Below are 202,592 nucleotides of genomic sequence, written 5' to 3'. Positions count from 1 at the left end.
ATAGCCGTTGTTTGTAACTGAACTTTTTACTGAATGAGAATGAAAACACATTTCTTACTTCTCTCTACTTCTTCCTCCTCTATTTCTTGCTTTTGATCTTCAATCTTGCGCAAAGACTTTGAACTCTCGAAGTATAATAGCCGATTGAAAGCAAAAGCGACGACTCAAAGGATTCCAAGCATAGAAATTCATAGGTATACGGAGAAGCAAGATTATCAGGAAAATAGAAACAATAGAAATCTAACCAAATAATATATTTATTTTTGATCAAACGAAAATCACATGGCAATAATAATATATTTATTTAGTGCAAGTTTGACACTTTGACTCAACGAGCGAGTAGACGCACAGTTTTGACTTTCTCACCATTGGAATTTGGAACTTCGAAGGACGCAGGATGCACACTACCCACTAGTTAACCATTGAAGTGACTCTTTTGATCAATCACATGGGAAAATCACAGACTTAGCAAGATGCTTCTTGAATGCTGCCAATCTAACATATATTATAAAATCTCCAAGTTGAAGGAGAAGAATAACCATCTCATCATTTTCTATGATAACTTGAGAATTACTTCTTCTTTTTCAGCAACTCAAGAATTACTTGCTGATTGCAAACTCAAGCGGGTAAGCTCTTGAATCCCGTATTTCTCCATTTTAAGTTATTCTCGATCTTACTACCATGCACCTTGTCTTCCTGTTGTGCTGTCTCTCTGTATACTATGTGAATGTTACTGCTTTGAGTTCGGATGGGTTGACTTTATTGTCACTCATGGGGGATTGGAACTCTTTGCCTCCTTCCATAAACTCGACCTGGAATGCTTCTGATTCCAACCCATGTTCATGGGCGGGCGTACAATGTGATCGTGCCTTCAATGTGGTGCATCTGAATCTCTCTGGGTATGACATTAGTGGTCAATTGGGCCCTCAAATTGGACGCTTGATCCGCTTGCAGAGTCTTGATTTGAGCTTGAACAATTTCAGCGGCAGAATACCACCACAGATTGGCAATTGTAGTCGACTTGATCTGTTGGATTTATCCGGGAATGGATTCCATGGAGAGATACCTAATAGCTTGAAAGATTTGCAAAATTTACAGTTCTTAAATTTGTATTCTAATCTATTGAGGGGTGAAATACCTGAATCGTTGTTTCAGATTCCTTACCTGACATATGTATATTTAAATGATAATAGCCTTAGTGGTTCGATTCCTAGGAATATCGGTAACTTGAGTGAAGTTTTGGATCTATACTTGTATAACAATAATCTATCTGGTACAATTCCATATTCTATTGGGAGCTGTAGTAAATTGGAAAGACTTTCTCTGTATCAAAACCAATTGGTTGGAGAGTTGCCTAGTAGTCTAAACAATCTGGAGAACCTACATGAATTGCATCTCAGCTATAACAGTTTTGAGGGTAGCATTTATTTGGGATTGGGTGGTTGCAAGAAGTTAAAAGCTTTGGATTTATCATTCAATGCCTTTACAGGAGGTCTTCCCACAGCTTTGGGCAATTGTAGCAGCCTAACGCAGTTTTATGCCGAGGGAAACAACTTGGTGGGCAGTATCCCATCTTCTTTTGGCCTACTAGATAAGCTTTCATTTCTTTACCTTTCTGAAAATCATTTGTCTGGGACAATTCCACCTGAACTAGGAAAGTGCAAGTCCTTGAGGAGGTTGCTGTTGGCTCGGAACCAACTCGAGGGTGCAGTTCCAAGTGAATTGGGAATGCTGACTGAACTAGAGTGGCTTGAACTATTAGAGAACCGCCTAACCGGTGAATTTCCTGTTAGCATTTGGAAGATTCCAAGCCTTGAGCGTGTGGTTTTGTATAATAACAGTCTTTCTGGGGAACTTCCAGACCATATGGCTGAGCTCAAGCAGCTTAAAACCATTTCGTTGTTTAATAATATGTTCTTTGGAGTCATACCTCAGAACTTGGGAATAAACAGCAGCCTAGTGGAGTTAGAGTTCACCAATAATAAGTTCACTGGTCAAATTCCAACAAATATTTGCTCTGGAAAGAAATTGGAGTTTCTGAATATGGGTCTCAATCAACTCCAAGGTAGCTTACCTTCTGAAATAGGAAGCTGTTCTACTATACAGCGAATGATCCTGAAAAAGAATAAATTCACAGGGGTTCTCCCAGAATTTGCAGAAAATTCAAACCTGTTGTACATGGATATCAGTGAAAATCGTATTGCAGGAGCAATTCCATCAAGTTTGGTAAACTGTACCAGTCTCACCTTCATTGATTTGTCCAGGAACATACTTATGGGGACCATACCTGCAGAACTAGGTAATCTCGTAAAGCTTGGAGAGCTGCATTTGTCGCACAACCGCTTGGAAGGTTCTTTGCCATCTCGGCTATCACATTGCAACCGGTTAGGAATATTTGATGTAGGATACAACTTGTTAAGTGGTTCAGTTCCTGAAAGTTTTGGAAATTGGACAAGCCTATCCACTTTAATATTGAAAGAAAATTATTTCACTGGCGGTATTCCATCATTTTTGTCCAAATTAAAAATGCTTTCAGAGATACAAATTGGTGGAAATTTTCTGAGAGGTGAGGTTCCCTCGTTCATGGGAGCATTACCTAACCTAATCTATGCATTGAATCTTAGCAGCAATGGATTGAGTGGAAAGATACCGACAGAGCTTGGGAATTTGATGAAACTGGAACGACTTGACTTATCTAGCAATAATCTGACAGGAACTTTGGAAGTTCTTGGCAGGATGCAGTCATTAGTTGAGGTGAATGTTTCGTACAATAATTTCACCGGTCCCATTCCAGAAAAACTTATGAAAATGCCTAATGCAGTTCCATCATCATTTGTGGGAAATGCTGGCCTATGCATAAATTGTTCTCCATCAGAAGGCTCAACTTGCTCTGGAATCCGTAATTTCAACGCTTGTGATCATAAACCAAGCAAGCGAAAAGTCCTGAGCAAACTAGAAATTGCAATGATAGCCGTTGGTTCTTCATTATGTGTTGTTTTTATACTGTTTGGTCTAGTATGTATGCTACAGCTCTGCAAAAGACCAAAGCAGGAAAAGGATATTTCTGCCCAAGGGGAATCGTCGCCCCTACTTGATCAAATAATGGTGGCAACAGAGAACTTACATGACAAGTACATAATCGGAAGAGGAGCCCATGGAGTTGTTTATAAGGCCTCACTAGGTCCTGGCAGAGAGTTTGCTGCAAAGAAGCTCGAGTTCTTGGGGCATGAAGGTGGAAGTCAAAGTATGGTTAGAGAAATTAAAACCATGGAGATGATCAGGCATCGAAATCTTGTGAAGGTGGAAGACTTTTGGTTTAGAAAAGACTACGGTTTAATTTTGTACAGGTACATGCAAAATGGGAGCCTTTATGATGTTTTACATGGGGCTAATCCATCACCAGCTCTAGAATGGAATGATCGCTATAACATAGCGGTTGGAACCGCTCATGCATTGGCTTATCTCCATCATGACTGTGATCCTGCTATACTGCATCGAGACATCAAACCACAGAATATTCTTCTGGATTCTGAGATGGAGCCTCGTATATCTGATTTTGGCATTGCCAAGATTCTGGATCTGTCTTCTGCTACAAATTCCTCAATTTCCCTTGCAGGCACTATTGGATATATGGCACCAGGTAATTATTCTGCATTATCTTTTATTATGCTTACCATATGCTGACCTCCAATGATCATATTTTTCGTGACCTTTGGCAGAAAATGCATTTATGCCTACAAGCAGCAAGGAGTCTGATGTCTATAGCTATGGAGTTGTTTTGCTTGAAATGATTACGAGAAGGAATGCATTGGATCCATCATTTACTGAAGGAATGGATATTGTGGGTTGGGTTAGGTCTATCTGGAGTGGGACGAAAGAAATACAGAAGATTATTGACCCAAACCTTTTGGATTATTGTTTGGATTCGAAGATCAATGGACAAGCTATTGAGTTGCTATTGATTGCTTTGAGATGTACTGAGAAGGAGCCGAGATGGAGACCCACCATGAGAGACGTAGTGAAGCAATTATTAGATGCAAATACCTCTTAGGGAAGCAATAGTGGCAGTCATTAAATTTCCACAGTTACTGCTCTTGCTGGTAATCCTTCTTTTAATTGTTTTTTCGCAATTTTCTGTGCTTGCTTCATCTGAATAGCATTATATACCCAACTGGTGGTGCATATACTTCAACGTATGACTCTTTTATGCAATTATGAAAATACGATTATTCTCTCTCTCTGTCCCGATCTCACACACACACGCATGCAGCCAGCTTTCATTGGCAAGTCGTTACGAACTACAAAGCAGTTAATATAATAGATATTGCTGGTTCTATTGGTCAGAGTATACTTTACATGTGCAATGCCTGTGGATGTTTGGACTTTGATGGATTTGTAGGATGGTTAGTCCTAGTGCTGAGTCTTAGTCCTGATACAAATTAATACTGTTGCCTTTTATTTTGAAAGAGAAATTTCTGTGCAAACTATCCCTTCTTTTTTAGACTGCACTGACATACAAATTAATACCGTTGGATGATCTGCATTCTGCAACTGAAACCCAAGCAATAACCAAGTGATAACTGTGTAAACTGCAAGTCTGCAAAGCCACTCGGTCACATATACAAGAAACAAATCAGCTGGATTATTGTTGATAGCCGAAGTAAAAAGCATATAATGAATTAAAGTTTTGACTTCTTAGATTTTCAATGACTCAATCAAATAATGCAGTTGTCTTCCATTTGGCATGGCTGTGCGATTTTAGTATTAACGAGGCTCTTCACAATGTTTTTTTCCTGTTGTTTGACAGTAAGGTACTACAAGAATATGGGACTACGATGACTAAGCCATCAAAAGGAATTGTACAGATTTGTACTTTTGAGCTTGTGGAAAAATTTTGAGAACTAAATGTGGATCGAAATTATGTGAAGATAATCAACCACTTGCCCCTGGAAACTATGAAGGAGCAAGAAGTTGAAGAGCTTGGTATACACAGTTGCGTAGCAGTTGTTTATTGAGCCTACATTGGCTGGCTTCAAGTGAGATCACAAGCAAGTGGATGGACATTGACCCATGTGAAGAAACTCTTGTGGCGAACAATATATAGATTTAATGCGTGCCTGGAGCAACCCAATCCGCTGAGGTATTCTTAGTACGGAGTTTGTTTAAGGTGATTTATAAACCATTTCTCTGTCTTTCTTTTGAGTTTTGATGATAATAAGGTGACATCTTCCCAAATAAATTGATGGGAGAGGGGCATTGTAGAAGTTATGACCATTTGTTTGTGCAGATCATTTGAAAATTGAAATTCACAGAGACACAAGTAAAAAGCTTACTGTAAAATCTTTGAAACAATATGCATATATATGTCAAACTTGTTCCAGATACCACAATTCCCTGACAGATAAATTGAGGTGTAGTTTGACCTTTGTGGCTCTAGCTTCCTGTAGACGTGCTTATAATCCAATAACCATCCAGTCCAGATGAATATGCAGGTTTTAATTCTTTTCCCTTTCATTAATGATTAAGGAACTAGGGTTTGTGGTATAGCATAATCAGAAAATTATTATGTTCATTCTTTTCTTTTCTTTTTTCATTCTGATGTTTCATGAGGACAATATAATAATGTTGGCTTGTCTTTTTCTGCAGTTGACTATGTTTTTGTTTCTTTGAAGTTTGACCTCATCATCTATTATTGGCTGGAAGGGTGAATTATATGGATCCGGGTTCTCCGCAATTCATTTAGAATATGATTTTAATCCAATAGCTTGGGAGGTGTGTTACATCACACCACAATTTTGTTTTTTCATTTTGAAAACTTGCCATGAGTGAGAACATGATGTTTTCAAGCAAAAAACATGACATTCTCCACTTATACAATTCCTTTGTGAATGCATGCATTTACCTATGAAGCATGACACCATATCAGCATATGCACATGAGAGATGGCATACCCTGAAGAAATGGTGATTCTTGAAGAAGTTAGCCACCATGTCACTCAATATGTTTGTTCTTCTTGATTCATTAGCAGACATCATTGTTATTATAATCCTAAATGAACATCTAATGTAAAAGCAACAACTTTTCAAACCCCCAAAAGAGACCTTACATAAAATAACATTCTTTATTTAAATCCCTCATTGGCTTCTTCCACAACCAAAGAGAATGGTCAACAAACATACAAAAAACGGGGCAAAATGGGGGGGGAGGTGGGGAGGGTTTTGTACAGAAGATTTTCATGAACTTTCAGCATCAAGTCCCTGCAAAATCCTTTACAGTAAATCCAACTTTCTCAAACTTTCCCTTTTCACTGCTTTCTCTGAATTTCAAGTAGTCTGCACAGACAAATGGTCTGTAAATCCTCTTATTCCCTTCTCCAACCACTTCCCTGGGAGAAAATATCATCTTCTGATCCTCAAAACACCAAAAGAAAGCCAGAGAGAAACGGTTGACAAATCGCCTTAAAACTACTCTGTGTTGGGATGACCTGAGCTTGCCATTGCTCCAGGCATGCATTAAATCTCCAATGTTCACTACAAGTGTTTCTTCGCAAGGCTCAATCTCCATCCACTTGCCTTCCTTAGATCTCACTTGAAGCCCACCGATATGATCTTGATAAACGATTGTTATGCAGCTCATGTCAGTGTGCATGCCAAGCCCTTCTACTAGTTCTTGTTCGTTCATACCTTCCGGGGGCGAGTAGTTGATTATCCTCAGATAACCTTGACAGTTACTGAATTCAGATTCATATTTTCTCTCAAAATTGTTCCCCATGCTCATTAATATAATCTCTACGATTCTTTTTGACAGCTCGGTCATCTTGTTTCCATACTCTTCAAGTACCTCACTGACAAGAAAACAACCACAATTACATTAGTACTTCGATACTCTATCTAGAATGAATTTCAGATTGAATTGTTGATAATACTATCTTCAACAGTTCATCTGTTGAAAACATGCTGTCAAGTAGTAATGTGTTGTTTGTTTATTCTCACCTGAACCGTGGATTTGGTTGAGTGTAAATAACATCTGCAGAATTCCGAGCTGAAGCAGAAAAATCAGGTCCGGATATTCGTAGACTCTCGAAGAAAGGGGATGCAATGAAATGAGGTGTATAGGTTCTTATAGATGAAGATGGTCCTGCCTTGATTTTGGACTCATAAGGTAGATTGAAAAGTTGGTTTGAGAGGGAACATACTTTCCCGTAGAGTTCCTTGGAAACTCCATGATTGATGATGCGGAAGAATCCCCATTCTTTGCAGGCTTGTAATAGGGAGGAGAGGGAGGATTGGATTAAAGGTTGAGAGATATCAAATACAGGAAGTTCTATAGAAGTCTGAGATTTAGACATTTTTTTACTAGTTGAGTAGAGTTAGTTGGTTTCCGTTGGTTTTGAGATTTATATAGGTAGATAGAGTTGAAGAGAAAGAGACAGCACAATACACAATTATATATACCTAACATATATATATATATACACAACAATTCTCACATCTGAACCAAATGTGTGAACAAACTTTGTGAACTTGTTTTTCAATCATAGATTCGGCGGTTCCCACAGCAAATATATGTTTTTATAGTTTATTGCGGTTTATCCTGGAAGCAAACACATAAAAGTGAAGTATGGCCATACATGTGAAGGTACTTAATTTCTTGATACTTATTTAAGTTCATGATCTGCATTTATGCAAAACCCCATACCAGCATTTAAATCAGAATGCAGAAACAAGTGCAGAGTTTCACAAAAATGAAACAGATAATGAAGACATGTCTACATGCCATAATAAGGATAATATATTTAATATATGTAGGGAGACATCCCTTGAAGGCTAGAACAAGCTACATAAATTCTGTACTTACTGAGAATTTTAGGACAATTTGGCTGCTCTGGGAAAGAAAATTTTATATGGGATTTTTATTGTGTTTGAAGGTCAACAATAGAAAGCTTGAATTTGATAATTTGAGAGAATATTGGCAGCAACAGGCAGGAATGATGGAGCTGTGTTGGGTCATCTGTACTTCTTGAGCTTAGATTCTTAAGGAGGAAGGGTTGACTATCCTCATTAGAATGTCAAACCTAGCTCAAGCTAGGTTTGCCAATTCAAGGTTTCCATGCATTGTATATCAACTGCAGACTTTGTATTGATCTAGCTTGTCAAAGCTTACAGTGCAAGGACAGAAGTTCTATTTATTTGATAAAAAAACCTCAATTTGTGTTTGTGGTTGCTGGTTTTATACCAACATATCAGTTGACATTGGTTAGAAAATATAGGCAAGTGGTGGTTTGATTCATGCATATGAGATCAAAACTGGTTTACTAATTTCAACTTAAAAGGATAGTTTCAATACTGGATTACCAAATAGTAGTACTTCTCTAGCTACCACATTGCAGCGGTGGAGTAGTAGGCCCAATGGCGGATGGGGCAGGGCAGTGCACATGGGCCTTATTTAGACTAAATGTTAGGCGCAACTGCCAAACACCTCTCACACACAAACGACACAACAAACATATTTTTTGGGCCCAACTCCCAAGTAAGAGATGGTTTAGGAATTAGGACAACAAATATGTGCGGATCCACAACGCATAACCGACAATTATTATTGTTGATGTGTTTGCGCTATGATTTGCCACATGAAGTCTGGGATTTTCTTCTTTTTCGGGGAACAGGTTGCGGTGATGACTCTGTCTGTGTACTTGTTACTGATAGAGACCAATAATGTGCCTATAGAGCAGATGGATAAGGTATGGAAAAAGCATTGGTTTTGGAAGAAATAGCTGGGGAAGTCAGTGAGCAGACTAAGGAGATAAATTTGAGTTTGAATGAAGCATATGCAAGAAAAATGATGTTTAGGACTAACTAGTCAAGACTTGAGATGAAAGAAAATTGCAGACCATGAAAGTTACTTGAACATAGCAGTTGGCTTCTTTCTATGAATATCTGCCAGTAACCTGCATGCAAGCTGGTCTTTGACTATTCACTGTGTTCCTTCCTTTTGATTACACCTTTTGCTCTATTAATATAACATTATGGTCCTCGTTAACAGTACTAAATGACACATACATAATAATATTTTCAATTCATTATATTGGATCAACGTCCCGTGTGTGATTACAAAAATATTGTTTTATGTAAAAATCGAACTCAAGAGGTCGTGAGTTGATATGGTTTACACATCTTGTGCTCTCTAGTCTATATATATAACATCATTGCCCTCGTCACCAGTACTAAATGACACAGACATAATAGGACTTTTAATCCATTAAATAATCTTTCTATGCCGTAGACCATATATATATTGGATATGGAGTCAAACACTCAAAGTTGCATCATCATTAGTCAAAAGTTCCGACTTGATTAGCCGGTGTTGTATGTTTACTTCTAGAAGGACACAATTAACTAACATATGAAATTCAAGTAAAGCATTAAAGCGAAGTCATTTGATGATAGGAATCCAAAGAACACTGTTTTCTAAGTGGGAGTAAAAAAACTGTGGTTGTGGAGTATGCAACTGTTTTATTTTCTTATATGTATGGTTATTTTAAGGGTTTGTTTTTGGGTGATGTGGAACCCACCATACAATTAGTTGAAAAATCTCGGATTACATGAAAGACTCCCAAACCCTATGAATCAGTTGAGACTTGGGTCGAGATCCAATGCGGAAAGATAATGCAAGGTGACAATCGCACACATTGGGTTGATCAATGACCTATCTCGCAATAAAGAACACCTAAGAGATTTGAACTCACGACTTTTCACTTGTGCTAAGAGTTATCACGGTCAAGTTCACCATCTCAACCAGTATGATTAATAGATCAAGAATTCTCTTATGCAGACACTCATAAGCTATATTAACTTACGCACCTCAATCTCATCATTTATTTGAAACATGTGGAATGCAAAGAGTGGATCCCATTTATCATGATTAGCTTTTGAAAACAATTAAAAAGTTGAGCGCCCAAATTATTAAGCTGTGAACATCCGCACTTGAAAATTTCTGGTTGATACCTTTACCATATATTCAGAAAACAATCCTAGTTAGTCAACTATCCATGCTTTTAACTTTGCTAAAATGATGAATGTACCCTCCGTCCCAGCTGTTTTAGCACAAAAATCCCTATTGCGCATCACGTTGACTTTAAATATTCTTGGTATACTGATATGGATGTCTAGCAGCCAAGGAAGACCGGTTTTTTGTTCTCTAGCCTACAAAAACACATACTGATCACAAATGTTAACAAAGACACACACCATTAGTGAGTTTGAGCTTGGAAGACTCAACCATGGCAGTAGGAGTAGCAGTAGCAAGCCAAGGCGGGCAATACAATGGCGGAATGACAAGGCTTGTTGTCCTATCTTGCATGGTAGCAGCCATGGGAGGAGTCATATTCGGCTATGATATTGGAATATCAGGGGGAGTGACCTCCATGGAGCCATTTCTTAAGAAGTTCTTCCCTAAAGTTTACACTAAGATGAAGGAAGATACTAATATTAGCAACTACTGCAAATTTGATAGCCAACTCTTGACTTCATTCACTTCTTCACTCTATATTGCCGGCCTATTCGCTTCCTTCTTTGCTTCTGCCATCACCGGAGCCTTTGGTCGCAAGCCATCGATTCTGGTCGGAGGCGCTGCATTCCTCGGTGGTGCAGCCCTCAATGGTGCTGCAACTAATATATACATGCTGATATTTGGTCGTGTTCTGCTTGGTGTTGGAGTTGGTTTTGCAAATCAGGTGATCAACTTTTTCTGTTTTTTTGTGTCTTCTTTTTATGTCAATTTGGAAAGTCATGTAGGGATAAATATAGGATGAAATCGATTTCGGATTGTTAATGTTCTTAAGAACCAATTCAAGCTTTGCTAGCAGCATGGGTGTTGAAAAAAACCATAAAAACCGAACTTCCCGTCAAACCTATTGATTGGCCGGAACAAACCGAAATAACCGCTGACAACCGACCGATTGGTCAGTTAAATTTATGTCAAAAAACCAGGAAACAAACGACCATAACCAACTGTTTACACCCCTGCCTAGTAGCACTACTTTTAAGTATTTTGAAGGATTAGTACCTAAATTCTGTTAGCTTTTGTGACAATAAAGTTTGCTTGACACGAGCCTTTTCATTGTACTTACTTACAGTCAGTGCCTCTATATCTATCTGAAATGGCACCAGCAAGATACAGGGGAGCAATCAACAATGGTTTCCAATTCTGTGTTGGCATTGGAGTACTCTCAGCTAACCTTATCAATTACGGTACTGAAAAGATCAAAGGCGGCTGGGGATGGCGAGTCTCTCTGGCCCTGGCCGCAGTACCAGCCTCACTGCTAACTTTTGGATCACTATTTCTCCCAGAAACACCCAACAGCCTTATTCAGAGAAACAATGACCACCACAAAGCCAAAGTTATGCTACAACGGATCCGCGGCACCCCTGATGTTCAAGCTGAGCTGGATGATCTTATCAATGCAAGCTTGATATCGAAAACCATTCACAATCCATTCTTGAATATCTTGCAGAGGAAGTATAGGCCGCAACTGGTGATGGCAATAGGCATACCATTCTTTCAACAAGTCACAGGCATCAATGTCATCTCTTTTTATGCACCAATTCTGTTCAGGACAATTGGTTTAGGTGTAAGTGCATCACTCTTGTCCGCGGTTTTGACCGGGGGAGTTGGGATCATCACGACGTTCATTTCGATGCTTTTAGTCGATAAACTTGGCCGGAGAGTTCTGTTCATGTTTGGAGGGATACAAATGTTGGTGTCACAGATTGCAATTGGAGCAATCATGGCTGCACAACTAGGTGATCAAGGTGTGCTAAGCAAAGGCTATTCTTATTTAGTATTGGCTCTGATATGTATATATGTTGCTGGGTTTGGACTGTCATGGGGTCCATTGGGATGGTTAGTTCCTAGTGAGATTTTTCAGCTGGAGATCCGGTCTGCCGGACAAAGTATCGTTGTGGCAGTGAATTTTCTCTTCACTTTCATTGTTGCACAGGCTTTCCTGACTATGCTTTGCCACCTCAAGTCTGGGATTTTCTTCTTCTTTGGAGGATGGGTGGTGGTGATGACTGTGTTTGTGTACTTTTTGCTACCAGAAACGAAAAATGTCCCGATTGAGAAGATGGATATGGTCTGGAGAGATCACTGGTTCTGGAAGAGAATTGTGGGTGATTATGAGAGCAAAGAATCTGCTTGTTGAAGTTCAATCATGTTTTAAGCTTGTGTATTCATACATTTTGGTGCTTACTTGCATAAAGCTCAAGAAAGAATGTGCAACTGTAACTTGGAATTGCCAAAAGAGGAAGAAAACTGTAACTTAGAATTGTAAAACAACAGCATATCAAACCCAGCTGGGGTTCAAATTCAAGATCCAATTTTCTTTTTCTTTTTCATTTCCAATTGGTTTGTCGTTCCATGAATTGTGTCTGGTTTTCCAATATGCAATGAAGTAAAGAGATCAAGTACTCAACATCTCCTCTTGTTGGTGCTCAACTAGCTGACTAACCATTCATGTATTTCTTGGGGTTTGAATCTTACCGGTATTATATTTGTGAATGTGTATTGTTACATGTGTACGAGTAGGACTGTAAAAATTTACCCATAAAATCGAATCGTTCGGTTAACCGACCGACCAATCGGTTAAAATTATGACAAAAAAATCAAAAGAAGTCGATAGAAACCGACCGTTTTCACCCCTATATACTAGTGTGTGTTTACATGTATGTGTGTTCTCTCTCTTATTAGAAGGAAAAGTCAACTTGTCCAGAAAACTGTCATATTGGAAATGTTGGGCTTTGGGCCAAGAAATCTGATTTGGGTTTTGGGTAAAAAGGATATGACTTATGAGGGTTCTTTTGGTTTCAAGTTTGGCCCATAAAATTTTCGTGGGCTTTGGCCCGAGAAATTTAAAGGCGAGTCCCATCGTAAAACAGAGCCGTTGGTTCCGATCAATCTGTGATCTTCCGTCAGCGGCATAAACACTCAGAGCATCCACAATGGTGCTACTTGTGCACACACTCCAAATTTCACTAAATTATATTCTCTCTCTTCTCATTTCTCTTAGGTGGCACAATTTAATTGGGTGATTGGGTCCCACAATCTATACTATTCATCAACACTCCATACATTCCAACACTCTATATTCATTTTCTTTATTTTCTCTCTCTTCTTTTTCATCATCTCTCTCTTATTTTTCATCACCTCTCTCTTCCTTTTTATCTTCTCTCTCTCTTTCCATCATCTCTCTCTTACTTTTCATCACATCTCTCTTCTTTTTTCATCACCTCTCTCTTCACTATTCATCAATTATCATACACTTCAAAAATCAAGTATGAACTAATTTTTCAAGTGTCATTTTTTATCACAAGTGTGCATGTAGTGCTTAACTTATCAAGAAAGTATCATCTCAAGTACCCATTGTGAACATCTAGCGCTTAATTTATCAAGAAAGTATCATCTCAAGCACTTCAAAATCATCCCATTGTGGATGCTCTCACGGAGTCGTTACATATGACCGTTAGAGTATGTGTTTGGCAGTGTGTTGTAACTGTGTTCAGTTGCAACACACCTCACAGCACCACAGTTTTTTGTGACACGCCAAACAGGTTTTGCGTTCTAACTCACCTCACAGCACCACAGCTTTTTACCTCACAGCACCTCATCATACCTCACCACACCTCACCACACTCCCAAACACTTACAATATATGTTGACTTGTCCTACGTAATCAAATTAGGTCAATTATTGTATTTTAGATTAATGTACAAGGTAAACCTTGAGTGATTTTTTTTTTTTTTGAGTACAAGTACAAACACAATATACGACACACCACCAGATCAAGCCTATGAAAGTACAGGTGTCAACAAGCCCCACGCAGGAGGCACAAATCAAGCCCACGCAGGGGCCGACTATCAAGCCCACGTAGGGGCAGACGAAGCCCACACACCTCCTTGTAAATATTCGGAGGAGGTGAGACTAGAACCCATGACCTCAGTCAGGGACATGCAAAGTCATTGCCACTCAACCAATGGCTCATTTGCAAACCTTGAGTGATTTTATATTAATATTATTAGTCATCTAATATAAATGTAATTTTGATACGTCAAACGCACCGCACCGCACCGCACCACAGTTTTAAAAGTTATGTGCCAAACAGCTTTTTGCGTTTCAACTCACCTCACAGCACCACAGTTTTATAACTCACAGCACCACACCACACCTCACAGCACCTCACAGCATTCCCAAACAAGCCCAGAGCCTTCCGGAACGCTAGACGCTGACGACTGTGAGGCTGCCACGTCGTTAGTCCACGCAATTACAGAGCCGTCTTTTCTTTTGTTGGTAAAACTAAAAAATATATATTTACCCGATCAGTAACAGCTTACAAACATTTTAAAAAAATTTGACTTTTCAAATGTTCTCCCTCTAGAAATAGGAAAAGGAAAACGAAAAGAGGTTCGTTCGAGTCTCGAAGTCGCAACAGAGAACTCGACTTTTTCGGCGTCTTTGATCGATTCCTTGAAGAAGGTCAGCTTCTCTCTGCTTGGTGAAAATTAGGGTTTGTTTTTAATCCGGCTCCGTTGATTTTTGTTTTCTCTTTGAATTTTGATTCTTGTGATCGTGTTAATTATTCAATCCGGTTTGTTTGCTGATGAATTCTATGATCGGGGAAGAAACCTTATAGGATTAGGCCCTATTTGATCTCCGTGGATGCGAATGCCGTAGACTGAATGTAAGGAGAGGAAGAGAAACCTTTACTTCCGTTCAAGGACTTTTTGATGCAGAAGTGGACTCAATAATAGATCATGCCACGGTTTTATCTTTTTTAGGATTGATACTATTGCGTTCAATTTTGATTCAAACCTTTTGATGTGTGATTGTTCTAAATTATTGCTCTGATTGAAGATATATAAAAAAAAATTACACTTGATTAATGGCTTGAGAAGCAAAACAAATTTTCTGCCTATAAGCCTAGGGAAACTGATGGGTTATTTGGAATTAATTATCTCTGTTTGGAGCATCTAATTCATATAGGATGAACAGGTACTTGGTGTTAGAGAAAATGGCTGATGGCCAAAATAAAGGATGATGAAGAACTAGTGCCTAACAATTAACAATATATGGTATCATTTTTGCTTAATTGTTTTTCCTCTAAAAATAACATATCATTGTTTTACACTTTTACATCCAATTTTCGATTTCTTCAGTTTTTATGGCTATCCATGTTGGCGAAGTATTGTTGACGGATTGTGGTTGTGGGTTTACTTTGGAACAGGCTTTCACCTTTAATAGTTTTTGTTGTATTCGTTTCGGCTATTCATCATTGGGTCAATGTCTTCTGCCACCTCACCTCAGTGGCGTGAGAAGGCTAATGACTTTTTTTCTTCCTCAGGTATCTTTTGAGTATTTGTTTATTTTTTCGTTACAACTAGTTATATTTTCCACCCTTTTATGTGTATATTTTAACTCCAGGGGTGAAGCTTAAAGAAGCTGGGCAAACAGCTGGTACACTTGTTGGTGAAGTCACAAAGGATGCCAAAGGTAATGCTGCTGAAGTAGCAGAACGAGTAGGGTCAATCGTAAAAAGTAAATGGGAACTTTTTCGGCAGCCGTCTACCAGGCATGCCATGCAGGACCGTGTCGTATCTGCAGCTGCTATAACTGGCATATTTTTTAGGAAGGGGATCTCTGAGACCAAGGATAAAGTTGCTATTGGGAAGATAAAAGTTGAAGAGGTATTTCCACTTGAACGATATTCTTAGACCTTTGTAAGGCATGCTGATTATTCTAATGGACATTTCTTGTGAACATTAAACTTCAATATATGTTGGAGATATAAAATTTTGGTAATTTATTCAAACAATATCTTTGTTGTTGAGAATCTTAATTGTTCTTCATCTCTCTTATTGTATTAGGGTGAAAGTTCTTTACGAAACAGTGTAGACTTATGATGTAGAATTCATTAGTTCTTCTCTATTGGTTTTTTAATGTTTGTCTGTTTCTTACTTATGTGGCACTTTGGCCACTTAACCTCACATATGCACCGAGAAAGATGTTACCATCATGGAAGTACTGTTATTCGCAAAATATCTTAGTTCTCTGCTGGATTGATCTTATACTGCTTTCATAAGAAACTCTACCGAGATTTGAATACTGCAAATGCTATTGAGACAGCAAATGCGGCCAATGTCAGAGCTGCTCACTAAATAACCTTCTCTTATTTTTGGAGTAATGATGCTACTTTTCCCCATTGAACAGATTGCTGACTCTATAAATTTATTTGGCTGATTAACTTAATGTTCCTATCTCTCGCGTAGCTGATAAGATGAAAGATGGGGGTTACCATTTATTTTTTACTGGAGATGTCAGCCCGCTCTTGTCAAGACAAGAGGATAGTTTGTGTGGCTTGAATGAGAGAAAACGGATAGTCAGCCTTTTTTTGCATTTCTTTTAGATGAAGATATGGGGTTTGGCTATTTCATACTTAAGAGAGTTTTGCTAGTGCATGAATTTTTGGATTCTGCCACCTCGAGAGTCATTGGATATAAAGAGACCAGTTGCAATTAGTGCCTCGTCATAATGTTTAGTTGAATTAAAGATGAAGGAACTTGAGTGCAAAGTTGAGAGTATTTTGAATTAGTTTATTCTAAACCTTTTCTCTTCCAATACTTGTAGATTCTTTTTGCAATAAATATGATACATAGCACATGAGCACATACATTGTTGGTTGATGGGATTGCCAATGGTCATCTTTGTTCACAACCCCATAATAACCTTGCTGAACACAGGATAATGGCTAACCAACCTGAGATGGTGAACTTATTTCAGGTGGCCAAAAAGACTGCACAAAGAAGTAAGACTATCTTGACTGATATCGAAAGATGGCAGAAGGTTTTATGACTCTTGGGCTACTGCTTTGTTGATTTAGTTTGTATGCCATTCTCTATACTTTCATTCTAACCTGATCTATCTTTATTTGCAGGGTGTTGCAAGCACTGATGGTAAGTTTCCTGACCTATGGATATCTGGCTCAATGCTCATTAATTTGAAGCTTCTGTGCATTTTTCTGTGGGAGGGGAGGTCTTGGGTTCCAAGTTCCAACCTTAGCTTCCGCAGTTTAAACCCCCAATTTGTTGTTGTCCCAAGTGTGGATCTTTATGTGAGAGTAGTTCTAGTGTTAGGTCTCGTTTGTTGTGCACGTGTTGGGCCTTGTTTGTTGTGCACGTGTTGGGCCATCGGATTGCCCATCCCACGTCAGATAGAATATGTATAAATGATGTGAAATGCCACAACCCAACAAGTTAACTTATTGTGTTGAATGACAAAGTAACTAATCTTAACATTACTTAATGCATATGAAATTTTTGCAAAGGGGAATAGGGTGAAAGTAGCGTTGCAAAGGATTTTACTTCTAAGGAATTTCTCCCATTTTTTTAACTCTCATCTGGATATTATTTAAGAGGAAAATGACATAACATCAGGATCTCTAACTATTCACCTATATTTAAAATCAGTCATATTGTTCTTGTACATCCTATATTTTACTGTTGATATTGATTTTGGAATTTTGTATGGTTTGGCATAAGTTTCAAATACCTGCCTCCGTCTCTCATGATGATGCCATGGAACTGTTCTTTTGACGCTAAAAGTACAAATCTGTGGAAGTAGTTAATTCTCCTTTCAGTTTGAGCATCAATAGCTATTTAATTTTCTTAAGACCTCTTGACAAGGAGATATTTCGACATTATAAGTTGCAGGGGTACAACCTAGAGGTCACAAGTTCAATTCACACGTATTATATGGGGTAAGGTCTGCATACATAATGCATGTCCTCGACCACTACAGGGGCCTTGTGTATGAAAGTTGTTTACCTATAACAATTCTGTAATTCTGGGCCGTCTTCTTACTTGCACATTATATTTGTCAGAAGAATTTCTCGAATGCTCATCATTGGTTGTTATGCATCTGACATACTGACTTCAGGCTTGTACTGGCTAAATTTGATTTAACATCATGTTAAAATATTCTACTTCCGCAATTTTAAACTGAGGAATTTTGATCACTAAAGAAGATTGGAATGTCTGGAGTGGTTTGCGTCAAAACTTGACTTGGCTTCAAAATTTCTTTCCACATAGTAATAGTCTTACTATGTTTTTCTTTGCAGTATTTGGAGTTCCGATTGAGGTTACCGTACAACGACAGCACTCTAGCATGCCTGTTCCCCTTATTTTGGTCAAATGTGCAGATTATCTCATATTATCAGGTCTTTTTGATATGAGAATCATACTAAATAAGCTGGTTTTCTTAAATTTATGATATGCATTCATTCTTTTGTAGAAGACCGGATAATAACTTTTTCAGTATTTCTATTTTCTAACTCTCAGGGCTCAAGTCGCATGACTTGTTTAAAGCTGAAGGAGATAAAAAGGTCATCCAGCAATTGGTTTCTATATACAACCAAGGTACCATAAACGTTTAATGCTCAAAGTTGATGGTAACTTTTTAAGTTTGGACAAATGATAATAATTGTATGGGTGTGTCACAGATTTCAATGCATCACTGCCGGAGGGTCTAAGTCCAGTTGATGTGGCGGCCCTTGCTAAATGTTACATTGCCAGCCTTCCTGAGCCACTGACCACTTTTGACCTTTATAATGAGATAAAAGGTGCCCGTTCTAGCATACATGCGATGAGAAATATCCTGAAGAGGCTTCCTAGTGTAAACTACATGACTCTGGAGTTTGTTACAGCCTTATTGCTCCGTGTCTGCCAGAAATCAGTTCTTAACAAGGTAGGAAGCATCTCTCTCTCTCTCTTGTTGGGTGTTTGTGCATTTGTTTCTTAACAAGGTAACAATTTTAGTTCTCTTTCTCCTTTTCCCTCTTGATGTTCACCCGTGTTTTCTCATCTTTACACCAATGTAGCCATAGATTTGAGATGGTTACCTTATGCATCTGTATTCATCTTAATTTTTTTTTCTCTTTTGTTTCTTGCGGTGTATTCTTCAAAATCATAAGTTGTGGGATTGTTCCTTTGTTTTTAATGGCATCCACTATCTTGCTTTCTTGAAAATTGAAACATATGTGCTTGGAGATTGCGTCTGCATTGGAGGAGTTAAAACATTCATCATCTTAAAGCATTACTACATCATATTCATAGTACTCCTTCCTTGGTCAGCCACAGAGTCCTCTAAACACCAAATATTAATTTAGAGCAACATATTTTCCATACCAAATTTGGGTTTTGGTTCAAAAGGGAGGGTTACAGAGCTTTCGTGCATAAAGCTCCCTCAGTAAAGGAGGAGTAGGAGAAGGGCTCTTTCCTGGATTTGAACTTGTCACTCCTACGTTGTTGTGAGGCAACTTTTAGTTTTGGTGGGCTAGTAATATTTTGATGTTAACACGTTGAAGAGTTTATGTCAGTGGATCATTTACCCAATTTTCGCATATGCATAAATGAGAATTGTTTATCAAATGATTTCTAATCATGAAGACAACGTGTTGAGTAATATGTTTGTATGTTAGTGCTTGCAATAGATCTTCTCGATCTCCATATTTGAACTATCTGATTGCAGCTCTCTACTTGATTGAGTCTTTGCTTTTCCTAAAATTAAAATACTGTCAATAAGTGTGTGACAAGCTTCCTAAGTAGTCGTTTACTTTCTGTAGATGGATGCTCGAAGCCTTGCAATGGAAATGGCCCCTCTTATTATGTGGCAAAAGGAGCGGAAACCAGAATTTTATAGGCAATATTGGAATCACTCATCCAAAGATTCTTCCAAGAAGAACATGGATCCTGTGTCGAATTATAGTGACTGGGACATGCTTGCAGGTGAGAATCCTATCTCATGTCGTTTTTGCTTATATCAATCTCTCTATGAATTTTACGGAATGTGCATCTTCTTTATGTGTGATAGAATCGATGCCATGATGTTTAAGAGTAACGCATGAGATAATCATGCGATATAATTCATCAAATTTATGTTGCAGTCTTCTTATCTGCTTTTTCTTTGCATTTGATGAGCACAAATTGCCTGGCTGAAGAAAGCGTTTTCGCATCATCAAAATTTTGTTTAGATGACTAAAAATGTGATGAAAGTACTTAAATTCCATTTTACCTTCAAAGTGCAATTGGAATGTGAATATAGTTGGCTAGATATATTCTTAATTCGAACTATGGATCCGACTTGATTTGGCTGCTTCTAGATTCGTTGATTGACTAATTATTCCTTTTGTGAAGAGCTGGTAGATCTCCTTGTAGTAATTGACCATAAAAATTTACTTGTATGAAAGACAGTGAAATTTGTTCACCTTTTTTTACATCTTTTCTTTTGGCTACAGAGGAGAGTGAGAATATAGATGCTTCCTCCCCAATTCCGTTGGATGATGGCATGCCGATTGACTTTGGTGCTATCGAGGTTGTTCAGTGCCTTATAGAACATCACAACGCCATTTTCACGGATGCTAATGAGACAGTTTGGAGATGACTTGGATCGGACCGATTCTCCAGATGCCAAATGGAATTGACGGATCAAGTTGGAAAGTGTACGTATTAGATTCCAAGATTAAAGGTATAAATTTAGCGGAAATCATTGATGCATAGTTGCAGATGGTGCACTTTCGGCCTAGCCGCATTTCTGCAATAGTGTGTAAATTGCATTTACTAGGAAATCTGGTTAGCAGTTTGTTTTGAAAGAAATTCGATTTGCCCTTCCCCTTCCCCTTCCCCTTACCTTTTGTAATCTTCAGACAGTGAAATAGCTGTATTCATCCGTGAGCTATGTGATCATAATCCCTTCAGAGAGAGGTGTGCTCTGTTCTAGAGACGATATAAATCCTGATTATTGCCTGGAAGCAGACATAAGTAACGCAGGATTAAGGCACAAGATTTTGTTATTATTGTAGATTTTTCTTGAGAAATGGGTGTTAAATCACAGTTGCAGTATATCGTCCATCAAGATACTCCAGTAGAAGTGAAGTTGATGAGATGTTCAAGAATTGTTCTTTGCGAGCTTTTATTGCCTTTCATGCATTCCAACTGATTGGGCAAGGCCCATGTCATAGGAGCTGCTAACAAGAGGAAGTGTGGAACTATTGCTCCACTGAATGCTCGATATGTGACGCTTTAATCTAAGACAGGATTCTCCTATTCAGTAGTTGCTTAGCACCACGTTCGCATGTTCCACGGAATACTCGACATGGGTTGCTTTAATCCCAGTCAAGAAAATCACGACAGAGTGTTGTCGACACAAGGAGATGATGCGGTACTGAGCAACCACTGAATATTTCATCTGGGTGCAAACTTACTTGTTAAGCAGTTGAGCATTTGATTCACCAGTTTCCATGGTCTAGAGTAAGAATGTTTCCAAGGGAACTGCAGCCTGCAGGAGGGGCAAAAGATGTGCAAGACATTTTTGCAGTTTCGTCGGGCGATTTCAAAGCACATCTTTCTCAACAAAGAAAACAGTAGCTTTATTGATACAGGATGTAGAGTCAATCGATCAAAACTCAGTTTTCAAATAACAAGATACCTGAAGGCATATCCATTCGCTGTCATGTAACTTGTATCGGTGGGTATGTTACCCAGCCCAGTGGTGACTATAAAAGCAAGGAATTGCAGCGATTAATTGATGGCTTGTAGCTATAGCTGCTGCAGAACCAACACAATCTTTGAGGACAAAGGAAATGATTGGTGATAGAGTCCTGAAATATAGCAAAACCCAAAATGAGTAGCATTCAAAAAGGAAGATGCATCATCCCACAATGCAACGTGAGCAAAACCACAGGGAGACATACATGAGCATAAATCTGTGTCAAATGACGAGGCAGAATATCAATATCACTCTCTCAAAAGATTTTGAAAACAAGAACAGAAAATGAACAGACACAGAATCGGGGTTGCCTCAGTTGCAGCAGACTAATCATATGCTACAAGTAACTAAGCACAAAATGTCTTGAGAATCCTACAAAATGTGGCCATGGATGAGTAGCTTACCAGAAACATAGAAGGCTGTGTTGGGGACAAAGAAAACATTGTTTTGTTCTATTCACACATCAGCCTGATTTTAGCTCCATAAAATTAGCCAAATTGAGAACCATAATTCCCTAGTGCATGCATCTTCAACAGGGTTTTACCCCTACTGCTTTAACAAAGACTTCCTAGAATCGGTTATCTTAAATCCAAACATTCCACTAACAATCGGTTATCTTTGAACTACAAGCAGATTCACCTCCAATTGTTCTTAATCCCAGGATCTTTTAAGTAGTTGGAATTTCAGTTGTTATCAATAAGAGAAAACTAGATAACACCCATCATTCAGATTCCATAGCTCTCGCTACACAAAAATTGTAAAAAGAGAAAGAAACCTGAGAATGACTTGTTAGGTCAAAACAGATCCTTAAAAGAAAGTAACGGCTTTAGCTCCACCAATCCTTCTGTACCCATCCAAATCTGCCGCCTAAGTATGCATCAAACTGATAAATGTCTTGCCGCGCTCTTCCAAACCACCAAACTCGATCGCCATGTGCATTTCATGAAACTAAGAAGTCGAGTATTTTATTGTCAGTCTGGCAGCTTTCAGTAGCCCCTTCATGAGAAAACACAGAGTGGGAACAGAAGGATTGAACTCTGCGGCATTAGTCCTTCCCTTCTCCTGGAGGAACTAGAAGTTTTACACCATAATTCCTAATAAAAGAAAATCTTCAAGAGGAATCCTTCTATTAAAAACTAGCCGTGTTTCCATTCTGAAATAAGCCTTTTTAGCAGGCACTCACCTCTACCAGCCAGTCAAAGAAAGTATCTGTCATCCTAACCAAACGAGGTTTAAGAAATGTACTCCAACAAGCCGATCTTGTTGACAGAACGAGGGTAAGAACAAAGGATGGAGCTTTAATTATGTTTCAGGTATGTCTAGTCACTGCTTCAGATGCAACCACCATGCTAGTACAATTATTTATTTATTTTTTTAAAAAAAAAGAGATTTTTTTAAAAAATTAAAATTATTAGGGCTAATAGCTAAAAGTACTCAAAGTGAAGCCAAACGGATCATCTCCACAGGAAAACAAATCACCTACGCAAGCTTTAATTACCTTCAAGATTTGTCACCCATTCACCCTTAGCTTGTTATCAAGAAAAACGGGCAGGAATGCAAAATTATTTGCTGTTGCTGCTAATACCCATGATGATTCAAAAATGCCAGCCATTACGACGCCAAAATTTCTTAGCAGTTTCCCTGCGACGAGCCTCTTTAATTTTCAAAAATAGGCCATAAGCCCTCTCTACTTTATTTGAAGCTACTAGCTTGTTATTGAGTTTGCTACATATGAGCCTACTTGGGCAGAAATCACTTCGCAATGCCTCCTCCATAACAAGTACCGCATTTTCAAGCTGCCCCTCATTGCAAAGTCCATTTATGACATGCTCATAAACTTCCATATCAGTAAAATGACCACTTTCTTGCATCTCTTCCCATATATTCAACATCATTCCACATTTGCCAAATCTTGCAAGCCGCATGAGCAATAGCTTATAAGCAGTCAAAGAAATCTTACAGCCAACTTTTCTAGCTTTCTTGTAGAAAATCATAGCTGCATGTGGTGGACCAAAAGAACACAAAGGTTTGATAAAAAGGGTTATAGTCCCTGTTCTAGGGACAATACCTCGACCTAGCATCTCATCAAAAATCTCAAGAGCATCAGCAACTTTCCTCCAGCCAAGAAGACCGGTAATCAGTTTTGTGTAAGTATCTATATCTGGGTCATAGGTGCTACTCAACAGACACTTATAAAATTTCATACATCCATCAAAATCTCCAATCGAGACAAAATTATAAATCATTGCATTGTAGACACTAGTGTCAGGTTCACAACCTTTCCCCTTCATGCTATCAAAAACTTCAACAGCATCTTCTATTCTACCAGCTCTTCCTAGACCCTCAACAAGGCAACGAAAAGTTGAACAGTTGGAATTGAATCCATCCTCTAACATCTCTTTCAAATTCCTCTCCATTTCACTAACTCTACCGTAACACGCCCACCCACCAAGGATGATATTGTAGGTTGAACAATTAAATGGCATCTTCCCTTTCATTTTATTCATGAAAGAATTCGCCAAACCCACATGTGATCGACGACAAAGACAATGCAAAAGCACATTCAAAGATTCAGTATCAAATTTGAACCCAAACTCTTCCGAGTTCCCAAACATTTCAATGGATTTATACACTCGACGAGCCCGGATTAAACTGTCCATTACAATAGAAAACGTCTCCAAATTAGGACTTACCCCTTCTTCTTTCTTCAAATCATGTAAAATCCCCTCCATAAACTCAAAGAATTTCCTTCTTCCTAGAGCTTTAATAATCACATTGTAACTACTAATATCCTTAGTCATCGTTGGCTGCTTCATTGCCCAATTAAAGAAGGTAACCATTGCCTCACCACCTAAATTCCATCTATCCACTACTTTAGCAACGATATCCAGAGTTAAATCGACACCAACATTCGTTAAAGCATGTTCGATGGCAGAATTTCCCCTCAATTTCTGAAGGAAAACTCCCCGCAATTTTTCTTCTGGCAACAGAAAACCATCGACTGCCCTAAAATTTCCTACCTTTTTCTCTGGATAGTTCTCAGAAACAGAGTAGCTACGCGAGATTGGTAACAACTCGGACAGTTCATCGAGAATGAAACGTTCTTCGACTTTCGTATCGCTCAGGGTTTCGTTCCCCGGTGGTTTGTCATACGGAGATGCAATCTCCAGGGTTGAAAACGGAGATAACGAAATCAACGACGATGTGTAGGGGAAATCAAACCTGGTTTTGGTAAAGCGCGAAAGAGACCCCAAGAATCGCCGGGAAGGAGACGCCATTGAAGCACTGGCTGGCAAACTAAATAAACGACGACGTCTTAAAATTAATCCCAAACATAGCTCTTAAATGTGATATGGAAACTTTCACAGTGATGACTGAACGCATGCTCTCTCTTTGCTGTAAACTTCTGCACAAGATTTCACACTGAACGCACTCCCACTCTTTCACGCTCAACGGTGCCTGGATTGGAGAACATCGGACATCACTGGAGCTGTAGAAAAGTTCGACGTAGGTTGTCTGCCTGGTCCAAGTGGGTTTCAGGCATGCCTCGCGGGCCCACGGCTCGCATGTTTTGAGGGAGCCCAGTTCGTTTGCTCATCGCCTCATCATCTAATGGTAAAGTGAGGCTTCAAGAACTCTTGGACCCATCCAGCCCAGCCCATATTTCCTATAATCTATAAAATAAAATGCTGGATTGGTCATACATCTCAAGCCCATGGGCTGGTCCTTGGTAATAAATTTAGGCTCAATAATAATTTTTGGACCCGGGCCTGGATTTTGTTTAAGACCCACTTATCATGAGGACTAGGGTTCGTTGTAAATTTATTTTTGTTGCAGCGGATCCCTGAATTTATTACAATATCTTATAATTTTATATTGTTTTAAATTGAACATGAAAATTATGGATCGTTGAATATGAACTCAAAATATTTAATATTCCTTTTAATATGAATTTGATTTTTGTTTTGGAAAAAAAAATACGGTTGACATTGTAATCCCGATCAAAACACAATCATGGTTTTAAAAAATCATAATAACTAAATGTGGGATGCAACGATCCATTGGACATTCTCCGGCCCATTTGAATATCATATGATTAAGCTCATTAGCCGATCCATCGCTCTTCTTAACGGTCCAACAATTGAGCCCACACAAGCTTGAGGGTCTTTTTCGGCACGACAAGTCGGCAAGACCGCAAGATCGTCTGTAATCGCTAATTCTAGTCAAATGCAATAATATCTTACCCCGGAATCAGCGACTAGAACAACAATTGCATAATTTCTTAATTCGAGAAAATCATCAAATCAGTTCAGAATCCTCTTGTATTTCAATATGAATTGAAATTTTGTTGGTGAGTTTTGAGCGAGATTCGAGAGTTTGTGTGCAATTGAAGTTCAGATCGTAGACCTCTTGAATGGAGAAAACCGGAGATGCTGGTGGGATAGCAGATGAATTTTTCCCAAATGCACAGGCAGATGTTGGGCCATTGGTTTCAAGCACCAATCTCTTCTTGGACAAAGTTGGGGAGGTAGTTCTCACTTGCCATTCAGATGGGTTGTCATGGAAATTGCTCGAACCCCCTGATGATGTGAGGATCTCCTTTACTTACGTTGATGCATCTATCTATAAAGATGTAGCGTACAATGATTTTATTCGTGATGGTGCTGATCATGACATGAGATTTTGCGTATTGGCGTTAATTGGGCAAATGGGTTTGCCATGTTTTGCTGCAATTTGCTATCTGCTGGAAGTTTGTGGGGACATTGTGATTGTAGTTCTCCCAATGTCTTTTTTTCCCCTTCCTTTTTGAAATCTGTGCTTAATTGTCCTTTACGGTCTTTTACGCTTTTTAAGCTGATGCCCAGATAGTTTCTTTATTTTTAATCCTTATGTTCTGTAGTGGTATTGCTATGATTGAGAAATCTTCAGCTGTTGTGCAATCGCAAGACATTCACAATTGCTTTGCTCATGCAATTTATACTTTAGAGTTTAGACAAATTTGTTGTGACCAATGTGCCCTAGCTGGTTGTCCTTATAATTTCAATATGGAAGTTGTTTTGGTTCACTGGCTCATTTTGGGCCCTGTTTTTACCATTTCAGTTTAATGATTATTAAGATAGGTCTTGTTTAGAGGGTTTTTTTGGTTCCCTTTTGGCCTTTTCTATGTTTGAGTTTAATATCATTATATGAAGTTAGAATTCTGCTGATTATCATGTCAATTGTGGATTCATCAGGCTAGATTATATTATGTTCTGCAGAAAAAGAAGTTAACAATATCTCCCCCGATCATCAAGCTTTGATGTGGGCTTTTAACTGGATCCGGTTGATGCAGATCCCCCTTTTCATTCTAAACTTAAGCCAGCAGTTAAATTTATCTTAGGTTGCCCAGGAGTTGTATATTAATTTTGCTGGTCAATCCTCGTTCCTTGTGGCAAAAGGGATGCATCATGCATGACGTATGTATGGAATTGTGAGATATCATTTACCAATCTATTAGGATTTAGGAATGGTTTGCTGACTTGTTCTAAATTTCTTAATTGTTTATGATGCATGGTTTATGTACCTCCTGTGTCCCCTTCTAACAAACCACCCCTCATTGTTTGAATTTATTCCTTTGCTTGGTTTAATTGTAAAACATTGAGATAGGTTTTTCTGCTTCTGTAAATGTCTTTTTTGGTGGAGTGGAGTGTTTAACTTATCAATTTTATTTTATCATGTTTGCTATCACAGGATCGAACTTGCTTGGGACTTAAACAGATTTCTAGAACTGCGACAGAGGTCAAATTTTCTGATGTATATGCGGTGGAACTCATGCATGGGTCAGGTCGGGTAAATGGTGCAAAGTGTTTTTCACTTCATGATTGTCATGACTCCAAGGTTGGTTCTCATTTCTATTCTCAGTCATTCACTAAATTTCCAACGTCTTTGATTATATTTATGAGTAACATATTGTGAATGTTCTAATGTAGTGCAGATGTATCACTTTTCAGTACACAGTTTCGAAAGGTCAAAATCCCAGCCTTCTCTTTTGACCCTGGTTATGTATGCTTTCAGTCACAACAATATGGAGACATGCCAGATGTGGGTAAATCGGATTAATGATTCTCTGAACAAAGATATAGGAAGACCAAAGAATCTTTTGGTACATTCTGTTATTTATTAATTAATGTTTAAAAATATTTTTTTAATTGAGAAATTGGGTGAGCAGTGATGTAACTCTTCTAGATTTCTCTCTTGCTTGACTAGGTATTTGTTAATCCATTCAGTGGAAAAGCAAATGGATTTAAGACATGGGAAACTGTTGCTCCTATATTCTCACGTGCAAAAGTGAAAACAAAGGTATATGTTAGGTATACCCAGCTGATCTGTGATTTTTGTTACTTATTTGATACGAATTTTTGTATTTTTGTTTCAATTTCCAATTCTGGCTTGTTATTTTTCAATTCCACGTGCAACACAAACAGACATTATCTGTGAAATACTTTAATTGTTGGCTCCAATCACATCAGGTAATTGCTACGGAGAGAGCTGGACATGCATTTGATGTAATGGCATCTATGGCAGTCAAGGATCTCAAATCATATGATGGTGTTTTAGCTGTTGTAAGTATTGCTATTCCTTAATGTGCATCTTGCCATTGAACCGCAAAATCTTGACAAGCTCATTTTGGAACAGTAGGCTCTAGCTTAATGAAGTCTACAGCAACCTGATCTTTGCATCAATAGAATAGGAAGACATGCGATATATTGTTAATTTATTTAGAAAGCAAAAGAAAACAATAATGCCCCAAATTGACTAGATGATTGATGAATTGTTGTGATAGTTACTGCTTCACATGTTTTCCCTTTGAATAATTGATTGGCTATTTAATTATTTGTACTTGAAAGCAATAAACTACTTGACCATCATTTCATTGGATTGGAATGGTGGTTTTTTCTACAACTCACAAGAGTTATGCACCCAACATAGATTTGTAGACACTGGACATTGGTTAGACCATTCGTCTTAGTATGACTACAAATTTTTTCACACATTTCCAGTTTTCAAAGTCTAAAATTATCCTGTATAGATCAAGGTCTTCCCGAATAATAGTTGCCACAACTCTTGGTTCCTGTGGTTTTTCGTCTAGTAGACTTGAATATATGTGTTACTTTATTTTTTGGATCTTATCTCTAAATTTTTCAGGGTGGAGATGGTTTCTTTAATGAAATCCTTAATGGTTTCCTTCTGTCAAGGCATAACGCTCCTAACCTGCCAACCCCTTCAGATTTTTTTCAACCTGTTGGGACTAATTCTGTAGTTAATGTTACAAATGATGCACCTGCTGAAGCTTCTCATCAGGATGAAGACCAGTCTCCATTTCTCTCTGGCTCAAGAAGCCATAATGGATCAGGATTGATGAATTTAAGTACGTAAATATTAACTGTATTTCTACATCGGTAAAGCACTCAATTTGCTTTACACAACTACAGTTGATGTATCTGATGTATTTATAGATCTATCTAAATTTACAGGAAGTGACCCTGGTTTGAGCAACCCAGGTTAGTAAATCATTTCCCCATAAATAAGGTGATTTCACTTTAAAGCAGCTTACTATACTGAACTCATTGCCCTGTCCTCATCTTTGTAGTTTCTTTGATAAGCTTATCTACATGTAGTAACCCCCTACCTTCTAATTTGGCAACTCAGCAGACCAAGATCATGCTTTTCCCATTCCCAGTGAACGGTTCAGATTCGGAATAATTCCTGCAGGTTCAACTGATTCAATTGTGATGTGGTATATCTCTGCCTCATTTTATGTTTTTCCATGAATATGGAATGAGTATTGTGTCAATGTAAGTTCATTTTATAAGAAACTACCAAAGATGGTCCATTTGCATTGATGTTTTGTGCTCCACCAACCTTCTACTTTAATAGCTAACAAAATCTTGTGACTCTGTTAGATTATTTGTTGTTGCTATCTCTTGCAGTACCACTGGAGCTCGAGATACTATAACTTCATCACTGCATATTGTCCTCGGCAAAAGGGTGTGCCTTGATATAGCTCGAGTTGTAAGATGGAAAACAACATCCACATCAACTATTGAACCTTTTGTACGCTATGCGGCTTCTTTTGCTGGGTAGAATTTCGTCATGTACTTATGTCGTAGAACATGAAGTCTATAACTGGATATCTTTTGTGCTGTTTTGAATGTCGTGGGTTTGCACTTCACTACTTTGACATTCTTTTACTACTGTTTCTTGTCTGTCTACGTGCTCACTCACTGGTAATTTATGACCTCCCACATGCTTTGGTCAAGGGGTTTTTAGTTGAGATACCATATATTTATGCTATGTGGTTTAACAGGGACGCATGTTATAAAAATATTTTGAACCATGTAATATGTAGTTGTAAGCTATTTCAATTTTGATGATTTTTTAAACACGAAAGCTGGTTTTCATTTACTTAACAGCCCTGATTGACATAGTTCTTGTTTTTGAACATGTATCTTCATTGCTCTCTCTTTTTTCTTTTTTTAATTTTGATTGATGCTTGGCCAATATTTTTAATTTATTTGCCAATATTTTTAATTTATTTGCTCAATATTTCCAGGTATGGATTTTATGGAGATGTCATTACAGAGAGTGAAAAATACCGCTTCATGGGCCCTAAGCGTTACGACTATGCCGGAACTAAAGTGTTTTTAAGGCACAGGTATCTAAGCTCCATATGCTTTATTTTCTATGTTTGCACCTGTGTTTTCCTTGGCATCACTGTTGAATCAAATTCAATTTATAGAACCATCAATCTTATACAATTCATGTCTGAAGTTTAAGCTTACTCAAAACCTTTGGTTTGTGTGGATATACTTCTACTCTTGCTATCACAAAAAAAAGAAGGTTGAGGAAAAAACATCAAGTATTAATTAGTAAGTGATATAGTGTCTATGGATAGGATAGAGTGGAGTTCCTCCATCCGCAATCTAAAAAAAATGTATCTTGTTATTTATTGTGTATATTGTAGGGGTGCAACCTTGATGTTATAGGTTCAATTCTTAGAAACACCCTCTCCATATATTATGTGGGGGTAAAGTCTGTACACATTTTGCCTGTCCCCGACCTTGCCCACTGTGGGAGCCTCACGCACGAGAGTTGTGCATCTTATTTTGTATATTGTGGTCCAAATTTTAAGGTTATTGAGCTACCTTCTTTAATTGTACCGACCTTTTGATTGTGCATAATATTGGTCCTTTTTCTTTTTTGTGCTGGAAATCAATACCTTATTTCTGCTTGGCATTTTTCTTTCTGACCAAAAAAATTAGCAAGGAAATTGCTATGCCATATTTCATTATTTGACTATTTAGTTGCTGTCCAGTATTAAGCTTCTTCCATCTAAATGCATTGTCCCATACTAATCAATCTTAAATTCTTACTTATGTTTGGTTATCTTATCATTTTTGTATTGATCTAGTAGTAATTTTTCACAAGTTCTGAGTTGTGTCATTCAGGTCTTACGAGGCAGAAGTAGCATATCTTGAAGTTGAATCAGAAAAAACAAAACTGCTTCCTGAGAATGGTCGTCCTCTTGAAAGGATACGTGCATTTTTGGGACAAAATAAATCAGACAATCTTGTTTGTCGCAAAAATTGTAAAGTTTGTAACACAAAGCCAAATGGTGCAACCACAAGAACTCCCAATGCAATGCCTTACTCGCATCCGAAAGGAGCAAGATGGCTAAAATCCAGAGGGAATTTCCTTAGTGTTGGTGCTGCCATAATCTCTAACAGGAACGAAAAAGCACCTGACGGATTGGTTGCTGATGCACATCTCTCAGATGGTTTCCTGCATCTCATATTGATTAGAAATTGTCCCCGGGCATTATATTTATGGTAATATAAAGCCTCATTTTCTCATTGGCTGATGGTTACCAGAAAATCTTTTTTCAGATATCTTATGTGTTTATATTTTTATTGGGAATATATAGTTGTTTGTGGCAATTATGTTCGTTTATCTTCTTTTTGATATTTAATGTCACTAGAGGTCTATGGCATTCGAACTTAGGGTTGTAGGTTCTGCGATGCTATCATATGGATTAAAATCAATATAGGGAGATTGTTGTGAGTTGCAACTATTTGATGATCCAGAGTAATTATTTGGAACCTGAATATAGGTTCTTACATGTTATGTTATTTTATTTTGTCGCTTAATGTGTATTGGGACCTGAATATATAATAGGCTAAGAGGTTATGTTGTGTGTGCTAGTCATGTTTAGTGATACAAAAACTGCCACTAGAAGTTCTCTGGATTTTGAAAGCTACAATGCTTCCTTGTGTTTCCTTAAATGCCCAAAATCGTTGAATTCTTTAACGGATTTATTCTTGCAGTTTCTTTAACTTACATCCCAGTGTTCTATTTAATATCTTGCAGGCACCTTACACAGCTTGCTAGGAGAGGAGGAGAACCCCTGAATTTTGAGTTTGTGGAACATCATAAAGTACATTTTCCTTGTGCTTCAATTTATTATTATTATTATTATTATTATTATTATTTTCATGTTTCTTGATCTCGCGTATTATAATTCTATATATTTTGGACAGACCCCAGCATTTGCGTTTACTTCTTTCGGTAATGAGAGCGTCTGGAACCTGGATGGTGAACTCTTTCAAGCGCACCAGCTTTCAGCGCAAGTGTTCCGAGGACTTATCAGCTATTTTGCATCTGGTCCAGAAGTTTAATGGAATACCATTTGTAAAAGGATAGATTTCCTGTAAGAAATTTATAGCTTGTTGTATAAGTTAACTTGTATTATACAATGAATACGTATTACCATATCCCATATGCCCTAAGAGCTTAATAGTGAACTTTGGTTCATGGGTTAAGTTGGGTCAAATGACTGCAGGTCAGGACTGGAGAAGAGGCTGTTGTAGAATCGAACCACATTGATTCAGCGGACGAGCTGTATGATAATGAGAATAACAAGTCACTGACTCTTCTAGTTTTTCGGTGTTGTATTGTAAGATTGTTATGGTTCTGGGATTGGTACTGGAATGGGTAAGCTGTAACGTGGGCCCTGTAACAGGCCTTAAAGTGAATGGGTAAAATTGGGCCTGGGCTCGCTGGGTTCTATGGGCCTAATGGATTGACTTCATGTGGGCTTAAGATTAACTAGCAATGGGTGGGCTTAGTTTTAACGGGTGTCCAAGTCCAGTCGATTTTTTTATTCTAAATATGAAGAATATGGGAATGGCCCTATTTTTAGTTTTGATTTCAAATCGGCATTTTTTTTAATGATAACGACATCATACAAGTTTGTCATTTGAACATTTGATATGTGTTTAAACTCATGCCGTACAACAAGTTAAGTTGAACCAAAATCGAGTGCGTGAACACGAGCATTGGAGATGGCACCCCTTAAGTCGGTGCTAACAAAACTAAACTAAACAAAGCATTCATTAAACATTGTATTGTATAAACACTAGTTTTGTATTATTTTGTCTGGTCGATCAGTGGTCACCAAACGACCAAATAAGAACCCAATCTCATGATGTCATTGTCGGGTTTCAAAGTCAAAACTCAAATCAGTATAACCGAACCACCAACCATAATAGTTCTCAAGACTGGAGATGGAGAAATAAGCCGCCCACAAATTCATTGGTAACCTTGTAAGAACCAAGTTAAACATTACGTACGCACTAGATTGTCATATGACACTTTGACTAGTTAAGAGCCGTTTTATATGACTTTCTAAACCTTCGACATGTACAACATTGCGGAATGTTAAAAGTCTCACATCATTCGGTGAAACTCACAACAATCAGATTTATAAATATGATTCAACATAATAACGTCTGAGGTGTCTATTAAGAATAAAATCGAGTCAAGACTCAAGAGCCAAAGATCGGATAATACCTCAAATTATAGAAATGGGTCCATCACACTCCAATTTTTAAGACTTTTTTAGAATGGCAAGTCACACGGGCATAGGGCTCAAAGTGTGGTCAATTCCTTCAATGGTTTGGGTCAAAACCTTTTTTCTCAATGAAATTCATTAGCAAATCCTTTTTTTTTTAACCAAGGAATCACCTAACTTAACGTGTCATTTGGATAATTGAGTGGGCGTAAACTTCGGGTCGTCAGTTCACACTACGTTGGTAACAAATAAGATTGTTTCGAAGTCTATACGAGTAAGGGTACAGAAGTGGGACAAGCTTACGAAACCAAGTCCGAACTCTTGACCTCGAGCATCGTAAACCCCCTACGTATGGAGATATAACCAACTAAGCTATCCCCAATCTTCTTTTAGCAAATTCAAATGTACTTCAATGCTTCATCTAGAAAGAGTGTGATTTGGGTGGCACTGTTTCTCTGGTTTGTCAATTGAGTCCACGGTCATCTATCTATACATTAATGACATGCATGTAACAACCACATGAGATGATGATACAACGAGATTCATGAATCGCGAAAGCTAAAGCAGCTCCCACCTGTACTCCCCTTCCATTTCAAACGGGCTTTTGGCCAGATCACGCATCTTTATCCAATCCGAAACTTTAAAAAAAAAAATATCTCTAATCGAATAAGATAATTGTTACATAACAATAATGAGTATGTATAATTGTATTTAATGTGTTGATTTTGTGTTAAAAACTGTTGGAGCGAAAATCAACAAACCAAATATGATTTTATCTCTAGAAATCGGTAGGGCCAACCCGTTGTTTTTCTAGAGGTAGGTGTTCATGGATCATACATAAAACTAAAAAAACTTATCTCTTTACCATGATCATTATTTTCATTGATGACAATGTTGTTTTTGAGATGTTGTAGTTGATATTTATTCATATAATCCTTTTGTAGCTTGTCATATTCTTCTACGATTTTTCAATGAAATCGATCTTACTTTGTAAATATATATTTTTTTATTTTTAATTTAAGGATTAATATATCATTCTAAATAAATATATCTATGTAAAACTAAAAGATTATAAAAATGATGTAAAATTAATATTTAGTGATGTGCAATTAAAATTTTCAAAAAAAAGAGAGAGATTTTAAACGATTCGAGAATCGGTCAACTTCTACACACTGATCGCGACCCTTTGGCTTGTGGGATCACAAAGACTTTGCATTAATATTCATTTAATAAAGTTCAAATTCCCGTGGAGAAACATGGACAGTTGATCCGTTGCTGCGACTATGATCATTGATCAGAAACAACCATTATAACCACTTGCAATAAAAAAAAATTATGGAGTAAATTATTGTTAATTTACGTCAACGTTCAACACAGGCAAAGAAGCTCAATAAACTAACCATTTTGGCTTTACAAACCATCCCACAAACAACTAAACCAGAAAGGCTAATTTAATTCTTTAAAATTAAGGAAGATCCGCACCTTTAAAATACTTACTAGTAGTAATAAATAGAAAGATCCCATAAACGTGGTAGTTTTCGTTTTCGTTTTCGTTTTCGCATTCAAAGGGTGTGCAATGCATTGAACGGCAGAGTGACAGACCTCTGAAGTCACCCACCAAAATCGTACTCGTGGGGCCTCTGTTTTGCGTCACTCGTTTCTGTACTGCTGACCAAACTCTTCTGATTACGGATAGACATCCTAAACCGAAATTTCTTTGAAAGTTCAGATTTTTTTATTCTGTGAGAGAGAAGGAATAATGGGTTTTGGTTATTTGTTGGTGGGTGAAGCTTAGGAAAGCTAAAGAAGTCAAAGTTGTGAACCGTTGAGGTATGTTTTAATTGCTCTGTTTTCCTGGAAAATATTTTGTTGTTTATCAGAATTCTGTGGGGTATCGTTGAGAATAGCGTGTAGATTTTATTTGTCAAATGTAAGTAATAAGGAAATTGTCGACTCTATTTCCATTACCTCTCCCTCTGATTCCCTTCTGAGAAATCTTCTTTCGTTATTTGATTTTGAAAAACTTGTGGGGGGTCTCTTATGCTGGATTTGCTGATAAAGAGAAATTTCCACATTTTGACTTTTGAACTTCAAGTGATGAAAGGTTGAATCTTTGTCGGTTTTGTTGAATTTATTAGGTTTTTAATATTTTTGATATGGAGTCTTGACAACGTTGAGGAAGTGTGATTTTTCATTCCTCAGGAATTGATGAAGACTGCTGTGGTGCAAGCCCTAATCTAATTGGGTTAGGATATGGTTTAGCGGTTGAAATTGATTGCCTGGTTTTGTTTTTCTTCATTGATGAAACAGACCATTAGCAATGGGGGGAAATGAAATTAAGGAAGCAGACGAACTTTTCGAACCATGTCTCCCTTCTCTGACTGTTGCAATTGCTATCAATGGAAAGAGAGAAAGCAAGTATGTCGTGAAATGGGCATTGGAGAAGTTCGTTACTGAGGCAAAGGTTGTGTTTAAGTTGATACACATTCGGCCGGAGATCACTTCAGTCCCGACACTAAGTAAGCTATTCCATTTTGAGTTGTTTGATAGGGAAAAATAAGAACCATTGATACCTGGAAAATTCTTCCACTTGTGTAGCATATGCAGAACGTATTATAAATCATTTATGTCGAGAATTAGATAGCATAGTTTTCATTATCCTTTTTACGATGTTTTTTTTTCCCAGTGGGAAATTCCATTCCTATTTCACATGTAAGAGAAGATGTAGCAGCTGCTTATAAGAAGGAAGTGGAGTGGCAAACAAGTGCATTGCTACTTCCCTACACGAAAATGTGTGGTCAGAGGCAGGTTGGCCTTTGTAACATACTATTTCAATGCTGTTGGTTTTTTTGTTCGTAAATGACTCCTGTAAAGCCAGTACTCACATTCTATCAGTTCTTGCTCTATGTGCAGGTGGATGTTGTAGTCGTTGAATCAGATGATGTGGCCAATGCAATTGCACAGCAGGTTGCAAAATACAATATCACGAAGCTCGTTATAGGAGCTTCTGCTCGTGGCATTTTCGCAAGGTATTTGAAAAAATTATTGGTGTGCAAATCATTTTCCAACTGCATCATGTTCACTCATGTTAGTGAGGGTGATTTTGTAGGAAAGTCAAGAGACATAATATGTCGTCAAGGATCTCGGCGTGCTCTCCAAACTTTTGCACAGTCTATGCTATTTCAAAAGGGAAACTGTCATCTGTCCGGCCATCTGATTTAAAGATAGATGCAAGCATTGAAGATGACAGCAGCGAAACAAGTTGTTCAGTCAATAGCTCATCAAGTTACACTTCTAGCTCACAAACAGGTGACTATAGCTAACATTGGCCTGCATATTCCTATTAGTGAATCGAGTAATAACAAGGTTGAAAATCTAATTTACGCAGAATAAAGATTGGTTGTATTGCTGCTTGCAGCCTTGTTTATGCATCCCTAGAGAAAACAAACAATTATTGTACTGTTAGATCTTTATTCTTTAATAAGAGTTCGTATTTTCTTATTTCTTTTTCTTGTGAAAGCTTGATAACTATTACCTTCAGCATGAATCAGAAGTCCAGTTTACCTGTTCTTTGAGAGAAGTGTTATAATCTATACCCTTCCAAAGTCCAAACCATTGCTGAAAGGCGTAGTGCTGCAATTTTTTTTTGTATAACCAAAGTCTGCATATAGTGCTGCAGCCTACTACAGTTAGTTCTGCTAATGTCCTTTCCATCATTCTATTTTTGTGATTGTTATGTGTGATATACCACGTCAAGAATTTGTTTGTTCGACTCATAATGTGATGGTTTGAATGGCTGGTACTTTAATTTGAGGCTGATGATTTTCTTGAAGAAATAGTGTCATCTGGAAGAAGTCTAATGTGACTTTTTTTCTTTTCCTGGATAAACAGAACTTGTCTCAGTTGGTTCATACTCTCATTTCCATTCGCCCTCCCTACCAATGCAGCGATTCCATGCTCTTTCAGCTATCAACCAGAATCTTCTTCATTCAAGAGCAAGTTCAATTGACGCCAATCATTCAAGAAATCTGTCTCTGGATATTGAAGAAGAGAGGGATACAACAAGTTTGTGTGTATACAGTTCTGATATTGAGCATGCAATCGGTGGGACTTCTAGTTACAAAGGCTTACTAAAAGATAGTCAATCTCATGTATCTGATCAAGCTTCTACGTCAGATGTGCATTCAGAGCATTCTTCATCTGACACCCAGGTAGGTTTTAAATTGTTTGTTGGCCAATACATGTAACCAGAAGAACAATGTATTTTACCATGTTCGGCTTTGGCAGTGCTCCCTTCTCTAGATACAGTCGTCTGGGGTGAGTTAAGATTATGTTAATGTGTTCTCTCTTCTTGTGTGCGATATTGCCTTCAGTATGGACCTCTGCTGGCGAGAAGGCTTGTATATAATGAAAATTAAATCATTCCAATTATCAAATATCATGCAATGCACAAGTCTGTATCGAAGGGGCACTTTTTCTCAATGAAATTCCCTTTAATTAACCATTGGACAATCATTTCTGAAAATATAATGTATGTTTCTGCTAAAATTCTAGAGGAGACTGGTATCTGTTTGCATTGAGCCATTGACTTGTATTGGTAGGTAAATACGATGCATCTACTTGTCAGTGAAGTATTTTTTGGCCATTTGAGCAGGTAGATATAAATTTCGAGCTAGAAAAGCTAAGGATTGAACTCAGACATGTTCGAGGAATGTATGCAGTTGCTCAAAGAGAGACCCTTGATGCTTCTCGAAAGGTTAGTTTCGGTATCCTTATTCTGTACTTATTATGGGAATCCTGCTATCTTGTCAATTCAAAATTTATATATGATCTTGGATCTGATGATTGTAGGGATTGTCAGTTAACTTCTTTTTTTCCCTTTTATTTCCCCTTGTATTTTTTTTCCTCCTGTCCTCTCTTTTTTTTCACATTAATTTTGAATAAGAACAATAAAATACATCATAATCAAACTTCTTCATTTGATGTTTCAAATTGTTGTCAAGAACTTTCTAAATTTTTATGCAAATGGCCACGGTCCAGTGTAGAATCCTCTTTGTTTCCGATCATTTGCCTAAATTAATATGTTCAAGCCAATGCTTTTCCTCAGATAAATAATCTAAATGAACGCCGATCAGAGGAAGCAATGAAGCTTAAGGAGATAACTTACAAAGAGGAGGAAGCCGGAGAATTAGCTAGAAAAGAGATGGAAAGGTGTGAAGCTGCTAGAATGGAAGCAGACTATGTGAGAGAATGTGCTGAAAAAGAAGCTTCACAGAGGCAGGAAATCGAAATGAAAGCTTTACGTGATATCAAAGAGAGAGAAAAGCTTGAGAAAGCTCTTGTGGGTCCTGTGCACCAGTACCAGAAGTTCACGTGGGAAGAAATTGTGTCTGCCACATCGTCATTTTCTGAGAGCCTTAGGATTGGAATGGGAGCATATGGAACTGTCTACAAGTGCAGTTTGCATCAGACAACTGCAGCAGTGAAAGTTCTCCATTCGAACGAGAATCAAAATAATAAGCAGTTTCAGCAGGAGGTATGGACATTTATTTCATAGATTGAAATTCACGCCCCATTTTAAATTGAAAACTAACTTTAAATCAAGATAAGTGTAGCTTGCTTTAATGTCATGTTAATAATGAGTGTGGTCCTGTTACCTGCTGCTAATGCACTCTTATTCTGATAGAAGAAACCAAGTAGGGTATTTTGGATTTGGGGTCACTCTTAACCTATATTTATTTGAGATTTACCATTTCTTTTCTTTTGACTTACAGCTTGAAATCTTGAGCAAAATTCGTCACCCGCATTTGCTTATTCTACTTGGTGCATGTCCTGATCGTGGTTGCCTAATTTATGAATACATGGAGAACGGAAGCTTGGAGGATAGATTGTTTCGAGTGAATGGTACACCATCCATCCCATGGTTCGAGAGATATCGGATTGCTTGGGAGGTGGCATCTGCCCTTGTTTTTCTTCACAGCTCTAAGCCAAAACCAATCATTCATCGCGATCTAAAGCCAGCAAATATCTTGCTTGATCGCAATTTTGTGAGCAGAATTGGCGACGTTGGTCTTTCAATGGTGCTTAATTCCGATGCCTCCTATGTTTCCACCATGTTCAAAGACACAGCACCTGCTGGGACACTATGCTACATAGATCCTGAGTATCAGAGAACCGGTTTGATTTCTCCAAAATCTGATGTTTACGCTTTCGGGATGGTAATTTTGCAGTTGTTGACTGCAAAACCAGCAGTAGCACTAACACACAAGGTGGAAACAGCACTTGATGATGGTCGGCTAGTGACGATTTTAGATTCAGAGGCTGGGAATTGGCCAATTGAGGAAACCAAGGAATTAGCCTTGTTGGGGCTGAACTGTGCAGAACTTCGACGGAGAGACAGACCCGATCTGAAGGAGAAGGTACTTCCTGTGCTGGAACGCCTAAAGGAGCTCGCTGACAGAGCCCGAGATTCATTTTCCCGCATTCAGCCCTTACCTCCAAACCACTTCATCTGCCCAATACTTAAGGTATTCGCAAATTATCTTCTACTGGCAATACACAATTCTATCTTTTATGTTAAACATGGATAAGAAAAAGAAATAACCTTAACCGATGCATGATTCGACGACTGGGAAAAGTTACTCTCTACTGCTTTCAAGATGCAAACTGTGTATACTAATCATAACTCAATGAACTATTTGCATCTTTTACAGGATGTCATGAACGAACCCTGTGTCGCTGCAGATGGATACACTTATGACCGCAAAGCAATAGAGCAATGGCTGACGGATGACGATAAATCACCAATGACAAATCTGCCATTGCCAAATAAGGTTTTATTACCTAATTACACATTACTTTCTGCAATCATGGACTGGAAGTCAAGAAATTGATGACATCCGCGGCCCCTTCATTCCTTATTTGGCAGAAGACAGTGGAATGCTTCTGTCAGTTTCTTGAATGAACCTCTTAAATCGTATATTTGTCTAGTTTATTAGGTAAGTTCTTGTATATGGATGGATGAGAAACTGGACATGATTGTAGTTGTAATGGCCAACTGTAGATAATTTTGATGAAATGTGCTTTCTATGTGTTTGTTTGTAAAGAAGATATTAGGTCCAAATGCTGTGTATTATACTCAATGATGAGTATATTCGTCATAGAACATGAAATCATAAACTCTCAAGGCTCTAACGCGTACCTATTGAAGAATGAGATGGAGATTTATAGGCAGTGGCTTGGTTGAGGGAACTCACCGAAGCTGTAGTGCAAAACAAGTCTTCATAGCGCAATTTTCACTACTTAGCCTGCGCGAGCTATCCATGACCAGGAAGCTTGAGTGTTATTTTGGTGAAAAATTGTCATCAAATGACAAACTGGTATTTAAGTCTAAATAAAAATATTACTTTGGTAAAAACATGATTGTTGGATCTCTATCTAGTACCCTGTCATAGTCTGATACAGTGATTTGTTAAAAGCCAAAAGAACCTATAAATCTCCAATTCCTTATGGATTGGATGGTATTTCATTTTCAAGAAACTGTATTCATTGGCTAATGCAACAACTTCCATTTTTGGACCTGAAACCACACAACCAGAAGAGACAAAAAAAAAACCCACATGGCTAGGCTAGATCTGTCTTATTAGATCTAGACTCAAAAATGTCTGGTACACAGATCCTCTCCTCCTCTCTCTGCAACAACTTCCATTTTTGGACCTGAAACCACACAACCAGAAGAGATAAAAAAAAAAATACGTGCATTTTTGAAAGGATACGTGCATTTTTGGGACAAAAATCAGACAGTCTTGTTTGTCGCAAAAATTGTAAAGTCTGTAACACAAAGCCAAATGGTGCAACCACAAGAACTCCCAATGCAATGCCTTACTAGCATCCGAAAGGAGCAAGATGGCTAAAATCCAGAGGGAATTTCCTTAGTGTTGGTGCTGCCATATTCTCTAACAGGAACGAAAAGCACCTGACGGTTTGGTTGCTGATGCACATCTCTCAGATGGTTTCCTGCATCTCATATTGATTAGAAATCGTCCCCGGGCATTATATCTATGGTAATATAAAGCCTCTTTTTCTCATTGGCTGATGGTTACCAGAAAATCTTTTTTCAGATATCTTATGCGTTTCTATTTTTTTATTGGGAATATATAGTTGTTTGTGGCAATTATGTTCGCCGATCTTCATTTTGATATTTAGTGTCACTAGAGGTTGATGAATACCCACCGACTTACCAGGTAAGGGTGCCTTGGATCCTTATAGGGGGATTGTTGTGAGTTGCAACTATTTGATGATTCAGAGTGTAATTATTTGGAACCTGAATATAGGTTCTTACATGTTATGTAATTTTATTTTGTCACTTAATGTGTATTGGGACCTGAATATATAATGTTATGTTATTTTATTTTATCTGGTCCAGAAGTTTAATGGAATACCATTTGTAAAAGGATAGATTTCCTGTAAGAAATTTATAGCTTGTTGTATATGTTAACTTGTATTATACAATGAATACGTATTACCATATCCTATATGCCCTAAGAGCTTAATAGTGAACTTTGGCTCATGGGTTAAGTTGGGTCAAATGACTGCAGGTCAGGACTGGAGAAGAGGTTGTTGTAGAATTGAACCACATTGATTCAGCGGACGAGCTGTATGATAATGAGAATAACAAGTCACTGACTCTCTTCTACTTTTTCACCGTTGTATTGTAAGATTGTTTATGGTCCTGGGCTTGGTATTGGAGTGGGGAAGCTGTAACGTGGGCCCTGTAACAGGCCTTAAAGTGAAGGTAAACTTTAGTCACACCCTTACATTTACTAAAGACATCCCGTCAATTGATTTTCATAAGGGATGATCAACTTAAGTTGGGGTGTTTATAGCAAACTTAACGGTGTGACTAAGAATGGGTAAAATTGGGCCTGGGCTCGCTGAGTTTTATGGGCCTAATGGATTGACTTCGTGTGGGCTTAAGATTGACTAGCAATGGGTGGGCTTAGTTTTAACGGATGTTCGAGTCCAATAGATTTTTTATTCTAAATATGAATATTATGGGAATGACCCTATTTTTACTTTTGATTTCAAATCGACATTTTTTTAAGCGAGAATGACATCATGTAAGTTTGTCATTTGAACATTCAATATGAGTCTAAACTCAAGCCTTAGGTACGCACGTATAAAAAAAATTTCATTTGACAACAAGGTAAATTGAACCAAAATCGAGTGTTTGAACACAAAAGCAATGGAAATGGCACACTTAAGTCGGTGCTCTCAAAACAAAGCATTCATTAAACATAGTATTGTATGAACACTGGTTTTGTATTTTTTTTTCTGGTCAGTGGTCACCAAACTACAAAATAAGAACCCAATCCCATGATGTCATCTTTATAAAAAAAAATTCCCATGATGTCATGTCGGGAGAAATAAGCTGCCCACAAATTCATTGGTTACCTTCTAAGAACCAAGTTGAACATTAAGTACGCACTAGATTGTCATAACTTTGTGACCGCCGTTTTATATGACTTTCTAAACCTTCGAGATGTACAACATTGCGGAATGTTAAAAGTGTCACATCATTCGGTGAAACTCAAAACAATCGGATTTATAAATATGACTCAACATAACAATGACGTTTGAGGTGTCTATTAAAAGGATAAAGTCAAGTCAAGAGCCAAAGGTAGGATAATACCTCAAATTGTGGAAATGGATCTATCACACTTTAATTTTTTAATACATTTTTTAGAAGGACAAAGTCACACTGACATAGGGCTCAGAGTGTGGTCAATTCCTTAAGTGGTTTGGGTCAAAACCTTTTTTTTTTTTAATCAAGGAATCACCTAACTTAATGTGCCATTAGGATAATTGAGTGGGCGTAAACTTCGGATCGTCAGTCCGCACTATGTTGGTAACAAGTAAGATTGTGTCAAAGTCCATATGAGTAAGGGTATAGAAGTGGGACAAACTTACGGAACTAAGATTTAAAAAAAAAAATCACAATTGATTGCTCCTAACCCCCAACCTTGAACACCGTAAACCAATAGGTACTATGGAGATATAACCAACTAAGCTATCCCCAATCTTCCTTTAGCAAATTCATCTGTGGTTTGTCAATTGAGTCCAAAGTCATCTATACATTAATGATATGCATGTAACAACCACATGAGATGATGATACAACAAAATTCATGAATCGCGAAAGCTAAAGCAGCTCCCACTTGTACTCCCCCTTCCATTTCAAACGCGCTTTTGGTCAGATCACGCATCTTTATCCAATCCAAAATTTTTTTTAAAAAAAATCTCTCCAATCGAGTAAGATAATTGTTACATAGCAATAATGAGTGTGTATGAATGTACTCCACGTATTTATTTTGTGTTAAAAACTATTGGAGTGAAAATCAGCCATTCAAATCCGATTTTTTCTCCATAAATCAATAGGGTCAATCTCTTGTTTTTCTTTTATAAAAAAAACGGTGAGTGTTTGTGGATCGTACAAGAACCTAAAAAAACCTTTAAAAACTTACTTCTTTACATGATCATTCTTTTTATTGATGACAACGGTTTTTTGAGATGTTGTACATGATATTTATTCGTATAATCCTTCTATAGCTCATCATCTTCTTCTACGATTTTTCAATGAAATTGATATTGCTTTGTAAATATATATATTTTTTAATTTTTATTTTAAGAGTTAATATATCATTCTAAATAAAGATATCTATGGAAAACTAAAAAATTATAAAATTGGTGTAAAATTAGTTCTTTAGTAATGTGCAATTAAAATTTCCCAAAAAAAAAAAGGAGAGATTTTAAACGATTCGAGAATGGGTCAACTTCTACACACTGATGGCGACCCCTTTGGCTTGTGGGATCACAAAGACTTTTCATTAATATTCATTTAATAAGCATTAATATTCATGTAATAAAGTTCAAATTCCCGGGGAGAAATATCAATATTTCAACAGTTGATCCGTTGCTGCGACTATGATCATTGATCAGAAACAACCATTATAACTACTTACAATAAAAAAAAATTATGGAGTAAATTATTGTTAATTAACGTCAACGTTCAACACAGGCAAAGAAGCTCAATAAACTAACCATTTTGGCTTTACAAACCATCCCACAAACCACTAAACCAGAAAGGCTAATTTAATTCTTTATAATTAAGGAAGATCCGCACCTTTAAAATACTTACCAGTGTCTAGTAGTTAATAAATAGAAAGATCCCATAAAAGTGGTCGTTTTCGTTTTGGCTTTGGCTTTCGCTTTCGCATTCAAAGGGTGTGCAATACATTGAACGGCGGAGTGACTGACCTCTGATGTTACGGTTGTTACCCACCAAAATCGTACTCGTGGGGCCTCTGTTTTGCGTCACTCGTTTCTGTACCGCTGACCAAACTCTTCTGATTACGGTTAGACATCCTAAGCCGAAATTTCTTTGAAAGTTCAGATTTTTTTATTCTGTGATAGAGAAGGAATAATGGGTTTTGCTTATTTGTTGGTGGGTGAAGCTTAGGAAAGCTAAAGAAGTCAAAGTTGTGAACCGTTGAGGTATGTTTTACTTGCTCTATTTCCCTGGAAAATAGTTTGTTGTTTATCAGAATTCTGTGGGGTATCGTTGAGAATAGCGTGTAGATTTTATTTGTCAAATGTAAGTAATAAGGAAATTGTCGACTCTATTTCCATTACCTCTCCCTCTGGTTCCTTTCTGAGAATTTTTCTCTCGTTATTTGATTTTCAACTACTTGTGGGGGTCTCTTATGCTGGATTTGCTGTTAAAGAGAAATTTCCACATTTTGACTTTTGAACTTCAAGTGATGAAAGGTTGAATCTTTGTGGGTTTTGTTGAATTTATTAGGTTTTTAATATTTTGATACGGAGTCTTGACAACGTAGAGGAAGTATGATTTTTCATTCCTCAGGAATTGATGAAGACTGCTGTGGTGCAAACCCTAATCTAATTGGGTTAGGATATGGTTTAGCAGTTGAAATTGATTTCCTGGTTTTGTTTTTCTTCATTGATGAAACAGACCATTAGCAATGGAGGGAAATTAAATTATGGAAGCAGACGAACTTTTCGAACCATGTCTCCCTTCTCTGACTGTTGCAATTGCTATCAACGGAAAGAGAGAAAGCAAGTATGTCGTGAAATGGGCATTGGAGAAGTTCGTTACTGAGGGAAATGTTGTGTTTAAGTTGATACACGTTCGGCCGGAGATCACTTCAGTCCCAACACTAAGTAAGCTATTCCATTTTGAGTTGTTTGATAGGGAAAAATAAGAACCATTGATTCCTGGAAAATTCTTCCACTTGTGTAGCATAGGCAGAACGTATTAGAAATCATTTATGTCGATAAATAGATAGTATAGTTTTCATTATCCTTTTTACGATGTTTTTTTTTTCCAGTGGGAAATTCCATTCCTATTTCACATGTAAGAGAAGATGTAGCAATAGCAGCTGCTTATAAGAGGGAAGTGGAGTGGAAAACAAGTGCATTGCTACTTCCCTACACGAAAATGTGTGGTCAGAGGAAGGTTGCTGTAACTTACTATTTCAATGCTGTTGGTTTTTTTGTTCTAAATGACTCCTGTAAAGCCAGTACTCACATTCTATCAGTTCTTGCTCTAGGTGCAGGTGGATGTTGTAGTCGTTGTATCAGATGATGTGGCTAATGCAATTGCACAGGAGGTTGCAAAATACAATATCACGAAGCTCGTTATAGGAGCTTCTGCTCGTGGCATTTTCGCAAGGTATTTGAAAAAGTTATTGGTGTGCAAATCATTTTCCAACTGCATCATGTTCACTCATGTTAGTGAGGGTGGTTTTGTAGGAAAGTCAAGAGACATAATATGTCATCAAGGATCTCGGCGTGCTCTCCAAACTTTTGCACAGTCTATGCTATTTCAAAAGGGAAACTGTCATCTGTCCGGCCATCTGATTTAAAGATAGATGCAAGCATTAAAGATGACAGCAGTGAAACAAGTTGTTCAGCCAATAGTTCATCAAGTTACACTTGTAGCTCTCAAACAGGTGACTATACCTAACATTGGCCTGCATATTCCTATTAGTGAATCGAGTAATAACAAGGTTGAAAATCTAATTTGCACAGAATAAAGATTGGTTGTATTGCTGCTTGCAGCCTTGTTTATGCATCCCTAGAGAAAACAAACAATTATTGTACCATAAGATCTTTAATTAGAGTTCGTATTTTCTTATTACTTTTTCTTGTGAAAGCTTGATAACTATTACCTTCAGCATGAATCAGATGTCCAGTTTACCTGTTCTTTGAGAGAAGTGTTATAATCTATACCCTTCCAAAGTCCAAACCATTGCTGAAAAGGCGTAGTGCTGCAATTTTTTTTTGTATAACCAAAGTCTGCATATAGTGCTGCAGCCTACTACAGTTTGTTCTGCTAATGTCCTTTCCATCATTCTATTTTTGTGATTGTTATGTGTGATATACCACGTCAAGAATTTGTTTGTTCGACTCATAATGTGATGGTTTGAATGGCTGGTACTTTAATTTGAGGCTGATGATTTTCTTGAAGAAATAGTGTCATCTGGAAGAAGTCTAATGTGACTTTTTTTTTTCCTGGGTAAACGGAACTTGTCTCAGTTGGTTCATACTCTTATTTCTGTTCGCCCTCCCTACTAATGCAGCGATTCCATGCTCTTTCAGCTATCAACCAGAATCTTCTTCATTCAAGAGCAAGTTCAATTGACACCAGTCATTCAAGAATTCCGTCTATGGATATTGAAGAAGGGAGGGATACAACAAGTTTGTGTGTATACAGTTCAGATATTGAGCATACAATCGGTGGGACTTCTAGTTACAAAGGCTTACTAAAAGATAGCCAATCTCATGTATCTGATCAAGCTTCTACCTCAGATGTGCATTCAGAGTATTCTTCATCTGACACCCAGGTAGGTGTTGGCCAATACATGTAACCAGAAGAACAATGTATTTTACCATGTTCGGCTTTTGCAGTGCTCCCTTCTCTAGATACAGTCGTCTGGGGTGAGTTGAGTTTCTGTAAGTGTGTTCTCTCTACTTGTGTGCGATATTGCCTTCAGTATGGACCTCTGCTGGCGAGAAGGCTTGTATATAATGAAAATTAAATCATTCAAATTATCAAATATCATGCAATGCACAAGTCTATCGATGGAGCACTTTTTCTCAATGAAATTCGCGTTAATTAACCATTGGACAATCATTTCTGAAAATATAATGTATTTCTGCTAAAATTCTAGAGGAGACTGGTATCTTGTATTGGTAGGTAAATACGATGCATCTGACTTGTCACTGAAGTATTTTTTGGCCATTTGAGCAGGTAGATATAAATTTCGAGCTAGAAAAGCTAAGGATTGAACTCAGACATGTTCGAGGAATGTATGCAGTTGCTCAAAGAGAGACCCTTGATGCTTCTCGAAAGGTTAGTTTCGGTATCCTTGATGCTATCTTGTCAATTCAAATTTTATATATGATCTTGGATCTGATGATTGTAGGGATTGTCATTTAACTTCTTTTTTTCCCTTTTATTTCCCCTTGTGTTTTTTTTCCTCCCGTCCTCTCTCTTTTTTTCACATAAATATTGAATAAGAACAATAAAATACATCATAATCAAACTTCTTCATTTGATGTTTCAAACTGTTATGTCAAGAACTTTCTAATTTTTTTATGCAATTGGCCACGGTCCAGTCTAGAATCCTCTTTGTTTCCGATCATTTGACTAAATTAATTTGTTCAAGCCAATGCTTTTCCTTAGATAAGTAATCTAAATGAACGCCGATCAGAGGAAGCCATGAAGCTTAAGGAGATAACTTACAAAGAGGAGGAGGCCGGAGAATTAGCTAGAAAAGAGATGGAAAGGTGTGAAGCTGCTAAAATTGATGCAGACAATGTGAGAGAACGTGCTGAAAAAGAAGCTTCACGGAGGCAGGAAATCGAAATGGAAGCTTTACGTGATATCAAAGAGAGAGAAAAGCTTGAGAAAGCTCTTGTGGGTCCTGTGCACCAGTACCAGAAGTTCGCATGGGAAGAAATTGTGTCTGCCACATTGTCATTTTCTGAGAGCCTTAGGATTGGAATGGGAGCATATGGAACCGTCTACAAGTGCAGTTTGCATCAGACAACTGCAGCAGTGAAAGTTCTCCATTCGAACAAGAATCAAAATAATAAGCAGTTTCAGCAGGAGGTATGGACATTTATCGCACAGATTGAAATTCACGTCCCATTTTAAATTGAAAACTAACCTTAAATCAAAATAAGTGTAGCTTGCTTTAATGTCATGTTAATAATGAGTGCGGTCCTGTTACCTGCTGCTAATGCACTCTTATTCTGATAGAAGAAACCAAGTAGGGTATTTTGGATTTGGAGTCACTCTTAACCTGTATTTATTTGAGATTTACCATTTCTTTTCTTTTTACTTGCAGCTTGAAGTCTTGAGCAAAATTCGTCACCCGCATTTGCTTATTCTACTTGGTGCGTGTCCTGATCGTGGTTGCCTAATTTATGAATACATGGAGAATGGAAGCTTGGAGGATAGATTGTTTCGCGTGAATAGTACACCATCCATCCCATGGTTCGAGAGATATCGGATTGCTTGGGAGGTGGCATCTGCCCTTGTTTTTCTTCACAGCTCTAAGCCAAAACCAATCATTCACCGCGATCTAAAGCCAGCAAATATCTTGCTTGATCGCAATTTTGTGAGCAAAATTGGCGACGTTGGTCTTTCAATGGTGCTTAATTCAGATTCCTCCCATGTGTCCACCATGTTCAAAGACACAGCACCTGCTGGGACACTATGCTACATAGATCCTGAGTATCAGAGAACCGGTTTGATTTCTCCAAAATCTGATGTTTACGCTTTCGGGATGGTAATTTTGCAGTTGTTGACTGCAAAACCAGCAGTAGCACTAACAGACAAGGTGGAAACAGCACTTGATGATGGTCAGCTAGTGACGATTTTAGATTCAGAGGCTGGGAATTGGCCAATTGAGGAAACCAAGGAATTAGCCTTGTTGGGGCTGAACTGTGCAGAGCTTCGACGGAGAGACAGACCCGATCTGAAGGAGAAGGTACTTCCTGTGCTGGAACGCCTAAAGGAGCTCGCTGACAGAGCCCGAGATTCATTTTCCCGCATTCAGCCCTTACCTCCAAACCACTTCATCTGCCCAATACTTAAGGTATGCGCAAATTATCTTCTACTGGCAATACACAATTCTATCTTTTATGTAAAACATGGATAAGAAAAAGAAATAACCTTCTGATGCATGATTCGACAACTGTGAAAAGTTACTCTCTACTGCTTGCAAGATGCAAACTGTGTAATACTAATCTGAACTCAGTGAACTATTTGCATCTTTTACAGGACGTCATGAACGAACCCTGTGTTGCTGCAGATGGATACACTTATGACCGCAAAGCAATCGAGCAATGGCTGACGGATGACGATAAATCACCAATAACAAATCTGCCATTGCCAAATAAGGTTTTATTACCTAATCGTACATTACTTTCTGCAATCATGGACTGGAAGTCAAGAAATTGATGACATCCGCAGCCCCTTCATTCCTTATTTGGCAGAACACGGTGGAATGCTTCTGTCAGTTTCTTGAATGAAACTCTTAAATTGTATATTTGTCTAGTTTATTAGGTAAGTTATTGTATATGGATGAATGCTAAGCTGGACATGATTGTAGTTGTAATGGCCAACTGTAGATAATTTTGATGAAATGTGCATTCTATGTGTTTGTTTGTAAAGAAATTAGGCCCAAATGCTGTGTATTATACTCAATGATGAGTATATTTGTAATAGAACAAGAAACCGTAAACTTTCAAGCCTCTAATGAGTACCTATTGAAGAATGAGATGGAGGTTTATAGGCAGTGGCTTGGTTAAGGGGACTCACCGGAGCTGTAGTGCAAAACAAGTCTTCATAGGGCAATTTTCACTACTTAACCTGCACGAGCTATCCATGACCAGGGAGCTTGAGTGTTATTTTGGTGAAAAATTGTCATCAAATGACAAACTGGTATTTATGTTTAAATAAAATATTATTTTAGTAAAAAACTGGATTCTTGGATCTCTATCTAGTACCCTGTCATAGTCTGATATAGTGATTTGTTAAAAGCCAAAAGAACCTATAAATCTCCAATACCTTATGGATTGGATGGTATTTCATTTTCAAGAAACTGTATTCATTGGCTAATGCAACAACTTCCATTTTTGGACCTGAAACCACACAACCAGAAGAGACAAAAAAAAACCCACATGCCTAAGCATGTCTTACTAGGTCTAGACTAAAAAATGTCTAGTACACAGATCCTCTCCTCCTCTCTCTGCAAAAGCCCCTCTCTTGAGTCTTGATCCGAAGACGGCAAGCCGCCTATTTTCAGTGTAAAGTTCAAGCTTATCTTTATCTTCTTGTCCTGTATATTCCACTATCCCATGAAAAGAGTCTATCATTTTTTCAATCTCACACACCAAACCCAGATCTTGGGTTCCTGGGTTTTGGCTCACTTGCTCAATCCAAGAAAGTGAACTGTAGAGTGAGAGACACAATGCTTAAGCTAGTACTTGGACTCACTTCAACTGTTTTCTTTATTGTTCTCGTTCTTATACTAGTCTTCTTCTGGCATAAACGAAGAGCTAAACATGGCCAGAATGACATGGAAAGCATTGGTGAGAAACAGAGAGATGAAGAGACACAGGGTGAGGATTTGTTGACTTTCCAGGGCGTCCAAGACCTCACAATCGCTGACATTCTTGATGCTCCTGGAGAGGTGATTGGGAAATCCAACTACGGAACTCTGTACAAGGCTTTGTTGCAGAGGAGTAACTCGGTTAGGCTGCTCAGGTTCTTGAGACCAGCGTCCACTGCCAGAGTGAAAGAGTTTGGGGATGTGATTCAGTTCTTGGGTTGCATTAGGCATCCCAATTTGGTTCCTCTTCTGGGATTTTATGCAGGACCCAGAGGAGAAAAGCTTCTTGTTAATCCATTTTGTAGGCCTGGTAATTTGGCTCAATTTATCAGAGGTGAGTTCAAAGCTTTCTCCTTTTTTGTTTTTCCTTTTTATTGCTCTATTGTCATTAAGGATGACAAAACTTTGTCCGGTCCAGATGACCGACCTTCGACTCGGATTAAACTAAGTTTGTACATCTGTACAAAATCCGATTGCTTGATCTTGACTGGTTAACTAGACACATTAGTTCATGTTCTTAATCAGCAGATGGAAATGCTGACTCTCACAAATGGATCAACATTTACAACATCTCCATTGGTATTGCCAAAGGATTGGATCATCTTCATACAGGATTGCAAAAGCCGATAATCCATGGAAATCTGAAGACCAAAAACATATTCTTGGATCGCAATCACCAGCCATATATCTCAGATTTTGGTTTCCATCTCCTATTGAATCCTACAGCAGGCCAAGAAATGTTTGAAGCTTCTGCTGCTCAGGGCTACAAAGCTCCTGAACTTATCAAAATGAAAGATGCATGTGAGGAAACTGATATATATAGCCTGGGAGTGATCTTGCTGGAAATACTTTCAGGGAAGGAACCAATCAATGAAAACCCAACAACCCCAGATGAAGACTTTGATCTACCAACATCTTTGCGAAATGCCGTTCTTGATCATAGAATTACAGACTTGTATCATCCAGATATACTTCAGAGCAATGTTGGCGATGCAGAAAGTCCGGCCACTGAAGAACAGATTCTCAAGTTCTTTCAGCTTGCCATGGCTTGTTGTTCTCCTGCACCTTCACTTAGGCCCAACATTAAGCAAGTTCTAGTGAAGCTTGAAGAGATTGGGAAGTAAAGACTTTTTTTGATGATTTTGACATATGTTGGGGGAAGGATAAGGTGGGGATTCAGTGGAAGGAAGCAAAAAAGGTTGAAATTTTCTGCTTGGCAACAAATGCTGATATAGACATCTCTTGCTATAGCTAGAGGCAAGACTTACTCAATTAAGCCACCCAACAAGGTATGCCTATAGAATTGGTTGGTTGGTTTTGTCAGATTCCATGATTAATTTATCTGTAAAAAAGTATCATCAAAGAAATAGCACAACCGGGATTGAAAAATATTACAAACCATAGCATGAAAATTAAGAAATTTTGAATATACTTCAGATTTATTACGCAAAGGAAAAACCCAACTGAACCTGGTGTAGTCATCTAAAAACAGTACATAATAACGATAACCAGAGACTGACTCAACTGGAGACTACCAGACATCACTATGGACTAACTGAAAAGGAAAACTAGCCACATGTACAGACTTGTTAAAGGGTAGGCGGTGATGCTTGCCCAATTGACAAGATGTACATAGTGTGTTTCGAGACAAAGACGAACTAAAATTGACAAGACGACGTTGACGAAGAGAGGCAAGCACTGAAGAATTTGGATGACCAAGACGATGATGCCAAAGTTGAGGAGACAACGAGGATGCAACAAGAGCAGGAAGAGAAGCACCAATACGACCGTGGGATGGAGAGATAGGGTAGAGTGCACCAGGATTATTGCATCTGAAAATCGTTCGGTGGGTCCGTGGATCCTTCGCAGAAAAACCAATAGGTGAGAATTCAATGACACAATGATTATTACGACAAAATTGTTTGACTGACAATAAATTTTTAGTTAGGTGAGGAACAACAACATTATTGAGAGAAAATGTAGCATTAGGAGTGTGAAGTTTAGTGTGACCCGTGGCAGCAATAGGAAGAATTTGACCACTACCAACAACAACAGCATCACTACCATTGTAAGGAGCATGAGGAAAGAGATTACCATTGTTGGTCATGTGAGAAGCTGCCCCAGTATCTGGATACCAATTTGGATCAATAGGTTGAGAAACTAGTGAACCAGCATAGGAGCCAATGGTGGACGGAACCGGAGGAGTAGTGGAATTGGCAAGACCGGGTACAGTAGTCGGGCACTGTCTCTGCCTATGCCCGAACCCTCCACAAGAATAACATTGTATAGGGGAGGATCCCAAAATTCCAAAACTTGATGAAGTGCCACGCGGGCAGGAGGTGTTGTTCCAAGGAGGACGAAAGGTATAGTATGAAGGCTGGTTATAATAGTGGGGTGATCCAGTTCGACCCCCTTGCTGCCAGGAAGGAGGACCATAATGTCCTCCCCTACCACGTCCACGTCGTCCACCACGGCCACCACGAGTCCGAGACGGAGATGCACCGGTTTGGGTCACATAGGCAGGATGAGTCATAGTAGGAGGCATGGACTCAGTTGAAGAAGTAGTAGCAGTGGTAAACATTGCACTTTGTGGTGGAGAAACAGTAGCTTGGCGTGCAAGTAATCGGGCTTCAAAAGCAAGCATCAGTGCCCGAAACTTTCCAAAAGAAGGCAGTGGTAGTGATGCTAACAACGGAGCCGTGATACTGTCATACTCGGCCGGTAAACCATTAATAAGGCGTAAAACAAACTGATGATTGGGAATGGAATGACCCAAGGCATCAAGAGAATCACGTATGACTTTCGCAGCCTGTAGAAATTCGGACATAGACTGATTCTTCTTCTCCAATTGTGTGAACTGAAGTTGAAGTTGGGACTCACGGGCTGCAGCTTGATCAACAAATAGACTTTCAAGACTCACCCATAGTTGGCGAGCAGTAGAGGAGGCAGCCGGATCATAAACTTGTTGCAAGAATTCCATAGAAATAGTAGAATTGAGCCAGGTAATAATCAGCATATCAAGTTGACACCACTGATCGTACAAGGGATTGATAGAAGAAGAAGCATCAACAGTGGAAGGGAGAAACTGTGAGGGACAAGAATCAGATTGAAGAACATGACTTTCAGTTTGTAGGTCTTCAAAACATTCAAGAAAATAGCTTTCCAAAGAAGATAGTTTCCCAACTCCAGGGTAACACGAACCAGGTTACCGATGTTGTTAACATGCATCGCTGGATGAGAAGGAACAGCACCAAGAGAGGGAGAAGAAGACGACATAAGCCCAGTCGAGAGAGAAGATCCGGGAGCGATGGATTTGGACAAAACGTCAGTGGACAACAAGTGACCAATCGAACCACTGGTAAGAGAATCATCAGACAAGACGGACAATGAGGCAGTGGTGGTAGCAGGAAGAGAGGAATCATAAGGTGAAAAAGTTGTCATCGTGAAGCAGAAAAAAAAAACAAGAGACGAAGAAGAAACTAGAAGATCGGCTCCGATACCATGTAGAATGAATAATGTCGGCTTTCCCTTGCTAGGGTTTCACCATGTATTTATAAGTACAAATGAATATAATAATTACAATTGTGCCCTGTTATACAATTACCACATAACCTATACATAAGTATACTAACAGTTTCCACCTCTAAAGAGAGCTGGTGATGATTTATGTGACTTCATACTTAGAATTTGAACAACTTTAAGGAGCAAAGGAAAACAGGTTTCTTTCTTCTTGCCCTAAATCCTGCAGTTAGGGTAGTTAAGCTGTCTGTGTTGAGTGTCTTTGCCTGTATTTCATTCTTTAGCTGGTTCCCTTGGTTTAAAGGACTAGTTTATGTTGAAGATATCACACAAGCAAGGCCGTGGTCTTAATCAATGGCTGGTTGTGTTCATCTTGTATAGCTTTGCCAACCATTCATGAGTGTGACTTGAGACGACTTATTTTTCTACTGAAGAATTTTTATATATGCGTCTTAAACAATTCATATTTAATCATAATTAGTTTACATTAACTAGATATGTAAAAACAGTTCCCCGTGATTTATTTATTTATTTTTTATTCTTAACACTCCAATTAGTAGCTCGGATGTATTGTTTTAGGTGAAATGGTAATACACTAGTAGGCTATAGGTGGTGACTACGATAAAGGCCAAAAGATAGCCCAGCTCAGGCAGAAATGGCCTACAGATAGCCCATCAGGTTTGTGGGCTGGTTCAGCCTGAACATTTGAGATTGTGGGCCATGCCAGGTCGGCCCGTCAATCACGCAACCCCTGGCCCAGGCAGTTTAGTGCCTAAAGGGTGCACTGGTGCAGGGCATGTTTGAGACTCTTTCACGGGCCGGCATCCCCAACCCAGCCCGTGAAAGTAAAGTGGGCCGAGCCTAGCACGGCCTACTTTACCCCAATCCTCGACGGAATGCTAAACCGCTTCACATGAGGCGGGACCGAGGTAATTATAAATTTAATCCTGTGGAACTACAGAGTCGCAACCCGGTCAACCGGTCCAAAGTTAGCCGGACCACTTTGACTGATTGAACTTTGAATTCTTTTTCTTTTTCTATTTGATTTTAGACACAGCTCCCGGAAACGTTTTGAATCGCCATATCTCGTCTCATAAGCATCTGTCTCTCTCGTTCTTTCTTCTCTCTATCTGTGTCTATCAGATCTGCTCCCAATTTTCAAACGACGGTCAGCTTCGCCACGCAAATTACGGAGAGTGACTGCAATGAAAGAAAGCTCACCTTCTGAGCTTGTGGTCGCTGATCTGCTGCATATTTGAATCACCCTTTCACCCGATGGAATTCACCGATCCTTATAAGCAGACGGGTCCTTGTTGTTTCTCGCCTAATGCGCGTTTTATTGCGGTCGCCGTCGATTACCGCCTCGTAGTTCGTGATACGTTTTCCTTCAAGGTACTCTTCGAATCATTTTGGGCAATTGTTCCAAACTAAATTTGGATCCATGTCTCTTGTAACATGCCATGTCTGGGAATGGAGAAAGCGAGAGGAAAACTGTTAAGTTCTTATGATGCGCATCTAGGCAATTTATGTGAGCTGGAAAGGCATAGTATGTTGATTTAAAAAAAAAATAAAAAAATTGTGTGTGCTCTCTGTGTTTATGAATGTGGACTAGTATGGTTGGCGACTCTGTCATTTCTTCCTTTATTTTTATATTCTCGTTTAATTTGTTTACTTATTAGAAACCACATTATGCATTATGTGGGTGGGAATGGTCTCATGCGATGTGTCTGGCAATATAAGTGGACATTGTCCCTGATCTGGAAGCTAACTCTATACAGGTGAGTTTCAAGTTCATGAGTCGAAAAAGTTTCATGGTAATGGAGAGGGTTTTCTTTGAATCCATTTTGATTCGTTAATTGGGTCCATAGAGACCGGAATCTCCATCTGAAATGGACTTCATTGTATTTGGCCAGCTAATACGAGTAGTTTATTTTTTGGAGATTGGAACATTATTTGATAGATTCCATAGCTCAGGACAATCATCTTTGCTCGATAGAAGTCTTGGAAGTATGTAAACTCATGCACATTAGTGATTAGTGAGTAACTTGAAGTAACATTGCGTTTTAGATTATAAGATTCTCCAATATTAAAGGCCTTATCAGGATATGCAGTTAAAATTTTGGGAGTAAAGGTTTTCTTGTGGTCCATACAAGAACTTATCTATTTATTTACGGTTACATATAGTGAAGCAGATTCCTCATTGTTTCTAGGTACACAAACCAGGAGTATATTTTCATGAAGAACCGTATGTTCAGTGAAAAATCCCCTTAAATAAATGTAACTATGAATTATATGATTATATCAGTTCTAATAGTCAATACATACATGGCTCTGGATGTAACGAGTAACGACTACCATCACACTGTTGACTGAGTTGATAATTCTGTGCATATCTAGGCAAATGTCTCTATTTTATTCTCTACAATGCAGGTTGTGCAGTTGTTTTCATGCCTCGATAAGATAAGCTATATTGAATGGGCGCTTGATTCTGAATACATTCTGTGTGGTCTCTACAAAAGGCCAATGATACAAGCATGGTCATTGACCCAACCTGAATGGACGTGCAAAATAGATGAAGGACCTGCCGGTATTGCTTATGCTAGGTGGAGCCCAGATAGTCGTCACATACTAACCACATCTGAGTTTCAATTGCGATTGACAGTTTGGTCGCTGGTGAACACAGCATGCATCCACGTGCAATGGCCAAAGCATTCTTCCAAGGGGGTGTCGTTCACCAAAGATGGAAAGTTTGCTGCAATTTGCACAAGACGTGATTGCAAGGATTATATTAATTTACTATCTTGTTACACTTGGGAGATGATGGGTGTTTTTGCTGTGGACACACTGGATGTGGCTGATATTGAATGGTCACCAGATGATAGTGCCATAGTGATATGGGATTCGCCTCTTGAATATAAGGTAGCGAACTTCATTACTGAACATATGCCAACTTTAAAGTAGTTTTTTCAGGTATAATTCATGATTTTGAGATATAATATTTCTCCTTGATTTTAGTAACTCATTCTCATATCAAAATTGCAAAACCTTACAAGCATTTCGTTAATCAGTCTGTCTGGGTATTACTCTATCAATGTGGCATCCTTGTTTTTCCTCTTGTAGATAGCTGAGCTTTGTGCAGTATATGAACAACTGACTGTTGTCCTAATAAGGCATCAATAACTCCCTTTTTTGAATTGACAAATTGTTTCTATAACATAGCCGATGGTTTGAAAAGCCACTCTCACATGCTTCTTCTGAAAACATAATTGATTAACCTGAACTGTTGCTGCAATCATGTCAACCATAACCTTCATATTCCTACGTTTCTTTAATCTGACATGTGAAAATGATGTGCCAAAATGGATGCAATCGTATAATGGAGAGTTTCCTGACTGTAATTGCTGCCCTATTTTTGCCCATGAAAAATAAAATTTATGTTATGTTTTGCTCTGCTGCATTATAAGTTTGAACGGTTCTTTGTTGCTGAAATTAAGAGCGGCTGATGTTAACTTGTAACAGGTTCTAATCTACTCCCCGGATGGAAGGTGTCTATTTAAGTACCAAGCATATGAAAGTGGACTGGGTGTAAAAACTGTTTCATGGTCCCCTTGTGGCCAGTTTCTAGCTGTGGGTAGTTATGACCAGATGCTGCGGGTTTTGAATCACTTAACTTGGAAAACCTTTGCTGAATTTATGCATTTATCTTCTGTTCGTGGTCCTTGTTATGCTGCTGTTTTTAAGGTAATTGATCTTTCTTCTATATATTTCATATTGTTAGACATTACTAATAGTAATTGTTTTGAAGCATGTCTTACCTCGTGGTTCTCAAAATTCCAGGAGGTAGATGAGCCGTTGCATCTTGACATGTCCGAATTATATCTGAATGATGATTTTATACAAGCCAATTCTGGTAAATATAGGAATCAATTAAGTCGTATATGTCATGATCAATGTGAAACTATGTTTGAACTATGAATCCAAGCTATTGTCGGCATCCAACCTTTATACTTTCAATAATTTGACTATATTATTTTTCCTCCTTTCTTTCTCAAGAAGGTGCACCAGATGGACATTTCAGTGTAAGATATGAGGTTACTGAAGTACCCGTCACTTTGCCCTTTCAGAAGCCTCCCGCAGACAAACCAAATCCTAAACAAGGAATTGGTAGGTCCTTACTCTTTGTGAACTGCTATGAATTAAAATTGTTGTTTCGTATTTGCACTTGATGCACAGCAGTGGCATCAAAGATAGAGATGGAACGTAGTGATGGTAAACGTAGATTAACTAGAATCAAAACTGGGGCGCCCGCCACTTACAGGGTCTGAGGAGGCATGAATGCAGTGCTCTTAAGATATATGCTAAACGTGCAATCCCATAATCACCTAGGCTAGGCTAGACTAATTTTGACATTGTTAACAATACTGTCTCTAATTCTTACAAATGTTATAACTGGGACTGACAAAATCAACCTAATTGCAGGTCTTATGATTTGGAGCAATGATAGCCAGTATATATGTACTAGGAATGATAGCATGCCAACTGCTCTCTGGATATGGGACATACATCGCCTTGAGCTTGCTGCCATTTTGTTGCAGAAGGATCCCATTCGAGCAGCAGCTTGGGACCCAACATGCACACGCCTTGTTCTGTGCACTGGAAGCTCGCACTTATATATGTGGACTCCTTCAGGTGCTTACTGTGTAAGTAATCCACTACCACAGTTTTCAATAGTTGATCTAAAATGGAACTCCGATGGGAGCTGTCTTCTCCTTAAAGACAAGGAGTCATTCTGCTGTGCTGCTGTTCCTCCACTGCAAGAATCTAGTGAATATAGCTCAGATGATTGAGCCAATTTTGTTGCTTTGGTTAGGATGGCCTAAGAGGGAAAAAATGTATCCAAGGCATCCCTGATAAGCGATTAATCCGGGATTTCTCTCCTTTTCACTCTCTTGTAAAATACCACTGTAGTATAATGTAGTTGGAAACTTTGGCTACAATCTCACTTTATCTCTTCCATTTAGTGTTCCTCACTGGCAGGCAGATTAATTAGCTCGATGCAAACGACTTCATGGAGACGGTATCGGGGTAAATATGATTTTTCTAACAGTTCCTGCTCCTTCATATTGAGACAGAAAACATTATTTGCTTTTTTAGTGCACTAAAATTATTTCTAGTAGCTTAAAACACACTCCAATAGCTGTTGTGCTTTGTCCAAATTTGCTCAGTCTTGTAGAAAATATGCTTTGCCCTCGCTTTCTGCTGCAATGTTGGACACTCCCTCCACTGTCTCGACCTTTGCAGCCTGGAAAGAGGTTTTGAGGCAAGTAAGAGCAGAACAAGGTACATTTGTTAGATTATTTCTTTGATAATGTTTCAGGAGATGCTATGCTTGCCACATACTCATTATTTTTTTTATCCTAAAAGTTTTGGGTCAGCTTCATAAGTTCGTGAGAAAATCCACTATATATATTCGTTTCTACCATGAATTTCTATTTAAGATCAAACTTTCATCCACTACTATTAAATCTATATCATTCTTATTACTTTAAGTCGTGTATTTTAGGTCTTCCTCCCCGCATTTGTATTTCTGTCAAATGTATTTTTTGGACATGTTATCTTTTAATAGCTCAACACTCAGAACAATACATCATTGCTGCGGGCCGTACGGTTGACCTAAAGAATTTTCCTGTCAATATTTTTAAAAAGTCCTTTGATCGTATAAAATCTTAGATGCACTCCACTTCATCTAAATATTTTTAATCATATTAGCTGTATCTTCACTAATGCTTAATTTATCTTAGAAAATTGAGTCCAGATATTTAAAAATCTTACTTTTTGTTACTCCTTCCTCATCTAATTCAATCATTTATTGGTTCCATTGTCAGTTCTTTCTAAACTTATATTTTATACATTTTGTCTTAGTTCTACTTAAATTAAATTCTATAAACTCTTACTTGCATATGAGTTTAGTGTCGATTCCTAGTGCAAATCTATTGTGATAGAGAACTTCAATGTAACTCCTCCATTAATCCTAATACTAATTAGGGCTCCTTCATACATATCTTTGATCATAAGAATATAAAAAATCGAGACGGCGATCTTCTCTAAAATACATCACATTCCTATGCTTGGCGCACGCTACTTTTGAAAATTCTTACACAAATGAATTTAATAACTATTAGAAAGTGAAAATGAAAACAAAATATAGAAAAGCATAAATGGTCCTAGCGTGATGTTGAAATGACGTTCTTTTTCATTCTTGTACCCATCAATGTTGTCAATTATGTGGTTAATTTTTCTTTGGATAATGCTTGAGATTTCAAAAAGTGACCTTCAAAATACCATAATTTAACGTGTAGTGTTAGATGTGGAGTGGATCCTACGTATTTATTTTTAATCAATAACTATTTTAATGTCACTTACATTTGGGGGACTTTTGAGGATCATATTTTGAGGATATCTAGCATTGTCCTTTTTCTTTTAGCGGAAGTTCGGAGACAACCTAGTTTAGTCTTCCGAAATCACGTTTGAGATTCACACATAATCTAAAATCGCGAGTAATTATATGTTTTGGTCCACAGACTGGACCACACAATAATACCCAGAGAGTGCCCTACCAAGTTATTTATATGAAATGGTACAGAGTTAGACATAATGGAGAAAACCTTCGTGCAGCATTTGTATGGTGGAGACATGAACTAATCCTTCTTTTCGTGATAAGGGACCTCTTACCAACCAATGCACATGCGGACACCACAAGAAACATAAAAAAAAGAAAAGAAAAGGTTAGGTGGATATTTATGAATATAAGGTCTGCCTGCTTCTGTGTGTCATTTTTCTTACGTTGTTTGGATCATAAATTCAATTCCAATATCATACCTATAACGACAAGATAGTGTATATCCAGGAAAGGGGAAAAATGTGCTTTTGTCAATAATAAAAATATCACATCAGTGTTGCATAATCAAATCGAGTGGTTTATAAAGAAAATCGATCTCCTCACACGTTTTAACTTTTCATGGATCTAAGAATCAATGACAATGACACTTAAAAAATAAATTCATGCAACGCATAACGAAAGATTTTCAACATGCATGACATGTATAACATTTGTGCTTGATGTCCCAGTCAATCTGCATAGGCCCATACAAAGGGAACACAGCATGTGCCAGTTTTTCGGCTATGTGTTTGTGTTTCTATATGTATAAAGGCTCATAATTGTCATCCCGGAAGTGATGTATGGTTTATTCCTTCTAAGGACAAGTTCATTCCTTTACAATCACCTAAGTCTTTTTCCAAGCTTACATGAATTGAACATTGGTCCATTTACTGAATTTAAGAGAAATAAAGCTGTGCAGACCCGATGTATCCAAAAAAACAGGACAATTTAAAGTTTTACTCCATTTGTTGGGTCTGGCATAACTTAACCTACAAATAAGTAGGGGGAGTGTTACCCCACATCGAAAGTGAAGTGTGGTGTATTTTTTTGATAAGGACAAGCACATCCTTTTACAATCACTTAGGCATTTTCTCAAGGTTAAGTGAGGTGGACCTTAACCCAATTATTGGGTTTGCGAAAAACAAAGTTATACGGGCTCGATGTATTTACGGGAATTGAACAATCTAAAAAACCAATAATATAATTGATTGAATGGGGTGTGGATTTATAACAATAATTGGTAGGATGATGCACCAACACAACTCCATTGGTCTTATCCGATTGGGATTGGGATTTACCATACTTGGTGAGTCAGATTCTAGTATTCGGATTCTTATGAGAAAACAATTTATTGTTTTAAGCTGATTCAAAATTGGGAATCTGTTCATCATACAGCTTATCTTTTCACTCCGATTCACACATAATTTTATTTAGTAAACTCCGTAATAAAATTTATTATGTAATTCCAGTATTTTTTTTCTTTCTTAGAGGGAAAAAAAAAAGAAATTGGGATGTGTGGTCGGTCTAAAAAAGCGTAATTTAATACATTAAAATTAAATATGAATAGAATAGAATACCGCAATCGATAAAGCTGAGCCGTTACTTTTCTCAAAGAACCGACCGCCATTACCGACCTTTATGACTTTTATATGCCTGCGACTATTTTTATTTTTATTTTTTTTATTTTTTCAGACGCATTGCTGTTAGAATCGGACTATCCGTTCATCTGATCGGTTTGATTAATAATATAACCGTAATTTGACAATTAACATAAATTCCGACTAGTAAAGGAAGGTCTCAACGTGGCGAGATCTGAATGGTCATTGGAGCGAACCACCAAGAACGAGGCAAGAGTCACGGGATGGGAGAGACTACAATTTTTAACTTCAATTCTAGCTCCAACTCTTCCTAAGAAAATGACATAATATTAGATTTTAAAAGTTAAAGATTAGTGCTTAAGGATTAGAGTTTAAGGTTTAGGGTTTAATTTTTAAGATTTAGGGTTTAGAATTTAAAATTTAAAATTTATATATTTTTTTCAAAATCTATTATATTCAGTCCGTTTGATTGACAATATACGTCAACCAAACAACATTTATTTGACACAAAAACCAATACTTTTTTATAGCAATTTATGATCATTTTTGAAATTGTCTCAAATTCGACTATTTCAAGACAATTTGGACAGCACATTATGTAAATGCCCTCATTTATTCTTACCTGGAAAAATTGCCACTCCCATTTGAACGTAACTTTTTTGAACACCAACGAAATTGCCACTCCCACATAACTGTCATATCAACGCATAAAATTTTAAATTTGGAATCAACTATATTTTAAACCTTTTTATTTATTTAATAATGCTATAATTAGTTTTATAAATTATTTACAATTTATTTTATTATTTATTTAAATCTATTATAACTTAAATGCATAATAACCCTACACATAATTTGCACAATAATTATAACACTATATATGCTATCAATAAAAATTATATCAAACACTTATCAGTATTTTAAGAACAATTTATGTTATCATTTATTATCATAATTTATTATTTATATTATATGTTACAATATATGTTATTGACCAAATTATTTACTAAATGGGCCCATTATAATATTATAAACATTAAATTATTTATTTTAATTCATAATTTAATATAATTTTAGAATTTCATAATTTAATATAATTTTAGGAGAAAATTAGACCGCGAAATTAGAGCCCCAATCCCAAGAGCCACCAGCACGCCGCTCTTATATTTACACATTACCGCAGACCTGTCGTTACGTCGTTTGATGTTCTCTCTTTAGTATCCTTCTCTCTCAGGTTTCTCTCTATAATCCTAAACTCTCAACTAAATTGCACTTATAATCTGATTTTCCTTCACTTTCACGCCCTCTCTTATTTTCTTGAGAAATCTCCATCGATGTCGAGGACGGATTCTTATTGCTTGATCTTTTTACGCTTGATATCTTGAATATCGCTTCAAAATCCTGGAATTGTTTGTGATGATAAATGTACATTAGCTATTTAGGTGATACCTGAAAGAAAACTTTAGATAATTATGGAAAATAGAGCTTTAGACAACGGAGTTTGCTCTTCCGAGTCTGTTGACGGGAGCCGGGATGTGTGGAGCTCCAAAGACTCCGATTCTTCATCTGCCGATCATCTCGTCGTAATGGTCCATGGAATCCTTGGAAGGTTTGTTTAATTTTGTTTACTTTTTTAATGTATTATCCTTCCACTAGGGATTGAGTCGGTTTGGCTATAATCGATTCGGGGTAATTAATGGATTGTTTTCCATTTCTCTTTGACTGGTTGAATTGTTTCTCTTGTCCGGTAGTTGAATGCGACACTAACTTTGTTATGAGAGAGATTAGGTCTAACTTTGTTGCGTCAGAAAAAAATTGGATTCGTTCTTTAAATTTTTATACAAGTTAGATCAATTTTGTATTCGAAAGACATGCCGTAGTTTGTTGTAATTATTTCATCTGAATTAGCTTACATTATTTTAATAACTTTTCAATTTCAAACTTATTTTTGGTATCTGGTTTTATTAGTTTAATCTTTGAATTTTCAGCTGTGAAATAATTAACTTCTGTGTTGGAAGTATAGTTTACTCATAGTGTATTAGGAATGAACAACAGGCTTTAGAATGGACATGGTTATTGTTGCATTAAGATTTGGTCACTTCTTGTTTTCTTTTGTCCTGATAAGATAAATTATTGAATATGTCTCTCTAATTCCTTCGTATTGCAGTAGCAAACTGGATTGTTTTTTTTCCTCAAAATGAAACCATCTTGACATTTTGGTCAATCAGACTTGTGTTTTTACTTGTGCAGTGGTACAGATTGGAAGTTTGCGGCTGAGCAGTTTGTTAGAATGCTCCCAGATAAAGTTTTTGTTCATTGTAAGTTTTTGCATGTTATACTTTTTATTAATTTAAGGGATAAAAGCAGGCTTATTTGTTGACTTCAGTTTCAATGATGCATGTTCACTGTTAATATTGTTTATGCCAAGAATTAAACTGCTTTTCTGTTACATAGGTAGTCAACGTAATGAGTGTAAGCTGACTCTAGATGGTGTGGATGTAATGGGTGAGAGATTGGCAGAGGAGGTTAGTATGCATTACCTTGGATGATGTTATGTTGAAAATTACTGTTTTATATACAGAAACATGAATCTGCCACAGAATCTCTTCATTCATTAACTACAAGTGTGAATGATAGGTGCTTGATGTGATCAAAAGAAAGCCGAATTTGCGTAAAATCTCTTTTGTTGCACATTCTGTGGGAGGATTAGTGGCAAGATATGCGATTGGGAAACTGTATAGACCACCCATAAGAGAGAGAGTTGGGGATTCAGAAGCTGATGTGAGTGAAGAAAATTTGAAGGGCACCATAGGCGGCTTGGAGGGAATGAACTTTGTCACAGTTGCCACACCTCATCTTGGTTCAAGGGGTAATAAGCAGGTAGTACATTATGACCTGTGCATTATAGATATATCGATTTCTGTTTCTGGCAGCTACCTTATATTTATTGAACTTTAACATAAAAGTACAGGATCTTATATAAATATCTCATGCCAAAATGAAAGAGGTTTTTTTTTTTTATTATGGGAAGGGCCTTTGACTTTGGAATGAATAATGTGATGATTACACATTAATATTGACACGCTTCCAAAGCATTATGTATTTAATTTGGTTGTATAATTGTATTAGGGACAACAGCACAGTAAGCCAGGCTTACCATAAGGCTGAACTGTGTTTAGGTGTCCCCCTCTAATAAGTAAGACTCATGGTTCGGCTACAATAAGTTTGACACCAGATAATAAGGATAAACTGTCACGATTCTTGAAGTTGTTAGTGCCTTTCTGTGAAGTTGGTTGGTTGTTGCTTTCGGAATAACCTGGAAAGTTTTTACTCATGCAATGTATTTGCTCTTAATGAAACATATGTACTTGAGGTCACTTGAGCCATTACTTGCTGACTGAACTTGTTGGAATCTAATTCAAAACATTCTACTCCATTACTTTAAGCACGTAAATGTTAATTGACTTGCCATCAGTATGGTAGCAATATATTTTGATAATTCTCTAATCCTATTTTTTTTTTCTATTATATGTGGCTATTGATAGGCGTGCTTTGCAGGTGCCATTTCTTTTTGGTGTGCCTGCCCTTGAAAAAACTGCTTGTCTTGTTATTCATTGGATATTTAGGAGAACAGGACGACACCTTTTTCTTACAGATAACGATGAGGGCAAGCCATCATTGCTTAGACGTATGATAGAAGATAATGGTGAATGTTATTTCATGTATGCCACTTGCAGCTCAGTTGTTATTCACATTCTGTAGTGATATTTCTTGAGATGTTAGCTTTAAGAAATATCATATAATCAATCAAAGCAATTACTTATCTCAATTATGCATGCAGGTCTGCGTTACGTTTGTTCAAAAGACGAGTGGCATATTCAAATGTGGGCTATGACCGTATCCTTCTTATGTGATTGAATTTTTTAATATGATTCTTATGTGGTTGAGTTAGCTTTATTGATTTACACTTTAAAGGTTTCTGCTTAGTTTCATTCTACTGTTTTCATTTATGTGATATTATATAGACATAGTGGGTTGGAGAACATCATCAATTAGACGAAATTGTGAACTGCCACAGGTACTTTTGTGTGCTTCACTTTGTTACTATACAGTTTTAAGATGCTGGTTAGAGTTTTACTGATCCCTTATTGGTTATCAGTGGGAGAGTTCTCTTGATGAGAAGTATCCACACATTGTGTATCAAGAACACTGCAAGGCCTCTGATGTTGAGCAGTGTGAACTTGTTTCGGCAGAATATGATGGCGGTGACAAGCTAGAAGGTTAGAATATTTAATTGTGAAAAGATATTACAGTTTTCTTCCCTTTTAATTTGTTTATGCTAGTTGAATCAGCTGTTTGAAATTTCACGGGTATGCTTAGCAAAGATATATTATTTTGTGTTGGGAAACACCATCTATCCCCGAAAATTAAACTGATAGGAAAGAATCTTTATATTTTATAGCACCCTTCATTGTAACATTATCTCTCATATAGAAGCAATTAGAACAGAAAACAAACAAAAAGTCTCTCTAACTGTGAACCGGACTAATCCTCTCAGTGGAAACTAACTCATGTACCATTTAATTTTAATAAGAGAATTGTTGTCAATTGATTGCAAGTTGAAGAAAGGATTGAATATTAATTCTTTCAATTTGGGAGGTGTGGGCCTGATCTCAGGATTTGACTTTTGGTCAAGTTTTGATACACTGAGTTGTGAAAAAATATCCGTCCAAAAGCTTAAGTTGATAGGAAGGGGAATCTTTTTATCTTTAATATGCTCTGCTGCCTTGAAATATTCAATTGTGTTGGTTTATATTTCTGATCCCATTTGTTTGACCAAAACCTGTTTCAGTCTAGTTCTATTGAGCTTCTTGTAATATTTAGCGAATTATAATTTCTCTAACATACTTATTCCTTTGTGCGCTCAGTTTCTTTCTGTTGCCACTATTACATTGATTTTCTGCTATTGGTCTATTACTTTGTTTTAATGGTTTGTAGTGCTAACAAGTTCTTTGTCAAAGCATAGGGCTAACAAGTTTGCTAAATGATTGTCATCAAGCAGAGGAATTGGTGACGGGCCTTTCCCGTGTATCATGGGAAAAAATAGATGTTAGCTTCCACAGCTGCAGAAAGAGGTTTGCTGCTCATAGTGTTATACAGGTACCTTTCTGCTTGTACGTACTTATAGGCATGGATATGACCTTGAGTTTGTATACAATTTGCACCAGTGTTTCTTCTATGTGGTTTTAAATGTGTTCCAATATACATACATATATATATATCAATAAACTTTCTTGTTATGGTGAAATGATTAGTTATCCAGGGAATGAAGCATGAAGAGAAACATCCATATAAAATATTTTCTTCATTCTGAAGGGGAAAGTCTCAGTCTGTATATAATTATATATATTACAGGTTAAAGATCATGTCATGCACATAGAAGGTGCAGATGTGATTCAACATATGATTGATTGTTTTATTACTTAGAGAAGAAGACTTCCAGAAGCCGCACATCGATCTTTGGATGCATTTTTCCCAATCCCATGTAAGCTTTCATAAAAATCTATTGAAGCCATCTATTTCTCTGAGTATATTGGATGGTATATCGCTGAATTTCAGATTTTATTGCTTCAGGATAAATTGCGTGAATTCTCGCCAGTTACGATGTCTTCTCAGGTGAATAAGATATGAAAAATCTCCACAAATTTTTGTCAACTGAAGAGAAATTTTGTTAATCTCTCTGTTGTAATTAAATGTGCATAATGCTACTACTAATAAATTAATAATGCAAATTTTACTTCCTAATAAATTTATAGTCGCCTGTGATTTTTCCTTTCACTTTTTAAAACCTTGGGATTTTGGAAAATGAAACTAAAATGAAGTATGGAGGAATATCGAGTCGGATAAGGCCATAGAACTATAATGAAATATATGATACTTTGATCAACCAACATATATGATCGCAACTTCGAATATGTAATTCAAAGGGATCAAATAGGAAATGATACTTTGAATCATGGAACTATAATGAAATATACGATCAACCAATATTTTTCGAATTTGAAAAAGAGTCGGAAGAAATGATGCGACCATCTTATTTGGATTTCTTGAACCGAGAGATCCATGAATCGAGATCCTAATGCATATAAATACAAGTGGTCCAATGAGAGCAAGAATTTTCATGAACATTTCAGAAAGATCTTTGTATTCAGCTCAATCTTTTTAGTAAAAAATGATTGGGCCAGAGTTTAATTGCAATTCAATTAAGAGAGAACCAACGGTAATGAATGAATTATAAAGTATTCATTGCTTCGAATTCAAATTTTACATCCTTAGGATTGGTGGATTTTTTCCTATTCCGTAGTTTCAGATGGTGGATTGAGTCGGAGTATTTTAACTTCCTCTACTCATTCTGTATATTGTCCTTTTTATTACGTATTAAAATGGAAACCTATTAGCATATGAGATTTTCTGGGAAAGTACTTCTTCATAGGAAAGAACAAAAAAAAAAAAAATTCCAGTGCGAATTTGACATAACATGGGGAATTTTTAGACCGGGACCTATCGCTCCTTTTCCATCGTCAATGATTCAAACTCTTATGTAAACTTCTTCACGTATTCTTCCTCTCTCTCGTTTCTCACAGACCGTCGCCTGGAATCTTCAAATTTTAGTCTACCTCCTTCAATGGATCTTTCAGTACATACTGCATCTCCTTCACTTCCCTTCCCGCACCACTCTTCACTTCTGTTCAATTCCTGCAGTCATTCGATGCTTCGTCTCGAATACAGAAGCCTCTACTGGAAGCCCTTGAGTTGGCGCCAAAATCGCGCTATAAGAGCTCAATCTCCCAATCAAACCCCCAACGACGGTTTCGTTCTCGATGATGTCCCACACCTAACTCACTTTCTTCCCGATTTGCCGGTAATTTTTGCTTCTCAAGTGTTGTTTCCTTTACGCCGGTTATTATTTGCGTGTTGTGTATGCAATATTGGAACTCATATATGTGGTAATACGGATGAATAGTGTGTATGATCGTTGCAGATGATTGAAATCGTGTGAGATTTGAGTATCTTATGAGCTTAACGAAGTAAGCTGTTAGCAAAACATAGGAGGAAGATCTAATGGAAACTGAATGCATTGTTAAGGACGGGAAGGAGAGGATAATTTTACAAGATAGTTCAACGAACTGAGGAAGTATATGCTTGTTGAGAATTTAAGGAATGAATTGAATTAATACAACAATTGACAGCCTAACTGTGTAGTTTTCTGGTTTTCAATTGCTTATTGCAAAAATATTGATTACTTAAATATGTGTAATCTATGACTCATGTCTTCTTTCTTGTTCTGCTTCAGTCGTATCCAAATCCGTTGCAGAACAGCCAAGCATATGCCATTGTCAAGTAACTTCATCTATTTACTTCTTTTCTTATTTGCCTTTTGGAAATTTAATAATTCCTTGTGGTCCTTGTGTCCTATATTCCTGCTTATTATGCGTTTGACTCCTGTTTTGGTAGGCAGACCTTTGTCAGCCCAGAAGATGTGGTTGCCCAGAGGGTAAGCCAAATTGGAATATGATGTGTTTCATATTATCTGTCACTACATGCTTTGGGGGACTTGCTGTTCTACATTTCACCCTTCCTCTCTCTAGCTCATAATTGTTTATGTAACATTATTTACAGATAGTTGTTCAGAAAGATACTCCAAGAGGGGTTCATTTTCACCGTGCAGGGCCACGAGAAAAGGTACCTTGTCTTTCATTTGGGTTACGATTCTTTTGTTTGCTGGGAAACGTAACACGAAACAGTACAGAATGAGATCATTGTCCAAGGTTTAACAAAGAATTTTGCTTCTAGTGTAGGAGGCTGGTGCAAGAGGATTCTCTTGGCAGACTCCATTTAATTGGGATTGTGGCTTATTTGAGTTAAGTTTAGAAGTCCCCTTTGTAAAACTGTGAAGGTTGATATGTGGTTTTCTTATGGCAGGTGTATTTCAAGCCAGAAGAAGTGTGTGCCTGCATAGTGACTTGTGGGGGCTTATGCCCCGGAATCAATACAGTCATTCGGGAGATTGTATGTGGCTTGAACTATATGTATGGTGTTGATGACATCCTTGGCATTCAGGTGAGCTCATGTTGTACTTTGTTTCCTTCACTTAAGGTTTTTTTTTTTGTTTTTTATATTGCTTTTCTATTTATCTATTGGCTGGTGGTGACTGGATTCCAAGTGATTCCTTGTCTTTTCTTTTTTTTCTATAAATGAATTAGCACTTGTTGCACTGCTACCTGAAACTGCCCATGCCCTATGAAGGCCACCTTATACTTCTAACCATACTTTTTTCGTGATTCTGTAACTGAGTTTGAGAACTGGTGTTTTTGTTTTCCTCTCACTTTGTTCTTGATCTACATGTTTTTTAAGAAAACCTATTTGGAAGTAAAGTACTTAGAGTAATGGTTTTTCTTTGGAAACTTATATCAAGACTTGCTGTTGTTGTTTTTGTATTTCTGTTAGTAGCAGATTTATCATGATTGTTTATTTGATGTGAAACAACTATGGTTGAAAATGTCTAATTGGCATGTTATTAGAAGTTCTATTGTTGTTCCTAGTATGATAGATAAACTCCTGTGCACGAGTCTCCCGCAGTGGGCGAGGTCGGGGACAGGCAGGATGTAGGCAAACCTTACCCCACATAATATGCAGAGAGGTTGTTTCCAAGAATTAAACTTGTAACTTCTAGGTTGCACCACTGCAACTCTACCACTGAGCTCTTATGGAAAGCTAAATATGGAATGGTGCGATTGTGGGCAGTTGCTGAAGCTTGTACAGTAGCTGCTTGGAAAAAATGACTAGACTTCCCAATTTGATTTGATGAGTGCACGTTTTCCTGCAGAAGCATATTTAGGGTCCACCTTTTGATAGACCTGGACGTCTAAAGGACCTCGGTTAAGGAATAGTGCGATTTAGTTGTCATTATGGCATTTGGAAGTTGAGTTAAGAGGGACAAATAGGTTAGAACTCGGCTTTTGATTTTTTGATATTCCACAATATGCTACTCATATTTGTATAGAGCTATTTTATGGTTTGATTTGTGGGAATCCTTACGCTGGCTTCCTATTTTCATTTTTTTCCCATCTTTCTTATCAACACATAATAATTATTTGCATCACCATGGTACTGGTAAAATTTCCAGGGAGGATATAGAGGCTTCTACTCCAAAAATACCATGAGGTTGACGCCTAAAGTTGTGAATGATATCCATAAACGTGGAGGCACCTTTCTGCAAACTTCACGAGGAGGTCATGATACTCACAAAATAGTTGACAACATTCAGGACAGGGGAATAAATCAGGTGATTATGCATTATTTTCTACTATCTAGCCAGGGTTCTAATAGATTATAATGATGGTGACTTGAAAAATGAGGAGATAAAATTGATCCCACTCATGGATGTTAGGTGTACATCATTGGAGGTGATGGTACACAAAAAGGAGCAGCTCTGATTTATGAGGTAAGTCCTTTGGTATGAATTTTTTCCATTCATTCAATTCTTCAGTCGAGCTATGTCGTAACACAATTTAGCGTTGGTGTGTAATTTTCTTATTTACCTTGGTTCTTGTTCGCTTGTCTTTGTAAGGAAGTTGAGAAACGTGGTATTCAAGTGGCAGTTGCTGGGATCCCTAAGACAATTGATAACGATATTGCTGTGAGTATTATAACCTGTTGTCCGTGACAGCTCATGGTGCTTATAGCCTACTCAATTGAAAGAATTTATGGCTTTTTATTGGTGTGTCGGGGTGGAGGGCTGGAAATTTTAACGATGAGAGGACTTGAACCCTTGACTGCATGTCAAGGCGGGTGTAGTGGCTACCTCTTGTTCGCTTAAACACCATGTTGATTATGTTTATAATAACTTCCATGCGATTTTTTATTTTCTTAATATGAAATTTGCGGTCATGGTATCATATATTCATATCTGAAACGTCATAATTGATCCTTGGAACTTTTTAGTTGCCAACAAACTATCTGTATTTCGTTCCTGCACATCCAACCCAAATTGGTTTGGAAAGTCTTCAAATTGGTTTGGAAAGTCTTCAACTCTCTTATTCTTTCTAAACTGAGTCGTTTTGAAACAGCCGCGTGGTTAGTTGAATATTGCTAAGTGATTTGCTGTTTGATGAGAATTTTGCGAAGTGCGTAATGAACTGCTGACTAAATTGTGTTTTATAATGGTACCATTGAAGTATGGAATTTTCTATTTGTCTAGTTGTAGCGATAGTTTGCTAATTAGAGAATCTGACGACTCTGTAATAGTCAGTATCTCAATACATTTAGCCCTTATCTGATACCCTTGTTTCAATAGCGTTTAGCAGGTGTTAGTGTACATTTTGGACCCCTTGTACAATTTTGAACACATAAATTTTTTCCATTTTTCCCCCTGAAATTGGAAAAGATCTCGGAAGAGAAGTATTTCCTCTCACGAATTCAGCTGTGTGTTAAAGCTTTTCTGTAATGTGCTTTTTACAAGAGACTTGATATGTTGTGTCTCTACTTTAGCTACTAACAAGAGATACTGATGCGTTGTTTTTTTTAAGTATAAAATATATATCTTTAGTCTCTGTTTTAGCTACTTGACTCACTTTAGAGATTCTGTTGCAAATGCTCTTAGGTGATAGACAAATCCTTTGGTTTTGATACTGCTGTTGAAGAAGCTCAGAGGGCCATTAATGCTGCACATGTGGAGGTTGAGAGTGTGGAAAATGGAGTTGGAGTTGTTAAACTTATGGGTAGATATAGTGGTAAGTATTTTGTGCAGTGTTGTAGGTAACCACAAACCATCATGTTACTCATGTGTCCTTGCTGCAGGTTTCATTGCTATGCATGCAACTTTGGCAAGTCGAGATGTGGTAAGATCTTGTCGTGCATATTATAGTAATCAATGTTCTGCTCTTGATCTTACTGGATTTCTGGCTTAGAGTATGATGTTATATGGTGTCAAAATTGTATTTTGATGAATACATCTATAGTACTTCATGTATGATAAGACCAATCTAGTTATGGAACTTGGTCCAGACAGATTTTTTTGATACTTATTAATTTTCTCGTTAAACCATGTCAGTTTGTCAACTTATGACATGAAGAAATTTATAGGTATGTTTTTCATAAGATTTTACTGTTGATCTTGATCTTTACCTCCATGTGTTAGTGCAAATTCCGATGGAAAAGAATATGTGGTCTTAGGGTTTTTTTCAAGTTTGTGGGTTTAACTATTGTTTGGCATTTTATGCGAGACCATACATACAAAAAAGCTTCGAAGTGTATGCTTATTTTGCACGGCAACCAATTCTCATAGGGGTTTGAATGCCACTGTAAATAAAAAAAACCTGCATTTTATGCTTCTGTGTGGCATAATACATAAATGTAATTGTGGTATTGCTCGTCTTTGGGACATTTTAGTTTTTCGAATTTTATAGTTTGACTTTTTCTTTGGACAATACAGAACCAAATAAGATTAAAAGTTTGCCAATACTCTTATTTTTCTATCCAAACAAGAAGGAAAAATATGGGAGCATTTGAGAATGTCTTGGCTGTGCAATGTGCATTGCTTCTGTAAGGCTGTAACTATAATTGTACAAGTTCGTGGTCAACTAATGATGCTTGAAATTTAACAGGATTGTTGCTTAATTCCAGAGTCTCCATTCTATCTTGAAGGCCAGGGTGGGCTCTTTGAGTTCATTGAAAAACGTCTTAAAGAAAATGGTCATGTGGTTATTGTGTTAGCAGAAGGAGCTGGACAGGGATATGTTGCACAGAGCATGCATGCAGCAGATGAAAGAGATGCATCAGGAAACAGGCTACTTCTTGATGTTGGTCTATGGTTATCGCAAAAAATTAAGGTAGAGAGGAAAACATTTCTCATCTTATAATTTTGATATTTGCTAAATAGGGAGATGATATCCTCCCATAAGGTCTTCTTGGAACAATACGGTAGTCTCATACATGACTTCTTGCATGAGTTTTTTCGACTGTGGAAATGGATTTTGCAAAAATGGAAGTTAATTACCAATAACCAGTGTGAGAAAACTATGAAACAGAAACTGAATTGGGCATGGAAACTAGTTTTTAGTAACTTGAATTTTTTTCCCTTTTATCTTTTCCATGAAATTCTGAAGAAGTTTTTTCTTGTGTTCATTTTCTGATGTCATTTCTTAGTTTTATAGATCCATAATTTATGATTACAGGATCATTTTACAAAGGTTCAGAAGATGGCAGTAAATATGAAGTACATAGGTATTGTTCGAACTAGCTCATATATTGCTTTAGAGCAAGATATCTTCTTTATCCTTCTTTTCTGCCAACATTCTCTCGTTATATCTATTTAATTATGACTAAATAAGTTTCCAGGCATTTAGACAGTTGAACAGCGATAAATGATAATACATTTTTCTTATAAACAGGGAAAAAAATGAGAACTTTGGGTTTTGGGTTTTCAGTTTTCACTATATTCTAATTATGTTGGACAAAATGTTCTCTCCCAGTTACTATCAACTGCTTAGCTTACCGCTCTGTAGGCATCAGTATAAAGGTAACGAGTAATTCTAGTTCCAATGTAGTGTACTTACATGCTTCATGAACAAATTTGTATAGGACATTCATGTTTCTGAAAAGTTCTTTTAGACTTGAGTTCCCACCTCCCAACTCGAGGCAGCATATGGCTTGATATCTCTGATTCTAGAGCCTTGGCATGTTCATTTAAGCAATATTTTGTATTTGATTTCTTTCTCTCTCTCTTGAGAAAGTCATTAATAATGTTCTCTACATTTAAGCTCGTTTATATCCTTTGTTTTCAGACCCAACTTACATGATACGAGCTATTCCAAGTAATGCATCTGACAACATCTATTGCACGCTTCTTGCTCATAGTGCTGTCCATGGTGCCATGGCTGGGTACACTGGCTTCACAGTTGGGCCAGTAAACTGCAAGCATGCTTATATTCCAATCGCTGTAAGTTTTCTCCTCTTTCTTTTTTCTTATAATCAGCTCGACTTTCAATGAAAGTAATTTGTGTTTGCTAATATCATAAAAAGTAAGACCTGAATCAGTAATGAGTCGATTTCTCAAGCCGATTCACCCTTAATTACTCCAATTCATATTCTACATCAAAAATTAACAATATTTTGATAGGATTGAATTAGGTTACTGTGTTTCGGAGTGAGCATTTCTTCCTTGCTTTGTGCCACCTAACTATGGCAATTAAGGAAGTTGCATACTTGCTTTGTTTTCCTCTGCTTAATTGGTGCAGCTGATCCAGTCAGTCCTTGTGATGCATTAATAGATGAGTTATTATACATATCTAGTTTTGAATGAAAAAGCTATGTTATTGCAGCGTGTGACTGAGAGGACGAACACAGTGAAGTTGACGGATAGGATGTGGGCTAGGCTACTTGCATCCACGAATCAACCTACTTTCTTGAATTGCAATGAGAAATTGCAAGAAGTAGATGAAGAGATCAACAACTTTAAAATTCCTTCCATTTAAAAGGTACTATTATTCTTTGACTCCATCCGAATGGGATTAAGATTAACCATCTCTTATTTGCCATGCCAATTGCCAAGTCCTCTTCGATCTGGTAATATTTATTATGCAGACGTCAAATTGACTTCTCCGCTTGATAGCATTTATTATGTACAGGCTCAATTCCTGTAAGCTGTTGTAAATTGCATTAAGTGATAGTTATAAAATTCCAACAACACCGATTTTGGGTGCGCACATGCTTTGACATTGTTGTGTCTACTCTGGGGGCAGTTGGGACCTGGGAGGGTTTCAATTATTACCTACAATTTTGGCTATAATTCTCTCATAAATCATATATTTCCTCCGTCCCGTAAAGATAGTTCTACTTTCTTTATTCGTCTGTCTCAAATTATAGTCTTGTTTCATTTTTTAGAATGTAATTAGTTCATTAGTTTCCTAAAAGACCCCTATTTAATGTGTTTTGTTATCACAGTATTAATTAGGGTCATCTAAGTGTTAATTAGGGGTGTATTAGGTAATATGTGAGTAAAATTGAATGTTGTTACAATATTAATTAGATCTTTTTAATCTGTGTGAAAAAAGAAGTAGGACTATCTTTACGGGACGGAGGGAGTACATATTAGGGATTAGGATTTAGGATTTAGTATTTAAGGTTTAGATTTAAAATTTTAAGGTTTAGGGTTTTTTTAAAAATATACTATATTTTAATATTATGAATACTAAAAATTAAAATACTTAGTAACACATTTTAAAACATGATTTAATGTAATTTTTTTAAAGCATGATTTAACATAGTTTTGGAGTTGGATTGTAGCTAAGAATTGGAGCAATCTATCCGTGCGAGAGAATAGGGTGTCATGGGCAATGTTAGGATTGCCTATTCTTATAAGGCATTTCACCCCACGCATCGGCTAGACCCATCGTTCATCAATAGATGGGCAGGCAGCCCTTTACGTGGCTCGACCCATAACGTGTGTGATCTACACACACCCACACTAGCGAGAGGGGCTTTGGCTCCAATACCAATTGAAAAATTGGCTTATCAATGTTAGGATTGCCCAATCTTACAAAGCACTCCACCAAGCCACATTCTTCCGATGTGGGATGTATGACATTGGGGGTGGTCAATAGGGTGGTCTGTGTTAAGAACTGATAAAACGTCGCTCACCCAGTTGAGTAGGGTAATTTATAGGGATGGCAAAAAAAACCGATCCGAGCACTATCCGCAGGGTACTCGATCCATTTAAAACCCGAAAACCGATCCTATAGGTTTTGGAAACGGTTTTGGTTTTGGTTTTCAAACCCGTTATGGTTTAGGGCCGGGTTTGGTTTTTGATGCCGGGTTTAGGGTACCCGAACCGTTTAATAAAAAGATCCATTATAATAATAATATTATAAATCATCTATAAAGGTATACTACTAGAATACTAAATAATAACATGATAAAGCATATTAAAACATATATATTTATAGAAGCATACTAATAAAACTATAAATTAGACTAATTTGAATTATACAATCATAATTAATATAAACCATACTCAATATTAATTTATATTAATATAATCATCAAAGAAAAAAAATAAAAATATTAAAAGTTAAATGGTAAACGGGTACCCGATGGTAAACGGTTATGAAACGGTTCCGGGTTTGAAAATTTGAATGGTTTTTTAAATGGTTTTGGAACGGTTTTGGTATAGAGTATCTTAAATGGAAACGATTTTGGTATTTCATAATTAGAAGGGTATCCGATCCGTTGTCATCTCTAGTAATTTAGTAGCAAAGCTAGGAATTTTGAAAGCAAAGTCATTGGGTTCTAGTCAAGGGGCCCGAACAGCCACCAGCGGACATTGTGGACCCTTAAATCAATAAATAAAACTTTTAATAAATCCAAAATAATTAGATCATCGTTAATAAAGACAGTGACGATAGCAATAATAGCGAACAAAGGTTAACAAATTTGTGCCACTTGCATATCAACTTGAAGCTGGGGTCGGTTACGTACCAGTTTCCGAGCAAGCCCAGGGCACATTGTATAGGGACTCGTAAGGACCAGAGGGGACTCACACACTTTGCGACTAGACACTTGAACGGTCAGGATGTGAGATTGCAGGGGCATTAGCAGCCTGGGATTTCAATTCCAACTTGCTCGTGAAGTAGCAGTCTCTTGCCAGCGTTGCTGTCTTGCAAGTGGGTGGTGGCTAACAAATAAAACAAATAATTAATATCCTTCTTGTGATGACTGACTCAACCTTGTCGTGCATGTATATTTGTATGGTTACTCTGGTCTACTCATTGAGCCATGGCCTATCTAATAATGCATTAAATTAAAAATACGATGCGGGTCCTAGTTTCTACATGCATTGATGGATATAGTTGTGGCTTTATAGCAATCTTATAAAGAAAAAAAAAACCTTACTTGCAAACATTAACTCTGAAATTATGGCAATAACTCACATAGATCTAGAGGTAGATCCAATATGGAAAGACTAATTTTTTTTAGTTGGGTTTATAGGTTTAGTTACAAGGTTCCCCAACCAAAAAATTCGAGGTCCCCAATCCATTCGATCCAACTATTCATTGTCTAAGCTAAAGTTTTCAAGTCTAAGCAGCTCAATCCCTAATCAACTCTTCCAGTTCAACTATCCAAGCCTAAGCTCTTAGCCTTCCCCCTTGTTTAGTCATTTGCAGCAACCAACAATAGTCTACAGAGAGGTCAAAGCTTCACTTAGACAATTAAACATACGATTTGGGGATTTCAAGTGAGAGCCTACTCCGACACTGCCATCCAACATTTCGAGTCCCCAATCGCTCAACATTGCCCCTTCCGCTGTCTTTTAGCCTATGCAACGTTAATACGGTTCATTTATTTTGTTACTCCTAATTTTTTTTTATTTAATTAGGGTATCTCATTTCACTTATTCTCTAGTATCTTCAAATCAAATTTTTACCTACTACCAAAACGATGTAGATTTCAGTCCAATGAACTGGCTAGTTGGGAAGTTCATTATTCATGTAGAATGTTTACAAACTCTTACATTTACATTAATTTCATGGGAGAAATATCTGATAAACACTGCACATGTTACAGTAGATTTGTCACTTTTTCAATATTATACACATGCATAACATAACATAATAGGCAGGATGTTCTAACTTCTAACACATGATCCACGGTGGTTATGCTGTGGGCCCCATGTTCCTCCCCCAGTAATTACTTCACACGTCATCAAATCGATTTTCGTTTCACTGTGGCCGTTGATCCTCCTCCAACGCATCATCTTCTACCTTTCCCTCCCACCTCACATTCCAGTTCTCCGATGAAGAGTCTTGAGTTACCGGCGACTCCGCTATCTTCTCTCTCCTCCTCTTCCGGCCAGTGTTCGCCGGTGGAGCAGATTTTCCGGCTTCCGATGGAAAATTGAGGATTGCTTTACGACCCCTCATTCTGAATGCTGCACAATCATAAGCCCTAGCGGCATCGACGTCGCTATCAAAAGTCCCCAGCCATACCCGACTGCCTTTCCGGCTCGGGTCTCGGATCTCCGCCGCAAACTTTCCCCATGGCCTTCTTCGGACCCCTCTGTAACGCTTGCCCTCCTCCTGATCACCAATCACCTCCCGATCCAACTCTGGTTCTGGCGGGATCACCGGGTTGACTGAACCTACAGGTTCTGTCAGGTCGAGGATTTCCGGTTTCACTTCAAAGCTGCAATTTCCAAGGGTATGTGATTCTGTGTATGAACTGGGTGAGCTGGACTCAGATTCCGATAAGCAGTTCTCAACCATATCGGAGACAGCGAAGTCAAGATTGCTGAGGAAAACATCAATGGAGGAAGAAGTAAAGTCCCCAAGAAGGTGTTCTCGGATAAGTTCTAAAGTCAAGGACTCTTCTTGTGTAGCCATTAAAATTGAGTGTGATTTGTGAATGAGAGCAAAGCAGAGGCAGCAGCTTATATATATATATATATAAAGCACATAAACTGTTTGATGAAATACCTAAAACAGATTTACCCGAATTTATGACTATTTGGTCAAGTCCAATGAATTGTGGTCGCAATTGGAAACCATCAAACAGAATAGCCATACTGTTAGTGAGAAAGGATATATCTTATCCGTTCCCATAAATGAGGGGAAACCAATCAACAGTCCTCCAAGTTGTAGTGGGGTAAGAGATCAAGATGTTTTCTTTGTGCTTCCCAGCAATATCTAACAAGTTGTGCGAGGTATTAATCAGCAGTACACAGTTTCTGAGTGGCAGGACCCGTTCTATTATTGGACAGAATTGCTGGTTCTGCTTCAGGGGGGCTTCACACGAAACTCACTGGTCATTTGATTGCCTTTGTTTGGACTGGAGCGCCTAGTGGCATGATGCAAAGCTTATCATATCATGAGGAGCTGTTTGGAGAGCTACCGTTGTTGTTGAGTGTGGTGCGAACTTCTGTCGTTTTAATGTCGAAATACTGCCCAAAGTAAACGGCATGACAAATTACCCTTACTGGAGAGTCTTCCTCCAGAAAGCTTTTGGTGGAGAATGGGCAAATTGCCCTTACTGTTTACCTTTATTGGACAGCCTTCCTTGAGTAAGCCTGAACCCTTTTAGAAACATATAAATAGATGTTTTTCTAGGGTTTGTAGAGTGAGTGAGTTCCTATTGTTTTTCCTCTGAAAAAAAGAGAGAGAGTGCGGCCGAACCTTGTGAGAAAGAGGTTTTGGTGATTGCACTCTTGATTCATGAAGCTTAATAACAAAGTGGAGTAGCCTGTTAGATCGAATTGATCGGGTGAATTGATCGGGTGAACCACTATAAATCTCTGTGTCTCTTTTATCTTTGTTCTTGCTTAGATTGTGTGATTGTGATTGGGTTTCTGAGATTATCTGACATTGGTTTTGGTTATTATCTCTATTGTTCCCACTAAATTTAATCTGAGAGGGGGGTTTAAAACTCCCAACAACAACGACAATCCATTTGGCACTTCAACCGACAGGTAAGTAGTCAACTTGCATTAACGATATGATTGTGCTAATTGTAATAGAAAACACCAAACAGTTCTCTGAAATTGACCAATTTGAGAAGTTTGAGAATTATGTTTTTACCCCCAAGACCAAAAGGAATGTGATTTGAAGGTTTAGTAATGGAGTGAAGCGAAAACATATGCAGTATTTGTGGTAAAGTAATAGTCATACGTGATCTTAGCGGTTAAGATGCCTTTAAGGAAAGTCAAGAAGCTGAGCGAAATGTTGAAGATATCTTTTGGTTGAGCTCTGAACCTTTCGACCAGAAAACGATTGCTATTCTTTGACTTTTATGCAAATCCTTTGGCAATTCATTTATTGTTGCTATGGATAAGTTCTAGGTTTCTTTTTCTTTTCTTTTCTTTTTTTTTCATTTTAATCCTTCCGAAAAATTGCCAATTACAAGAAGGAAAATGCTCTAAACCCTCACGGGCTATTTTATTCATAATTGTGTGAAGTGGACAAGAGATGAAGAGGAGATGAGTGCGAAATGAATGCGAGATGAGTATGAGATAAGCATGATTATGTTTGGTATAAAATAAGGAGCGAGTATGTGTATGAGTATGAGAATACTAATAGTATAATTTTCATATTTATCATTTTTCTTAGAACATAAAATAATATTTTATAACAAATGTAAAAGAGTTTTTTACACATCAAACAAGAGAATATTTCATTCCCCCTCAAAACAGCAACCAAATGTCCCATCAATTTATGATCTCTATTTTATCCTCAATTTATGTGGAGCATTGGAGGCTAAGTAAGCCTTACATCCGTGTTTTATCATAAATGACTATCACGCATACCACATTAGATTAGGAGAAAATGAGGAACATAAATGGAAGATATGTAACATTGTTCTGTCACCAAATATAATCCTCTCACAACCATTCTTAGTTGTTGTCTCTATCATTTTACGTTATAAAATAAAATCTAGTTAATAAAACATTTTAATTTCATCAATAAAAAAAAAATTACAAATCTTGACAACGATCCCATTCAAGAAGGGATACAATTTCCATTGGATATCATCCAACCTCATCAAATTGTTTTTCTAATCCCAACTTTAGCCATACGAGCTAAGAATGGGCAGTAGAATCACCAAAGCGAAGGACATGTTTATAATGAAAAACATTCAACCCAATCATTAGAGATTTAACCTCCCTAATGAAATGACCCATCCTAGATTCTAATAATCAACTGATAGCATAATCCTAGTTAATAAAACATTAAGCACTACCTTTCATGAGTATATCCATCTACCTTTCAGAAGTATTGAAGCTTTTTGGATTTTGGTTGATTAGTCGTCAGGATTTCTCTTGTTTTTATTTTTAATTTTTTGTAATGTGTGATCGATCTAATTGTCACAGGTTTACACTAAAAATTAACCCTTTTGTTTAGGCGATCAATTATTTTTATTTTATTTTATTTTGGGCTAATTAAATTATTTTTCAAGCAAATCTTTTGAAAAATAAATTAGGGGACGTGTTGTTATGGTGAAGATAAAGAATAAAGTTCATGGAATTATACGTACAAAAACAAAAAACAAAATTCATTGAATCAAAGAAGAAATACAAATCTCATCACAAACCTAGAATTACACGCAATCCTACATTATTAACATTGCGTCCCAAGCAAAACAACCCACCTCACCATTTTCTCCACCAGAAGCGCCTTGCCGTTTTATAATTTTCCTGATCTGCCAAACGGCCCTTTCAACCTTCCCTTCCGTACTCCTCTTTTCTTTCCCTTTTTCAAATGAAATAATAAATCAAATGTTGTTGGCAAAGTCCAATCTTCTCTTACACAACCATAACCCCAGGATACGGTGACAGCGGTGACAACGGCGGCACGCTAAATATCCCTTTCACATCAACATCACTATCCCAAAACCCGGTCCAACTCGACGGAGTTAACGGCTGACAATTCAAAACCGGTTCACTTTCCTCCAACATAACAACCTCCTCCCTCTTCACAACCTTGTTCATCTCAACCACCGTTTTCTCCGCTTTCCTCTTCCCGCGAACGCCGCCCGCACCTTCCACTTCCTGCCGGTCCTTCAAATTGGCGACTTCGAGAGGGAAATTCAGTATGGCTTTGCTTCCGCGCAACCTAAACGCAGCTCTATCATATGCTTGTGCAGCCTCAATGTCGGTGTCGAATGTCCCCAGCCAAACACGCAAACCTTTCCGAGTCGGATCGCGTATCTCCGCCGCGAACTTTCCCCACGGCCTCCTCCTGACTCCTCTGTAGTGCTTCCTCTCCCCGGAATCATCCACGTGTTTGACGCTAACATTATTAATTACTGAAATTGGTGCTTTAGGAGGCACTTTGACGTTCAAGGCAGGACGGCGGTTGCTTAGAGTCGACGGTTTGGGTGTGCGATCGGATGAAATTTCTGGATCTGTGTTGTTTGGAGTGTAGAGATCGAGGTTGGTGATGAAGTTGTCCATGGAAGGAAAATCAGTGAGAAGGTGTTGCCTAATAAGCTCCAAAGTTGAGGCCTCATCGAAAGAAGACATGTTTTCACCACAATCCGAATTCAATTGTCCAAATTAAAGATTCTGCAATTCTTTCTAATGGAAGCTAAGAGTTTGAATTTGAAATAAGAGATGAGGGAGAGGAGGAGGAGGAGGAGGAGGAGGAGGAAGGTTTGAGTGGAAAAGGGAGTGAGGTGAAGACACATATATATAGGGGGCTGGTGCTTTTGCGCAAGCTAAAAAAGGAAAGTGGACGGAGGCTTCACGTGGGTTCTCCGTTGGAGACTGGAAGCAGCTGTTGCGTAATAAAACTCTTTTTTTTTTTTTTTATACATAATAGTCCTCTTTCTTGATTTTTTTTATTGGCTAGTGGGAATTGGTGGTATTTTTTTATTGTCTAGTGGGAATTTGTGGGCCCATGCCCATCCCTTAAGTAGTAAATGAAAAATGACGCCACTAATTTTATGGAGCTCTGAGTTTTTTTGGCTTAATTATTTTAAATATTGAGATTAAGGCACACGATTTCATATATTCTTTTATTCTATTTTGATTGTCATTCAATCTATTTTGAGTTGTCCCAAAACTAGTTTCATTTTTCTTCGTCAATTAACAATTTTATTGATCTATTTCAAAATTAGTTTTATTACTTTAATTACCCTTATTTCAAGGAAAAAAAAGTATCATCATAAATAAGAGCAAATTTGAAATAACATGGGAGGTCTCAATCGATCCATTGTAACCTGCTAATGAAGTAGAAGTGATAGGAAAGCATAAAACATAATTATAAGGGATTTAGAAGTTTCGTAATGTGTTTGAGTTTACAATTCAGAATTTAATGATGTAGAAAAGAGTCAAACAAATTTCTTTTAAAAAATAAAAGATAAAAATGTGATGTGATATGATAAAACACATATTTCAAATTATTGGATTCAAATAATAAATTATATAATTTGAAACGAATTGGAGAGCCTAACAGGCAATTACAAGTTACTTAAACTTGTCTTTACTCTGTAGCAATGTGAAAAGTGGAAGATTTAGTGGGTCCACTTTGCTTGTCGGTTAGTAAACGTTAAAAAGGGTTTCAACAAACTTTGCGGTGCCGGCAGCACACATCTTATCCGCACGTGAACATAACACTAAACAGTAAATGGATAAAAAAATTTTGAAGTCAAACGGAAAACCATATGCAGCTCTGAATATCAGCTTCCAAGTTTCAACCGTTGAACGTTGATCGGAGACTGTACGTACCTGCATCTGGGCTGTTTTATGATCCGCTCAGTCAAATTATTTATATTTTAAAATGTGAATTCATATTCCCAATAAAGATATAGGAATCAATAGGATAGTAAATATTCAAGAGTCTGATGTAATAACAAAAAATAAAAAAAAATAAATATTCAAATTTCAAAGTCATAACTCATATGTAATAAAAAATGTAAGATGCATGAATGATAGGACCGCAAGCTTTCCGTATGTCAAATATACAGTAAAAAACGCATGCATAATTATTACGATTTATAAGTCTCCTATTTCTCGAGAAAGTGATTTGATATAATACTTATGAAATCGATGAGATTGATATTCAAATATTTCTTCTTATACCGTATTAATTTGATCCCATAAGCGGGATCACCACGTCATAGCATGGCGTTGCCAGAAGTAGAATCTGTATTTCTTTTGGACAATCTCCTAATTGTTTCATAGCATGACAACGCAATTATCAGGAGTGCGTTCTACCATTGAGCTAGTAGCCCGTTGAGCGGACATCCTGCTAGGGCGCTCAATGTCAAAAGCGATTCTTGAGTTTCTCTTATCAAATTGGGTTTCTGGAGTGTTTCGTGGGCTTGTAAAGGCCTAGCCCAAGAGGTTAGAAAGATAACGGGCTGCAATCCCTTCAAGTATTTCCCGCACTGGGCTTTAACTAAAACAAACCGAGCCTACGCGTGATGCATTTCGTAAAGTGCTTGGTGGGCTTTCTTGGTCTCGCTATATGTTTCTCAAGTGCCGTCAACTATGTCTATGTGATTAGATTGCGCCATAAGGGGCAACAATTCTGAGCTATAATTTCTTTTTAAAATCATGTTAAATCACGATTTTATTTTTGAAAATAACATTTTAAAATTTAGAAGTAAGGATTTAGGTTTCTGTTAGTGTTAATAACGGGCCATTGATTGAGATAGTGAACCAACGGGTCGTAAGTTTAAGTTTTATAGGTGTTTTCATTCTCACAATTTACGAGATGAATCTTTACTCGGCCTAATGTGTGTGAATGTCACCCTGCGTTATCTTCCCAGCATGGGGCTCTACCCAAGTCTCAATTGGTCTATGAGGGCTGCGAGGCCTTCCATATGGCTCAGGGTTTATCAGTCAGTTGTTCGGTGGACAGTTGGGTGGTTTTGTTTTACCAAAAAATTTTAGGTTTGTGTTTAGGGTTTAGGATTCAGAAAACCACTTGGCAATAGTCAAGTTGGTTATCTCTTTTAACATAGGGCGTACGGTGCCCGAGGTCGAGAGTTCGAACCGACTAGTTGTTCTATTTTCTTATTAAATACTAGTTTCGTGTGTGTAGTGACAAAAAATAGCATGGGCCCAACAACAATAATGAAAACCCATCGAGAGTCCATGTCGAAGTCGAATTGGACAGCCTGGTTGAAGACTCGTGTCTTCGACCATCAAGGATCCTAAATTCAACGTCGAAGTCAATGACAACATCGCATTTTCCTCATTCTAAGATTACCATTGTGTTTGTCTTTTGATCCCTTGTCTCTTATATACTTATGAGGATGTTTTGTAAGGAGCAGTCAAATATATCGATCTCTGACACAGAAAGATATTCTCAACTTTCCCTCTGATGCAATTGAGGCAATCCCTAACACTCGAGGCCGTCTTACGTCCCATTATAGAATAGAGTATGGAAGATCAAAGCAGGTTTGAAGGAAAAAGTAGTCTATCTCTAATGATAACCTGGGCAAGGATCAAAGGCTCTTATTAGGACATGTGTCCCCGATACTATAGGATAAATATCAAAACCTCGCCAAACGTGAGGATCTATCTCTCTCTCTCTCTAAAAAACAGCAAGCAAATCCTTCTCGACAATCTCTCTTCAATAGGACCTTAGTTTTAATCATTCATTCATATTCTAGATCGATTACCATTTACTACTTTTGCTCTTGATTATTTATCATCAAATGCTTTCGATTATCGTGCCAACTTATGCGTCGGAGTGTCTTTGACAGGTACCACACCGATGCTCAATTCTCACCCAGGTTCTTCTGTTTAGATCACAGGTTGATGGTGGCCTAACGATATAAATATTTGATTGTAGATTCTACCCGCTACAGTGTGCTTGTCCAACTTTCAGGTTCTTACCCACATAGATTTCGGCACAGTCTTAATTGTCGTCAGCGTGGTGCGAGATGTTATGGCTGCCCGAGATTTACGCCCACTCGACTTTCCGAATGACATGCTGGGCTGAGTGGTTTGTCGGTTACCCAAAAAATATTTAGGGTTTAGATTTTTTTTAATCTATTATATTATAACATTATGAACACCAAAATTATTTTTGTCGGACGACAGCTTTTCCGATTTTAAAAAATAAATAACAAATCAAGTGTTGACCCGTGAAAGTCAATAAGATGACGGGAACAAATGTTAATCCCAAAAACAAATATTAGCCCCAAAAAGAGAACAAAGCCCAAAAATAAAAACAAAAGAAAGAAAAAAAGTTTGTTCTTCCTCTATGCCGTGAGATGGAGCATCTTCCTTTCTTTTTTTTTTGCCTCTCTTTTTTATTTTTATTTTACTAAGACCAGATCAAAACAATGGTGATGAACGAACAAAAGTTTGAACAAAATTTCCCTTGAATGTCTAAATGAAAAAAGGAGCCTTCCGAAAGAAAATTGTCCAACCTGAATAGTATACTAGGGCACAAAACAGCTATTTTCATTTGAATGGATAAAGCTGAAGAGGATTTTAATTCATTCAGCCACCGTTCAAAAAATATGGGACGGGCCTTCCTCTTATATGGGGACAGAATCTCACGAAAGAGGAAGCCCCTCTTTTCTATTGGAGAACCCACTCAAATCAAGAGAAGAAGACCAGAAATTGTTTCTATGATTGATCAATATCAATAAGAAGAGAATTGAAAACCCAGAAAATGAAGCCCAAAAATGTTTCTACCCTTCCTCCTTTTTCTCCTTTCCTTCACGCACCAAACTTCTTTTTCCTCTCTGCCTCTTTCTCCAACCAGTCCTTACTCTCTTTTTTTTTTTTTTCCCCTTCTTCTGCCGCCTCCCTCTCCAGAAATCCCCTCTTTTGGTTTTTTTTTTTTCCCTCTTTTTCCTCTGCCCAAGAAAACTCTCTCCTTTTTCTTTTGTCTCTCACGCCACATCTTTTATACTAGCTTTGTAATGACACGATCCGAAGAGGGTTCGCAGAATTATCAATTTATTCAAAACATAAACTATTTATGAAAATCCTCTAAAAAATCATTTAATGCAATCTCAGAATGCATAAAATGTATTTAGAAATCCATTAAGACATAATTAATAAGTCTTTAAAATTTAATAAAGCGGAAGTTTTTAATAATCAAACCCTACAATACCCATAAATCACAACCATATCCATTGGAAATTGCTCACGCTTCGGGGTCGTCATCTGCATACTCACCTGAAGTTAAAGAAAATAGTGGTTGTGCTAAATAGTTCAGTAAGTGTATAATACCCGATAAGGACCCGGATATCCATGAGGTGGATATCGAGAGAGCAATCGCACAATAATCAATAAGATAAGAAAGAGAGTAGAATAAATCTACAAATACAACAATCAACTCAAGTGCGATATATACAAATAAATGGCAGAGACAATAAGAAAGTGAAACATGCCACAATCACCACCCATTTGCATATATAAACATGCCAATACACACACACACACATATCATCCAATGCGCATAGCGCTACAAACATCCACGTCCAATCAACAGTACACGACAATCTAGATTCTTCATCGGAGGCTATGGTGCTCAATTACCATGTACTATCAAATGGGTAGTAAATGAGGAAATAAATTCCAAACAACGATGCCTGTACTATCAAATGAACAAACAAATAAGGGGGTAAATCCCAACAGTGATTAGATACCCCATACCATCAAATGGGTAGCATATAAAGGGATAAATTCCAGACAATGATCAAATATCACATACAATCAAATGGGTAACTGATAAGAGATAAATCATAGACAGTGATCATTTCTCTTGATGGTGTGTCGCGAGCACAATCATCACACAAAACCAACCAATCATGTCAAAGTTATCACATCCACAATACAACTCACAGTCACAGTCCAGTCCATCCAAACACACAATCAACCCTATTTCATGATGCACGTAAATGACGATTCAATGAATAGAAATCAAGTAACAATCTAATGAACCGAGTATTTAACGCGCAAGGAACATAATACAAAATCAAAACTCACAACATCCCAATCAAGCTCCAGACGAATTCAGACAGAGACAACAAAATGTCGATAATCCCCAATGTAAATGACATTAAGAAACTTAACGAAAAAGCAAATAACGAGGGGAGTAATATCCTAGAATTTATAATAAAATGAAATATCAGGTATACCAAAGAGATCAAAACCCCTACCTCGATTACGAGGAATAATCACTAAGTGTGTACAGCGTCGACTCGGTCTCCTTATCACCTTGCCAATCTTTCTCCGCCATGGACTACTGCCGATGCTGATGCGGCCCTCACTTCCGAATTATCCACACTTGGAAATACATATTCATGCAGTCTTTACACATAGGTTGTGACAAAGTATACTTCCTTCTCTTTAACAGATACTTGTATTGGTACTAATAACGCCACTGGACTATTCTGTGTCATATCAAAATTACAAAACTCATGTTCTTAATCTCTACTGCCTCCTCCACCACCCACTACGTTTTCTCATACGAAATCCACTAAGTGCCATTGAGAACATCAATACAATAAATTGACCAAGGCAAGACCAACATACATAGACCATAACAATCCCATAAAATCTCAATAAAAGTTCCCATATAACTCATTAATCTACCCACAAGACAGAAATAACCAAGTGAGCACCAAGAGGAGGTGGATAGTTGTCAACTATCGAGTCAATCCCACTAAATATCATATGATGCATGTGCCTATCATGCTTTGAGCATAATCCCATGCCACAGTGTTGAACTTTGCACGAAATTCTGATTCCTCAGTCCCATGATTGCCGATCATTATATCTATAGGAGGTAACCTTCTTGAAAAATTCAAGCTTTGAATCACCAACGCCAATGATCGTCTACTAGCCCACTGCCGGAACTTGATTCTCAAATTTGAGACTCAACCTTTTCCAAAAATATTTTAGACGGCGACTGTTATGTGTATTCTTCTTTAGGTTTTTCTATTTCTTCTTCTTTTTTTTTACAATAAAGGGAGAAGGTATTTTCTATAATTCCAACTTTAACCCTTTTAATTTCCCTTCAGTTAGTCTTTCACCACATTCCTTTTAATTTGTGCATTTACGCCTAAAGGTTTTTATTTAAATTACATTGTATCCCCACCGAAAATGTGGGGTTCTACAAGCTTCCTCCCCCTTTTTTTTCCAACCCCGCGCACGAGCAGCCCCTCCCCCATTCTATATATATATATATCCTTTTTTTTCTCTCTTTTTTTTAGGGTTATCATTTGTTTGGGTGTATGGGCTCATGGATTGTGGGTTTTGAAATGGGCTTGTGTGTTTTTATTTGTTGGTTTAATGATTTAGTTGAATTAATTGGTCTTGGGTTGAATTTGTTAGGTTTGAGTTAGGACACAAATTTGGCTTGGTGTAAATTTAATTGAGCTTTGGACAAAAATTCAAATAGACTCTAAATTTGGGTTTTCACAAAATATTTAAAAAGAAAATGAAAATGTTTGAATGAAATAAGAAGGAATAACAAAAATGATCCGGATAAAATCCGGGTATTACAGATTGGGTAGTATTTCCATAAATGTTATATTGAAGAACCAAAATCTTTGTTATATATATATATATATAAAGAGCATTGACTTGTTAAGTAGTACTATTAAGGATAAGTGAACGTGTTTTGGTGCACTTTCACATTTTGGGCCAAAGCTCGTGACTTGAGACTTATAATAATCTTTGGGCGTGCATCATGCCATGCATGCGTTCCCACAATTGAAAGAAATGATTTGTGGAAAAGAATGATTCCTTCACCTACAATTCCCACAAGTGAAAAAGAAATGATTTGTGGGAAAGAATTGACTCCTCCTTCACAAATCCACCAAAATTTCCAATGAATCTTTGTTGGGAAAAGACCGTACACACTAATAAGAAGCTAAACATTAGGAGTTTATGACAAACATTATTCAAGCTTTGACTGCTAATTTGGAAACATGTTAAATCATGGTGGGTCATGAAGTATTAAAGTTAGCAACATTGAAAGTATCTAATTGTTGAGTATATACATGCATGGAGACTTTGCAATTTTCTTTTCTCATTGTAAATTAGAGGGAAATGACATGAAAAGCAAGAAGAAGACTTTGATGAGAGTAAAGTTATAACAATGTGCTCTATCTACTCATGTTTGTTTTAAGTATATAACCGTCACTCAATAGGTTATATATATTGACCTCTAATGTTGATACCTCATCGTGATTTCTTAAATACCTAAAGAGTAACTCGATCGGTCGATCCAAGTATAATAGAGAAGAAAAATCAAGTATGCTTAGTTTTTATAACGACGTCGTACAAGTTTGTCATTTGTACATTCGAATGTGAGCTTAAACTTGGCTTGTCAAGTCTGCACATACAAAAGTTTTTCATCTAATGACAGGGTAAATTGGGTCAAAACTTAACATATGACCACAAGGACAATATTTTCAATAGATTTGAATCATGACCTTGAAAGTCCATATTGATTGGCTAAACGAAAAATGATAAAGAGCAGTTGGTATCCCAATTATCTCACTTGTTAAGTTTTACGCATAGAATCCAAGTGAATTCATGGACTCCACATATCCCATATAATGAATATAAAGTCCTATACGTCCGACTCAATAGCTGGAATAACTGAGATACTAGTTACCGATATTTCCATCATTATTGTTGGCTAAAACAAAACAATACAAATATCAAACATTTGAGTGCATTGCATTCCCATTCCCTCAACTCTCTCTCTCGCTGTGGCCCATCTCTCCCCAACCCAACTTGCGTGTCTTAACGTAAGTGCCTGACGTCACGGCACGCAACGAAGTCGTTCCACGTGTTTATTTGCCCACTTGCATTCATCGTGCATATAATTTTCAAACGTACTTATATAAGCCATCATCTCTAACCCTACAAATTCACTCGATTCAATTACATGCCAAGAAATGAACCAAGTCACTTCAGAGAATCCTAGCTTTACTCAGTTCCATCGAACCCCAAGCTATGGCAGTCTCTTGAATCCTTGCTTAACAGATCACTGGGGAGACCTGCCGTTGAAAGTCGACGATTCTGAAGATATGGTCATCTACAACTATCTCCGTGACGCAGTCGGTTTCGGATGGTCTCCTTTAGATCTAGTCACAACGACCGTTAAAACGGAGACAACACATCATGATCAAGATCAAGTGGTGGAGAGCAAGCCGGAGGAATCCGTAGTAGATGAAAGTGATTGCGGTTGTGCGGAGAAGAAAGCGACGGGGAGGCGTTACAGAGGAGTGCGACAGCGGCCGTGGGGGAAATTTGCGGCGGAAATACGAGATCCGGCCAAGAACGGAGCCAGAGTATGGCTTGGAACATTCGAGACTGCGGAGGAAGCCGCTTTGGCTTACGACCGAGCCGCTCATAAGATGCGCGGGTCCAGGGCTTTGTTGAACTTTCCTCAGAGAGTTGGGTCTGGTGAGCCTGAGCCGGTTAGAATCACTGCTAAGCGTCGGGAGCCGGTATCAAGCACTAGTAGTGGAGTATTGGATAAGAGGAAGAGAGGCATGTTGATCGACTAATGATCACGACTTGTTTCTTTTTTCTTTTTTCTCTATGTGGATCGGCTAATGATCCTGACTTGAAATAAAGAGAGGGCTCTACTTACCGACAATGGCCGACCAATCCTGAGTTTTGAGTAGAAAACGGCATCGTTTGGTTTACACAATTAGCCAAACAATAACATTAAATTTGTGATATTATTTTCGTATGTTGTCAATGTGGAATTTATGTATATATAAGAAGGACGGACAAATCCATGGTTTCTGTATTTAAAATTTGTTTAGAAAATTGATATAAACGTTTATTATATCGACAATGTAGTGTGCGCAAAACCTGTCTTATGAGAATCACGAATAACTCAGATAACATTCATATGTGCGATATCTCATAGAGATCTTGAGTTCGAACCTCTCTATCCTTTATATTATAAAATAAATAAAAAAAACAACCTGCGATATTTTTTTATAATCGGAGATTTTCTTATTTTTATTGTGTTTTTTAAGTAGACAAGCGGTACGACTATACTACATATAATTTACCGACAACCCTATGAAGATTTCTCTTTACAAAATGGGTAAAGAAAAATGATTCCTTCAAACACACAAAAGAAGCAACATCTGGTAAGAGAAAAACATACTCAATAGGTAGATTGGACATAGGAGATGAGCATCTTGAGCTTACTGGCACCTTCCGATCCAAGGCCAGAGTCGCCGCCTGTGCACTCACCACCGCCGCTCCTACTGCCGCCTTCCTTATCACTACCACCACCACCAATGGGAGAGAGGAAGGTAGAGTAACATATTAAGTGTTTTTTTTTTAATAACTTGTCTTTTTTATTAATTTTTTATTCAGATGGAATTTACAAATCATGTCAAATTTCCACATAACTATTTTTGACCAAAATTTATTGAATAAATGTCACATCAATCAAAAGCCTGTTCGAAATTGTTTAAGATCTGCCCGAATCCCTAAATTGTCTCATTTTTTAGCAAAATTTATTGAATAAATGCCACATCCATCAAAAGCCTGACCGAAATTGTTTAAGATCTGCATGAATCCCTGAATTGTCTCATTTTGAAATAATGACATTGTAATAAAAAATCTTTAGGTGTTAAAAGTGAATGACATCTATCTTTTAGTGATGAAAAATATAATTAACCCTTTATTATATCAACAATGTAGTGTGTGCAACAACCTGTCATATGAGAATCACGAGTAACTCAGACGACATTCATGTGTGTAATATCTCATAGAGATCTCAAAGTTCGAACCTCTCTATCTCCTTATACTGTAATATAAAATATTTTTTTTATAATCGGAGATATTATTATTTTTATTGTGTTTTTTAAGTAGACATGGGGTACGATTATACTATAGTATAATTTACCGACAATCCTATGAAGATTTCTCTTTACAAATTGGGTAAAGAAAAATGGTTCCTTAGTCATTGTTGTTTTAGTCATGATGAATGAGGGTGACATGTTTCCAAAACCACGAGCAAGACAAGAAGAAAAATATCTGAAAAAATATCTTCAATAATTGACTTTTAAATTCCAGCTGTTACTCACCGCATTGGTATTATTATTGATCGGGGGTGATTGAAATTAAGGACACGATCAAGGTAATAATTGGTCAACTTATTTCGTCCTTTGTATAAGTCAGTGGCCTTAAAGTATGTCTTGCAATTGCTCAAGGAGTTGGGCTTTGCTTTTAGGCCGAAAAGGGTGTCCAAGTTCAGTTACTGGACTTTCAGCTCAGAGAAGAGAAGGCCCATTATAATATGTTCTTCTTCCTATAGCAAGACGCCAAGACCGGAAGATGCATACACCTTCAGCGCGGGGAAATAAAGAGGTGGGTCCTACAACTGCTTCTCTGTTTGATCTCCACCTTCTTCACTACGTATAAGCACAACAATGCTTGGAAAACTCTCATCTACTTACAACAATCCTCGTACTGCATGGCCACTTCGAGTCCTTCAAGGAATGCGCGTATCTCTGTGTGTGTGTGTGTCTATATATATATAATTACCATACACCATGGAACATTAACAAAAACTGATCATTAGAAAACGATTTGCTTCATTATTTAAACGATACATACACTTAATAATACACGAAACACAACAGCTTACATGCAATTAGCTAAATTCACATTTATTGCAATGAGAACTCCTGCCAAATCTCACCATTGAACAGTCTATACACACAAAACAGTAATCCAATGATATTTGGCTTATTCACTCCGATCCATTTCTTTCACCAAATCTGAAATCCAATCAATATTTGGCTTTCCCGGATCCGATTCCGGCCCCTTAATCCCACCATTGGGTTTCTCCATTCCATCACCAGCCCTAATCTTCAACCCACTCAAACTCCTCAAGAAGTCCGTGACCTCTTCCAAACAGTCCTTATTCAGCACCCTCATTGGCGACACTGGTCTGGGCGATGAAGTACTGGCGCAATCTACACCAACCGATCGCATCCCCGACCCTTCGGGGTTTCCGCTGTTCACGTTGATTCGGGCCTGGTAACTGTAAAGACACTTGTATTTGGTCTCGGGCCGGAGCTGCTCGCGAGTGTGAGCGAAAAAACAGACTTTGCGTTGACAAAAACGATTCGCAATGCAGGCGCGCGTGCGATACCTTGCCGGATGAAGCCAGTACTCGAACACGCCGTGTGCGAACTCGCACCTTTCTCCCTTGTGACAAGTACCGTCGCGGAAGGCAGGGCACGGGATGGCCATGTAGGACACCTTGCGAGGGTCGCGTCGCTGGGCCTTCTCGCCGGGGTGCGCGAAAGGACATTCGGTCCAGTCGTGGCTGCGGGTCCTGGTGCACATCTTGATCTTGTACGCGTACATGCGGAATTCATCGCAGCTGTAAATGTCGTCACTTACGCCGTCGTATTGGGGGGAAATGACAGTTGCGTTTGAAAATTGATTTTCTGCAAAGTCGTGAAAGCTGGTATGGACTCTTCTCAACATTTTTGAAAGTTGTGTCGATTACAGAGTAGTTAAGCCCAAAGCGTTTAAAATGTTATTACAATGAATTACCTACAGATGCATATAGATGGAACGAATAATTGGACCAAAAAAAGGAGGGACTGTCAGGGAACAAATTTGGAGATCGGAAAGGCTGAGTTGGGCTTCGATATCTTCATGATGCCTACAATTCTGATTTTCAGCGAAGGATTACTTTACTTATGACCCGAAAGAAGAAAACATAAAGAAGATTAATGAAAAATGCGGACCCATATGAACCGGGAGAGAGATTGAGGCTTATAGTGAAACCATCCACTCATACACAGTGCGAGGGGGGGACATCATTTATAGAGCAATTGAAGTTGCTTTAAGCTGAGGAGTTAACCATGATGAGTTACTTAGTAGCAGACCCTTCATCTAACGGTAACGGACGTCTTCTGGGGTACCGTCTTTGATGGGGAAGTGAGGATATGTCTTTGCATGGCTTCTCTTCTTTGCCATTAGTCACTTCGGTCAGCCAGCTGTTGGCCATGAGAGATCACTCTTAACTCTATTTGCCATTTGTATCCTTCACCATGTCTTGAAGCTCATGTGTAGCGCTTAGCAAATACATATTTGCCAATTTAAGAGAGACCACTTTTGTTACGAAAGAACAAAAAAAAATAGAGTCGGTTCTGTGCGACATGAGGAATTATGTACAGCGGGTTAATCTACTAATAGTGTTTGAGTACGAAGTTAATTAACCATTTGACAATTGTCTAACTGGTTCTTTGTTCAAACATATACCTGAGATGAGCGTTCAAACCAACTTAGGACATTTTGGAAGCCCATGCCTGCATGGATTTTGACTCACTTTTATCAGTGTGTGATACAAGCCGTTATGACGACCCGAGTTTTCCGCTCCCTCAATTGTCTTAAGGGCGTATTGAGCTGGATAGTTCCTCAGTTAAAAACATAGTGAAGTTAATTAATCTCAAGTGCCAATTAAACTAAGCATCGCTAGCTGCTGATTGTCCAATGGATCAATAATAGTAACCGTCAGAACCCAGTACTTCTTTTAGCTCGCTTATTTTTCTTCAAGACTGACAAAAATAAAAATAAAAAAGAACTTGGGGCCCACATGTGATCTCATGGAGCTCCGACAGTAACAACTTTGGTCCGTAAACCCTCTTGACGGACGTTTGCGGTGAATGAACTCAACTAGCACCTTTAGATCGGCATAGGATTAAAGGCAAATATGCCAAATTTGCATGCAAACGTGTTGGCTCACTTGCATGATGACAAAATTTGCCTGAGGCTCTCCAACGCGTGTTGAGAGAGTCAAGTACTAACCTCGTGCCTGATCACTTGTTTGTTCGCGTTCTTTCCTCTTTTGTTGAAAGGTGTCGAGCGTTTCTATGATCGTTTGTCAACAAAACGACAAGCGAAATGAACAAACTATTGTTTCTAAGGCACAACACAAGTAAGCAAATTATTCTGTTTGAGGCCCAATACAATATTTCCTGCAGTTCTAGATTCACTACCCCCACAAGTACTTAATTGCATCAATATATCCTCATCCAATACCCTGGTTCATGCATAACTACATATTGTATTACGCTGGAAAATCGGCCACATATTGTCTGGAAATTTGAAATGTAAAAAAGGCATGTTTTCCTTTTCCAATAAAGTTTTCCCTATCCCCCAAAAGAAAAGTTTTTTAAGGGCTACTACCTCTCCCAAAAACTCTAGTTGTCACAACTACATAATACTCACATATGGGGGGAGGGGGGGCAACTCAAACTCTTTAACTCACCCCATTTACAGAAAAATAAACACAACTAAAAATTCGTCAGATTTTAATTGTCAAAAGAATGGATTCTTCCTTGCATAGCAATGTTCGCGCTTCGCACCATGGCAAACAACGTGCAAGGGCAACTTAGCATACGAATGGCTCTAAAGTAATCAAAATCTTACCAAGAACATCTTACGTTGTACATATCTCACGTTGAACATCTTACGTCACGTTGTACAAATCCATAACATCTTAAACAATTTTCCACAACTTATCTTCAATTGATGCTACTCCTACTTTAGATCTAATAATCTAATTTCTTATCAAATCTTACATCACGTAGCCATGCATCCAACGAAACATTCACATTTATACTACATGCATTTTTGGATATATTGGGTCTCGTAATAGCCCGACACTTAGAACAACCAGATTACTTCCCTATACACTCATTAGTCCTAACGCTAGCTACAATTCTTTCATACATATCATTGATCATAGTATAATCCACCAGATTACTTCCCTATACACCCTACCATATGTTTTCTACAAGTCTATAAACACTCAATAAAACATATTTGTTCTTGTATATATGCACTATAATGCTTATCCTCCTTTAAGGCTTTCTTCACTTCAATCACCCTAATACATCTTATATACCAAGGATTCCTATTCTCGGGAGAAATATAGGGATCTTCTATGTTTCCTTTCGTGACCGACATTAAACAGTTCATTAAAGTAACTTCTCCACCTCTCGTTAATTTCTACATCTTTCACAAAAACACTATCATCTATATCTCTTTTTTGGGAAATAAAAGGTGGGAGGGGTGCAATACAAGGACTTCCCAGGAGGTCACCCATCCTAGTATTACTCTCGCCCAAACATGTTTAACTTCGGAGTTCTGATGGGATCCGGTACACTAGTGTTGGTATGTCTTTAATGCATTTTACATGATTTAGATACCTATTTTTCTTTTCTCGTGTTTTAGCTAGCTTACAAATATTTTTTTTCTCCACCTCTTGTATCTAACTTACTATATAACTCAGTATATGCTTCATGACGTGTCTCTGCTATAATATGCATAACTTCTTTCCTGGCTACTTTCGACATTTCATAACTATCTTCGTCCATATCATTATGTAACTTCCTATAACATTCTCTCTTAGTCCTAATGATTTTTTAACATCCACATGCCACCACCATGTTTCTTTATCTTTAGGTATAGAGCCTTTCAACTCACCAAAGACCTCTTTTGCTACTTATTTGATAGAAGTCGCCATCTCTCTCCACACGGAATTTGTTTCCCCAATTAAACCGCAACTTGCATTCTTAAGTAATTTCTCCCTAAAAGATATATAATTACCCATTTTAGATTTCACCACCTAGTTTTATAATCTTGTGCTACTCTATATCTAGGTCATTTCTTAAAGTATACATCAACCACTACAATTCTATGTTGTGTGGTTACTCTCCTAGAATCACTTTTTATAGTTCTTAAAAAATGTTTTATCTATCATTCGTGTAAGAATAAAATCTATCTAACTAGAGTTATCCCCACTCCTAAAGGTAATTAAATGTGATTCTCGCTTCTTAAACTAGATATTTACTAGACACAAGTCATACGACACAAAAACTCTAAAATAGTCTCCCAACCTCGTTTCTATCCTTAAAACCAAGTACTCTCCATGTACACTATCAAAGTTTCCACTTTCTCTCCCTACATGTTCATAAAGATCTCCTCCTAAAAATATTTTCTCCCTACTTGGAATACCTTAAACAATCTCATCGAGATCCCCCAAAATAGTTTCTTGTTATTTACATCTAATGTTATTTGCGGGGTATAAGCAAGTACACTACTAATTATCTCCTTCCCTAGCAACAATTTAGCCATTAAGATCCTTTCGCCTCTTCTTTTTATCTCTACAAAATATACTTTTAGTTCTCTATCTATTACTATACCTACACCTTTTTATTTTTATCTATTTATGTGTACCATAATTTATAAACGCGAGAAAATGTTTTTTAAATATTAGAGTTGAGGCCTCTGCACGTAATTGAGTCTTTTCAAAAGCATAACATTCCACAACAGAAGGATGCGCATCTTCCAAAGAACAAAACATAAAGAAATGAATTTGAAACGGAATCTGCTCTCCTGATGAATATAAACATGAATGCAACATCTATGGTCAACCTATTTTATAAAGCTGGACCAAGATAAAACATATTCATTTTGCGGTTGGTTCAAATAAATTGTCATATCTGAAAATTTGGATATATGTTGCAACTTTCGAAAGAAGAAAAACTGTGTTGTTGGCCTTCATGCCTGCTAACTAATGCATTTCATCAACCCAAGCACATATTTGATATGAGAAGAAGGGAAGGAAAATTACCCTCTATCCTTTAGTTGAATCCAACCCTTGATTTTGGTACCGTCCAAGAATAATATTACAGTTGTCCATAGAGCGTGCATCAAGGAGACCATGATTCCATAGTTTGATCATAAACAACCTCCAGCACCTGCCAAGCCCATAAGCAAAATTGTACGTGAAATCTGTAAAATACAACCAAAAGCGAAGCACAACAGATCTACGTTTTATCAGAATAGCATCACAGGAGGAATTTTTGAGCTAAGATGACTAGACCTTCAATGGCTTGAGTTGATGTTTTCAATGCGGGAATATTGCAATCTAACTTTACCTCGACAGTGTTGGTAATACAAAGCATGGCATTCCCTCAGTCTTAAGTTTGTAACATAACACGTTCCACTTTGAATGGAAAATTAGGCTAAAAACAAGGACCACGTATTTCTGAACAATTCAACAAAAGCACTCTGTAAACTCCAATATAGCTCCTAGTGTTTTTTTTTTTAAATGTTTCTGATAAAAAGAGACCCATACTTGTAATATATATTGGTTGAGAACTTGAGAAGCAATAAATGCTATTTATGCTGTTACAATATTCTCCCAAAGTTTAGGTTACTCTGTCATCACTCATCGGTCAACATGTAATAGCCATGTGTATGCAAACTACATAAATTAAAGTACTCAACTCTGTTCGTGGTAAACATCAATGATGCAACAAATCCAATTGATGCACAAAATGGTCAATTTCAAGATTTTGAACCATCTAAGAATCCAGATAAAATAATATCATGCCTTAGCGAAAAAATGTTAACAATACATGTGGATTCTAAACAAAATCAGCTACAATGTGCACAAAAGCGGGCAGACCTCTGCATCAGTGAAAAAAGTTTTAAAGGTGGAAATGAAAAAGAACCATTCAGAATGTGAGAAAAAATATGCTACCAAATTACAGCTGGGGCTTGGACAAGGTCATGACCATGCAATCTTGAAAATGCCTCACAAGCCCAAGGAATATGCCAATCTGCCAGCACCCTGCAATCACCGAGTTATGTAGAGATACACAAGGAAATTTACAACCACTACTTGATAATTCACATAATTAATGACTTATCGATAAGGATGAAACCCATGACAGAAATAATGATGATAATGAGGCCGTTTAGATATGCATTCTAAATGCAAGTGTCGATAGCCAATGCCAAGATTTTATTGCAATGTTGAGAGAAGGTAAACAAGAGAAAGGTCAAAGATACCAATGGTAATGCAGAGAAGTGTAACACAGAGGCTGGTTCTAGAAATAGCTCAATGACAGAAGGATTAATTTTTGTCAACTCCAAGTGGTTAATTGAGCCTGTGTAGAATAGATATGTGCCAATAAGTTGAATTTCCACAGAGTATTCCTGCTTTAGAATGTTTATTTTGGCATGTGATTGACAACTCTCAGCTAACAGCACCAGAAGAGAGAAATTCATAAGCAACACAAATAGAAAATCAAAACCAGTGTAACAGAAAAATACCGATGCTTCCTCACAAAAGAGTTCCACATATGCATCATTTGCTTCTCATCTTTGGCCACGTCCACAAAATCATCGAGCAACTGCAGCATACAATAGAATATAAAAACCTATTTCATCATATGAATGCAGCAACTATAATACAGAACCAACTTTTTCCCCAAGAAAAGCCCTGCTGAAGAGACTAAATCGATTTCAGGAGCTTATCCATTTTACTCATAATTCCTCACGGTAAATGATTCTGTAGTATATTTGGAATTTTGGATGATTTGGATTCACCTACTGAGGTGCCTTTTGGAAATAAACCACTAGAGACGAGGGGCAATAGTGGACAATACCTAAGGAGAAAAAAGTTCAAAGCAAGTGGTGGCCTAGGGGATCCTTGCCTAAAGTCTTTTTTGATTGTGCTTAGAGTGAGACCTGCTGATGAGATTAGGGATTCAAATATAGTATTGTGGTGCCTCAATACTACATCGGATGTGGTGAATTCTCGATGCTATATATGAAGTATTGTGCCTAGACTCATAACAGTATGGTCGGTTCATCACTTTAACCTAAGTTACATACACCCATTCAATTCAACCATTAACATATTGTCATCCCCTTCTTTTCTCAGCATCACATGCAGGACTTTTCATTGATTCCTCGACAGTTTCAAGTATTGGAAATCCACTAACACCAAGAAAAGGCCAATCTTAACGTTTCAGAAAAGATATCCCTGTACCACTAAAACGATCAGTCATTCTATTCACAGCATTCCTGGACCATGGTCATTCATTCACCTATCATTAATGTTTGCTTCATGGTCCAAACTCCAAAGCCTTGTTGTTTGGATTCTTTGTTCTACGTCATGTTTCTTCGTTTGTGTACATCAAGACTCGATATGATATTACTTTTCAAATAAAACAAAAAAAAAATGCATCATACCGTGGTTTATTACAAGAAAAATAGAAAATTTTATTCATTTTTTAGTCAAACATACCCGTCGATCTTCAACATCTGCAACGTCATCATCAACTTCATCCTCACTATCTCGCTCCGACATTATTTGCTCTATTGTCATGGGCTTCAAGGACAAGAATAGAATATTCCCTTTAAGTATTAATACAAGACTTCAGTAAAGCTTATGTTGGTCAAACAATCGGATGAAATTGAAACCTAGAATGGCCCTTGACAATAACTAATGAGCTGAAAGTAGTAATTCAACAAGCACCTTTCATCGTCCTTGTTGACCAACTTGAGATAAAGCACATGATTATACAGTCCAACATAATTTTAAAAAGGTGCCCTCAAAGATTTGGCCCAATCTGAGGAGGGAAAACTATGGTCTCATGTTCCATAAAATGATGCAAAGAAATTGTTCAATGAAAGCTTAGCAACTTCCACAGAATACACTAGAGAGAATAAGGACAAGGAAATCAGATGTGCTTGTAGTCACCAATTTATAGTTGTTTTGCATGCAGATAGATACAACAATTCAGGCATCATTTAATAAGCAAGAGATTAGTGAGATGAAATCATAAATAGAAAGATATTGTTACCTGAGTTCTATGTGAGTGGAAGAACTGTCGCTTGTGCAGGAGAGTACGGCTGAGAAGAAAGAAAATTGATTAATTTCAAATCCTGCTTCAGTTTATTAGCCTATATGAAATTGCAACTGTTAAAGCATGTGAATGATAATCACTCAGATACACAAAACATTCCCATATCAAAAATCTTATAAAATAAATGGCGTCAATGAGTACAGATACGGAGAATAGGGTCAATGTGCCTGAGCAAGTGGGATGAATATCACACTAGTGCATACGACCCAACCATCACAGATGACCTAATAAATCAAATTGTTATATATTACAATGAACTTACGAAATTGGTATTTTCTTTTCCACGGAAGTTTTTAATAATAAGACAAGGATAAGATCTAGAATCAAACAGGAATACATACTTTTTTAGGTCAGACCGTTCAATGGATAATTTTCTGGTTTTTGCAAATTGTAGGATGCCAGTGGATCAAAGTCCTTGTCCAGATATTGATTGACCACATTCATGATTGGGATAAGATTGTACTGCAGCACCACAAACTCTAGCAACATGTAAGCTCAAAGGAACATGTTCTGCACGATCCATGGTACAAGTGCTATCATTTGGCAAATCATTTCCACCTGAGGAACGAGCATCTGAAAGTGTTAAGCAAATATACATCCTCATAACATAAGAAGCAAGGGTTGGCCCAATGGTGGCATACTCTTTATAACTTGCACACGCATTCGATTCCCCCTCCCCTCAAAAAAGTAATTACATAACCCCACAATTTATCAAAAAATACAGAGATATATCCTCATAATATTTATGTGCATAAGGATGGTAACATGTAACACATACACTCAATCAAAGACTTCCCATACAGATGATATAGTTGTATGAATAAGGTTCTTTTCATTATAAAAGTGTTGAGCACGATGCCACGATTCTGGTATCACAGGAAAATAATGTAACTCCACTAGTTTTTTAGCAGCAATTAAGATCCAATGATACTCCAGATTCGGGCTTAGCCTAAGATTGCACATACTACTTGTTGGCCCCAAACAAAAGATCACTAAATTGGCTCTCTACAACATAAACTGTAGAGGAATGAGACAAAACAGTGACATAGATAACAGGAAAACCCCAACTCTCCTCTTGGGGTTTATTAGAGTGGGAATGGAAACTAATAGATGATTAGTCATCACCAGAAATTAGCTTTCTCCATAGTCACATTGTAGTTCACGGTCGTCCAGTTCCAGCCTGCTTCCTTTCTATTTTCTATTTTCTATTTTCCTCATTGTTCATAGTAAAGCCTTAAACATCTTCCCAGATCTTTACTGAAAGTTGCATCAGTAAACCAAATGAAAGGAATAAAGAAAACCCGAAGCAGCACTGAAATTTTATATCACCTCATTCTCAAAGTTTTCTAGAATGTTCATCATAAGCCACAAATTCATTGGACTATAGGTTATCAACACTCCTATATAATACATACCATTAGACCGGTCAACAAGGTCACTGCCTCCTGCATGTGAATTCGACTTGAAGACAAGGGAATCTACGTACTTGGGATTTTGGGCTACGTTCCTCAGTCTTTGAAGTCTGAGTCGTTTAGAACTGTAGATGAATTTGTCCTTACACATTTCAGTGCAAGGCATTGAAGCATACCAACATAGATGGCAAGAGCCAAAACAACTCATGAGATTAAAACAATGTAAAATACAAGAAGACTTACCAAAAGGAAAAAGTTTGGTGCTTAGGATCAAGACAATCTGCAAGCATCTGAATATAACATATCAGCGTAAGAAGCTTAAAGTTCAAGAATAAAGAAACAACCAAAGGAGAAAAGGATAATCGATTCAGAAACGATTTCATACTTGAAATATGGCCCTTGATATTGGTAAAAAAAATTTGAAGCAACTTACGATACTGGCAGGTTTTTGTAAATGATCATGCTACTTAGCCTAATAGTTTACAAAAGTGGGGATTTGCACCTGCCACATACAGCCTCCATAATCTCCTCTTCATTTCCAACTTATATAAGATTCTAAAGTCAAAGACAAGCAGCATCGCAATATTCTGAATCTAAACCTTATAGAACTCTAAGTTATGAAATTCTCCAATCATTCCTACCTGAATGCTAGATTTTCAGTTGTTGCATATACTGTCAAGAATATCATATTCCAATGAGAAATCCAAAAGTACAATAGCTGGCGTTTATTAAATTTATTTTCAACAAAAAAACAACAGGAGACATTCTAATTTGAATAACCTCATAATTTGCAGGGGATTATCACAGAAAAATGGCAATCATAGGAATGGTGTGATGGCAAAAGGTAGCGGCAGTACCAACCGCAGTATAAACTTATAATGTTGGCGTAAGGTTTTCAGTAAGAAAGAAACCATTGAGGTAAAGATACTCGAGAAATAATGCCAACCATTTAGGGTCGCCCAGATGATGGCAACCATTACCAATAGGAAGAGAAAGTGCACCAGAGCATATGAACAAAAGCCCCCAAGTCAGTACAGAAAAAGAATGCAGCAGTGGAAGTGAGAGATGAGTAACATCTTAATGATAGTAGAATTGGGCGGAGTAGGAATGTTATGCTTGGTGGTATAACATTCATTGGGCGATGATTTCAGTCATGGCGGAGCATAAGGAGTGTATGGAAGGGTTTGGAAGTCATCACTCATCAACATAATATCATCCGCAGCAATTAAATGCACAGCAAATATCTGGGAGTGCATTGAGTACCGTAAAGAAAGATTAAACAACCACCACAATAAATACAGCCAGTCCCCCTACCAACAATAAATCACAAAATGAAAGCCATGCAAGACTCCACAAACTTTCAAAAGGAGAAAATGATCTAACCTCAGATCTGCAATTATCAGTTTTCACCAATACATTTACAGCTTGATATTCTTCAGTCACCTAAAAATACACCCATAGGATTAGGATTCATGAAGTCTCAAGAGGTTGGAAGATCAGAGTGCAAGCAAAGATTTTTGAAGTTTACCAACCCAAAATTCAAAATGGAAGAGATCATGTGATGAAGGCAAGTGATACCTCAGACCCTACAATAATTTTCGAAAGCTTTAAGCATCAACAAAGGAAATCTGGGAACCACTGGTTCAGTGACATAAATATGCTTATTCAGAAAATGACATAGAAATGAAAGATGTCAAGAGAAGGTCCAACCTTAAAGCTTGCACACTTTACCAAGCAGAATGGACAGCAGAAGTCTTCAGTTACTGCAACTTAGAACATTTACAGTGTTATATCATGGAAAAATGAAACAACATTACAGAGAAGATGACAAAGAGCTTAAACAATACAATATAAGGAAGGACAGATATATAAAACGAAAAAAACAATAAGGAGAGTAGAAATACTACATTTATAGACAACACCATTGAAATGAATACGAAAGAAAACACTACAATACCTTCTGTCTTTTGCAACTTGTTATTATAGTATCTATAGTTGAAGACGACATTGCCAACCCTCAACCTGAAAACACATGAGCAGCACATTGTCCACAAGCAAGAACAATCATCAAAGATTTTTTAGAATTTATGAGCACACATGAAATAACAAATTAGATGCTAAAGGGTAAATCTACAGTTGCTCCTTCCAAATATCAAGTCCCCTCTTTTCTTTCTCTGAAAAAAAAAAACACTATTTACATACTACAACATACATACATGTTGACTTTTCCCAACCGAGCCTCGTACATGAGAGTTGTTTAACCTTTGAGGGAAACCCTTGGCCCTTGGCCTGGTATGGGGGTAAGAGTGCATACATATTCCCCCACCACCCTCCCACCCTACCCCCCAAACCACTTACTACATCGTTAGTTATCTTTTTTTTATAAGTTCAACGAGCAATAAGTAATCACATCTTGAATTAACTTAAGATGAAGAAAGAGCGGCACACTCTTCTACTGTGTCTTCCAAGTTGATCTTTCCATGATAGAGGAGAAAGCATAGATTTGATAACAACAATGATGATTTTGTAACAGTAAAAGATGAACATAACAACACTATACATGAACGGAAGACATGATTTAACTTCAGGTTCAAAACAAAAGTACCTACCTCATAATATGAGACATTGATGATGAAGAAATGTCAATACTAGTGTATGAAAGATAAGGGGAATTTTCCTTTGCCCCAGCCTTCTCAGCAGAAATGGTGATTTGCACTTGCTTTGATATGTCCTTTTGTAAACCCAAACAATATATATAACAAATATCGATTATGAAAAGTTCTATAACAACAAAACAATGCAGAGAAAGGAGTATTTCCTCACTGAATTGAGAAGAATAGAATGTGAGGGAGGGGGCAGAGCATACCATAGCTGCAGAATTAGAGGGAATTTGGATTGAAATGTGTTTGTCCTCAGCTAGACAACTCAACTGCAAGAGGAACAAAAAAATCATTACAAAAACAGGTTCTAGAATACACTAAGAAAAATACGCTAACTGTGATGTTAATGCCTAATTCCTCCCATAATTAGATAAAAGTATGGTGTTTTTATAGATCTGAAATAATAAGTGCTGGCTCTACCATGCTATTCCATTTCTAAACCATTCAAGAATAGTGACAATAAAAAATCATTATTGTCAAGAGACCAGTTTCACTGGCCATAAAGGATATATGGTCCCAAGTCCCAACTCCTAAGGCCAGTTCAGTTCCACAATTGTATCGCTAGTCTTTGGTCTCTATCACTAGGCCAGCTAAAAAAGGTGATCTGTTCTTTCATGGAATTTCCAGCAAATTACAAAGTTTAGGTCTGAAAAATAAAAATGATCGACTCATGCCAAGATGTGAGATGGTGAGGAAATTTGAAGTCCAAATCAAGGGTTCCTTCTGGACAGCAATCTATGTGGTGCTTAGCGTCGTAAACACATTCAATGGTATAGACCTTCAGACACAAGAACTAAAGCTTGCTTTCTTGAGATCAACATTTGATTGGCTACCGGCCTCTTCTGCTGTTCCTTCCAACTTGAGTTACAGGGGTTCCACAACTTTCTCTCCTCAATCAAAAAGTGATGGAATATCATATCACTTCAAGGAACTGCTTTCTCGTCGATCACAATACAACTTCATCTTTAATAGCGCATTAATAATAATGACCAAAACTGTTGACTCGAGAAAGTACACACAATCTTTAATAAGGCATTATTGATAATCACCAACTGTTGATTTTAGCCCAAGAAAGTACATAGACATTTTTAACAATGCAAGCCTCCTGTTTTCAAGTTAAAATGGCATGCCTCATATGAGGCTACATAAAAAATTTGATGCTTGAATTATTACTGTACACTTCGTGAAGGATATGAAAAGAAGAGAATAATAATGAAAGAAATAGTGAAAAAGAGTCATCTAGCCAAACCTTCAAGAAGCAAGAGTGCATGTCAACAGATGATGTCAGCTCCACTCTCTGCCCCAGTTTCATATTTGGGGACCTTTCCCATAACGTATAAAGTGAAAGCAAGGGTATCTTCCCCAGTAGGCAATGTCCTCCAATATTTTCTATCAAGTGTAATTATTTCGAATTGGAGAAACATTTTGCCACCAATTAAAAAAACGAAATAATTAGAGCTACACTTCGAGGATTGAAGGTTATAAAGGCCGAATAAAAGACAAAAAGAAATTATTCGCATGTAATTTAGAAGCTAATGTATGTTTCCTTATAAACAAACAAAGAAATAACTAATTAACTTTAAGAAATAATGCATCTTGTTGGATCCCGATAGCCCCTCACAACCATTACTTTTATGTAGGTCGTTCTGGAAATACTAATACTACAAATAATAATCATCATTATGTTTCGTTTGACTCCAAACAAGAACTAATAAAATAATAATGAAAACAATAATCATGATGGTGTGGAAGAACAACAAGCACGATGGCAAACAGGGAAAGATCGAAACTGGGGATGAATACAACAAATACAAAAGCCAAATAAACTGTAGTGCAAGCATCAGGTCTAGGTACAAGAGCTGCGTATTCTATATCTAAATGCTCCAACATCCTCAACTGCAGTACAACTGTACAACAAACAATAGCATTATGCAAATAAAGGTGCATACAGTCATAGCATAAATATTCATTTTTCCTGAAGCAAAAATAATATTACAAAATTATTTCTTCTATACAACAAAAACCAAGAATCCTTCACCAAAACAAGCTATATGACATATATTACTAATCCTACCCACAGTCAAAAGGCTTTTAAACTAAAATTTCGGACTCTGCTACAAGAATCCACAATAGAAATTAGTTGAAGTCCACTTAGATTCGTTTGCCTAGGCCATTCATTCCTATCAGGGCTACACTGAACTAATCCTAGAGTCTCTGTGCTCTTTCTTATCAATCTCATTCGTATCTTTTTGGCCTCCCTCTCTCATTTTTTGCATTTTTTTTTTTGAATGGAAAAAATTTATTCAGGCAACAAGGAGGGGGGGGGGGGTGCAACCCAGAAGAAAACAAGGAGAGCGCAGCCCTAAAAGCTACAAACTACATAAATTGATATAAGCAATTTTGTATAATTGATGCACGGTAAACAAGTTAAGAAATGTCATCATAAGAGTTTCTTATAGCTTCAATGATCTGAGTATCACTGACACAGGCTTATCACACTTAGCTGTGACATGGACCACAAGGCTGATGTTATCATTCACTTGATCAACAAATTATCCAAACTAATTTATTTTGAAAGAAGATGCTTACTATAATGACCAACTTAACACCGTTTTCTTACATGTATTTCAACTGAGTCCATTATACATGAGAAGAAGAAGCAATTGTTCACATCCACGCAAGAGCATCAGGACAAAACAAAGTAACTGACTGTTGCATGGACCACAAGGCTGATGTTATCATTCACTTGATCAACAAATTATCCAAACTAATTTATTTTGAAAGAAGATGCTTACTATAATGACCAACTTAACACCGTTTTCTTACATGTATTTCAACTGAGTCCATTATACATGAGAAGAAGAAGCAATTGTTCACATCCATGCAAGAGCATCAGGACAAAACAAAGTAACTGACTGTTGCAGAATCTAGACGGTTATTTGCTAAAAAACTGTACACAAAAAAGATATGTTGCACCTAACCATATCGTACCTTCATTAACTCAAAAAGGCTACCGGCTTACAGCATGTTTGTGAATTTACAAAGGTAAGACATAGACATAAACGTACATACACTAGGTAGATGCAAGCTACAGAAATGTCAACTTCAAATGCAGGAGATTAAACTCTAATTAGTGAAGGCAATAATATGTTGGCCATCCAATATACTCAATAGCAAAATCCTAACATTTTTCAAATGATAAAATAGAGGTAAACAGCAACCAAATAACATATATTTCACATGCAAAAGATATCATACCCAACGGACTGTTGGTTAAGTTGAATCCACACTGAGAGCTTTGGACTCCAGCTGTTAAAATAAGAAAATAAGATCATTCAATTAAATTTTATGTGCATCCTAAAATGTCAGTAAAAGTAAATATAAGCATGCATACCAAAACTAACTAGCAATACAGCAAGAGAGCCAGTTTTGGCCTCCAATGCCAGCATATTCATCTCAGGAAGAACAAAATTTCCCTGAGCTTGAGAGCTCCCCTCAACACCAGTGAAACTGGTCAACAGACATGCTCGACTAAAGCGATATACCGCTGCATGCTTCAAATTGGGATAAAAACTAAACCATATTATAATAGGTACAAAATAGTGCCTCCATGCAATTACAGGGGGCAGAATAACACTTATAATTCATAAAACACATGCAATGATTGATCATTTAGGATTATTTTGAGAAAATAAATCCTACCTCCATAATTCCAGAGCCAGAAACTAGTCTTGCTAAGAGAATGTACAAAGGAAAGAGACAATGAGACTGTACACCTTCATTTTGGTTCCAGGACAGGGAAATTGCCATTTGGATCCTACATATTCAGCCAAAACATTATAGTCAAAATCAAACAAAGAAAACGAATAACCATCGTTAAGCTCTAAATTCTTATTTCTTACAGGTTTATCAAAATCAAGGCGGTCAACCAGTCATGTAGAAACAGCATAAACTATTATAAAAAATCAAGTAAAAGGCATCTATTTACTTGTCAAAGAGTGAAATGCGAAATTACAGATAACTAAACTTATGAGATATAGCTCAATTTTTTACTAATTCTGATAAACCAATATTTGCAAATTCAATGGAACATAGATATTGCATTTTAATCACTCTAAGTGGTGGAATGCCACTGAATCGAATAGAGATACCGTAGATCCATTGTCCTACTTAAATTTGAAGAAAACACATATCCAAGACACCAAGTTGCAGCCCCGTGGTACTAGTCTACATTGAGCTATTTGATATCACATAACATAGCAATTAACTTCAAAATTGAATAAAATATCCTTAAATTACCATCAGAACAAATTGACCAACCCCAAACTTTTGGGATAAAGGCTTGGATGATGATGAACAAATTGACCAACCCATTGTTACCAAACTCAATTCAAGTACTTGAGCATCTGAGGAGTTGCGACATCTATTGGCATGTAAACAGTATAAATGAGCACCATGACAAGCTAATATGGTGCTAACTACTAAAAAAAATTAAGGATATTTTATAAAATAGTTGCTATATATAATTAAGCCAGCTTTCACATAATCCTTGTACATTGCTGCTTAAAACTACATCATCCCCACCTTCCTATATAGCATTTATTTCTTAAACAATATTCCATGATTTTTTCACTTTTAAAGGCTATTATCCCTACAACTTTTAATAACCAAAACCTAAAAAGTCTTAGACTATTTTTTCAAACGAAAAGCCAAAGAAACCGTCCATGACTCCATGGTATTTTCATAGTAATGTCCACAGTACCTAGGAAAACCCTAATTCTGGATTCTTCCAGGATTCTTTCATTACTTTTGTTGATCCAATAGTCTTTAAACCCCCAAAAAAAATAGAAATTAAAAAAAAAACTAAAATAGATAAACCTTTTCTACAGCCTATCATAAGAATTTAGTTAATAAGACATACAAATGTCCTCACTATTCACCAAATAGTGCTTCTTAGTTCACTTTTTATGAAGATACAGGAATGCTGCGAGAAAGACTTACAAATAACAACGATTGAAAGACAGAAAAAAAAATGGATATGAGCACACTAACCTCCTCTTGTATTTTGCCTGTCTTTTGTAGCTCAAACATCTTTGAAGAAACAAAGGCTGCATCAGAAAAAAATAAATGTTCAGCCGGGAACAGTACATTAATCAGAGAACGCAGAAATACACTTATCGGGACACATTGATGCAAGCCTTGTATTAATATGTGAGTGTATACATGCATATACATATATCTAGGTAGATGTGAGCCTAGTGTCTAATGAATCATACAGTGTTATATGGATGCAAAGAGTCGGTACAATCTGGTTATTAAATATTCAACATCAAGAACTGTTTGGCACTCAAGAATCTTTTCCAACTCAAATAGAGTCAGATAATCTATACTGGCTGATGATGCAGAGTGTGGAACATTCTGGTGTTGGAGATCCAGCTTTTGCATCTACTCAGCCTCTACACCTAAACACATACATACAATAGACAATTAAAAACATCACGTTTTTCACAGCCCGTCGTTGAAGAATGTTATAGAGTTCCACAGGTTTGCAATAAATCGAGAGACTCTTCTGCTGCAATCTCCTCTTCTTCAGATAAATGCAACCGAGACTCTTCACGGCACATCTGATCGCTGATTCTTGAGTAGCTACAAATATTAAACACTCAGTCGTGCTTTAATTCCGATCCAAAATAGAAATCAACGCAAAAACCAAAATCACAAGAAACAATTACATATAATAACACAAAATTAGCAAGAACACAAGTGACACTATCAAAGAATCCATACGAGGAGGTTTCACGAGCCAACAACGGAATCCCCGGCATATCTTGTCTTACACGATTCGAAGATGAAATCTCATGGCTAATTTCTTTAGCTCACAAGGCTTTCTACACCTGCAACAATATTAACCCTAGAATCGGTCCTCTCTCTCGCTCTCGCTCTCTCTCTCTCTTACCGATAACTGTTTGGCCGACTGGAGCTACTGGTTGTTTACAATCCTTATCAAGCGAGGAATTGCATATATATGTGTTTTGGATGAAGCGAGAGAGAGAGAGTGACAACTCCGTGCAAAGGAAACCCGGGTTTAACGGACCCCTACAATCTCGCGTAACCTTCGATATGACCGTTTGAAGCCCGACAAAATAAACCCCCAGGAAATTTTATTTATTTTTTTGTATTTTCGCTGATCAGCTACATTACAACTATGATAATCTTCAATTAACTGCAGAAAAATTAACCAGATCAACGGCTGATGTGCGTACTTAGGAACAATCAAATCTAGATCTGATTTATCTACTTTCACATTTGTTAAACCAACAAAAAAATCTGAATCCACCGGATTCCTAACTACAAAAGCAGATTGGAGTTTCCGTTGCATGGATGCACATCATATCAATTTTCAATCAACAAGAAGCTACATGGGAGATGGATCTACTAAAAGCACTAATAAATTGGCAAAGATGTTGAAATTATTATATCAAAGAAAAAATATCAATTACCTCAACGAAGATCATAGAATAAAAAGAGTATCAAATAAATAATTGGTTTGGAATTGGTAAACAACAATTATGAAGAAAGATATGTTAAAAAAAAAAAAAGAACCTCAATAATTTTGCGTTCATCGGAGTTGAATCGAGTACTTTCTGTGTCTTAGGGTTTTCTCGATATGAACGACACATCGAAGAAAAGTAAAGTGTTTATAAAGACGATGACGACATACCCTAAACTTAGTTACTAACGCCCTCGTGTATTGTACGGTCAAATGGTGATTTTGTGTTGAGCGGAGTTGAATTGAGTATTTTCTGTGTCTTAGGGTTTTCTCGATGTAAACGACACATCGAAGAAAAGTAAAGTGTTTGTAAAGACGATGACGACATACCCTAAACTTAGTTACTAACGCCCGTGTGTATAGTACGTCCAAATCGTGATTCAATACCGAAACGTGGCATACATATTACGTGAATTTTATGTTCATTTTGATTTTTGATTCAATACAAACTTTTTATTCATTTGTTTTTATTTGTATTTACATATAATTCATTCAGAGTTAATTTTCATTTATATATATATAAGCACCAAATTAAGCTTATTCGCTAATACTACTCTCAGTGTCTCACCATAAAAAATCATATTGGCTAAAGTAAACCATTAATGGCACAACATTGTTAAATTAATAGGAAAGAATATCAAACAGTAAACCATTATTGGCTAGTATATGAACACATCATCCTTACCACTTCAACAACTCAGTGTGGGATAGACATCGATCATTTGAGTATCCTAAAAATGGTAAACAAAATCTTTGAGTATCGGAGGAGTTACCTTTTCCTTGGCAGCCAAGTAACAAAGAGAGTTTATAGTAAAACTCGAAACGGGAGTATACGTAACAGTAAAAAGATAAAGAACAAATCTGCAGGGAATCATTTCACCATCACCGCGTATTATGAGGTTTAGACATATAATGATGTAGCGGGATGAAATTAAATCACAAGAAACAACCTTATCTCCAGCTAAGGTAAGAATCAATCCACCACGACTTCGACTATTTTAAAGATACATACAGTATATCTGTCAAATATTCTGCACTGTAAATAGAAATTGGAAACTTTTGACTGCAAAAGGGCAGGTAAGGAATTTCCACAGCAAGGCCAGATCTGCCAAAACTCAAATTGGGGGGAAAACGTATAAATACCGTAACAGAGAGAAGCTTAGAGGAAGGAAGAAGGAAAAGAAGAGTTGTTTGTTTCGTGATGGTGAAAGAAGCGATCAGGCACGAGACGAGAACATGCGATGGGAATGGGAAGAGATCGTGTGTGAGGCTGTTTGGCGTGAATATTGTGTCGTCGACGCCGGACAATCAGCGAGAACCACGACAACAACAACAGCCGATACAGAAGAGTCTTAGCTTGGGAAATCTGCAGGCGTTAGATCAAGAGGATGATAGTGCTGATCATGGCGTTGAGGCTGGGTATCTATCTGATGGGCCTGTTGTCCATTCCAGGAGAGGCAAAGCTGCCCACGAAAGAAAGAAGGGTATATAGATTGATTATTAGATCTTTATGTAGGTTTTAAATATATGATTATGATGATGTTCTAATAATGTTCATGAGATCTTTAATCTGATGCATGCTACATACTCAAACATGCATGTTTTTGTCAGCAATAATTAGTTCTTTTAATCTGATACATGCTACAAGTGATAGTCATCTCTTTGGGGTCAAACCGTATAGATTCGGAAGGTCCAGAGTTTGTTTCTCACTAGTAGCAATAGCTTGTGGCCATGCACTTCTGTGTGCACCCAAGTTTAGATCCGTATTGGATGTCCAAAGAGCAAAATCATGGTGCTATTATCGTTTACCGAAAAAACAAAAAAATGTGATCAATTTTTTTTTTTAAAACTTAGATTGATACATGTTCCCTTTATTATAGTCCTCCTTAATCATCAAGAATGGGCATTTATGGTTTAAAATCATAAGAAAAATACTAGGCTTGATCAGTATTTATTATGATCCTGCAACTTATTCATATATTTTATGGGTCATTCTTGAAGAATAAGGTTTATTATGTTTTTTGTGTTTTGATCAAAATCTTTGCTACTTATCAGGGAAACCATGGACAGGAGAGGAACACAGAACATTTCTAGCTGGTTTGAAGAAGCTTGGGAAAGGGGACTGGAGAGGGATTTCAAAGAAGTTTGTGACAAGCAGAACCCCAACACAGGTTGCAAGCCACGCACAGAAATACTTCATCAGACATACTTCCACCGATAAGAAGAAACGCAGACCGAGTGTCTTTGACTTGCCTCTTTCAGAACCTGCAGTATGTCTCTTGTTTTCTACACACATTACATAAACATGAAAGATCCCACATGAAATTTCTGTCTCATATATGTGCAGGCCTCTGCTCCTAAAGCAACTCCAAATCTGCCTCCAGTCAACACTGCCAAACCTTTATCAAAGGCAAGTTGATAGTGTAGTTTCTAAATATAATCAACACTTAAAAACTTGTGAAAATGTAGTCGTGATCCTTGTCCTAATGGTCATGCAGGCTAGCAACTCTTCAGTTTTGCTGTCGAATAATGTTGTGGAGACCCAAGCAAATGTGGGTAATAAATTGTTTTTATTTGTGTTACAATTCTTATAAGATTGAATTCATTAGTCATGTTTTGGTACTGTTATATCTTTCAGGCTATTACTGCTGCCCAGATTATGAACTGCTTTCCTAACCTCTGTTTGGATCAACCACCAATAATCAGTCCTGCTTCTCCAGCAGTTAATTGGAAGTATTATTATACCACTCCATACCTGGTAAGAATGTAAAACTTACTGATATGATTCTCAGATTGCAACAAGTAGAGTTTTGGTTTACTTTCTCTATGAGTTTGATCAGTGACCATCAATTCTCGGACATACTTATTCTGCAACATAACTTAAGAAAACTTGTACAAGGTTTAAGGTAACTGTCCTAGATTGATCAAATGGAGTTTGAAATTGCTTGTTTTTACCCTGAAGCTGAATTGGCCTTCTTCTTCTTTTTTCTGACAGCAAGCCATCTCTGGAAGAGGCCAGAGCTCTTTTGGTACTAAAATCATACCTGCAGCTTCACCATTTGTGCACCACATTATGAAGCATTCCAGGATAGACCCAACCTTGTCAAATATCAATCAGAATGCTATTGCTTGTGCTCCTGTTATAGCTCATCCATCGGGCATCCCTTCACCAAGGCCATTGCAACATGGCGTGTTTGAATCAATTCCTCAGACTAGTACTCCATCATTGACTGAGAAAGATCCCCTTGAGCTCAAATTGGACCTCCTCAATCTCCCCAAGGAGCCAATTTATCACCTCGGGCATCAAACGGAGTCGTTTGCATGAATTTGGAACAGTTTTCTTGCTTTCTTGTTCATTCAAAATTGCTTTCATTTTTGAGGAACAGATACAGTACATAATTGAGTTTCTAGTTTTTCATCAAATAAATTCATTTATTTTGTGAAAACTGTTCTTTCTGAAGAACTACCCTTTTCTCATAAGTTACAGATATTCAATGCAAAACCTTTAGCAAATATTTTTTCATAGGTTTGCGGCCCTGCAATTATCAATGATAAAAGTTTTAAAGAACGAACAGAACAGACATTTTAGACTCCAGTTTTGGGTTGGAGGAATCAACAAGTACAAATACTTAGTGGCAATCTTTGGCATGATCCGGTTGGCAATCTTTGAACACTTTCAAAGTAGTCTGGTATTCACAAAACTATGTTAAGGAATTTGTTTAGATCATTTCTTTGCATATGACATGGGGACAACTATACAGAGATAAGATTGGGCTTGAGCTGGTGTCACATCCTTTTGAGAGCCGGCTGTTGCCGACATTTCATAACTTTTGACCCACCCACAACATTGCGCATGAAAAAAAAAAGAACACGGTGAAAAACATAACCTACGAAAACAATACAACATCCGCCCGCGCACATAAATTTTCCATCTTCTTCACATGACATAACGAAATTAAGATTTTCAGCTGATGACAAGATTAAGTTCAACCAAAATCCGACGCATAATATTTTATTCCGAACTTCCCGATAAGCCTACATTAGAATAGAATGATAATGAACCGAATAAGAATTTACCACTATCAGGTAGCCAGCACCACGTCATTTGTACAGTCAATTGAAAAATAACATAAACTAAAAGAATTATTCAGTATTAGCCTGCAAGGCAACTGCCAACGAGAATTATTACATTGTTCAGGAGGGTGAACATAATCTGCTTGGATGACAATTGAATTGAGAACTCTTCTTGAATGAGAGACCAGGCGGTCAACTAAGAAGAGCAGCAACCGGCCTTCTGATTAACAGGCTGTCCATGGATCTGGACTGTTGGTGGCCTTGCATTGTTCATTGCTGGTTGGCTTGCCATCCTGCAGTCAGTAGCAACAAGCTTACTAAAACCATAAATCAAAAAAGCTGAACATATCACCATATACAACATTGGCTTTCTTGGAGTACCCATAATCAATGTATTGATATATTTGATAGGTGCTGAAAAATATGATACCTGTTCTTAATGTCAGCAGCCATGGCCATGAATGCCTGCTCCACATTGGTGGAATTTTTGGCACTCGTCTCCATAAATGGAATGCCAATTTCATCAGCAAATGCCTATTGAAACCCAAAATTTAGTAGATAATAACAAGCCCACTTGAGTACTCGGTAATTAGCCAACAAAAATGTAACCACCAATAGAGGAGGGAGCAGAATGGTAGCTACCTTAGCTGTTTCATATGAAACAACTTTATTGGCAGTGAGATCAGACTTGTTCCCAACCAGAAGCTTATTCACATTCTCACTTGCATAACGGTCTATTTCATTCAACCATTGCTTGACATTGTTGAAGCTCTCTTGGTCCGTCACATCATAGACTATCTGCAACATGTGAACAATTTAGGATACTACACCTGACACAATTTCTGAATGAAACCACGGGAGCAACTGTGAGCACCTACCCAACCCCCTCCCCCCAACAAATACCCCAAAAAACCCCGAACTTTTCTCCAGATTAATAACTTACAATAATGCCATGTGCTCCACGATAGTAGCTGCTAGTAATTGTCCTAAATCGTTCTTGTCCTGCAGTGTCCCACTACATGTACAAAAAATTGTAAAGGGAACAAAAAAGAGCACTGTCAATAACTACTAAAAATAATCATATGCCTCACTTGACATGACAGCATCGTCGTGACATAATCATGATTGATTCAAATACACAGATAACTTAAAAACAGAGGCATCTTGAACGGAGATTGAGCATCAATTACAAGCAGACACTTTTTTCCAGAGCTCAACATTTAAAACACACACACGCTTACTCAGAGATGTGGGAATGATTGTACATTTTATACATACATACATACATACATACATATATACATATATATATCATATATATCGGCTGTCAACACTTGAATAGTGTGCCAATAGTTGTGGTGGCCACAAAGTAGCTGAGTTGTTCAGACATCCACAAGTATTCCACAAAAGAGGGGGGGGGGGGGGAGTAAGTGAATAAATATATCTTACAATTTGAAGTTTCATGGTCTTCCCATCTTGCTCCACAGTACGAATTTTCTACAGGTAGAGAAAAATGATAGTGTCAAGTAACATATCGGAATACAAACTAAAATTCAAATGTCTATCAAATGCTTAAAGATACTTACAAAGTCCACTCCAATTGTACTGATGTAACTATCCAGGTAGGAATCATCCTGCATCAAAGAAAGGAAAAATAGTCAGTTCACTAAGTTGCTGGTTGAGCTCCCTGAAAGCATCAACTACATTATCAACATTCACACTATGCTACTAATAGACTATAGCATGACCAGAATAAAACAATGAATGTATCACAACACAAAATATTACAGTGTCACTCACAATGCTATTATCACATTGTATGGTAGAGTAAACAATATCCGTACACAAGGTACTCGCAGTGAGCGGGGTTGGGGACATGAGATGTACGGGGTCGGGGACATGAGATGTACGCAGACTTTACTCCCACATATTATGTGGAGAGACTTTCTAGGAATTAAACACGTGACCCCTAAGTTGCACCCCTGCAACTCTACCACTGAACCACAATATTAATATATGCTAACAGATATTAAAACTACGTTTTGACAAGACATAGAAAATTCTTCAAATTTGAAATTTCCATCAGCCACCATCCTATGTTTACCAAGAAGAAAGCACACATAGAGAGAAAAGGGGGATATTATTGAGGGATATTTTTTGAACCAAATGCTCCAAATCAAGATAATTACATCACCTATTATTTAAAAAAAAAATGGATAAAAGCTAACTAGATCTACACTCTCAACATTAGGTGTGAATGCAGAATTTGAACACAACATTATCACGGCCAGCCAGTATTATATTTCCACTAAGAGAGGCAGTAGGCCTAAAGCAAGAGTCCTAGGACATTGTCTCAGTGTGTGCATGGTCTATTCTTTTTTTTTTTTTTTTTTTTTTTTTGCAAATAGCATCAATATAGTCAAACAAATTAAGGAGATGAAAGAAAGAGCATTGTTCGAATTTATCATGAGCTGACACTTACAGGAGCGGCAATTGATTTAGACATGGAAATTAGTAATGCTTGTAGCAACTTAAACAAGAAAAGTAAAGGATACAAGGAAAAAGAGAATATATATATATATATATATATATATATATATATATAGGAATGAAAATAAGCTTACAGCAAATCTCAAAAGAAGGCAGGATTTGCCTACTCCAGAATCTCCAATCAGCAGAAGCTTGAAAAGATAGTCACTGCAGGATGTGAGATGCAAAATTATAAATAAATGTACTGTACTTCACAAGCTGACTTGCCAAAACTAATACAACAAAAGGAAAATGTTAAAACTTCAAACGAAGTTCTGGTGCAAAAGCTTCACTTAATTTTTGTTTTTCAAAAACAAAAATTAAAGATTAACATGCAGGGTCCCTCAATACAGAAACGCTATTCTACATTCCAGGACCCAAATTCAAAGACATGCTCGCTTAACTCAAAATTTGTTTTCACTGTTTCCTCTCAAATCGATGAATCTGCAACAGGCATCAGTAGCTACATCAACCTATCGACAACACTTGCCAAGCGAGGTAGTATGATCCAACCCACAGACAACAAAATTTCGAATACAACATGGTAATTCAATGCCAAAAAAGGAACACAGCTTCAAATACCAGATTATGCCTAAAAGAAAACAGGTACCCTTCCTTAGCAAGAAATCGTTGCAGATCTAAACATCTCACTGCCTTTCCCACAGATTAGAGACCCCAAACACAATCTCAGGAAAAAAAATTATGACGTAAAAATCACAACCACAATCGTCGAGACAGATGAAAACAAGATCCTCCAATTAACCGAAGAAAACGAAACAATATCTTCAATTCTTAACCATACGATTTCATTTAACAAAGATTATTGTATAAGTCACACATATCAAAAGAAAACCAAAAAAAGATGAGATTCAAGCGAGCCGAGGGCTCTGGCGCTTACTATTCAGGATTCATGACTGGAAGAGATTACAGGGATCGGACTGGAGGGTGATTAGTGACGAACGGTGCAGAGCTGAGAGGGACCAAATGAACTAGAAAACGACAACAACTGAATGAATGGAGGAGAACCGATGATCGAATTATAAATGGGAGTACGGAACCGAAAAGTTAGGGTTTATTTGTATTAAAAACAGCTTTTATATCGGGTGTATTAATATTTAATAATAGCTTAATAGCTTATTCCTTGTTACCCGGCGTACACCGGTCGAGTATGGAATCATTCGATGATTGTCCGGTGATATTCAATATAATACGGTATCATCCAGGAGTGTCCGGCGATGTCCGTCTTTGTGTTGTTCAATTTTTTCTTTCTTTTTCTTTTTAGTAATCTATATGGGAAAAGACTCAAGGAAAGAAGCTTGGTCAAGGGCAATATTCGAAGAAAGAGGCTCCACAAAGACTAAAGAGAATAGCGGAGTTCGGAAACCTCATCCGTTTTTTTATAAGAGATGAGTGAAGAAGCTAGCTCAACCGAATAAAGATCTGAATCATGCCCTTTCATTAGCTCCACGAGAAAGAAAAAGAAGAACCAGCGAGAGATCGACTTCGAGGAAATCGGGAAGGCAGGGCGCGCAAGCATCCACCCCAAATTCTTACGGGTCTCAATTATCTAATTTATTAGGTAATTTAATACAATCAATTATATAATTTTTTATTAAAAAAAGTCAATAGTTAAGACTTAAGCGTGTAAACTTAAAAAAGGTACAATTCTGTATAAGGGTAGATGCATATTTTCCTATTTAATTAATTTAACAAATACATAATATTAACAAAATTAGTTTGGTAACCTTTTAAACATTCAATCCCCAATAATGAGCTTGTGACTTATTGTTGGTGATTAAGATTTCGAACTGGTGCCCAGGACCGGTTGTAATAAAATTATAACAGGTCCCGCTATAATACCCTTTTTGGGCAGTAAAAATTTTTATTTTTATTTTTATAAATCATAAATATGAAGTGTTCATCGCAACAAACACAACGATATATTTTTTTGTTCGAAACGAAAATCAAATTCAATATGAAAAAGATACGACAATTTTAGACCATTGGAGATAAAATCAAAATATTCAATGTTTTGATCACGATGAATTTGATTTTTGTTTCAAACAAAAAATATATCGTTTGATTCGTTATGAAAAATACTATATATTTATGATTTTTAAAAATAAAAAAAAATTTTAATACCCATAAAGAGCATTACAGTGTGACCTGCTGTAATTTTATTACAGCAGGTCCCGGGCACCCATTTCGAACAGGTTGGAACTTTTTCACACACTATTACACTAAAAACAACTAATAACAAAATCAATGTTATTCATAAAAACAATATTTATCTCCATACAACTTTAACAATCAATATACCCTAAGATATGATTTTTTTCCCCGACTGACAGGATTTATCCTTTTCTTTTAAGTTTAGAAGTGCTACACATCCAAATATTTATCATCCCAAAAATCTTCAATGACACTACTAAGATACTGGAATCTTTATTATTTTTGTTTTAATTTTTTTGCAACTGTTTGCTCAATGATAGGATTTTGTTTGGTGTGAGTTGATTAGGTGTGTTTCTGGCCTCGTTTGGTAAGTCATTTTGGCAAACTATAGATGTTGGTTATTAGCATATATGACTTGTGCCAACCAAACAACTATTTTAGGGTTGGAATGCCAAGACAATTTTTGAACCATATCATGGTTAAAACAAATGGTCCATGTTGAGACTATTTTACTGTTTTTCCCTAATCTACCCTTAGTTTTTCATTGTGTCCCCTAAATACCCTGATCTTGATTCTAGGGTTCTCCAACACAAACACATTCCCGAACTTCTTTCTTCTCTAACGGTGCACAGTTTCGGCCGCAATTGATCTCTACCGTCTTGCCGCCATCGGCTACACTCATTCATTACTGATATTGCTTACCCTCGATTACACACGCGCCATCCTTCCTCTATCGCCATCTCCCAACCCCCCACTGTATCGAATACCCACAGGCCAAAGGTATATAGGAGAAAGATCTGAAAAAAGCTGGGAATATAGCATTATCGATTGCGTCATGCACAAAGGTAACCTTATGATGAAGATATGGAAAAATGAGGGATAACCCATATAGGAGAAAGAAATATATGTAATTGAAATTTAAGTATTCCGTTTTATTATTCTTAAAAAATTATTTAATTAAATGTTTAATTATTTTGTTTAAGGTAATACCCTTGCACGTAATTCGTCAAATAATATTATACAGCATATATGTTACCAATAAAAATTGAACCAAACATGCAAACACTACCAACCATTCAGACAACATTTGTTACCATTATTGTCCAACATATCTGTTACAACCATATAGGCTATTGATAAAATTGTCTACCAAACGGACCCTCTATTTATATTTGAGAAGGGTTTTCTTTTATGGGTTGTATTTTCTACCTTATATACCTCTTTTGATATGAATATAAATCTTACCCTTGGAAAAATTTAATATACAATATTCCTCGATCCAACAATCTGCACCTAATCGCATCTCAAATTACCGATCATAATCAAATCGATCGATAACCGAACCAGTTGGTCATTTATTTTCCAAAAAAATTACATATTTCTTTAAATAACTGAAATAATCGACAATAACCGATCGATCAGTCAGTTAATTTTATATCAAAAAACTAATCGATAACCGACCGTGAATAGACACAAAAACAAACTACTCAGAGACAGACTTGTATTTATATAATTCAAATTTTAGGAATTTAAAAAACTCTTCTTGGACATTTTCTTTTCCAATTCACCGGTAAATCCCATAATCTTTTTAAGAAATCAATAGAAATTGAAAAGCAATAATCATGAACTTGATCATTAGCAAACATTAACAACATAATAAGCAGAATATCCGAATACAATGAATTAAACAATTTAAAATTGGAATAAAATTCTAATCTTAAACTAATGAGGATAATCTTTGATTCTAATACGCTGGTTCATTAATATTCTTGAAGCTTTACGATATTCCCTCCTGCTTTGTTTGGCGCCGCCCACATCTTCCACATCAATTGGTAAGAAGCCTGTTTGAGTTCCATCACTGTCTGTGTCTATATTTCCTTCAATCGTCAATCCTTCTACTGATCTCGCCGCTGCCGAGTCTGGCCTTATCTCATTTATTCCCACTCCAACATCTGCATCATAAATTACTTGTAATTAAGTACACTACAGTTCATTAAGTAGGCGTAAATCTCAAAACGCAAGAACAACCCGCATCACATAGACAACAGTTAAGTGGGACAAGTCCACGAAATCAGAATTCCACACGGAAATCAACCAGGTTGGTTGGAACTCCCTATCTCGGACATGTACGTCCTAACTCCGGATGGATAACCGACTAGGCTATTGCAAAGTTGTTTGAAACACTGAATTTGCAATCTTTTCTAATATATATATGAAGGGACTGGGGAGTACTTTGATGAATTACCTGGATTGGAATATAACCAGAGAATAAAGGCACAGAGTAGGAGCACAAAAGGAATAACGTGCACAGCGTTCTCTGCAAACTTGGTGCGGGACTTCTCCTTCTGAGCCATCTCGACGTCCGGATCATACATGGGTAGCTCGTTTTGGACTTCCATCGAAGACGACGACGTTTTCACAGACACCGGTGATGATGAGTGCATGTAGTACTCATCTGACGACGAGAATCGCATCCAACTTGCCGATCTATGCATCTTTAATTATTAATTTTCTGTTGAAAAATCAAATATTTAAAATGATGACAAGCTGCAAGAGTGAATATGAACAAAATGAGAAGCAGCAGCTAGCTTTTTGTGTTAGAGTCGGTCAGGTCAACAAAGAAAGTGATGCGGCTTTGGATTAGGGAGAGTCTGTTTCTGATCTCATATATGTCATCAAGCTGGCTAATTAAATATTCTGATTATAATTTACTATATATATATATATATATATAAAATAAAGAGTTAAAGAGTGAATAAATAAGATTCGTTGAATATAAACAATTGTGTATTTAATATTATTTGATAACTTTCCAGTTAAAGCTTCCTCGGGATAAAAGCTTGAAATTCTCTCTATATCTTTATAAGTAAAACCAATTAATTCTTATGATATGATATATAAATAATAAATATAAATATAAAATATAATTAATGATATAATCTTTTCTACCGCCCTCCCATTGATCTAGTTAGTGATTACTATTCTTGAAAGATTTCACACGTGTTGAATGTTCAATTTTCCCTCAAAACATTAGTGTTCAAAAGAAGAGGGATTGGTGCCCGGAACATGCTGTAATACCTTTTATGGGTAGTAAAAAATTTTATTTTTATTTTTAAAAATCATAAATATATAGTATTTTTCATAACGAATTCAACGGTATATTTTTTGTTTGAAACAAAAATCAAATTCATCGTGATCAAAACATCGTATATTTTGAATTTATATCCGTTGGTCTAGAATTGTCGTGTCTTTTTCATGTTGAATTTGATTTTTGTTTCTAACAAGAAATATATTGTTGTGTTCGTTCCGATGAACACTACATATTTATAATTTTTAAAAATAAAAATACAAATTTTTAATGCCCAAAAAGGGTATTATAGTGGGGCCCGCTGTAATTTTATTACAGCAGGTCCCGGGCTTCCATCCGTTTGTCCATAGAATTTATCCCTAATAAAGTTTTGGATAATGTTTGTGCCAAAAGACCTCATTTAATGTAGAGTGTTGGATGTGAAGTTAGTCTTACATATGTGTTTTTAATCGATGTCTATTTTAATGCCACATGGATTTGGGGGATTTTTGGGGGTCTCTAACATTGTGCTAAAGTCTTATATGTAGTTTTAGCTAATGCAATCGAATCTCAATGCCACTACAAAAATTATTGTAGTTTTAACAATGTTTAAGACAAGTTTTTTTTTTTTCCTTTCTTTTTGAAACGGAGGAGAGAAATTTGAATTTTGATCATCAAGGTGATAGCTTTAAAACCAAAATTTCATTTCAGAATTTTTTTTTATCGTTTATAGACTGTAGTGACCAAAAATCGTCTTGACCTGCTTGTCACTCGACGATCCAATCAAACATATTAAATGACGATCAAGGTGACACATGTCGATCAAACCAACTCAATCAACATTCATCATGTTGAAAGGCGGCCCATCAAGGGGGCCCAAGCCAAGGACATCCAGCTCCCTCGGCTGCCCATGAAGGGGCATCAATACCCTCGAATAGCCCATCGATGGGCGCTCAAGCCAGAAACGTTCAACACCGTCACCAGTCAATGGACGAAGGCCACGCTCACCTTTAGGTATGTGTTCTACTCCATATCCATACATGCATATGTCAAACACCTTATAGACTATTTTTTTTTTTGCAATTTATAAAATCACAACAACCGCCACGATCAAATGGATGCTAAATGAATTGCTACTATATATTCACACGCAGCCGACAGGCTTTTATGATCCGAGTAGCGCAACAAAATACATGCACTGTCTTTTATGCGCCAACATTTAAGCACTTGCAAACAAATTAGACTTCTGTTCGGTTTCGGGAGCTCTTTTTGAACTCTAATATGATAAATTATATTATTATTATGTGCCTTACGAATCCAGAGATATATATGCTTATAAAAAATAAAAATAAAAACTGAATCCAGACATACGTTCTTCAAGTATTATTTTATATTACATGATCTGAACCCTTTTGTAGCACCCGGCTCGAGTAGTGGAGCGACAAATCTATCTAATGTCAAGTTTGGTAGTATTAGGCGAGTTATCTAGTGATGATGGTGCTAAATCTTTTATGTCACATTGACCACTAAATCTCTTATCCCACATTGATCATAGGAGGATACGAAGTACATAAAATAACATGTTAAACTTTTAAACTAGTAACAAGTATTTTTTTCTGAACTTAAAGTATGAATTGGTGTTGAACCTAAAAAAACAAAACTGTGCTAGCGAATATAGGTTGAACCCAAATGGACAAAAGTCTTACAGAGGGGCAGGCTGTTGCACCTTTCCCTTTATGGTCCGATGGATTTGTATTACCGCAACAGCAAGCAATCTGTTTCTTATTATGAAATTCAAAATGGAGAAGGTGCATGCTTTAATTAGTGACATATATATTTGTTAATTATATGCATTCATTCCCTAGTGCCACTATCCCACTAGTCCACGTCCGAACCACCAAATGACACCAGACAGCTTTTTGATTAACCTAGTCATGAGTGTTTGTTGGTTTATGCTCATCTTGCCCACACACACACACACACACACATATATATATACACAGCAACATCTTAAGGTCGTTCAGTATTGTTGATGTGATGGAGGAAGAGCATAGTTCAAGCTCATTCAAAATTGGTGAAACCCCACAAGAGAGGGGGTTTTCCTACGTACCAGACTGTTACGTGATTCCATCTTCGCACCGGCCGAGTTCGGCCCCGGAGACCGCCTTTGTACCCACCATCGATTGGGGTATGTTGAGGCAGGATGCCGCACAGCGAACTAGCGTTATCAAGCAAGTTGGAAATGCTTGTCGTCGCTTAGGCTTTTTCCAAGTAAGTTTTTCTTTTCTTTTCTTTTTTTTACGTGTCTCTTGTCGCAATGCAATGACTAATGTAACAGATCATTGATTTGGTTTTCATGATCAGATTGTGAATCATGGAATTTCACAGTCGATTATGGACGGAGCTCTGTCGACGGCGTTTGATTTTTTTGAGTTGCCGATGAAAGAGAAGGTGAAGCATATGTCTAATGACATATACAAGCCAGTAAGGTATGGTACTGGGCTCAAGGATGGTGAGGACAAGGTCCAGTTCTGGAGGGTATTTCTCAAGCATTATGCAAATCCCCTCACTGACTGGATTCATTTATGGCCTAATAATCCTCCTCATTACAGGTTAGTATTAGTTAATTAATTACTTACGAACATTGCATATATATATATTCACTTTGTAAGACGAAGATCTAGTTGCGCAATTCGTTTAATACATATATGTATACAAATGTAGAATCTAGCTGTGGAGTGTATTCTGCGCTAGTGGAATACTATGGTCCAATGATAGGAGAGTGCTGCCTTTTGTCAATTTGATATCTCTGGTGGTGTTTCATTTTGTGTTTTAGTGACAAGTTGTGTGATATGCCGCCGACTTAATTACTTTGCCGCATTCATAAGGATGACGTGGCATATCTCCGGTTTGTTTTTTGACATCTAATATGTACTTAAAACTTAGATCATCCAACCCATGCGACCAAAATTCAACACATAACCATAAATGTATTGCTCTCAGTGGACGTCTCCGCCTCATTACTCACAGTCATCATACCAATTTATGTATGTAATAATAATATTTCTACAAGTCAAGGACCTATTGATGACCTTGCCTTGTAAATATGACTAGTCGTGAATTTTGGGTATACATGACAACTTGACATTATCCTAGTGGTTATATCATCATGTTTAGAGATGAAGATCTCTTAGTTCCGATGTTTGAATCGGTGGGACGCAATTCATTGAGGTCTTGGATTTCGTAGGTGAGGGTCTGCTTCCTGGGAGGGGTTAAGAGTCTTATTCTGAGCCTTGGCTCAATCTTACTTGCGTACTGAGATTTGACTGATGACTAAATTGGTGACCTGCTGTATATACGGGGTGGTCATCCCAAGTTTAAAACTAGCTCAGGGGTCACAAAGTAACCTTTGGGATGGGGCCTTCCTGTAAAAAAAATAAAATTCCGGGTATACATGTGCTCATGATGCCCAACTTTTGATTGTGATAAATTTTGACATCACCTTGATTCAAAACATAGTTTATATGTATTGTAATCTATGCACTTCTTTTTCTTCTTTTCCAGGGAAAATATGGGGAAATACTGTGGGGAAGTGAGAAATCTAGCATTGGAACTGATGGGAGTCATCACAGAGAGCCTAGGCTTAGGACCAACATACAACCATATTACCAACAAAATTGAGAATGGAGTGCAAGTGATTGCTGTGAATTACTACCCACCATGTCCAAACCCAGATATTGCATTAGGCCTCCCTCCACACTCCGACTACTCCTGCTTCACACTTGTGCTCCAGAGCTCGACAGGGCTCGAAATCGCTAATCGAGAGGACAGCAGCAAGTGGCAGGTGATCCCAGAACAAAGAGGAGCACTTGAAGTTCATGTAGGAGACCATGTCGAGGTACTAAGCAATGGAATCTACAAGAGTGTGGTTCATAGGGCCACACTTCATTCATCAAGGAAAAGAGTGTCCATTGCTAGCTTGCATAGTTTGGGGATGGATGATAAAATGGGAGTTGCTAAGGAGCTTGTTGATGAGGAGAACCCACCTGGGTACAAGGAGAGTAGCTTCAGAGATTTCTTGAATTTTCTTTCCAAGAATGACATTGCTGAAGGGAAGAGCTTTATTGATTCCATAAGGATCAATAAAAATATCTGAAGTCTTTTTTTTTTTCAAATATTATAGCAAGAGAACTAACTAGTAGTAGACATCCACTCATGCAAGTTTTAGCGTATCTTACCAGTCAATTTGTTATCGCTGAGATCTATTTCCTTGAGCAATCTACAGTTTCCAATAATGGTTGCTATGCTCCTGCAAATTTATTAAAGTCCAAGGAGCTCAAACATTAAAAGAATTAACACATATGAGTTGACAGAACATCAGGCAAACGCTCATGAAAGTAATTTCATATTTCAGGTAACTAAAGAATGGAATGTGAAATGTATGAGTTGTTAGTGAAATCTATTGGGAAGTCAGGGTCAGCATGTTACCTTCGAAGTTGTTACGTGCAACAGACAACTTCTCGAGCATGGTTAAGTGCTGTCACTCTATGGTGGCGAGAACCACAAGTGACACCAATCCAGCTGCACACTGATGCATAGGTGATATTACCCACCTCCACTGCTAAGCAAGCCATGAAAATGTTCAAAAACAACCCAAAAATAAGAAAACAGATGGGCTTCATGAGTATGCTAAGACTAGAGGACCATCCAAATGACTCTTTTTGGCAACCTTCAAAGAAGGCAACAATGCCTAATCGTCTTGATCCTCTTGGACTTATAATATCTATTAGAGAATAGGAACTTCCCATACAATAAAAAGGAAAAATAATTGTAATATCCCCCATTTGAGTCTTGGATTGACCTAGATCTGCAGCAATAATAATTGAGAATCCAATTTCCCTGGGTAATACATAAGGTCCACCACTAAGGCACAATCTCATAAGAAGTTTCTACGAATCATCATTCCACCTTCTTCACAGAAATACAAGTCAACTTTTCTTCATGACTTTATGATATGGCTTAAAAGAAATGCTCAGCAAAATTTCTAGGAAAAGTTGAAGAAAATGTAAAAGCTAGTGTCATGTGGACCATGAACAGCCTCTTTTTCTTGCCAGCCAAAGTTGACTCCACCAAATCTTCTTGTCAGCTAGTGGATGTGGATTAACCTGGCCCACTCACATTTGATTAGCAAGTGCTGACAATAAAGTATGAACCCACCCAACCCCTTTATGAAAAATATGACTTTGTGAAAAGTAATAGAAGAAAAACAAAAACAAAACTTACTCTTCTTGGATCTGGAATGGTAGCAACTCAAACTCTCAAAGTGATTTCTGTGTTCTGCAAATCAACCCATAGTTCTTTCTAAGATCAGGTTGTGCCGTGCAAGGTTCAACAAACAGACTCTGCTTGGCTATGGAGTATTAGCAACTCAAAGTGAATTCTGTATTCTGCAAATCAACCCATAATTCATTCTAAGATCAGGCTGTGCCGTGCAAGGTTAACAGACAGACAGACTGCCTTGCTGCCCCCAGTAGGCCAATAGTAGAAAGAAGAAACAACCAGATTGCATCCGGTTGGCTTCCCCGACTGTGTGAAGATAAAGCATAGCCTAACATGGCAGAAGCAGTTGTTTCCTTCCTTCTGGACAGGCTTGCCGATGTACTTGATCAGTTTGAGTTCAAGATAAATGTTCGCAGAGAAGTTATGCATTTGCAAGATGAACTGAAACGCATGCGGTGCTTCCTTAAAGATGCTGATGCAAAGCAAGATGATGATGAGAGAGTTCGTAACTGGGTGTCTGAGATCAGAAATGTCGCTTACGATGCTGAAGATCTCATTGACTCATTTATTCTCAAAATTGATTCCCTGAAGAAGAAGAACTTCGTCAAAAGGTATGCTTCCTTTCATAAAGAACTAAGAGATCGCTCCAAGATAGCAGATGATCTCGAGGCACTTCGTTTGAGAGTCCAACACATTTCTGCCAGTCGTGAAACATATGGAATCAGAAACATTGGAGAGGGAATCAGCCAAGCAAGCGAGACGCTGCGGAAGCTGAGAACATCATCTCCCCGCGGTGAGGACATGGATATTGTCGGCCTGGACGATGATATAGCTACGGTGGTGGCTCGACTAGTAGGAGAAAGCAGTTGGCATGCAATTTCAATCGTTGGAATGGGTGGTATTGGCAAGACCACTCTCGCTAGAAAAATATATAATCATGCGGACATTGGAACTTATTTTCCATCCCGTGCTTGGATTTATGTGTCCCAGCAGTTCAATGCTAGAGGTATATTGGCGGCAATTATAAAACAAATTGCATCCCCAAGGGAAAAGCTGGAATTGCTGGGGGATGAGGAGTTGGAGGAAATGCTCATCGAACATTTAAGAAGGAGACGGTACCTGGTAGTTCTGGATGATATATGGACAACAACTGCTTGGGATCACCTTGCAAAGGCTTTCCCTCGCAAGAGTAATGGAAGCAGATTGTTGCTCACCACACGCAACAGAAACGTCGCTCTGCATGCTGATGCTCAAACTGTTCCCTACAATTTGAACTTCTTAAATAAAGAGAACAGCTGGGAGTTGTTCTGCAAGAAAGCATTCACAAGTACAAGTTGCCCTCCGCAACTGGAGGAGACTGGAGAAGAGATCGTGGAAAAATGTGGTGGTTTACCACTAGCCATTATTGTAGTTGGAGGCCTGCTTTCAAGAAAAAAGAAGTTTGTTGAATGGGAGAGGGTTCTGGAAAATATGCACACGCACTTCGCCAGAGATCCAAACGGAGTGACAGCAATACTAGCTTTAAGCTACAATGACTTGCCATACTATTTAAAGGCTTGCTTCCTTCATTTAGGCCTGTTCCCAGAAGACCACTTCATTTCCACACACAAATTGTTCCGGCTGTGGATTGCAGAGGGGTTGATTCAACATCAAGACGAAAGGATGGAAGACATAGCAGAGGATTATTTGAATGAGCTAATTGGCAGAAATATGGTTCAAGTGGCAAGAATGAGCATCAATGACAGGGTCAAATACTGCCGTTTGCATGATCTACTTCGAGAGAGTGCCATCTCAAAAGCGAAAACAGAGAACTTTCTCGAGGTTGATGAAATTCAGAGAATCACGCCTTCAGCTACATCTCGTCGTCAAGCTATTTATTCAGCTGTCGACGAGATATCCATAGGACGATTATCCAAACACCTGCGTTCCCTCCTCCTTTTTATCATAAATGTTCGCAGGCAGAGTACTTATCGATTTCATAATCCTTATAGATCAGTTACTGATATAGATTATATCACTAGAAGTTTCAAACTGCTTCGAGTTCTAGAGTTGGAGGGTATAACATGTGGCAGCATTCCAAGCACAATTGGAGGACTGATTCATCTGAAATACTTGGGATTGAGGCAGACCAACTTGCAATCTCTTCCACCAGACATCGGCTCATTAACTAACCTGCAGACTCTTGATATAGCAGCAAATCTTCATCTCATGATAGTACCTAATGTGATATGGAAGATGAAAAACTTGCGACATCTATGTATGTGTGGCAACAAGTACGGTGGGTGTCTACAAATTGACACCCTTCAGAATCTCCAGACTCTATCAGAGATACACCTTGACAGATGGAAGCAAAACAATTCATCAAATTTAACTAGTCTTCGAAAACTGGGACTAAGAGGTAACTTCAATACAGACACCACTGCAATATTCAACTCAATTGTGGAACTCATACAACTTCAGTCCTTGTACCTGCGTGCTGAAGATGCAGAGTTCCCACCACTAACACAGCTTTCTTCGCTTCGTCGTCTCGTGAAGTTGCATTTAAGAGGGGAGATTACACACTTTCCAAGCCTACAAGAGTTCCCTCCAAATTTCTCCCAATTAACACTCGAGCACACCAGTCTTAGCCAAGGTTCAATTGAGATACTCGAGAAGCTGCCAAAACTAGAGGTCCTGAGACTGAAAGCAAGGTCTTACAATGGAGAAACGTTGGCCATATCTGCTAATGGTTTCCCCCAGCTTGAGGTCCTGGAGCTGGACTCCTTGGAATCGTTGCAGGAGTGGAGTGTTGAAGCAGGCGCAATGCCAAGGCTTATAAGATTACGAATTTTCAACTGCAAGGGGTTAAAGATGTTTCCAGAAGAAATGAAACTTCTCACTGCTCTACATGAGTTAGAGATCAAGGAGATGCCGAAAGTGTTTGTAGACAGGGTTCGAGGGGGAGATTTTCATAAAGTCCAGCACATTCCTGCTATCATTTATATATAGTTTGTTTATCTACGACAATGGCAGCTATCAGAATCTCAGCTCTACATTTTGATACTATTTATATAGCATGCTTTATCAAGGTAATCTCCCTTTCTTTCTCAACCATATTGAGAGCATCTAGTATTCCATTTCAGTCACTCAGAAATTACACTCAGTTAATCTCTAAACAACAAAAATGCTTCTAAACTCATAAAAACCTATGGAGTGAAGCAAGAACACATAAGAATCAAAATCCAGACAGGGATACGTAAGAAGGGCTTGCAATTAAGTTTTGACAAATGACAATGGGTTCTCGTACTTTTTTACACATTCTATGCCGTCAATGGCTTCACAAAACTATACATTAAACTCTGTATCTGCTTCAACAAGACTCCTAAACAGAGAGACCAAAAACATATGAGGTATAAGGAAACGAAAATTCTATCCAAGGTACGACGTGACTCACAAATTGTTGGAATCGTGGTTCATGCCAAAGGACTGCTTCGCCGCACCTGCTGCCTCCAACGAGTGCTTTCTTTCTCTCCTTGGTCTGGTTGCTATCAAGAGAAACAGATGCAGAAGATGAACAGGAGTGAGAGAAATTACAGAATCCCTTCTTCAAGTAGCTAAGACATTATCAGGTTCTCGTGTTACCTCACTATAATGCGAAGCCGAAAGAAACAGAATTGCAGTGACGAATTGCCACATCTAGTTTTCATTGATTCATTCCCAATGACAAAGCTAAACGGGCCGCAAGCCCAACAACGAATGGGCTTATTGTAGAGAAGCCCGGTCCAAGTAACAATATGAGATATGAAAATAATTAAAATAATTTTTTTAATAATAATAATTCAAACCTATCCTTTCCTTTACCAGTTACCACTACACGCGTTTCATACAATGTTGCGCACTCTCGCTGCTTCTTCCTCCACATCCTTCGCCTCTCCTCTTGTCCCTTCTTCTTCTTTTTCTTTCTCCAAACCCTTATTTTCTCTCTCTAAGCCTTTTCTTTCTCTCTCTAAACCCTCCTCGTTTCCTCGACACACCAGACGCTTCTCTCTCTACAAAGCTCCCATGAACATCCTTAACAAGTTGGGTTTTGGCTCCAAATCCTCAGACCCATCCGCCATGAACTCCTCCATCCCTCAAGGCCCAGATGATGACGTTCCGGCTCCAGGGCAGCAGTTCGCACAATTCGGCGCCGGATGCTTCTGGGGAGTGGAATTGGCGTTCCAGAGAGTGTCGGGCGTGACCAAGACAGAGGTGGGCTATACTCAAGGGATGATGCATAATCCGACCTACGAGGATGTTTGCGCCGGGACTACTGGTCACAATGAGGTGGTGAGGGTGCAGTATGATCCCAAAGCTTGTAGTTATGAGAGTCTGCTTGACGCCCTCTGGGCTAGGCATGACCCCACCACCCTGAATCGCCAGGTGAGTCTTATCCGTTTGTTCTTCCTTATTTCTGTGTATTTCTCACTTGGAACAAATAAAGGTTTTTAAATATGTTGACTCCATTTTCCAAGATAACATTAGTGAGGACATAGCTAATAGGATTAAAAATAGGTGCATGTAGTGGAGTTATGCATATGAGGTTTTGTGCAACCTAAGTATTTTTTAAGGTTAGGAAGATTCTATAGTTCAGCTATACGAACATATATGGTTTCTCAGTCTTGACTATTAAGACATACATATCCAAAAAAAAATGTATGTACCAGCTTCCTTGGATGTATGGTGACATGATGGAAAATATGATAAGAAATGATATTATTAGATTTAAGGTAAAAGTAGCACCATTGAAGCAAGAAAACCTTAAGATGATATGGGCATGTAAAACGTAGAGGTAACAGTGTGGCGTGGGAAGAATAGAAATAATTTGTATAGGAGGAAGTGAAGTGCAAACCCTACGGATGTATATTCCATAAAAATTGATGAAAATATGATCCTAGATATAAATGAATGGTGAAAACTAATACAAATAGTGGATCCCATTGATTTTCTCAGACTCATGTAGTCGACACCAAACTTTTGGAATAAATGTTCGATTGATGATGATGATTTCTCACTTGGATTTTGTTGGTATTGTGTAATTTTTTTTTTGTATGCTGTAGTTTATTTGGTGACTCTTCTGGAATCTGGGTGGTTGAGTTCTCCGTATATGATGCTTGATGATCATTCAGACTCAACTGTAGTCTTTGTTTTTTCATTGAAGATGAGAACTTTCTGCTAATTTGTTTGATTTCTGCTAAATGTTTAGATTTTGATAGCTTAGGTCACTTGTTCTTTGATTAAATTTTTTGCATATGGAAGTTGTCTTTCTTGCAGATTTGAAATGTGATTATCGTTGCATTATTATTTAGCTTTTTCCTATTCTTGGGATGATTTTGTTCTTTTTTTTAAGGATTTCTTTACTCACCATTTGGCCGACAGGCTGTCTATTTTTAATTATATTCTGTTGAAGTTAGTGAAAATGGAAATGAGTATTTTTTGAGTTGACTCGATATGCAGAAACTGCATTTTTGGGACTTAAGTAGGCTACATTTTGGGTGTGTACTGTGTAGGGATAGGTGGATACGGTGCATCCCTGCAAATTTATGGTTATCCATTTTCAGAGCTACTTGGAATAGACTTAGAAATTGTTGGCATGAGACTTGGTTTACAAGAACAGTTTCTGGTGTGGTGGTTTTTTTTTTTTTTTGCTTGTGTATAATAAAAGTGATCTAATAACAGAGCCGGGTTTTGTTTGTGTTTTAATGTATATCTTACTATCATCCTGTATACCCCTTATCTGATTACCTGGATTCATCAATGTTTTATTGTGTTCTTGTTGATTTCATTTTGTCGACTGGACATCTGTGAAGCTTGAGCTTTAAAAAGACCAGAAGAGGTTGGATGGAAGGCATATCTGTCTTCTGACAGTGCTATCAGCCGATCTCAAATTGTTTGGACAAATGTTTTGAATCAAAACCTGATGATTATGACTATGACAGTGATTACGTTACTACGCTTGTCATTTGGTAAAGAGTTTTGTGTTGTCTCAACTCTCAAGTATGAGCCCCCATTTCTCTGCTGAAGGTGTTGTATTTTTCATAAAAACCATCCGATTGCTTTTGGCGTTTTGGGAAAATGTCTGGGTGTAAGCAGATTTTCAATGTCAAGAACAGTGAGGCATCCACCCGCCGTCTTCCTGCCCGGCTCCCGTATTTTAAATACCAACCATGGTTTGATGGTAGATTATAACTGAATTTTCATTCTCTTTGTTTTACAAGTATGAGGCATTGATAATTTTGAGATACCATTTGCTGGTGGTTTTTCGTAGCCGAGCTAATAGGTCACAAATTTCAAAAGTTATTTTCTCCGTGTATATTTTTCATGATCATCGTCTCACTTGTAGGTTCAGATTCACTAAATGTTCACCTGGATGGATTAATTACTCAACCTCTTAATTGATTGTGCTAGCAAGCTAAATTTTAATCATTTTCAATTTGTGCATGTTGTTGAATGTGGAATTCTGGCTGGTCATTTTTGCAAATTCTTAGACATTGTTAAACCCCTCTATGGCCAGGGTAATGATGTTGGAACCCAGTACCGATCGGGCATATACTTCTACACACCTGAGCAGGAGAATGCAGCTCGAGAAAGTTTGGAAAAACAGCAGAAGCTCTTAAACAGAAAAATTGTTACTGAGGTCCTTCCAGCGAAGAAGTTCTACCGAGCTGAAGAGTACCACCAGCAATACCTTGAGAAAGGGGGCCGGATGGGATCTAAGCAATCTGCTGCAAAAGGCTGCAATGATCCTATCCGGTGCTATGGCTGATTTTAATGCATAAAACAGGTAAACATGTGCCTAGACTGGGTAATTCATGCTTTCGTATTCATAGAATTGTGGTTTTATAAATAAAATAATTACCCTGGCTTTTATATTTCTCCAAGCTGAGGATGCAATTATGTGTAGGTGACTAATCATTGTGTCTTCTGTTCCTTATGGATATATGTATACCAGTGGTATGTTTTACTGCTCAAGGATACTGTTTGGCTGTTAAGAATTGTTGGTTGTCTGAAATACAGATATTCATATATGTATACTAGTGGTGTGTTTCACTGATCAAGGATACCGTTTGCAACAGTGCTAGACGTCCCAGGGACGTTTATCTTTTGTCGTACCATTTGGCTGTTAAGAATTGTTGGTTGCCTGAAATACAGATATTCATAGATGTATACTAGTTGTGTGTTTCACTGCTTTAAGGATACGGTTTTGCTGTTAAAAATTTGGGGGGTGGGGGGGGGGGGGGGTGGGGGGGTTCCAAAAGATAGTGAAACTTGTGTCAAAGTTATAAATTAATTCGTTATTTCGTCCATACGGACATCCGCTGGCACTTGGGTTTCGGTTGTCAGTTGCCAGCCATATACAGAGGCTGGAATCTTGTGTTGTTGGAAAAATTAGCATTAGTTGTCACATAAGTGCTTTTTTTTATTATTTTTTTTATATATTAGAAGAGAAGGGATGGGGAGGGACGAACTCGATATCTCTATGAGATATTATACATATGAGTGTCATCTGAGCTATTCGTGATTTTTCGTTGCATAAGTATTTGATAAAACACAAAAGGGGAAGGAAAAAAGAAAACACAACAAATGCAGGTTCAATTATTTTTGGGCTTCTTGATTTGCCTTTCTAAATGTTTCGGCCCAAGAGAAAGCCAGGTTAATCTATGTGTAAGGTTGGGCTATATGTACTGGGCTTAGTCCTTGGCCTTGATAAAACTAAACTAAATTTGTGATTGGAAAATGTTATTTTAATACTCACTTAAAAAAGGTTTGATACATAGGTTTAACAAAAAATCTTTTTTTTCATATAAATACCTATTTTCCACGATAGCAAGTATGAAAAAGCGACATTGCTACCATAGCTAGAGAATCCCAAACGTTGCTACACCGCCTGAAATCCAATAAGCGGAACCAGCCAAACGTTGCCCCCAACATCCACAAAACCAAATTACGATATAAAAAGGGATAATTCCAAAATCCATCATTAAGATTGACGAAATCACTAGGACAATTTCACCTGTGAAATAGAGAAGCGAGACGGAGAGGGGAGGAAGGGTAGGAACGCGTAGGACTGTTTCTACTCGTGAAAGAAGCGTTGGTTTGTTTTTGTGGAAGATGAGGGTAAAAATGTAAATGATCATTTCATGAATATTTTCGTGTCCATTTTTTTTTTGTTAAAGCTAAACGTCTAAAAGTACACTAATGGTTACCGGTTTGTCATTGTCCCATTTGTGATTTTCGTCGTACTATAGAACAATAGAGAAAATATAAATAGAGAATAACACCCAATTTACGTGGAAACTCTAAAACGGAGAAAAATCATGATTTTTGTCAAAAACAACTAGAGAAATTATTAATTATATGAAAATTTGTTCCAACCATACCCGCAATATTTTTCTCTCATCCAGAACTCAATAACACCCAAGAGACCAAAAACCTTCAAGAGAATTTCTCTCTCTCAAACTGGCTCCCTTTGTTCTTGTTCTGCTTGTTACGCTCTCCACTGCAAATGTCCTGCATTTATATGGAGCTTTTCAAATAACGTGCATTAAAAGCCCGCATGCAAGTACCGTCCAAACCTTTCATGCATATCTCTTCAAGATTGTAATCTTTGACAGCCGACTAGACTGTTGTCAAACATATATATCCTGCCGACTTGGATCATTTGCATGGCAGATTTTCTTTGTCGCTTTTGCATGACAAATCTCAAGCGTACAGAGCTTTTATTACACTTGCACACTACTGTTGAAATATTGGGTCGGGTTTCTCTAATATGGGCTTGAATAAATAATTAATATTGGCCCAATACATATTAAAGGGATAAGATATATAATCCATTTAATTGAAGGATAAGGATATAAAAGACTCAAATGCATTAGTGTAATTCTATTTTTGAGAATGGAGACTATGCTTTAGTTCAGTTAGAACTCTCCTAAGGAGTTCTAGCAGAAGTCTTACTCTCTCCACTATAAATAAGAGAGGTTGTAGAGGGTTAGAGATATTTTTCAGAAATACAAAGTTCTATTGTTTTCTCTCCCTCATCATATTTTCTTTTACAGTTCTCAGAGTTTTTGTGTTTTTGCAGTTCTCAGAGTTTTTGTGCTGTGGATATTTAAGATCAAGTCTAGTATCGTATCCTAGACCTGAGCGATCCTGTTATACAAGAAGATCAATTCCGCCGATGAATCTCTTATATTGGTATTCTTTATTAGTCAACATGCACATGCATCATTTAATGCAAGCTTGTCAATTTAGTGTTGGGCTTTCTTTCCTTTGTCGACCATGCTTCTTAGCCAAATCCATATAGCCACCAGAGTTACAGCAACGTCATTTTTATTTTAATCCAATATCAACAAATATAGTTCCATAACTGTTTGAATTCTTTTGAGATCCTACGGTTGAAATGGTAGAAAATTCATTTGCTTGCATCACATCCATCGATTTTTTTTATTTTGCTAAAAGACAAAAACTACATTACGTGGACCCTCTTGAAAAGCAATAGTAATGCGAAAATTTGTTTCCAAGAAACCTAATTTCCTCCGACTTTTTGATACAATTCCACGTCACTTATATGTGGAAGTAAGTGCGGGATATAAAGGATGCTCAATTCCTTAACTAATTACAAATGGTTTTCTTGAGGTATGGGCCTCAAGGAGATCGGTTGTTGGATTGGGCTTACGGGGCTCAATATGGATTGGGGTTAGGAGGAAAAATTTATACGGAACCTGTGCTCTAAGTGGACAAATTATTGTTAGTGAAGGAGCACGGTTTTTCTTTGCCATTTTTATGCTTATAATGGAACGCCATTGTTTCAATTCTTTCTATTTCTTTTTTATGCCATTGAAATTGAACTGAGATACAGAGCTGTCTCGCATCTGCTCTCATTGCCTGTTCTTCTTAGTTGGTGTAGGCAGACTTGGTCAATTATTTAGTATTAGAGCAACCACAATTAGTAACAGAGCAGACAGGGGGGGAGTTGTTTTACTGCACTTTCGCAGGCTGTCTGTCAGTTTAAAGAGGGAGTCTCACGCAATGGTCAATCCGTTGAATGAGAAATTTGACTTCTAGAAATGGTGGGTCCCGATTGTTGAAGGTTGTGCCCTATTATTACACAGCACCAATAAATCTACAACCATCCATTTCTCCATTTCTCACGGCTATATTTATACTTCATTATTTTTTTACCCTTTTTATACGTATGAAATGACAATATTTAGATTACTTGCTTATAAATATTTAACCCCCCATATACACCTATATTTATTAGTGACTTGTTTTCCTTTTAATTAGTGTTTTTTAACATTTATATTTTCAACCAATGAGAGGTGGTTCGATTGACAATCGATTGGGTTAGACATATATGTGTTCAATGTTCGATTCCAATGAAAAACATATTTCTCAACGCTATTTCAAAAAAACAATCGTATTTTCTATACTTTATGTCATGATCATTCAAAAAATTGTGTTGTGTCAAATAAATCATTTACACTATCTGTAATTTTAAAAAGAAATTGAGAAACAGATATATTATTATATTTTACCATCATGGGACCTAGTTTTTGGAGAGGGTTTAAGAGGACCATTGTACCATTTTTTTAGTTTGGATAGTAATTAATTATGAGACAAATGTCATTGGTGGTTTAAACCATTTCGATATGCATCCACTCCTTTTGAATTTGAAAGATTTACACCTCTTGTGCTTTGTTTTGGTATCATCACATATCCCTCCATCCATTTATCGTTATTTGACTAATGGATGGTAAAATAATGTTGTTTTGATCTATTTTTGTCCAAAAATATAACAAATCATCTACTTTTCATGTCACATCATGATGTATCATTGCCACATAGATTGGGATGTTTTTAGAATACTTTTCGTTGGGATATGTATCACTACCATTCCTTTAAAGGCGAACATTTATTTGTGTAGTTTGTGAGTGAAGATGCACGAAAAATCTCCAATTTCGTAATTTCAAACGATAAAGATAATTTCGTCCCAAAGAAAAACAAATCATTCACTTTCCAAGTAAGTTTTTGGAACATTTCTTATTAGAATATCTAACACTTCCGTTCCTTTAAAGGCGAGCATTTAGTTGTGTGATTGTGATTTGTCGGATGATGTTAGCATATGTAGTAAAAGAAATTAGACCAATAAAGAAGGGTATTTTTGTTCCAAAAAATAAGAAATAATATACTTTTCATGTCACATCGTGATGTGTCATTACCACATAGACTGAGATGTTTTTGGAATACTTCTTGTTGAACTATGTTGCACTTTTGTTCCTTTAAAAGGCGAACACTTATTTGTGTGATTGTGATTTATCAGCATCTTGTAGTCAAGAAATTAGATAAAAAAGAAAGATATTTTTTGTCTTAAGAAAATAACAAGTCGTCTACTTTTCTTGTCACATTATGAGACGTCATTGCCATATTAGTTTGAGATGTTTTTGGAATAGGATTTGTTGGGATATGTAACACTTTCATTATTTTTAAAGCGAGCATTTATTTGTGTAATTGTGAGTGAAAGTTTGTGGGAATATGAAAAGTCTCAAACTTCGGTAATTTTAAAAAAAGAAAAAAAAAACCAATTTCCATCCATCGTGCTTATAATGCGACGCCGTATCAATTTTATGCCGTTGAATTGACATACCACAGAGCTGCCTCTAATAAAAAAATTAAAATTTATATTTGTCGGGATATGGATTTTTGACCGTTTGTTTTGTTTTGCTCTGATTTCTGATTGAATTTTATTTATTTTTCAAATTTGAAAAATGATTATTATGATTGAAATTGAAAGATTACTCTCTGTTCAGTGGGCATTAATAACAGGTGCGACTGATCAGGCGGTCATATTGTGTACATGGGCGACTGTTGGGTTTGAAACCCTCTCTTCTCTACTGCAATCAATGACCCACGTCTTTTCAAATTTCTCTCAAAGTTACACTCAACAACGTACACACATTCTCTTTGTATTTATTCACTGAAATGGTGCGTCTCTCTAGCAGTATTCCATCGAAGTGCCATCCAGGAAGGTTCTCTTCACTCTGCCTTCCTTCCTTTCCTTCTTTCCAAGCTCATCCACTCTGTCTCTCTTCTTTCTTTCCAATCTTGTTCAGTTTACGAGGTTTGTATGTATGTATGTTGTTTGGTTGCAGAGTTGACAGGGGTTGCTTGTTCTTCGATTGGTTCTTCTCCCTCTGCTAGAAAGGATTTCAGGTATTCTTCTAAGTGCCATTCTTTTGTCTCTGGTTATTTTTCTTGAACAAGAAACCCATTCTTTTATCTTTGGGATGACAAAACTTTTTTCATTATGGATGACATAGTTTGTCATACCCGGAATAAACAAAGTTTGGACACAAAGTTTCTAGTGATGGTTTAGTGGGTATCTACATTTGTCGCGGTGGCGATTAGGTTTTCATGCTTCTTACCCGAATTTTGATTTGGCATTTATTGATCTGTTTTCGTGAATGCTTCTTGTTGTAGTGTTCATGCTTCTTACCCGAATTTTGATTTGGCATTTAGGGATTATTCATTGATATGTTTTTGTGCATGCTTCTTGTAATAGTGTTGTGACATTGTTTCCTCTTTATTTTCCCTAGAAAAGTTTCCATTCTCTGTTTATCATTAATTTTCTCATTTCCGTGTTCTGTTTGGTTCAATTTTTCTACATTCATTAATTACTTCTTTTGTGTGTGGGTAATGAAATAATAATGTCTCATGGGTTAATTTTCTATAAAGGAGAATAATTTTGCAACCAGAGTTTAAGATGGCTTCCTTTGATCCACCTGAGAATCCGCCAGTCGTTGGACCTCCGATGCAGCGCAAGAGACCCAGAAACGATTTCCCTGGAAAATCTAAACCAGAACCCGAATTCCCTTTTATAGAGGCTACTGTGAAACCAACTGTTGAAAGGAAAAGGTTTCCACCTGTAACGATTTCAAAAACAGTTTCTATCAACCGTGAAGTGCCTGCTGAGTATAGTAAACGGAATGTTGATTCTGATTCTGATTCCGAAGCTGTAGCTATGTTCAAGCGTTCAGGAAGTGCTAGTAATGGTAATATGAAAGGAAAAAAATATCCTCCTCCAAGGAATTTAAAAGAATTTCCTGTTTCTCGTGATTTTCCGTCAGGATGTATGAGCCATTTTGCTTCCAGAAGCAGGAGATCTCCTAAGAAGATAAACAGTGAACGGAATGTTGATTCTAATTCCGAAGATGTAGTTGTGTTCAAGCCTTTAGGAGGTGCTAGTAAGGGTCCTGATTTTGCTTCCACAAACAAGAGATCTCCTCCTAAGCAGATAAACAGTAAACAGAACGTTGATTCTGATTCCAAAGATGTAGTTGTATTCAAGCCTTCAGGAGGTGCGACAAAGGGTGTTATAAAAGGGAGAGAATATCCTCCTCCAAGGAATTTAAAAGGATTTCCTGTTTTCCAAGGCTTTCCGTCACGATGTACAAGTCATTTTGCTTCCACAATCAAGAGATCTTCTAAGCAGATGAACAATGATGCTTCCTCAAGTGGAGTCAATGTGGACCCTTTGAGAATTTATGATAAATGTGGAGGAGCAGTGGATATTGTGTTAAAAGAGGAGTGTAGCAAGTGGGATAAGCAAAATGGGTGCCGTGAGATGGTTGTTGCAAGCCAACATTCTGGCGTTAGCATCGATACGATTAAGAATACTTTGAAGTTGTTCAGGGAAGTATTAGCTATGATTAAGGAATCCCGTGTTAAGAATGGAAATCAAAAGAACACCTACTTTGCTGCAGTGGAGTCCCTTCGGAAACAAAGAAAATGTGTCAACACAACACGTCGCGAAGGACCTGTTTACGGGGTTGAAGTTGGTGACATGTTTCAATGCAGGGCTGAACTATTCGTCATTGGTCTTCACCGTCAGCTATCAAATGGTATAGACAGCATGAAAATCGACGGATGCTCAATTGCCATAAGTGTTGTTGCTTCTGGCCGTTACGACAATGACATGAGATCTCCCGGTGTCTTGATTTATTCTGGAGAAGGTGGCAATCCAAGGGTTAAAAATAAAAAGCCAGTGGATCAAAAACTGACCAGAGGTAACCTTGCATTGAATAACAGTATAAGGGCCAAGAACTCTGTCAGGGTTATTCGTTGCTACGATCTGTCAAAACCATCCACACAAGGTCTTAAGAAAATCTTTGTCTATGATGGTTTGTACTATGTGGAGAAATGCAACCAAGAAAGGGGAGAATTCGGCAAGCTTGTTTTCAAATTCACATTGAAAAAGTTTTCTGGGCAACCCGAGCTCCCTCTAGGTATCCATAAGTTGGGAGATTTTTCATTTGAATAATACCTTTGCACAAAGAATATTCACAACCCGTTCCGAGCTCACTAAAACACAGAATACAGTCATTTTTTGTTATTACAATATGCTAGTATATGACCCCAGTTGGGGTTACTGATTGACAAAAGATATTTTACTTAATGTTACTGATTGACATTTAGAAGAAGAAAAGCTTTGTGCATGCACTGGTGGTTGTTGCATATTTGTTTTCTTCAGGTCATTGAATTGACATTTATTTTGGTTGATTGAACTTAGCAAAGATATATACAGAGATGTATTTCAATATGTATTGCTTGGTTTTGCTTGTGTTCTGCTTTTCTTCTCAATTATTGCATTTTAAGCTTTTGATTCAGGCAGTGAATCAATTTAGACAAGAACGGGGGCTTAGAACCTATGAGAATTACATCCATCACGCCTATTGGACTAGTTATGATATAGGGATCTCAGCAACTGGTATCTTAGTTATCGCAGTTACTGAGTTGTATGATCCTATCCTATATAATTATGTAGGAACATGTGGAATTTACGATTATGCTTCGATCATGTGTGTCCAACTCAACGTCTGGGATATCAGCTGCCGAATCCCTATCATAACCGTTGGACAAAATTCTTTCACGACAAACATTGCATGCCCTGTCTATTACTCTCTGTGGAATTGACAGAATAAGAGAGATTTTGTAAGATAACGACACTTCATAACGTAGGTGGTACATATAATATAAGTGCTATCATACGCAGCACAACCAGAATAACAAAGTTACACACTTTGCACTATATAATGGAGCAAGTGCTATATATATATATATGTATGTATTACAACAAGCATGCTAGCATAGGGTGATAGGAATAGGACTTCAGAGACCACTTCATTAGTCAGTCAACCATGATGGTTGTTCTTCTCCCTGGTATTTAATGGCGCATGATTGTTGAAACCAGCTGCTCCGCCGCTTCCACCACCTGTGCCACCACCAGCAGAATTGCCAGAACCACTTCCAGAACCATGTCCACCTCCGTGTGCACCGCCACCTCCTGACCCATAACCATACCCCGAGCCACTACCAGAGCCAGAGCCAGAACCAGACCCAGATCCAAACCCATAACCCCTCCCAAACCCATTCGGTGAGCGGCCCGAGCCTGACCCATAACCCCATCCAGCACCTGGGCTCGAGCCCCAGCCCCAACTGTAATCATAGTTGGACCCGTGGCCCGAACCAGAAGCACCGCTAGGCGAACCAACTTCACCGTTAGGCCCAGTAGACATTGCTGGAGATTCCACTTTTTTGCCTCCAACACCAGGAGTTAAATTAGTAGAAATCGAAGTAACGAAGAGGAGGAAGAAGAGGAAGAAGAGAATGAAAAGAAAGTTATTGGTTCGCATTTTGTGATTAATATCTGTGATCGAGAGAGATTTTGAAGAGAAAAAGTTGGCAAGTGACTCTTGTGAGGAGCAGTGCAAGTAAGATCGTGGTGCATGAAAGTGGTATATTTATAGTGGATTGATTGTGATATGTGTGGGGCCATAAAGAGGCCACCCGTGACTAAATTTACTTGGATAAGATGCACTTAGGCCTTACCACTCACTAGCTAGGCCAATTCCCACAACCGCCTCTCAACTATAATATTATTTCTTACTAGTTAATTAATTAATGTTCTCTTATGAACTAGAATTATTTTTGTTGAAGAATGTTTGTTTTGCTATCATTAGCGTTAAATTAAAGGTTATTCCATTGACGAAAGTGCACTTGTCATGGATTACCAAATTTGGCCTTTAAAAAATGAAGATCTTGTTTAAATTCTCAACCTAAACCACATCGAAGATATTGTCTGTTATGGACCACGGGTCTACAAGGATTTGTTCTTCACGGATCGTCGTCAATAGTTATTAGGCCTAGAAAATGCGTCTACAATATGAGAAGTTGTACTGCTTTACTTATAAACCACTCACTCGACTGAGTTATATATGCCAAACCGATATATGATTTTTAGTCTTGACATATATAAAAGATTACATGAGCGCCTACAATGTGAGGGATTGTGATTTACTTATAAATCACTCGAGTAGATTATGTCAGACCGATGTGAGATTTTTTAGTCATGATATATATATAAAAGATTACATGAGCACTTTTTGTGCGCATCAACATCACCACAATCCCCGTGCCTTGGTGTAGCACAAATGACCTGAAACTGAAAGCAAAAGCAACGCATAATAATCTTCTCTATCGTAACCATGAAGCCATGCCATTTCTAGCAGTTTGAAATGACTTCAAAACCTCACCATATATCCTCGACAGAGACAAAAGTGTTATTGTATAGTTTGAAGGGTCAGAAACAACTAATGATTTAAGGCAGGTAAATAAAAGATTATTCTGGTCAGAAAGTGTTAAAAGAAAATCCAATGGAAACACTATAAACCAAGATATTGTACATTTTTGGTCGAAGATCCACTCAACTTTTTTATTTTTGGGTCGTCGATATTATTTTTTAGGCTTAGAAAATGTATTGATTGTGTGAGAGAAACGGAATTTTTATTTATATACCCTCCAATTATGATATGTCAATCTGATGTGCGATAAACGTCTTAAATTTTTCTAGTTCTATGAATGTGTTGTTAGTTTTGTGTATGGCAGCAATCGATCACGGATATCGCACAACTGTTTTTGAAGGAACGAGCATGTGATGAATCGAAAGGTAAAGGCTGTACAAGACTCTCTGACATGCTAACCAAGGACACGTGGCAACGTAAGCATGCACACCAAATAGCAATCTTCACAACCGCATTTATTATAAATAATCAACGGCTGACAGTCTGCTAGGTGGTGGTAACAAAAAAGGGTCCTCTTTCATGTTGCTTGACACTTTGACTTCCACTTATTTTGCTTTGATCCCTTCACGAAAACTACATGATCTCGACACGTGTCTTCACGTTTCCAGATCTTCCTCCGATAGTGGGAGTTTTGGTACCTTTGGAGGGCAATTTAGGCATGCACAGTACTTGGTTATCATTGGATGGGGCCTGAAAGTAGTGTTTCGCGCTTGAGAACATATGTGAAGACTTTAAACGTGTGCGGTCCACAATTTCACATCTTTCTTTGAGTATGACTAAAAATATTTAGATATCGTGAATCTGGAAACTCTACAATTTCCAAGAGTTTGGACCCTCTCTATGCCCTGCGGTAATGATTCCTCTGGCATTACGACCTTTACCACAACGATGCTGTCCATAGATCAAATTATTTCGTGTATTGGATTTCACTTGACTGTCTACGGCTCCATTGCGTGTGCTCGGGGTAGAAGTTTTGTATAAATGTATCGCCATGCTATTAAGTATTTTGATTTAAGTTCTTTTCGTTCTAAGAGGTGGAATAGAATAACCCGGTTGAAGCGTAATGATCATACGTCTGTAATGCATTGTATGTCCCACAATAGGGCCCATTCTTCTACCCTTTCCCGGGGGTCGATGGCTATTCATAGCTATTACCTTAACACCAAAGAAGAGTTCGACCCAATTCCCGAGAATTTGGATACACATATACCCAACTTAATTGATTGTCAACCGAGTCATCTCTCATTGATTGGAATGGAATGAGGGGTTTTATTTAGTTGCTCTCATCATAACAAAATGAAAAACCTTGTTTTAAAACAAAAGGGATAACAATCATCATGACTTCTGATTGTTCTAGTTTTGAAGAGCTACTGTGGTGGGCCTTAGGCCTATGCGCTGTGTTTGCCACAATCAAGAGCCAAGAAAGTGAAATTGGACCTACTTACTGTAGCAAGGGAGCTAATGTAACGTGAGCGCAGGCCCAAAGGGAAAGGACCACCCAGCAAAAGGCGATTGACTTACTGAGCGGCGAGCGAACACTTGTGGTGACAGGCCCAATTGGCCGAAGCGTGTGGGGCATGATTTTCGAGTTCAACGGCTCACTAGAGTATATAGAGGCCCAATCTATTGGAGAATATATTCTCAATTATTGGACGTCTATATCTCCCCTCTTCTTCGAGTTTAGATATTTTCACGGCCGGTATGCAAAAGATTGGCGATCTGTTATTTATGGTCATGCATTTCTTGCTTAATAAATAATCAAACCTAAAATTTACAACATTTTGGAGATTTTCATATTACTAACCAATTTCAATGTAACAGGTATAACACCTAATACCCAGGGTTGGTCCTATCCATTTTGATGCTCAAAGCGGCACGATATAGTTGTGCCTTATTGGAACAAAAAATGAAAGTACAATACTGCCGGCCCTAGTCATTTTGATGCCCAAAGCGACACGATATAATGGTGCCCTATTGGAACAAAAAATGAAAGTAGAATGCTGCCTCATGGATTCAAACTCGAGTTGAGTAAAAAGAAAACAATCATGTTAACCACCAAACCATAATCTTTTTATCATGTATGTAAACTAATATATATATATATATAATTGTTCTAAAATATATGGTGTCTCTTAGGCCTTCGGCCGGCCCTGCTAATACCACACTAATCCACAAAACATAATCACAACACAATATCGAATGAGCCAGTACACATGGGGCCGATTGACAATAGATGATGCCATGTGAATCACTAGAAACACGTATAGTGCATAACTAACCCAACAACAAAAAAAATTTAACAGACTAGTGCAGGCTACCATGAGACAAAAGATACATCACATGGAACTCACAAAATTACCCACACAAACAACATCCTCACATCATCCTTATCAGGAAAGACATTCAATTTACAACTCTTGTATAAAAATTGAATTGTAAAAAGTTCTTAAAATTATAACATGTTATCAAAGCATAGATTAGTGCCGGCCCTGGGCCAAAATTTGGGCCCAAGGCCATAATGACACCAAATTTCTAAAATTTTGTTTTACACTATATCATTCCGAGCAGGTCAAAATCAATCTAACTGGAAAATAAGTCCAAATAACTATTACTTCTCTTGCCTTATCCCTCTGCCTCACCTCAGCCCGAAAATAATTCTAATTTCTTTTTTATTTTCAATTTTATCTAGATATTCGAATTTGAAGGTGCATAAACAGAATTTTGGACATGTTAAAAAAGCAAAAAAAAATAAAAATAAAATTTTGCTACTTGTAAATCACCAAGACCAAATTCTATATCTACGTTTTATATTTACATTTTGATGTATTTATTGATCACTTTGATATACAAAATTATTTGAGTGCCTTCTTATTTACGATTTTTTTTTTATAGGAAACCACTATCGTGCCGCTTTAGGCACCAAAGTGACTAGGGTCGGACTTGATCCTAACAAATCCCCGTATAGTTAACTTGTGAAGCCTAAAGCCTACCATAATCGAGCACACAAGTGTCGATTTTTAAAAAGTCTTACATGGGTTGGTGTTAGCTAGAGATGTGAATTATAAGCATGAGCCAACTCTCAAAACACCTCCATCTTCTATTTCTCACATCTTTCTTCAAATTACAACATTCTCTAGACACACCAAATGACCTAGCAAACATAAAACCTCAATGTAGAGATACATAAACAATTGCTTATAATCAGACTTGATGAAGAACATACATTATAGAGTGAAAAAATAAAGTCCACATTCACAAAAGAGAAAAACCTGAGGATCCACTTAACACATTGTGCTTTAGAACAACAAATGCATTCCAAGTGCAAACTTATGTTCATGAAGACTTTCATAAGTGAGGATATTGTAAAGACACAAAAGGGAGGCTTCTTTCATGCTAAGAATTTACTTCAATTATTTATACAAAAAAGAATTTACCATAGAGTAGGAATAACTACTACATATTCATAGGTCATCATCATCATCAGAATGGAAAAGTTATTCTCATCCATAGCAAATGAGCTATGTAGGAAGGTGTCCTAAGATTTATCCATATTTCATCACTTGATGACACCAACATATATCTTATGTATGATAAGAATCAAACAAATAAAAAATAAACCAACCATAATGAACTAATCAAGAGCCAGACAACAAACAGGGAGGGTTTTGAGTTCTACCAACAAAGCAATGAGCTTCTAACTTACTGCTTTTGGCTAAAACTTTTTCAAATGCAAGTTCAATGAAAAATGCATTACAGTAACGTGACCACAAAAGTTAAGCAGGCCCATACAATTCTTAAATATTTTCCAAGGCATAAGACTTCAAATTTCATGAACTGATGAACCTCACTCATGGTTTGTGTGAACAAATAGAACTTTAGTTTTCCTTCATAGATTGAGTTCAAAACAAATTTATCCATATCATATCAAAATAAGCAACATTGACATTGTTGTTCCTTATTGTGTACAAGTATCATAAAATGCAGTCTTATCAAACTTATATGATCATTGTCAATGCAAAATTTTTAACAAAGCCAATTACAACCAGACCTTTGCTCACCAAACCTCTCTAGTCTAAAAAAGATCAGTTTTTAAGGTTACATTTCATCCAACAAATAAAATCAACCCATCAAAGACGCAAACAAGTAAAAACACTCAAATGCCTGATTGCCTGCCACAATTCAATCCAACAAAACCCGGTGATATTAGGCAAACCACAAGACATCCATTGTTTATAGCAATGTTCAGAAGCAAATGTGAGAACATCAAAGCCTCGGGTCAAGTGTTGGAATATAATATAAATGCTTCATCCCAATCTAAAACAATGTTAGTTACTTAGTTTCAAATTTCAATAATAAGAATAAAATTATAGAAATAAAGTTTTCAATGTTGGGGATTGAATGATTACTCAGTGATGGCTATAAAAGTCATAGGTTCGATTCTGCCAGCCAATCTCTTCAACTCCAATCAGAAGAGGGAGCTAAGAATCCTCATTGTAATCTACAATATCCCCAACTCAAAACAACTCTTTCGAAGAGTCCAAACTTCAATCAAAGGAAAAACTCAAATATATAAACAAAAACAAAAAAACCACACTTCAATTAGGATCGATTGACATACAAGCTCAAAATCAAATCCCAATTAGAGGAAGCGAAAATAAAATCAAAACATCAAAAACAACAAACAACGAAGAACAATGACAAGCTAAACGATACCGCCAAACAAACCATTAAAGGAAGACACCGAGAGCGGCCGATATGAGCCGTATGGATTAGATTGGGGTCGGAGAATTTATCGCAGTTACGTTAGGGTCTTAGGTTCGCAGTTCACATCTCTTACGATTCTTCTGTTTTACAGTCATGGGCCCCTTTTATGGGCTTTGTTTCGTGCTTGGGCCAAGTTATGTTATCCAGGCCGGTATAGGCTTTGTTTCCACCAATTTTGTAAAGTGGGCTTTTATTCGAGTCCAACAAAAAGTGCCGCCACCAAAACGGCAAATCCACACCATTTATATAAAAAGGGGAAAAAATTAAAAAAATTAAAGCAAGCGTCTCCGACGGTCCTACCACGTATCACAACACCATAAGAATGTTTAGGAAAGATGCCGGAAGCCGTTTTCAATGCTCCCTCTTGTCGTTACTCGATTGGGAGACTTTGTGAGTACCTAGAGAAGGAGACGGATAGCATTTCAGGATGATTTGTTCGGGTCGGGTTTTGACTGCTTCGTGTCCGGTAAAGCCTCTATGTCCGTACAATTCTCGTTACTCCGGCTCCGGATTTGTATATGTGAAGTCCAGAGTCTCCAGACTGAACTCCAAATGGCGATTCAAGGCGTCCGATCCGGAGTCGCCTTCTTTCGCGCCTTCGATTGACTCCGATTCCGCTGATAAAACCGCCGCCGGGTATATCTCCTCCATCTCCGTTGTGTATTGGCGATTGTAATTTCGATTTATGTGTTTAGCCTGCAAACATTTGTTGAATCAGAGTATCAGTTAGTTGTGAATTTTCTCTACTTCTTATAGTTGGATATAATCGACATAGATTTTGAAGCTGGACATTAAATAGACACTTATTGGTAATACTGAAAGCAGATTTTGTATCATAGAAGGGCCTGAGACGGTGCAGGACTTTGCAAAAATGGAATTGCTAGAGATTCAAGATAACATTCGGAGTCGGCGGAATAAAATCTTCCTGCATATGGAGGAGGTTAGTGTATCTTTGCTTTCTATTTATGGATTCTCACCTGTAAATGTTTCCAGCAGACGCATCTTTGTTCGAGCCACTGCTTAATCCCTATATGAACATGCTAGGCTTTTTCATTTAAAGTGACTTTATTTTTTAGAATTCTTTGTTTTGGATGAGATACAATGATAACTTCCATAACAAGTGATACTCATGAATCTAAATAATCTTTTAGCCTTAGATATATAAATCATTCATTATCAGTGGGATCTTCTTGATTGTATTTTGTCAAGAAGAGCAGCAAGCAGAATTTGCTTATTCAGCCATAACTCTCATTGTGAAACAGATTCAATACATTAAGAGTCAATGCTTTTTATGATGACTTTTGTGTCTTTTGAAATGCACAGGTTCGTAGGCTGAGAATACAACAGAGGATTAAAAATGCGGAGCTTGGAATTATAAAGGAAGAGCAAGAGAATGAACTCCCTAATTTTCCGTCATTCATTCCATTTTTACCTCCTTTGGTGAGCTTGCTTTTGATTCATTTCTATCATGTGATCTCATTTTTTGGTACAAAAGATTTCACCTCATCACATTTGATTTTACTCATGACTTCCCATTGTAATTGTTTCCTATTTAGCCAGAAATAAATTTATCTGTTGTTTATTAACAAGTTATGTAGTAGTTATCTAATATGTTTCCTGCAGAGCTCTGCGAATCTTAGGCTGTATTATGCCACTTGTTTTTCGCTTATTGCTGGGATCATCATTTTCGGCGGCCTTCTAGCACCCGCAGTAAGTTATCTTAGTTCACTCTTTTAACCATCTGGTTGACCAATAGATTTCAATAAGATTGTAGCGAGCATCTATATCCCATTGATGGATGTGCGCACAACTGTTTTCTATGTGTTACAAACTTAAATGATCCTTGTGTTGGACCCTCCTTAAACAGAGAATGGGTTACTGATTTGTCTAATGAGATAAATTACTGGAAGTGGAAAAGTAGATAATGGAACACAGACAACATAATTAAGAAAAATAGGCGACTAATGCCTTTTTCTTAAAAATTTCTTTTAAACCTGGAAACAATAAAAACACTTGATATTGCTGCTGTAAATGTCTACTTTAAGATTCTTATTCAGTTCAAAGTACATTGAATTTGGACAAATGTAACTATGTAAGGAATAGGCATACGTCATCAATTGATAAAAAATTTGAATTGTATTGGCTTTTGCATCATTCACTATATACAATACTAGTCTTTTCATGGCTTGTCTCGCGTATGTGTAAGATGTACCCATTCCATTCCTTTTTCCCAGGGTCAGCCCATGAGTATCCAAATTCCTCAATTTACAAGAACCAAATATTTTAGAGGGTAGAAATATGTATTGATTTGCTTTGATCTCAAGTATTTATTTCACATTTCAGCTGGAGCTCAAGCTTGGATTAGGGGGCACATCATATGAAGATTTTATTCGTAGTGTGCATCTGCCAATGCAGTTGAGGTATGACTCATATCCTTGTTTTAAATCAATAATAGCTATAGAGTTTTCTAAATTTGGTTTTCTGTGCTTGATTTAATCTGCTTTCAATTGTCTCATCTAATGAGGCATGCAGAGTAGATATTATCTATCAGACCTCGCAATTTGTGTATATCAAGTATCAACTTTGTTGTGTTGTTGCATCACAAGCTTCCAGCTGCACGTATTCCATATTTGTAAGGTTTTATTTTCATCAACTTTTCTTACATTGGCCATGGAATAACTAGTCGAAAAGGTTTCCGACTGGTTGATAAGGTTTCAACTAATGAGATTACCAGTAGTTTCTTTCTTCAAATCTTTCTATCTCTAGCCCTTTAAGTTCTCTTAGACACCTGTTTCCTGTGTCGTTATCTACCATTGTGAATGAATAATTTTTGCAGTAATCATGTTGAATAATATGTTATTTACAAGCAAACATATGGCCCAATGGTAGAGTTGTAGGAGTACAACCTAGATGTCATAGGTTCAGTTCTTGAAAACAACCTCTTCACATATTATGTGGGGTAAGGTTTGCGTATATCCTGCCTATTCCGAACCCTGTCCTCTTCACAACCTTTTAGAATGTTGAATATTAATAAATCTCAAAAGAAACATGATAGCTAATTTCCGATGGTAGATAAAGGAAATTTGGAATTCGGTAGCTGAAATCGCGATAGGCTAACAGGTTCGTATCATTTCCATGCAAATATTGTACGTGATCTTAATTTAATGTTGCTTTTGTTAGACACTAATCTATTAGGCAATTACCCTCTTGCAAAGTGCAGTCAGGTTGATCCAATAGTAGCATCATTTTCTGGAGGAGCGGTTGGAGTGATTTCTGCATTGATGGTGGTTGAGATAAACAATGTAAAACAACAGGAGCATAAAAGATGCAAATATTGCCTTGGAACTGGTATGCACCAAACTCACAACTGCATTCCATTCTCCTTCCTTGTGTTTATTTCTTCTTCAGCTTTCCACTTCCCGTAACTTATATGTTACTTGCTCTATCAATCTCCTCTATGCCTGCTTGAAAGTGTCGTCAACATCCTTATGCATAATTTTGAACTTATTAACAATGAAGCAGAAACTGTTCTATCTTGTATACCACTGCCTGTTGTGCTTTTTTTGGGTGCTAAGAATATGAGCTATGAGAATTTTAGCATTTTTTTACAAAGAGAGTTGTCGTATCATATGTGGCTGGTCACTAAATTTTCTGCTCTGTTTGCATTTTAATCTGTGCTTCCATCGTCATCTTTGTCATTAGATATACTACTATACTAATCCGTTTTCATGCATGCATGCCTTATCACATAGAAAAGGGATATTGCCCTTTTAATTATTGATATTGATTTTGCAAAATGCAGGATATCTTGCTTGTGCTCGTTGCTCAAACACTGGGTCTCTTGTTCTGATTGAACCAGTTTCAACGGTTAATGGCGGAGGTCAGCCTTTGTCTGCCCCCAGAACAGAGAGATGTTCGAATTGTTCAGGTTCCGGAAAGGTTCGACATCTAAACCTGTTATTAATGTCTTTAGTTGCCAAGTGAACAAATGGAAGAATTATTGTTGTTTCTGCATACCCTCCCATGTTTGTATTAGTTGTACATACATCTGCATGGTGACCAACTACTAGATGCGATTCTAAAGTGAGAGCTCTCATGTTTAAAAGAACTTGAGGGAGAATTCTGCAAGAAAAGACTTGCTTGTGTTGGTCAGGATCGCTAATGATTCATCTGTGTATAAGATGCACATCCATTGGTGGAGCATTTGCTAGGTTTGATTCATGACCGAGCCTTGTGTGTTAAGAGAACTTGGGGAGATTGATAGATTGGAGTCAAATATTCGAATCACTGAATCATACAAAAAATGTCCTTTTTTTTGACTCAGTTGTTTGATTTTGATATTGTAAAATTTGTATGTGGCAGGTCATGTGTCCCACATGCCTTTGCACTGGAATGGCTATGGCCAGTGAACATGACCCACGCATTGATCCATTTGATTAGAGTTGCTGCTCTCCCTCTTTTCCAGTCTCAGTGTATGGTTCAAGTGCTGTAAATTCTCTGTAAACCCCCCCACCCCCCCTAAATAGCTCAAAATGTTTGTGAACATCAGTGCTGACAATTGTATTTGTGGCAGTGTAAGCTCACATTGCCTCTTATATGGTATGGCTACGGAAGATTTCCGTCCTTTATTAAGGTATATCTTAGCAGCATCAGAACTGAACCCCAAAATTGAAAATCAAAACAAAGGGCCTATGTAGCATTTGTCATTGCAGAGTATCTGAGGCAACCAGGCTTATTTTGATTAGCGTCAGCTAGTGAAAGCTTAAAAATTGATTTAAACACAGGATCAAGGTTCAATTGCAGCCCAGTAAGGAAAAAGTCATTGAGACAGCGATGATAACTCATAAAAAAAATTAATAAAAGTGTTTTAATGGTGGCATCTGAAACAGTAAGAATTCAATATATGCAGTTTACCATACTGACTTACAATGATTTGTACTGCTCTATCAAATGAGAAGCATGAAGACGCGATGTAGGCACGACGGTGCATCCCAAATTTTGTAGATATGCTATCTGCAATTGAGAAAACGAGAAAGTTGAACAAAGTTATCACCTGCCTAAGAAATCTGTATGGTATGTCAGACTACTGGATGAAAATATATAACAGGGGAGGAGGCGATCGCAACAAGATCTTAAGTCAATTCAATTACTGTAAATGTTTGGGCGAGTGCAAATGAAGATCTATATCACAAGACAGTAACGAATGTTCTTCTGCATGTAAAAATGATGGAGCAAGCTCTCGTAATTACAAGATATGGGAAATAAGAGAAAGCATCATCATATGATATACTTACCAAAATAAAAAAAATAAAAAAAAATCATCTGAGTCCAGCATCTAATTGCAAAGAGCGTAGGAACACTTTGTTAATTCAAAGACTGTTACTTGCCTGTTTAGAAGTTGGTTCAGATGAACCCATTGAATTCTCAATCCTTAATTTCTGAAAATGTTCCTGAAACAGAGGAGAGAAACAAAGTTAACAAATCTATTTCCCAAGCAGCGCTTCTAAAATCAAGTTGCAATCTATATAATGCTACTGAACTTCAGAAACATTTACTGATAATTGTGAGGATATATATATAAATTAATATATGTTAATCAAAGAATGTCCGTTGCCTATGTGAAAGCAATAAATTGCAAGAAAATAAATAAATTGCAAGAAAATGGCTGTCCGAGATGCAATATATATGATGGCATTGATGTCAGCTAAACAATTATTTTTTGTTAAAACATTTATATTATCAGGAAAGTTCTTCCAAGTTCTCTTAGCTCTTAGATGAAGTAAGTTCCCCCATCAAAATCCTCCCCCTCTCTTGAGCCTTGTCATGCTAAGAAAATTACCGATAAAACTTCCCAGTTAGAGAAGCACGTTCTGAATTTCTAAGATGACATATTGTAAGTATGGTCAAGCCAGATAAAATTACTGAGAAAACTACCATAGTCATGACATGAAAAGCTAACCTGTTTTTCCCGCATCAAATGAGCTCGTTCATCAACAGGAATTTGCTCCCATCTTAAAACCTATTTCAAATAATTAAAGTGAAATTGGATAACTAATTGTGTATGTTGATTTAATGACTCTTCTATTAGATACAAAGACAAATAGGCTCACATATTCTGCATATTGAAATGCTTCCTCACAACTCAAGGAAGATCTCAGAGAGCGTAAAACATCCTGATAAATAATGTACGAGCAGTGTTAGTAAGTAGTAACTTCAGAATAAAATATGGACTTCAAAGCTAGGGAAAAAAAAAAACAATACACCATGCAACTCATTTATTCACTGGAAAACAGAAAATAATAAGATAAGAGCATCTCCACAACTTCGCGGACTAGAAGCTCTTGACACACAAGCTATTAAAGTACGCTAACAGAAATGGCCTTATAATTCATGTAGCTACCCTACCTGAGAAATTATCTGCTAAACAGCATATGTTCAGACAAGTGTCTTAGATGACAACCCTCTATCACTCTTTTAGTTTTCCCTACCTGAGAAAATATCTGCTAAACAGCATAAGTTCAGACAAGTGTCTTAGATGACAACCCTCCTTCACTCCATTAGTTTTTCGCTACCTTCATCCAACTGCAACTTTTTTGCCATTTGAGAAACTTAAATTCTAACTCGTTACAATTTTTCCAGTCTAATCCTTCGTTTTTGGATTATATCCTTTAATTTAGTTGAAATAATCTGAGATGGGACCAAAAAAACTTAAATAACAATGGAGAAATTGCCATACTAAACATTTCACGAACTAGCTTTTTAATAGAACTCTTGATTAGGTGCTCATTATTCAGAGTATGATCTTGTATAGGAAATTTTAAATTCATTATTCACCATTGTCTCCAAAAAAATGTCACCACTATCACATCCAAGAGTATAAAATGACATTAATGAACAGAGACATTCATTCTTCAACATACATACAAACAACCAAAGAGGAATCGCATCAGTGGTGAGCTAGAATGTGGAACAAAACGACAAGTTAGAGCTGCACAGCAGGGAAATTAACTAAAACAACAAAGCAGACAACAGCAAATAGAACTGCATACAGATACAAAGAATTACACGACCTTGTGTTTGTTTTTCTTGACTCTCAGGCGTTCATCTATTACAAAACTAACCTGTGAATACAGAGAAATAAAGCATCAAACAGTGACCAAAAGTCATACACCATATACATGTTACACACGTTGCCCGCATATTGAAGGCAACTCTAGGAGGTAAAAATGCCAAATGTTAGGGCTTGCTGAAATGGATTTCCCAAGTGAGAAGTGAAAAGTTGCCACTTCCATATAAGCCAAACATTGAATTAATCCAATCTCCAGAGTTTCCACAATCAAAAGATAGAAAAGTCTGGAATTCTGGAAATAACTGCTCTCATAGAATTTTGAAAAGCGTATGTAATCAATAATGAAGAGCTTTCACAAATTTACAGAAATAAAAATGATAAATTGAACTAATAATTCTGCAATAAAATAACAGTAAACATTAAAGATAACATGGTATTTTGCTCCTATAATATGCAAGGATACCAAATCTTGCAAAATGTATTGACAAAACTATATAGCCTATAAGGTCTTCAACAGACAACAAATGAATGAAAAAGAATCCGAAGAAAAATAAATACAGAATGTAACATGAGGAGACTGTTGGTATTGGCCCGCTTTATTTTGGGTACATAATTTTTAAATATTTTGGATAAGCCAGAATGAAACTGGGAAAAAAAGAATAGCTCTTAATATTACGGTTTGGTCTTGCCTTTATAGTTTAGTTGACATCTTCAGATTGTTCCACTATCATAGTAGCCTAGATACACAATATTGGCTACCATAGGCGACTACATTTTAGGTTTGCACAGATTCAAATTACAATCTGTAACAAAACAAGATGCACTGTAGAACCCATTCAGAAAAAAGTGAGAGCATGAAGTATAGTTTATATTTGTTCCAGAATAGGCCCTCCATCGGCCAACTACCTGACTACCAAACACAGATTAATAAAGGACATGGATGCTTGGTTTTTCCGTGAGAAAAAAAATATTTCAGCATTCAATTCTATGATCATATAGTTCAAAATATTGGAAATGACTTTAAAGAACTAGAAGGTAACCTTGTCAAGCAATCTCTTAGGATTTTGAAATGCTTTCTTCTTGGCCCATTGATGAAATAGATGAGAAATTATAGCTCTGTCCTCCACAGCAAATCTGTAGCAAAGTAGCGATCAATAAATTAAAGGTCAATCTCCAATAGACTATACCATGATAATAATTAGAATCTAGGAATCGAAATATGGAGGTAAACCTCCTCAAGAAGCTATTTCTGTTGCATCCATCTACCGGTTCTGTAGACTCTCTTGAATCCTCGTGGATTTTAACATCAACTAAACCACTTGACATCACAGCTGCTTCAGAAGGGTTGATTTCTTTTGGAAGATCAATGTTACGCTCTGTAGTTTGTTTTGGAATGTCTTGATGTTTTGGTTGTAGGTCCTGTATGCATAGTTCAGCCTGCATCAACACTACAGTCTTTAGAGAATGGATCAACTTCCAAAACTGATGAAAAATGAAACATCATACATATATATATGAACATTAGAACACAAAATACATTGTCTGACTTTCATACTTACAAACAATTCACTCACCAAAGAAACAGAAACACAAAGCATTTAAACACCAAAAAGTATTAATTTTTGTCTCTGTAAAACTACAATTGATAATCATTTACAATTCATGGACAACTTCCCTTTTCACTTTAATCTCTAACATTAGAATTATGTTTTTTCCTCGAATAAATAAAACTATAATTGTGTTAGTTGATTTGCACGCTTGTTTATACAACCAATTATCGAATTCAATTTCCTTCAAGTGCAATTTGTTTAAACATCCAATCATCTATGTAACTTTGACTGTGTATGGGGCCGGTCAGTGCATTTTAAAGAAAATAATCAAATATAGAAGTTTAGATGGTGGAAGTAGTGAAAATTGACTGTACAAGTAGCGTAAACAACCAGAAAATCGTTACCCCTTTCGATATGTACAGGGATCTATAAATGTCTAACAAACCATACCGAGGCAAAACAATCTTTGCATTGCTTATTATACTATGAGACAGACAATATGATAATTCATTAAGCACACCTGAACTTCTCGAAGATGGTCAGGAATTTCTTTGAGAAATCGAGATGGTTGTAGCATCTGAAGATAACCACATGTTACTGAAAACTGAAACATTATCAACAAAGTAGCAAAAAATATATCATGCAGATGATAATACCTGCCAGTTTGAATCCATCATAACATACAGAATGAAAAGTTTTTTCCGAGCACGAGTCATTGCAACATATAGCAGACGGCGCTCCTCCTAAAATTTTTGAAAAATTATTATAGGAAGAAAATGTTGAACATATACTACATGTTCACAAGTCTATGCATATACTACAGAAACAGATTAAAGAAAACTATATGCAACAAGAAACTCACCTCAATCAAGGTCCCATTTTGCTTTGCAATGCCATTGAACTCATGCAACAATGGAATCTCGGATTCATTTACCTGGGGCATCAATTTATCAATTTAAATATTAACACAGAACATGAGGGCTGGCAATAAAACAAATTCTTGTAAAGATAAAAATTGCACCATCCACGATGCTTATCTACACAATGTTGCATAGTGCATAAAATACCTGCTACTTTATACTACTTCTGCCTTCGAGAGGAAAATTTGATATCTTATTTAATGGAAATTAACTAGCCAGCATTCCTCAGACATTAATAGCGACTTAAGAAATTAAAGTGAGCCCAAAATCATGGAGAGTTTTTGAAAAGGACAATCCTGTGTAGAAATTCGACTTAAGATTCTAACTATATCATAACCCAAATTCATAATCTCCTGACCTCTGTTGTCCTCATGGACCAAAGCTCTTTTTGATTGAAATGAGTGTGTAGAGATCAAACACATTTTTACAAACGAAGTGGTGTCTCGTTGAACTTCAGAAAATAGAAAGAAATTTGAGGGCAATTACACAATATAAATCAAAGAAAAGATATATGTCACGAAATCCAAGGCTAAGAGATGAGGAAGATCCAAGAAATTAGAGATAAAATAGCAAATCCTGGGGAAAAAAAAAACCACGTTGTACCATCGACAATGAAAGGATGATAAAAATCGATTATCAAATATTGCAGGTCAAGCAAGAGCAAAATCCTAGAAGCAGGCAAGTACCTTTATTATGAACACAGTATCCCATTCCAAGCCTTTTGACTGCACAGTAAAATTAGTAAGATGAAATTTGAGCAAAGCATATTATAAATCAGGAACAGCAATAAGAACAAAGGCCACAATAACTTAGAAGGACAAACCTGATGAATGGTTGTCAATGTGACAGAGTTTTTATTATCATGCCTACGGGAACAGAAGTTTTCTTTCTCCCGCTCAGTTAAATGGTCAATAAAAGCTCTAAGCAAATTCTGACACCCTTTCACTTCTATCACATTGGCATCCTCTTCTCTAGCAACTTGTGCTGATAAAAAGTCGGACACATCATCCATTAGGTACTGAAGAACCTGCATGGTTGTATGACCAAGTTCAATCACAATCACACATTCATAAAGCATAGTTTTGGATGAAATGAAACTTGAAAAAATAAAAATGGACTTTTGTTTTGACCAAATCATTAAAAATTAAAAGCTAAATCTTATTATTATATTTCTTTAGTATTTTTGAATAGGTATATCCACCATAGTCATCAGAACCTAAACTAATGAGATTTTTTTTGCCTAGTACAAAAATGATGAAATGTCATAAGGAACTAAAATAGTGTATACTGGCTGCATTTGTAAAGCACCAAAAGAGAGACAGTAGAAACGAGTAAGTATAATGATAGTATGATACACGCTACAGCCTCCCTGCTACTGTGGGGAACATGCTGTATACATTTTCTTGTCCAAATCTTACATCGTCACAGGAGACTAAATGGAAAAAAAATCCACATAAAGTAGCACATTTCCTAATTAGAGATGACTGTCGCAATATGGGCTTCCTTTTACCTACTGTCAGTGTCAAGGCAACAGAAAAGCACCTGATATGCACTGAGAATAACAGAAAGTGAGAGGAATTTTTTGTGAACACAACCAGAATTCGTCTCCTCTATTACTCCATAAAACACAACATTACAGGGTTTCGCAAACCCTTAAGACAGCTCATCTCGAAGAGAGAGCCTGCAAGAGGCAAATACAGCCACAAACTAACCATTTAGTCAAAGTTCCACAGTATCTCTGACATAAACCAATGACAGTACGTGATGAAACATTAAGACAACAATAACATGAAGAAACCTTACTAACATCAGCAATGACAATTGTTCAGCCTAAACCGATTTTTAAACCAGTCAAATGTTAAAGGAGTTTAGGACTAGGATTAGAATGGTAACACCTGGTGAAGTACGAGAGAATTTGTGATAAAAGGGTCGTATACCTTCACATCAAAAATAATCCTTTCACTAAATTGCTCAGTATATATTTTTTGCGAAAATGAAAAACTATGAGAAAAAAAAAACAAAAAGACTTCAGACAAAATAATACATCATTGAATTAATACCCAATTCTCAAAATTATCTCCCATACATTTTCCTGTTTCAGGAAGAAAAAGAAGTGTGGAAGTCCAAACGAGCAAGAATAAATACAAAAACTCCAAACCTCAATAATGCCCCACCAACCCAGAGCCTTGGTCACCCTCTTCTAATAGCTGGGAAGTTAGATATCTTTGATTTATTATGTCCATATCGGATGTTAATTTGGAAATAACTACTCTTCCAGTTTCAAGTTGGACAACCCTAACATAGCAGGTCAGGGGCAGGTTTGAGACAAAGTCATCAGTAAGAGGTTCAAGTTTGGAAAGGGTTTGTTGTTCCAAAAACAACCTGTCCCTACTGCTGCCTACAATCTGCACGGGAATGCAGACGAAACTGCATGTATATGAAACAATTCAAGTTGTGATGTCACTGGTCCAAAATTTTCCACTCCGAAATGACACTGATGAATGTGTCTTGTTCGTTAATTGCAGACAGCTGTTAACATTATATTGTGAAAGAGGATACTGAAAGGAAATAACTTGTTCAACTCCTGTAAACAGCCTCGCCACATATTATGTGGGGAAAGGTTTGCGTACATTACGCCTATCCCCGACCCGCCCATAGCGGAAGTCTTGTGCATTGGAGTTGTTTACCTAATACTTGAAAAGAAATAACAGGGAAGCTTCGATGCTCAAATAATACCAAGGCTAGTTGGCTCCACGAACAATCTGAAAAGTGTGTTGAAATTGTGACTAATTTTGGCTGTGGACATGATACAACCACCAAAATATCAGTGCTATCTGAATAATAGATGGAGACAGCATATCCGCTCATAGGTCACTTTTTCCAAGAAGATCAATCACTCAGAAATATATAAAAGAGAAGAAACATGGAGAGAGATAAGAAGAGCTAATGAGATAAACATATTTCTAGTAAAAACATTTAAAGAACTTTTCCATCTGAAAATAAATGTACTTTCTTTCCAGTAACAATACTGCTAAAACTTACAGATCTGATGTCATTGTCTTCATTAAGCAATTTGCCGTCATCCACATCAACAACTGCCCGTTGCTCAAGAAGGTATTTCTAAGATTTAAAGTCACAAGATAAAATGATTATAAGCTCAATATAAGTCTATAAAACCAAAAATAAAGACGGATAAATAAACATTTTCCAAATTAATTCATCTCACCAGAAAGTCTAACGACAAAACAACTTTGATAAGAGTACGTTTATATACACATGTATACATACATACATACATACATACATATATATATATATTAATAGACAAAAGATGGTGAAGGTAACCTTAGAAACTCATAGATGAAGATGGGATAAGTGAAAATTGCATAAGACGAATATATACAGGCATATTAAAGAATGCCAAAATAACCAAGAAAATTTTGAAATGCTCGTTAGTTAGATAATTATTATGCAGTATCCTCTCCATTTCATTAAAACATAATACCGGGACGGAGATCCAGCCATAATACTGGATCTCAGAATTCATTTATACACTACCTTTAAGTTGCAACATGTATTCAACCAGCAGATCCAGATGAATCAGTATAATATTTACATCAATTTTAGGGTTTGCAATTGGTGAAGCTGTGTTTCCTTCATTGACGTAAATAAATTTGTGGAAATTCAGTGGTGAGGACAAGGACACAAAAGTTTTCGTGAGACGTGTGAGGATTGAATGCAAATCAATCAGTACAAAAGCTCCAACCAAAAAAATCAATGCCTGAAAAGAAGGCAATGCAAAATGGAGAATGATTTTAAATATAGCCTATTGCTTTGGCGAATGAAACAAATTTTGGCCATCATGCAAATATTTGAAAAAAAGAAAACAGAATTAGCTTGTTCAGCAACATCCACATACGAAGTATTCATTGTCTCCAAAGTAAAGATCAAGAGTTGCAAAGACGAACCTGAGGCACCATAGATGCCACTGAAGTTATAACGGATGAAATTGACTGCTCCTGTAAGCACAAAGTAGTTAGATACACATGTCAAATTTGATGAAAAAAACCTATTTAGCTTGAGCACAGATTACAGGAGATCATCTATAGCAGAAAAGATCACACATGTCAACTGTTAACACCACAAAAGTATTTCATTATTGCAATGACTGAACCAAAGAGCTTGAAAAATGGAAGCAAATATTTATGAGGTTAAAGTTACTTGAAAACGAACAAGGTTCCAATACTCGGATAATTATAAACCGAAATAAGATAAGTTTCACGTGAAAATGCTTCATTCTTGTTTTCCATGAACTATATAAAGTTGAAAAAATATTTACACTACTTTTCAATCAAGATCATAGATACAGATTTACTGCATTTTCAGTTAGTGTGCAATGTAGATTATATGTTTACCCGGTGAACAAGCTTTGATATCATCTCCAGTGTTGACAACACCTTCCTCCCTTGGGTAAGTTGACTCCTATCATCAGACACGCATAGATCATAAGTGAGAATATATGCAAGAGATTTTCAAAGTTAAATCAGATGGCATTACCGCATTAAGAAAGCTTGAAAAGAGGAGAGAGAAGACATCTCAAAGCTTTACTTGCAATAGTTTGCAAAATTATTATGTTAATGTTGCCAAGACATGCTAGACCATACTGTCTCACAGAGATCATAAATGAGAATGCATGCAAAATATTTTCACAGTTAAACCAGCTAGCAGTAAGAAAGCTTGAAAAGTGGAGAGAGCAGACATCATTAGTGATTAGTTATTAAATATGAATATCAAAATTTTGAAGCAGGTGGCAGACAATATGAAGTCCTCTATTACACATGCAAATCTCGAGGGAAATTTGTTAAACAAAACCTCTTGAAGGTACCGGAAATCTTTGCGCTAAAGATGTCACTGGCAGCAGATATAAAGCTGCATTTTCTAATAGTCACAATTTTGTCAATATGTTCAACAACCTGCAAAAGCAAAGAAAGAGATAGACTTAAGTATAAGAACCCCACCCGCTATGTAAATCTGAAAATGAATGCAAGTTCTGACAAATGGAAGATATGGTAAAAAGTAAATTGACTTGTACCCTCTTCTTTTCCTCTTTCTCAAGGGGAAGCCAAGCCTTGAAAACCTGACGATATGGGCCATCATCACAACCAGGTAATGTTGTTTTAAGCATTGCAATAATGGCTTTGACAACCTATTACAAAGAAAGCTCTAATTCAACAACGAATAACTTAGCTAGTTTTCTTGAGATATTTGTTGAAAAACTATCCAAAAGCCTAACCATTTGGTCAAGTAGCACACAAATACATTACAATTAGATAGGATAGATCATAAAACAGATACACCTGTCATTGCATACCAAGAGCTTTACTTTTATAAAGTGGATGTCATCTATCAATTGATGGCCTATTGAAGAAGGCTCAAATTTGTGCTATAAGTATGTGTGAGTGTGAGTCATATAGCGTTCATATATAACAAATAAGTTTGACAATCACCTAGCAAAGGTTATAAATTAATGTTCACCCTTGTAATAAAAGCAAGGCATCATATGGAATTTTACATTAGGTTGAGGGAGGGCGCCAAGAAGGAATATCAGACAATGTCATATTATCTTATAAATATTGTTTCTCTTTGGGGATTATGCATATGTCAAGGGCCAACTTTGTATGTGACTATGGCATGAAGGAATGATATGGACCATATGGTGCTCTCAACTTAAAACATAGCATTACAGGACATATTTTCTGTAGGTCATTCAGAAGGGCACTTAGAACAAAGAAAACACTCAACATCTATATTTATAATTTAGTCTTTATAAGAGAATGACTAAATAGAAACCTCAGTATATCATCCAAAGAAATCAGAAAACCAATCAAAATCAGCAATTACTTGATTAATGACATGAGAATTAAGACGAAAAGGCAACTATTTTTTTATTTGGTACAGACATCATTTTAGTTAACAATTCATCCATTATGCTTGAGCTACATATTTTCTGTAGGTCATTCAGAAGGGCACTTAGAAGTTAGAACAAAGAAAACACTCGACATCTATATTTATAATTGAGTCTTTATAAGAGAATAACTAAATAGAAACCTCAGTATATCATCCAAAGAAATCAGAAAACCAATCAAAATCAGCAATTACTTGATTAATGACATGAGAATTAAGACAAAAAGACAACTATTTTTTTATTCGGTAAAGACATCATTTTAGTTTACAAAGCATCCATTGTGCTTGAGCTAATTGTTACAGTGAGAAAATTTCATACGAAAAATACATACAACCAACTCACTTAAAGGTCCGAGATAATAAACATTAAAGCAATATAAAAGAATATAACCTTTTTCCTATAGAATGCCACACCATGAATGTTAAATGGTATTTTCCTCTCACGAAATGCTAATTGAAGCGCTTTCCCCGATACCTGTAGGTTTAAAGTAAGAGAAATCGATTCAGCCAATTTTAGTGATTTGTTCTACATGCGCTGATAACAAGGAAAGTAAATTTGACCTGCCTCCGGTAGAGTACTGCAATATTTCCACAAGATAACTGAGCAGATGAACCATTAGATGCAATTTCCAAAATCTTGTCCACAACAAATGCACACTGTGCATTTTCACTGTAACATTCCTTGATAGTTATCTGCATCATGGACCAAAAAATCCAGAGTTAAGTCCAGGATGAAAGTTAAAGCAGACGAAAATTATTTATTTACAAAATTTAGCACAAGCCAATAGTTAGGTACCTTAGATCCAGAAGAAATATCAGTTAGAACATTCTTAAACTGAAAGCGCTTCATGTTATTTTGTATGAGAGAAGATGCAGCCTCAACAATATAGCATGTCGAGCGATAGTTTTTATCAAGTCTGATCTGAATCAAACAGGTTTTTAAGCAAAAAAAATATAAATAAGCATTACGATAAGAAACAAAAGACAAAACAGCTAACTGCCCCAGAGCAGACCAAACCTCTTTGTAATTTGGAAAATTGGTACGAAACGAATCAAATCCAGAAATATCAGCTCCATTGAAGCTGAAAATGGACTGCATAAAGATATAGGAAGTGGGCATCAGGAAAGGAATGACTATAAATATAATCAAAATGACTTAAAAGTCTAAAAGCACCAAAAAGACGACGCAAAAGAGAGAGAGCTCCAATTTTGTCGATTTGAATTTCTCGAAAGATAAGTGGGCACCTGATCATCATCCCCAACAACAGTTATGCAGTTATGAGATGCAAGAATTCTCAGAAGAGTGAACTGCATAGCACTTGTATCCTGAAATTCATCGATAACAATGGCTCTCCATGAATCCTGGCACTCTTTAAAAACTGCACGCAAATCAAGAATAATTATAGCATGAATGACAATGAAGTGCAAACAGGGTGTAGTACTTAGAAAGTTAGAATGACACTTACCATCTGGAAAATCAGTGAGCAGCTTTACAGAACAGCTAATTAGGTCATGGTAGTCCAAAGCATTACAAGTTCTTAATATGTTGTTGTAGTTCTCGAGAATTGCTGCCTGGTTCAGAGTTTGATCTAAGAATCTGGGCATAAACTAAGGTATGAAAAAGATATATGAAAAAGCAATCTGGGCTTACTCCCATCTCATCGCCCATTTCACGACATTTTGAAGGAGTCTTTCCGGATGCTTTAGACTGAAATGGAGTGACAAATGAAAGATGCCAAAGATGATATTCAAACAACCAGTAACGGAAACAAAAAACCAGCAGCAGCTTCATCGTAAACAAAGAATAGCTCACAATTGTAAAGGTAAGCGAAATCACTTAGATTCTATGTTCCATCGTAAACAAGGAAGCAAGAAATCGCCCCAAAATCCTAGTCTCATATAAATTTAAGGGTCTCATAAATCAACAAAAGAAAAATAAGACAATAACTAAAACAAAAAAAGTAATAATAAAATCAATATTATTCATAAATAAAAAACAAAATCATTACTCAGCAAGCTTTAGGAGAGTCGAGGATAAATTGGGCCTTGAACTACACTGGATTTCTCAAACAATACATTGATTGAAATAATATCAAAGAGAATGAAAGACAATCATTTCTAAGAACATCTTATCATATTTAGATAGCTAACCTTGGCCACAAAATTTTGCCATTTCTTTGACTTAATCTTTAAATTTTGAGGAGCTGCTATGCCATTAAAATCTCCGAGATTGCAGGCATCATGGCATTGCTTAATACTCTTTTCATTCCCTAGTAATCTGATAGCCTCAATAATTGCACGTCTTTGTTGCCCATGTCCATATATTAAGAATTCTGGTGTGCGTTCTAACCTACAATATGGGACCACGTGTTAGTTTTGTGATGTAAAAGATCAATGCAAATTTCGTTAATTGGACCCATGACCAACGTTACAACCCAAGAATTCAACTAAGCATTTAACATAGATAACTAAGAGGTTTCTACACATATAGCAATAATAAGGGTAAATACAAAGTTTCCTAAATCCTAACAGAAGAAAGATTGGTTTTCTCTTATTTTATAAGGGAATGGAACTCAGAAGTCAGAACAAGTATATCATCCATTTCAAGTATGAAAATATCCATGAATCTCGATATGGGAATACTTCTCTGCATGTGAACGACAAAGTTGCAAGGAAAATGAATGGAATGTGCTGATCGTAAGTTCTTTAGCTGTAGCCTTCCCAGTGACTACTCCAATGCGATCTCTCATCTCAGAAGCTGCAGCTGTAGTGAAAGTCATGGCCAGAATATTTGTTGGACTAACACCCTGACCAAGCAGTTTGAAAGTAACGACAGAGATATCAAATTTGTGAAGTAATATCTCAAGCAGCTGGGGTCTTTTCCAAATTGAAAATATACGAAAAACATGCAACAGTAGAAAAATCACATCAAAAACTGCATAACAGACTGATATGTCACTTGAGAAACTAAGCATTACCTCGCTAAGCAGCATCAGAACTCGCCCAACCATTGTGGAGGTCTAGCATCAAAGAAAGAAACTTCAGCTTACACTATTCGCTAGCAACAATTCAAGGCCTGGAGATAGAGAGAGAGAGAGAGACCTTGCCACTTCCCGGGCCAGCAACAATTATTAAAGGAGTTGAAATGTCACTGCAAGCTGCATCACGCTGCTTCTCGTTTAAAGATTGCAAGTATCCTAAATACTCATATGGCATACTCTCACTTTGTGTAGCAGAAGGAATGCCGTTTTCCCTAGCTGTAAAATCTGGATCATCCTTGGAGCAAAATATGCCAAGCATTCTTAAGTTCTCGGTAGCACTTACAGAATTCAAACTAGCTCCAGACTCACTTCCACCATTATCATTAAGCTGGATTTCCACGTGACAACCATTATTTGGATCCTGTCTACTTGCTTTTCCCGCAGACTTTTGCTCACATACAGCATCTATTTCTTTTAAAATAGATTCATCAAAATCATCATCTAGAACTAGAAGGCTTGGCACCAAGGAGTTACCTGAACTAGAGCATTCAGGTTGTTTCATTGGAATAATAGAATAATCCAATAAATACTTATTCTCATTAGGGATACTCATTGTCCTAAAATTCAAAATCTCACTACTTGAGTCATGTTTGCAGGCTGATACACCCACAGAACTTGAAAGGCTGCCAAGTTGACAATCATGTAAACTTGGCATGTTAACACTAAAATGAGGTGGAGTGTTTGTCGGTAACTCCTGGAGAGGAACTCTATTGATGTTAGTAGTCTGAGATGGAATTTCATTTCCAATTGCATCCCTGCTTCTGAAATGAAATGAAACACATTACAGGGCATGTCAAGAATCATAGCATCTCACAAATAAATAGACTACACAGTATCAATGTCTCACAATAAATTTTTGCGATGCTCATATTGGCCAGACATTTTAATGGGTTCTTTGGCCAGCCTTCTGTTTAGTCGCTGAGATGAATGAGATGCCCAAATATCTAACCTCAATTTATGAACACAATAATAGCTGGAAAGTAAGGACGCCCAAAAAAGATTCCAAGAAATTGCAGCACAAAGAAAACTTGTAAGTTTGTTGCACATTCCTTTAATATCAATAAAAGCGAAAAAGAAGTAAAGGAAATAATAGGTCCAGTTTGCCAAATATACAGACAAGTTACAGCAGGGCCATCAAATTTTAGTACAACTGACAAGGAACATAACATTGAATTTGAAACAAGATTCTTGTACGGAATTCAATTCTAAACGAAAGGTTCCAGGAAATTGTAACTAATAGAGAGCTTACGGGAAAAAAAATCCAGTTGGCCTAATTGAAAAAAGTTTCCAAAGAGAAGACAACACTCACTGTAGTTGAAAAGAAAAAAACGCCAAACAAGATTATCAGTTATTAACGTGTATATTTACATAGAGAGGTATGTAGATTTTGGCTTTCTCAGTGTTGCTCATCAACCAAACGTGCAACAGACGATTTACAAAACTGACATATGAATAAAAAGAGAAAACGAAGACACGCAACGATAAGATAGAACGCACTTGTGATGAGAATGATCAGAAAAATTCACAATCTCGCGAGGCCGTTTGCGAGCAAGAAGAGCCTTGGCAGCTCTGAAATTCTCCGATGTGCGAGCCCTTTCCTGCTCCGTGATTTTTCGTCGGGGCACATGAGGCGTAAGGAATACATTCTCCTCCGACATGTATCTGAAGAATCGAAAGATGGACTGATTGAGCTACGATTTCAGCTTAGTAAAGGATTGTTCATGTAACCCTGTGTAAGGTTCTGTGACGGTTTTTCAGGGAAATCGTTGTGTGTTTCCCACTCAATGAGTGTGATGCTACGATTCAGAAACCCTAGAGGCTAGAGGCTAGAGCCTAGAAAGCCGTGTAGGCGGTTCTCGACTGTGCCGTTGGGTGTGATTCAAAAAGTGGGCCGTGTAAATACCTAATCCTAATTGGATTTGGAATTGGGCCCATGTTTGAAAAAAAACGGCTATATTTGGAGAAAAAATAAAATATAGTGACCGGTATTTTTCTTGATTTATGAATTTTTTTCCCTTTTTCTTTCACTTTTCTTCTCTATTATATGTGATAATATTTTAAAATATTTATTTATTTGATAAAATATTTTAACATATTTTTTTTTTATGCTCAACTTTGGTAATTCAGAAGCTTATCTCATAAATTGGCTTTTTATAGATAAATATAGTATCATAATTGGGTCTTGATTTGAATCTCTTGAAATTAATTTGATAATGAATAAAAAATTGTAAATCAAGCTCCTTTTTTGTTTAAATTTCATTGAAGATCAAGAAAGAGCCAACCTTAAAGTAAGTTTGAATCAAACTCAATCAAGAAAGAGTCATATTGTTTAGCCCAAGTTTTGGATTATTAGGTTTACTTTCATATCTTAAATCTTAATGGACAAAACTTTTGGGGAACGGGAGCTTCACTCTTGTGATTGAGTTTACATTCATTTATATATCTTTTTGTTCACCACTTCTCATATGCGCACCAACTTTACATACTTATTTCTCAGTCATTGAGCTTTCTCAAACCTCCCATTCCCAAATTCTCTCCGATTTAATCTAATTGAAGCAAACGGATATTCTTCTGCCCTTTAACCTGATTTAATCTCAATCGTTGGTGAGATCAAACAATTGAGAAGAAAGTGCGTAAATTTGATATACATAGGAGAAGTGGCGTATAGTTGTTATGCATGCTGGAAATTGTGATGAATTAATATTTAAATAGGTAAAGCAGTATTTAAAAGTTCAAATAGAAATTTTGTTTTTATCAAAAAAAATTTTGTTAAATAGAAATATGCTTTTTTTTTTGTTTGAACATTGGGCCAAAAAGCCCAAAACCCAACGCAACCGGTAGGTATTACTCAAAGTACTCTGTACTCAATTCCAGGAGATTTTAGTCAAATTGGAGAGAATTCGGGAATGGAAGCTTTGAGAGCCTCATACGGTGACGCATACTCCGACTCGGAATCTGAAGCCTCTTCTCCATCCGAAGCGCTGTCCGCGAACCCAAATTCAAGTTCAAATTCGACGGTAAATTTGCCTCCTCCTCCGCTCTCGCTCCTCACCCCGCCAACTTCTATCGGTAATCAATTCCACAAGTATAAACACCTAGTTTAATGTGAGGTTGCTCGTTAAGTTTGGTTGTGTTATTATTTGCACATCAAGTGTTTGATGTTTTGTTCGTCAAGGTTTTGCGGAGGACTACTTGCCAAAACGCAGCGCCACTCGAGTCAGGAGCTTCCCTCATGTAGAAGGAAATTATTCTTTGCACGTCTATATTCCCGGTACCTCTGATTTCTTCTCAGTTTTTTTCCTATTTATAACTCTATTCTTATATTTGGCTAGCATGTTACTTCGTGTTTATACAATGACTTGCATATCATAGTTAGACCCTGAAACAAGTTACTGAGTAGATAATGGATTTAATAGGAAAAATCCCTAAACCCTAGGAAAACAGGTGTTGTTTTGCCAGACGAGGATTTGAACACCTGCTGTTGATACAAAACGCTGGCAAACCACTTTCTTGGAGAGTGTTAAATGTGAACATTGAGGGTTTTTTTAATAAAGAACTATCTTTTCACTGATATATGGAGTTGTAGAACCCGGTTCAAGTATGATGTGCTTAAAATTGATGTACATGGTAAAGGTTTTCATTATTTTTTATTTTTTGTATTTAATAATTAATATGGTTTTCACTCAACAACTCCATCTTTTATCTGAACATACTTTCATCTAGCCGGAATTGTAAATTATTGAACAACAAAGGCAGGAATGATGTTTTATCAATTTGAGAAACAGAGGTGTACGACTGTATTTTAATTCAATGTTTGGCTACGAGTTATTTATATGTTTAAAATACTTTTGGAAGCCTCAGAGGCCTAGTTCATACTGCATTAATATGGATTCTACTTGCCGCTAGTTTTTTAAAGAATTTGCTTTAGTAAAATGAAGTGGAGTGGGGAACTTGGAGAGAGTAAAACCAATTATATTGCAGTAAATGCAGGAACAATGCAAGACAAGAGAATGATTGATCAACCCAATGCCTTCATTTCAGAATAAAATACGTTAGATGCCCCTTCCAAGTAGCACCTAGCCCCCGACAAATGCAGCAACTTCAACCCCCATCTTTATTCTGTTGCAACCAATATTGATAACGTACCACAGTGCTAAGCAAGACGCTTCCTTGTTGTTCAAGTAACCCTCATACAGTCGTAACTCCTTTATTAATTTTTTCTTCGCAAAGTATTTATGACTGCATAACCTTGTTTGATTCTTTACTTAACGCATGTTTGCATCTCACCTCTCTGTGTACCCCCTGTCCTTGACCGCCTAGGCGCCTACTGTTGGGACTTGATGGAAATACTTTTGGTTAGGTTTCTGGTTTGATGAGATCTGATATATGCCATTAGAAAAGTTTCACTTTACAAATTTTGAGCTTTTTTTATTGTCTCTGATATGCATTTAGTCATGACTACAAACTTAGGTTAGCGTTTTATGATGTAGTATATATACCCTTTACATCGAAGAAGGAGGTGGCCCTGTTTCTTGGGAAGGTGTCTAATCATGTGCCTGGTCTTCACCTTGTTGATGTGGATGTCCCACTTGCCCTTCTCGGCAAAGATGATCAAAAGCTTGAACAAGTTGCTCTGGGAAGGGAATTCCACATCAGTTTAGGAAGAACTGTCCCAATTAGAGTGCACCAGATTGATTCAATGGTAGCATTGCTTCGTCAGAAGCTTCAGAATCAGAAACGGTCAGCTAACAATCTCTGGAATTTGCAACCTAGTTAAAATTTTTTAGCACAATAATTGAGTTTTACCCTTAATTTTCATCGCTGGATTTTGATGCATTACTTCGTTGAAGCAGGTATTGGATTGATTTTAGTAAGTGGGAAGTTTTTGTCAATGATGATCAAACACGCTCCTTTCTTTCAATAGAAGTTGTTACAGGAGGATTAGCTGAGGTATGTCGGATATTTTTTAATGTAGCTTTCCATGTCTATAGCATTTTCTCCACATGTGCTCAGCATTAAATTGAAGGTTGTTGGTTGATGACTTGATGTGCATGGAGCAGCAAGTAATGGATGCAAAATTTACAACACACTACTTGAATGAGTTATGTTGCTGCTGTGATGACAGGCATTTTCATTCATATTGGCCTTCCTTCCAGGCAATCAAATATGTCATGCATTATAGTGTTCTGTTGTGAAATTGTTGGACAGACGTATAAACTCATTAGTCAACTAGGAAAAAGTTTGCAGTCCATGATTGATAGTTAACAAATGACCTACAGTTAGATCTGCCACTTACCAGCCTGGGCTTTGTAAGGTCTAAGTGCATTCTAGTTTATAGGGTAGGAAGTTTTCCATTCCTTAGTTTCCTATGATGAGATATTGGTAAAAAAACAGTGTGCAGAGTTATAAATTGGAGAAGCTTTAAAGCGTCAACCTGATGAACTTACACATAATTTGATTGACAGGCTGAAATATAATAATGGCTTTCCGACTTTCCTAAATTCATATCCGACATTTTGATCACAACTCTAGTTGAATGAAAGAGTTGCTTTTGTTGTACGACCATCTTTTAACTAAGAAGGCTGTTTTTCCATCTAATGATGTATATAAGAAACCACAGTTTTTCTAATGGTATAATTATGCAAAAAATTAAATTTGACATTTTTCTGTTTTAATGGCCATTATAGTCACAGTTATATGTTTATATGTATCATAAGGTATTACCTGTTGGGAGTCTCTCCAAATATAGTTCATTTGGAACTGGAGTATATCGTTCATTGGTTCCTGTTCTCATCTTGTGTGTTTTTTTTCCTGTGGTACTAAATATCAGATTACAAACCAAATTGAAGCAGTTGATGAGGTTTATAAGCTTCACAATCTCCCCGAATTTTACAAGGTTAGGTTTATTATTGATTTTTCGAACATGTACGTTACCAGTGATGCAACTTTATATGTAGTATGAGAATGGTTATGCATGCCTCTAATATTGCTGTGTTATGTTTTGGTCACAGAATCCTCGCCCACATATATCGTTGGCTTGGGCATTGGGTGACGTTAGCGATTCTTTGAAGAGAGTGGTTGAAGATGAAATCAAACGGTTACATCTGAAGGACTCATCAAGAAGACGTATTTTTACTTGTAAATTCAGTGGCATTGAATGTAAGATTGGCAATAAAACATACAAAATATGTAAAATTCCGGATGAATGTTAGAACCTCAAGAAGACGAATATTGGGGAATAACTTGCTTTCGATTGTACTATTCATAATGTCCTGTGCTATCTTATTAAGTAATGAGTTGATCGATTGAAAACGAAGCTGTTGCTAGTTTTGATTGTATGATACCTAGTTGGATCTTGAATGTGTTGCACAGATAGCTTGTTGTGTCAAAGAACCTTTACTTCTGTTAGTTACCTGGTGGTGTTCACTTTGGTTGGTGTCTTGTCCTTCACACGATGAGTCAGTGTCTCCCAACGCAGCGACAGAAGCGTAACGAGTGGTCCTCTGAACTAAACAGATATACGATGTCTGCTAACCTTTCAGTTATAGGCATACCTATTGCCTGATCAGGTGCATTTCACGCTTCTACAAATTGAGCCTCTGAAAAATGGTAGGCCTACTTCAAAATTCGCTTTCAACAACGTCAACAAGATCGCAAAATAAGTAACTTTGAACATTTACTGCATAAAAACGTTACTGAAAGAAAAAAAAAACTTTATATGAGGTATGGATATAAAAAAAATCAAATTCAGTGTTACTATCTAGTATCTACAATAGAGATGCCATACAGAACATCATTATACATCCGTCATCCTCCGATCTCAGACCTCTAACTCATCTTCCCCCTTAAAAAGATGTAAGGAAATCGGACTATCTCGAGAGAGAATCCTCATCTAGACCAGAATCAAATTTTAATCTCGAAAGCAAAGAATAATTATTAATGCCCTGTGTGGTTCCTAATCTAATAAATTGCAGAAACTATCAAACCAAATGTAAATTAATTTGGATAAGAATGACAAGACCCTGGTTTTGGCATCCTAGAGCCCTGGTATGGATTCTAAATTGTATTTCTCAGATGCTGAAGTTTCGGCAGGTCGGCTCTCTCGCAATTTTGGCTTCTTCATGTGACCAAGGAGGGTCTGCCAATATGAAGCATTCGGATTAGATGGTGGGCTTGGATTACTTATCCTGCTGGAGAGGAAACGACGAATTAGGCCCCTCAGAAATGGAGCCATTGTGTCAGGTTCATGTTCCAAGTAGTACATTATACCTCCCATGCATGCACAAAATAAGGCAACCTGCAACAAAATAGGAAAGATCCGATGAGTTGCGGAATACACAAGATTTTTGACATTATAGCATTTCAGTATTGCAGTTTTTGATTGCTAAACAAAATCCTTCAATCTCATAGGATAGGATCCTTGATATAATGAGCCTAAGATGACTGTGCCCACCAAAACAAGAAACAACACATGTTTCTAGGTTGGAGTCACTGAATGAGGAACTGGTGTTCCTTAAGTAAATGGTCGCTGCCAGAACATTGTAGTATTGTACTCAAGGAGAAACATACCTCAGTATTCTTAATATCTGGGAGCAGGTGGCGGTTCACTAATATAGACCACAAAGATTCTCCTGCTCGTGGAAGAACATATAAAGCTAGTTCACCACGTCTAGATTTTTTCTCCAATAGCACAGAAAGGGCAGAAATTCCTCCAGCAACCCAATATACAAGCTTGTGGTCTTTGGATGCAACTCTTCTATGCAAGCATATCACCGCCTTGCATCACCCGCAAAAGAAAAGGTTCAGAAATTATTTTCCTTAACACTGAAAAATACAATTTGGAAAACAAGCACATACCTGAAAAATTCCGACAAATGCAGACAAGAAAGTTGTTGACCGTACAGCACCTTTCACAGCAAGAAAACAGGTGCGGAGAGGGGTATCCATGAACTAGATGTAATTTAAATTCAGACATTTTAAAAAAATATATAAGGGAACTATGACAAAGTTAACAGATTAAAAACTGCAGTATTGCAAGTAAATTAAATTCCTTTACAACATGCATATGAATGAATTATTTATATTTCTCAATGAGAAGCAGAAAAACAAAAGGAATTCAGAGAGCAACATAATCAACTAAAAGCAGGAATATACCTTCTGAAGATGCAGAACAACAAATGGAACAAAAGTCAATGAGAAATAGAGCGGAAATGTTTTTCTGAATGTATTTGAAGCTGCGTTAGCATTGTGAGCCACACATGAATTGATGTCAGGATGAATGACAGAACAGGGAATGATTGGGAGGAACTCTTCCAGCTTCACATTGTTGAATTTCCTTCTGCTAGATAAGTAAGCAGAAAGCGAGGCCAAATCTACAGGGCCACCTCTACAGGCTTCCCTGACAGCCTTGTATACAGGCTTCGCAACTGGCCCAGTCTTTTGAATGAAGTCTTGATATGATTTGGGTAGGCTTTCAGGACGCATTACAAAGGCATACATTACCTGAAATGAGTTCGTCAATCACTAAAATGACAACGTAAACAACAGACCAGAAAGACTCATGGTAAATCAAATGATCGTTTATAAAGGAAGTGAAAGTGCTTTAAAGCACAAATCTTTTCTGGTCATTGCAGAAAAGATTTCCCAAATGACCGAATAAGTCATGAGGAAAACACCACAGGATTTGGCTCTCTTCAATCCACTTTACCTAGTTCCAGGTGTTTCATGAAAATGCAAAAACAAAGGGAAAAAAAGAAATAAAAGAAATAAAATTCTCCCCTTTTAGTTACATTCCAACCATAAGTCAATTGTGCTTAAAGACTAGTTTGCCTACACAAATTTCAAAAACTAAAAAACAAAAGCAATAGAAAAAGGCTCAAGGATAAAAATGATAAACAAAGAAATAAATCAACTCTGACCCTAGTTTTCACCTGGGCACATGCCAAAGCAAAGAGCAAAGAATCTCCATGTCTCCAATGGCTTCCCCAAAGGTGAAATTTGTTCCTCGACTTTGCAGAATTGTAAGCACACTGTTGAAACAAAAGTTACATTAGATTGACACAAAAGGAAGAACGAGAAAATGAAATTGAAAGAATATCATATAGCTCGGACACTTGTCTAGTATGAAAATCAATCATATTATCAGATAAAACAAAGAAATACCTGCGCTACCCTAGCCAAAAGATACAGTGCAAGCGTACGTCTACGGTTTGAATCATCTAATGCTAAAACAGATAACCCAGCCACTGAACCTGCTAAAAATCTGCTTCATCATCAAATTTAAATAGTTAAAAAAAGAAGGATAAGCCCTATCTTGCCTTAACAAAGTGAAACCATTTTAATATGTTCTAAATCATAATAAACTCTGAAAGTTGAAGGAAAAAAAATGGAGCAAATTGTACAATTAAATTAATGATGACAAACTGGCAAGCTTACGCATTCAATGGCGTCTCTTTCCTTCTAAACTTTCTCAACAAACATCGAAGTGCATGATAAGATCCAGTAAATCCACCAAAAAGCAAACCAATACGACATGATTCTTCTCTGACAATGAGATCCCTCTCCGAGACAAGTTGCTATGAAAAAAAAATAGATTTCAGATATTCACACTGATTAAATTAAAAAAATTGATATGCAAAAACAGGCTAGAGAATGGAAAGATGGGATTTTATCAAAATTCACCAGGACATCAACAAACTCTCAACTTCATGATGAAAATCAATGGGAAGTGTGTTAATTGTAATGAGCTGAAGTAATCCACCAAGGAATAAAATTTGGTCACAATTCATTTCAGTGAAATTCATTCCAAAAATGCCATGACTTCATCATTTAACAACAAATTGATTGCAAAAGACTTGCATTTGCACACCCTAAACCATGCTTTCATCCTACCACACTCCATCATCCACCAAGCATGTCAATTCACTATCACCACGTCATTCAACAACTTCATTGCAAAAGACATGCATTCACCTGCCCTAAACCCTGACGTCATCCTAACAAATTCAATCATCCACCAAGCACAATCAATTCAACAACAAAACCAACTTTAATCATGTCAAGCAGTTCCGATCGGTGACTGCCAATAAATCAAAACAATCAAAAGCAACAAAATAACCAAGATGGTATGACTTGGGTTCAAAAGCCGCCATAGCTGACCTTGAGATCGAGAAGGGAAGAGTAGGACTGTCCGCGGACAAGCTTGAATGCGCGGAGGAGAATTCCTATTCCAACTCTGACGCCGTACGAGAGAAGGAAGCTCTGGCAGAGGTTACGAATGGCATGGGCAACGCATGAATCGTCGTGATCGCAGGGCGGGTAGTCTCCACTCGCTGCCCTGCGTTGACGGCGCTGGAGCTCCTCTATGGCTTCGCGCAGCCTCTCTTCAGCCTCCCGTAACCGTCGCTCCGCCTCCGTGCCGTCCTGCTGAATTGGGGGCGTAGACGGCGGTGGAGACTGAGAAGGGGAGGAGAAGACTGCCTTGGAGAGCGAAGCCATTTTGGAGAATTGTTAGGCATCTGCGATTGCGTGGGGAAGTGATCCTCCTCTTCCTCTATTAGGGAGAGAGGACCAAAAAAGGATTAAATGCAATGAGAGAAGTTTTTCGGATTTGTTGCCTTGAAGATGACGATATGACCAGTGAACCGTTTGATAACACCAAAAGAAAACGAAAATGTTAAGGATCCGCTACTTTTGTTCAAGCTATGATATGATAGCACATAATTCATTGGTCTTATATATATATTTATTTCTTTTGTTCAAGCTATGATAGCACATCATTCATGTAAAATCATTGGTCTCATATATATATATATATATATATACACACCATATTATTCATATGAAATCGGTACGCCATGTCTGTATTTGGAATAGATGGAAAAAAATACCCGGATGTCTAGGATTTTCTCCCTGAACAAAAGTCAATGTATTTCAGATGACTGGAAAAAACGTTAGAATGCGTGTAGCTGTATTTTGATATGCATAAGATATTCACGTTGAAAAAAAACACTGGAATACGTAAGATTATCCAAAAAAAAAAGAGAACCGCAAGAAAAACTAATTCTTAGTCTTTACTCCATATATAATACAATACTAATATAGACAAAATTATATAATACAATACTAATATAGACAAAATTTTGGGTCCAATGATCTGTTTCCATCTTTACCAACATTATTGGATTTCCTTTATGATAGGTAACATGCCATTTTAGGTAGCTGTCAGGTCTCCTGTTGGTTTTAGATAATTAAGTCCCATTGAGAGCACAACAATCGTGTCGCTTTGTTTTTACCTAGCTTCTGGAAAGCTATATAAATAGATACATTTTTCCCAGTTCCGAACATTTGGCTCACATTACGACAAAAAGAAAGTTGTTATACAATCTTTTGCGAGGCACTGTTGAGCAGATGGAATAGATAAAAGTAGCCAAGTGTGTGTATTGCCTCACCAAAATATTTGTTACATTCAAGAATACCACTGCATTTCTGTCTCAATTTTCTCAGATTCAATGGCGCCATGATGATTGCCATTGCTGGTCATAGGAAGTAGCCTCATCCGGGAGCTTTCTCAGGTTTCCCAAATCTTCGCTCCACCTGAGAAGTATTACACCAACTACTGTTACAAAGAGCGCAGCTTTGGATTTGAAATTGACAGTTTGGCATACTAGATCAAGCGTTGTCAATGTACTCGCAATTTTAGCCAAGAAGAATCCTACCATTGCAGCTCGACCGGCACAAACAATATGACAGAGAGAGTGATTCAGGACGTGAAGAACAGAAATTTTGGATTGGGAAAAGTTCTACAGTTTAAAAATTAATCAGCTCTTAAACAAAACCCCCTTGCCTTTGACCTCCCATTCAAACTTATAGTTTAGTGGCAAAAGCCTTGTCCCAATAAGTAAACTGTTCCAGAAAACCTGATGTTTATTTGATTATTTCCACAGGTATATCTATTGGCACAAATACGCAAGTCCGTGTCTTCGTGATGTAAGAACAGTTTTTACAATCAAAATCAAATTGCAGTGATCAAGAATATGTATGGAGTACAAATGATCAAAACGGAGATATGGTAATCATGGAAAAGGGATTCTTTAAACACTTCGAGCCATTAAAGAAGATAAATATAAATAGAGATTTACCTCCCTAGAAGTGTTTTCCCCATTTACATTTGATTTAACCATCTTTCCTGTTACAACAAAAACCACTTGTGAAATACAATACAAGTTAACTATGTCGTTTCTGCAATAAGAAAGGCAAAGGTTAGTTCTCCTACAGCTGAACATACTTTCTTTTCCTTCGATCGACTCCGCCACTTCTTGAATCGGCCTTTCCCACGGCAGATCCAGGAGGCATAGAAAACTGCATAGGCGAAAGAACTGGAGCTGCAGCAGGAGCAGGAGCAGCTGTCATGGGTATAGTTGAGGCTGGCATAGGTGGCACAGAGGGTCGAGCAGGGGGCTCTGTCACAGGTTCAGGAAGTGGCCTTGGTAAAATGTGTTTCAATCGATTGTTTCTGTAGTTCTTCCAGAAGAAGAATTGCTGCCTATGTGCCAATTCCTGAAGTTCTCAAGTGAGTTAGACAAAGATAATTCAGAATCATAAAATTTCAGAACTAATTGTAGCAAAAGGAGTACATCAAAAGAACTAGGTGAATGGAAATTTTGCTGTTTGATCCCAACTGGTGACAAATAAGAAATGACTCAAAATGTAACAAAGGGCCAATGAAGCAGTAAGTGGCTCCAAGCCTCCAATAACATTGAATAAAAATTCCTATATCATGCCCGAATCAAGCCATGACAAAAATGCACCACATCTTGACCACAAAAAACAGCAACTGACCAAGTAAAAAGTGACAATAATTGCCAATAGAAATGCTGCTGCAACACATCCAAATATCCAAAATATAACAACAAGAACTCATCTCGAAATGATAGCATTGAATCTAAGCGATATCAGTATTATGAGCTGATATCATTATAAATGCGCCATTACAATGTAGCTAGAGGGACAAAAAGGCTTACCCATCAAGGTATGTCCATTTTGCCAACATCATGCCACTGATTAAACTATTACTAAAATAATCAAAACAACTTTGAGAGACTGCCTAGAGCTTAGATGAGCATTCAATGGGTAACTAAAAAAATATGTCACACCTTGTTTCCCGGATGTGCCATGGCATTACGGAAGTTAGCATTTTGCAGAAGTTCAAGAAAAAATAAACAGTGAGGATACCTGAAATCATAATACATGGATAAGAATCAACCTAAAGACTTTCATTGCAAAATTTAAACTACGATTACCCTTGAGGCAGACAATTTGTAGTTAATAAAACTAAGGCTATTGAATGGCTGGCCTAAAGCTAGTTAGATGGCATCCTTTCAAGAGTTAGCTCACATTATAAATTTTATATAATCCGGTTGTTGCCAGTATTGGAGGTATTTTAAGTATCCAATAAACGCTTCATCATCAAAATAGCGATTCTGAGCCAAATCTGCATCAATAAATCAAGAACCCCACATAAGAATGAAATGCATAAAGAGCATAACAATAATTGGTACAACATCTTAATCAGAAGGCTAAAAGAGAGAATAAAGCTACCCAATAATAGAAGAGTATAGACATGGATGTGTTTGTACATGACATTCATATTTAGACACCACAAAAAAGAAAAAAAAAAGATTCTGGATTTGACAAAGAGCCTTCTAGGAGTTGCTGAACCTTTCCTATGCAGAAAACCATCACAATATCCACTCACAAAGGCCATCATTTGGCTTGAAAGTTTTGGGCAAACATATAGTAACTATGTCCAACACTCCAACTAACTTAACAGTAGACGATAATAATTCCATTGCAAAGAACTTGTATGCCGATAGATCTATGCACATGAACTTTGCAGAGCTTGAAGACACACTACATTGAGTTTTTACAGTCATCCTCCATGCTGGAGATAATTAGAATATAGGCGACTGGAGAAATGTCATCATAATAAAGCATGCTAAATCACTATCCACAAGTGACGACCACATTTCTACAACTACACCAAATCAATGAATATTCTCATCTTCATCCATTCACATACACATGAAGTGTAAGCAATGAATTTCAGATACACTAAACCACAAAAGGCATCATAATAAGCAGTTGAGATTTTATTTTTATCTTTACCTAAAAGCTCAAAATGGCCAGGTTGCGAAATTAAAAGAATATCATTCAAGCAATTCTCCATTTCTTTACCAAGAACAAGATAATCTCAACCCTGTATGGTCCGTGCAGAAACTCTAAATTACAAGCTAGAAAGACCGGAAGAGATCAACGTGCTTACAAGTTCTGCTCCAATAGGAAATACTGTATGCTCCATAATCATATTCTTAGAATTCAAATACCAAAAATTACTAACTTTTCCATTCCCACAGGCCACAGTGTGTAAAAGCATACAATGTTAGATTTTTTTTTTTTTTAAGAAGTGAAGCTCCTATAGAAGCTTATGGGGAATGAGCTATTACAAACGATATAAAACAAGGGGGGAAAGCAAAATGAAACTTGTGTGAAGGATTCTAGGATCATACAGTGGATGTACGTTGGATTAGCTAGACACTGTACGAACTCCAGTTCCAGCAGAAATCTTTGACGCCCATCATCTGGATCCTTGTACATGTTCTTGGGCCTAACATTTTGTAACACCACAGAAACACGAGCAACTACTTCAACAATTATCAATGAAGCAGCCACTACTTCAAAAATCATCAACGTAGGAATCAATGAAAAATAAAGGAGAAGCTTACGAGGAAGGACAGCTAGACGTATCATCACCTTCTTTGGCAGAAGACATTGGGGACCTTAGCTGCAAAACAAATAATCAACAAAGTAGGTTCCGAACGAAATTCGATTAGCAATCGACGGAATTGCAGGAAATCATACGAAGGAAGGATCTGCAACAGAAAAATTGACATGATCAGTGGCTCCCGCCTCTCTTACTCTCTAGATAATAAACCTGCTTTTGGAGTTTTTCTTTACCTGTTCTTGCTTCTAATCAACAAATCTAGGTATGTCTTTGATAAACGCAGAGATAAAAAAAGTAAGAGAGGACTCATGAAATACCGAATTGGAGAGAACGCCGGAGCAGCGAAGGACGAGAGAGAACGAAGGTCCGAGTCGCGAGACCGGGGACGCGGAGGGCGCTTCAGCGATGCTACCTACCAGATGGGGAAGGTCGGTTTGGGCTTGCCGTGGCGGGCCTTTTAGCTGTAGTTAATTGGGCTACTGAGATCGTAAGGGCCCATAACTGATGAGCTCACTCGGCCCTACAAGGCCCAACTAGGCTATTAGCCAATGGTCCAATATCGCACAAAACTACCCCGAGAGTAGCTTGTAATTACGTCTCCACCCTCACAAATCACCGAATACCAGTCCGATCATCCTATAGGACCAGTCGACCAGCATCAATTGGTCTTTATAAGTCTTCCCCTAAAACTCAAAAACCTAAAATCCCAATAACTGTATCAAACACAGATACAGAGAACATGGAGCAACACGAGGACCAGGAGCAAGAGCACGAGGTATACGGAGGTGAGATCCCCGACGAGGGAGAGATGGACGCCGATGTCGATATGTCGTATAGGTCCGAGGAGCATGAGGGAAACGATCCCAACTCTAAGGTTCTTCTATTGCTGTGTGTATGTTTTTGCTACTTCACCTTTGTTTTGTTTTACTGATTCTGCTCACTTTGAGTGGGTTACAGGACCTGGAGGACATGAAGAAGAGGCTCAAGGAGATTGAGGACGAAGCCAGTGCTCTCCGCGAAATGCAGGCCAAGGTTGAGAAGGAGATGGGCGCTGTTCAAGGTGAACTGTGTTGCATATGTCCCTGATGTTTTGTCTTCTTTGATTTAATTAAGTTGTGGAATCTCATATAAGGGAATCTCGGGCTTAAGAATTTTAATTTAGTGATTGAATTTTGTTTTCTGGGAAAGGCTATGGAGGGTTTTATGCACATAGTATGTCTATTTGTGTTTTTAAAACTTCGATTTGATCAATTGTGCATCAGTGAGTCAAAATCTTATGTAGGAAGAGTATTATTTATATAATGGTTATGCTGAATTGCTGATAATTTATTGGTCCATGCAGCTTTTTTTTAAAGCTTTGCCTTTTATGACAATTGTTATTCTCTGTTGGCTTGTATATTTTCCTTTCCTTTAAGATGTCTCGAGATTTCTCGAGCTATTTTACTTTGTAACTTATATAAATTCCTTCCATTCAATTTTTATGAAGATTCCTCAAGTACTTCTGCTACTCAGGCTGAAAAAGAGGAGGTGGATGCCAGATCAATTTATGTTGGCAATGTGAGGTTAACCATACTTTTCTTGCCGCATGTACTTTGTTTAGCGTTATGGTAATATTAGCTCACTGGCTTGGTTATTGGTGCTTATGATTTATTTCATCGTTCTAGTTTGAATCTTTTGGTTGAGGCATTCATATTCAGTTTGAATGAACACACATATGCGACTCTTTTTGTCTATTTCTTTGTTTGAGGGTTGATGTCTTTTCCATTACGCTGCCTGTGCCACGGAGCAGATGTTTGCTCTAAACAAATGGGCTACAGCTCGCTAACTTTGGGTTGATTATTCAGTTGTAATGGCACATGATCATTTGTTTACACAGGCTATTTTATCTAATTATTAATTTGGAATTCTACAAAGGGTCTTTTTTATAGATTCTTACTATCTTTGGCTGGCCTAGAACTTAGAGAACGAAATGGTAGAATCCTTAAAGCCAAAATGCATTCCTTTGTTCTAAAGCTATAATTTACATAATATTTTTTGAATAGAAAATTTTTTATTCGAGCACTGAAGGGGCGCAACCCACAACTACAACAAGGACAAGCAATTAATAGGATCAAAAACATTTCTAGGGAAAGGCAGACTCCAAAACTTAAGGCAATCAAACCAGTTAACAATAAAAAAGTCTAGGGAGGAATCCTTGTTTCTAAATCAGCCACATTTAATGACATAGGAATGAGATGAAAGAAATTCTTTTGGTGCCTGTCCTTGCCAATAGAAGCCCACGCAAGCAGCTCTTTGTCTACAGTATTGTGTGTGACCCACCAAAGACCCAACATCTTCCAAACATTTTCCCAGACCTTTCTGGACCAGGGGCAGTGCAAGAACAGGTGACTAATAGACTCCGAATCTGCTTTACACAAATAGCGTCTATTCACAAGAGAGTCCTTTGTAAGTTCTCTTGAGTTAAGATTCGTTGCCAAACTACCTCCCAGCAAAAGAAAATAACTCTAGGAGGAGCCTTAGACTTCCATAACCAAAGTCAAGGGAAAAGATTGTTACCGAGGTGCATGTTGTCCTTATGCGTATTGAGTAGTAGATGATGTACATCTTGTTATTGCAATCGTTCCATAATGAATTGTGTACTGAAATAATTTTCCTAAAGCTAAGAGTTTATGCGTATTGAGTAGTAGATGATGTACGTCATGTTATTGCAATCTTCGGATCTAAATCAGTTGTTCTTTTTTTGAAGATTTGTGTTGCTTCTTTTTTTATGACATTTTGAACTAGTCCCAAAAAGTTGTATTTTTTACCCTATCCTTGTTTTCAACTTCAGGTAGACTATGCGTGCACTCCTGAGGAAGTGCAACAGCATTTTCAATCCTGTGGAACAGTGAACAGAGTGACAATTCTGACAGATAAATTTGGACAGCCAAAGGGATTTGCATATGTTGAATTTGTGGAGATTGAAGCTGTCCAGAATGCTGTTATGTTAAATGAAACAGAACTGCATGGTCGGCAGTTAAAGGTCTTTTTATTGAACTTGCACACATCCAGATGTGTTAGACATTCTCTTATTTATTATAATTTTTTTTCTTGTTCTTCAGGTTTCGGCTAAGCGGACTAATGTACCTGGCATGAAACAGTATCGGGGAAGGCGACCAAACCCATTTTTTGGGTTCCGGTCTCGTCGTCCCTACATTCCTGGGCCCCCAATTTACCCATCTTATGGTTATGGGTATGCATTTATAATTACTCCTCTTTTTGGTTTCCTGGATGACAAGTATGAGAACTTGATATCATTTTTTATAAATTGTCTTGTAATTGGGCTCTGTGATGACATGAACTGCTTTTTGATGCATCATGCATGTAACGTGTGAATTGTTCAGTTAGTCTTTGGATTTAATGGATTTGACAGGTAGATTTTGGAATTCTGTATGTTTGATTATGTTATAAGGTGTATTAAACTGTCTTTTACATGCACCACATTGCCATCTTTTCTATGAAGTTATAGGTTGAATGTATATATTTACCATTCAAGGCTACTCACGTTAGAACAAGGCTAGGTGTTATAAATTTTGGTGAAATTACGTTACTGTTTCTTTGGAATAGCCTGAATCAGTAGGTGGGCATTGCATATTGATGTTTGATTGGGAAAGAAATGTTCTCATGATGTTTATTGTCTTTTTTTTTTCTGGCACATCATTCTGCCATCATTTTCATGTTGACTGATCACTTCTAACTGCAAATTCTTTTTTGCATTCAAAAAATTCACCTCTAACTGTGAATTTTAACTTCTTTGGATGGCTTATTAGAATCGTCGAAGATGTATGTTACTTTCTTTTCTCGCTGTACTGGAAGTATTTACTTTACTATGTCATGATGATGTCATGTGCAGAAGGGTTCCAAGGTTCAGGCGGCCAATGCGATTCAGGCCATACTAATATGTATGTGTGGTCTGCTGGCCTCAATAGCGAGATGAGGTTTGCTGATGGTTTACAAATGGTATTGTCATTATATTTCAGTAACCAAATTGGACTGACTCATGTCGCTGATGGCGATCTTGATTTTTCTAGAACCACTAGCCTGCTGGATAGGAACCATGGTGGTTGTATACCGTTGGTAAAATTGCTTCATATGGTTAAAAAGGAGGCATATGTGGAAGTGGAAACGATTTTTATGTATTTATGAATATACTTTTGGACAGTTTAAGTTTCTTAATGTGGGTGAATTCATCATTTGTAATGGTTTTGTAGCTTATGACTATAGAAAGAATTTGATTTATAAATTAGAAAGTGACGATTTGTTGCGCAATTTGTTGTGTATTTTGATTGGTAACAGAGATTGGCTTGTGAGATAGCGCTTGTGAGTTCAGGTTGTCAATCTATGGTCAAATCCGAGAGGGTTTAAATAGAGGTTGACAATAAGAGGTTTACCCTCCTTTATATGTAGACTCCAAACCTATCGTATGTCATCAGTCTGCCCACTAAGTGGGTTGATTAATCGAAATTATCCGATTATGTACAAATGACTTAATTAGCACAAAATGAATTATCGGTGATCAAATTGAAACATTGATCATCTTTCAGTGGTCAATAATTAATTATATTTACCTGTGGATGTGAGGATGTGCTCACGGAAGATAACCCAAGACAGTGGAATATTACTAAACTACACCTCTTATTTGGTCACCAAACAGTTGAGAGTATTTTAAACATTCCCCAAGGCCAATGGGTTTCTAATGACAAGTGGATATGAATTAAGGGAAATTTTATCTATACACCATAAGAATATTATTTTTACACTATTTTAAATTTTTTTATAGTTTACATAAACATATTAACCATTAAACTAAAAATTTAAAATAAATAATTTTTATGTATTTAATTACAAACTACTGAGTTGACACTAGACTACACGTACATTATACAGAAAAACATTGACTGGAATTATTCCATCAATTTTATCAAATCTGCACCGTTAAATGGTGGGATGTGGAGTTGTCTAATCCAATACAATCATGTATTGAATGATGAAGATTTGATGGAATTAACTGGACTTCTATCCCATATTATACGATATCTCTCTCCTCTTCTCTACAACAAATCTATGCCATTCATGTCATCAAAGGCCAAGGGCCAGATCTCATGGATAAAGGCCAATGTTTTTCACTTTGCCATCTAGAGGGAGTTTGTCATGAGTTAGGATACAGTGTTGGAAGACAATATGCTCAGTTTATCTTCGTCAAAGACAAACGGCCAGAGAAGCTCAAGTGAAAATAAAAAACACTTCCGCTATTGATCGATTTAAGAATTAGGGATTTCTCCCCGCAATTGCTATTGATTGATTTAAGCTTCACACCTTTCTCTCACTATTTTCTTTGTTGTTGACTTGTTTCTCTTTCCAGAGATTACTGTGCACGGACTTGAACCTTTGATTAAATTCCTTTCACTGACTGTAATGAGTTGGCATCTCCTAATATCATTAGATGACATGAATGGCATAGATTTAAAACATTTCAACTAATTTCAGGAAAAACATTTTAGCCCCCTATCCCTGGAAGTCTGCAACTCAAAATGGAGTTGAATTTTTCCTTTTTTGTCTTGGAAGAAAATAAAGCTGGAGTTAGCTTTGAATACTGCTTTGTAGATTCTTTCCATTAATCGTGGGGATAGATATGATGAGGGAGGAGGATGTTGAATTGTGGTTAATTTATGTGTAAATTTATCAAACTCATTCCTAATATTTTATAAAATAAGGGTATTTTCGTATATTCATCAAAATTTTATGTGTAAATTTAGAATTTTTTGGTGTAAATTTATAATGTTTAAAAAGGGGTTCAGTCAACTTTTGACCATGAAAAGATACTCAAAGTTTGACTTTGATCACCCAAAAATAAAACATTCCAAGTTGGTCATCTAAAGATTTTTTTTGATACAATTTGATCGCTCGGACAGATTTGATAAAATTTAGGGCAGTCAAATATTGATGTGGCACTTTGACTGTTAAAATACCGTTTGATATCGCATAGTTGGCATGAAGACGTCAAAAATTCTCGAAATTTCAACTAAATAGTAAATAATTACATAAAATAGAAAAAAATCACAAAATTTTAAAGAAAAAATAGAAAAATCCTCGAGATCTCTCAGCTTACAAACCCAAACAAATCCGCATAATAACAATTTATTAAAAAATAATAATAATTAAAAAATATTTTCTGCCACATCAGCACTGTGAATTGAATCATCATGCCACGTAAGCAAAAGAACAGTTTCATTTAACGGTCAAAGTGTCAAATCGATATTTGACTGTCCTAAATTTCATTAAATCTGTTCAAACGGTCAAATTGTATAAAAAAAATCTTTGGATGATCAATTTGGAACATTTTATCTTTAGATGATAAAAGTGAAACTTTGAGTATCTTTCAGTGATAAAAAATTGACTTAACCCGTTTCAAAAATGATGTAAAGATAATAGATTAGCGGTGTGTAGATAAAATTTTTCGTGAATTAAATACAGAAGCGGCAAGCTGACAGAGAAGTCAGCATACTACACTGTGAGAAATGCACATCAGAGAGGAAATCCCTTCATGGATACAGTGTTGTGGAAAAAAATTTGGAAATTAAGAGGACAAGACAGGTTGAAAACTCAGTCGTAGAAACTTATCAAAAGATGTCTCCCCACAAAGTCGATCATTGCAAGCAGAATAAATATCCCAGAAAATGAACTTTAGCTTTACTTGTGTTCTTCGTCAAGATAATATGGAGAAGCTCAGGCTGCTCAACTCGAGACGAAGGGGGTAATTCAATATGGGTGCAAGGAGATTATTCTTGAAGGGGGGACTCTGAAACCACCATTGCTGCTATTTATGTGCCTAATAAAAATTCAAGCATTTAGAGTTTGTATGTTGTGTCATATGTTTAGGCAAAAAAAAAAAAATGAAAAAAAAATTTCAAAATTAGGTAATTTAATTAGAAGTATATTATTTTAAATTTATTAGGCACATAATAGTGTGATACTAATTACTGAATTATGGTTCAGGTGGGATATGTCCGCGATGGATCAATTCCAGCAAATCAAGTCCCAAATTCAAGTCCGGCAATCAAATTCCAAATTCAAGTCCAACACTCAAATCCAACTGGATTTTATTACAAATTCGTAGAATTTGTTTGAAGCATTCAACTAAAAATCAGAGGATTCCGTATTCGTGTGGAATACGTCAAAAGAAGAGATCAAGTCCACTTTGATTTAAATATTTGTACTTTATACCAACTTCTAAGTGTATTTAATTTACACTGAGAAATTTGCTGTGTACAATTATCCTAATCAATATTCGATCCAATGCGAGATGTGATACAATATGATAATGATCAAATATCAAATAATCGAGAATTTCACATAATAGATTTTTCAAACAATACACTGCACACAAATTTTGCAATACAAATTTCCACCTATCAAATGATGTCTAAATCAACAAAATTTTATATGAAATGTCACAACACCTTGATAAACATTATATCAACATCTTATATCAAAATTCAAAGTCTAGCTATGTGAACAGTGCACGGACAGATTAGTGGTCCAAAAAATTCTACAATCAAAACACTTGACCTAATGGTTTAGAGAAACCTCCACTAATGTAATTAACAACCTCAAGCAAATTATCAATACCCAAGGGGAAAAAATTAGTTTTAATTGAAATAACCAAAATGGTTTAGGAAACAAGCAAGCAAGCAATGCAATCAAGAAAATCGACACAACGATTTATAGTAGTTCGGAGACCCTTCTCCTACGTCTACTACCTAGGTTCACCAACCTAGGATTTTCCAACCTCCATTAAGGTGTGGTTTTCCAAGAGCTCTAAGAAACTCTTACACAAGAGTTTCAAAGCACTCCCTCAAACTACTAGGGTTTCAAATAACTCCCTCAAACTTCTAGGGTTTCAAAGCACTCCCTCAAACTCAACCTCTCAAAGGTAGTTTAGTGGAGAACTCTAAGCTAATTTGGTGGAGAACTCTCAAATACAACAATGGTAGCCTCTAAGGTATGGATTGAAATGTAAAACAAGTAGGCTTTTTGAAATCTTAAATCAATCCCCAAGATGAGAAGCACTCCCTCCTTGCAACAACAAGATAGTGAGGAAGTCTTTGTAGGGGTAAGGGTAAAAGCTTGAATCAATGAACAAGTTGACTTGAACGCTTATAGAGAGTGTTTTCTTTCAATCTTTGCAATAGCTTCTCCAAGTTCTCCAAATGAGGGAGAATCCTAATTTGATTTTTCTCTACACAATCTCCACCATTAGATCAATCTTCTATCTCTCAATCTTGGCCTTTCGTTCATGACTTAATCTTGGCCCTTGATGACTTCAACAAACAACTTTTCACCTTCCATTTAAGTGCCGTTGGGACTTGTCTCAAATTCTCCATTTTGACAAGCAAAAGTGTTGTTTCAATATCAGCCCTTGATCTTGCTACTTTGGTCTTCATCTTGGTCATTCAATGTCTTCAAGCACAGCTGACCATTGGATTAAAAATGTCTCTAATCCAAGCCATCCTTAAAAGTGATCGTTGGACACCTTCTTAAAGTTGAGAACTTTGCTTCTTTGCAGAGCAACCATTGGATCCACATGAACCTTCAAATATGAGCCTTTAATCCTTCTTTAATTTTCAGCCATGGATGTAAATGTACTAACCAATCTTGTCCTTCCATTTTGGCTCCAAGACTTCAAAAGCAAACCCTAGACAAGGGTCTTGTTTGGTTGCACCAAACTAATATTCTTTATAGCACAAGTCTTGAACAAATAAGCCAAACAAAGACTATGACAAATCTAAGTTGTAGTATAAGTAGGTCCCACATGTTGGTCATTTGAAGAGAAAGCCTTGTTGGCTCATTCTCCTCCAAGTCTCTTAGCTCCTAGCTTTGTCTCTTGAATTCCAAGCCAATAAAACTTTCCTCCAATGTTTGAGATTTCTTCTAGGAGCTTTGACAATAATATTTAGCTTTGACAATAATATTTCCGGCTCAAACAATTGTACATGCTTGGCCAACACAGGTCCCATGCAAACAACTCACAATTCTTGCACAATGACATACTCGGATCCAAAATGAACTGATTCTTGGCACAACTGAATCATTCTCTTTAGCACAAATAAAATCATGTAATGACACTGATAAAATGCAGCTTCAATATGATAAAATGATAGCCCTAAGACTTGTTTCAATCACCATCAAATATTGACATTAGTGGTAAGTTTGTGAAAAAAGGATTTTCCATAGTTTCCTAAAGCTCCAAGCTCATTCTTAGAAACCGGACTTCAAATCTCTTGAACATACTGAACTCTGAGTCATATGAGACCACAATGATGATTAACCTATAAGGAAATAGGAGGTAGAACTCCCCAATTGCATGTAAGCTCAAAGAGTTTCATATCAAGATCATAGGTTAAATATATTTGAAAAACAACCCAGAAAATTCAGATTACTTCATGATAAATCATTTTATACATATTAGAATGCCCGTATAAAATTTCATAACAATCGGAAATCATTTAGTCAGTCAACCAAGCAAGTAGGTCACTTACAATAAAAACCGATGTGTTCTAAATGTAATCTTACTACCATGTTACAAACTCAGTGTCAATGGCATTTTCTCTTGAACTTTCCTTATTCAAATATGTTCATAGTGATGAAACTAAGGTGCACACAAAATTTCATTTAAATCGGAGTTCATTTGGTTCATCACGTTCACAAAGAACACATATGCACAAAATTAGGTTAAACCTAGTTTTGACGGAATTTAAGTATATGACCAAATATATATGTGATGCATTTAATTTCTCATGATTATAGTCCTAGAACATATATTAGACCCTCTGTGCATGTGGTTCAAGTTTCAAGTCATTTAGACCTAAATTGGTTAAAATATGATAATTGAATAATTGATGCTTTAACTTAGTCCATTCTATTTCATTTGCAAAACTGAATTTCCAGCATATATTCACATAGAATTAGGCAAAAGCCTCACTTAATCAATAAGATCTATCCATTCAAATTCAATTCACATAAATCAAATATTACTTTAATGTTTCAATATCATATATAAATGATTTAATATCATCAAAATTAGACACGTAATTAGAATTGTATTCTTAGATAATATTTTACTAGGACTATAAGATAGTATTATATTAGGACTACTAGTGTTTGGCTATAAAGAGCCGATAAATCATTTATCGTATTGACATCAATCAAATTAAACAAAAAAAAAAGAGAAAAGAGATTTGTTCTCAAAATCGAGAGTTTTCACTCAACCCAACATTGTTATTAATTTTGCTAAGATGAAGGTCTTCATCAACACCCTACAACATCTATCCCGAAAGACAATTACCATATGGGGATAGGGAGATTCGAGTTTCATTATCACTTAAATGTAATTACGAGTATATCCCCTCCTTGATGTTTGTTTGAGAACCTTTTACCTATGTAGCATTTTATATTTTGACTCACAATCTACTCTTCCAGAAAATAATAAGCACACCAATCAACTATTCATATTCTTTAAAAAGAAATCTCGCAAGTTTATCTTTTTTAGCCTTCCCATACATTGCACAAATCAGTGAAGAGACTGAAATAAACAATACTTATTCATGGTACATGCTAACATCTTTCGCAGATTTCACACGTACATTATTACATTGAACAAAAAAAAAAAAAAAAACAAGCAGGAGGAACTCATGAGGCCCTGAACACTTGAAATTGCTTTGTAGTTTATTCCATCCAAGCTAGCTACAAGAGGCTAGGTCCTTCTCATGGAGTAGTGATGCCTGCAGAGTAGTTTGAAACAAATCATCAGCCAGAGTTATACCAAATTAAATTTTAACAAATTAATTTTGAATTCAGTAATGTTATGGATCCCAATAGTTGTTATCCTATTGGGTTACTGTTGAGTTGTACGCACAGAATGTACATCTTGAATCCTGTACGTACAACTGATGAGATAATTAGGATATGAATTGTTGCGATCTTTATCATTTTTCGTTTTGAAGCCAAAATTGGTGCTGAAGTGAGAAGTCCACAAGAACTTACTTCCACACTTGAATTTGCGAGGGACACTCCTTCCACAAGCTTCAATTTGCTTAATAGTATGTCCCACATTGATGAGAGCAGCCAACTTAGGTGTCACAGACGGGCAGATACACTCCCAATGCGTCACCCTTACCCGTTGGCAGCACGCCGGCGATGCATTACTTCCCGAGATCACCGCCCTACACTGGTTCACCAGAAGCCTCTGCTCCTCCTTGCACTGGCTAGGACTTATTGCCCCCTTCGCCGCCGGCACCTCCAAAACAGCCACCACGATTAAGGCTACTACGAGCAACTTACACCATGAAGAAGGTGAGCTAAACCCTGTCATCTTTGTTGCCGTTTCGAAGCCCACAATATATATATATCTAGTTTTATTTGATTTGTGCTGGTCTATTTCTGTACTGCGAGGGGCCCTTTTATAGAGAGGGAGAGGAAAGGATTATACCGTGTGTGAGTGAGCAGTAGTGGGAACGGAGTCCTTGTGAGTCAATGGTGCGTGTTGTATGTATATGCATATTAGTCTTGGTCATCTTGGTCAAGGCTAATGCATGGATTGAGATGACCAAGACTAATGCATGGATTGAGATTTAAAAAAAAAAAAGAAAAGAAAAAAAGTTTCATATATTTACTGTACAATTGGACCTTTATTTTGGATTATATTGATTTTACAAGTTGGGCATAGTTAAGAGCTCAAAGAATATTAGTTTAGAAGTGGCTTCCAATTAGTTTTATGACAAATTTTGGAAATAGATGAAGTCGTGAAGAACGTTCTTACTGATTGGAAGAAATCCCGTAGCGGATTTCTGGGCCCCAAAATTTTGTATATTTTTTTTAAAAAAATGATGAATGTACTTTGATTGAGTTTACGAGTCCAATTATATTTTGTCCTAAATAAAAATCGAATTTATCACAAGTGAAACATAAAATGTTTCGGGTTAATATTTGACGGTCTAAAATTTTTATGTACTTTTCAAGTTTAATTTATTTGTCCTTTTGAGATAAAAAAAAAAAGTATATGACTAGCTTCGTAAACTCAATCAAAACACTTCAATAATTTATCCTAAATCACCACTAGGGGGAGGGCTCGGCCATCCCTAAGCCGGTGGCTTTTTTATTTTATTCAACAAAAAAAGCTGCAAGAGGTCATTTCGAGGAAAGTCTGGAGTCAATGAGGTTGTGGCCCAGTCAACTCTGGGCTTTTTCACTTTTAAAGTGCTCCAACTTGGGCAGCCGCCCATACCTACTATCCCATTCCCATTTCCCACGTGGATGTATTATCAAGACAAGTTGAAGAATAAAATCCTATTATTTCAATGAATTTATTTTAATTATATAAACAATGCTGACGTATACCACAATTCACTCCTTAGCTATTTCTAGCATGGAGCCCATATACTTTCTTTTTTTTTGATAAAACATGGAGCCCATATACATGATGATGTATTTACATCTTGGGAGGAGGGAGAAGCCATTTGGAGGCATGAATGAAACCAAGGGAGAGGAATTTGTTGGCCTGGGCTGGTGTCAGGTTCTTGGTGAACTTGGCCCTTGTAGCATGGTTGGATCCTGGTCCCTTGCGCTGGTACTCCCCAAAGAAAACCGTCCTGCAATGCCACAAATCAAAGTTAATTCACAATCACAGCAATAAATTGGTATTCTAAATTATCCCAGCTGTTGAGTTGGACGCACACGTTTTAAGTGAATTCGTGAGTTTCACATATCTCACATAATTCATATGAAATTTTGTGTCGTTGAGACTTGTCTCAAATTCTCCATTTTGACAAGCAAAAGTGTCGTTTCAATATCAGCCCTTAATCTTGCTACTTTGGTCTTCATCTTGGCCATTCAATGTCTTCAAGCATAGTTGACCATTGGATTAAAAATGTCTCTAATCCAAGCCATCCTTAAAAGTGACCGTTGGACACCTTCTCAGAGTTGAGAACTTTGCTTCTTTGCATAGCAGCCATTGGACCCACATGAACCTTCAAATCTGAGCCTTTAATCATTCTTTAATTTTCAGCCGTGGACATAAATGTACTAACCAATCTTGTCCTTCCAGTTTGGCTCCAAGACTTCAAAAGCAAACCCTAGGCAAGGGTCCTGTTTGGTTGCACCAAACTAATCTTCTTGGTAGTACAAGTCTTGAATGAAGAAGCCAAACAAAGACTATGACAAATCTAAGTTGTAGTATAAGTAGGTCCCACATGTTGGTCCTTTGAAGAGAAAGCCTTGTTGGCTCATTCTCCTCCAAGTCTCTTAGCTCCTAGCTTTGTCTCTCGAATTCTAAGCCAATAAAACTTCCCTTGAATGCCTAGAAGCTTTGACAAGAATATTTCCAGCTCAAACAATTGCACATGCTTGGCCAACAGAGGTCCCATGCAAACAACCCATAATTCTTGCACAATGACATACTGGGGTCCAAAATGAACTAATTCTTGGCACAGTTGAATAATTATCTTCTGTTTTTATTCAATGGAGGGGATAAAATCCACAAACAGGGAAACCTTAACCCATATCTCTAAGAACTCTCCTTGGCCAAGAAACGCCTATCATATCCTCCCAAATCAACTTATTACACTCCCTAATTGGATCGTGGACCATTTGTAAACCCCAATCATGCATAAGAGCTTCACTCGCATGGAAGTCTGCTACGCGATTTCTCTCCCTAACAATGTGTTTAACCTCCACCAACCACTCCTTACTCAGAAGATCCAGACAAAGCTTTATCAGGTTATAAAGAGATAGCTTCGGACTGCACCTTTTATTAAGCCACTCTGCCACCAACAAAGAGTCAGTCTCAAGGATAATCTTTCGATAAAATGCAGCTTCAATATGTCCAAAAATGATAGCCTTAAGGCTTGTTTCAATCACCATTACATATTGACCTTAGTGGTAAATTGGTGAAAATAATATTTTTCATAATTTTCTAGAGCTCCAAGCTCATTCTTGGAAACCAAACTTCAAATCTCTTGAACATACTGAACTCTGAGTCATATGAGACCACAATGATGATTAACCTACAAGGAAATAGGAGGTAGAACTCCCCAATTGCATGTAAGCTCAAAGAGCTTCATATCAATAACATATGTTAATTATATTTGAAAAACAACCCAGAAAATTCAGATTACTTCATGATAAATCATTTTATACATATTAGAATGCCCGTATAAAAATTCATAACAATCGGAAATTGTTTGGTCACTCAACCAAGCAAGTAGGTTACTTATAGTGAAAACCGATAAGTTTTAAATGTAACCTTACTACCATTTTACAAACTCAGTGTAAATGACATTTTATCTTGAACTTTCCTTATTCAAATATGTTCATAGTGATGAAATTAAGGTGCACACAAAAATTCATTTAAATCGCAAGTTTATCTCTTTTAGCCTTCCCATATATATTGCACAAATCATTGAAGAGATTGAAATAAACATTTACTTATTCATGGTACATGCTAACATCTTGCGCAGATTTCACACATACATTATTACATTGAACAAGAAAAACAAAAAAAAAAAACACAAGCAGGAGGAACTCATGAGGCCTGAACACTTGAAATTGCTTTGTAGTTTATTCCATCCAAGCTAGCTACAAGAGGCTAGGTTCTTCTCATGGAGTAGTGATGCCTGCAGAGTAGTTTGAAACAAATCATCAGCCAGAATTATAACAAATTAAATTTACCAAATTAATTTTGAATTCAGTAATGATACGGATCCCAACAATTGTAATCCTAATGGGTTACTGTTGAGTTGTACGCACAGAATATACATCTTGAATCCTGTACGTACAACTGATGAGATAATTAGGATATGAATTATTGCGATCTTTATCATTTTTCGTTTTGAAGCCAAAATTGGTGCTGAAGTGAGAAGTCCACAAGAACTTACTTCCACACTTGAATTTGCGAGGGACACTCCTTCCACAAGCTTCAATTTGCTTAACAATATGTCCCACATTGATGAGAGCAGCCAACTTAGGTGTCACAGACGGGCAGATACACTCCCAATGCGTCACCCTTACCCGTTGGCAGCACGCCGGCGATGCATTACTTCCCGAGATCACCGCCCTACACTGGTTCACCAGAAGCCTCTGCTCCTCCTTGCACTGGCTAGGACTTATTGCCCCCTTCGCCGCCGGCACCTCCAAAACAGCCACCACGATTAAGGCTACTACGAGCAACTTACACCATGAAGAAGGTGAGCTAAACCCTGTCATCTTTGTTGCCGTTTCGAAGCCCACAATATATATATATATGTATCTAGTTTTATTTGATTTGTGCTGGTCTATTTCTGTACTGCAAGGGGCCCTTTTATAGAGAGGGAGAGGAAAGGATTATACCGTGTGTGAGTAAGCAGTAGTGGACTAGTGGGAACGGAGTCCTTGTGAGTCAATGGTGCGTGTTGTATGTATATGCATATTAGTCTTGGTCATCTTGGTCAAGGCTAATGCATGGATTGAGATGACCCAGACTAATACATGGATTGAGATTTAAAAAAAAACAAAAGAAAAAAAGTTTCATATATTTACTGTACAATTGGACCTTTATTTTGGATTATATTGATTTTACAAGTTGGGCATAGTTAAAAGCTCAAAGAATATTAGTTTAGAAGTGGATTCCAATTAGTTGTATGACAAATTTTGGAAATAGATGAAGTCGTGAATATCGTTCTTACTGATTGGAAGAAATCCCGTTGCGGATTTCTGGACCCCAAAATTTTGTATATTTTTTTAAAAAAAATGATAAATGTACTTTGATTGAGTTTACGAGTCCAAAAGTATATGACTAGCCTCGTAAACTCAATCCAAAAGTATATCACTAGGGGGAGGGCTCGGCCATCCATAAACCGGTGGCTTTTTTATTTTATTCAACAAAAAAAGTTGTAAGAGGTCATTTCGAGGAAAGTCTGGAGTCAATGAGGTTGTGGCCCAGTCAACTCTGGGCTTTTTCACTTTTAAATTGCTCCAACTTGGGCAGCCGCCCATACCTACTATCCCATTCCCATTTCCATTTCCCACGTGGATGTATTATCAACTTTTATTGGTAGGTCCCGGCCAGCAAACACAAGCACAAGTTGAAGAATAAAATCCTATTATTTCAATGAATTTATTTTAATTATATAAACAATGCTGACGTATACCACAATTCACTCCTTAGCTATTTCTAGCATGGAGCCCATATACTTTCTTTTTTTTTGATAAAACATGGAGCCCATATACATGATGATGTATTTACACCTTGGGAGGAGCGAGAAGCCATTTGGAGGCATGAATGAAACCAAGGGAGAGGAATTGGTTGGCCTGGGCTGGTGCCAGGTTCTTGGTGAACTTGGCCCTGGTAGCATGGTTGGATCCTGGTCCCTTGCACTGGTATTCTCCAAAGAAAATCGTCCTGCAATGCCACAAATCAAAGTTAATTCACAATCACAGCAATAAATTGGTATTCTAAATTATCCCAGTTGTTGAGTTGGACGCACACGTTTTAAGTGAATTCGTGAGTTTCACATATCTCATATGATTCATATGAAATTTTGTGCGCACAAGTCAACAACGAAGATAACTTAGAATAACAATTGGGATCCCTATCATTATTGAAAATATTGAATGATTAATCTTTGGATGGAATGAAGTAGTCAATTACTTGGCGCGTTCAGGTTTGAAATTATTGCTTCATCCGGTAGGAGCAACGGCACTACCCAAGTCACTGTAGGCAAAAATGACTTTGAGATTAGGCATCCATGCTCTTCCCAAGTAGGTTCCCTTCCCACCTCATGTTACTTTGCAGTGCACAAACCCATTTTTTGGGTTCCGGTCTCGTTGTCCCCACATTCCTGGGCCCCCAATTTACCCATCTTATGGTTATGGGTATGCAATTATAATTACTCCTCTCCTTTTGGTTTCCTGGATGACAAGTATGAGAACTTGATATCATTTTTTATAAGTTGGCTTGTAATTGGGCTCTGTGATGACATGAACTGCTTTTTGATGCATGTAACGTGTGAATTGTTCAGTTA

At 37.2% G+C, this 202,592-nt stretch overlaps 32 protein-coding genes, 2 long non-coding RNA genes, 3 other non-coding genes and 2 pseudogenes across 63 annotated transcripts; 19 read left to right on the top strand and 20 right to left on the bottom strand.

Moving 5' to 3' along the window:
- The first annotated feature begins 387 nt into the window (after positions 1-387).
- On the top strand, positions 388-4,886 carry LOC119985136 (receptor-like protein kinase). The gene is made up of 3 exons (XM_038829323.1): positions 388-3,640; positions 3,720-4,100; positions 4,808-4,886. The coding sequence occupies exons 1-2, from the start codon at positions 682-684 to the stop codon at positions 4,049-4,051; spliced, it is 3,291 nt and encodes a 1,096-aa protein (XP_038685251.1). The 5' UTR covers positions 388-681; the 3' UTR covers positions 4,052-4,100; positions 4,808-4,886.
- An 807-nt stretch (positions 4,887-5,693) lies between these two features.
- On the bottom strand, positions 5,694-7,424 carry LOC119985137 (gibberellin 20-oxidase-like protein). The gene is made up of 2 exons (XM_038829324.1): positions 6,993-7,424; positions 5,694-6,844 (listed from the first exon to the last, which is right to left on the bottom strand). Exons 1-2 carry the CDS (start codon positions 7,346-7,348, stop codon positions 6,250-6,252), a joined length of 951 nt encoding a protein of 316 aa, XP_038685252.1. The 5' UTR covers positions 7,349-7,424; the 3' UTR covers positions 5,694-6,249.
- Positions 7,425-10,193: 2,769 nt separating this feature from the next.
- Positions 10,194-12,377, top strand: LOC119986000 (hexose carrier protein HEX6). Its single transcript, XM_038830514.1, has 2 exons — positions 10,194-10,732; positions 11,135-12,377. The coding sequence occupies exons 1-2, from the start codon at positions 10,280-10,282 to the stop codon at positions 12,200-12,202; spliced, it is 1,521 nt and encodes a 506-aa protein (XP_038686442.1). The 5' UTR covers positions 10,194-10,279; the 3' UTR covers positions 12,203-12,377.
- A 2,021-nt stretch (positions 12,378-14,398) lies between these two features.
- On the top strand, positions 14,399-20,800 carry LOC119985697 (uncharacterized Rho GTPase-activating protein At5g61530). 3 transcript variants are annotated; one of them, XM_038830023.1, is made up of 11 exons: positions 14,436-14,529; positions 15,046-15,125; positions 15,278-15,394; positions 15,475-15,737; positions 16,831-16,893; positions 16,985-17,003; positions 18,167-18,265; positions 18,387-18,464; positions 18,548-18,792; positions 19,670-19,832; positions 20,342-20,722. In XM_038830023.1, the coding sequence occupies exons 3-11, from the start codon at positions 15,334-15,336 to the stop codon at positions 20,485-20,487; spliced, it is 1,137 nt and encodes a 378-aa protein (XP_038685951.1). In that variant the 5' UTR covers positions 14,436-14,529; positions 15,046-15,125; positions 15,278-15,333; the 3' UTR covers positions 20,488-20,722. The 3 variants fall into 3 exon arrangements, with proteins under 3 accessions (XP_038685953.1, XP_038685952.1, XP_038685951.1); XM_038830025.1 differs by lacking the exon at positions 15,046-15,125 and having other exon boundaries at positions 14,399-14,529; positions 20,342-20,800; XM_038830024.1 differs by lacking the exon at positions 15,046-15,125 and having other exon boundaries at positions 14,428-14,560.
- Positions 20,801-20,987: 187 nt separating this feature from the next.
- LOC119985696 (putative pentatricopeptide repeat-containing protein At5g43820) lies at positions 20,988-25,125 on the bottom strand. Of its 4 annotated transcripts, XM_038830021.1 has the most exons (3): positions 21,996-25,125; positions 21,532-21,703; positions 20,988-21,446 (listed from the first exon to the last, which is right to left on the bottom strand). In XM_038830021.1, the coding sequence occupies exon 1, from the start codon at positions 24,867-24,869 to the stop codon at positions 23,187-23,189; it is 1,683 nt and encodes a 560-aa protein (XP_038685949.1). In that variant the 5' UTR covers positions 24,870-25,125; the 3' UTR covers positions 20,988-21,446; positions 21,532-21,703; positions 21,996-23,186. The 4 variants fall into 4 exon arrangements, with proteins under 4 accessions (XP_038685949.1, XP_038685946.1, XP_038685948.1 ...); XM_038830018.1 differs by having other exon boundaries at positions 20,988-21,703; XM_038830020.1 differs by having other exon boundaries at positions 20,988-21,703; positions 22,367-25,125.
- A 618-nt stretch (positions 25,126-25,743) lies between these two features.
- LOC119986330 (ceramide kinase) lies at positions 25,744-41,407 on the top strand. Of its 6 annotated transcripts, none has more exons than XM_038830926.1 (13): positions 25,748-26,179; positions 27,322-27,468; positions 27,566-27,733; positions 27,838-27,930; positions 28,101-28,193; positions 28,777-28,999; positions 29,106-29,132; positions 29,284-29,368; positions 29,562-29,711; positions 30,185-30,286; positions 31,080-31,460; positions 31,999-32,065; positions 32,169-32,570. In XM_038830926.1, the coding sequence occupies exons 1-13, from the start codon at positions 26,006-26,008 to the stop codon at positions 32,304-32,306; spliced, it is 1,848 nt and encodes a 615-aa protein (XP_038686854.1). In that variant the 5' UTR covers positions 25,748-26,005; the 3' UTR covers positions 32,307-32,570. The 6 variants fall into 6 exon arrangements, with proteins under 6 accessions (XP_038686857.1, XP_038686854.1, XP_038686853.1 ...); XM_038830925.1 differs by having other exon boundaries at positions 29,281-29,368; XM_038830924.1 differs by having other exon boundaries at positions 29,088-29,132.
- Positions 35,156-40,623, top strand: LOC119986327 (U-box domain-containing protein 35-like). Of its 4 annotated transcripts, none has more exons than XM_038830917.1 (10): positions 35,156-35,311; positions 35,792-36,000; positions 36,168-36,289; positions 36,395-36,510; positions 36,591-36,790; positions 37,373-37,692; positions 38,136-38,237; positions 38,589-39,017; positions 39,256-40,008; positions 40,195-40,623. In XM_038830917.1, exons 2-10 carry the CDS (start codon positions 35,802-35,804, stop codon positions 40,372-40,374), a joined length of 2,421 nt encoding a protein of 806 aa, XP_038686845.1. In that variant the 5' UTR covers positions 35,156-35,311; positions 35,792-35,801; the 3' UTR covers positions 40,375-40,623. The 4 variants fall into 4 exon arrangements, with proteins under 4 accessions (XP_038686845.1, XP_038686842.1, XP_038686843.1 ...); XM_038830914.1 differs by having other exon boundaries at positions 36,377-36,510; XM_038830915.1 differs by having other exon boundaries at positions 35,174-35,311; positions 35,684-36,000; positions 36,377-36,510.
- A 3,334-nt stretch (positions 41,408-44,741) lies between the features above and the next one.
- On the top strand, positions 44,742-50,245 carry LOC119986328 (U-box domain-containing protein 35-like). 5 transcript variants are annotated; one of them, XM_038830922.1, is made up of 11 exons: positions 44,742-44,894; positions 44,994-45,033; positions 45,512-45,720; positions 45,888-46,015; positions 46,116-46,231; positions 46,312-46,511; positions 47,086-47,405; positions 47,813-47,914; positions 48,248-48,676; positions 48,915-49,667; positions 49,853-50,245. In XM_038830922.1, the coding sequence occupies exons 3-11, from the start codon at positions 45,540-45,542 to the stop codon at positions 50,030-50,032; spliced, it is 2,409 nt and encodes an 802-aa protein (XP_038686850.1). In that variant the 5' UTR covers positions 44,742-44,894; positions 44,994-45,033; positions 45,512-45,539; the 3' UTR covers positions 50,033-50,245. The 5 variants fall into 5 exon arrangements, with proteins under 5 accessions (XP_038686850.1, XP_038686846.1, XP_038686847.1 ...); XM_038830918.1 differs by having other exon boundaries at positions 46,110-46,231; XM_038830919.1 differs by lacking the exon at positions 44,742-44,894 and having other exon boundaries at positions 44,905-45,033; positions 46,110-46,231.
- A 526-nt stretch (positions 50,246-50,771) lies between these two features.
- LOC119986059 (putative kinase-like protein TMKL1) lies at positions 50,772-52,552 on the top strand. Its single transcript, XM_038830602.1, has 2 exons — positions 50,772-51,519; positions 51,714-52,552. The coding sequence occupies exons 1-2, from the start codon at positions 51,045-51,047 to the stop codon at positions 52,307-52,309; spliced, it is 1,071 nt and encodes a 356-aa protein (XP_038686530.1). The 5' UTR covers positions 50,772-51,044; the 3' UTR covers positions 52,310-52,552.
- Positions 52,553-55,756: 3,204 nt separating this feature from the next.
- Positions 55,757-59,851, top strand: LOC119985793 (WD repeat-containing protein WRAP73). Of its 2 annotated transcripts, none has more exons than XM_038830180.1 (6): positions 55,757-56,096; positions 57,135-57,623; positions 58,224-58,445; positions 58,542-58,614; positions 58,761-58,868; positions 59,184-59,851. In XM_038830180.1, exons 1-6 carry the CDS (start codon positions 55,980-55,982, stop codon positions 59,549-59,551), a joined length of 1,377 nt encoding a protein of 458 aa, XP_038686108.1. In that variant the 5' UTR covers positions 55,757-55,979; the 3' UTR covers positions 59,552-59,851. The 2 variants fall into 2 exon arrangements, with proteins under 2 accessions (XP_038686108.1, XP_038686107.1); XM_038830179.1 differs by having other exon boundaries at positions 55,980-56,096; positions 58,758-58,868.
- A 4,080-nt stretch (positions 59,852-63,931) lies between these two features.
- LOC119985794 (lipid droplet phospholipase 1-like) lies at positions 63,932-68,572 on the top strand. Its single transcript, XM_038830182.1, has 11 exons — positions 63,932-64,350; positions 64,992-65,059; positions 65,196-65,266; positions 65,379-65,621; positions 66,300-66,463; positions 66,583-66,638; positions 66,767-66,819; positions 66,901-67,021; positions 67,804-67,901; positions 68,157-68,286; positions 68,376-68,572. Exons 1-10 carry the CDS (start codon positions 64,214-64,216, stop codon positions 68,226-68,228), a joined length of 1,083 nt encoding a protein of 360 aa, XP_038686110.1. The 5' UTR covers positions 63,932-64,213; the 3' UTR covers positions 68,229-68,286; positions 68,376-68,572.
- A 708-nt stretch (positions 68,573-69,280) lies between these two features.
- On the top strand, positions 69,281-84,235 carry LOC119985792 (ATP-dependent 6-phosphofructokinase 4, chloroplastic). Of its 2 annotated transcripts, XM_038830178.1 has the most exons (15): positions 69,281-69,663; positions 70,096-70,142; positions 70,257-70,296; positions 70,422-70,484; positions 70,725-70,862; positions 71,929-72,087; positions 72,193-72,246; positions 72,373-72,441; positions 73,405-73,534; positions 73,602-73,642; positions 74,408-74,632; positions 74,978-75,026; positions 75,587-75,741; positions 76,124-76,207; positions 83,774-84,235. In XM_038830178.1, exons 1-15 carry the CDS (start codon positions 69,427-69,429, stop codon positions 83,846-83,848), a joined length of 1,566 nt encoding a protein of 521 aa, XP_038686106.1. In that variant the 5' UTR covers positions 69,281-69,426; the 3' UTR covers positions 83,849-84,235. The 2 variants fall into 2 exon arrangements, with proteins under 2 accessions (XP_038686106.1, XP_038686105.1); XM_038830177.1 differs by lacking the exon at positions 83,774-84,235 and having other exon boundaries at positions 69,286-69,663; positions 76,124-76,517.
- Positions 79,242-80,812, bottom strand: LOC119985796 (ethylene-responsive transcription factor ERF106-like). The gene has a single exon (XM_038830184.1). The coding sequence runs from the start codon at positions 80,177-80,179 to the stop codon at positions 79,520-79,522; it is 660 nt and encodes a 219-aa protein (XP_038686112.1). The 5' UTR covers positions 80,180-80,812; the 3' UTR covers positions 79,242-79,519.
- Positions 82,814-83,848, bottom strand: LOC119985795 (ethylene-responsive transcription factor ERF105-like). The gene has a single exon (XM_038830183.1). The coding sequence runs from the start codon at positions 83,809-83,811 to the stop codon at positions 83,092-83,094; it is 720 nt and encodes a 239-aa protein (XP_038686111.1). The 5' UTR covers positions 83,812-83,848; the 3' UTR covers positions 82,814-83,091.
- Positions 84,236-91,979: 7,744 nt separating the features above from the next.
- On the top strand, positions 91,980-93,088 carry LOC119985797 (ethylene-responsive transcription factor 2-like). Its single transcript, XM_038830185.1, has one exon. The coding sequence runs from the start codon at positions 92,178-92,180 to the stop codon at positions 92,790-92,792; it is 615 nt and encodes a 204-aa protein (XP_038686113.1). The 5' UTR covers positions 91,980-92,177; the 3' UTR covers positions 92,793-93,088.
- A 1,756-nt stretch (positions 93,089-94,844) lies between these two features.
- Positions 94,845-95,803, bottom strand: LOC119986323 (zinc finger CCCH domain-containing protein 54-like). The gene has a single exon (XM_038830906.1). The coding sequence runs from the start codon at positions 95,752-95,754 to the stop codon at positions 95,005-95,007; it is 750 nt and encodes a 249-aa protein (XP_038686834.1). The 5' UTR covers positions 95,755-95,803; the 3' UTR covers positions 94,845-95,004.
- Positions 95,804-98,354: 2,551 nt separating this feature from the next.
- LOC119986331 lies at positions 98,355-98,468 on the bottom strand (annotated as a pseudogene).
- Positions 98,469-99,852: 1,384 nt separating this feature from the next.
- On the bottom strand, positions 99,853-113,192 carry LOC119985682 (annotated as a pseudogene).
- A 1,499-nt stretch (positions 113,193-114,691) lies between these two features.
- Positions 114,692-117,131, top strand: LOC119986184 (probable transcription factor At5g61620). Its single transcript, XM_038830742.1, has 6 exons — positions 114,692-115,113; positions 115,685-115,899; positions 115,977-116,039; positions 116,128-116,181; positions 116,268-116,387; positions 116,625-117,131. Exons 1-6 carry the CDS (start codon positions 114,831-114,833, stop codon positions 116,952-116,954), a joined length of 1,065 nt encoding a protein of 354 aa, XP_038686670.1. The 5' UTR covers positions 114,692-114,830; the 3' UTR covers positions 116,955-117,131.
- Positions 117,132-117,669: 538 nt separating this feature from the next.
- On the bottom strand, positions 117,670-121,391 carry LOC119985178 (GTP-binding protein YPTM2-like). Its single transcript, XM_038829383.1, has 8 exons — positions 121,131-121,391; positions 120,328-120,400; positions 119,290-119,337; positions 119,153-119,200; positions 118,647-118,718; positions 118,346-118,501; positions 118,134-118,237; positions 117,670-117,996 (listed from the first exon to the last, which is right to left on the bottom strand). Exons 1-8 carry the CDS (start codon positions 121,142-121,144, stop codon positions 117,900-117,902), a joined length of 612 nt encoding a protein of 203 aa, XP_038685311.1. The 5' UTR covers positions 121,145-121,391; the 3' UTR covers positions 117,670-117,899.
- Positions 121,392-124,017: 2,626 nt separating this feature from the next.
- Positions 124,018-125,047, bottom strand: LOC119984947. Its single transcript, XM_038829072.1, has 2 exons — positions 124,650-125,047; positions 124,018-124,356 (listed from the first exon to the last, which is right to left on the bottom strand). The coding sequence occupies exons 1-2, from the start codon at positions 124,897-124,899 to the stop codon at positions 124,127-124,129; spliced, it is 480 nt and encodes a 159-aa protein (XP_038685000.1). The 5' UTR covers positions 124,900-125,047; the 3' UTR covers positions 124,018-124,126.
- A 2,433-nt stretch (positions 125,048-127,480) lies between these two features.
- LOC119985768 (flavanone 3-dioxygenase 3) lies at positions 127,481-129,703 on the top strand. The gene is made up of 3 exons (XM_038830147.1): positions 127,481-127,742; positions 127,836-128,083; positions 129,036-129,703. The coding sequence occupies exons 1-3, from the start codon at positions 127,509-127,511 to the stop codon at positions 129,625-129,627; spliced, it is 1,074 nt and encodes a 357-aa protein (XP_038686075.1). The 5' UTR covers positions 127,481-127,508; the 3' UTR covers positions 129,628-129,703.
- LOC119985769 lies at positions 129,379-130,589 on the bottom strand. Its single transcript, XR_005465137.1, has 3 exons — positions 129,960-130,589; positions 129,710-129,780; positions 129,379-129,517 (listed from the first exon to the last, which is right to left on the bottom strand). It is a non-coding gene; the product is annotated as an uncharacterized LOC119985769 (long non-coding RNA).
- Positions 130,590-130,731: 142 nt separating this feature from the next.
- On the top strand, positions 130,732-133,841 carry LOC119985767 (probable disease resistance RPP8-like protein 2). The gene has a single exon (XM_038830146.1). It carries the CDS (start codon positions 131,085-131,087, stop codon positions 133,737-133,739), a length of 2,655 nt encoding a protein of 884 aa, XP_038686074.1. The 5' UTR covers positions 130,732-131,084; the 3' UTR covers positions 133,740-133,841.
- A 741-nt stretch (positions 133,842-134,582) lies between these two features.
- On the top strand, positions 134,583-137,844 carry LOC119986214 (peptide methionine sulfoxide reductase A3-like). Of its 2 annotated transcripts, none has more exons than XM_038830782.1 (2): positions 134,583-135,152; positions 137,284-137,844. In XM_038830782.1, exons 1-2 carry the CDS (start codon positions 134,619-134,621, stop codon positions 137,533-137,535), a joined length of 786 nt encoding a protein of 261 aa, XP_038686710.1. In that variant the 5' UTR covers positions 134,583-134,618; the 3' UTR covers positions 137,536-137,844. The 2 variants fall into 2 exon arrangements, with proteins under 2 accessions (XP_038686710.1, XP_038686711.1); XM_038830783.1 differs by having other exon boundaries at positions 134,601-135,152; positions 137,258-137,393.
- Positions 137,845-142,630: 4,786 nt separating this feature from the next.
- LOC119985073 lies at positions 142,631-145,308 on the top strand. The gene is made up of 3 exons (XM_038829242.1): positions 142,631-142,798; positions 142,922-142,982; positions 143,505-145,308. Exon 3 carries the CDS (start codon positions 143,533-143,535, stop codon positions 145,087-145,089), a length of 1,557 nt encoding a protein of 518 aa, XP_038685170.1. The 5' UTR covers positions 142,631-142,798; positions 142,922-142,982; positions 143,505-143,532; the 3' UTR covers positions 145,090-145,308.
- A 430-nt stretch (positions 145,309-145,738) lies between these two features.
- Positions 145,739-146,552, bottom strand: LOC119985074 (glycine-rich cell wall structural protein 2). Its single transcript, XM_038829243.1, has one exon. It carries the CDS (start codon positions 146,459-146,461, stop codon positions 145,961-145,963), a length of 501 nt encoding a protein of 166 aa, XP_038685171.1. The 5' UTR covers positions 146,462-146,552; the 3' UTR covers positions 145,739-145,960.
- A 4,330-nt stretch (positions 146,553-150,882) lies between these two features.
- LOC119986369 lies at positions 150,883-150,977 on the bottom strand. The gene has a single exon (XR_005465257.1). It is a non-coding gene; the product is annotated as a small nucleolar RNA snoR31/Z110/Z27 (small nucleolar RNA).
- Positions 150,978-151,651: 674 nt separating this feature from the next.
- Positions 151,652-151,726, bottom strand: LOC119986373. Its single transcript, XR_005465260.1, has one exon. It is a non-coding gene; the product is annotated as a small nucleolar RNA snoR31 (small nucleolar RNA).
- An 85-nt stretch (positions 151,727-151,811) lies between these two features.
- Positions 151,812-151,911, bottom strand: LOC119986376. The gene has a single exon (XR_005465263.1). It is a non-coding gene; the product is annotated as a small nucleolar RNA R30/Z108 (small nucleolar RNA).
- Positions 151,912-152,462: 551 nt separating this feature from the next.
- On the top strand, positions 152,463-156,801 carry LOC119986003 (protein ORANGE-GREEN, chloroplastic). Its single transcript, XM_038830519.1, has 8 exons — positions 152,463-152,809; positions 152,999-153,113; positions 153,497-153,613; positions 153,797-153,883; positions 154,517-154,593; positions 155,394-155,521; positions 155,976-156,112; positions 156,536-156,801. The coding sequence occupies exons 1-8, from the start codon at positions 152,601-152,603 to the stop codon at positions 156,611-156,613; spliced, it is 948 nt and encodes a 315-aa protein (XP_038686447.1). The 5' UTR covers positions 152,463-152,600; the 3' UTR covers positions 156,614-156,801.
- On the bottom strand, positions 152,741-172,572 carry LOC119986001 (ATP-dependent DNA helicase SRS2-like protein At4g25120). 4 transcript variants are annotated; one of them, XM_038830515.1, is made up of 30 exons: positions 172,215-172,572; positions 170,779-171,478; positions 170,655-170,696; positions 170,320-170,483; positions 169,828-170,026; positions 169,328-169,384; positions 169,143-169,248; positions 168,922-169,055; positions 168,695-168,769; positions 168,473-168,598; positions 168,238-168,369; positions 168,068-168,151; positions 166,805-166,918; positions 166,585-166,685; positions 166,128-166,194; positions 165,681-165,731; positions 164,755-164,832; positions 162,536-162,739; positions 162,399-162,437; positions 161,655-161,726; positions 161,449-161,535; positions 161,313-161,369; positions 160,474-160,679; positions 160,283-160,376; positions 159,244-159,294; positions 158,284-158,346; positions 158,133-158,192; positions 157,561-157,623; positions 157,101-157,186; positions 152,741-152,869 (listed from the first exon to the last, which is right to left on the bottom strand). In XM_038830515.1, exons 1-30 carry the CDS (start codon positions 172,373-172,375, stop codon positions 152,857-152,859), a joined length of 3,486 nt encoding a protein of 1,161 aa, XP_038686443.1. In that variant the 5' UTR covers positions 172,376-172,572; the 3' UTR covers positions 152,741-152,856. The 4 variants fall into 4 exon arrangements, with proteins under 4 accessions (XP_038686443.1, XP_038686446.1, XP_038686445.1 ...); XM_038830518.1 differs by having other exon boundaries at positions 166,805-166,849; XM_038830517.1 differs by lacking the exon at positions 159,244-159,294.
- Positions 172,573-173,574: 1,002 nt separating this feature from the next.
- Positions 173,575-177,090, top strand: LOC119985965 (U6 snRNA phosphodiesterase). Its single transcript, XM_038830470.1, has 6 exons — positions 173,575-173,786; positions 173,893-173,988; positions 175,208-175,457; positions 175,571-175,667; positions 176,548-176,613; positions 176,729-177,090. The coding sequence occupies exons 1-6, from the start codon at positions 173,624-173,626 to the stop codon at positions 176,927-176,929; spliced, it is 873 nt and encodes a 290-aa protein (XP_038686398.1). The 5' UTR covers positions 173,575-173,623; the 3' UTR covers positions 176,930-177,090.
- Positions 177,091-177,413: 323 nt separating this feature from the next.
- LOC119985964 lies at positions 177,414-181,423 on the bottom strand. The gene is made up of 8 exons (XM_038830469.1): positions 180,876-181,423; positions 180,153-180,292; positions 179,880-179,979; positions 179,648-179,746; positions 178,872-179,219; positions 178,575-178,667; positions 178,287-178,493; positions 177,414-178,014 (listed from the first exon to the last, which is right to left on the bottom strand). Exons 1-8 carry the CDS (start codon positions 181,212-181,214, stop codon positions 177,754-177,756), a joined length of 1,587 nt encoding a protein of 528 aa, XP_038686397.1. The 5' UTR covers positions 181,215-181,423; the 3' UTR covers positions 177,414-177,753.
- A 556-nt stretch (positions 181,424-181,979) lies between these two features.
- Positions 181,980-185,948, bottom strand: LOC119985114 (mediator of RNA polymerase II transcription subunit 31). Of its 4 annotated transcripts, none has more exons than XM_038829288.1 (8): positions 185,817-185,948; positions 185,501-185,647; positions 185,285-185,382; positions 184,113-184,209; positions 183,872-183,950; positions 182,992-183,275; positions 182,858-182,904; positions 181,980-182,312 (listed from the first exon to the last, which is right to left on the bottom strand). In XM_038829288.1, the coding sequence occupies exons 2-7, from the start codon at positions 185,545-185,547 to the stop codon at positions 182,892-182,894; spliced, it is 618 nt and encodes a 205-aa protein (XP_038685216.1). In that variant the 5' UTR covers positions 185,548-185,647; positions 185,817-185,948; the 3' UTR covers positions 181,980-182,312; positions 182,858-182,891. The 4 variants fall into 4 exon arrangements, with proteins under 4 accessions (XP_038685216.1, XP_038685219.1, XP_038685218.1 ...); XM_038829291.1 differs by having other exon boundaries at positions 183,004-183,275; XM_038829290.1 differs by having other exon boundaries at positions 185,501-185,559; positions 185,817-185,916.
- A 216-nt stretch (positions 185,949-186,164) lies between these two features.
- On the top strand, positions 186,165-189,807 carry LOC119985085 (polyadenylate-binding protein 2). Its single transcript, XM_038829255.1, has 6 exons — positions 186,165-186,373; positions 186,457-186,559; positions 186,986-187,056; positions 188,330-188,521; positions 188,601-188,731; positions 189,392-189,807. The coding sequence occupies exons 1-6, from the start codon at positions 186,239-186,241 to the stop codon at positions 189,435-189,437; spliced, it is 678 nt and encodes a 225-aa protein (XP_038685183.1). The 5' UTR covers positions 186,165-186,238; the 3' UTR covers positions 189,438-189,807.
- A 6,242-nt stretch (positions 189,808-196,049) lies between these two features.
- On the bottom strand, positions 196,050-196,966 carry LOC119985641. The gene is made up of 2 exons (XM_038829931.1): positions 196,582-196,966; positions 196,050-196,319 (listed from the first exon to the last, which is right to left on the bottom strand). Exons 1-2 carry the CDS (start codon positions 196,907-196,909, stop codon positions 196,303-196,305), a joined length of 345 nt encoding a protein of 114 aa, XP_038685859.1. The 5' UTR covers positions 196,910-196,966; the 3' UTR covers positions 196,050-196,302.
- Positions 196,967-197,868: 902 nt separating this feature from the next.
- Positions 197,869-198,595, bottom strand: LOC119985646. Its single transcript, XR_005465112.1, has 2 exons — positions 198,271-198,595; positions 197,869-198,185 (listed from the first exon to the last, which is right to left on the bottom strand). It is a non-coding gene; the product is annotated as an uncharacterized LOC119985646 (long non-coding RNA).
- Positions 198,596-199,946: 1,351 nt separating this feature from the next.
- LOC119985643 lies at positions 199,947-200,852 on the bottom strand. The gene is made up of 2 exons (XM_038829932.1): positions 200,469-200,852; positions 199,947-200,207 (listed from the first exon to the last, which is right to left on the bottom strand). The coding sequence occupies exons 1-2, from the start codon at positions 200,794-200,796 to the stop codon at positions 200,191-200,193; spliced, it is 345 nt and encodes a 114-aa protein (XP_038685860.1). The 5' UTR covers positions 200,797-200,852; the 3' UTR covers positions 199,947-200,190.
- Positions 200,853-202,592: the final 1,740 nt, after the last annotated feature.

Source organism: Tripterygium wilfordii, chromosome 19 (genome assembly GCF_013401445.1).
Source record: "Tripterygium wilfordii isolate XIE 37 chromosome 19, ASM1340144v1, whole genome shotgun sequence".
Taxonomy (NCBI): Eukaryota; Viridiplantae; Streptophyta; class Magnoliopsida; order Celastrales; family Celastraceae; genus Tripterygium; species Tripterygium wilfordii.
This window is presented reverse-complemented; position numbering and strand designations above follow the sequence as displayed.

What these genes read in the sequence shown, in the direction of transcription:
- LOC119985136 (XM_038829323.1), top strand. Translation starts at nt 682, where the DNA reads ATGCACCTTGTCTTCCTGTTGTGCTGTCTCTCTGTATACTATGTGAAT. An exon ending in TATTGGATATATGGCACCAG is followed by an intron (nt 3,641 to 3,719) that starts GTAATTATTCTG and finishes GACCTTTGGCAG; the next exon opens with AAAATGCATTTATGCCTACA.
- LOC119985137 (XM_038829324.1), bottom strand. Translation starts at nt 7,348, where the DNA reads ATGTCTAAATCTCAGACTTCTATAGAACTTCCTGTATTTGATATCTCT. An exon ending in CAACCAAATCCACGGTTCAG is followed by an intron (nt 6,845 to 6,992) that starts GTGAGAATAAAC and finishes TTTTCTTGTCAG; the next exon opens with TGAGGTACTTGAAGAGTATG.
- LOC119986000 (XM_038830514.1), top strand. Translation starts at nt 10,280, where the DNA reads ATGGCAGTAGGAGTAGCAGTAGCAAGCCAAGGCGGGCAATACAATGGC. An exon ending in GAGTTGGTTTTGCAAATCAG is followed by an intron (nt 10,733 to 11,134) that starts GTGATCAACTTT and finishes ACTTACTTACAG; the next exon opens with TCAGTGCCTCTATATCTATC.
- LOC119985697 (XM_038830025.1), top strand. Translation starts at nt 15,334, where the DNA reads ATGTCTTCTGCCACCTCACCTCAGTGGCGTGAGAAGGCTAATGACTTT. An exon ending in AGATTATCTCATATTATCAG is followed by an intron (nt 18,266 to 18,386) that starts GTCTTTTTGATA and finishes TCTAACTCTCAG; the next exon opens with GGCTCAAGTCGCATGACTTG. An exon ending in TGACTGGGACATGCTTGCAG is followed by an intron (nt 19,833 to 20,341) that starts GTGAGAATCCTA and finishes TTTTGGCTACAG; the next exon opens with AGGAGAGTGAGAATATAGAT.
- LOC119985696 (XM_038830018.1), bottom strand. Translation starts at nt 24,869, where the DNA reads ATGGCGTCTCCTTCCCGGCGATTCTTGGGGTCTCTTTCGCGCTTTACC.
- LOC119986330 (XM_038830923.1), top strand. Translation starts at nt 26,006, where the DNA reads ATGGAGAAAACCGGAGATGCTGGTGGGATAGCAGATGAATTTTTCCCA. An exon ending in TGCTCGAACCCCCTGATGAT is followed by an intron (nt 26,180 to 27,321) that starts GTGAGGATCTCC and finishes TTGCTATCACAG; the next exon opens with GATCGAACTTGCTTGGGACT. An exon ending in CCCTGGTTTGAGCAACCCAG is followed by an intron (nt 29,133 to 29,280) that starts GTTAGTAAATCA and finishes TTGGCAACTCAG; the next exon opens with CAGACCAAGATCATGCTTTT.
- LOC119986327 (XM_038830914.1), top strand. Translation starts at nt 35,802, where the DNA reads ATGGGGGGAAATGAAATTAAGGAAGCAGACGAACTTTTCGAACCATGT. An exon ending in AAATGTGTGGTCAGAGGCAG is followed by an intron (nt 36,290 to 36,376) that starts GTTGGCCTTTGT and finishes ACATTCTATCAG; the next exon opens with TTCTTGCTCTATGTGCAGGT. An exon ending in ATTCTTCATCTGACACCCAG is followed by an intron (nt 37,693 to 38,135) that starts GTAGGTTTTAAA and finishes CCATTTGAGCAG; the next exon opens with GTAGATATAAATTTCGAGCT.
- LOC119986328 (XM_038830918.1), top strand. Translation starts at nt 45,540, where the DNA reads ATGGAAGCAGACGAACTTTTCGAACCATGTCTCCCTTCTCTGACTGTT. An exon ending in GCTCGTGGCATTTTCGCAAG is followed by an intron (nt 46,232 to 46,311) that starts GTATTTGAAAAA and finishes GTGGTTTTGTAG; the next exon opens with GAAAGTCAAGAGACATAATA. An exon ending in ATTCTTCATCTGACACCCAG is followed by an intron (nt 47,406 to 47,812) that starts GTAGGTGTTGGC and finishes CCATTTGAGCAG; the next exon opens with GTAGATATAAATTTCGAGCT.
- LOC119986059 (XM_038830602.1), top strand. Translation starts at nt 51,045, where the DNA reads ATGCTTAAGCTAGTACTTGGACTCACTTCAACTGTTTTCTTTATTGTT. An exon ending in TTTGGCTCAATTTATCAGAG is followed by an intron (nt 51,520 to 51,713) that starts GTGAGTTCAAAG and finishes CTTAATCAGCAG; the next exon opens with ATGGAAATGCTGACTCTCAC.
- LOC119985793 (XM_038830179.1), top strand. Translation starts at nt 55,980, where the DNA reads ATGGAATTCACCGATCCTTATAAGCAGACGGGTCCTTGTTGTTTCTCG. An exon ending in GTTATGCTGCTGTTTTTAAG is followed by an intron (nt 58,446 to 58,541) that starts GTAATTGATCTT and finishes TCAAAATTCCAG; the next exon opens with GAGGTAGATGAGCCGTTGCA. An exon ending in AAATCCTAAACAAGGAATTG is followed by an intron (nt 58,869 to 59,183) that starts GTAGGTCCTTAC and finishes ACCTAATTGCAG; the next exon opens with GTCTTATGATTTGGAGCAAT.
- LOC119985794 (XM_038830182.1), top strand. Translation starts at nt 64,214, where the DNA reads ATGGAAAATAGAGCTTTAGACAACGGAGTTTGCTCTTCCGAGTCTGTT. An exon ending in AGATAAAGTTTTTGTTCATT is followed by an intron (nt 65,060 to 65,195) that starts GTAAGTTTTTGC and finishes TCTGTTACATAG; the next exon opens with GTAGTCAACGTAATGAGTGT. An exon ending in GTTCAAGGGGTAATAAGCAG is followed by an intron (nt 65,622 to 66,299) that starts GTAGTACATTAT and finishes CGTGCTTTGCAG; the next exon opens with GTGCCATTTCTTTTTGGTGT.
- LOC119985792 (XM_038830178.1), top strand. Translation starts at nt 69,427, where the DNA reads ATGGATCTTTCAGTACATACTGCATCTCCTTCACTTCCCTTCCCGCAC. An exon ending in ATGACATCCTTGGCATTCAG is followed by an intron (nt 70,863 to 71,928) that starts GTGAGCTCATGT and finishes TAAAATTTCCAG; the next exon opens with GGAGGATATAGAGGCTTCTA. An exon ending in AGGACAGGGGAATAAATCAG is followed by an intron (nt 72,088 to 72,192) that starts GTGATTATGCAT and finishes CATGGATGTTAG; the next exon opens with GTGTACATCATTGGAGGTGA.
- LOC119985796 (XM_038830184.1), bottom strand. Translation starts at nt 80,179, where the DNA reads ATGGCTACACAAGAAGAGTCCTTGACTTTAGAACTTATCCGAGAACAC.
- LOC119985795 (XM_038830183.1), bottom strand. Translation starts at nt 83,811, where the DNA reads ATGTCTTCTTTCGATGAGGCCTCAACTTTGGAGCTTATTAGGCAACAC.
- LOC119985797 (XM_038830185.1), top strand. Translation starts at nt 92,178, where the DNA reads ATGAACCAAGTCACTTCAGAGAATCCTAGCTTTACTCAGTTCCATCGA.
- LOC119986323 (XM_038830906.1), bottom strand. Translation starts at nt 95,754, where the DNA reads ATGTTGAGAAGAGTCCATACCAGCTTTCACGACTTTGCAGAAAATCAA.
- LOC119986184 (XM_038830742.1), top strand. Translation starts at nt 114,831, where the DNA reads ATGGTGAAAGAAGCGATCAGGCACGAGACGAGAACATGCGATGGGAAT. An exon ending in TGCCTCTTTCAGAACCTGCA is followed by an intron (nt 115,900 to 115,976) that starts GTATGTCTCTTG and finishes ATATATGTGCAG; the next exon opens with GCCTCTGCTCCTAAAGCAAC. An exon ending in TTGTGGAGACCCAAGCAAAT is followed by an intron (nt 116,182 to 116,267) that starts GTGGGTAATAAA and finishes TATATCTTTCAG; the next exon opens with GCTATTACTGCTGCCCAGAT.
- LOC119985178 (XM_038829383.1), bottom strand. An exon ending in AGACCATGAAACTTCAAATT is followed by an intron (nt 118,719 to 119,152) that starts GTAAGATATATT and finishes TTGTACATGTAG; the next exon opens with TGGGACACTGCAGGACAAGA. An exon ending in TTTCATATGAAACAGCTAAG is followed by an intron (nt 118,238 to 118,345) that starts GTAGCTACCATT and finishes GGGTTTCAATAG; the next exon opens with GCATTTGCTGATGAAATTGG.
- LOC119984947 (XM_038829072.1), bottom strand. Translation starts at nt 124,899, where the DNA reads ATGCATAGATCGGCAAGTTGGATGCGATTCTCGTCGTCAGATGAGTAC. An exon ending in CTGGTTATATTCCAATCCAG is followed by an intron (nt 124,357 to 124,649) that starts GTAATTCATCAA and finishes TTTATGATGCAG; the next exon opens with ATGTTGGAGTGGGAATAAAT.
- LOC119985768 (XM_038830147.1), top strand. Translation starts at nt 127,509, where the DNA reads ATGGAGGAAGAGCATAGTTCAAGCTCATTCAAAATTGGTGAAACCCCA. An exon ending in GTCGCTTAGGCTTTTTCCAA is followed by an intron (nt 127,743 to 127,835) that starts GTAAGTTTTTCT and finishes TTTCATGATCAG; the next exon opens with ATTGTGAATCATGGAATTTC. An exon ending in AATAATCCTCCTCATTACAG is followed by an intron (nt 128,084 to 129,035) that starts GTTAGTATTAGT and finishes CTTCTTTTCCAG; the next exon opens with GGAAAATATGGGGAAATACT.
- LOC119985767 (XM_038830146.1), top strand. Translation starts at nt 131,085, where the DNA reads ATGGCAGAAGCAGTTGTTTCCTTCCTTCTGGACAGGCTTGCCGATGTA.
- LOC119986214 (XM_038830782.1), top strand. Translation starts at nt 134,619, where the DNA reads ATGTTGCGCACTCTCGCTGCTTCTTCCTCCACATCCTTCGCCTCTCCT. An exon ending in CCACCACCCTGAATCGCCAG is followed by an intron (nt 135,153 to 137,283) that starts GTGAGTCTTATC and finishes CTCTATGGCCAG; the next exon opens with GGTAATGATGTTGGAACCCA.
- LOC119985073 (XM_038829242.1), top strand. Translation starts at nt 143,533, where the DNA reads ATGGCTTCCTTTGATCCACCTGAGAATCCGCCAGTCGTTGGACCTCCG.
- LOC119985074 (XM_038829243.1), bottom strand. Translation starts at nt 146,461, where the DNA reads ATGCGAACCAATAACTTTCTTTTCATTCTCTTCTTCCTCTTCTTCCTC.
- LOC119986003 (XM_038830519.1), top strand. Translation starts at nt 152,601, where the DNA reads ATGATTTGTTCGGGTCGGGTTTTGACTGCTTCGTGTCCGGTAAAGCCT. An exon ending in TTCCATTTTTACCTCCTTTG is followed by an intron (nt 153,614 to 153,796) that starts GTGAGCTTGCTT and finishes TGTTTCCTGCAG; the next exon opens with AGCTCTGCGAATCTTAGGCT. An exon ending in GCGGCCTTCTAGCACCCGCA is followed by an intron (nt 153,884 to 154,516) that starts GTAAGTTATCTT and finishes TTCACATTTCAG; the next exon opens with CTGGAGCTCAAGCTTGGATT.
- LOC119986001 (XM_038830515.1), bottom strand. Translation starts at nt 172,375, where the DNA reads ATGTCGGAGGAGAATGTATTCCTTACGCCTCATGTGCCCCGACGAAAA. An exon ending in CTGGCCCGGGAAGTGGCAAG is followed by an intron (nt 170,697 to 170,778) that starts GTCTCTCTCTCT and finishes CTTTGATGCTAG; the next exon opens with ACCTCCACAATGGTTGGGCG. An exon ending in AGAAATAGCTTCTTGAGGAG is followed by an intron (nt 160,377 to 160,473) that starts GTTTACCTCCAT and finishes ACTTTGCTACAG; the next exon opens with ATTTGCTGTGGAGGACAGAG.
- LOC119985965 (XM_038830470.1), top strand. Translation starts at nt 173,624, where the DNA reads ATGGAAGCTTTGAGAGCCTCATACGGTGACGCATACTCCGACTCGGAA. An exon ending in CACCCCGCCAACTTCTATCG is followed by an intron (nt 173,787 to 173,892) that starts GTAATCAATTCC and finishes TTGTTCGTCAAG; the next exon opens with GTTTTGCGGAGGACTACTTG. An exon ending in ATCTCCCCGAATTTTACAAG is followed by an intron (nt 176,614 to 176,728) that starts GTTAGGTTTATT and finishes TTTTGGTCACAG; the next exon opens with AATCCTCGCCCACATATATC.
- LOC119985964 (XM_038830469.1), bottom strand. Translation starts at nt 181,214, where the DNA reads ATGGCTTCGCTCTCCAAGGCAGTCTTCTCCTCCCCTTCTCAGTCTCCA. An exon ending in CTTCCCTTCTCGATCTCAAG is followed by an intron (nt 180,293 to 180,875) that starts GTCAGCTATGGC and finishes TTTTTTTCATAG; the next exon opens with CAACTTGTCTCGGAGAGGGA. An exon ending in CATTTGTCGGAATTTTTCAG is followed by an intron (nt 178,494 to 178,574) that starts GTATGTGCTTGT and finishes GGGTGATGCAAG; the next exon opens with GCGGTGATATGCTTGCATAG.
- LOC119985114 (XM_038829288.1), bottom strand. Translation starts at nt 185,547, where the DNA reads ATGTCTTCTGCCAAAGAAGGTGATGATACGTCTAGCTGTCCTTCCTC. An exon ending in ACGTCTAGCTGTCCTTCCTC is followed by an intron (nt 185,383 to 185,500) that starts GTAAGCTTCTCC and finishes ACAAAATGTTAG; the next exon opens with GCCCAAGAACATGTACAAGG. An exon ending in GATTATATAAAATTTATAAT is followed by an intron (nt 183,951 to 184,112) that starts GTGAGCTAACTC and finishes TTATGATTTCAG; the next exon opens with GTATCCTCACTGTTTATTTT.
- LOC119985085 (XM_038829255.1), top strand. Translation starts at nt 186,239, where the DNA reads ATGGAGCAACACGAGGACCAGGAGCAAGAGCACGAGGTATACGGAGGT. An exon ending in GGAGATGGGCGCTGTTCAAG is followed by an intron (nt 186,560 to 186,985) that starts GTGAACTGTGTT and finishes ATTTTTATGAAG; the next exon opens with ATTCCTCAAGTACTTCTGCT. An exon ending in GATCAATTTATGTTGGCAAT is followed by an intron (nt 187,057 to 188,329) that starts GTGAGGTTAACC and finishes TTTCAACTTCAG; the next exon opens with GTAGACTATGCGTGCACTCC.
- LOC119985641 (XM_038829931.1), bottom strand. Translation starts at nt 196,909, where the DNA reads ATGACAGGGTTTAGCTCACCTTCTTCATGGTGTAAGTTGCTCGTAGTA.
- LOC119985643 (XM_038829932.1), bottom strand. Translation starts at nt 200,796, where the DNA reads ATGACAGGGTTTAGCTCACCTTCTTCATGGTGTAAGTTGCTCGTAGTA.